Below are 259,560 nucleotides of genomic sequence, written 5' to 3' on the forward strand. Positions count from 1 at the left end.
GCTAATCTTGATTAACAGTAAGTAGCAGGCACACAACTATATTTTTACTTCAAAATGAGTACTAACCTGTGTTATAGGAGTAACTCAATGTGGTGTCCATCTGCAGTCATACATTCCCGACATCTTCTGTTTCATAAAGGCGCTTGACTTTGAAGAGGTTATCTAAGTCTTTGCTGCTGTGAAAGCACGCTAAAAAAAAAAAAAAAAAAAAAAAAAAAAAAAAAAAAAAAAAAAAGGAGGAGGAGGAGGAGGAGGGAACTATTAAAAGTTTTATAATATTGATGATAGTACTATATTACAAGGTTGACATTTTAAAACTCATGCAATTTTAATAAAAGTATTCAAACTTACTTTTACTTTTCTTTTTTCATTTAGAATAAATTATATATCTTGATTAACACTTTTAATACTATACTGTATCAATTAGAAATACAGTAGAACCCTGATTATCCGTCATCCTATTAACCGATCAGTGGATTATCTGACTGTCTTTTTCATGCTCTTTTTTTTTTTTTTGCTGCAAAAAAATTTAATATTGTACATTATGTTAGTTCGTGACCAGAATATTGTACGAAATGGAAATATAAAAATTGGAGATTTATCCTTCGAAGAGGTGGAAAAATTCAAATATCTTGGAGCAACAGTAACAAATATAAATGATACTCGGGAGGAAATTAAACGCAGAATAAATATGGGAAATGCGTGTTATTATTCGGTTGAGAAGCTCTTATCATCCAGTCTGCTGTCAAAAAATCTGAAAGTTAGAATTTATAAAGCAGTTATATTACCGGTTCTTCTGTATGGCTGTGAAACTTGGACTCTCACTCTGAGAGAGGAATATAGGTTAAGGGTGTTTGAGAATAAGGTGCTTAGGAAAATATTTGGGGCTAAGCGGGATGAAGTTACAGCAGAATGGATAAAGTTACACAACACAGAACTGCACGTATTGTATTGTTCACCTGACATAATTAGGAACATTAAATCCAGACGTTTGAGATGGGCAGGGCATGTAGCACGTATGGGCAAATCCAAAAATGCATATAGAGTGTTAGTTGGGAGACCGGAGGGAAAAAGACCTTTAGAGAGGCCGAGACGTAGATGGGAGGATAATATTAAAATGGATTTGAGGGAGGTGGGGTATGATGATAGAGACTGGATTAATCTTGCACATGATAGGGACCACTGGCGGGCTTATGTGAGCGCGGCAATGAACCTTCGGGTTCCTTAAAAGCCAGTAAGTAAGTACATTGTGTTAGTACTGTATATATTTATTTTCTAGAGGGTTATTATTACCAGTATGTAATATGATGCTGCTGCTGCAGACAATGGAAAGAATTGATGTGGGAGCGGGTGTTTTTCCCCAACTTGTAAAACAGTCACTACCTACTTTCAAATAAACGACCCCAAGAACACCCACACTAATTGCAAACTCGTGCATTTTCCAGTCACTGTCCTACTGTTCGAGTGACTGTACCATGCAACTTCTATGCAAAATGTCTTCATGGATGTCAAAAGAAAACGTGTTGTGCTAAGTATTAAAAAAAGTGCAAATAATTAATAATTGAGGAGATTGGCGTTAGGATAAAGTGTTATGTATTACTGTACTTCATTGTGTTTATTAGTTATAACTAGCATAATATTGTATAGTGCAGTATGAAGACGTCAGTGGTTGCAGTATGGCAAGAGCTTCAAATTACGAAACTGTAAATCATGGATGGGCATTTACTGATTTACAAACCAGAAGTGATTCTTGACGTTTCCGCAAAGGACAACAGATGGCAGTGCGGGAATTCGGTGTTCGTAACCTGAAGAGCGATCAGTGTCGAGCAGCAACACAGTTCTAGTTGGAAAGTCGTCACAGCACATTCAAAACCTATATATAAACACAAATAGTAAGAACAGTTTTCTGCGTTCCCAAAGACGACAATGCTTTTTGCCTTTTATACACATTTCTTTTTCATTTAGTGTTTTTCAAAGTTACGGCAAAGCACATTCATAATAATTTCAATGAAGGGTACATTTTTTTTTAATGGGTTATTTTACGACGCTGTATCAACATCTAGGTTATTTAGCGTCTGAATGAAATGAAGGTGATAATGCCGGTGAAATGAGTCCGGGGTCCAGCACCGAAAGTTACCCAGCATTTGCTCATATTGGGTTGAGGGAAAACCCCGGAAAAAACCTCAACCAGGTAACTTGTCCCGACCGGGATTCGAACCCGGGCCACCTGATTTCGCGGGCAGACACGCTGACCGTTACTCCACAGATGTGGACATGAAGGGTACATAAAACACGGTATTATGCACCACTTGTTGAGAAGATGATGAAGGTCTCCAAGGTTGGCTGGCATAAGGCCAACAACATTTTAAGAATCCCATTTGCTTGTACACTCTGAATACACTAGTTCATAAGCAACAAATGTCAATACCTGCAGTCTTCTTAATGTATCCAGCTGTTTGTTGACAACATAAAGTCCACTACAGTCTATTCAGTTTTTGTTTTTCACGAGAAATGAGGGGTACCAACAATAAAAGAAACTGATAAATATTTATGTTTACATACAGAATAGAAGCAGTATGGAGAAATATTAAAAATAATAACACACTGAATGCTTAACCATTACCTTTCTGTTGGAGTCTGCACTGCCAGTAATTGTAGTGAATGTAGGGAGCAATAGTAATATGCTTTACAAGAGCGGTATGTTGACGTTTTCATGTTCGAGGAAAAGATTGAAAAAGCGAAACGTAGTTGAGCTTTTTTAATTTCCGAGAACATGAAAATAAACATACCGCTCGTGTATCTTACATTATTTTGTGCTAAGATCGTTTATTACATACTTGAAAGAGGAATTTCTAATTAGTTGCAATGAAATCTCCATCTTTGTTTCTGTTCAATGATGGCAACTTTGGAAAACAAATATATCTATCTTCAACATTGTTCCTATAAAATATTTTCTGTGTTTACTATACTGCAGCAGGCCGTGATATACGTCTGTCTTCCCCCCCCCCCCCCTCCAGTCTATGTTGAGTCTGGAATCTTGTTCATTTTTTCACGGCTTCCTTAATGTTACTTGCATCACGAATGCAGTAACTTTAATGGTGTTGTAGAGTTTACTTAATTTTTGCAAATATTTAAAGACAATAATTAACAGTGCAATTTAGGTGAAATTGCAGTGGTAAGTTTCCAATTTATAATTATTACTATACTGAACGTCTTTAAAAATAATATGTTAAAAGCCTAAAGCAGTAAAATGAATATGATGCTTAAGTGGTAAGAATAGGGAAATTGTTATGTGTGTTACGTTGGAAATACTCAATGTGGTATTTCACACTTACCGCCTATTGGTTCTGTGCGGAAAGGAAGCAAATACGCAGGATCTCGCACAAAATATATTTCTTTCTGGAAGACTAACATGAATGTAAAACTTCCATAAGCAGTGAAAAAAAAATATAGTGGGACTGCGTTGGTGGTAATGCAGCTTCTGTAGGCACCTCTTTGTTACTTGTTAGCTTAAACAACAAGTTTAAGTCCCCTCATCACATCAGTTTGTTCTTCATATGGTCCAGTCTACCACGCAGGCAGCCCAGATTCCAGTCCTGGTTAAGTCTGGGATAAGTGACTCTTGTGACACAAGGATGAGTCTCGTCCAGTGAGCTCTGGATACACAGCAAACCTTAGCACAGTCACCAGTATAGATGAGAATGCGCCTAGCTTGGGGATTTAAGCATAATATATCAGTGTAGGTAGGTATCCATGTAAAGGCAGCAGACTCATCCTCAAATTCAGAATAGTAATATACGTTACAAGAGCGGTATGTTGACGTTTTCATGTTCGAGGAAAGGATTGAAAAAGCGAAACGTAGTTGAGCTTTTTAATATCCGAGAACATGAAAACAAACATACCGCTCGTGTATCGTACATTATTTTGTGCGAAGATCGTTTATTACATACCTGAAAGACGAATTTCTAATTAGTTGCAATGAAATCTCCATGTTGGTTTCTGTTTAATGACGGCAACTTCGGAAAACCAAAATATCTTTCTTCAACATTGTTGCTATAAAATGTTTTCTGTGTTTACTATACTCCAGCAGGCCGTGATATACGTCTGTCTTTTTTTTCCCCCAGTCTATAAATGCGAACTTAAAACAATGTAATGTAATGTAATGATTTATTTTTCATTTTAATATTTTAACATTATTATGTATATAACATATTGCAGTAATAACATCCGCATCTGGAATCTTGTTGATTTTTTCACGGCTTCCTTAATGTTACTTGTATCAGGAATGCAATAAGTTTCATGGAGTAGTAGACTTTACTTAATTTTTGCAAATATTTAAAAACAATAATTAACATTGCAATTTAGGTGAAATTGCAGTGGTAAGTTTCCAATTTATAATTATTACTATGTTAAATGTCTCTAAAAATAATACGTTAAAAGCCTAAAGCAGTAAAATGAATGTCGCTCTTAAGCGGTAAGAAGAGGGAAATTGTTATGCGTGTTACGTTGGGAATACTGAATGTGGTATTTCACACTTACCGCGTATTGGTTCTGTGTGGAAAACAAGCAAATACCCACGATCTCGCACAAAAAAATTTATCTTGGAAGATATGAGAGACCTGGGCAATTAATACTTCCTTTTTCTATTTGCAAATCTTTATGATTAGGAATTATTTGACAGAAATTTTGTCAATAAACTGAACAGTCAATTTTCTGTTCCAATAGTTGTTATACATAGTCACATGCCATTGCACCATGGCATATGCTTGGACTCATGTTATGTAATGTGCACTGGTTCGAGTCCTTACGGGGACGGAAATTTCTCGTGAAATCTCCGCCAGTGTATGGAACCTGTGCCCACCCAGCATCGTGATGAATTTGAGGAGCTACAACAGGTAGCGAAATCCAGCTACAGAACCCAGCTATTGACAGCTAAGGGATCATCATGTTAATCACATGATTCCTCTATTTTGTTTCAATCATTCACCTCTGCTGAGACATGTGGACTTGAGTCAACAGACGGCTGGTCGGCCTTGGTCCTTCATGTGTTGTCGCATCACAGATTTTCTTCTTTTGTTATACATGGCAACCAATACATGCAATGGACAACTGAAACAGTCATCTGTAGAAATTACACAGGAAACGGGAAATATATAATTGTATTTTTAATGGATGAAGCAAAGAGATTGTTATTAAGTATATTTAAATACAATAACATAACTTACCAATGTCGAACTCGCTATTGTGTATCTGAATGGATTGATTATGAAAATAAACAAAGAGGCAAATTCGATGCTCTTGTTGTGTAGTACCTGGTAAAAATTTCGAAGTCATATGTATTTCGTATCCACATTTTTATGTTCTTTACTGATATAAGAGAAAAATGAACAATCAAGTCAATGATACGTTTTGAACTGCACTTGCTATAAATTTGTTGTCGCATGAAGCAAAGAGTAACTCTATTAGGTAAATTTTAATTAAATAAAATAACATAACTTACCAACGTCTTTATTATTTTTTTTAAATATAATAGTCACTTTGTATCACTGAAACTGTTCAATTCACAAAAGAATGAACATCAGTTCCTCAGTTGTACAGTTTGCACTCTTTACATTGTTCAGAACACGAGATGCCCTGGCTATGATTTCCGATTTACCATTATAACAATGTCCCAACCTGCTGAGAAAAATAAAAATTACTGCTTTTCACAAAAACAAATTCACTCTTCCTAAGAAACATTGACAGCTTTCAGTACAAAAGCAAGCAATGTTAACCCAATGTCAGTCTCAAGTTCGTAACATATGAGACAATTACTTCTGCACATAGCATTAACTGTAAACAATACATAATTATGCTTTTTATCTGTATCACACATACAGATGTTCAATAAATAATCGGACAAAACCTACGTAGGCAAGATGATTGCCCCAAGAAAACAGCTACATAATCTGTCTGACCAGAATATCCACATGAATTCCTTAATTTTTAACATCATTCCAATAACATTTTGGAATTAATCATTAGTTGTAATAAAATGAAGTCGTATGAGATATCATTAAAAAATTTTTCTACATAAATTATATCATAATGTGTTATAAGACTCACATTTTCTTATTAATTTTCGTTAACATTTCAATTATGAGATTCAGATTTTTAGGTGATTAGTTGTAGATTTTTGGGTTTTCTAATTCTGTACTAAGATTTGATTTATCCGAAATTTCACAACAAATTCATCCTCAGAGTCATATTGCTCAAGCCAAACACAATGTATCCAACGTGACTTCGAGGTTTTGAGTAACATGATTCTAAATATCGAGTTTCAAAATGCTAGAGACATCAACTGTCAGCATAAGACTAAGGAAAAGAAAAAAAAAATTATGGTCTATTTAACAATGCTCGCAACTGCCAAGGTTATATCAGCATCGCCGATGTGCTGGAAATTTTGTCCCGCAGGAGTTGCTTTGCATGCCAATAAATTTAATGACATGAGCCTTTCGCATTTAAGCACACTTAAGGGTATATGTACGTGAATGACCACAAAATTATTTAATATTATCAGATAATGCAGGCTCTAAATTTCCAAAATTTTATAAGAAAATGAACTCACAATTGGACAAAAATTACAAGGTACCACAACAAGACTTATTAGAACTTAAATATCTGATAAAACTATACAAACGGTTACTAATAATATTTTTCAAACCAGTTTTATCGAAGTATGAAAAAAAAATCTGCAGTTACATCATTTGGTAACCATAAAGTTGTTGTGATCTCTCCGACATTTTAAATATTTTTCCTGCATGTAGTAAACACTTATTTCTGAAAAGTAGACTACTCTCAGACATGTAGAGTTGTTTATTTTAATACAATTAATTTTATATTTGTCCTATATAAAATATATTAAAATTCACATAATGTTATGTGACCTAATTTTTCTATTTTCAAAGAAATGGGCATTATTGTAGTCTACCTTATGCATAAATGCATGTTAAATCACAGTACAAAATTTCAGAATTCTATCTTTAATGGTTGTGGAGTTATGAAATAATATGAGTGAAAATTTTAAAATTTTGGAAAATTTAATGTAAAGTAAAAAGTGAATTCTAAAAAATATTATTAGCAACCTTTTTTATATTTTTATCAAATATTTAATTTCTAATAAGTCTTGTTGTGGTACCTTGTAATTTTTGTCCAATTGTGAGTTCATTTCCTTATAAAATTTTAGAAATTTAGAGCCTGCATTTTCTGATAATATTTGTGGTCGTTCATGTACATATACCCTTAAGGGGAATTGGACGTTATTGCATGCAAAGTGATGATAAGAATAGCCTATCTTCAAGCAGTCATAAATGTAATACTATATATCACAGCTCTTTCATTTTTTTTAGTGATATATATATATACACATTAAGCTTTAAAATGAAAGAAGAATGGTTAATCTAGTGTAAATCTTACCCTTAAATTAATTTTTGAATTTAAACATATTTTTTATATAAATTCACTACATACCTGTGATTAGGTTCACTCTATTCACTTATCCTAGCACACATTGAATTAAAATTTTGGCCACTTACTGCTAACAGATACTAAAACATACTCTACTAAAATTATTAAAATATCTGTAATATTAGGCCTATGGGCATAGGGCTTATACTAATCTTCGTCAATTTTTTTTTTAATTTATTGATGGTGATGATTGCTATAAGCCCTATACTCATAATATTACAGATACATGAATAATTTTAGTAGGGTATGTTTTAGTATCTATTAGCAATAACTGGTCAAATTTTCAATTCAATATGTGCTATAATAAGTGAATAGAGTGTACCTAATCACAGACATGTAGTGAATTTATAAAAAAAAAAATTGTGCTTAATTTAAAAAATTAATTTAAGGATAAAGATTTATTCTAGAGTAAGCATTCTTTTTCACTTTAAAGCTTAATATGTATACACACATAGCTAACAAAAATGAAAGACCTCTGATAAATAGTATTATATTTATGACTGTTTGAAGATAGGCTATTTTTACCATTATTTTGCATGCGATAATGACCAACTCCCCTTAAATGCCATCGACCTGGGACGGGATCGAACCCACAATCTCGAGCACAGAAGGCCAGCGCTATACCGACTGCGCTACCCAGACCGATATGACTAAGAAATACCAAAAAATTAAAAGAAAACAAAACAATTCTACAAGTTATCGAAGTTTACAGGATCTTTATTTCTTCAATATCACAGATGACAAACTGGAAATTACATTTTTGGCAACCAACACTTTCTAAAACAAATATTCACGCATAATTCCAGTTATTTAAAGAACATTCATAATTATGTATTAAATATTATCCTTTTTTATTTCTTTAATTAAACTATAATTGCTATAAATGATTTAATTTTACTTTTTCTCCGCAAACTGGGATAAAAAGACTCAATCCAGAGGCAGCATGGTCCAGAGGGGCTGATGCACACAATACACACAACTGCATGTACTCACAGACCACTCAGACTTTTAGATGTGAAAGACAAGAGAAACTACGGTGTTAGAAACACAGCACCGGAAAACAATTCTGCCATCTGTATAAATGCATCTTATATTACAAAGGGAGAGAATTTAAACATTCAAAATCCATAGGAAGATTGTAAAATTGCGGGCTGAAAAAAAAAATAGGCAGCATAAATGTTGAGTCTACTTTTCTTGTATGCATAAATATATGAGGTATCAATTGTCCAATATACAAAAGCATAATTGTGTATTTATATCTCGAGTCCCATAGTTTCAGAAGTAATACTCAAAGTCTATTTGCTCAATGTCTGTAATGTGTATGTTATTTCTGTTGGTATGGTAGAGAAAAATGTGCTGTGATGAAAATGAAGCATGGGTTTCAAAGACGTCAAGTTCATCAACTTCAATTTCTTTAAATATATCCTGTGATGTAATTTTACACGGAGCTACAAAGAAAGCGAGAAAGGAAAAGGAAGAACAAAAAATACAAATTTACAGTGTCTTCAAGAAAACACAACTTAACTGTATAAAATCCAGTACATTATTTGATGAACAATGGTTATGTTCACTCCTTTCCAGCTGTTCATATTTTTCAACACACTTCCTTTGATTGTATACTCTTATGAGAAATCTGCAGTTATCTAAACCCACAACATTAAGTTGTAGGTCATAGCTAAATTTATATAGCCTTTTTGCATTTTACTAACTGTCTGTATAATTTCTTGAAAAATGCTTTGTTGTAAAACATTAGTCAGTGCTTATTAAACAATTTGAGTATTAATTAGGACATATTTGTGTCATAACTAACGGGTTTGAAATGTACGCTGGTTTGCCCAAATACAGTAATCTTTCAAAATGTTTATGAACTCCGCTAGTCTGGAAGTAATGAATTCCTTTAAGTGGGAGCACCGGTAATGTGGAATCCATTACCCCATGTTAGGCTGATAGGCAAGAGTTAGATTAGTAGAATTGAATTTTGACATGTGAGAAAAATGGCTAGTAAAGTTTGTATGAAATTCTCTAATTCTCAGAAACAAGGTTCTTTGATATAACATGGGACCCCCTACTGTCTACTGTCATTATTATTGTTATTAATTTACCAACATCAGAATTTTCGTGATAAATTAGCAATAAAACATTAGTTTCTCCTATTTAAGCACTCTTACAATGATAATTACGAAATTTAAAAATTCTGAAATACTCAAAACTCAACAAAATCTTTTAATTCCAATCTACCTAACCCTTTTTTTCCTTTTGGATGTCATTTAACAATCTGTTTACTCATTCTTTCCTCTGGAGACCTCACGATGGTTATTGCAAGAACAAATAATAAAGAAAAGTAGATGGCTAAAAAGTTACCACTACCAGTGTGTGATGAAAAAATGTGGGCTCGGAAATCCAGCACTTTATAAGGTATGGAGTGCGGTGAAGTATTATTATTTCACCTCTAATAACAGATCACTAACTGCTTGGGTAAAGATACATGTTTTCATTTTTATATTTATGGGACACACTTTATGTTTTCGTGAACAGCATACATTTTTCTCTTTTGGAAAGAAGAGGTTGCAGCAAAAATGGTTTAGCTCAGTTTTTTAAATACTTTTGTTTGATTAGCTATTGTGTAAAATAACGACAAACTAATACAAGTCCACTCATATGCATGAACAAATGAATACAAATTCATCTGTACTGGTCTGTTTCAATAGTTAAATATCTGCATAATAAAATGAAATTAACACAGACATGAATGAGATTTCCATAATCTATATTGCACATAAGATAAAGAATTCACAGAAAAGATTTAGATGATATTAAGACATGACATTCTGTACCTTTATGACAGTGTCAGTTCATGAAGTATAGCCATGAGGAGCTTAATTACAGAAAATGGAAGCGACAAGTGACAACTGACGGATAAAAAAAAAAATTGGAATTTCAGAGAACAACTCATGCATAATAGGGACATACAGTATACTTACCTTATTTATAGGAATTAAAAGAAGAAAGTAAATCGAAAAGTGATGGAGATAAAGATGAACTATGACAAAACATGGTTCTAGAAAAAATACTTTCTTCTGATGGGTATTAATTATAAGTAAACATTTCTTTTAACTGAACTCGAAGTACTTAATGTATAGATGCAGAGAATTCAAAAGACAATTTATTGATAAATGTCATATTGTTATTTACTAATAAGAATTTAAAAGTAATGCCGACAAATGTAAAAAAAATTACACTGAAAAAAGATTACCGTCCTTAAACTACGAAAAAAGACACCCGCAGAGAAAAGAAAATTAACTGTCACAATTACCCAGTATAGCCAACAAGACAAGATAGTCAATTTGGTTTCACTAGAACCTTCATCATTTTTATTTCCCTTTAGAGTTTTCCTAACCATGCATGAAGAAATGTAGTGACATTTTGAGACACATCACAGAAATTTAAGCCACAAAATACATCGGCCAATCTAACAAAATACCGTACTTGGATCCTCATATAATTCTCTTGATTTCACTAATAATTTCATCTTTCTTACCCTATAGAGTTTTCCTAACAATGACTGAAGAATCATCTTTCATCATTACTGATATTTTGGGACTCACCCAGAATTCTATGCAATAAAATACATTGGCCAACCTAAGAAAATACTGCACTGGATCCTCGTCTATTTCCCTAGTTTCATTAGTGTTTTTATCTTTCTTTCCCTGTACAGTTTTCCTAAACATGACTGAAGAATGATCTTTCATAATTACTAATATTTTGAGACACACCAGAAAATAACAAAATACACTGGACTACCTAACAAAATATTCTACTGGATCCTCATATATTTCTCCTGATTTTGTTAGCGTTTTCATCTTTCTTTCCCTGTACAGTTTTCCTAACATTACTGAAGAATGATCTTTCATCATTACTGATATTTTGAGACACACCAAGCAACAAAATATACTGGCCAATCTAATGAATACTCTACTGGATCCTCTTATATTTCTCCTGATTTTGTTAGCGCTTTCATCTTTCTTTCCCTGTACAGTTTTCCTAAACATTACTGAAGAATGATCTTTCATCATTACTGATATTTTGAGACAGCAAAATACACTGGCCAACCTAAAAAAAGTTCTCTGCTGGATACTCAGATATTTCTCCTGATTTCGTTAGTGCTTCTATCTTTCTTTCCCTGAACAGTTTTCCTAAACATGGCTGAAGAATGATCTTTCATCAGTACTGATATTATGAGACAACAAAATACACTGGCAAATCCAAAAAAATTCTCTACTGGATCCTCATATATTTCTCTTGATTTCGTTAGTGCTTCTATCTTTCTTTCCCTGTACAGTTTTCCTAAACATGGCTGAAGAATGATCTTTCATCAGTACTGATATTATGAGACAACAAAATACACTGGCAAATCCAAAAAAATTCTCTACTGGATCCTCATATATTTCTCTTGATTTCGTTAGTGCTTTCATCTTTTTTCTCTGTAGAGTTTTCCTAAACATGACTGAAGAATGATCTTTCATAATTACTGATATTTTGACACACACCAGAGAATAACAAAATACACTGGCCAACCTAACAAAATATTCTACTGGATCCTCATATATTTCTCCTGATTTTGTTAGCGCTTTCATCTTTCTTTCCCTGTACAGTTTTCCTAACATTACTGAAGAATGATCTTTCATCATTACTGATATTTTGAGACACACCAAACAACAAAATACACTGGCCAATCTAATAAAATGCTCTACTGGATCCTCATATATTTCTCTTGATTTCGTTAGTGCTTTCATCTTTCTTTCCCTGTACAGTTTTCCTAAACATGGCTGAAGAATGATCTTTCATCATTACTGATATTTTGAGACACATGTACAGTTTTCCTAACATTAGTGAAGAATGATCTTTCATCATTACTGATATTTTGAGACACACTGTACAGTTTTCTTAACATTACTGAAGAATGATCTTCAATCATTACTGATATTTTGAGACAACAAAATACACTGTACAACCTAAAAAAATTCTCTGCTGGATACTCAGATATTTCTCCTGATTTAATTAGTGCTTTCATCTTTCTTTCCCTGTAGAGTTTTTCTAAACATGGCTGAAGAATGATCTTTCATCATTACTGATATTTTGAGCCACACCAGAGAACAATAAAATACACTGACCAACCTAAAAAAAAAATATCTACTGGATACTCATATATTTCTGCTGATTTCATTAGTGCTTTCATTTTTCTTTCTCTCTACAGTTTCCCTAAACACAACTGAAGAATGATCTCTCAGTATTACTGATATTTTGAGACATACCAGAGAACAAAATACACCGCCCAACCTAACAAAATACTTTACTGGGTCCTCATATTTTTCTCCTGCTTTCATTAGTGCTTTCATCTTTCTTCCCCTTATAGTTTTCCTAAACATGACTGAAAAATGATCTTTTATCATTGCTAACATTTTGAGACACACCAGAGAAAAAAATACACTGGCCAACCTAACAAACTACTCTACTGGATCCATATATATTTCTCCTGGTTTTACTATTATTGCTACAAGCTGAGAAAAAGGCCAATATCAGGAATGTCATTTATGAGTGACCTGTAGGTTGAGGTGCGTGGGCAATGAGGAAAGGTAACCTACTCAGCAAAGAGATAATACTATTACGCATAAAAAAAATAAAGACTTAGCACTTAACACACTCACAATAAGAGCAGGTTACTGAATGAAAATGCACCAATATGTTTGGGTGATATACACATGTCTGTGTACGAAGTCACATCTGTCCGTGCTTCACAATTAAGATAAAAGGAATACCCTCTGCTCTTCATATGTCACATGCCACCTCGTCAGCTTGTAACTATACCTTCATCTTTCTTTCCATGTACAGCTTTCTTAAACACGACTGAAGAAATGTACTTTCATCATTAGCGACAATTCTGTATATACTGCAGAATTCTATGCAATGTCATACAATTTCCTCATAATATTAATTTTCATCTTTCTTCTCCTGCACTCAATTATTTTCGTAGGAAGGGTGGATCCCAGAAATCATCTCCAAAACCTGCCACTGCTTTATCAGTGAAGTAAGACTTGTGTCCAAAATACGAAGAGTAATTACAAAATACATGCACCACATCTTTTTTTCTCTCTAAAGCTTTGCTATTTCTAAAATGTGTAGGCACATCCTTTATAAACATATGGGCAAAGTAATGTTCCATACATAACCCATCTCTCTCCCATGCATACTGGAATACTTTTTATAATAACACAATAAAGAAATAATCCTTAAACTGGTGGGCAATCTATTAGTTTATCAGAAAGGTGATATATAATCTGTGCCAGATCAGAGCAAGTCATCTCTATCCAATTTTCCAGGACTTTGAAGAACTCTTTCTTGTAGGAATATCAAAATAGCAGAGTCAGATAATTAAATTCAAAACACACTTGTTTACGCATAGGCAGTCAGACAAGAAGTATGTTTTAGAATGTTGTAGTGAGGTTTCTTGACTGCACACCAGTTGCAGACTGTTTGCCAGCGATCAGGAATCCATACTTACTTTCTTTTTGCTTTATTTTTTATTGTTCAATACTTCTTTCTTTTTACATTAATATGATATTGGTATCCTTTTACTGAATTTCACGTATGTTTGTATATAATTCCTGTTTACATCAACCAACAAGATTCATAGCTTGGCACACGCGAAAAAATTGTTTAAAGACAAAAAAAAATGGCTGATCACTAGAAAATAATTTGAAAAGATACAGAGATTCGAACCTAGGTCCTTGCACATATTAGTCTACACTGTCATTGCCTGGCAACTTGAAGAATAATTCTATTCATTTCCCTCTCCCTGCATTTTTCAGACATCAATCTCTCTAAGTATTGATAAGGTGCGTGTAAGCATCACAGCAAATACAAGAAGATCATCCTATAGTACTGTGATCATTACCGATTCTTCATTTCTGCCGTGACTATCAGCTAGTAAAGTACTACAGAGCATTCCAGCGATAAGTATTGGTTTATTCTTCGGCTGGGCAGCATGGTGCTTGAGCGACTGTCATCTACTGGGCCCTTAAACTCACAGCACTTCACCGAATTAAAACTTACATCCATATTTACTAACCATAATATGTTGTATTTAACATTAATTATTATATGTTATATTAATTACAGAATTTGACAATAGCTGCTGGAAGTCTTGACCATTTGCGCTACACAGAGTTCACATAGCCATAAAAAGCCATCATTCACATTCTGGGTATTTTCAACAGGATAATGCAACTGCTCATACTGCCAATGCGTCTATGACAGAATTCAGCCGTATCTTTGGGTGGAGAATTATCAATAGAGGGTAATGGCCAGCTCGTATCCCAGATATAATACCGTTAGATTTTTATTTATGGGGAACACTAAAAACAAAGTGTATGCAAATAATCTTCACACAATTGACAACTGAAAGATAACATTTGTGACGCAATAAGACAAATCAGTGCAGTGGAGCTTATGAACATGAACGATGGTTTTTTATAGCGATGTGAATTCTGTATAGCGCAAAATGTTCAACACTTCTCACGAAAATGAGCGTTTGCTCATATGGGAGTAAATTCTTTAATTTCTGTTTTACGTATATAATAGTTTTTTAATGTATATAAATAAATAAAATACAGTAGAACCCCGATTATCCGTCACCCTATTAACCGATTGGCGGATTATCCGACTGTCTGTTTCTTGCGCTTCTTTTTCTTCAGAAATAAATAACTTATATGAAGTGCTGTTTTGTGCAAGTAGATTCTACATGTTTTTGCTAGAGAGTCTTATTACAAGCCTTTATCGTTACACAACATTGTCTACCGGTCAAATTGCCATTCTATAAATATAACTTGTATATAAAATGTCTTCCACAGATGATAACAAAAAACGTGTTGTGCTACATATCGAAAAAAATGGAAATAATTGAATGGTTTGAGAAAGAGAAACTGTGGCTCATCTGGCATCACAATACAAGATTGGAGTTACAACTGTGCGATTTAATAAAAAAAAACAAGGAAAAAAGTGTAAAATATTACTGTATTTGCTCGCGTAATTTGCGCCCTCGCGTATTTTGCGCATGCTAATTTTTAAGGGATTATTTTGAACTTTATTTTTGCTCCGTGTATTTTGCACACACATTTTTCTCAGCGTAGTAGGGATTACGTACATATTTTTTTTCAGTGCAGTAGGGATTTTCCTTCCCTACAGTCCATCGTAGGTCATTCACCAGCAACTGAAGTACCTGCTTCAGAAAGAAACACCAAAGTCCCGCTACTTTAACAATGCTTGTCCTTGGTAGAGACAAGTTACCGGTATAGAAAATTAGCCCTACCGTAAATACTTACCTATACATATACTAATTGAGATAAACTCAGAACAGGACCTTTTATTTGAAAAATCCGTATATTTTACGCACCCCAATTTTTCAGTGGCCAAAGTTAATTAATAAGTGCGCAAATTACGCGAGCAAATACAGTATGTAAATCTACAACATGAGACCTCCTTTATTCCTATCTTTCTTGAGACAGTCATTACAAAGGGCTTCCTTGCCTCTTAAAAACCTGTCGTTGACAACCAGACTTAAATTAGTGAATTTCTGATCCACTACATAGAGAGTTAAATACAAGACCACGGAGGAAATTACAAAATCTTTCATTGTACAGATTATCCGATTTTTTCGATCAACCGTTCAGTCCATCTCCTTCATTACCACGGATAATAGAGGTTCTACTGTAATAATAAAAAACTTCCAGCAGCTACTGTCATGAGAGTGAGTACAAAATTCTGTAATTAATATAATATATAATAATTAATGTTAAATACAACATATTATCGTTAGTAAGTATGCATGTAAGTTTTAATTTGGTGAAGCGCTGTGAGTTTAAGGGTCTGGTTAACAGCGGTCGCTCAAGCACCGTGCTGTCCAGCAGCTGAAGAATAAACCGGTACTTATCGCTGGAATGCTCTATATAACACTAGAAGTGAAGGCGTCTAGTCAAATGTGAATGTTTTCTCTTAGCAGGATTAACAAACTGGAAGTGAACTGTCAGTACAATATGCCCACAATCTCAATATTGCCATTGAAGATTTAATTCTACATTTGGATTAAGCAGAAAAACAATATATATCCATTGAGAATGTACTTATACATTATGAAATAATGAAGATATATAATAAAAAATAACTGAAACATATACGATGTTTCACATTTGAAATGGCTCCCAGATCGTAATTTTCAAATGTATGTGCACAGAATTAGCTTTTATAACATATGAATAAATCTATAGAACATGTAAAATTAAACATGTCTTATATACATATATATATATATATATATATATATATATATATATATATATATATTAAGACATAAAAATTACGCCAAACTATCTTTGCTGCAAACTGTTGAATTGATTTAGTTGATAGTCACAGATGTTTTACTTACTGGTGCATTGGGAAGTAGCTAAAAAGGTCAGACATCAATAGTCAAGTTATTTTTTCTTTTCATTTTTTTTTTTTTTTAAGGATAACTCATAACAACCAAGAATCATGATCTGAAAATATTTACAGGCCCCCCACCATCTCCGACGGAGGAAAAGTAAACAACAATAACAAAACTCCTGCATCATCATCCTCCTAGTTATTATTACAACGCTGCAATATCATACAACTATGTACAAGGTACAAAAGTAATGTTTTATGTTAAATTATTTCCAAATGTACTGTATAACCGTAGTCTGCTAAACCTATAAAAGGCTCTCTCTTAGTAAGGCTTGCTATGTTTAAATAACACTTCTTTAAATCAATTACATATCTGCTGTGTTCAGTATTTCAGCAAAACGGCACAAAGATCAGAGCAAGTAATGAAACACTAAGTAGAAATGCACAGAAGAGCACCGTCTGCTTGTGCTACCTCGATATCTCGCACAACAGCCATGCTTACACAATGCCACTTCATTTTAATACAATTCAGTTTTCATTTTGTAGTCACATCATGTGTCAGTGTAATAACTTACTATTCTATAGCTTATGTGCAAAGAGTACCAAAAAAAATAAATAAACCATAGAGTTAACTTTGAATTCTTCCACACAATTCCAGAGCAAATCTTGTTACATAAAGTACGACAATGCAAACCACATATTTGTACCAATCAATTGAATAAAGAGTTCACTCAAATCATTTCCAACAGTAACAAGTGACACTGTATAAACATGGCATGGTAACAATACTACCATTAAAAATATTACTTCTTTTTTTTTTTTTATGGAGGTCAAACTGCTAAAAATTTCAGGAATGCTAAAACGGATGGAAAGGGAAATATTTTTCAATTTACAGTATGTTTGTTTATATGTTACAACTTGTTAATTTGATTATCTGAGAAAAATCAAAAGAACGTTCTGCCTCACTATCTCTCCTGTCATAACGAAACAGATTTTGAGTTCTGTTTCCACGACAATAATCACTATCAAGTTTTCTGCAGGCAGGATGAAATGTGTTACACTAGTTCACTTATGGGTGCAACGTTCTCTAAGGCCGCATTCAATGTGTGAAGATATGAACAAAAAGAAACATATAAGCCAGAAATACTGCACACAAAATAATTACAAAATATCTCTTTTTAAAACGTGGCTGAAGGTTGCTTTCTCTTGCTCTCGCAGTATCACACACGACCCTCTCATTGTACTCACAGATTCATACTACAAGGAGTCTCTGTTGTGTGAATGACAGCTCCCCCTGTGTACTGGACCTCCTTGACGATCGTACTGGTGTGCCACTCACATTCCCTCGCCATAGTCGCGATCCCCTACGTTGATTCGGTCCTGTGCTGCGGTCACATTGAAGCCCAGGATGCGGTTATCGACTCGAAACATCTTACTCTTCTTTGCCTTCTTGCCTTTGCCCTGGAAATTACAGGAAGTAAAAAGTGACATGAGTGAAGCAGTTACAAATTTATCATGACTTTTCCTACATCGTTCTGGAGAGATTGAAGCCATTTTCCTTCTCTCCAAAACATATTCTTTTGGAATATGCATTATATGTCTTTCTCGTGTTAAATTCTATCGTACCTGGTTAACATGTTTTGGTCTGTTGTGGGCCTTCTTCAGAACTGGCTGTTGCTGGTCTTGGCGCCTTTTGTTTTTTTTCCTGTGGGGGTGTGTTTGTGTAGTGTAATGTAGAGTCAAAGAGTGTGTGTGTTCTGAAATTGGGTTGTGTGTTGAGAATTTCATTTGGATGTGTTTTTGTGTGTCTGTATATTTCGTATTGTTCTAGAGTGTTTAGTTTCTGGCTTTTCGATTGGATGTGTAGAATTTCCATGTCTGTGTTGTTGTCTCTGTAGGTGTGGTTAGCATTTGTGACGTGTTCTGCATATGTGGATGTGTTTTGTAATTTTGTTATGGCTGTGATGTGTTCTTTGTAACGTGTTTGAAATGATCTCCCTTTTTGTCCTATGTAGAAGTTGTTGCAGGTGTTACATTTCAGTATGAACCACACCTACAGAGACATCAACACAGACATGGAAATTCTACACATCTAACCAAAAAGCTAGAAACTAAACACACTAGAACAATATGAAATATATAGACACACAAAAACATATCCAAATGAAATTCTCAATACACAACTCAATTTCAGAACACACTCTCTCTTTGACTCCACATTACACTACACAAACACACTCCCACAGGAAACAAAACAAAAGGCGCCAAGACCAGCAACAGCCAGTTCTGAAGAAGACCCATAACAGGCCGAAACATGTTAACCAGGTACGATAGAATTTAACACGAGAAAGACATATAATACATATTCCGAAGTTAAAAGTTGTGTAATCAAGATGTATATTCTTTTGGTTATACTACTGCAAAAATATTGTCATATTATCAGATTCTAAAGCTGCAATTCAGGCAATAGCATCCACCACTTACCCCAAAATGAAGAAAAGCAAAGAAATACATTCTATGACTGAACAAATTTAAGAACTTCGGAAAAATTAGTTACGCAATGGATTCCAGCACATTGTAATATAGAAGAAAATGAAAAAGCTGATATGTTAACTAAAAAAGCTCCAAAATGAAACAAAAAACAACTGCATTCCCTTATGAATTAATAAAACGAATAATAAAGAAGAAAATGAACGAAAATTATAATAGGTTGATGAATGAAAATTGTAAACTTAAGGAACTTTTGGAGAACTCTAATCAAATTCCTGAATTTCCTCGTAAAACCGCTGTTGCCATGTTTCAGTTCTTTTACTGGAAAAGCTTCACTGTTAACTCTTCAGCATTAGATACATATACATACAACTTTCTGGAATGCAAGCAAGGAAAGAAAAAGAAAAGATATGGACCAGGGAAGGGGAGAACACAACTTCGTATTTTATGAGCTTGAGTGCTTCAAAAGAAAAACAGAATGTGTTTTCCCTCTTACCCTTGTCACCACAGAATTCTCTTGATCGTAGATCAATGGTACTCAACCTCTGAGAGACCGCGGCCCGGTAAATTCTTTTCCATAAGATGAGGGTCCGGTCCCAACATATTTACTTGGATTTACGAGGTTTTCATGAGTGATATGCTTTTCCCTTTTTGTGAGAGAGGGGGACAGGGGGAGTGGAGAGAAGAGAGAGAAGGAGGGAGAGAAAGAGAGAGAGGGTATAGGGGAGAGAGGAAGGGTGGGGGAGAGCAAGGAGAGGGATGGGGAGGGGGAGGGGATGGGGACGGGGAGGGAGGGGGGAGAGAGAGAGAGAGAGGGAGAGGAATGTGTGTGCGTGCATGTGCATATTCGTACGATGGCAGTACCTTGACTTCCTGGAAGTCTGTATTAAGGGGGTTGACAGCAGGTGCAGGTATGCACATGTCGTCCTCTAGAGGCACTGCCCGCTGTGCACTCTTCCACTTAGATCGCCTCTCCAAGAATTGCCTTGCGAATTCCTGAGCTTCCTTTCCCTCCCCAAGATACAGCCGCACATAGTCCTTCACCTCATATGGCGATTCGATATCACGCAGGAAGCCTACAAACGTGGGTACTGAAACACACAAGTCAAGTCAAGTCAAGTCATAGAGCCTGTTAAATATACTGTATTAAGAACAAACCACTCAGTTCACTCAACCAATTTAATCAAAAGTGGAAACAAAACTGATTTCATTAAATGACTAAACATCTAACAGTTCATTTAATCATTCACCTAATCATCAGCCAAGTGACTCAGATTAAATCTCAATCCATTGAAATGAATATACACAAATACAGTGGTGACTAAAAGTTTAGAACATCTACCTAAAAATGCGTCTGGAAAATTTTAGGAACATACTGTATACTCAAATTGCACTCAAGAGACTGTAAAGAGTATATTTTTATGCACAAATGAAGGTTGGATTAAAGGTCGTGTGTATGAAATTCAAACTTCGATTAATTTTCTCACATTCTTTTATTAAATTAAACATTTTTAATTCTAGCAAATGATTAAAATTTTAATTAGGAACAGCAATAAATTTTGCAGTAATGTACTGAATCAGATGATGGCATCACCCTAAAGAGAATTGTGACTGATTATTTTTCCCTTGTACTCTTCATTTGTATCTCTAATTCCTTCTCTTCATTTACCTCCCCTGATACCCATAATGTATCCACTCCTAGACTAAGGAAAAAAGCTGGAAAGTGGACTCGTCATTCATAAGCACAAGGTTCAAGTTAGATGATTCTCGACATCAGTCCTGAAGTAGTGAGACATCTGGACACAGTTTTTCTGCTTACTATCACGTCAAGTGCACTACAGTAGAATTTCTCATATCCGACAAAGCCAGTGGCGGATAACTGGAAAATATGTTTATAGGTTATGTAAAGACATACTGTACTGCACAAACATTTTTTCCATGTTGAAATTTAGTAATTTTCATATAAATATTTAAAAATAAAGTTTTAAAATACGTACAATGTTTATTATTGTAATACATAATAGCATAAAAAATACTAAAAGTTTTTGTAACCTTATGACAATTTTAAATGGCAGCCATGTAATGTGAAGAGCTTGATGATTTGAACCTCTTTAACATATCTCTAATGTCTGCTTGTTTATAGCCTATATATTATCACTCGAATGAAACTTTTATGTGCTGTAGGAACAGAGAATTTCACACTTTCCTATTTAGACTCATTCAACACCCTTCGAAAAGGCCAAGTTCAAGTGGTAAATTTAAAGATATCGTCTCTGCGCATTGTTTGCAAGGCCCAACTAACAGCTTACTGACGCTACCAGATCTACTCCAGGGACATAATGGGTTTTTCAGTCTATTTCACGCATGAAAAATGTAAAGAATAAGCAAAATATGCGGCATGTGCAATCCATGAAAACAACTCACATCTTCGTCCGACTTTTCTTTCGCATGAACGACTATTATCTTTTTTTGGCCTAGCCAAAAGTGCCGTTGTTTTGGTATTGCTGGTTATTTGGGTGCCGGGTACGAGGGATTTTACTTACTAATATTTCCTCTAACCTTCGAACCTATTAACATTCAAATAGATTTAGAAGAATCAGTTACAAAATCTGAAACTTCCAAACCTGTACTAAAAGCATTAGCATTAATAGATAGAACAATAGATACCCACCAGAAGAATGGTTACATATCTACACAGATGGGTCTGCTATCGATAACAACTCAGGATCAGGAATTACGTGTGCGTTATTCTCATTTTATCAACCAGCAGGACATCATACAACAAATTTTGATGCGGAAATAATGGCTATTCATATCTCACTCCAACACCTACTGTACAGAATAGATGAATTTCAAAATGCTGTCATTCTCTCTGATTCTAAAGCAGCATTATATGCAATAAATTCATATAAAATGTCAATCCAAATTAAAGAATGTCACAAAATGATCCAACAAACTTCAAAAACTACAGAAAAGAATTCAACTGCAATGGATACCTGCACATTGCGGAATTGCTGGAAATGAAACTGCTGACTTTCTTGCCAAAAAAAAAAAGATTCCAATTTAATTCAGAATACAAATACAAGCCTACCTTTTACATCCATCAAAAGACTAATTAAAAATATATATAAAATCAAGCAAAACCAAGCACTATGTACCAAAGGCAAAGATAAAAAACAGAGCATTTTAATAATAAATAAAAAAAAAAAAAAAAAAAAAAAAACAAATTATTCCAGAAATCCCACGTAAATCTGCAGTAGCAAAATTCAGACTGCTTACAGAACACGATTATTTGGCCAAACACTTGAATAAAATAGGAATTTACACAAAACCAAACTGCCCTCTATGCAACGAAGAAGAAGAAATGACTGAAGATAATCTACAAACCTGTGAAGTTCTACCTGATGGATCTACCACAGAGAAATATTGGAGAGCAAGAACGCTAATGGCTTCGTTGCCAAAACCCGGCATTAGATAACAACAACAACAACACATTTCCTGCATTTAGTCTTCAGTTCTGTTCAGCAGTTTTCACAAAAGGAATAAATAACTCGAACAAATTAGGTGACAAGCATACTCACTGTCCACAGAAGACTGGAGCCCGCTCAGGGCCTTGTTGCACCACTGTGTGAACTCATCACCACGAGGCACATTCTGCTCGAACAGTTTCATCACTAGGGCCTCCTCTTTCTTGCTGCGAGTCTTACTGCTCCCAGTTTTCCCTGAAGAGTTGTTTCCAGCTGAAGTGCTCGCTGTCCCAGGCTTGGCTTTCCCAGTTGCCTTCCCAGCAGGTTTCACTGTACTAGGCACCACTTCGTCCCAGAAGCCAACTACACCTTTGTACACAATTTATCACATTTCATTATATAGCTACACCAACGACTTTTCATGCTGGAGATCTGGATTGAAAATTCTGACAAATCCAAGTGGTATTTTGGTGAAATGAAGTGCTGGAGCAGGTTTCTAGGGTACTTCCCATTTTTCCATAACACTCGTTCACTATTTTATCAACTATTAACCCTATTTTATCAACTATTAACCCTATTTTATCAACTATTAACATCAATATAATGAAAAAGATTACTAAAATATACATGCATATGATAGAACTTGCTTAAGAAATTCTGCTGATGGGAGGGGGACGACGATGAAGGGACATCAATAACAATAATAATAATAATAATAATAATAATAATAATAATAATAATAATAATAATAATAATAAGTTGACCAATATTTAAGTATCAGGAAGCAAGTTAATCTTATGATGCAATTATTCCAAGTAGTTATAGTTCCTTTACTATATCTCTTCCTCGTGCAACGTCACAGTTTGCGGTGAGGGGAAAGAGAGATAACAGAATTTTGCAATGCTTTTTATGCTCAACCATGCTGATATGTAGTAATTATACACCTGGTAGCAGCCCTTTAATGGACCTCATTAAAGTACACCTATTCATTAAAGTTCAGGTGTTCCACCAATCAGAAAACATCATTGTAGCAATATGGAAGCACAAGTATTGATTATTCTCGGATATGCAATCGAAAGACAACTAGCGAAACGTCATGGAGGCTGGAAATCCAATACTGTCGCAGAAGGTTATGTTCTGTTACTATAATAATTAGCGTTAATTGTAAATAATATTCAAATAAATTCAATTTGTCATCTCGTTTTTCAATGTCTAAATCAATTCCAAGGTTATATCAAGATTAATATTTATTTTACTCTCTAGATTATATCAAGGTCAATGACATTTGTTTCTCGGAAAAAATCAATACTTTCGCGTCTGCGCACATCTCACAATTTATGAGATATTGCACAAGGTCAGTTCCGCTCCCCAGTCAGATAAGAATAATATGAATGCTAATCTTCTTCCTGCCAGTTTTCTTCCCTGTATATGTTCTCAATTTCAACATTGGACTGAGCAAAAGAATTCTTAGCAGTGAAAGAAATTTATGATAAAACCTGCAATAAGCCTATTTCTAACTTGGAGGGTACTGAATATGCAACGAAAAAAAAAAAAATTTCAGTTATGTTATGTTAGTGATAAATCCTTCCCCCCCCCCCCCCCAAATCTTTCAAGTACAGGATAATGTGTTACTGCATGACAAAAGCAGAGTAATTAATACAGTATGTCCTGAGCAAGTGAAATGTTTCCATCATAAAAATCTTTCTCATTGGAATTTATGTACAAGTAATGATTTATTTCTTAGGAGCAAATAAAAGCAAGCAATCCAAAATAACTAACGTTTTTGTAAAATAATTATAAGTTATTATTTAATGTAATGATGCTTTAAATGTCATTTCAATTATGTTTTTCTTATTTTTACTGTTTTTTTTTTCAGATCTCCATAAAAACGTATATGTGAAAATGAAGCTTTATTGCATTTGTCTTTATAAACAGCTGTGTCTACAGCAAGAAGAATGAACTGAAAGGTTTACATGCTTCAACATGCAGTATCCTTCATGTGTACACCCTATGGCTTGGTAGACAGTAGGTTCGTTCCAACAAGCGGTTCATGGATCAGTTCATGTATGGTTCCTGTATCATCTTATGTGCATGCCTAGTTGAGCATCTGCTATGGGATTGAAACTGGACTGGATGCTATTGGAACGCTTTCGCGAATCGTTATGTACTAAATCCAGAGATGCTATAACTGTGATCATCTTTGCTAAGAACGGGATGCTTATTATTATCGTTTTGCAGCTAATTCTAATTGCAGAAAATAGAATTTCGATCATTTTCTATAAAAAGATGACAAAAAATGTGGAAGGCAAGAATTCCGCTAATTCAATGTCGTGTACTGGGGGACTCTCATCTAAAAATAGTTCTTTTTTTTTTTTAATTTTTAATATATGTACGTTATTTATTATACTTAAAGCTGCATGTCGAAATTGTAATTAACTATTTCAATACCCAAATAATTTCCATTCCCTTTCTTTTTGGCGAAAATTTAAATTAAATCTCTAGTTTTATTATTCGTCTGCACTGGCACTTTTCATCTTAACCTTATTGGTGTGAACAGTCGATCATGTCTTTCTTCAGTATCCAGGAGATGTTGGTGAGCTTATGCGCATGCGCGTCTCGCATACTCTTCCGTACATGCCTCAATCCACGGACTATTTCTGATCATTCCGAACCCGTGTCAAAAGCTTGTTGGAACGCCCGACTGCAGTACATGTTTCCAGTTCAGGACTGGTTCGGATTGTGTTGGAACGCTTTTTCTGTACTGCGCATGCTCACGATGGTTACAGACGGTTCCTGACTGTTGTTGGAACGAACCTAGAGTTAAACTTAATGTCATTTAAAAAAACCATCTATTTTCATTATTTAACAATGCATACCTGTGGTTGCAGGAGCTGTGCTACCCCAAACTGTGGTTGTACCAGCACCACTAGATGTCCAGGATAAGGACTGTGAAGCAGTTCCCCAAATACCAGCCGAAGGAGGCAGAGACACCTCCTTCTGCTGTTGTGCACGTTCAGCTCGTTCCCTTTCTTGCTGCTGAAATCAAAATGATACACTTGCAAAATCAATTGCAATTTGTGAAGGATTCACCCTGTTGGTAATACATAATATGTGAGGAAAAATCAAACTTAGCTCTTCAAGCAACATTTAACTAATTTTAAAGCAAACAAAAAAAAATTTCTTTAACGATATGTATGTGACTATGGACATGGGTTCACCACTACGACCCTGAAACCAAGATTCAAAGTATTGAGGGGAAACGTAAGGGTTTACCATCTCCTAAAAAATTCAAGGTGCAACCATCAGCAGGCAAGGTTTTGCTCTCTGTTTTTTGGAAGCCCAAGGTGTTATTTTGAGACTATTTGCAGAAAGAAGTCACAATAACAGACCTTTCTTCTTCTTTGGCACTACGGTCCTTATAGTCTAGCCTTGGCCTCCCTTAGGATCTTGGTCCATTCCTGTCCAACCAGAGCCTTCTGCCTCCATCTTCTCACGCCTAGTCTTTAAATCGTCCTCCACTCCATCCAACCATCTTAGTTTCTGTCTGCCAATATTGCGCCTGCCTTCTGGTTTTGTGTTTAGAATCTTTTTTGGTATTCTCTGATCATTCATTCTGATTACATGTCCTAACCATTCCAACCTACGGACTTTGATTTCAGCAACAATATCTGGAGATTTATATTGAGTTTTCAGTTCTGTATTATATCTAATTCTCCAGTGCCCATTCTCATATTTAGGACCATAGATTTTCCTTAGAATTTTCCTTTCCCATGTCATCAGTTGTTGTTCCATTTTCTTCGACAGAGTCCAAGTTTCACTGCCATAAAGCACAATTGGTCTTACGACTGTTTTATTAATGTAAGTTTTACTTTTTTACTTATGCATCTCGCTCTCAAAGTTTTGTTAAGGGCTCTCAAGCATCTATTTCCCCCAGCAATTTTTTGCCTCATATCCGCATCTGCAGTGTTTTCTTGGGTAATTAGAACTCCTAAATATTTAAAAGAATCTGCTTCCTCATATTTCTGTCCATTTATTATAATATCTTTATTAAAAACGCCACTTGGTCTTATGTTTCTCATATATTTAGTTTTCTCTTTATTAATTTTTAACCCCATGTGCTCTGCTTCTATTTGAATTTGGGTTACTATTTCATTTAGCACTCCAAGAGATCTACTCATGACCACAATATCATCCACATAGGCCATGCACTGTCTGGTCCTATTAAATATGGTACCATTAAAATTTATATCAATATAACAGACCTTTAATATGCAAATTTAATTGAAAAATTGCTGGATGCTATCAAAGAGAAATGTTATGGTGAGTTGAAAGATTCTTTTTCACCAAGACTATGCTCCAAGTCACAAGTCCTTAGTTGCAATGGCTACAATTTCAACAGCAGGATTTGAATTGCTGGACCATCCACCCTATTCACCAGATCTGGCACCCAGAGACTTCAGGCTATTCCCAAAACTCAAAGAACACTTGTGTGGAATGAAAATTTCATCCAATAATGAAGTCATATAGTCTGTAAACCAATGGTTTGCAGAGGTTGGACAGCCCTTCTTCCAGGAAGCTGTGGAAATGTTGGAGCATCGTTGGGAGAAGTGTATTAAAGCAGAGTTTCTCAAACTTCTTTGAAGTGGGGACCAGTTTTTAAGTCAGAACAGTTCCGAGGACCATCTTACTCTTGTTCCCTTCGAAAGCAAATTTATCATTTTTGTAGTATATTTTAATATCAATATACTTCTATTTTAAAATAGAATTAATCAATTAAAATTAATTAAATTAAATTAATTTTATATCAGTATTAACTAATTAAGCTGATGTTAATAGAAGAAAATTCATTTTTGTTTCTTTAATAATTCAAGATTATTAGAGTTAGGATAATCTTTAACTTATTAACTAAAAGAAATAAGGTAAATAAATGTTGGCACTCACATTAACGAAATGTGATGAGCCTGCCGATTCCTGCACAGTTCTATATTTGGGCGTATATTGGTAAGCTTAAGTCGGAGATCATCACATATATCGAGTCGATTTTGGTAACCTACTTTATTTTTATTAGAGTTAGTGATGAAAACCCTTTCTCACACAGATACGTAGAAACAAACTGAATTATAATCTATAAAAAACCATTGTATAGTTCACTGTGTTTTCTTTTCACTTGTGATGAGGTCCAGAAATTAACCATACCTTCCGCTTGGAATTTCATTTTAAGTCTGGTCTCATTCGAGAGTTCAATTCACTCAATGAAAGTTTGTTAGTTTCAATATCGCAATGAAAGTGATCACGAACCCATGAAAATTCGTCATATTTACTAGGAAAATAAGTTTCAAATTGTGACCTCAGAGTTATATTATTGGTGTACTAAGTACAGTACGTGACCATTTCAATGTGCAGACTGGGTGTAGGCAAAACTATTAAGAAAGTCATAAATACATAAAAAGGTTCGGTCCTCTGTTATGAATTTGAGTGGTTCCTGGCTGGGTTACAGGGGCGGCGCCAGATGTGCAGGGAAAAGATGGCGAGAAACACCACGTTCATAGTGCTTTAAATCCCTCTTTTGTTGTTGAGAGTAGAGTGGGAAGTCAGTAGACGGATAGGGTAATATATTTAATAAAATGTCAGTACTGAGAGAAAAAGTGAAAGGCTATTGACATGCGTCATTTCCAAACTCTGAGATTTTCAGCTACAGAGTGATACACAATTCGTTTGAATTTTATTTTTTCTTCTGCCTTTTTTGAAGGATCACAAGGGCACCACAGGTGGTCCGCGGACCATAGTTTGAGAAACGCTGTATTAGAGGACTACGTGGAAATATGAGGTATGATTTTTTTTTTTTTTTCAATTGTAAGTGAGTCAGAGGTACAGCATAGGAATCAACCCTCGTAAATCTTTCTAACAGGCAGGACTTCACTCCTGAGATGTAGGGTGTGAGTGTGCTTACAGTTTCGAGAATTTGCTAGGAATATAAGGCGAGAACTTGGCACAACATCCAAAAAGTGTAAAATCATGGGTGACTGTTTAAAAGTTTTGCAACGGAATATTTATAATTACATACCTATCTCATCAGTCTGTAGAACTGTGATCTAATTACCTTAGCCAACTGCTCCTGTTCCTCAGCTTGTATCTCAGCAAGGGACTTGACTTTGCCTGCAGGCACAGGTTTGCGTTCTGCCCACTTGAGCTGGAGAGAGTTGTTATTGCCCTGTGCCTGTATCTGTTGCTGTTGCTGCAGCTGTTGTTGTTGTTGCTGGTGGAGCTGGAGAAGAAGTTGCTGTTGCTGTTCCCGAAGCTCTCGCTGCAACATGAAAAATTGTATTCACATACTCTATGCCTGAATTTATGAAAGAAGACACATTGTGGTTGTCAAGCTGCATAATATGTGTCTTTAAGTGCCGTTACTGTTATTCACTAATTTGTTTTGCCCTTCTGTCTTTCTACACTTGTAACAAATGAACTTTTTTTCATCATTTCAATTTTAAATAAATTCAATGTCGCTTATATTTTCAATAATAATCTTATAGTGCGATAATTTTGTCAATCAGACACTTATCTGTGTAAATATTGCGCAATAGTAAGTTTCTTACTCTCCGTTTTTTTTTTTCTTTTTCATCTTGCATGTTCATCACTAGATGGACACATGATTTCTCTGTTTGCAGTTCCCAGGTTGCAAGAGAAAATCGCATTTAATCTCTTTAATCACACAGAATGCTAAACATATGTGTATCATAAATCTGAAAACATTACATAATCTTAAATATTTAACTTCGATATATCTATGTTGTTTGCTAATGCTCTGGATTTTGGATTTCTTCCATTTTCCATCTAGCATCCCAATAGTACTTCATTAGTTGGATTGGTGTATCTTCTTGGATTTTAGTTATTGCTCGACACTTCGATACATTTATAAAAGTATGTAAACCATTATTTTAATAGCCAGGACCCTGTTGCATGATTTTACTAATATTATTATAATAAATTTACAAATTACTAATGCTAATAATTTCTGTTGCATAATACCCATCAGTTTACTAATTTATTATTATTAATTTCCGTTAGAAAAATATTAAAAATTACAAGTTTGTTAGAGAACCATATCAGGTGTCATGGCCTCTTGGACTATAACTGTATATATCAGTGTCATGATAATCACGATGTGACTATAATAATCTGAATGGTAGTGAGTATAAATGCTGCATTAAAAAAAAAAAAAAAAAAAAAAAAAAAAAAAAAAAAAAAGTATTGCTGTGTCTAATTTTTTTCTTTTGCAATGGTGAAGAGAGAAGAGCAACGAAAATTTAAACTGTGCATATTACACAGAATTAAATGTAAAAAAATCTATATATTATTTAGCCGATTTAGCGACACATTAACCAAAGATGACAAAATTAATGGTTGGAAAGAAATAACTGAATATGGAAAATCAATTTGAGCAGTTCTATTGTCTAGGAGGAGGCAGTGGTAAGTCTTCATCTAAAGGATTCAAAACTAGATAATTAGGCCGTGTCCCAAAGCTATATTTACAGCTGAAGTAAACTAGGTAGTTGACTAAATAGCCGGATATGACGTCAGAAGTCATGATTCAAAGCTACATAATTTATAGGAAACAAGTCCACAGTAACTAGTGAACAAAAATACTTGCTTGACTGATGACTTGTACATTAAGCAAACATGGATGCCTCATCAGCAATTGGAGCTATGAAATCTGAAGATGCTTTGGAAGTAAACTACAGAACAATATGTTAACATTAACCTTCAACATTGACATTGCTACTCTGGTACCTTCTATACATTTTTTAAATATTGTAATATTTTAGGTTGTGATCTTTTTCACTTAACCCGTAATGAAACTGCACAGGGGCAATTTCTCAGGGCATGCTATGCTTGCGTGGACAAATTATTAGCAAAATTGAAGATTTTTTTATATATATTTTTACAAAATATGATTCTTCAATTTAGACTACAGTTGACATTTTTACGTATTTCCAAATTATTAGCAAAATTGAAGATTTGTATTGTACATTTTTAGAAAATTTAACTCTTCAATTTGGACTACATTTGATATTTTTTCATATTTACAAATTATTAGCAAAACTGAAGATTTTTATTATATATTTTTACAAAATTCGATTCTTCAATTTGGAATACAGTTGACATTTTGGATATTTCCAAATTATTAGCAAAACTGAAGATTTTTATTTTATAGTTTTACAAAATTAGACTCTTCAATTTAGACTGTAGTTGACATTTTTGTTAATTTACAAATTATTAGCAAAATTGAAGATTTTTATTATATATTTTTACAAAATTTAACTCTTTAATTTGAACTACAGTTGAAATTTTTGCATATTTCTGTATACTGTAATGATAGAAATATGCAAAATTGTCAACTGTACGGTAGTCGAAATTGAAAAGTCAAATTTTGTAAACAGAATTATCATAAAAATCGTCAATTTTGTTAATAATTTGTCCACGTCTGTACCATCCGCAGGTTTCACACCGCAAGTATCGCAAAGCTTGCTCGTTTCTCGGAGCTACAGGAAAGACGTAGAAATAGCGAGAATATGATGTGCGCGCAAGTGCCTTCCTCCTTGGTCCGTCCTAGGTGCACATGCTTCTGTTATGTGTTGTTTGAAGCTCTGGTCCGAGAGCTACACCAACGACTATTTAACGTTACCCAGAGCAGTATTGACAGCGGGAATGTGCTGTGATTTGCGAGTGCAATGTAATTGTATGAGCGGAATGCATGTGTTAGCTGCTGCATGTATTATTAATTCTTAAACATTAATTTGGAGTATTGCAATGAGTTCGGAATTGTGTGTTACTGAAACCTTATTATTAAATCCATTTTCCCGAAGGACTATTCAAGAGAAGACAGACATTATAGAGAATATGTGCGCTCGTTCAGTGCAGCTCAATACAACAATGTGCACTGGTTGGCAGGATCGAAAAAAAAAACTAAATAAACTGTTTTGTTGGCCATTTTTGTTATATTATATCGAACTTCTACATCTGATAAGCGAATATGATCCATGACTCATAATGATTTCATAATTATAAAATAAATTATTTATGTGGGTCTGATTATTTTTATTAATTATGAATTATATCCTCCCATCTTCCCCTATGAATAAAAGAGCAAGCCTAACTTTCGTGACTAGCATTCGCCCCTGAAACTGCATTAGGACACTGCCTTCTTAATTCAGTGCTGCACTGTGATGTCATACTTTTGAGAAAAATAATCTATGAAGGCCACGAGTCAAGTATACATGTCCAAAGCTCTCTAGTGAAGTTTACTAGTCAGCTAGTTCCTAGTAACTGTGTGTAGTATGGACTTGAGCTTTGAGACACGGCCTAAATCATGATTTAGTTTACTGTTATTGACTACAAAGTAACCTCACTAATAATCTGTAATAATGGGTGAATGCAAATTAATAGAAAAACTAATAATATTAGTTTCAGTTTTGCAATGAGAGCTTCTAAATTTCACTAATAATATTAGCATTTTACTAGTAATTTGTGAGTTTTCTTCTTAGCATTATGCAACAGAATTAATATTCTACAAATTACAAATCACAAGTAAATTTACTAATATTATTAGTTTGTAAATTATTACGCAGCAGAGCCCAGCAAGGTACTCCTAATATTATTAAAATATAATAAGATCCAGATAAATGTCAGGAGGTATCACTGTAAAACAGTACACTCTATTTTTTTTTCATGGAGTGCAGTTTCATAGAAAGGACTTTGCCAACAGACCTTCTACTGCGCCCTACTAATTGGTTGTCATAAATAATTGTCTTCCTTACTGTGACGGAAATCTTGTCTTCTCTTGTTAGTAACCACCAATCATAACCCTCGTTCAGAAGAATTGGCAGGCTCCCCTCAAATCCACGTGGAGGCAGAGTTACCGCATCTTTTTCAAATTCCAAGAATCCTGTCAGTCTCACTGTTTCATTTCGAAGGTCACCAGGATTATGGCAACTATGAAATGTTGAGACGAGGGGACAGGATGGAATTGTCAGCGGTGTTTGTGTAGGAAGTTATAAATCTGTAAGTGGGCGTTCAAAGGAGCCACCGAATTGCACTCCTTGAAATAAAATAGAGTATACCCGTAAATACTCTTCCCAAAACTTCCTAAGAACCAGTCTCTAGCACTATACATTACATCTCATGACCAGCCTCATGGTCTAGTGGTCAGAGCTTCTGGCTATAATTCATGAGGTCCCGGGTTCGATTCCCGGTTAGAGCACAGGAATTTTTCCTTAAAGGGGATTATTCCTGTGTTCGTCCATGGTCTGGAATTTAGGTTAAGTTTAGATTTAAGACCTCTCCTGGCACTACATTATCATAATCATCCTATCACAACATCGGGGTAATGTAACTCCATCTTCCAGGTGCCCCAACCTCAGAAGTGGGTTACAATTAAGCCACAGCCAGGAGAGAAGACCAGAAATGTCGAAAAGACAACTTGGTGGAATTGGATAAAAAAAAAATAAACATTACATCTCATTAAATAAAAAAGATCAGATAATGATATGTTAGCAGCATAGAGCAACAAATCACACACACCTCCTTCTTCTCCTTCTCCTGTCGCTGGATGTCAGCAAGGCTGCTACCCGACGTGCCAGGTGTCTGTTGGCTCCAAGGCGCTGCCTTTGCCCTCTGCTGCTGCTGCTCCTGGAGCCGCCTCAGGGCCTCTGTCTGGCGCCGTTGCTGCTCCAGTCGCCGCTCCTCCTCATCTTGCTGTTGTTTTTTGCGTGCCTGCTCTTCCTCCACCCTGTATGTGTACAATTGAAGCAAGTCATTTGTGTGCTAATGCCCAGAAACATAGGCCACTTAGTTCGTCAGAAACTAACCAGAGTGCACCACAAGTGTTGGGTCCACATTATACTCTAGATGAATGATGGAGGATTGTTGGGATGTCATAGGGGAACAGAGTACTACAAGAAAATCCTTATGTTACCTGGACCATGGGCTTGCCCAACACAAGTTACAAATTTAGGGCAGAGTGGGATTTGAGCCTAGGTCCCCCTAACTTATAAGCTCAGACATTTCAATGCCTTCTCCAATGAGAAAGAATAATCACTGACAAAATTGGCAACCCTATCAATGAACTGGACACAATTTTTAATAAATTCGACAGATATTGGAGAAAAAATGGGAGTATAAGGGTACAGTACATCAGTTATTCATATATTTCAAAAAGGCATACGTCTCGGTTAAGAGAGAAGTTTTATATAATATTCTTATTGAATTTGGTATTCCCAAGAAACTAGTTCGATTAATTGAAATGTGTCTCAGTGAAACATACAGCAGAGTCCGTATAGGTCAGTTTCTATGCTTTTCCAATTCACTGCGGGCTAAAGCAGGGAGATGCACTATCACCTTTACTTTTTAACTTTGCTCTAGAATATGCCATTAGGAAAGTTCAGGATAACAGAGAGGGTTTGGAATTGAACGGGTTACATCAGCTTCTTGTCTATGCAGATGACGTGAATATGTTAGGAGAAAATACACAAACGGTTAGGGAAAACACGGAAATTTTACTTGAAGCAAGTAAAGCAATCGGTTTGGAAGTAAATCCCGAAAAGACAAAGTATATGATTATGTCTCGTGACCAGAATATTGTACGAAATGGAAATATAAAAATTGGAGATTTATCCTTCGAAGAGGTGGAAAAATTCAAATATCTTGGAGCAACAGTAACAAATATAAATGACACTCGGGAGGAAATTAAATGCAGAATAAATATGGGAAATGCCTGTTATTATTCGGCTGAGAAGCTTTTGTCATCTAGTCTGCTGTCAAAAAATCTGAAAGTTAGAATTTATAAAACAGTTATATTACCGGTTGTTCTGTATGGTTGTGAAACTTGGACTCTCACTTTGAGAGAAGAACAGAGATTAAGGGTATTTGAGAATAAGGTTCTTAGGAAAATATTTGTGGTTAAGAGGGATGAAGTTACAGGAGAATGGAGAAAGTTACACAACGCAGAGCTGCATGCATTGTATTCTTCACCTGACATAATTAGGAACATTAAATCCAGACGTTTGAGAAGGGCAGGGCATGTGGCACGTATGGGCAAATCCAGAAATGCATATAGAGTGTTAGTTGGGAGGCCGGCGGGGAAAAAGACCTTTGGGGAGGCCGAGACGTAGATGGGAAGATAATATTAAAATGGATTTGAGGGAGGTGGGATATGATGGTAGAGACTGGATTAATCTTGCTCAGGATAGGGACCAATGGCGGCCTTATGTGAGGGTGGCAATGAACCTCCGGGTTCCTTAAAAGCCAGTAAGTAAGTATATTCCGAGTTACTATCATTTGTTAAACTAACATGTTAAATACATATTTGTTAATAATTTCTCTTAACTGAATTGACACTAATGGATTAACACGTCAATTCAATTTTTTTCCATAACTGATGGAAAACATGTTTAGTCAAATGTGAGTTTGTGTCATTCTGGCAAGTTTCTTGTATTGTCTATCCACTCTCTAACTGATGATATACAAAGAGAAACAAATCATATAAAGTGAAATTAGAATCCTCAACAGAATATATATTCCTGCATAGGAATTTTTGCAGCTAAATTTCTCATAAAAACTATGTGAATGAAGTACTAAGTTGGGAACCATCCTATGACCATACTGACAAGTGCATTTACAACAGTCTTCTCCAGTTTTATTCTATACTAATTAATTATTAACACTGCTTTTTATGCCAACAGAAGTGGAATACATTTCACAAGTGTGTCAACATCACTGACCCCAATCTTATCAAGTAGCCAAATTTCTTGAACTTCGAATTGTAGCATGCTAAATATGTGTAGATATGTTAATGTCAATCATATGTAACAATATGTGATATCCTCAATTATAGGTATTAACTATACATGTTAATTTAAATTTTAGTAAGTGGGAACCTGCCAGTGATACTTGACATTAACAATTTCTAAGAAAAAACAAGATTAACCTTCTTTTTTCTTCTTCCTCTCGTTTACGTTCTTCTTCAAGCTTCCGTTTCTTTTCTTTTTCTTCTTCTTTGCGTTTTCTTTCTTCTTCCTTTCTTCGTGCAGCTTCTTCTCGCTTTTGTGCAGCTCTTTCCTCCTCCAATCTCTTTGCTTCCTGAAAAACAAGTTACAAGAAGCTCCATTTACTGAACTACAAAAAACAGTAAAATAAATAGACGAATAATGAGTCTACGGTTATGATCCTGAAACAAAAGCCTAGTCCTCCCAATGGAAGTCGCCTAAAGGTACGATCACACGTCACTACTTTTGCAGCGATGCAGTACAAAAAACTAACCAACTCTCGTACTGCGATGTGTGAACAACGGTGCAACCCGAAAAGTAGCAGATGCCGAACCTGCTGCCCGCTAATTTTTCATGCTGTGTGCAGCTTAAAAGTAGCGACGTGTGAACAGGATCTTAGGGTTGCAGCCGCAGCATTTTTGATATCGGCTTTGTTGAAACTTTTGCTGCGGTTGCGACCAGTGTTGCCACCCACATGTGCCAAAGATACTTTTATTGTTTGGATATATTTTAATGTTAGATTGATGAAAATAAATTATTTGTAACAGTTATTAAATGCATAACACAGTCTGAGCATATTTGCTGACGATATAATTCATTTCTTTAATTTTCCGTAGCGTAGTTTCAAACAGGAGGGTTGGCCAACACTGATTACGTGAATATGCTGTTGGTTATCATTTAAGTATATAGGCGTTTTTAGAAGCTTTATAGTAAAAATAATGCCAATTTCTGAATTCTAGTTAGGACAGAAAAGCAAATAATAGATAAGTAAGCTTTTGCATGAGTTTCTTAATAATGCGAACATGACCACAAAATGTATATTGAGAAGTCAACACGGAGATGGAAACCTGCAGCATGACTGCGGCTGCAAAAGTAGCGCCTTGTGTGTGAACAGACTCACAACCTCCAGTTGCAACTTTTGCTGCACTCGGGTTGCGCAGCACGAAAAGTAGCGTGCAGCACGCTATTTTTGGCTTACGTGTGAACACGACACGCAACTTTTGCAGCTGCAGTACAAAAGTTGCGCAGCAAAAGTAGCGACGTGTGACAGTACCTTAACTACTAAATGACTATGCATTATTCAAGTTTAATTTAATATATCTGCAAAAAGTGACAGAAAGATGCGAAAGTGAAACAAGTTTTTATTATACTTACTTCCTGTTGTCGTTTTCTCTCTGCTTCTTCTGCTAGTTTCCGTTTCTGTTCCTCCTCTTGCCTGAGTTTCTCCTCCAGCCGCCGTTTCTCTTCCAATCGTTTCCTTTCCTCCTCTTTGCGTCTTCGTTCTTCTTCTTTCTTCTCTTCCTCCAACTTTTGCATCTGTTCCTCCAGTCTCTGTTTTTCTGCTTCCTTTTTACGTAGTTCCTCTTCTAACTGCTTTCGTTTCTTTTCTTCTTCCTCTGTTCTACGCTGTGTTTCTTCTTGTTTCCTGCAAAAATTAACATAATACACACATACAGTATAATGCTTGTTTATTTGATGCTCTCATACTGCAATTGTACACACTGAAACAATGCATGTATGTGTCATAACTTTAGAGCAGACCTGCACAAGGTTTGCGCTCTCCGAGCCGGCTCACAGCTTATGAGCAGAATGCAGATATTAGCTGCGCTCTGTATAGGATACTAGAAGAAGGTGTGATCTCGTACAAAATATACACAGAAGGAAGTACTATTACGAGTGCTTATGAAATGAATTCCCGTTCAGTGTTTGCAAAACTATCTTGGACTATTATTAATTAATAAAGAAATATTTATTTCACAGCAGTAATAGAAATACTATAGCTACTTAAATGTACAATATCATTTTGTTATATTTTTATTTATCAGTACATCAAAACGAGGTTTTATGCTGTTGGCAGCTGAAAGGAACAGTAGTCTACTGATCGTAATGAAACATCAGTTACAGATGTTCGATGTTTGCCTTTATTAAAGTTGATTATAAAAAACAGTTGCTCACAAATATAAATGTTGAGCCAAACATAGCAATCATTTTCACAGCCAGCCTGTGTAGTCGTGGATATTATTGCTAATGTTTAGTCTTGCAAAACTCAACCAGGCTAGTAGTATTATTCGAACGATCTTTAGCCCTTAGGTCACATTGAAGATCAATAAGTTCGAGCTGTAAATCGTTAAATGTTATGTTCCGTCTTTAGATTCCTCCATACTGTACTGTAGCAGTAGGTAAGCAACGTGAAACAGTTACTGAGAATAGGCCTACACACTGCACTCCACTAGATAACTGAGTGGTCGTTACCCTCTCCTCTACCTATAGCAAATCTATGTCATTCTGATGTATCTTCCTCTCCATTTCAGCGAGCGGTAAACACTGCTCTCCCGCTCCAAAGAAGCTCGCGCACTCGTTGAGTGCTGTTTGTGCAGGCCTGCTTTAGAATAATTATTAATTTCAGATATGGTCAATAAAAACCATCTTGACCTTGGACTCTGCTACTTTTGCAATGTCAAATTCTATTTCTGACTTTGAATAAAATGGTAAGTCAGAAAGATGATTAGCCAAGATGTATTTTGATGTGAGCCAATAGATTTTGTGTATAGTGTTCTCATTCAGGGACAGGATTCCTTTATGTTTTGTAAATAACTACCACAAAACTCTCAGCTTTGTTTTCCTTCAGAAGAGTCATGCTAAGGATTTTGTTGTACTTATTCATCGATCGTTCTTAGATGGGTTTAAATAAAAAAAAATTTGGACCTATTGGCGAGCATGATATCCACTTCAACAAAGATGTTAAAATTCATATGTTGCACTAATCAAACATAATTCCACCAAAAAATAAACCTATAGTCCCGTCACTCTTATTTCCGGCAGCCAATCACGTTGCAGGTCGGCTACATTTAAACGTGTGCGTCTTATCATTAGCTGCTGATGACGCTGCTGATGACGTTATGCACTTCCTAGGGCTCGATAAATACGTAATATAATCGCCCGCCATTTTGTCTCTTTCGCTACAGTTCACAGAAAGCACACGAGAACGTTATTTGCCGCTCAATTATTTGCTCAATTATAGTGCGTTTGATTTATTATCATAGGAGCTACGACATGATGTTTAACGGTGCGGCAAATAGATTCCTCGTCTGGTAGCCCAGCAATGAAAGAACAAAAATAGCGAACTTTATTATCTACCTAGACTTTATAGAGCCTTCACTTCCTAAGGTGTAAGCAAAGAGGAGGAGTCATGCCGGAAATAACAGCGACACGACTATAATAGCAGTAACCATAATCTGATATCTTTAAAGCTCGTAAAATTAGAGAGAATAAAGAGCAGAGAAAAGAACTACTAATGAAATGAGATTTACAAGAATAGCATCTCTTATACCGGAGTAACTGGCTTCATACTAGGGATGGGCGGTTATTGGGAAATAACCAGTTATCAGTTATTTTAAAATGAATTTAACCTGGAGTTAACTAATCAAGAATAACCTGTTATTAATTTTTTTTTAAATTATGAAGTTAGCAAATTAGTCAGGAAAACAAAATGAGAAGTTATTTGCACTATAAATCAAAGAACAATTTGCAATAAACTGTAAACCAACCAGACGATATTAAAAGAACATCATTAGATGCTGAAGATCAACAATGACATCCCTAAACAGAATACAAAAAAATAATAAGAGGTTATGGAATTGCATTTACTTAATTACTTCACTCACATTAGTGTTATAGGTAAGATAAATAAATAATAACACAAATTGCATAATTTTTAAATTATGGTACATTTCGATGGGCTCTCTATTCTCCTATAACCAATAAATAGTGAAATCAAAGTTTCTCGTAGTTCGAAATACCTCCAGATATACATTATAAGCCAATCAGAGAAAATCAGCGATTAAGATAGGCATTTATTACTGACACTGAATCAGAGTCGAATTTCATTTTGCCATCTATGAGCAGATGAAGTGAGTAAATTAGTAACTATACCCCATCCATGAATAGCCCATGAGACAATTTGTATACATGGCTGATTACATAGAGTACAAAATAATAAAAAGAAACATATGATTCGATGTATATTTTAAAAAATATAACGGTCGTTCAGTTATTGTGGAAAATAACCAGTTATCAGGTGAAACAGGCAAGCCAAAATAACCGGAATTAACCAGTTAACCATATGAAAATAACCAGTTATTTTTATCCATCCCTACTTCAAAAACCTGGTTTTACAAAACCAATTTTATCGAATTAGTTTCATGTCTATCTCATATTATTGAAACTTCTTGAAGAAACTAATAAGCTTCATGGTCACTTAGAAATAGATTAAGCATTGCAACATGTCCCCGAACTTAACATTTCCAATGTTTCAGAACTACATACCGGTTCAATCATCAAAGAAAATAGGTTTGCCACCTACTCCAAACAACTGACTCATCATCTTACCTTAGCTCATCCCGTCTCCTTTCTTCTTCTGCCCGTATCTGCTCCTCCTGCAACAAGAAAAGAAGAATATAACAGTACTTGTCCGCTCTCTCCCAGTGACAAACGTTCACTGTCACAACCACTCACCAGGATCTGCTGTTCAGTCTTGACGTCTTTCCCGTGCAGTTCCCACATGGAGGAGGGAGGCAGCTGTCCAGGGGGTGCTGTGGGCATCTGTCCCAGCCAATTCTGAGCTGTAAATGCCGCTGCGGCAGCTGCAGCAGCCGCTGGACCAGGTGACATGTTACCTCCCCACACAGACTCCAACTGTGTCACAGACATAAAAGAGAACTTAATACAAGGGTGATTCAGAAAGTAAAAGCAAATATTCTCTTATTTTCGAGATAAAGTAGTATTTGGAGACATAAATATGTCAGAAAGTTATTTATCATCTTCTTCTTCTTCCATCCCTTATTCTGTCAAGCGTCGGGGTAATCTCGGTCTATCCATCTCTGCCACTCCTGTCTGTTACTACTCAATCCCTTCATTTCTCCCACTGCCTTCCCACGTTTCTGTCCAATTCTCTCAATTCTATCCTCCCATGTTATACGTGGTCTTCCTCTTCCATATCTTCCTTCCACTCGCATTTCAAAAACCTGTTCCAAATCTCACTTTCTTTTTCCAATGCGGTCGTCATCGTACAGATCCGTCCAGTCTGAGGCTACGTTTAAATCTCTGAATCATTTTTACCTCCACATGGGTGATTAGCCCAGTGTGAAGTGGTTTGATGGGTAACCTTCCTATTGCTTCCATATTTATATCCCCTGAAGGCAGGGTAACCAGTTATACCCCCAGGCAGTGGGTGTCCATTTTAGTCACCTCTTATGACAAGCATGGACTACGTTGGGACCATTCTTTAACCCCAGTCACCATAGGGGGTGTTATTTATCATCATAGATTAAACCGAAGTCTTGATCTGGTTACAAAGAAATAAAGGTGTTAGTTTACAAGTTGGGTCCCTAGTACAGGTTTGTGCACTGTATATGAGTAACCAATATCAACAAACTTGTCCACTGAAAACTGTACTTCATGGCATACAGCAAGTGTATGGGGACAACAACAAAGTATCTGTAATTTTGTTAGTATTGGTATTCATTCCAACAACATTTTAAGTTAGAGACAATCAGGATTCAACTTGTAAATAATATTTTTTTTTACAAAATGTTTATACAGCCAGTGCTGACATACTGCGGAGAAGTTTTAATTACTTCACCTTTCATAAACGACATAGAATATGTTCAAAACCAAGCTCTAAGACTCATTACTGGAGGAATCAAAACAACTCCAATAGATTCTATGAGATTCCTCACTAATATTAACAGTATCAAAATGACAATACAAGAAAAAGCACTGATTCAATATGAAAAACTTATCAGATTACCAGGAAACAATTGGTATTCATACAGTCCTCTCTGTAGATTGAAAACTCAAAAAAGTTTCATATCCATTGTTCAAGAATTAAAACAGAAAATCAATATCCCGAATTTAAAAGAAAACTTACAAATTAAACCAAACCCTTTAAGGGAACCAGGTAGTGATTAGAGGTCAAAAACCCGATTTTTAATTTTGTGTTTTAAAATAAAGTACAAAACTGTTCTTTAAAACAATATAAATATTATGGGGGTATTTCTGCATATAACTTAAGCCTTTTAAATGATCTCTTTAAATTAGGCGGTGCATGTAGTTCATACATTCTTCTTTTTTTAAAATGCAGTTTTCCACAAGTTGACATTTTTCAAACTTAAGTGCATTTTTCTCTGAAACTACTGAATCAATTTACATGAAACTTTTACAGTGTTTTCTGCAGCCTGTGTTCTACATATTACACCTACGGGTTTAAGATTATCACACACATAACACGAGAAAAAATGTATATAGATTGAACAAAATTATAAAAAAATGTTAAGCAAAGTTCAGTATTTTTTTCTGTTTCACTAGAGATGAAATATTTAACTAAATTTTGCTTTAGAATTTACAATACACATTACTAGATAATTTTAAAAAGTACAAGGCATATGAGAGAAGATTGTAGCAAGTAATGTGCACCTGAAGAATCAGATACACTTAGCAACGTGGGAAAACACGTAATCAGTTAGGACCTTTCTTTTGCACTTGGATACGAAACTAATTAGTTGTCTTTTATACCACTTAATTCAAAATGATTGATTGTGTAAGCCTGGAAATTTTTATTCCATTCTGACCACTAGAAGCCTAGAAATACTGAACTAAACTTTTGTATTGAAATTTTTTAATCGCACAAGCACCACACCCAGCTCCCTTAACTCTATTAAATATAGAATATAATCTAAATTTAACAGAAGAAATACTGAAATCAGAAGTAAACACTGAAATACTGAAAAAATTGTCTTTAGAGACAGTTAATATTAGGTACCCTCCACAAAACTGGCTTCATTTATACACTGACGGATCCTTGATCTCCAGAGAACAAGGTGCCGGTGCAGGTGTTACGTGCTGTCTCTTCTCACTTTATAGATCACATGGATATGGTACAACAAGTTTTGATGGTGAAATCATTGCAATAAGTGAATGTCTCAGGAATCTTCTATGCCACATCAATAAATTTAGGAATGCAGTTATATTGTCAGACTCCAAAGCAGCTATTCTAGCAATCGTCTCTAAACACACACCTTCATCTCAAACAGCAGAAATAACTAAAATGCTCTCTCAATTAATATCACTCAATAAAAGAATTGTATTCCAATGGATACCATCCCATTGTAGAATCCTGGGAAATGAGAATGCGGATACTTTAGCAAAGAAGGGCAGCACTGCTACTTACAGACCTGTTACTAAATCTACGTATTACTGTGTGAAGAGATTTATTAAATCTACATACTTAGACTTCAACAAACAAAATATTTGATAACACAATCTCAAGGGAAAAAATGGAACTCTCTGCATCATAATCCACAGTTAATTCCCGATTTACCACGAAAATCGTCTGTAGCTGCATTTAGATTGGCAACAGGCCATGATTGTTTGGCCAAACACCTGCATAGAATTGGAATATATCAGTCCCCTAACTGCCCATTGTGCAACTCAAACCAAGAAATTGATTCGGAACACCTCAAAATCTGTGCTTCATTGGCTGGTCATGATAATATCTTTGAAAAATATTGGAGTGCAAGAGGTCAAATGACTTTATTGTCAAACGCCTGGCATTAGAAAACAACAACATATTTATATAAATGACTTACCCTCCCAATTAGAGGAATCAAACATGAAAACAGCACTATTTGCAGATGATATAGTTTTGTGGACTTCCGGATCTTACAGACATAGAGACAAAATTCAAAATTCTGCTCTTAAAGCTCTAAATCATCTACATGAATGAAATACATCAAATTTGATGACACTCAATTTAAGCAAAAGTAACTACCAAATATTTTCACACGGTAAAAAAGAAAGAGAATTCAATATCCAATACAATGGCCAACACCTTCCTAGGACTTATGAATCCAAATATCTTGGAGTTATTTTCGGTAGTAAGTTAACATGGAGCAACCATTTGAAATACATTTCTGAAAAAGCTCGTAAAAGATTCTCCCTTCTAAAGAGACTAGCAGGAAAGAAATGGGGATGCTCTAGGAATACTTTGAACACTACATACAAAATGTTTATACAGCCAGTGCTGACATACTGCGGAGAAATGTTAATTACTTCATCTTTCATAAACGACATAGAATATGTTCAAAACCAAGCTCTCAGACTCATTACTGGTGGAATCAAAACAACTCCAATAGATTCTATGAGATTCCTCACTAATATTAACAGTATCAAAATGACAATACAAGAAAAAGCACTGATTCAATATGAAAAACTTATCAGATTACCAGGAAACAATTGGCATTCATACAGTCCTCTCTGTAGATTGAAAACTCAAAAAAGTTTCATATCCATTATTCAAGAATTAAAACAGAAAATCAATATCCTGAATTTAAAAGAAAACTTACAAATTAAACCAAACCCTTTAACTCTATTAATATAGAATATAATCTAAATTTAACAGAAGAAATACTGAAATCAGAAGTAAACACTGAAATACTGAAACAATTGTCTTTAGAGACAGTTAATATTAGGTACCCTCCACAAAACTGGCTTCATTTATACACTGACAGATCCTTGATCTCCAGAGAACAAGGTGCCGGTGCAGGTGTTACGTGCTGTCTCTTCTCACTTTATAGATCACTTGGATACGGTACAACAAGTTTTGATGGTGAAATCATTGCAATAAGTGAATGTAACAGGAATCTTCTATGCCACATCAATAAATTTAGGAATGCAGTTATATTGTCAGACTCCAAAGCAGCTATTCTAGCAATCGTCTCTAAACACACACCTTTATCTCAAACAGCAGAAATAACTAAAATGCTCTCTTAATTAATATCACTCAATAAAAGAATTGTATTCCAATGGATACCATCCCATTGTAGAATCCTGGGAAATGAGAATGCGGATACTTTAGCAAAGAAGGGCAGCACTGCTACTTACAGACCTGTTACTAAATCTACGTATTACTGTGTGAAGAGATTTATTAAATCTACATACTTAGACTTCAACAAACAAAATATTTGATAACTGAATCCCAAGGGGAAAAAATGGAACTCTCTGCATCATAATCCACAGTTAATTCCCGATTTACCACGAAAATCGTCTGTAGCTGCATTTAGATTGGCAACAGGCCATGACTGTTTGGCCAAACACCTGTATAGAATTGGAATATATCAGTCCCCTAACTGCCCATTGTGCAACTCAAACCAAGAAATTGATTCGGAACACCTCAAAATCTGTGCTTCAGTGGCTGACCATGATAATATCTTTGAAAAATATTGGAGTGCAAGAGGTCAAATGACTTTATTATCAAATGCCTGCCATTAGAAAACAACAACAATATATGTTAGAAAGTTATTTATCATCATAGACTAAACCAAAGTCTTGATCTGGTCACAAAGAAATAAAGGTCCCTAGTACAGGTTTGTGCACTGTATATGAGTAACCAATACCAACGTGTCCATTGAAAACTATGCTTCATGGCATACAGCAAGTGTATGAGTGTGTTTACACAGAAAAAGTGAAAATATTCTGACCAGTCCACTTACTTTAAACACAACAATAATGGACCTATGATAGCAATGATTGGTTTAGGATATATAACTAAACCAAACAGCATGAAAAAATAAATATGAGCATTGATCTCTAGTCCACTCTAAACTAAACCAATCTAAACTAATATTTCATGTACCAAAATACAAAACATTATATATGTACATGCTAGGGCCTATATTCATTTTCATTTTTGACGACAACAACAAAGTATCTGTAATTTTGTTAGTATTGGTATTCATTCCAACAACATTTTAAGTTAGAGACAATCAGGATTCAACTTGTAAATAATAAGTTCATTATTTATTGCGTCAGTTGTTTCTTTGGATGTAATACTTCTCTCCTTCATGAGATTCTGTAATTAAACAATATATGAAGATAAGCACTTACCTTCATGCTAAAATATGCACCTTTCAATTGTTTATTTTTACATTACTGGATAATCAACAGTTGACCTAAGAAATCCATTTTTTCTTAGTTGTTATTATCCAGATTTCTGAACTGAATGTCACTTAGGATACTACCATCATTTTATAAAACTTGTTTTAATACATGCTGAAGCTTTAAAAGTTGTTGTTGTTTTCTAATGCCAGGCGTTTGACAATAAAGTCATTTGACCTCTTGCACTCCAATCAGAGTGCTGCATTGGAGTTAAATCATTCGCTTGAACTCGGTGAGTGTCGCACCCTCAAGTGAGATACGCTCGTAATAAATAGAAGCACAGTACAAGGTCATCTCACCGACATGTCTTATCTCGTATGAAAGGCGACAGATAAGATACACATATGTTTTGCTCACACGGTAAAAATAAGACTTTATTTTCTGCGTTTATGACAAACATTTAATGGAACAGCAATGGAACGTACCAAAACAGGAACATGAAGTTATAAATAAAATAGTATGAAAAACTTCGATATACAGTTATTATTGCTAATTAATAATTATTCAATATTTGATTTACCACATATATAATATGATAGGCCCATACATAGTGTTCCGCCTATATACTGCGACAATGTAGAAACATTTTACAAAATATTATTGATATAGTAGTAGATTAATAACAATATTGGTACAGAGATAACGTCACAGAAAATATAATAAAACGAATAATCATGCTGCACAACTGTTACAGACAGAAAGATTGATACACTAATTATTAGAGATTATTATTATTATTATTATTATTATTATTATTATTATTATTATTATTACTACTAGAAAACTTGATACAGTTCTTGCATTATCATGATTGTGCTCTCCGTTTATAATAATTACATTTACATCCAATAACATCTGTCAGATGTGGCAAAAACAAAGTCACTACTGTGTGGAAAAAAAAACATTTACCTACAACATTTACATTACATTTTAAAGCAATTTTCGTAGTTGTACTATGGAGAGGTTAGTTAAACACTGCAAAGTTTTGAAATGATAAACATCTATGATGTTACTACACAGTTCATCACTGTAACAAGAACGAATGTCTAACGCTCGGCTTGTACCGTTCAAGGATTTATCGCTCGTGACAATTTTACCCATCATGCATGTACGCAAGGTATTCTCCATATTTGCTTTTCTATCTGCTTATCTGCCAAATCCTTGTTCTTCTATCTAAGAATAACATCCATCTACAGTAGCATGCAAATTAATCCGAACACGACATATTTTTACATTTTCTGTCATTGTTGGCCTCACAGCTGCTCATACCGCTTTAATTGACATCTGTAGCACGTGTAATTCCATTGTTGGTCTGTCATTATTTTTTTTATAATATACGACATTTTGCCTGTCGTTTTGTACTTATAAGCATTTCAGTTGTGTTGAAGACTTAATACTGCAATCCTGTGTGCATTCTGTCATCTTCACAAATGGATACAACTCCACAAAAAAGGTCTAAAATTATAACATTAGCAGAGCATTCTCCTATGACACAGAGGCAAATTGCTGCAGAATGTCACATCGGTTTGGCTACTGTTAATTCGATCATAAAACGATACAGGGAGACTGGATCATCACACCCCAGAAAAAAGGAAACTGTGGCCGGAAAAGGAAGACTTCACCTGCAGATGATCGTTTGTCAGGAAAAGTAAACTAAATCCTACACTAACTGCTGTCGACTTAACCCGCGAGTTAATGGCTACCACTGGGGCGAATATTCACGTCACAACAGTGCGGCGTAGGCTTTTGGAAGCTGGACGAAGAGCTCGTAAGCCTATTAAGAAGCAACTGCCAACCCCTGTTATGTGCAAAAAACGCTTAATGTGGGCAAAATTACATCAACACTGGACAGTGAATGACTGGAAGAATGTACTTTTTTCCGATGAGTCTCATTTCGAGGTCCACGGCCACCGTGTTTCTTAAGTACGGAAAGGATCCGAAAAAGTAACAGCAGCTCATCTCCAACAAGCACCCAAATACCCCCCTAAAGTAATGTTTTGGGGTTGTTTTACACATGAAGGGCCTGGAGCATTAATACCTGTCAAGGGAATGATGAATTCTGACAAATATATTCACTTATTGGAAACCAGAATCGTACCCCAGCTGCAAAAATCATTTCCAGATGGCAGAGGTGTGTTCCAACAAGACCTGGCACCATGCCATACGTCTCGAAAAACTACAGAATTCTTCAACAAGAAGAATATTCAGGTACTCCCCTGGCCAGGCAACTCACCCGACATCAACCCCATTGAGAACTTGTGGTCAATTTGCAAATGAAGAATGCAAATATGGATTGTTGTACAAAGGAGAAGATGATTTCTGCCCTCATTGGTGTATGGTTTCGCGATGAAGAAATGAAGAATATTTGTGGGAAATTAGTGGAATCCATGCCAAATCGTCTCAGAGCTGTTATTAGGAAAAAGGGAGGCCACATAGATTACCGAGGTATGTCTTAGATCCTTTTTTTATCCCGTTTGAGTGTTTTTGCATAAGTAATTACGTTGTTCGGATTAATTTGCAAGCTACTGTATATGTACATATTTAGTTACACTGCAAGTGGGCAAGCACCCGGTGGCAGTGGTATACACAATATAAACAATACACAATAAAATGATAAGCAATACACAATAAATTTACAATACACAATACAATTTTATACACAATACAATTTTATACACAATATAATTTAACACAATAATAATAATAAAACATAAATAAAATCCACATGTGATGCTGCATTTATCTACTTAAAAATTAATAAAATTTGTCTTTAGTTTTTCAAATTGTTTTAACGTACCTGAGGCTTGGCAGCTTTGTTGCCCAGGTGTCTGATAAGCATCTGAATGGGGTTGGGTTCGCTCTCAGTCTTGTTAGCGGCACTGTCAGGTACGGAGAGTGGCTGAGGATGGAGGAGGCTCTGGTGGGTTGTGTTGGGTGGAGGCTGTTGCTGCTGCAGGCCACCCATTTGCTGGATTAGTTGCTGTAGTGGTTCCAACACTGGGGCCTGTGATTGTGTGGGCGAGTGCTGACTGTCAGGCACGGACGTGGTTGGCACTTTGGGCTGTCACAAGGATCCATGTGTCAAATATCTACACCAGCAATACCCACAAAATACAATCACTAGCAGACTTCCTTCATGTGACTGAGCTGCTATATTTATTACAGAAACAAATCTTGATTATAGAGGCACCTACAATGAAAGAAGCAAGTGTAAAATTCAGAATATGTTGTTGGTCCAATGCTTAGGCACTCGAAGTCACAATATGCAAAGTGCAAGATCATCAATACTCTATTCATATTTACCTTTCGATACAGAAAAACAATTTTTAGGGATAAATTTCACCAATCAACATTGTCAATTGGTTCAAAACTTAGTACACTGGATTCACTATATTTCCGCACTTGTATCAGCTCTTGCTATAAATTTAAATTACACTCCAAATATCAATCGACTTGGGGTTTGCAAAAAAAAAAAAAAAACCAATCTCAATACTCTGAAAGTAAACTCTGATTTCAATTTTCCCAAAAGGTTCCAATATTGTTCATATTATTCACTTGTGATAAGATATATTATTTAGCGATTTTAACATTAAAAATAGTCCACACCTGTGGAGTAACGGTCAGCGCGTCTGGCCGCGAAACCAGGTGGCCCGGGTTCGAATCCCGGTTGGGGCAAGTTATCTGGTTGAGGTTTTTTCCGGGGTTTTCCCTCAACCCAATACGAGTAAATGCTGGGTAACTTTCGGTGTTGGACCCCGGACTCATTTCACCGGCATTATCACCTTCATATCATTCAGACACTAAATAACCTAGATGTTGATACAGTGTCGTAAAATAACCCAATAAAATAAAAATAAACATTAAAAATAGAGAAGCTCTTTTAATAAAAGCTGGAATTTCTTCTTCTTCTTCTTCTTCTTCTTCTTCTTCTTCCGCCCCGTTTTGCTGTTAGGCGTTGGGTTCGCCTCGCTCCGTCCAGACTTCCACTCTCCAGGATTCCCGGTCCCTGCTCATTTTCTTCATTTCTGCCAATGTCTTGCCTCGCTTTCTTCCTATTCTTTTTCCTATTATTGTTTTAATGTTCCAGTTTCCAAATCTCATTGTCCTTTTCCATTCCGGTCGTCTCCTATTTAGTCTGTCCAGATCCGAGGCTATTATTGTTTCTTTGAATCGCTCTAACCTTCGAGTGGGTGATTAGCCCAACTTGAAGTGGTTTTATTTCAGCTTTCCTTCTCTTCCCCAGTTTTTGAGGTGGAGTCAGGGCATTTCCTCCCTGGCTCACTTGCTAAGGTTTTCCCGCCTTTACTCGGGTTGCTGACTGCGGTGGTTTCCCACTGGGCGATGGGGTCGCTACTTTCCTACGCCAACAGCTGGAATTTCAATACCGTAAATCTAGACCAGGTATGCTCATTCTCTGATTCCCAATTACGTTCTGTAATCACAACCTTCGAATGTAGAGCGTGCTGTTCCCCATTCGAAGCTCGACGGATGACTGCAGAAGGCAGTTCAAGTACTTAATAAACGCACGAACAGTGCGGGACAATGATACAATCAAAACCTTCTGTAAGCAAACAATCATTCCATACAGTGTGGGAGGAAGACTATTTTTCTTGTACGTTCGGTGAAAACGGAAAGTGTTTACTATATTGTAAGGTACTGTCAGGAATACTACTGAGCAACATAAAACTACATTATAGGCTCTGCTACCCAGCCAGACCATGTCGAAGTGACAGAGAAGCTGTTTTCTGTAATATAGCCTTTTTTCATATACCATATTATTATTATTATTATTATTATTATTATTATTAGACCTATTATTATTACTATTATTATTGTTATTGTGGTGATTTTATTCCAGCAGAAATAGATATTTTGATAAAACAATTTTTTCAAGGGTGCAACGTGCACTACAGCTTCAAGAATTGAAAGCACTTCATGAAAGTGCCAAACACTGAAGAGAGTCGAACAATTCAGAGTCTATGTTTTGGAGCAAGTTAGCCTATGTAGTATGTTGGAAATTAGCTAAGGCACTAAAACCCTTCACGGATGCTGAACTTGTAAAGAGATGTATGGTGCCTGAACAAAATATAGTTAATTATGTACTGCAACAGTTCAAATGTGAATTCATAGAACATAGTTTTAGTGATTTTAGACGTATGGAGAGTGATATTAGTATTTTTGTTAATCTTTTCATAAATTTAGTACAATCCGTAAGAGTGCAGTTCCAGGACGAGTTAATTGATTTACTAAGTAACGTAGAATTCAGAACTAAATGCAGAGAATATGACTTGACAAGCATAGAATTATTTTAAAAATGAACAAAACTAAATATTACAAGATGAGCTTATTCGCTGCCACTATGTTAGCTTCCTTCGCCTCGACATATATGTGCGAACAGTTATTTTCGAGAATGAAGGTTACTAAATCCAAACATAGGTCCCGATTAACAGATGAGCATCTTTAGCGCATTACAGTAAATTCGTTGGAAATAGATTCCCGATTACTTGCAGAAAAAAATGCAGATGTTTTATAGACCGCAAAGTAGACTATATGGTGGAATATGAAAATGATATTATCTATGATATTATTATATCATAACTATATTAAATATATTAAATAATGTAATAACTGAATATTGCAGTGTATACTCTTTCCTTTTTCAAATTCAGTTTATTATCCGTATTTAAAAGAGTGTAAGAACTATGCCACGGGCGGTGCTGCAATGTACAATGCAATGTAGTTGCGGAGCCCAGTCCGTACACTGTGTGTGTTATGCAGAGCAGCATCATCCGTGTAATCGGGGCTTTTACAATTTTGAGCATACCTGATCTAGACTCTAGGAATGCCTTTACAGCTAAAAAACATCAGTTACATTGAAGTATGCAACTGAGATGATTAAGATGCTCACAGATCTCAGTAAGGAATCCAAGGTCGCTTATGGAATCCTCATTTTCTAGTTATAGAAGAGGGGTTTCCTAAAATAAATAAACAGATAGGCAGACGAAAAAAAAAAAATCAATAAAATTATATTAATTATTAAATAATTATTAATTAATTATGCACCTAGTAAAGCATATTTTACTACATAAAAATCACCACACATCTCTTCATTCTATAACAAAAAATCACTTTCGCATTCCTTTTTAAAACTACATTTACGTGAAGATCTTGCAGTTTTGAACAGAGCAGCATAACGGTATACTAGCTGTAGCATGTTCTGACACTGAGGCTTGTTGTTGACATTCGAACACACAATCAAATATCAGCGGTACTCCACACGCTGAGTAAAGGTTAAGTTCATGACATAATCTCAAGAATGCGAATCCAAGTTGATCATCACTGCTCTAAAGTCAAGAAGCAGGTGGAGGCAAAACTTTCTTGCACCTGGATATCTTATGTAGATAGTTCTAAGACATAGTAAGAGTGTAACTAAATTACTTTCTCAGAAAGTCATTAATTAGACTTTGATCTGAAAAGCAATGACTTGAGGACAGTCATGAACTGATATAATTAACACGCTATTCAATATATAATCTACTACAAAATTCAATTACAGATTAGATGAAGATATCAATGTGAAAATAGTAAAAATGTGTTCAAAAAATCTCAATGTGGTAGAATTTTAAAATATTTCTGATTACTATATATTCTACAATAAGGCAGATTACATATTCTACCTGGTGCAACTGACTAAGGAGATGCATCACTGGGTTCTTGTGCGTGTGGGCAGCCATCTGTTGCATGAAGGGGCTGAGTCCTGGGTCAACAGGTTGTTGTGGTGGTACCGGCTGGCTCAACATCTGCTGCATGATCAGCTGTAGAACAGTAACATAAAGTATTAAGGACAGAATTTTAAAAATTAGATGGCCAGATATAATCACAAACTCAGAACTATGGAAGATAGCAAATCAGAAAGAAATCACAATAGAAATCAAAAGACGAAAGTGGAAGTAAATAGGGCACACAATCAGGAAAGAAGATGGAGCAGTAGAAAGAATGGCTTTGGATTGGAACCCCCAGGGTAGTAGAACAAGAGGAAGGCCAAAAAATACATGGAAGAGAACAGTTTTGGAGGAAATTGCTACGGAAGGGAAAACATGGAGCGAAGTGAAGAAGTTGGCTACAAATAGGATCCGATGGAGGCACTTTGTGAATGCCCTGTGGTCCTCATGAGGAGATATAGGAGTTGATTAAGAACAGATGTTAGCCAGCATGTCTTTATGATAAGTTGAAAGATATTAGGTTTAAATGAAAATGAATATTCTACCGGCTGTAAATTCATGATTATGAAAAGAGAACCTGAGTTTCCAGAGATATTTTATGATTACTTTATAACTATGTCCATTGCTTTTGCACCACTTCCTATTTCTCACTAATATTATAACTACCCAAAATATTTTTTTTATCCAATGCCACCAGGTTGTCTTTTCGACATTTCTGGTCTTCTCTCCTGGCCATGGCTTAGTTGTAACCCACTTCTGAGGTTGGGGCGCCTGGAAGGCGGAGTTACATTACCCCGATGATATGATAGGATGATTATGATAATGTGTGCCAGGAGAGGTCTTAAATCTAAACTTAACCTAAATTCCAGACCATGGACGAACACAGGAATAATCCCCTTTAAGGAAAAATTCCTGTGCTCTAACCGGGAATCGAACCCGGGATCTCATGAACTATAGCCAGAAGCTCTGACCACTAGACCATGAGGCTGGTCACTACCCAAAATATAAACACTCCAATTTAATCCTACCTGCTGCTGCTCAAGAGGTGACAGAGTGCTCCAGCGTTCTGTTTGTGACAGCTTCCCTGCCACAGCCTGCTGCCTGCAAAGCAAGCACACACACACGCACATCATAACCATTTTGCCCACCTCCATACCCAAAAGCAACTCTACTAAGTTTATGTATGTCAAATATATCTCTTACCTCAATTTTTCCATTATAATATTAAACAATACATAATACATTTTACTATACATAGGGCCAGTTGTATAAAGCGTTTGAACCGAGATTAAGGGTTAAAATGGCCGCCAATCAAGTTGAACCAGATTTCCTGTTGTATAAATGCTAATCTAAGTTCATGTTACCTACGAGGCGCGTCCATAAAGTAACTTTCCCACTCGTCCCACAGCTAGCAAACCATATGTTGCACGAAGCGACTGCGTGTACGTGATAGAGTAACGTCCTGGCATACGCTAGCGGAACTTCCCGAGTGCTCTCAGTAGCTTCGTTGCATTGGTTGAAGATGGACGTTCCTATTCCAGCTCCCGCCACGTGTGAAGTGCGATCAGTGATAAAGTTTTTGAATGCACAGGCATAGCGCCGATTAAAATTTATCGTCAGCTGTGCCAGGTCTATGGGCAAGCAGATGGTGCGTTGCTGCTGTAGACAATTTTCAGCAGGATGCCAAAATATGCATGACGAGGAGCGCAGTGGGAGGCCAACCATCATCACTGACGATCTTGTGGAGCAACGCACCATCTACTTGCTCATGACCAGGACCTCCTATATTACCGGACCTGACACTGGCATCCAAGATGGCGGCCAGAAGAGGGCTTTCGTAGATTGCAAAGAGTTAAAATAAATACGGCATCGATAAGATTATTTTAACAAAATTCTCAATGAAACAATAAATAATAAAGTTCCTTACCTACATAAATGAAGATAGTGCATTCAGTAACATAAAAATAAGCCTACATATACACCAATAATAAAAGAAAGCAAGTGATTAAAAGCTGCAATATGTTATTATATTAGGTCTAGGCCTATATGATTTTATATATGAATATTGGCAATTGCCCAATTGACTCTTGTAAAATTCAGATTTGTGAGGAAACAGAAGGCAGTAATACAATACTGAATAACTGCTACTTCAGGATTTAGGAAATCTTACCTGAATTATACAAATAGATTTCATCAGCAACTGGAAATTATATAATATGGAGTCCTGTCTTCCTAGTCACTACACTTTGTCACTGTATTCACTGAGATTGGTTGAAAATAAAGCTAGCTATTCACTGCGTACAGTTTAACACTGTGCCCACTGATGTTGATTTAGAATGATATGGTACTATTCACTGTAGTTTCTCACTGTATCCACTTGTGTTGATTCAGAATGAAATGACACTATTCACTGTAGTTTCTCACAATATCCATTGATGTTAATTCAGAATGACACTATTCACTGTAGTTTCTCACTATATCCACTGATGTTGATTCAGAATGAAATGGCACTATCCACTGTAGTTTCTCACTATATCCACTGATGTTGATTCAGAATGAAATGACGCTATTCACTGTAGTTTCTCACTATATCCACAGATGTTGATTCAGAATGAAATGACACTATTCACTGTAGTTTCTCACTATATCCACTGATGTTGATTCAGAATGAAATGACACTATTCACTGTAGTATCCACTGATGCTGATTTAGAATGAAATGACACTATTCACTGTAGTTTCTTACTATATCCACTGATGTTGATTCAGAATGAAATGACACTATTCAGTGTAGTATCCACTGATGCTGATTTAGAATGAAATGACACTATTCACTGTAGTTTCTTACTATATCCACTGATGTTGATTCAGAATGAAATGACACTATTCACTGTAGTATCCAATGATGCTGATTTAGAATGAAATGACACTATTCACTGTAGTTTCTCACTATATCCATTGATGTTGATTCAGAATGAAATGACACTATTCACTGTTGTATCCACTGATGCTGATTTAGAATGAAATGACACTATTCACTGTAGTTTCTCACTGTATCCACTGATGTTAATTCAGAATGAAATGACACTATTCACTGTAGTTTCTCACTGATGTTAATTCAGAATGAAATGACACTATTCACTGTAGTTTCTCACTATATCCACTGATGTTGATTCAGAATGAAATGACACTATTCACTGTAGTATCCACTATATCCACTGATGTTAATTCAGAATGAAATGACACTATTCACTGTAGTTTCTCACTATATCCACTGATGTTAATTCAGAATGACACTATCACTGTAGTTTCTCACTATATCCACTGATGTTGATTCAGAATGAAATGACACTTTTCACTGTAGTTTCTCACTATATCCACTGATGTTGATTCGGAATGAAATGACACTATTCACTGTAGTATCCACTATATCCACTGATGTTAATTCAGAATGAAATGACACTATTCACTGTAGTTTCTCACTATATCCACTGATGTTAATTCAGAATGACACTATCACTGTAGTTTCTCACTATATCCACTGATGTTGATTCAGAATGAAATGACACTTTTCACTGTAGTTTCTCACTATATCCACTGATGTTGATTCAGAATGAAATGACACTATTCACTGTAGTTTCTCACAATATCCACTGATGTTAATTCAGAATGACACTATTCACTGTAGTACCCACTGATGCTGATTTAGAATGCAATGCCACTATTCACTGTAGTTTCTCACTATATCCACTGATGCTGATTCAGAATGAAATGACACTATTCACTGTAGTATCCACTGTATCCACTGATGCTGATTTAGAATGAAATGACACTATTCACTGTAGTTTCTCACTATATCCACTGATGTTGATTCAGAATGAAATGACACTATTCACTGTAGTATCCACTATATCCACTGATGTTAATTCAGAATGAAATGACACTATTCACTGTAGTTTCTCACTATATCCACTGATGTTAATTCAGAATGACACTATCACTGTAGTTTCTCACTATATCCACTGATGTTGATTCAGAATGAAATGACACTTTTCACTGTAGTTTCTCACTATATCCACTGATGTTGATTCAGAATGAAATGACACTATTCACTGTAGTTTCTCACTATATCCACTGATGTTAATTCAGAATGACACTATTCACTGTAGTATCCACTGATGCTGATTTAGAATGCAATGCCACTATTCACTGTAGTTCCTCACTATATCCACTGATGCTGATTCAGAATGAAATGACACTATTCACTGTAGTATCCACTGTATCCACTGATGGTGATTTAGAATGAAATGACACTATTCACTGTAGTTTCTCACTATATCCACTGATGTTGATTCAGAATGAAATGACACTATTCACTGTTGTATCCACTGATGCTGATTTAGAATGAAATGACACTATTCACTGTAGTTTCTCACTGTATCCACTGATGTTAATTCAGAATGAAATGACACTATTCACTGTAATTTCTCACTATATCCATTGATGTTAATTCAGAATAAAATGACACTATTCACTGTAGTTTCTCACTATATCCACTGATGTTGATTCAGAATGGAATGACACTATTCACTATAGCTTATCACTGTAATATCCACTTATACATAGACCTACACAAGGGATTAGATAGGCTGTACAACTAAAAACAATGAAGAATTCACAGTTTGGAGAGCACAGCACTGTAATTTCTCACTGTATCCACTAATGTTGATTCACAATGAAATGACACTATTCACTATAACTTATCACTGTAATATCCACTTATACATACACAAGGGATTAGATAGGCTGTACAACTAAACACAATGAAGAATTCACAGCTTGGAGAGCACAGCAGCCTATTTTTTGAACTTGGAACACTTTCGGTGGGTTTTATTTTTGTCTTTCAATGCCTGCTTTTCATTTTGGACCTTGCAGTAATTATTAATAAATATGTTGGTCAATACCTTGCTACAATTCACTGCTAGTTTTCTTACCACTGAGTTGTTTGTTGGGGTAAAATGTTCATAATGAATGCTTCTTGTCCACTTATCCCTTAAATCTTTATCTTTTGGAAACAAAAATACGTGTACAAACGGATTTTCTTTATCGTAATTCGATTTGCAACCTGGGACACTACATGTGCGAGGCATTTTAAGATGAACAACGTAACACTTTCAAGCTTTGTTCTCTACGAAAACAATTTATATTAATTATAATGTCACAATTCTATTAATATATACTAACTTATAAACCCTTCAATGATTACACTAGCGGCAAATGATACAAGAAACACAATAAACATTCACATGAAGTACATACACTTTCACAGTTGCGTTAACCACTCTATTGTCCACCATGTTTGTTTACTTCCGCTTACAGTGTCAGGTCCGGTAATATAGGAGGTCCTGCTCATGACATTAGGCCCATAGACCTGGCACAGCTGACAAATTTCAACTGGCGCTATGCCCTGATCGCACTTCACACGTGGCAGGAGCTGGAATAGGAGTGTCCATATTCAACCAATGCAACGAAGCTACTGAGAGCACTCGGGAAGTTCCACTAGTGCATGCGCTATGCCAGGACATTACTCTATGACGTACACGCAGTCGCTTTGTGCAACATATGGTTTGCCAGCTGTGGGACGAGTGGGAAAGTTACTTTATGGACGCGGCTCATATCTTAATCTAACAAGCAAACAATCTGATGGAGGCAGATAAAGAAGTACTTATACAAATTTTGGTCACAAGACTACAATTAGAAGGGCTGTAAAAAATAAGTTCGCCAGGGGCTGTTCACAGAAAGAAAACACAATTTCATTAGACAAATTTATTGGCACAGACATAGAAATTATTGAGCTATTTTTCAACATATTCCCCACCGGAATTGAGACATATGTCGTATCATGGGATCGACAGACAAGTGCAGACAGTTGTCAAATGTTGATTCTGATCCCAGAAGGCTGACTTCTACGACACAACAACAAAAAAATTGATACCATGGTATGACAAACGTCTTAATTCCAGTGGGTGATATGTTGACAAAAAGTGCAACAATTGCTGTATCTGTTCCAATAAATCTTTCCATGCAATTGTGTTTTTTTTCTGTAAACGGCCCCAGGGAAAATCACTTTCTGGACAGCCTCGTAATTGCTGTCGATTGGCCAAAATTTTTGTTATTAACATGGTAAAAGAAAAAAATTAACTTTTTTATCTGCCCCCATCAGAATGTTTGCTTGTAAGTTTATATTTAACTCTCGAATTTTCTACAATTAATCTCCTTGAACTCAGATCAGAAGCATTCATATTTTATATTTAACCAGTTCTAAAGCATAAAGCAAGAATTTTCGTGTAACCTGTGTACAACAACTATATTGAGGTGAATTGTGTCTATTTTTAATTATAGTTATTTAAATAACATCATTTGAAGGTTGTGGAGTTTATTTTGGCAGAAGTGAGGTTATGGATATCAGTAATGAGGAATGTTAGACTACATCCGAAATACAAACGTCTATTAATGTTCATCATTTAAAAATAAACAAGCATGAAATTGTTAACAATTTAATGTATTTCGATGTTATGAAAATAAATAAAATAAATGTGTAAGTAATAAGAAATGAGGTAGGTATACCTTATCGAATAATTAACTATATCGCTTTAACCCTATATACTGTATTTTCTCGAATACCCGATGGCCTCGAATAAGCCCAGCACCACATTTAGCAAAAAAAAGTTCATATAAACATACGGTCAATTTTGTTTAGTCTTTTAGTTACAGTCATTGTTTGTGGTGTAATAATATCCGTGATGATAAAGTTTAATTTACAACTTCTGTACTCTTCATATGTATTTTGAGTGACATATTGGTATATTAGATATTCCATTAGTTCTTTATATTTTTCAGCCCTCAAGTTTCCCAGAAATTGTGTCACCATGCTTCGGAAAGTATTCCATGTTCATTATCATTTAACAGTGTTACAGAATGAGTCATTGAGGAGTTTACGGATCTGAGGGTCAATAAAAAATTCCCTCCTTGATTTTATTTCCAGTGGAAATTTACACAGAAAACATTTGAATGCATCTCTGTTTTGGCTCATAGCTTTAACGAATTTTTTCATTACCATAACAAAAGAGACAGCACTGTTTACACATTTACACATCATATTTAGGAACAGCAGACAAAAATATCGCTCACAGAAAATTACATAGGATTTCACCACAACAGTGTGTGGAAAACTGAACAAAACATAAGGGAACACAGTAAAGAAAACACGTTTTCACAAACAAGATCTTCAATAGCAACTGCCTAGTGTTGTTATGAAGCTCGCTTTGTCAGTGGTAAGTCAAGCTGGAAGTCTTAAAACGAATCCCTTCTTATTCAGGGGTGGTAAAACTATAGAAACCTTATATAATAATATTGAATTGGGCGAACCGTCTATATTTATCTAGTATATATTTGGATTAAACATTAACGTTTTCGGCACTTATGTGCCATTTTCAAATGCATGGAATTGCCTTATTACATGTTGAAATAGATACACCTTATGTGTGTGAAATATATGGTGTGTACCCTTGATGATCTACCATCGTTTACAAAATAATATATAAATTAAATTAAAAACACTTGCTAATAATTAAAATCTATACTAATTTACATCTACAATAAAAGTCCCATTGTTTTATGTGACAATATGGTTATCTTGAAGTTGTTATCACATGCAGTTCCTATATTTATTAAATTTTTTTTTTTTTTTTTGAGTTGCACTGTGTTGCACATATTAAAATGTTAAAATTTGTTTGTTATATATTGACTTGTCAGAATGCTTCCTATGAGGTTTATGAGGAGGTTAGTTGTGTCTCTTCTGATGGCTCTACTAGACGGGCTGATATCATCATAATTGATCGGCAGAAGGATAAGGGTGTCATTCTTGATCCCACAATCCGTTTTGAGATGCATGAGCAACAGCCACAAGAGGTATGTCGTGAAAAACAAGTCATATATGAGCCTTGTTGTCAGCATCTTGGAGCACAATACCACATTACACATTGGACAGTTTTTGGGCTCATGTTCTGTGCCCGTGGCACGATCCCACGTGAAACTTTAAATCAACTTAAACAATATAACATTTCTGATGCAACGATTGATGCCATAGGATCTCACGCGTTAAAATCATCCTTAGCTATAATTAGTAATCATTTGTACCCAATAAAATTTTTATTGTAAATGATTTCCTACGTTTTCTTATCTTAATGTTTTTTCTTTTTCTTTCCAAGTGTCACAAAATTCTTTTGTTTACTTATTATTCTTTATGAATTGATTAGTAGGCCTATCGAACCCTTATTTAGGGCGGCTTTTGTTTATACAAATTATCTATCAAGTGTTTTTAATTTAATTTATATATTATTTTGTAAACGATGGTAGATCATCAAGGGTACACACCATATATTTCACACACATAAGGTGTATCTATTTCAACATGTAATAAGGCAATTCCATGCATTTGAAAATGGCACATAAGTGCCGAAAACGTTAATATTTAATCCAAATATATACTAGATAAGTATAGACGGTTCGCCCAATTCAATATTATTATATTACAACGTGCTTATCGGAGAATCATACAAAATGAAAATATAGAAACCTTGATTTCGTATATTTATAAAGGACGAAGCACATCCGGTCATATCGTATATTGCCAAAATCAGAACCAATTGACAAAAATTAATGTCATATTCGTGATTAGCAACCCAAATTTAGTAAGAATTGATTATTTTAATCTCCGAAGCATTTTCAGTGTTGACCAGTGTTACGAATAATATACTTCGGGTAAGGTTTCACTGTCAATACCTGAGGAGGAACTGCCTCTGGAGGAGCTGATACTGATACTGCTGCATGAGGAGGCTCTCTTGGTCCAGCCCTGAAGGTAATGTTGGTGTGGTGACACCTTGTGTCATGGTAGGTTGCACTGTTGTGGACACAGATGTAGACACTGTGTCCGCTGGCTGCAACATGAAACATAACCGACTTTTATCACTGATCCTACATCATTACAATCTTGCTATTTGTCCACGTAATGTGAGCTTGAAAAAACTCCCCCACACAAAACAATAAGCAGTGCATAAATTTCAACAGACGTATAAAAATCTTTCTGTGCACTTTTTTACTGCAAAATTTCAATTTTTATTGTCTTTTCATTAGTCCCTTTATTTTAAAATACTGCAGAACCCCTTTTTAACGAATCTCTGAGGGTTTGCTTTTCTTTTCCTTAAAAAGGAGTTTACATAAAATGGGAAGAAAAGGCTAAATAAAATAACTACTGGGTGTTCAGTTCAAAGTGTGTCATGGCTTGTTGTATGCCGTCATGTGGCTAGTCGATGAGCCTAGAGAATTCAGTCTTCCTACACTTCTGCAGAGGCGTATTACCTATATGCCAGAGAAGTTGCCTAGCAAGTACGGCGTTCATTCTGAAGAGTACTTACCGATACATACGGTAACACCTGTAGTGGCAGGAATGTGAACTGTTTGGAAACACGTACTGAGGTGAGTTTTTTTGTTACTGTCGGGATATGTGGAGAGGGTTAAGACGATTACTTACGTATTTATTGACATTAACTTCGACGATCAACATGGACACGGAGCATTTGATTTGTATTGTAGAATGTTGCCGTACGCAACCAATGATAACAAATACCCTGCGTAAGACTTGCCCATGCAAAACACAGTTCGAAAGAGGTTATGGTAGCACACAGACTGTGCAGACCGCCATCTGTTGCTCTGACGTTCAAGTTATACCGTACACGTTCTCAAGTTCAGATTGAACGCCTTGATTAATAGGCAACTTCTCTGACATAAAAGCTGAAACTCGCTTCAAATTGCTGACTCACAACAGTGACGTCATGACACACTTTGAAATGAACACCCAGTAGTCCTAGCATGTGTGTTATATACCAAACATCATAATGATTCAATCAGGACTATAATTACTAATTACAATACAATTCATTATAATATTTTCTGAGTCTTCAAATGGTGAGAGAGAGATGTTTTGCCTTTGGGCTGAACCCAAACCACACTGAACCTGAACAATGAAAATTTATTTTTTCTCCTTCATTATTTCCCATAATGAAGTAATTGGCAAACCATCCTCTTATGCAATATGCGATAGTGTTATGAGGACTAGCCTCGACATTTATTATTATTTTCATTTTCTGTCTAATAGATCATTTCTTCCATTTAGTCGTAATTATAATGACGCATAAACAGTATAAACTAACAAAATAAAGTTGGAAACAGGATCTACACAACTCACGAGAACAAAGCAATCACTGTGTGAAAGCAACACAAAGCAAGACTATAAAGAATGATAAAGAATAATGCTGCCACATGGCACCATATTACAATCGACTGAGATGCACTACGGAATACGCTGGTAATATTGATTATTGAAAGTCAAATCAATATTTCGGACTTCATTATCACAAAATCCATTTGAAAAGCATTCCTTAAAAGCAAGATTTTCGGAATATGAATGATAAGAACTTTCTTGTGTTAAATATTATTAATGTACCTTGTTAACATGTTTCGACCTATTTTCGGTCATCTTCGGAAGTGGTCGTTGTTGGTCTTGGCGCCTCTTGTTTCCTGTGTGGGTGCGTTCGAAGTGTAGAGTCAAAGAGTGTATGTGTTTTGAAATTGAGTTGTGTGTTGAGAATATCGTTGGGGTGTGTTTTCGTGTGTCTATATATTTCATATTGTTCTAGTGTGTTGAGTTTCTGGCTTTTTGGTTGGATGTGTAGTATTTCCATGTCTGTGTTGATGTCCTTGTAGGTGTGGTTGGCATTTGTGATGTGTTCTGCATATGTGGAGGTGTTTTGTAATTTTGTTGTTATGGCAGATCATTTCAAACACGTTCAAAGAACACATTTGAACGTGTTTGAAATGATCTGCCTGTCTGTCCCAGGTAGAAGTTGTTGTAGGAGTTACATTTGAGTTTGTATACGCCATAACAAAATTACAAAACACCTCCACATATGCAGAACACATCACAAATGCCAACCACACCTACAGAGACATCAACACAGACATGGAAATACTACACATCCAACCAAAAAGCCAGAAACTCAACACACTAGAACAATATGAAATATACAGACACACGAAAACACACCCCAACGATATTCTCAACACACAACTCAATTTCAGAACACACACACTCTTTGACTCCACGTTACACTACACAAACACGCCCTCACAGGAAACAAAACAAGAGGCGCCAAGACCACCAACGACCAGTTCCGAAGATGACCGAAAATAGGTCGAAACATGTTAACAAGGTACGTTAATAATATTTAACACAAGGAAGTTCTTACCATACATATTCCGAAGTGATACAGTGTTAAAAGATGTGCAATCAAAATGTATAACCAAGATTTTCGTTAAATTGGGTTTCCTTAAAAGCGGGGATTAATTACATTATTCTTATGGTAATTTGACTGGGATGTAAGATTATTCTTTAAAAATAGGAATGTTAAAACAGGTTTTACTGTACACGAGAGAGGGAGAGGGGGAGAGGGAGAGGAGAGAGGGAGGGACGAGATAGAGAGAGGGGGGACAGGGGAGGGGTGAAGGAGTTGGAGAGATGCACAAAAAACATTCATGCATAAATATTTATAATATTAGAGTTGACGGCAATTCGGAAGGCGATCGTCTGCAAGCATTTGCATTGAGAGAGACACTGAGCAAGGCAGCGCACAACAGTGCCATGTTGAACTTAACGCGCATATGCAATAGAAATTATCAAAAGAGAATAATGACCTTACCCGTTGATTACTGTAGGCATGACACCAAACAAAAAATCCTCTTTCCTTCACTAACAATATTCTTTGTACGGTTATCAATCTCACACCACATCCTTCTGCAGTCGTTCCTTGCGTGTTGGCAATGTTGTAGCCAGCATCAAGATGGCCGGCAGCGTTCTGCTCGTCAATGTTTTTAAAATAATCATACACCTTAAACACTATTTTCCGTGCCTCCCTGTGCAATACTTGACTTTTTACAGTTTTTTCTTCCATTTATTTATCTTACATACACACAGTGAATGTTAGTTTTACTTATTCAATGTATTGAAACACTCACAAGCGAACAAACTTGGGAAGTACTTGTTATAGACTGATTCCAATTAGTTCTACTGTTCAAGCTTGTGACGTCAAATACCAGAAATGCTATGGCGCATGTAGCAGCCGACCGCCTTCCAAAATGTCATCAACTGTACAAGAGCAAATTATTTTCCAAACAAAAAACAGCACTCATTTAGGAACCCCATACTGAATTGGGGAAGAACTCAACTTACAAATTAACTGATTATACTGCTGTGGGCTGATAAGAATTTAAGCACACAGAAGAATACCTACTTACTTACTTACTGGCTGGCTTTTAAGGAACCCGTAGGTTCATTGCCGCCCTCACATAAGCCCGCCATTGGTCCCTATCCTGTGCAAGATTAATCCAGTCTCTACCATCATATCCCACCTCCCTCAAATCCATTTTAGTATTATCTTCCCATCTACGTCTCGGCCTCCCTAAAGGTCTTTTTCCCTCCGGCCTCCCAACTAACACTCTTTATGCATTTCTGGATTCGCCCATATGTGCTACATGTCCTGCCCATCTCAAACATCTGGATTTTATGTTCCTAATTATGTCAGGTGAAGTATACAATGCGTGCAGCTCTGTGTTGTGTAACTTTCTCCATTCTCCTGTAACTTCATCCCTCTTAGCTCCAAATATTTTCCTAAGAACCTTATTCTCAAACACCCTACCGTACTTAATTAATTTTAGTGAATATAGGAACTTACTTTGATTGGGGGGAATGTAGGGCCTGGCATGAAAGGAACTCGGCCCCAGAGCTTAATGAGATCACCCAACTGAGAGTAACACTCATCACAACTCCGCCTAACGAGAAGATTGAGTGTGAAGTATCCTGCACGGAACCACTCTGCCATCTCCCCAGACAGGAACGGACCTGCAAACATATAAAACACTTGCTGCTTCATATTCTATAATCAGAGTCTGCAGGACATTTAAGGCCTCACAGACTCTCCGTCTTGATGTCAGTTTTGCTGCTCAGATCTAAGATTTCAGGTTAGATGGAACACAGAAGAGAACACATATATTCCGTTTTGTTGTCAGTTTTTTATTCAGTTTTCACGAATTATGCATGGAACAAGATGTTGGAAGAGCTTCTAATTGACACCGCTATAGTGTTAGCTTTGAGATCAAAAGCTAAAAGGAAAGGGTAAGGTTAAAATGAGCGAAGGTATGGTTACTTAAACAAGGTAATCCCTCGCATATAAATGTACTGAAATATACACCTCAACTAAAGTTTGGAATACTGCCGAAATGAGTATTCGGAGATACTTCATGACTCATTTACATAGGCACTTTGAGGCACCCGAGATCAATCCGAAGTGAATTTTAAGAAAAGTCCAAAAATTTCCAACATCTGATTTATGTAGTGATTTTTTCTATGCATTTTACACATCTGAAATAAATCATTTTGAAACTAAACCTTTCACTGTGTAAAGTTTTCAACCCAAACTTGCCAATGATGTCAATGATGTATATCACTGCCACCAGGTGCTTGCCCACTTGCAGTGTAAATAAATACATACATACATTTATAACTCATTTTATAAAAAAAAAGTTACATAGCCCATTTTGATCTCGGGCGTCTCAATTATAACAACAAAGTTATATTCAATAGTGTTTACTACAGGTATGCTTTGTATTCGTATCCTAATCACGTGTCCATACCACTAGTCCTGTAGTATAGTCCGGATCAGCTTACTTAATACCGTAAGGGTGAAACCTAACCATTTTTCCACTATTACTAAATACGTTAACGGATTATGGTGATTTTCTAGCTCTCAGGTTGAATTTTCTTTTACCAACTTAGTTTCGAATTTTGGGTACTGACAAATACTACAACTGGCAGTTATTTTCTAAGTGTTATGTTGGAAGCAATGATTTCGGTTTACAGTAAAGCAAACTGATGAAAACACAAGTAACTTAAGTAAATACATTTTTCAGTTACATCTCATGAATCGTAAACTCTTTAGTGAAAGCAGTAAATTTCATGTTGCCTGACAAAATAAATCGTATTATTAGATCATACTAATCCTAATTATCAACATAATATGCGAGATGACCAAGAGAAAAATATAATATTTCATAAATAAATTATTGAACCATTTAGGAAACACCTTGTAACATAAAGATGAGATGTAGTAAATAAGTAAAACATTGTTAATACTGTATTATGTTGTTGTTGTCTAGTGCCTTGCATTTGGCAATGAAGCCATTAGCAGTCGTGCTTTCCAATACTTTTGAACTGTAGTTTCTTCTGATCTTAATGCTTCACAGGTCTTCAAGTGGTCTTCATTCATTAATACTATATTATTATTATTATTATTATTATTATTATTATTATTATTATTATTATTATTTCAGTACGTAGCATTGTGATTTTACCCTCTTTGGTGATATCTGGTATTAGTTGCAACACTGAAGAGACGGTCAAATTAATCTTTTAGGAACTACTATTACGTGATCCTCATTATAGATGGTGCGTTGTCCCATATCAACAAACGCATTAGTCATTTTGTGTTCAGCCTTGCAGTGACATGCCACGTAGACGAATATAAACGTTTGAACTAATTCAGATAGTCGCTTGAATTTTATTATAATTAACATGAAAATCCATGATTTTATTTCAATGTCATATGCATTTTAGTTACATCATCATAATATTATGGCAATACATTCAGATTTGATAATTCGCAAAAGTTGTAACGAATTCTATATGTAATAATTAATTATTGTAATTTAACTTATAACTATAAGGGCTATAGATTTTAACAATCATACATATTTGCATTAGCCTATTTTATCAAGATCTAACATGTTCTATTTCATCATTATTTATATACGGTATGTAACTTAAATATTCCAATTGACATGCACAAATTTTTACATATTGTATAATAATGCCTGAAGATGCCACTGAGGCGAAAACGTCCACAATAGAAATAACATTAAAAACAAATTATTATATGTTGTAAAATTTGTGTTTTAAGACATTTGAATGACACCATAAATCAAATTCTTTATATTGATAGATATGTTTTCGTTATCAAGATATTAAAAACGTTTTACACTCTCCTGTAAGATTGAATTTTTGGACATATGAGGTAGCTGTCCAACATGGTGTAAGTGCATAAACTATATAACATTTACAGACATTCTGAATGATTTTGATTCAGATTGTTCTGAACTCAGCAGTTTGTACGGACTGAGAGACATTTCACATTGGTAAGGCTACACAGAAGTACACTCCACCAACATTTACTACAGAAAACATGACATAAGTTACTGTATGCAAAAATATGAGTAAGCAGAAAGGTTGCTAAAGAACTATTTTTTCATGTACTTCCATAGAAATCTCAAAAACAGATTATAGGTACTTTGTCTTTATATTTCAAGATCAATCTCCTTAATGTATCCCACTGTTTGCTGACAACATAAAGTCCACTACAGTCTATTTAGTTGTTCTTTTTCACGAGAAATGGGGGGTATTTTGATCAGTGTTCATTATAGATGCCTGTTGCTAGTAGCCAGAGTTGGGGTGTAGTCAATATATACTGCAGGGCTGTGTCTTCTGCAACTGATTTTAATTTACTTCTTTTGTGGTTTATGGATGAACAATATAAAAGAATGTGTTTCAGATATTCATCATGATTATTACATCACAGACAAGTAGGATTATCAGAAATGTGAAATCGATGTAGGTACAATTGTGTGACAATGTGACCTGTTCTGGATCTTGTTAAAAATGTTTGAACATGTCTGGGCAAGTTTTTGTACATTTCCAGGACATTTGGTTTCTTTTGTACAGAATGTAAAATTTTTCCTTTGTCAGAAGAGAGCCAATTGTTGATCCATAGGTTTGTAAAATGAGACTTTACTGAAGCAAAAGCATTGGATAGAGATATCACTTGAAGAGGTCTTGGTTGCAAATATGTTGCCTGTTTTGCAATATTATCGACTTTCTCGTTTCCAGGTATACCACAATGACTAGGTATCCACTGAAATGTTTTTTCCTTTGGAGTTCTCTTAGTTTACGTAGATGTTTCTGAATTGGAATAATTCTATGTGCATATAGGTTTGGTACATATTTAATTATATTTTCAAAAAAGTTTCATATCCATTGTTTAAGAATTAAAACAGAAAATCAATATCCCGAATTTAAAAGAAAACTTACAAATTAAACCAAACCCTTTAACTCTATTAAATATAGAATATAATCTATATTTAACAGAAGAAATACTGAAATCAGAAGTAAACACTGAAATACTGAAACAATTGTCTTTAGAGACAATTAATATTAGGTACCCTCCACAAAACTGACTTCATTTATACACCGACGGATCCTTGATCTCCAGAGAACAAGGTGCCAGTGCAGGTGTTACGTGCTGTCTCTTCTCACTTTATAGATCACTTGGATATGGAACAACAAGTTCTGATGGTGAAATCATTGCAATAAGTGAATGTCTCAGGAATCTTCTATGCCACATCAATAAATTTAGAAATGCAGTTATATTGTCAGACTCCAGAGCAGCTATTCTATCAATCGTCTCTAAACACACACCTTCATCTCAAACAGCAGAAATAACTAAAATGCTCTCTCAATTAATATCACTCAATAAAAGAATTGTATTCCAATGGATACCATCCCATTGTGGAATCCTGGGAAACGAGAATGTGGATGCTTGAGCAAAGAAGGGCAGCACTGCTACTTACAGACCTGTTACTAAATCTACGTATTACTCTGTGAAAAGATTTATTAAATTTACATACTTAGACTTCAACAAACAAAATTTGATAACACAATCCCAAGGGAAAAAATGGAACTCTCTGCATCAAAATCCACAGTTAATTCCCTATTTACCACGAAAATCGTCTGTAGCTGCATTTTGATTGGCAACAGGCCATGATTGTTTGGCTAAACACCTGCATAGAATTGGAATGTATCAGTCCCCTAACTGCCCATTGTGCAACTCAAACCAAGAAATGGATTCGGAACACCTCAAAATCTGTGCTTCATTGGCTGGTCATGATAATATCTTTGAAAAATATTGGAGTGCAAAGAGGTCAAATGACTTTATTGTCAAACGCCTGGCATTAGAAAACAACAACAACATATTAAATATAGCCCCCTTGGAGTCAGTAAGTATGCAAATAGATTTTTCAGAAATTTGAGTATCACACTGAAGAGCAGCATCAATAGCTAGTAATTCAGTGTCAAGACTGGAGGAGGATGAACATGGTATGAAATAACTTTCTTGATATTTTGGAATATAATACCCTGCTCCTGATGTCCCATTATTAGGATTTAGAGATCCAGTCTTTATATTTCAAACAGTGAGAAAGTAAAATTTTAACTGAAGAAATACAGATCGAGACCTACCTTGCACCTCGCCCTGAGGGTCCCTGTAGAACCACTTTTCAGTGACTGGAGTCTGTTGCAGGGAGGGTGTCAGCTTGTCCTGCCCCTCCTCATCGTCCATCAGCTTGGCCACCAGGTCGTCAGCAACCTCCTGCATGTGATCCATGTCATCCTCGGACTTCTGCCGCCCAACAGCCAATGTCTGCGGTCTGACCTCCACTTTCGTCAGAACCCTGTCATGCTCACAGCCGTTCACTTCGCCACTGGCCACTGTAGGTCCCACTTTGAGTGTGTCGGGCTCCACACAATTACTCATCACATTATTAATACACGCAACAGAGTTTCCGGCAGTGAAGATCGAACTTGTACTATCGGGTTTGCCCGAACTTGGAACTGAGTCACTACTGACACTCATCTTATCAGCAGAGGGCACTGGTTGAGAGGCAGGTGGGGGAGAAGTCTTCTTCATGCTAACGGGTCTCGTGTTCGTATCCAGTTGTGGTGGTTTCGAAGGAATTTTTGACACTTGGGAAGAGCTTGGTAATGTAGGAACACTGTTAACAAGTCTGTCAGCTGGTGCAGAATGACCTTCCACATCCAGGCTCCTTCCAGACTCTTCTCTGTCATGAGAATTGTTACTGTTACCTGATAACCAAACCAAAACAAATCTGCTACAATTTTTACCATAACGTTAAACATGCTTATAAAATCACAGATAAATATATTACATGTTTCCAAAGATGAACACTTATAATATCGCTGACTGTGATGATATTGAACACAGAGTACATTAAAAGAAGAAATGTTATTTGCTATTCCGAGGATGAGGAAGAATAGAATGGGTAAAATCGTAATACAGCGAACGCTAAGTTCAGCCCACGACCCCTTTCCACTTTTCCCCTACAAGCTCCCAACACACTCTAGCGGGAAAGAGTGGAAATAGGGGTTTAGGGTGGGGGTGACATCTAGTGGAGGAAAGTGGAACAAAAAGAATGATTGCGGCATCTAGGAAGCAAAACAGGAACTTCGTCCTGCCACCCTCTGTCCCTCTCTCTCCAGCCTCTCCTTCTCTGTTCCTTGCTTCATGTATCTCTCTTTTTTTTTTCTTATGACTTCGCAGTGGATAGGATTCGAACCGGGTATGTTCCTAATGAAACGCTCGCACGCATTTTGGTCACGTTTTAGACCTCTCGGCTACCGAGGCTAGTTAATGGTAGAAGGGAAAATGAATCTATTTATGTTCAAGGGAACAACCGTAACGTATTGCAGAAATACGATTGGTGCAAGGATTCATAGCGGGAGACAATGATGGAATGGCGTGGGGGGACAATGACCAAATAGCGTGGGTAGAAAGTGGCAGGCTTGTGAATTTAGCTTGGTAGGGGTTGACTGCGGGGGTGACATAAGTGTTAACGCACGCTGGTAGAGCTTCATTGTATCTGTGTCCAGCTTCGTGTACAGACGGAACCACGTGTCGTGATGAGCTGTACCGAAGAAGTGTACTTCTTCCTCAAATTGTGCAGGAAGAATTCGAAGGCGGATACTATATGGTACTGTGAGGAGCATGAATTACAGCAGACGAGGCTCTGGTGACTATTGTGTTACTTCCAGGACAGTGCAAAGGTAACAGGTGAGTGTTGTTTTATGAAAAACCCACATTACATGTGGCTGTTGTCTAATGCGCCCTAATTTGTGCCCATTTGGTTGTGATGTGTTGTTGTCTAATGCGTAATTTGATTGTATTGTGTATTAGTACGTGTTAGTTCGAGAAAAAAACGTATTGTGTTGTAAAATATGAAATACATGTGAGGCGGTAGGCAGTGATCCACCAAAGCGGGACAGGTAGCAGAGCGAGGTGCCGAGTGGCAAGGGTGGGGATAACTTCCCCTAATGGCGTTCGCTGTTTCACGATTTATCCATATAATGTAATGTGAAGAACAAGATGAGGACAGAGACGGATGCTGCTTTTCCACTTTCAATGGTTTCATAGCTTCACCTATATGTTTCTCATATTTCTACCCATAAATATTAAGAGTTCTGGGTTGATTAAAATTTCTGTGAAGTCATTTACTTCAATCGAGTCAATCCACTTCTTTAGTAGAGGATTTTGTAATGTTCATGATGACATAAAAAACATGACAGGAGTTTATGATTACAATTAAAGATAATGAAAATAATAATTATGATGAATAGTAATAATAGCTGCAGCAATAGTAGCAGATAAAAAAAGAAAAGATATGCATATTGACCCAAATCTAGTATGACATCAAATGTAATAGTATGACCCAAGTTTCCGGATGATCTACAAGGGAAAAATAAAAATATCTCAATATACAGCAACCTGAATTTTGAACTATTATAGAATGAAAAAACTTACAAACTTGAAGTATTCTTAAGTTTTCAGTTCCAGTCTTTAGCAACATCCTCTTCTGCTTATAACCCCCAGTTTTCATCATCGTCGTCATTTTAACGTCGTCTTCTTCCTTCTCCTATTGTCTAATCTAGTGAGCAGGTACTGGATTCTTCTTCACACTGGTAATCCTCCAACAAAATGTCATCCTTCCTGCCATCCAAGTTATTAGAAAAAACAGCACTTTTTGAAACTCTTCACAATTTACTGAATCAGTCAGTACAGTCAGTACATCCTATAAAGTAGACTTCTTTTATGAATGAAAAGGGCTAGGTTGAGATTATGAGTACAGTTTTCAGACGGCTGTTTTTATGCAAAAAAACATCATACTAGATTCGGGCCAATATTATAATATAAAGATATGATTAAAACTTTACCCGTAGACCCTGGCATCCGTCTGCTAGGTCCAGTGCTTCCTGGATGAACCCGTTTGGTCCCAGAACTGTCAGAGAGCAGTTTAGTCCGAGACTCCCTTGAGTGGTTGCCGCTCCCTGTGTTGTCCTGATGTCAAGCAAACATAACATAAATCTTTACTGGAGAACAATAAAATTCATGTTATTTATGTAATGTTATTACAATGAAACAAAACATGAAAATATACAATGAAATTATGAAAAAACAGTTCCACTGAATATCTTGTTAGTCAGACGTTCACCATACAATATTTCATTGCATTTTATAGACATGTAAAAAAAAAACAGGATTTGAAACAAAAACCAAAAACCTGTATGTATGTTGACTAGCTTCAATATACTCATGCAGTTCACTACAAATTTTATGAGGAACAGACACATACATATTATCACATACTAGTATTTCTATAAGTTTGTTGTGGTTTATATGATCAAAAGCTTTCTTGAGATCAATAAACATGTGTTTCTATATTAATTCCCGATTTTCTCTTTCAAAAGTTTCATTGTGAAGTATCCATCACAGCATGATCTCCCTTTCCTAAATCCATTCTGCTTTTCTCCTAATATGTTCTCACAATATCTATCTAACTTACTTACTTACTGGCTTTTAAGGAACCCGGAGATTCATTGCCGCCCTCACATAAGCCCGCCATTGGTCCCTATCCTGAACAAAATTAATCCAGTCTCTATCATCATATCCCACGTCCCTCAAATCCATTTCAATATTATCTTCCCATCTACGTCTCGGTCTCCCTAAAGGTCTTTTTCCCTCCGGCCTCCCAACTAAGACTCTATATGCATTTCTGGATTCGTCCATACGTGCTACATACCCTGCCCATCTCAAACGTCTGGATTTAATGATCCTAATTATGTCAAGTGAAGAATACAATGCGTGCAGTTCTGTGTTGTGTAACTTTCTCCATTCTCCTGTAACTTCATCCCTCTTAGCCACAAATATTTTCTTAAGCACCTTATTCTCAAACACTCTTAACCTATGTTCCTCTCTCAAAGTGAGGGTCCATGTTTCACAACCATAAAAAACAACCGGTAATATAACTGTTTTATAAATTCTAACATTCAGATTTCTTGACAGCAGACAGGATGTATAAGCTTCTCAACCGAATAATAACAGGCATTTCCCATATTTATTCTGTGTTTAATTTCCTCCCGAGTATCATTTATATTTGTTACTGTTGCTCCCAGGTATTTGAATTTTTCCAACTCTTCAAAAGATAAATTTCCAATTTTTATATTTCCATTTCGTACAATATTCTCATCACGAGACAATCATATACTTTGTCTTTTCGGGATTTACTTCCAAACCTATCTCTTTACTTGCTTCAAGTAAAATTCCAGTGTTTTCCCTAATCGTTTGTGAATTTTCTCCTAACATATTCACGTCATCCGCATGGACAAGCAGCAGATGTAACCCATTCAATTCCAAACCCTCTCTGTTATCCTGGACTTTCCTAATAGCATACTCTAGAGCAAAGTTAAAAAGTAAAGGTGATAGTGCATCTCCTTGCTTTAGCCCACAGTGAATTGGAAAAACAACTGACAGAAATTGACCACAATATCTATCTAATTTGTTTTTTTTTTTTTTTAAATAAATAATGAAATTGAATACAACATCTATTTTATTACCTTGTATGTGACCAGCTTATGTTATTATGTAAACAAATAAGTAATAATGACCACATTTTCACAAGACACATTAGGACTATTCAGAAGTAATAACTGGTCAGTTTATCCCTCATTGCCTTTTGTTTTCGTTTACAATTAATCATGGCTACTTTACACGCAGTTAGGAGAAATAAAACGAGTCACATTCCAGTTGTCATTTATTTGGGTTCTCCCATACTGTTGTAGATCGCAGGAAGATGTGTTCCATGTCAGCAAGTTTTGTAAACGATCCTGTCCCATGTGGTGGTTTTATAAGAAATTATTTAATGGCAATAGCACAGGGAAATAAATGGTCACGGGTGAAATTTCTGATTAGTGACTGACAAAAGAAAGGAGAGAAAATGCAGAGGCATAAATGGAAAAACTAGTCCTCTACATTGGCCAGTTGAATAAATACTGTGCAAATAGTGTGAACAGAACATGATTCATGACTCCTAATAATCATCAGCTAACCGTGGAAGCAAATACTACCCCTATATGTATTACGTACCTGTATACTAACTTCTTCATCTTCTGAAAAGCCTCCACCACCATGGAAAGCACCAGAAGCATCGAAACTGCCTCCACTTTCACTTGGGTTTTCATTAGCCCTGCAACAATATAGACATAATGGTCACAACAAATCCAAGAAGATATTCAAATGATTCGACTGAAAAGTTAATCAAATGTCATCAATAAAGAAAGGTAAGGGGAGTAATCTAATGTCTGGAAATTGGATATATGACAAAGTCATTTTCAAATGGTCCCAAATACAAATGAAAAAAAAAAATTGAGATCATGTGATGCTGCATAGGTGTTATCAAGTAGTGACTCACGTATCTCTTTCTCTTGTAGCAGGATATTTCAGTGCCATCAATGTCCTGGAAGGCATTCCAAAAAAATAAATGCAAAACCCATGTACTTAGATATTTTAAAAGTATTAACATAAATTAAAACTGTTTGCTCAAATTTAATTTATAAGTCAGTTGACTGGTTGGCTTTTAATTGTTATACTTTCCAATTAATTGAACCATTGGTCTCAGCTTAACTGAATGAAACATTTCCACTCCTTTCCACCAGATATCAGGATGACATCTGTTACTGCTAGTTGAGAACAGAAATGGCAGGCTGGATAATAGAATTTTGCCTTTATTAATATTTATTCGTGAACAAAGGATTATTTTACTGTAAATATAGTACAAATATAAAGAGTAAGACATATCCTTTAGTATCCTGAAGGAACAAGATGACGCATGCCAAGAATCAGACGGCTGTATAGTGTGGAACAAGATCTGTGCTCTCTGGGAAGAATAACATGAAGAAAGGAAGCTAGGGATAGGGATCAATGGAAGCACGTGGTGAAAGCAATCATGGCCTGAAGCAGGAAAAAGAAGAAGAAATCTATTACAAAAGATTTACTTCCTCACATGATGGAAGCCACACTTACAACTTTTGTCTAAATACCCATTACACTTGGTCTGCATTGAGATTATCTGAGATGTCCAAATATGAACAGAATATGGATTAAAAATGTGTTGTGATGTAAGTAAAATTAAAATTAAAAATTACAGTTTATTTAATGACACTCGCAACTGCCGAGGTTATATCAGCATCGTCAGTGAGCCGGAATTTTGTCCTGCAGGAGTTCTTTACATGCCAGTAAATCTATTGACATGAGCCTGTCGCGTTTAAGCACACTTAAATGCCATCGACCTGGGCCGGGATCGAACCCCCAACTTCGAGTGCAGAAGGCCAGTGCTATACTTGATATAAGTAGTTACGAGATAAGGGTAACTTTATAACCTATCTTGGTAATATCATTTTATCCTGAGTGGTTTTTAACACAGGTGCATACTAATATATTCGCCACTAATTTTTTTTTTTTTTTTTTTGGATAAAAAATTGAGGTACATATTATTTCAATGGTGTTTGGGTAAAGGGAGATAATTAATATTAGAGGAGAAAAATTCGCTCCAGCACCGGGGATCGAACCCGGGTCCTTGGTTCTACGTACCAAGCACTCTCACCATTGAGCTACACCGAAATCCAATCCACAGCACCGGATCGAACTCCCCTCCTTCAGTGTTTTTCCCTTTGTGGCCTGACTCCAAGTTGGGCATGTATGTTGACATTTTATTAAGTCAACTGCCATTAAAAATAATAATAATAATAATAATCTTTAGTAAAAGGGAGATAAGTCATAAAAATGAGTTCCGAGATAAATGAAAATTAAACTTTGAACCTTTACTGCAAATAATTTTCTACACAAAACACATCAAATGCTAGTATTATTTTGTTTTTTGCACACCCACTTGTATAATTTAACTTGTTTATTCACCTAGACAACAAAACTCCATTTGCGCAAAAAAATGACAACCCCTCCTTTACCTGAACATCATCGATATTTGATGGCATATCATATTTGAGTAAATATGGCAATGATTTCATGTAGAGGTGCCAACAAAGGACAATGAATTTTACTTACTGGTGTAACAAAATTCACGTACATTAGGTAAATATTCGCGTACATGAGCCATATTAATGATGCTTACAGTCATTTTTATTCCCAGTTTGGATTTTTTGCCAATACAGTACTTTTAAAGAGTGAATTACCATATTCACCGGCATATAAGATGCACTTTTGTCTTTGGAAATAGGTCTGAAAAACAGGGTGCGTCTTATATGGAGATATTGAGTTTTTTTTACTACCATTTCCAAAAATGTTGTCTGTTCTGAGTTAAACTCTACAGGTATTCTTTTTTTGCTTCCGTGCAGTGCTTGAGAGCATTCCAGTTACAGAGAGTTCAGTGGATGTGCATGCACTGTTATTCATGATCACATCCTATTCGTTTAAACTTCCTCATTTTTGTCGCGATTGTTGTTATTACTGATAAATTTCTCCTGTTAATCTTCTTTCTCCATTCTCCTGTAACTTCATCCTGCTTAGCCCCAAATATTTTCCTAAGCACCTTATTCTCAAACACCCTTAACCTATGTTCCTCTCTCAGAGTGAGAGTCCAAGTTTCACAACCATACAGAACAACCGGTAATAGAACTGTTTTATAAATTCTAACTTTCAGATTTTTGGACAGCAGACTGGATGATAAAAGCTTCTCAAGTGAATAATAACACGCATTTCCCATATTTATTCTGCGTTTAATTTCCTCCCGAGTGTCATTTATATTTGTTACTGTTGCTCCAAGATATTTTAATTTTTCCACCTCTTCGAAGGATAAATCTCCAATTTTTATATTTCCATTTCGTACAATATTCTGGTCACGAGACATAATCATATACTTTGTCTTTTCGGGATTTACTTCCAAACCGATCGCTTTACTTGCTTCAAGTAAAATTTCTGTGTTTTCCCTAATCGTTTGTGTATTTTCTCCTAACATATTCACGTCATCCGCACAGACAAGAAGCTGATGTAACTGCACGCATTGTATTCTTCGCCTGACATAATTAGGAACATTAAATCCAGACGTTTGAGATGGGCAGGGCATGTAGCACGTATGAGCGAATCCAGAAATGCATATAGAGTGTTAGTTGGGAGACCGGAGGGAAAAAGACCTTTAGGGAGGCCGAGACGTAGATGGGAGGATAATATTAAAATGGATTTGAGGGAGGTGGGATATGATGATAGAGGCTGGATTAATCTTGCACAGGATAGGGACCGATGGCGGGCTTATGTGAGGGCGGCAATGAACCTTCGGGTTCCTTAAAAGCCATTTGTAAGTAAGTAAGCTTCTTTCATTCCTTTGAAAATTATGGCTGAAAAATGTCAGCATTGCTACACTATCACGTACAAGCTATGTGTGATTACGTATGCAAAGGAACATGGTAACAGGGCTGAAGAAAGGCATTTTGGGCCACCCCCCCCCCCCAACTGAGAAAATAATAAGAACTTGGCGGAATCAGGAAGAGGATCTAAAAAAAGCAACTCACAGTAAACATAGAAGTGGAACTGCAAAATGGCCAGAACTTGAAGCAGAACTGAATATACGGATTTTAGATTACAGAAAAGCAGGACTTTCAGTGTCTACAAATATCATAATTCATCAAGTGCAAGCGATAGCCACTAACAGAGGGATCGCCGACTTTACTGGATCAACATCATGGTGTTCAAGTTTCATGAAGAGATACCAGTTACCGTACTTGCTGGCATATAAGACGCACCCCCTTTTTTGTACACATATTTTAGGAAATCCACTTTATCACTTAATAAATTTACTATAATTCAAACAAGAAGTAATAAACAGGTGTATTTTCAAGAAATACAGTATCTAATCTAACTAGGAAAGAGTACCCACCTTTTAATTTTCCTCTTCAAAAACCAGAAAGTCATCTTCAGAGCTGAATGAAGAAATACTTGAAATCTCTTCTAAATCAGAGTCTGAGTCCTCATACAACAAATTGTCCTCTGTACCATCCAGTGTATTACTAATACCACACATCTTAAACGATTTAACCACTGTTTCAGTTTTCACAGCAGCCCATGAAGTTTTAACCCACTCACAAACTTGCGAAATGCTAGACCTCTTCCTTCTTCCTGATGGTGTAGTTTCAAGATCTGGAGACTGCAGCCAGCTGTTCCACTTCTCCTTCATAAATCCCTTAAATGGTTCATTAATGCAGACATCCAAAGGCTAAAGTTCACTAGTTAGCCCTCCTGGAATTACAGCTAACTAGGTTTTCAATTCCTTGAGTTTATTTTTAACATTTTCTGTTCTGTGAGAACGAAAATGATCCCATACCAGCAGGGCAGGCTTCTTCAACAGTCCACCAGGTCGCTTAGACCAAATTTTATCAATCCATAACTTCAATCCTTCTTCATCCAGCCAGCATTTTGCGTGAACATGTGCAAACACTCCTTCAAGCAGTTTTTGTTTAGGTAGTGTCTTCCTTTCAAAAATCAAAATTGGCGGCAATTTTGTCCCATCAGCACAGCAGGATAAAAAAATTGTGTAGTGAGTCTTTTCGTGCCCTGAAGTTTTAACAGTAAAGGCTGGTACACAATAAACCAGGAACGAGAACCAGAATGAAAATGAGAAGCAGAGGACGTGAATATGAAAATTTTTGATTCACAATAAACCGAGAACGTAGACGACTATGCATATTGATATGCATGTCAATAATTACATGTAAAGTCGATATTACGCATTCTGATGTTATTTGTGTATAATTGACCAATGGCGTTCTCTCATGAGTACAAGGCAGCCAACATAAACACAGGTTAACCAACTTCGAAATTTCAACTGAAACATTTCATTAGGTACGGTACTATAAATATGCTCCTGCATCTTTAATATCACAACCTATTTTAAGTCTACCATAACGTAAAATAATTAAAGAAACATTTGTAATAGAACAAAAATGAACAGAACAGTAGTTATTGAATTGAAGCATGAATATGTAGTATGTAATACAACCAATACAGTAATAAAATATGATTCACTTACGATCGGTGTTCAAAGATGCAGCTATTGAAAGCCACGTATTCTCCTTCATTTTCTCATCTTTATACGAGGCGCGCCGCTTATCTTAAATGTGAGGATTTTCCTCAACACTCAATATTAGAATCTCATCAAATAAAACTTGCTCCATGATGCACAGCACAGAACAAAATAATGCATAGGTTATGTCACGGTCTTCTTGCTACAAAATATACAATGACAAAATAGCTTTTAGATGGCAATAGAATGAATCTAGTGGGCTGTGATCGGAAACGTGAACGCCAAAGTTGAAACTTGGCCAACTCTCCGTTCCCGATCCCGGGCTCCGGCAAGCTTTTCGTTAATTGTGAATGCTCACATTTAAATGTACACATTTTAACAATTTTACCGTTTTTGTTCCGATTCTCATTTCTGGTTTATTGTGAACCAGACTTAACACTTTTTGTGCCCTTGAAGTCTACAATTCTGTTAGAGGGTACATCAAAAGTCAGCGAAACTTCGTTCATGTTTCTTATTTGCACAAGTTCAAAATTTTCTCGAATCGATGAAAATCAATAATTTAATCTCCATATTCAGCTGGCATCTTTTGTGATATTTTTGTCCACATATGTAATTACCTTGGACAGACCACAGTAATGACAATGAGCTCAAAATTAATTTGAAACATTCAGCTCCACAATCAACATACTAAATAAATGTGGATACAGTCAAGAGATCAACACCAGTAGCAACAGTGTCAAGGTAGGTGGGATCCAGCTATGATGGGTTATGGTTATAAACAGTCACGGTAAAATTCAGCTTCTGGAAGATATACAATATAAGAAGCTGTTAACAATATTTATCTCTAACCAAATATAGTTAAACGAAGAGAAGGAAGTAAAATAATAAAAACTAGCAATAAACTATCACCAAGAAATTAATATGAATGTTGTACCAATATTACGTGAAGTCAACTGACTCCTGTTTAAGAAAAAAGCTGATCCAAACAAAAACACAAATTGATATATTTTAAAGAGATGAACAGCACACACAATAACAGAAACCTGTTTCTACAGTTTTAATGTAATATAAAACCACTTGATCTGAAACAAATTCTGAAAGACACACTACTAAAGGTACAGTCACATGTCGCTACTTTTGCAGTGCTGCAGTACAAAATACTGCACAACTACTGTACTGCGATGTGTGAACAACGATGCAACCTGAAAAGTAGTGGCTGCTGAACCAGTTGCTTGCTACTTTTACATGCTGCGCGCAACTTGAAAGTGGTGACATGTGAACAGGGTTCTCAGGGCTGTAGCCACAGCACTTTTGATATCAGTTCTGTTGAAACTTTTGCAGCAGTTCCGACCAGTGTTGCCACTCAAATGTGCCAATGATACTTTATATTGTTAGGATATATTTTAATGTTTTATGTGACGAAAATAGACTTATAACAGTTACTAAATGTGCAAAAAATGTTAAAATGTAATGTTTTATTTAATGACGCTCGCAACTGCAGTCTAGGTTATATCAGAGTCACTGGATGTGCTGGAATTTTGTACTGCACGAGTTCTTTTACATGCCAGTAAATCTACTGACATGAGCCTGTCGCATTTAAGCACACTTAAATGCCATCGACCTGACCCGGGATCGAACCCGCAACCTTGGGCATAGAAGGCCAGCGCTATACCAACTCGCCAACCAGGTCGTCACTAAATGTACAACACAGTCAGAGTATATTTTGTTGATGATCTACGGTAATTCATTTTTTTAATTTTCCATAGTGCAGTTTCAAACAGAATGGTTGCCAATATTGCTTACGAGAATATGTTGTTGGTTATCATTATCATAGGCGTTTTTCTAATAGCTTTATAATAAAAATAATGCCAATTTCTGAATACTAGTTAGGCCAGAAAAACAAATAATAATAGATCTATTTCAACCAAAGAGTGCTTGTGGAATTTGTAAATGCCAATTCCCACAACAAAATGTAAACAGCTTCAGCAGAAATTGCTAGAGCAATATAAATTTCGGAACACGATATTAAAAAAATTCACTCTCTTCAGGACCAATAGAATAAAGAAGGGTTTAAAAATAATGATGTTCCTAATAACTGCAAAAAGTTCTTTTAACATTAGAGCCTATTCCCAGCATCATCTGCTTTTTGTATTTAATATTTTGTTCTGCATTTTATAATAAAAAGAGGTGATAAGTAAGCTATTGCATGAGCTTCATAATCTGAAACTATAATGTGAACATAACCACAAAATGTATTGAAGAATCAACACGGAGATGCAAAACTGCGGCTGCAAATATAGCGTCTTGTGTGTGAACAGACTTGCAATCTCCAATAACAATTTTTGCAGCACCCAGATTGCACAGCATGAAAAGTAGTGTGCAGCGCGGTACTTTTGGCTTACATGAGAACATGACATGCAACTTTTGCAGCTCAAGTTGAAAAGTTGCACAGCAAAAGTAGCAACATGTGACCGTACCTTAATGGTCAAAGCAAACTCCCCTCAGATTTATAAACCAAGAAAGTTGACTGAACTTCACTAAAAAACTAACTTCATCAAAATCTTGACTGATCCAAAGCTATCGACAAAGTACAAAGGAAGAATTATCAGTAAAAAAAAAAAAAATTATAATAATAAACAGCAAAGGCGTACTGTAAGTTCGTGGTTTTATATTTTCAATACTTATCTAATGAAATATATAGTGCTATATGGGTGAATATTCTGAAATGGGCAAATATGAATAACAAAGCTGGAAAAAATATATTATATTAAATTGTGTACTTTTTTCTCACATTGGTTACATTTGCTCCTATTATTGAAGATTCTGGTATCAGTCGAGCTTAAAAAAAATTTTTATGTGAGATTTTCTAATTTAAAAAAAAACAAAGGGATTGTTGTTTTCTTTCCCTTACAGCCCATTGTTTAAGGTATCTTCTAAACTTCTGTACTTCTGATTTCACTTGTCTTCGAACATTTCTTTTTTCACGATCAGTCGTATCTGCTATTTTCTTTCTTTTTTTTATATATTCTTTGCCATAGTCCCTTTTTTTCTGCAACTCCTCTTCAATCATATTTGCCCTCTGCCTACGTATCTTCTCCCTTGCATATTTCCTACTTTCATCATCAGACTTTTTTTCTTTCCTATAAACAATCACATGAAATAATATTCGAAGCTACTTTATCCACTAGTATTTAATAATTGTATGTTAAATGAAACCTGGGTTCCACAATAAAGGGACCGACGTTACAGGGACCGTTGTTACAAATTAGTATAATTTCCGCAATAGTTCTGACAAAATAAATAGTTAAAAATATCATGGAGGTTAGATTTTTTAGTCGACAAACATTGTAATGTTTTGCATATACTACGAAAGTTTAATATATACAAATTATATTTAATGCCACCTGAGACCGGTGTTATCAATAGAAAACATAACATTTAGTCATCATGATGATTTTTGTATTTTTTCAATAAAGTAAATTACGACAATGGACGAAAAGTTTTTTTAACTGGCGCCATGTTGACCTCTCATCACTATGAACCGTTAAAATTTACCACATGAAGCAAAATTGTCTTCTGTGTAGCTCTTTTATTTCGAGGGACCGGTGTTACGAAATTTTTGGGGACAAGCTTTACGTTAAAGTTGTGTCCTTTCAGAATTAAACAAACAACAATTCCTGTCTTTCATAAGTATTTTAACTATTTATTTTTATAATCTTGGCCGAGGAAATAAAATCAAATCGAAACATTCCAAGAAAAACTTAGTAAAACAGAATAAAATGTAGTTGGGGACATAGGGACCGTGGTTACATTTTAACGTTTGGACGTTATTTTTTAATTATAAATTTTAAAATGAATCCTTTTATGCTTTTTTCCAACTAAAACATGTGATAGTTAATTAAACGCAAAAGTGATCAGTTAACATTTTCAAGAAACTCCTTAAATCAGCCGGGACGTACATTTACCCATTTCAGAATATTAACCCTCATACAGGCATCATTTTAAGCATATGAATTAAGGTAGCCAAAGAGAACAATTACAATGACTGCCAGATTCTGTAACTTTAAGTAAGAGCATACTGTTGGTCTATTGTAAACTCCTTTGATGTTGTGTGCACATAGAAACCATGATGAAACAGAAAATAAGGAGCTTCCATCTACATTTACCAAACATTTCATTACAGTAAAATACAAAATGCAACAAACCACTAGACAAATCTCTATGGTACAGTATATAAAAATTATGAATGGAAAACTTATACAGACAAGAAAAAAGGCAATAGCAACATTCTACTTATGAAAAGGACACAATTTTTCAACATCTACCTATGCAAGATTTGAATTCTCGATTCGTCTACATACACAGACTGTAAGAAAGTCAACACAACTATACACAAAGATTACCTGAAATAACAATTGATAATGGTAAGGATACATCATCATACCAGGATGTAAATGGTTTAAAACTTTAAGTCTGATGTCAATGCAAGATAAAACTACCATCACCACCACCCTGAGATTATTTCCATTGCTAAAGAGGGAGCATACTCACCACTCTGGTAGGTTGTCCTCATCCCATGGTCGCCGATGGGGATGATGGGAAGGTGCAGATGAGCCAGGTTCATCCCAGCTTCTCCCCCTCTCCCATCCCTGACCTCTGCCACCTGTCACGCTTCTGTCTCTCTCCATCTCACTTCCATCTTTGTCCCCTTCTCTCCAACTATTACTCCGAACTGTAAATGATTTTATTTATTTATTACTGCTATCATCCTAGTAGAATTTTACAAATTCTCCGTCATTTAACATTAACACATTTAATACCCAACATATTGGAAAGAAAATACAGTGCAATATTTTTGGATTTGTGCATTCCGTGGTAAGAATAAACATGAGTATATAGTATATACTGGACTTTTTTTAGTATATACTCTTGTTAGTAAGAATAAAAACATTTGAGTACCTACTCATTTTTGATTACATACTCATAACATGGAAGCATAGTAGAATATACTCAAGTGTCCATCTTGTACAGAATATATACTCAAGCTTGATAAGAATAAAAGCTAGTATATTCTCATATTTACAAGTTCGTTCTCATGTTATTCTGAGTATGGTTTGTAGCAGGCTCAATTCTGAATATTTGTTGATTTGTGTTCAGTTCAAAGTTAAATAAAAAAAAATGGCAGAATTTATGAACGATGTAGTACCTCATGGAAAAATATAGAAAAGGACGTGAACTCCAGAAGCCTTTAACGCTTCACAAAAGTGAATCTGAAATTGGTTAAACATGTATTTGTTCTTCATAAAAAACATAACCTATAAAAATATGAATGGCTATCAAATTAATAAGGTTAGATTGTATTGTTAAATATAATTAACAATTACAGTTTATTTTGTAAAATTTGAATTGCAAAATGCAATTACTCGTAACTTTAAATTATATATATAACTCTCTATAAAAAAATAGAATTAGCATAACTGGAATTCTAGAAATGGATTGACATCCCGTAATGACGATTTTCCAGTACTATTTTCTTGTTTCCTGTTTATTAACGTCACTTACCTGATTCACTCTCTTTTTCATGTTTATTTATTTATTCATTTATTTATTTACTTATTTATTTGTTTATTTAATTTATTTTATTATTTTATTTATTTATTTGTTTATTTATTTATTTATTTATTTATTTATTTATTTATTTATTTATAAAAAGCAAAACACAAACCACTACAGCACGCCGATAGCATGTGAAAGTCTATAAAATAAAACTGAGCATCACAGTGCAATGTGGTCAAAGAGAACAGGTAACATGAGTACATACTAACTTTTAAACGATCAAGAAGGCTGTAGAGATGAGTATACATTCACGTTAGGTAGAATGTCTTTATTCTTACGAATGTATGTTCTAGTGGTTACGAGTATATAATCACAGGAAATGCTCATACTCAAAAGTATAAACCTTGAGAAAGTACTTAAGCTTTATTCTTACTACCCATTGTGTGCAGATATTCCAACACATATGGAGGAAATGCCATATGACGCCTGTCCAGAAGGCTTTAGGTAGCAGCCCTACCACTGGACTACTCTAAGACATGCTTGTATTTTCCAATTACATTCAAGTTTTCAAATAGATATAGCCAGAACGAAAACTTATGTTGATAACCAGGCCATGAATAAGAAACACGAAAAGGAATAAATGGAAAAGGGAAGGAATCACTCTGAACTGAAAGTGTTATTAGTAATTTGTAGCAAGACTGTATATGTGGATGTTTACATTCAACAGCTCTTGCAATACAATCAACAGATGTGCTAAGCCTATCAGCAACTTACTCCACTTATCAGATCGACTATTTGTAGCAGTTCTCCAACCCTCTTCATCCTCCCCTGCACGATGACGTCGCCAATTGTCACTCATGAAACCACGCCCTCCACCAAAATCTTTACGTGGTGAAGTAGAACCATTCCAATCTCCAGTGTCCACACCATTTCTTTCACTCCAGCCTCGATCAGTTAGCGTTCCCTACACAGATCACTCATGATTATAACTAGGGTACACACATGACAACTCCTGTTGTAACGCTATGCTTTAAAGAAACTGGTGTCATGAAGATAATACAATTTCATTATAACTTTTACATGTACTACTCTTTATTCTGCTATCCCTCTTTTTGATCATTTTCTGGACTATCATTCAAAAGATACACACACACAACTTATTGTGCATTCAAACACGAAAACAAACTTTGGTTTTTTGTCTTGTACACAAAGTAATTTTATAGTTTTGTAATTCTACACGGATAACATCAGACTTTAATTAGATATAATAAACTTTGCATAATGCCACATAATTGCGAGGTATTTACATATCAGTGCCATATCTTAGATGTAAAGATGTCCAACATTTCGGAGCTACATACTGGCTCCAACATCAGTACACATCAGCTTTATATGCAAATGCATATTCAATCTACTTTCACATATGATATGGAGTAAACGGTCGAAGTGCATTTTAAATTCACTTTTTTATGTATGTTAAGTTTTATAATGCATATAATTGCATATTTACGATATTGTTGCGTATTTTATGATTTTGGCATGCTTTATGCATGTACCAAACAGTTTTAAAGCACAATAATTAGATATTTATGATATTGTTGCATAATACTCGTGTATGTGGTGCACTCTGGATAGTCTCTGATAAATTAATGGTCTATGCGTCTTGGCACTAGTGACATCTATGAACCCTCTCGTAGAGTCAGGAGAATAATAACAAATTAAAGACTTTGCGACTAATTAAATTAAAGACTAAATACGAAGGTGTGAAATTCTCTGTTCCTACAGTGCGTAAAAATTTATTTGAATGATGGATAGTATCATGGCTATTACTGCTAAGCGCTGCTGTTGCACAATGGATTCCGCAAAACGCAAGCAAAATGATCTTGCACTCAAATCATCAAGCGCTACTTCAGTTGCGACACTGCATACAAAAGATTTTAGTATTTTTTACGCTATTATGTATCACTGTTTTACAATATTTATGAACTGATAAATTACCGTATTCAGTACTAAAAATAAACATTGTACGTATTTCAAAACTTTATTTTCAATTATCTATATTAAAATTACTAAATTTCAACATGGAAAAAATGTTTGTGCAGTACAGTGTGTTTTTACATAACCTATAAACGTATTTTCCAGTTATCCGGCAAAATCAGTTATCTGGCACTGGCTTTGTCCCACAGTTGCCAAATACGAGGAATTCTACTGTATCTACAAATGGTCTTACTAATAAAAACTCTATATAAAGACGTTTAACTCTCTTATACTTGTACAATGAGTAGCTCGTTTATAAGTCGTGTTTAAATTCATTACTAATAATCATTACATACGTCGTGTGGTATAACTGTTACACAGTTACGTCATAGTTTCGTCATTACTTCATTATGAAAGGTAATAGAATATCTGGGATTCTCTATTGCATCCGGTAGAGCGCTCTAGTGTCCGTGTTAAGAATCGATAGTACAACTGGCTCTAATCGATGACCACACTATATTTTGGTCAAAGAATACAAGCTACAGCAATATTATTTTGTGCTCTTTGGTATGTTCTTCTGTGGTTACAAGGCAACCATCATCATAAAATGACAGTCGATACGAAAAGCTGTTAGAGCGGCGGCCATTTTTTCTCTATATACAACGCTTAAACAAGGGATTTCGTATATATAACTACTGCAAAGCAATTCCCATTCTATAGTTACAGATTGTTTATACATCCATCGCTTAGGCATGGTTTATTAGTAACGTTTTCTGTCTCAACACTGCATAAGTCTCATATAAAAACTATACACGGTTTATTAGTAAGACCGAAAGTATACAAACAATAAAAAAATCAGTATTATTAAATAAAACGAAGTTCCATGGTTATGCTTCCACAAAGTCCAAACTAAACCCACCTGTGGTCTATCAAATGGCCGTATATTACGAGGGAAACTGGTTGCTGAAGATATAGGGCCATCAATCCTGTCTCGATCCAGCCCTACACGAAGCCCTCCCCTGGAATCCACTCCATCACCTGGCTCCTCGTAGCTGAGGCCTCTGGTGTAGTGATAGCCACCCCGGCCACGTCCTCTTCCCCGATCAACACTCCCACCACGCCCTCCACGAGGCCCACCTGAGATTCCTGATGGAACCTTACCTGATGATCTTAGCACTGCATCACTGTTGATACCACGGTTCCACATGCGCTGCACAGACAAGAAGATTATGTCAAACTAGCTAGAAATTTAAGTATGACCTAACAATTTCATAGTATTCAACACGGCAGAACAGATCCGAATTTCTACTACTGATAATGATAACTACCGTTTCTTCTTCTGTCATCTGTTGCAATGCCAATGGCTCCTGGATCTTCTCCACGTAGAGTGAGGGGATACTGACGAGAGGATCTGGTGCCTTCACCATGTGATCGAAAAGTGCCAGCATCTCCTCACGCCCATACCGATGCTCAGCCAGCTGGTACCGTGGTGTTGACGGTACACTGGGCTGTGTGCACCCGTCCTGAGACAGGTTACGCAACCTGCCACAACACATCATATAACAGTACAGCAACCCTACTGGTTACAACAATTAACAAATCAGATGATTATTCTTCATACATCATTCTAAACATGAGCAAGGTCTTATAACTATCCAATAATGTAAGAAAATGGCTATAAATAGACAGACAGCATGCCAAAAATTCTTCTCATCAATACTAGGCATGATAAAAACTTCCATTTTCATCAAATCTTTATGATTACAACAGACAATTCCTCTATACACTGCACTCAGTCAACATATAATTATAATGTTTGCGTAGGCTTCCGCGGCTGGTGTACATGGTGTTTGGATAAGCTTCAGGGCTTCTACCGCGTTGTCTTGGTGTTGGTGGCTGACATTTCGACCGCTGTGTTGTGGTCATTTTCAGAGCAGTGACAACATACAGACCTGAACAGGATTGGACAGCGTAGAACCAATCAGATGCCAGAAGGAGAACCTACGACCTATTACCGCAAGTATTCCTTCCATAAAGACCACTATATATATCTATATATATATATATATATATATATATACCAGCTCGCAGACTATTTCCTTATCCAACAACTGCTCAGAAGATGACCACAACACAGTGGTCGAAACATCAGCCACCAACACCAAGACAACGCGGTAGAAGCCCTGAAGCTTATCCACACACCATATAATTATAATGCTTGTCACCAGATTCAGAATTTTCCGTATCACAGCCATTCCATAAAATAAGGGAATTTTTACTTGACAGTTAAGGAAAACCCTAAGTATGAATAATCAAACTGACACTCATAACTTTAATAATAATAATTTTGAGGTTTCAGCACTTCAAAATTTTGTTTGATGTATAATTTGGGGAGGCCGAGACGTAGATGGGAGGATAATATTAAAATGGATTTGAGGGAGATGGGATATGATGACAGAGACTGGTTTAATCTCGCACAAGATAGGGACCGATGGCGGGCTTATGTGAGGGCGGCAATGAACCTCCAGGTTCCTTAAAAGCCATTTGTAAGTAAGTATAAATTTAAATAGTTTGTGACATATAACAAATTTTTTTCTAAAATTATCATACGATTTCAACATTTTTGTGTACTATGTGTTGCACAGAGATAAGCTGCCTCCATATTGTCAGCACCTAAAGTTGTTAATAACAGGGGTCATATACTATTTAAACGATGTAAGTAAGTTTTGTTGAAAAGAAGAGGAAAATAAATTGAAAATAAAATGTTACATTTTTTCCCCACACCTGTAACAATGCCAGCAACTTTATTTACCATTAGTTATTTTGCTAGGTGAATATATATTTTAAGGATCTTGGAAATATGATTTACCATTTTTTAAACCTCCATTTCTTCATTAATATCGGTATTAAAATTCTGATAATAACACAACAGAAAATATTTAATTTAACATTTATCACAAAAATGCTTTTCCAACTTTTGTCCCACCCGTAACAAATTCTAAAAATATTATTTCAAATACATTAATAAAATTTGAAAAGTTTAAGCAAAAATGCGTTGTGTATGGTAATATGCTTCATTTGAAGAATTCAAACATGAAAGATAACACTGCCTTATTTAAAGTTATATAGCAATTTCAAGTTGAAAACTGAGTAAGAATGTCCCAACGGTAATTACGAAATGGCTGATCAGGGGATGAAAGGAATTGCATTTTTAAAATATGATAAAAAATTCATATGTATTCTTTCAAAACTCTAAGTAAATTGACAACAGTAAAGGAACCAATTCTGGGTTAGAAGACTTCCAAATAAAACTTACAGTCATTTGTCATTCATGCATCAAACTTGAGATCTTCTAGTCATCCTACCAATTTAAAAAGAAAAAAATACCTCCATCTCAGAAATGGAATTTTATGTGACAGATTAATAATAATAATAATAATAATAATAATAATAATAATAATAATAATGGTTTATTTAACCTGGCAGAGTTAAGGTCGTTCAACCAGGAGTAAAACTGCCATACAAAAAACGCTACATACACAAAAAACTGAAATAGATAATAATAATAATAATAATAATAATAATAATAATAACAACAACAATAAAATAGTAAAGTACAAAGTATACAATGAACACAATATTTTTAGGTACACACAGCAAGGAAAATTATAAGTAGCTCAGTTATGACATGATAGACATACCATTATCAGGAAATATGATGAAATAAAAACAGATAAAATAAAATAAAATAAATATCACTAGAATATAAAAAAAATGTAGTGAATACGTGGAAATCTGCAATACAACACCTGTCATAGCAGTATGTTAGACAACTCGTCATAATACAATTTTGTAACCAGATTTGAAAGATTTCAAGGTTCGGCAGCCTTGATTTCAGACGGCAGAGAGCTCCAGTGATGAGAAATAGCAATAGTGAACATTAACACAGTCTATGAAGATCTTTCAATGGTTTCCAAATACACTGAAGTCTATGACTGATTGTGCCTGTCTTCTTATTTTATATTTTCTTATGCTTTATTTAACAAGAGTCTCACAACACATCCTAAAGGCACACCTGCAGTCACAATTGAGGTAACCGTCTAGAGATACCATCCCTAAAGCAAGGCACTGGTCTTGAGGGCAAATAACACGTAAACTTTGTCTACAATCCTATCAATCAGGCCATTTTACATGTCAAAGATGTGCGACAGAAGACATCTCAGTTTATTGTAAAAAAGAAAGCCATGACAAGGATTTCCATCACACCTTAAATATCGAATGAGTTTGAATTTGATAACTTCGCATGTACGAGGGGGATCCGGGAAATAACGACCGTTCGCGCATACCCGCCGCGCAGCTGACTCCCCTTCCTTGTTTGAAGGTCAACTGGCTTCCTTAACATGTGTTCTCATAATGTTGTGAGTACTGGTTGCAACAAGTCGCCATTGTGCATTTTGTGTTACTTCAAAATGAACGACGTGATTGATAATCCCGCCAACTGTGAGGTGAGGAGTGTGATTCGATTTTTGAATGCCCGACATTTGAAACCTGCAGAAATTTACCGGCAATTGAAAGAAGTGTATGGTTACTGTAATGAATGAAAGAAATGTGAGAAAATGGTGCGAAATGTTCAACAATGGGCGAACAAATGTCCACGATGAAACTCGACCAGGACGCCCATCACTCATCACAGAAGACCTGACGACTAAAGTGAACGACAGAATCTTGCAAGACAGGCGCACATCACTCGACGAATTGCATATTGCCTTTCCTGACATTTCTCGTTCTTTGCTTGGTGAAATTGTGTCACAACATCTTGGCTACCACAAAACCTGTGCCCGCCCGCACACTGCTGCTTCAACTCGAGAATTGCTGGATCAATTCGGTTGGAAAATCTTTGATCATCCGCCCTATAGTCCAGACCTTGCTCCTAGCGATTTTCACCTTTTCACTAAGCTGAAAGACTTTCTGGGTGGTACGCGTTTTGGAAGTGATGAAGAGTTGAAGAAGACAGTGAACACCTGGCTTAATGAACTGGCGGCAGAGGAGTATAACACGGGAATTCTAAAGCTAGTGAACAGATACGACAAATGTTTAAATGTAGGTGGTGATTATGTAGACAAGTAAAGGAAGCTTCAGTTATGTAACAGACTTTGTTTTTTCAAATAAATATATTTTTTTTAATTATTACAACAAAACGGTCGTTATTTCCTGGATCCCCCTCGTAATTGCAGTCACTTAATCAATGGATCACCAACAATGTCTAAGAAAGATGTCATTTGATTTGACTACAACTAAAGGAACTGAAATCAATCACACCAACCAATCAATAAACCATACTTCTCTACGTAAAAGTTAAGTTGTTCAGAGAAGAATAACAGTCAGCGTTGGCTGCGTAAATTACATTATATACGTATATTTTACGTAAATTACATGTAATTAACGTCTTGTAGAAAAACCAATATTTTACATGCTTTTCTATGGGGTGTAATAAATTATTTTCATGGAAGTAAATAAGTTACATACTCTACTATTACCTTAGAGGTTCTGGCTGGTAAGTACGAAGCGCATTCAGAAAGTAAGTTTCCCTATTTAAAAAAAAAAAAGAACACACACTTTCAGGAAAACATTTATTGGCAACAGGTACAGCAATGTTTCAGCTATTTTTCAACATAGCCACCATCAGAATTGAGACACTTGTCGTATCATGGGATCAACTTTTGTATCCCTCTGTCGTAGAACTCTGCCGCCTATGAATGGAACCAGCGTGTGACAGACGTCTTCAGCTCTTCGTCGTTGCCAAAACACTCACCGGAGGACAGGAATTTCTTGAGGTGCAAGAAAACGTGAAAATCGCTGGGAGCAAGATCAGGACTGTAGGGTGGATGATCAAACAACTGGGAGCATTGTCATGGAGGAGCACAACACCTGCAGTAAGCATTCCATGCCTCTTGTTTTGAATGGCACGTCGCAATTTTCGCAGTGTTTCACAGTAACGGTCAATGTTCACTGTTTCACCTCTTGGAAGGAAGTCAATGAGCAGAATGCCCTTCCTGTCCCAGAACACCGTGCACATCACTTTCCATTTGAATTTCGTCCTGACCGGAGATCCACTATGCCGCCAATGCATTGACTGCTGCTTGGTTTCCGGGGTGAAGTGCGAAATCCAAGTCTCATCGCCCGTGACGATCCTGTCGAGGAACTCGTCACCGTCATCGTGATACCGTTGCAGAAATGTCGGTGCTGCTCCTAAACGTTGCATTTTGTGTTCGGGTGTCAGGTTTTTCGGCACCCACCTGACACACACTTTTTTGAACAGCAAGTGCTTAGTGACAATCTCATGCAACAAGGATCGCGATATCTGCGGAAAATGGCTGCTCAGCTCCGTAATCGTGAATTGATGAGGGACGATCGCCCACTGCGCTCTTCATCATGGACACTTTGACGACCTTCGGAAAACTGCCTACAACAGCGATGCACCATCTGCTTACTCATGATCAGGGAACGGATTTATATGGACTAAAAATATATGAAATATGTAAATATATATGTAGTTATTTTTACCAAAATATGGAATTAAATATGGATTTTTACCAAAATATGGAATTAAATATGGACTTAAAATTATAAAAAAATGACTATGTACGTTAAATATTGGTACATTTTAATCAAACTAAACAAAAAATATAATGGACGTACCTTATCTTCCAATGTAGTTTCAACAAAACACAATTTTTATTGTCTGTTACCATAACAATAGGTTACAAACATTTCTTTCAAGTGCTGAAAAGTGAATCTTCTTCTATTGTCTCTGAGGATAGATTTATACTGACTAAAAGAGCGTTCGACGTCACAAGAAGTAACTGGTACATAATTCAATTTCACAATGTCTGCTGGGGATAAGTCCAAGTTAATCTTCACTGTTGATTCACCACTCATCACAGCAACAACCTTTTGTAGTTCTTCATATCCAGGGTTTTTTGAAAGTACAGTGTCCACCTTAGCTCTTACTGCATCTGCAACTTTACCTCTACCACGATTCAGTTGTTCCACAGTACTATTTATAATTTCAAAACTTTCAGATAGTGAAAGGTGCCTATTTTGGAGACTTTTGAGCGTTTTTATGATGCATGAAAATGTATGCTGAATGTGAGCTAAGTCATTCTTCACACTTATGTCACAGGTAACTGTTTTCGCAGTATCAATTGAGACTGCATCTTCAGAGTCCAATGCAAGGAGAACATTGTTAATAGAGTCTATATGTTCGGCATAATATTCAACTGCTTCTAGCCATGTACCCCATCTAGTTAAAATTGGCTTTGGTGGCAATGGAATTTCAGGGTACATTTCTTTCTTACTGGGAGCTTTGAGAAATACTTTTTTCACTGATGAAATCAACAAATCTACTTTAGGGAAATTGTCTCTGACCACTTCTGCCACACGATGAAATGCATGCGCCACACAAGTAAAATGAGTCAATTTAGGATATACAACAGATAATGCTTGTCCAGCTTTGACCATATAAGGGGCAGCATCGCTAATAAAGAATAACACATTATCGTACATAATACCCTTTGGCCACAGGATACCCATAGCTTCGTTGAACAGTTTAACTATAGTTTTGTTATTGCACTTTTCTAGAACATCACAATGTAAAAGAATTCGTTCAGAATATTGTTCACTTAACAAACCGATAACTACATTACCAACAAGTCTACCTTCTTTGTCGGGAGTCTCATCAATGGAAACCCAAATTGAACTATCTTTAATTTCATCTCTTATCTTCTGTATTGTCTCATCGTAGATGGATGGAGCATACGTCTTCCTAAGTGTTGACTCATCCGGGATTGTATGTTGAGTATATTTTTCAAGGAATTCCCTGAAGACCTTATTCTTTAGTTTGTAGAGAGGAATATCAGCAGAGATGAGAGAACGGCACAGGTCGATGTTAAACTCAGATCTTACATTCGATGTTGTTGGTTGTGTTAAAAACAATTGTCTCTGCTTGGAATTTAGTTGTTTGTTGGCCTGATGTTTACTAGTTGTAATGTGTTGTTGCACCAGGAACTTTTGTGTAGATGATACTGCACACTGACACAAATTACAAAATAATATTTTATTGTCAGTTGATAAACCATCTTCTTTAAATTCTGAAATGTAACTTGTTAGTTTTGATTTTAAATTGACTGAATGACGTACTTTTGGCATATTTACCGTCTTTATAGTATGATTTACAAAACTGAACCTATGTGTACTCTGACTGGCATTTAACTGTTGAGCTGCACAACTGAAGTCTGTTAAAAATTTTAAATTAAATTAATACAGTTTTGTAACTTACTTTCCCATTGTTGATAGGACTGCTAATTTTCAAATAACTCTGATGTTAAAGGGATTACTGAACATGTGTTTAAATCTCTATTGTTGAAATGTATTTTTAAAAGTTAATGGAATTTTGTTTTGTTTTATTGTTAAACCTAATATAATATGGACTGTTTTATATGAAATATGGAAAATATATGGAAATTAACGAAAATATGTACTAAACTCTAAAATATGGAAAAATATGGGAAATAAAAGTAGGATTTTTCAACCCTACACATTGTGAAACATAAAGATAATGCAAAATATAAATTATATTAGCTTTATAAGTAAATATGTATTTACATATAAATCCTTTCCCTGCTCATGATGTTCGGCCCATAGACCTGACAGAGCTGTCAATGAATTTCAATTGGCGCTATGCTTTGTGCATTAAAGAACTTTATCACCAACCGAACCTCGCAGGCGGCGGGAGAAGGAATAAGATCTTCCATTTCGGACCACTGCTGCCACGCTACTGGCACCAGGCAGGACCTGTCCGGCTGGCATATGATTGATACGTCATAGATCTGTTACGCATGCGCAATTGACAGGACTAATTATGTTTAGTTTCAAGGGGAAAAATCGGGAAACTTACTTTCTGGATGCGCCTCGTATATTTATTATCAGGCATTATATCTCACTTGACATTATGTGTTGAGAAAGAACAATTTATTATCTGTATGCATCTTAAGTCTGATTAGTGTAATATGTAACTAGTCAACGATGTATGATGTATGCAATGGAGGGAGAAAGGAACTGGCCACCATACCCCAATAGCTACTGGCTTAGTTACCCCATGAGTGATGTCTTATTGGTGGCACTTATGTGGTTCTGACCTGTCTTTGGATAGTTGACTAAGAACAACACTCTACTATGTGCTTGGAAATGCTGTGTTTTTAATTATTGAGCTACAAAAAAAAAAAAAACCAGACCGACCCTTGCAGCTGATTTCAGAGCCCCGTTCACTCCAGAGCACGATAGACTGGTAACTAAGACTTTCGTGGTTCGACTCCTGCCTGGGAAGGAAACTTTATTTTGTCCCTTATTCAAATTTATTCCCAATACTTTTCGATTGCTGGTAAAATTCATGTTCTGGGAATAATAAATTAATTAAGTAGTAAAATATCGCTGCAATTGAAAAGTATTGGGAATAAATTTGAATAAGGAACGAAAAAAAAAGTTTCCTTCTCAGGCGGGATTCGAACCACTAAAGTCTTAGTTACCAGTCTATCATGCTGTGGAGTGAACAAGACTCTGAAATCAGCTACAAGGGTCTGTCCGTTTTTTTTTTTGCCACTACTGTACATTTTGCGCAATTTTTATTTACAAATTTTGTGAAAATAAAACACAAGTTTGCTAGAAAGAGTGGGTGAAGAAAGAATAATGTTGAAACCGATCAGGAAAAGAAAAAGGAATTGGCTGGGTCACTGGCTGAGAAGAAATTGCCTACTGAAGGCTGCACTGGAAGAAGTAGTGAACAGGAGAAGAGTTCGGGGCAGAAAAATATATCAGATGATAGACGACATTAAGATAATATGGATAGTATGCGGAGACTAAAAGGCAGAAAATAGGAAACACTGGAGAATGCTGGGTTTGCAGTGAAATACCTGTCCTTGGGAAGAAAACTATCAATGAATGAATGAATTAATTAATTAAAACCAAGTTCGTCATGCTTGCTATGCAAAGATCTTCCTGCATACGACATGTCTTCAACTTTTATTTTTAATACAGAATCTTACTCACTTCAAAATTACTGATTATAAACTCTTATTGAACTCTTCAGAACAATGTTGTCAACTGAAGTTAGTCATGTCATTCCATCCTTTTAAAATTTCCAGTCTATCAGATCACAATATGATCACGAACAATCTAGAAGTATGTAGTAAAAGTCAAAGGTGCTGCCTCTGGGAAAGTGTCCACAGAGAGCTCTCAAAAGGACAAAAATTTTTGTGTGTTTTAATATTGGCCTTTGTGAACAGGATTTCTTCAGTCAGGCGTTAAAGGAAAATAAACGAAGTCAGCAATACACAATATGTGACTGGTTCTCAGTCAATAAATTAGTATTAAATTGTAACAAAAATAACATGATTCAATTTAAATCCTGTCAAAATTCAACGTCGCAAATTTCTAGCGCAATAATTAATAATAGATCCCTATTAGAAACAACACAACCAAATTTCTTGGCTTAAAAATCGATGTGTTAAATTGGAAAAATCAATATTAAAGAAATTACCCCCAAACTAAATGCAGCATGTTTTTCTATTGGACCTATGCAAAAGATAGTAAATATCAATACCTTAAAAACAATATACTTTGCATACTTCCACTCGGTAATGAGTTTCGGAATAATATTCTGGGGAAATTCCACAGATTGTAACAGTATATTCCTACTACAAAAAAAGAGTAATTAGAATAATAGCAGGTGCCAAATCTAGGGAATCGTGTAGGACTATTTTAAAAAATATACAAATAATGCCCATGGCTTGTCAGTATATCTTTTCATTAATAATCTTCCTCGTATGTAATCGTGAAAACTTTGTAACTAATTCAACAGTTCATAGCATAAATACACATAAAAAAATGACTTTCATACTCCATCGGCAAGTCTATTCTGCTATCAAAAAGGAGTGCGTTATATGGCAATAAAAATTTTTAATAGCCTCCCTATCGATATAAAAAATGAAACTCAAAACATAAAATTATTTAGGGCCAAATTAAAGAAGTACCTAATTTCTCACGCCTTCTATTCTGTAGGTGAATTCATGACATTCAATAACACTTTATGAAATTGATACTAAAACTTTGTGTTGTACTAGTAGACTATATTGTAAATCTCGTCTGTATATATTTCATCTAGACTGTGACTATAAATTAAGATTTTATAATAGTATTAAGTTTTTTGACTTGTTCCATATTCTAGCTGTAAGCATGTATGAATACGATGGAATGTTAATAAATACAATACAATACAATACAAGAACCTTTCCATCACCACAATGATTAAAGAGTTCGGCAGAAAGTATAAAGATAATTAAGATGCTGATGACTATTGGAAACACAATGACAAAATGATGAGAACCATCAGAACCTGTAACGATCAGTAAACTCGGGAAATTTACTTCACTAATTAAAACATCGGAATAGGCTGCTAATTTCAAATTCATCACAAGGATGTTAAGACATCATATAGTTCGGTTACTATTTTCAGACTATAAGGGGGGGCAAGATTCAGTTCTCTCCTCTCCCCAGCCTACTACTTTCCACCACTCCTTGTCTTGCAAAGTGGGCTATATTTCATATGACGTCATCTATGTTGACGTTCTACCGACCCTAATGCAGACACTGCAAAAATAATATAGTGTATAGATTGACAAATCGAACTGAAACTCTGACCGAGTTACTACGTGAGTGCTGGCTGTCTTGGGGAGGAGCAAGTGAGAAAGCATGGGGGGAAGGGAGAGAGCACTATGCACTATGTACTTGCAGGTCCACTCACAGTTTGTGAAACCTGCTAACATAATGGAACCTTCCTAGCCGACAGTTGAGGCAAAAATGAAGAATCCGTTATTGTGGTAATATGGAGAGTGGTTCTTCTATTGGTCGCGATGCCCACACACACCCTCTCAGATATTTACGTGGTGATTGGTGACTGAATGACGAGGAGCGAGGGAGGGAGAAGAAAGAAAGAGAGAGATTCCAGAAGTTGGCGTGTTTTACGGGGTTTCACTTGAAGTTGTCAAACTATAATAAACTACACTTATTCTTATCTGAGTCACTGAATGCTTTTTCTGCTGGCTGTCAATGAAATACTACAGACAGGTACAGCTAATTTCAGGGGATATGGATTTACCAAGCCGTGCTTTCACATGGTGATTTCCATTCTCTTTCCCTCGTTCATTTTCTTGGCACATACACAAAAACAGCTGATGCCTGGATAACATAAACAACAGTCAGGAGGGAGGGGTGAGGGGGAGGGAGGAAAATAGAGGGGGGGGGAGAGAGAGAGAGAGAGAGAGAGAGAGAGGGAGACGAACTAAGGGATATTCTACTGGAACTAAATCACAGCAGTCAGCAGTATGAAATGAAGATAAATGCTAAGAAGACGACGACCATGGTCATAGGAAGAAAAATAAACAAGGTAAACTTGCGAATTCTAAATGAGGCAGTAGAGCAAATAAACAGCTCCAAATATACTGTAAGCAGTATGAGCTGCTGCCAGGAAGTCAAAAGGAGGATAACAATGGCAAAGGAAGATTTTTAACAGAAAAAGGAGCATTTTCTGCGGACCTCTGAGAAAGAATTAAGAAAGCAACTGGTGAAGTGCTTTGTGTGGAGTGTAGCATTGCATGGGGCAAAAACACGGACATTATGATGAAGTGAAGAGAAGAGAATAGAAGCATTTGAAATGTGGATATGGAGAAGGATGGAACATGTGAAATGGACAGAGTAAGAAACAAATCTGTGTTGGAAAGAGTGGATGAAGAAAGGATGATACTGAAACTGATCAGAAAGAGAGAAAGGAACTGGCTGGGTCACTGGTTGAGAAGAAACTGCCTACTGAAGGATGCACTGGAAGAAATGGCGAACGGAGAAGAGTTCGTGGTAGAAGAAAATATCAAGTGATAGACGATATTAAGATATATGGATGATATGCGGAGACAAAGAGGAAGGCAGAAAATAGGAAAGACTGGAAAATGCTGGGTTTGCAATGAAAGACCTGTCCTTGGGCAGAACACTATGAATGAATGAATGAATTATTCCATTTTTAAGTACCAGCACTTCTTGCTAAAATATTCAGCACATTTATCCGCAAAATGAAGTTAATTTGAAGTTTTGAAAGATAATTTGTATTAGTTTATGAATCAGACATAATTTCTATAACAGTTACGCTATTTTATGTTAATTAATTAGGCCTAATAAAAATACTTTTTCTTAATTTGTTTAGGAGGGGAGACGACCTAAAAGCTAATCAATTGAGACAAGAATATGTTCCTCACTACAGGGAAGTAATAGTTAAAAATGGAAAATCTTTAGTTGGCAAACATGATTTTGTTATAATTTGTGACAAAACAGAATCAGCAGGTACCTGTACATTTGCCACCCTAGTTAAAACACAAAATGCTTCATTTCAGCAAGAAACATATCTTTCAGACTATGCACTTTTGGATGCAGGGTCTTTTCACAGACTATTCTCAGAACATTAGGAACATTTTCAACCTTTCCACATGCTATTCTCAAAATGTTTAGGAAAATTTTATAATTTTAGTAACTACTTAGGTACTCAAGAAAAGTAACGAAACAATGAATTCACATTTAGAAATGTTCTAATTAAGGTAGTTTGTACGGGAGTTATTATTGCACAATAAAATAAGTTATTTCCAAATAAAAGATAAGATACTATTTCAGTTACAGTTAGATAACACTGAGTAAATCAGTCAAAATTTCATCTTCCATTTCAGTATTAGGATCGAGACTAGTTCTATCTAGAATAATTATTAAATTTCTCGTAATTAAAAATCACAAGAACTCTACTTCTTACCTTCTTAAAAAATACTCAAATAACCTATAAATATTATCACTTATCATTATTGTTGTATATACACTGTACTTTGTAATTTTTCTTGAAGTATTTGTTTCCTAAACTGAATTAGACACACACTGAGCAATATCTGTAAAATAACAATTTAGCCATCTGTTGCTAACAACAAAAGATAGAAATAATCATGGCCTACTTTGTATTCTTCACAGTCTAGTATATACAGTCACGAAGCTTGAGTTGTTGAGGGTAACTAGCACAGTCTAGTATACACAGTCACGAAGCTTGAGTTGTGAGGGTGCTAGGAATAATAGACTGTGCTGGTACTATTTCGCATTGTTTGTAATGAGGCTATATTAGCGATCCTAGTGGTTAGCAACTATCTATGGATGCATATTTACTACGTATTGAGCTTCGTGACTGTATATAATAGACTGTGGTACTAGGAACAATAGACTGTGCCAGTACTATTTCGCATTGTCTGTGATAAGGCGATAGTAGTGATCCTTGTGGTTAGCAACTATCTATGGATGCATATTCCCTATGTATTGAACTTCGTGACTGTATATACTAGACTGTGGTATTCTTGATAAACTGGGCTAGTAAAGGGCATAAAGTGTATCGAAGTGTTGGGATTACTCTGAAAATTTTAATATTCTAAATAGTCCTTACATTTTAGAACAAAAACAATTTATTTTGCAATTTAGCAATTTTCGTATTACTGTTAATTTGTATTATTTATGTTTAATAAATAATTTACATTTGTCTTTTAATCGACTACTTCAGTGTAAAAAAATATGTAACATAAAAATTACTTCCTGTATTGTACTAAAGGAAAATTACAGAGATATGTTTCTTCAGTAATAAAATAGACACAGATGGAAATGAATAATCACACCCAACATGAGAATCGTTGATTTTTGTTGCAATGTTTTTGATTATGATAATGTTAAGAGAAGTTTACATAAGCCTAGTTGTGAAAGAAATAAAATACTATACAGGGTATAAAAAGGCAAACCACTCAAGTTTCGAGATTAATTTTAAGCCCTATATTAAGGAATTTATTAACTCTCAAGCTTGGGCATGCCATTTCGAATTGCTTCGAAAATTCACCATGACTTAACACTACCTTCACAGCATACAAAGCACTTATAACACCTCTTATAACATTGAAGAAGACTTTTTTTTTTTTCCATTACCTCCATTAATTTTGTGACTAATAATCATACCAAAGGAAATTTAGAATATTAGACTCTCATTTTATAGGTTATTTGAGTGGTTTTCAAAATGGTAAGGAGTGGAATTCCTATGATTTTCAATTACCATAATAATGTTGAACTTATATATTATGACCTCTGACTGTTTTCAGAAAAAAGCTTTCCAAAGTTAATTGATGAACTAGTGGACTTACTCGTGTTAAATATGTAATATTCGTCCGGCTTACAGCTGTTTCAGTGCATCACGCACCATCATCAGAGCCTACTAGATTGCGGCGTCATCTCGAACTTCTCTGCCTGTTAGGAGGGTGTGTTTTATTGTTGGAATGTGTTGGATTGTGGAGTCGAATAGTGTGTGTGTACTGAAATTGATCTGTGTGTTGAGGATTTGATCAGGGTGTGTTTTAGTGTGTTTGGCAGAGAAGTTCGAGATGACGCCGCGATCTAGTAGGCTCTGATGATGGTGCGTGATGCACTGAAACAGCTGTAAGCCGGACGAATATTACATATTTAACACGAGTAAGTCCACTAGTTCATCAATTAATTATATTCAAGTGTTAAAAGTGGTGTACGCAAGATTCAAAAATGGATTTCCAAAGTTTTTGAAGTCTCTATTCTTACTTATTTTGTTGCCTTTGTTAGTTCAGGATACATAAAACAACTTACAAAGTTTGTGTATACTGTAATGAAAAATTATTATTTTTTAAATTTCAATGGTGTTCATTAGATGTGATTCTTTCTTGCAGCCCAGTAGATTGATCGTAAAAAGAATTCTATCCTTGTGTATTGTTCTACTGCACTCCACTGGAGTAGATGATCTGTTTCCATGGTGGAGGTTGGATCTTTACAGATCGTGAGTCCTTATATCAATTTTGTGCAGATGGCCTGCCGAACAATGATCTTGTGTGTTGAGTTTAAACATTGTTTTTTTCTTGCTGCTTATATTTGTTCCAGGTGCTCCTTGTCTCTTCCAATGGTTTATTTTTTTATAGGGATTACTGTTTTTGTTCTATATTGTTTTCAAATTTCCTTTGCGAGTTTTGAAACTATGTAAAGATAGTTTGATACATTTTTGTTGTAGGGTTGTTCCTTTCTTCGCCAGTTCATCTGTTACTTCATTTCCTAGGAGGTTCACATGAGATGGTATCTACTGTAATGCTATTTTCTTCCCTGTTTTATAAGCTGTCTGATAAGTTTATATATTTCTAATATTTTATTTTGTACATCTTGATTACACAACTTTTAACACTGTATCACTTCGGAATATGTATGATAAGACTTTCTTGTGTTAAATTCTAACGTACCTTGTTTACATGTTTCGACCTTTTATAGGTCATCCTCAGAACTGGTCATTGTTGGTCTTGGCACCTCTTGTTTTGTTTCCTGTGAGGGTGTGTTCGTGTGGTATATTGTAGAGTCAAAGAGTGTGTGTGTTCTGAAATTGAGTTGTGTGTTGAGAATTTCGTTGGGGTGTGAGGCGCCAAGACCAACAACGACCAGTTCTGAGGACAACCCATAAAAGGTCGAAACATGTAAACAAGGTATGTTAGAATTTAACATAAGAAAGTCTTATCATACATATTCCGAAATTTTATTTTGTTTGATGTTATAGCTGCAATAGCAGATTTTGAGTCCATCAGTAAAACTGCTGTTCTTCATGAAGTTCTTAATTGATATTCTAAATTACTGTGATGTACTGAAGTACATATGGAGTTTCAGTGCGTTTCAATTGGTAAAGAATTGGTAGAACAAAGAAAAATTCTCTCTGGCACCAGGACTCAACCCGAATTTCCAGTTCTACATGCTGGTGCTTTATCCACTAAGTCACACTGGATTCAAGTTTCAATGCTGGATCGAATCCCTCTCATTTTTAAGTTCTACCTACTGTGTTCTTCTTTGCTGGCCTACCCTCGCGTACCGTGTCACAGTATGTGTGACAGCAGATGCAATGTCCAACCACAAGTACAGAGGTACACTTAATACGAGTGACTAAGTGGCCGGGGTCCGAAGGAACATGGTGGTCTTGAATCACTAAGTGATTACTTACTCTTAACATATTACTATGATGTACCAAAGTAGATATGGAGTTTCAGTGCAGTAATTCTGCATTTCCATATGGTGAAGAATCGATAGAATGGAGAAAAATTCTCTCCGGCACCGGGATTCGAACCCAGATTTCCAGCGTTTCCACTGGATTATTTATCATCGGTAAAATTGCTGATAGCAAGATGGTATTCTGCAGTTGAGTAAAAGGATTTGTCACGAGATTACCAGACATTAACCTTACAGTTGGGGAAAACCTCAGAAAGAACCCAATCAGATAATCAGTCCTAGCGGGAATCAAACCCACACCCAAGAGCAGCTCTGGATCAGCAGGCAAACTTGCTACTGCCTGAGTTATGCTAGTAGCTTACCACAAGAGAGGTGAGGAAATTTCAATGCAACTGACAGTTGAATCATTAATAAAAACGAAAAATACAATAATTCAATGCAACATGTTTTGAGAATGAACAAAAATAGAATAGGCCTACCTAAAATAATGACAGATTACAAACCAAAAAATAAAACGTCTGCACAATGCATATGAAGAGAAAGCATATGTCACTGTTGATAGCGATTTGTCAGTCGGACGAGGACGTTAAGCCTGGCTTGGTGCTATTCAACAGGAGTAGGCTACATGCTAAAGCAAACAGATATAGATATTAATAATACACTGATGTATAAGAGCGTACAAGTTGTTGGATACGCAGATGATTTGGACATCACGGGTAGACCAAAAGCCAAAGTAGAAGAGATACTTAAAGACCTTGAAAAAGCAGCAGGAAAATTGGATTGAGCATTAATAACAGCAAGACAAAGTGGATGATACAGTCCAGAAAGACCTTAATATCCAATCAACAGATAGGTTCAGAAAGATTCGAACCCACGAAGGATTTTAAATATCTTGGGTCAGTAATAACCAGGGAACGGATTTATATGGACTAAAAATATATGAAATATGTAAATATATATGTAGTTATTTTTACCAAAATATGGAATTAAATATGGATTTTTACCAAAATATGGAATTAAATATGGACTTAAAATTATAAAAAAATGACTATGTACGTTAAATATTGGTACATTTTAATCAAACTAAACAAAAAATATAATGGACGTACCTTATCTTCCAATGTAGTTTCAACAAAACACAATTTTTATTGTCTGTTACCATAACAATAGGTTACAAACATTTCTTTCAAGTGCTGAAAAGTGAATCTTCTTCTATTGTCTCTGAGGATAGATTTATACTGACTAAAAGAGCGTTCGACGTCACAAGAAGTAACTGGTACATAATTCAATTTCACAATGTCTGCTGGGGATAAGTCCAAGTTAATCTTCACTGTTGATTCACCACTCATCACAGCAACAACCTTTTGTAGTTCTTCATATCCAGGGTTTTTTGAAAGTACAGTGTCCACCTTAGCTCTTACTGCATCTGCAACTTTACCTCTACCACGATTCAGTTGTTCCACAGTACTATTTATAATTTCAAAACTTTCAGATAGTGAAAGGTGCCTATTTTGGAGACTTTTGAGCGTTTTTATGATGCATGAAAATGTATGCTGAATGTGAGCTAAGTCATTCTTCACACTTATGTCACAGGTAACTGTTTTCGCAGTATCAATTGAGACTGCATCTTCAGAGTCCAATGCAAGGAGAACATTGTTAATAGAGTCTATATGTTCGGCATAATATTCAACTGCTTCTAGCCATGTACCCCATCTAGTTAAAATTGGCTTTGGTGGCAATGGAATTTCAGGGTACATTTCTTTCTTACTGGGAGCTTTGAGAAATACTTTTTTCACTGATGAAATCAACAAATCTACTTTAGGGAAATTGTCTCTGACCACTTCTGCCACACGATGAAATGCATGCGCCACACAAGTAAAATGAGTCAATTTAGGATATACAACAGATAATGCTTGTCCAGCTTTGACCATATAAGGGGCAGCATCGCTAATAAAGAATAACACATTATCGTACATAATACCCTTTGGCCACAGGATACCCATAGCTTCGTTGAACAGTTTAACTATAGTTTTGTTATTGCACTTTTCTAGAACATCACAATGTAAAAGAATTCGTTCAGAATATTGTTCACTTAACAAACCGATAACTACATTACCAACAAGTCTACCTTCTTTGTCGGGAGTCTCATCAATGGAAACCCAAATTGAACTATCTTTAATTTCATCTCTTATCTTCTGTATTGTCTCATCGTAGATGGATGGAGCATACGTCTTCCTAAGTGTTGACTCATCCGGGATTGTATGTTGAGTATATTTTTCAAGGAATTCCCTGAAGACCTTATTCTTTAGTTTGTAGAGAGGAATATCAGCAGAGATGAGAGAACGGCACAGGTCGATGTTAAACTCAGATCTTACATTCGATGTTGTTGGTTGTGTTAAAAACAATTGTCTCTGCTTGGAATTTAGTTGTTTGTTGGCCTGATGTTTACTAGTTGTAATGTGTTGTTGCACCAGGAACTTTTGTGTAGATGATACTGCACACTGACACAAATTACAAAATAATATTTTATTGTCAGTTGATAAACCATCTTCTTTAAATTCTGAAATGTAACTTGTTAGTTTTGATTTTAAATTGACTGAATGACGTACTTTTGGCATATTTACCGTCTTTATAGTATGATTTACAAAACTGAACCTATGTGTACTCTGACTGGCATTTAACTGTTGAGCTGCACAACTGAAGTCTGTTAAAAATTTTAAATTAAATTAATACAGTTTTGTAACTTACTTTCCCATTGTTGATAGGACTGCTAATTTTCAAATAACTCTGATGTTAAAGGGATTACTGAACATGTGTTTAAATCTCTATTGTTGAAATGTATTTTTAAAAGTTAATGGAATTTTGTTTTGTTTTATTGTTAAACCTAATATAATATGGACTGTTTTATATGAAATATGGAAAATATATGGAAATTAACGAAAATATGTACTAAACTCTAAAATATGGAAAAATATGGAAAATAAAAGTAGGATTTTTCAACCCTACACATTGTGAAACATAAAGATAATGCAAAATATAAATTATATTAGCTTTATAAGTAAATATGTATTTACATATAAATCCTTTCCCTGGTAATAACCAATGATAAAAAAGAATGGACAGATATACAAACACGCATTACGAAGGGAAATCAAACATATTTTGCATTATTGGATATCCTGAAATCAAGATTTGTACATAAGAAAACTAAATTTCGAATCTATAAAACAATGATTCGAACAGTACTCTGTTATGGATGTGAAACTTGGGTAATGAATAATAAGACAGAATCAGCCTTAGGTGAATTCGAAAGAAAGATATTGACACCTCAACCATAACCAGGAAGTAATGGAACAATATCGAGATAAGTAATGGAACAATATCGAGATATGTAGTGACACATCAAACTCAGAAGATTGGAATGGGCTGGGCATATCAACAGAATAGAGAACCAGAGGATACCTAGGAAAGTAATGGAGGGAAGGATATATGGTAAACAGAACTTTTGTTACACTTTTCCTTCGATGAAGTACCGTTAAGCAGGAAAAAATTGTCTTTGCTCAATGTTTGCAGCGCTCTATTGTGGTAATGGCCCGAGAGAAATGACTGACTGCTACACAAGCAGATAGATAAAATTAATCTGAACAGTTAATGTCTTGAATCTTTTTTTTTTTTTTTTTTGGCAAATTAAAGCATTTAGGAATGAATTTAAATTCAATAATAGCAAAATTGTTGAAATAATTTTTTCAATATGGCACGCATTGCGTGTTACCGACTGACTACAGCATAGGGGGAGGGGAAGGTAAGGAGTGCAGACTGCGTTGCTTAGAGTTATTGCAGCAGCCATGATGTTGTCAAATGCTTCATAAAAACACCATAATTTCCTCAAATGGTGAATGTTACAGTAAGAACTTATTTAGATTTTTCGAATCTCTCCTCATGACCAGTTTCATTTTGGTGCAGAGGTTACCATCAATCCTGTATACAGATATGGGCTACATCATGCACAGTATGGCCCGTCTAAGTGGCGTAGAACTTTAAAATGGGTCACAGTCCTTATTTATAAGTACAGTGCTGTCATCTTGAAATTATACTTGTATTATACCATCATAATTCACAGTTAATTCCCGATTTACCACGAAAATCGTCTGTAGCTGCATTTAGATTGGCAACAGGCCATGACTGTTTGGCCAAGCACCTGCATAGAATTGGAATATATCAGTCCCCTAACTGCGCATTGTGCAACTCAAACCAAGAAATGGATTCGGAACACCTCAAAATCTGTGCTTCAGTGGCTGGTCATGATAATATCTTTGAAAAATATTGGAGTGCAATAGGTCAAATGACTTTGTCAAAAGCCTGGCATTAGAAAACAACAACAACATTTTTAACAAGAGCCAGAACAGGTCACATTGTCACACAATTGTACCTACACGGATTTCACATTTCTGATAATCCTACTTGTCTGCGGTGTAATAATCATGATGTAGATCTGGAACACATTCTTCTATACTGTCCATCCATAACAAAAGAAGTAAATTAAAATACCCTAACTCTGGTTACTGGCAACAGGCATCTGTAATGAACACCGATCAAAATACCCCTCATTTCTCGTGAAAAACAACAACTGAATAGACTACAGTGGACTATAGTGGACTTTATGTTGTCAGCAAACAGCTGGATACATTAAGAAACCACATTATTGTCGTGATATTATTTCAAAGATTTTACAGAACGTATCTTTCCTGTATTAAAACAACTAATTTTTCCACATTGAGCTCCATTATTAATAATGTGCATTACACAACAATGTAGTATTTGTAGATAGCGAAAGCGTGCAATCCTAGCCACTACTAACGCATGCGCAGTACACTGCAGCAATCAGACTGTCTCCTCGCGACGAACATCTAGCAGTCATTTGATGTTGTCTATCCGTGACTCGTGTCTGCTCGCGACCTTCAAGCCATGTCTGATTCTGTGTGCACCACATAATAAGAAATCAATGGGAGACAAGTACTATGAGACAAAATGTAGCGTCGCGCCACACTGCGTCTGATTCTGTGTGCACCCGGCCTTACTGTGTTCACAAGCCTTCTGGGTATTCAACAGTATGCTCTGTACATGTACAGTACATAACCAAATTTGAAATGTTTTGTTGTTGTTTTCTAATGCCAGGCGTTTGACAATAAAGTCATTTGACCTCTTGCACTCCAATATTTTTCAAAGATATTATCATGGTCAGCCACTGAAGAACAGATTTTGAGATGTTCCGAATCCATTTCTTGTTTTGAGTTGCACAATGGGCAGTTAGGGGACTGGTATATTCCAATTCTATGCAGGTGTTTGGCCAAACAATCATGGCCTGTTGCCAATCTAAATGCAGCTACAGACGATTTTCGTGAACTGTGGATTATGATGCAGAGATTTCCATTTTTTCCACTGAGATTGTGTTATCAAATTTTGTTTATTGAAGTCTAAGTATGTAGATTTAATAAATCTTTTCACAGAGTAATACATAGATTTAGTAACAGGTCTGTAAGTAGCAGTGCTGCCCTTCTTTGCTAATGCACCCGCATTCTAGTTTCCCAGGATTCCACAATGGGATGGTATCCATTGGAATACAATTCTTTTATTGAGTGATATTAATTGAGAGAGCATTTTAGTTATTTCTGCTGTTTGAGATGAAGGTGTGTGTTTAGAGACTGTTGATAGAATAGCTGCTTTGGAGTCTGACAATATAACTACATTCTTAAAGTTATTGTTGTGGTATAGAAGATTCCTGACACTGAAATGTTTTGTTGATATCTCTCTGCATGGTTCTTTATATAAGTATTTCAGCTGATTTACTTTATGTGATCGTTTCTATGTATTAATAATTTTCAAATAGCGTAAAAGTTGGTCAGAACAGTGGTTCCATTGCAATAGAAAGTAAATGGGTGTAAATATGTCACACAGTCGATAAAGATGTAATATAAAATAAAGCTCTACCCTTCTCATAATAACTTATAGGCTATCAGTAATAAATTAAGAGCAAGAAATTTTTAAATTTCCTCGTTAATATACTCTCGCATATAATGTTATCCCATTCATTTCGCTCTTTTTATACAGTTCCTGGACATTTCATATTATAATCCTACATAATTTTACCCTCTTGTAATGCTTCCAAATTCTGCTTGTAGTGCTTTTTTCGGATTGGAAAGGAGTACAAAATTCCGTACAAATTACGAAACTTGCAATATTTTAGAAGCATGGTGAAAAAATATGTTGTTGTGATTGTATTGAGGGTCAATGCACCACGAGTGCAAGAAAGAAATTTCAGCCTCTAACTGGGCATTGTCGGAAGTTGTACTGAATGGTACTTCCCTTTGTATAAAAGGATTTTAACACTCTCAAGTCTCCCCATCATTTCTGTAAATTTAGTCATCCTTTGAATTATGTGGAGTGCGCAGCAAGTAAAGCGATAGGTTTGGAAGTAAATCCCGAAAAGACAAAGTATATGATTATGTCTCGTGACCAGAATATTGTACGAAATGGAAATATAAAAATTGGAGATTTATCCTTTGAAGAGGTGGAAAAATTCAAATATCTTGGAGCAACAGTAACAAATATAAATGACACTCGGGAGGAAATTAAATGCAGAATAAATATGGGAAATGCGTGTTACTATTCGGTTGAGAAGCTTTTATCATCTAGTCTGCAGTCAAAAAATTTGAAAGTTAGAATTTATAAAACAGTTATATTACCGGTTGTTCTGTATGGTTGTGAAACTTGGACTCTCACTTTGAGAGAGGAACATAGGTTAAGGGTGTTTGAGAATAAGGTGCTTAGGAAAATATTTGGGGCTAAGCAGGATGAAGTTACAGGAGAATGGAGAGTTACACAATGCAGAACTGCACGCATTGTATTCTTCACCTGACATAATTAGGAACATTAAATCCAGACGTTTGAGATGGGCAGGGCATGTAGCACGTATGGGCGAATCCAGAAATGCATTTAGAGTGTTAGTTGGGAGACCGGAGGGAAAAAGACCTTTGAGGAGGCCGAGACGTAGATGGGAGGATAATATTAAAATGGATTTGTGGGAAGTGGGATATGATGATAGAGACTGGATTAATCTTGCACAGGATAGGGACCGATGGCGGGCTTATGTGAGGGCGGCAATGAACCTTCGGGTTCCTTAAAAGCCATTTGTAAGTAAGTAAGTGCAGTAAGTTTGCAGTGCATAATATAATGGCATAAGAACCTGTGAAATGAAAGCTCCTTTCATAATGGATAATAAGGAGGATTGGGCTCCTAGAGAAGTTGGGGGAAGTTAACATGGAAGATTTTATTGTCAGTTGACAATAGTCTAATGACCTCAGAAATCCACGGTGTTGACATGATTGCAGATCATGCTGTCACTATCGCCCGAGATGAAGACAGTGATGAGGAAATTAAATCTGCAGAAGAAAGTATCAAACGAAGCCCTCGGAGCAGTAAATGTGCTCCGAAAATACACTACTGTTGCTCCTAGCGGTGTATCAAGTGAAGTTATCTGCAATTCTTTGAACCACATAGAAAATGTTATCATTCATAGACCTAATAGTAGTAGACTCTGGGTCTGAACATATGGCAAACGACACTAGAAGATTCTTTCATGTGAAATGGGCTCTTATTTGCATTTTGCACTGTAACTAATACACAATAAACAATGTTAACTTAAAGGTTACAAAGGCTTCATAATAACACTTGCAACTCATTCTCATAAACAGCATATGGTACACATTTAAAATAGCCTGTCTTCATTGCTGAAGTACCGGTAAGAATTAATATGCCAGCTGCAGCTACAGTTCAAGTCTTAAGTTACGATTGAAAAGAAAACAGTAGGTATATACACATAACTTTCCACTACTAACTTAGGCCTAGTAATTATTAAACTATACGATAAATATTTATTTTAAGATATGTAAGGGTCATATTGTCAATACAATATCATCAGTAAGCTTAGGTAACATCCAACTTTCCTGACTGCTCTATCTATTTTGTCAAACATTTGTATGCTACTTTGTTTATAAAATTCATGATTAAATACAAATAAAATTAAAAGTGCTTACCATTCTGGACCGAACTTCATGGAATCAGTCATCTTCGGAAATTGCCTGCAAATGCAATATAACATAAAGTTTGGATTTTTTAACCTCAAGATTATTTGGGACAGGAGTTAAATATAGTCTACAATACATACGAATGGACAGGTCATTACATGTTATCAACAAGTATGTTTAAAGCCTGGACATAATGCAAACACCAAACATATGGTGTGTTTCTATTCATAGGTCTTTAATCACGCATGGTATACACGTATGCTAACCAAAATAACATCAAACGTAGGAAATAAGATATGGGTAAATCATGATACAGAAAGATTTTACCCAAGATACAGGCGTAGCGGTTCAGATTCTAAACAAATATTCTGTAATATGTATATACGAGTGGTCGTAAACATATTCCTTCAAATTTATATAGTTTATAAACATATTTAAATACCAATCAAATGCAGGATAATTTGTCATCTGGTCGAGGCCACATAGAAAACGAAGCCGAGGTGGCAATCCCACAAGCTTCAACTAACCCTCATGCCTTGTTATGACAAGTATCAACATTATATTTATGTATATATATTTGGTGATCCGAATATATTGACAGGGAACAAAACATATGCTTGGAGAATTAAAAGAGGAATTAAAAATACCTTTCTTTCTTCGGATCACTGGGTGAACGAATACCACACACCAATATGGCCGAAAGATTGATAACGACGCATGCGCAGATTTTACGTCACGTATTAAATTTCACCAATCAGAAAGAATATTATTAGCAGGTTTGTGGTTCTGTTTACAAAATCAGCTGGCCAAAATCAAAATGCACTACACCCATTTCTTGTTACACTGATATGTAATTTGGATATTAACAATTAAAGTGTATAGACGTATCTAACGTAATATGTAATCTTCACTTATTCGTAACATATTTTGCTAACATAATTTTAGGTTTCAAAAGGATGAACTGATAAACTTATTTCTTGCGTACTTTTTATCTTTGTTTTTCTTTGTCCTACAAGAACAGAGCATCGTTCGAATGAACACTCTTGGCTCTTCTACAGTACGTAACAATTTTCGAACCTTGCAATCATTCAAACTTCCAGTCATTTATGCATCTCTACAAGGTTCGATATTGTTACTAATAAAAGCGTCACTGCCAGTACATTTCACGCATATAATACAGTACGGTTATGCATTTTATTCAACCGGACCGATTAAAAAAAAGTTTTAATTCATATTAGAGTGTAAGTACCCGAAATGACAAAATGTATCTTCATATATTTATTCATACATGCGTGTATATTTTATGTTCACTTAATATCATTCTACCAATTCTCCATAGTCACATCGTCCACCCATATGGAAGTTACCTGGCCTTTACAGACAGCCCCTGACAGTAGGATATAATAAAATTAATAACCCCTTGAACAGCTTTCCATCCCAATGTCATTTTCCAACAGAACCATTGATGCGTATTCACGATGCGCAGAACGAGTGACGCGGAATATTTAAATTCAAGTGCTAAACCATTTGGCGATCAGGTAGCTCAGTTGATAGAGCAACAGGTTCAATCCCAGGTGGTGGTGGGATTTTTCACGTTGCCAAAACTTCCAGAACGGTCCCGGCTCCTGTCAAATTAAGTTCCGGGAGGTAAAAAACGATCGGAACGTGATGCTGACTACACTGCCTCATTCTAGTGCCGAGATCATGAAGGCATGGAACGTTATCTCCAGAGCTCCATGCCCCCCCCCTCCCAAACGACTTTATGGTGTCTGAAAAAGGAGATATCTTTATCTTTGATTTACGAAAACATTGAATCGCACATTGAAAAACTGGCTAGGCTAATATAACGTAATTTAAGAAATGAATATTTTAGCAGCAGGAAAGGCCTTCATTGCATCAGTTCAAATTATGACAAACTTACGGTATGATTGATATACAGCGTCTCACTTCTCTTGTTTCTTCCTGTAACAGTAAATGGCATATGATGTAGCCCCTACTTAAATACAATCAAAGCTGTAGTTCTTTTAGCCACTGTAGGCGTTACCTTTTTCTATCTGATGCTTTTCCAATTCACTGCGGGCTAAAGCAAGGAGATGCACTATCACCTTTACTTTTTAACTTCGCTCTAGAATATGCCATTAGGAAAGTTCAGGATAACACAGAGGGTTTGGAATTGAACGGGTTACATCAGCTTCTTGTCTACGCGGATGATGTGAATATGTTAGGAGAAAATCCACAAACGATTAGGGAAAACACGGAAATTCTACTTGAAGCAAGTAAAGAGATAGGGTTGGAAGTAAATCCCGAAAAGACTAAGTATATGATTATGTCTCGTGATCAGAATATTTTACGAAATGGAACTATAAAAGTTGGAGATTTATCCTTCGAAGAGGTGGAAAAATTCAAATATCTTGGAGCAACAGTAACAAATGTAAATGACACTCGGGAGGAAATTAAACGCAGAATAAATATGGGAAATGCCTGTTATTATTCGGTTGAGAAGCTGTTGTCATCTAGTCTGCTGTCAAAAAATCTGAAAGTTAGAATTTATAAAACAATCATATTGCCGGTTGTTCTGTATGGCTGTGAAACTTGGACTCACTTTGAGAGAGGAACAGAGATTGAGGGTTTTTGAGAATAAGGTTCTTAGGAAAATATTTGGGGCTAAGAGGGATTAAGTTACAGGAGAATGGAGAAAGTTACACAACGCAGAGCTGCACGCATTGTATCCTTCACCTGACATAATCAGGAACATTAAATCCAGACGTTTGAGATGGGCAGGGCATGTAGCACGTATGGGCGAATCCAGAAATGCATATAGTGTTAGCTGGGAGGCCAGAGGGGAGAAGACCTTTGGGGAGGCCGAGACGTAGATGGGAAGATAATATTAAAATGGATTTGAGGGAGGTGGGATATGATGATCGAGACTGGATTAATCTTGCTCAGGATAGGGACCAATGGTGGGCTTATGTGAGGGCGGCAATGAACCTCCGGGTTCCTTAAAAGCCAGTAAGTAAGTAAGACGTTACCTTTGGTGCACCATGAGAGGCGAACTACATCAACACTGCACAATGATAATTAATGAAGCAATGATGGAATTCAAGGAGAAACGGGAGTATCTCGCAAAAACCTACCACCAAGTACCATCTTTGTCCACTGCAAATTTCAGTTGGACCCACATCCAAATTACCAGCATGGAAAGCCAATGCTCTAGCCATTTGAAGGATTCTCAGAAATAACGTGCTAACTCACTTGTTTCTTTTAAATTTTGCAAGAGAGCATTTCTTAACTTTAATACATTAATAAGATATCATTAGTTTAATCTAATTTAATTTGTTACCATATTACCACAGTCTAGCATATATAGTCACGAAGCTCAATATGCAATAAATATGCATCCATAGATAGTTGCTAACCACTAGGATCGCTACTATCGCCCCATTACAGGCAATGTGAAATAGTACCTGCACAGTCTATTGTTCCTGGTAACCTCAACAACTCAAGCTTCGTGACTGTATATACTAGACTGTGATGTTACAATGCAGGATTTTTTGCCATTGTGATTTACTACAAAAAAAAATAGTTCACGAGCTAGCAGATAGGACCTAAAAACAAACATAAACAAAAAGTGACTTAGCTTGTTTTTCCTGTGAATCTTTCATTTTATCCAATGCCTACCCACTTCACTTATGTGAATCGGGTTCTGCACATTGCAGATAGATGGCAGGATGGTGGCCCATTTTCAATTTGCATACCATTCAGCAGGTTACTGTAGATGATGTGTATCTGTGGACAGTTATGTCAAGTGTTGGAGTAAGAGTAGGGTAGAGTAGTGGTATTCAATTTATGGTACATGGGCTTTCTCAAGAGGTACGCATCCCACTGATCCACTATGTATGTAAAAATGCTGATATATTTTATATTTGTTGATAATTATTGTATTTTACATACTTTCATGGTTTTTTTATTCATATAATTACAATACATTTTGGAGGTGCGAAAAAAGAAATTTGGAGGTACACTAGCAAAAAAATTGATGTAGGGAATGAAGAGGGTACGTAATTTAACTGTTCACAAATTTACATAAAACAGCTGTAGGGTACTGCATATTGAAGTCATTTGTAATATTTACGAAATCAGCACTTGAAGGTTGTGTTAAAATATATTAGGGTGCTATTGCAACTCTTTTCATTTAAATCTAAATGTTACAAATTTTAGTGCTTCAACTGTGCATAACATATACGTCTACACTATGGTAAATCCTTGTACAGAGCCTGCTTCATGTAGTGTTGCACTTTCAATACTTGGAAAATTTACAATGCAAAGTATTAATTTTGTATATATTTAATTCCTTTTAGCCAATTTTTGTTCCCCCATCAATACTAAGTTACCTACCTCACTTATAAGTTTTATTCTAAGTATGTAGTACAATCACAAAGAAACTCATCTGACAGTTCTTAAAGTGAAATGTCATTTTATTTGAAATAGATGTTAATTTTTCTTAAATTATATTTCCTGTGCATATTTTCCAGATAAATGATCTGTGAATACTAAATTTTAATAAAATTCAATCACTATAGTTACAAACATACTGACATGCTCAAAACCAATTAGGGCTGCTGAAAACATATACATTTCCACACAAATTTCTAAATCCATTTTTTGTACAACCACAATGCTTTCTTTCATAATATAGTGAAAAGGAAACTTGGAAACTAAAATTGGTAATTATCACAAGTTCACTTACATTCTTCATCCCTGATATGTGTGCCAAACTATACGAAACTTTGAGGTTGTATTTATTTGCAAAATTAGTATGAAAATGGCAACTATTCACTTTTAAACGTTACTTGCAAACTCCTAACATATGCATGACATCATTCATGGTCTTTTTTATTTATTTATTTTTTTTAAGAAAAGTATTATAAAACTCAAATTTCAGTATCCCCTTTTTAAAAACCTTATTCTGTAATATTAACTCTAAGTACAACAGTACGAAATTACGATGTTATGTCAGTCCTCATGCAAAAAAGTATCTTGTAATTTCATACAAAAGCAGTCTCTGAACCCTAGCAGGTATTAGCTAGATTTTTCCTCGTGTTCACATTGAGCTGTTATATCATTTTAATCAATGTAGAATAATTACTTACCTGATTCAGCTACAGCTGGACTAAACACGGAATCTTCGCAATTTACTTGCAACTCATGGTGTAACATGAGAGGTTTACAGTTAACCCCTCTCCCGAGGGGAGGGACAGAAATTAAATTCAATCATCTTAACAAAATATAGATTACCATAAAAAACTTACAATAATTATCCCTAAAAAAATTATAACTATTTCAATCTGATATTCGTGGTATTTTGTTTTATAATTTAGTTATTGCTTTATGATTAAAATATTATGATTTTAATATGTACTGTGACTGTATCATTGTTCCAATAATCAGTTATTGCTTAAATAATTTACTTCAATTCGAAAAAAAATGGATTAAATAGTTTTCATGAAAACAATTTTTTTAAACCAATAGTGCTCTTTCATCATCATCCTGTCAAATACTAGTCCCAAAAGAACTGTTACGGCCTGAAAAAAGCGATTTTGTTGTCATCTTTTCATAGGTCGACCAAGTAACCATTTCTCATTTGGACAATACTTCATTATTGCCTTAGGGATCCTGGATGAAACCATTCTTGAGACGTGTTCCTTCCAGTTTAACTGATATCTGGAGATGTAGTCCAGTATTGATGACACATTAAGTCCTTGAAGGATATCTTCATTTTTCTTTCGATTCCATTTAGTATAGCCAGCTGTTCAGCGAATGAATCTCATCTCGCAAGCTGTTAGTCTGCTTTCATCTTTTGTCCTTATAGTCACTCCCATAACATAAGAATGGTCGAGCTATTATTTGATAAAGACGAGTACGAGTTGATTTTTGTACTAACGAAGGTTTAAAACTCTATTAATGATGCCCATTGATTTGTTGAATTTTACAATTTTCTCTGATAAATCCAAATTTTCAACAAAAGAAAGTTTATATCCTAAATAATTAAACTCATTAACTCTTTCCAAAATTGTGTTATTTAAACAAATTTTGCTTGGTATTGGGTATTTATCACAAAGGGCCATTATTTTTGTTTTGTTAATGGATATTTCCATTGAATATTTTTGAGCTATTAAATTTAAATTATGTACTGACCATTGCAAATCATCTGCTCTCCTTTATAAACCATTAATAAAAAAAAAACAAAGGAAAAACAACTGTTAGGAAAAACAATGCCATAGTAAGAAGTTTGTTTTGGTTAGGATTCAAGTGTATTGAGACCCTATATAATTAATAAAATACAGTAAATAGAAAAATCGGTGGCAATACAGTCATGCATGCACAGACATTATTTTCATGCACTTGTGAAAATTTACCATTTTCCAATTATCATGGCCCTTATCAAACGATGACAGAAACATGGCAAGATTACTATGACACAGGGTCAGCAAGACATGAAGCCTCCACCAAACAGAACACACATCACACTGCCAATGGACAAATCAAGTGTTTGGGTAAAGGGGATTAAGTAATTTTTTGTGCAAATGGAGTTTTGTTCCCCAGGTGAAAACACAAGTTTAATTCTACAAGTAAACGAGCAAAAAAACAAAAGAATACTAGCATTTCATGTGTTTGTGTAGAAAATTATTTGCAATAGGGACCCGAAGTTTAATTTCATTTATCTCAAAACTCATTTTTATGACTTACCCCCCTTTATCCAAACACCATCTTCAACACGAAGTTATACTGCGTGTTCAGTTCAAAGTGTGTCATGGCTCACTGTATGCCGTCACGTGGCTAGTCGATGAGCCTAGAGAATTCAATCTTCCTACACTTCCACAGAGGCGTATTACTTATGTGCCAGAGAAGTTGCCTAGCAAGTATGACGTTCATTCTGAAGAGTACTTACCGATACGTATGGTAACACCTGTAGCGGCAGGAATGTCAACTGTTTGGAAACATGTACTGAGGTGAGTTTTTTTTTCTTACTGTCGGGATATGTGGAGAGGGTTAAGATGATTACTTATGTACAGTATTTGTTGACATTAACTTCTACCGTCAACATGGACATGGAGCATTTTATTTGTGTTGTGGAATGTTGCCGTACGCAACCGATGGTAACAAATATCCTGCGTACGACTTGCCCGAGCAAAACACAGTTCGAAAGAGGTTATGGTAGCACACAGACTTTACAGACCACCACCTGTTGCTACGACATTCAAGTTATACTGTACACGTTCTTAAGTTCAGATTGAACGCCTTGATTAATAGGCAACTTCTCTGACATAAAAGCTGAAACCCTCTTCAAATCGCTGACTCACAACAGTGACGTCATGACATACTTTGAAATGAACACTCAGTAGTTGCATACGTGAACTATTGTGTACACTATGAGCAGTAATGAATTTCTAAAGTGTTGTAAGAATTCTTAGAATAGTTCCCTTCAGAAGGAAAAGTAAAGCTGGGAGAACATGTAGATTTTAGGCACGTGAAAGGAATTGTTTCACTGCAAGATGGAATTTCTGACAAAATTTACTGACCATTTTTGGCCCACATGAAAAATTAAACTCTGCTAGTCATCATCCTATAAGTGAGGTAATAATTTCGTACACATCGAAAATGAAATAATTAATAAATTAGTAATTTGTTAGGGCCAAATAATGGAAAACACATTCAAGTGTTCATGCATGAGGTGTCCGTATATTTACACAATTTAAAAGTAAGGTAAAAAACTAATTGAATGCGATTTATTTCCTTTTTAATATTTTCAGCTGCAGTTATATTTTATTGAGAGATAACTTGGTAGTGATTCGGTGAATACAGCAGGATTAAAAACTGTCATATTGAGGAATTACCCCAGTACCCTCAAAGCCATCAGGTACAGGATATACTGATCTAAATAGTTGCAGTATACTGTTTAAGGGCTCGTCTCCACTATTAAACATTTAACAACAACATGTTAAATGTTAAACTGTTTACTGTTAACATCCCAACATGTTGATTAAACATATTAATGCTAATTTCATTGAACACACTGTCCACACTGTTAAACATGTTAAACTTTACTTTGCTTGCGTAGTCCACCATAAACAGTATGAGATTTTAATGTAGGTAGCGTCTTGTTTTCAAACCTTGGACAATGGACTCTGATGAAGATGGTTTGGCTTTTGTAATAATCTCTATTGCTTGTTACAAGGCCTTGAAAAGGAAGAAATGAGAATGTGGATGCGGCAATATCTTAGTAAAAGACACAATGCAGAAGACATTATAAACGAGCATAAAGTTGAAGATCGATTTGGATTCAAAAACTTGCTGAAAATGTCAGAACACGATTTTAATAATTTAGTGCTGCAAAAAATATTTTTTGTCATATCAAAGGAAAGCACACAATTAAGAGCAGCCATTTCACCTCATTAAAAAAAATTACAGCGAGATTAACTGTCATAGGAGCTATACATGATAAATGTTAAAGGAGCAGCTAATATCACGTTATTCTTTCCGAAGTTTTACAAATGTTAATGTTAATATATGTCACCAAATACGACCATTACTGATGTCAACATAGCATTAACGTTTAGCGTACCACAAGGATGCGAAAACTCTCCATTGTATTCTCGAGAACAGTTAATAATTTCATTTCTCTAAAACAGTCGGCCTTCTTTGGTTTGTCTCTGTATTATTTTGCAGCCACATTTCACAAACAAGGCTTTTCCATCAGTGCAGTAACCAACTTTATTTTAACGGTATTTTCTTTCGTCCACTCCAGTACTTCAAACAACTTACAGCCAACTCTAAGGATTGTATAAAAAAAATCAAGAGGTGCTCCTAGTTACGCGCCACAAAATCGAAGAAAGTTAGCTGCTATAGAAACTGTACGAACTTTGCCGAATTGTACCGACATTGCACGAGCAAGTGAATTGACTTGACTTGTTTTCCATTTCTGCTGGAAAACACGCCAACATGTTAAAAGTGTTAACTTCAACATACTCAGTTAACATGTTAAGTCAATTGAGACTTGAAATGTCCATATACATGTTAAATTCAACATGTTGTTGTTAAATGTTTAATAGTGGAGACGAAGCTTAAGGATAAAAAGAATGGTTGAAAGAAATGTTCAAATTTTTCCACTGAAAATGCAAAAGCATTGCATTGTATTAGATCTATCATCACATAACAAAGTACAATTCAAATGTAGCTCTTTTCATGTCTAACACAGTTTTGAAAGCTCTTGGCCCCTATAAATATAAAACAGACACATACAGACTGAAAATGATGCCCTTCAAAGCTCTGACAATCACACACTTAAATACACAAGAACAGCATTGTAGAAACCTGCTCCTTGTGACAGCTTTTTACAAGACTTGCTCTCTTCAGTTCAAGACCAGTACCAAAAATCAACTGAAATTACCATATTTTAAATTCATAACAGGATATTGTCATAAAAATACTTCTTTTACCTACATACTTATTGCAAGCAGACTCATCTTGAAGAGAACATGTTTTGTATGCGTAAGTAGAATGTAATAAAACAGGTGAAAGAAATAAAAAATCTTGCTCTTGCATTATGGGACATTTCCACTGCTTGATATGCATTTTAACGTGATATCAGTTGGTTCAAACACTGATTTCAAAGGTTGATATTACTGTGTCAATCAAAACAAAAACTTCATGAAACACTATTGCTCTAATTTCAAAGACACAAATCAGACAATTTTTCATCTTCTAAAAATTTTAGACACTGTATTCACTATTTTGACGGTTTCATTTTATTCTGAAGCGAGTTTTGTGATTTTTTAAACAAATAAACGAATTCTAAGAAATTTGAAGCCACCTGAGTTGAACTATGATTAAATACGTTCCAAATGTGACCCCAGTAACTTGCTAGCAGCATAACAAACAGCAGATATATGGGGAGAATGCCAAAGAAGTTAAATGGGGGAGGGGAGAATCCTTCCAGAGCAAAATAATATGTTTAAAGCCACTACCAATGAAACAAAATAAATACGAAATAAAAATAATAATACTGAAATATAATGGGGCAGTCTTCAATAACAAACTTTTAAATTCATTACAACACTAGTTATGTAATTACATAAACAATTCTGGAACCTCTGTTAAAGGGATAAAAGGAAGAAGGAAAGTGATTTCGACTGTAACACTTCAGACTTAATGTTAGTGTTCCTAACATTCTGGATACTTCCGGAGTTCTGCTTAAAGAATGGATAATATTTCTCTTCTAATCTTGAATTTAGCTGACATTATTCCTGTATAAAATAAAAACAAATGTTTTATAGCATAGTTCACAATAACGATTTCCATTGTATCAATGCAATTCAATGATCTTTCTTCCTGGTACGTCTGTTCAGTTGTTATTCTCCTTGCAACCATTCCTGGCCACTGACCTTTGACATGATACGCTCATCCCAAACAACCATATGACACATAGCATATTTTAATCAATGAGAGAAGACTGACCCTAAGCAGGCGAAATTTCATGTTTAATTCTTCTTCTATCACATTCCATGACTGAGTACAATCTGCTGTTTACTAATCATAACTTCTTGTTTACAGTTCAGTTATTTCCAAAAAATCTGTAATGAGTACCCTGTATCTTAAATATTGTGCTAATGTTTATGTAATTTCATAGATTCTAGTTCCAAGAACTTTACATAACATTAGACGAAACCGTTGGCAAGATGTACAATTTCATAAAATGAGAGGTAAAGAAGAAAGAAGTTTCTTCCCGGCATATGTGAAAAAAGTTACAGCAAGAGTGGAAAAGCATAGTCAAAATTACTACATTATCAAAATAATCAGTTTCGAGAATTGCAAATGAGTGAAAACTATATAAAAACGGAGTATAGTACATATTTCTTTAGGACAAAAAAAATTTAAATAGAATATGTATAATGTATTTAATTAGTTTTAAGCAATTTTATTCCTATAACAACATGGTCTATTGCATTATCCTGGCATCTGACTCACTCTATGGCCAAGAATGGTTGCAGGATATGAAATTGATTACACAAAATTCACAGAGATCTATCACGGTATCTATGACACCAAGTTATCACTTGGTAATGACATAACCAGAACTACGTATCTACAGAATTTTATTATGTGATACTAACACGAAACACAATTAAGACAAATGACATTATAATGTATATCACTGGATTTTGAGCTTCAGGTCCCTTAGTTTTAAACATACGATGCATTTCTCCTGTACAAATTATTTTAAAAAATTCACAACTCAAGCAAAGTAATAGATTTTGAAAGAGACTTCATGAAAACTATGATATTTAAGTTAAGGTTAATGTGATATGTGAGGAATTAGATGACAACTGATATCTCTTTCAAGATTATACATTGCCGTTGGTTGTGTTATTGTACAATGTTTCAGTACATAAATATAAAACAGGAAAATATTCCTTGTAAACATTCACTACTGGAACTTTAATACAATATTATACAATACTCTAGAAGAATTTCACTTAGAAATAACTAAAAAAAAATAATCGAAGTAACAATTTTGCAAGCTGATGTTTCAAGAAGAGATTGTCAGAAGCACTGGTACTTAAAGAGAGCTCTTACATGACCAAACAAATCAGTTCAGATAAAGAAAATATATGATTCCATATACATTTTTGCTAGCACAGAGGAATTTAAAGCGCATTGTGTGTGTGTCTATTATAGAGGCCAGGCAAGGTAAGGCAAAAAAGAAGTATTTTCTTCTTTTTAATAATTCGTCTGTTTGAAACATGTGTTAAGCTGTACGTGAATTAAACTTCCCCACAAAATACCTTTAATTCTACAGTAATATTTTCATGCTGAAGTTCAACTATTAGGTTCAATTGTTTATACGACAGCCTTCATATTTCATTTTCAAATTAATGAACTCCTGATTGAGACAAACCACCATTTGCCAAAAGATGAAACTGTAACAGAATTTAGTGACTTTTTAAAAGATACAAAACTGTAAAATTTCAATAATATATTCAGAATTAGTTTCGAACCAGCTGTAACAATGTCACTGTAAAAATGAGTACCAATAATCCTATCAAATTTTATATAATAATGATTAAATATTACTGTATTTTGGGTCCTACCACTAACATTCCACACTTGCTTTACTGCGATGATGGGTGCTCATTACTAACATATATACCAGAGTTGGACAATCTGAATTTAGGGGAAAATGATTACTCCAACTGCATGACCTGTCCAACAGATGCCAGCACTTTACAGACACAGCTAACAGAAATTACCCGACACTCAATACCTCTAACCCTACTTATTAAAACAGCCTGATATTGACGTAACTACATACTTTCTGAGTAGCTCTTTGTACTGCACTGCAAATTCTTATTCTAACCCTACTTGTATTGTCATTGAAAATGTTATCTCACTCACAGCTACTAGGTGCTACAGTACAACACAGGTGTATCATTGTTAAGTCAGTTTCACAAATTTCCTAGCAGTAATGATTACATCTCAGTTTTCGGAATTGTGTAGTATTTTCTTTTCTGGGAGAGATTAGTATTTATAAAAATGTAGTAATTAGCACTTCTTTATATTGTCAAATGTTGCACAATTATTTGCTAAATTCCAAGGCAAAATTAACTTTTGAAATCCTTATGTGGAATGAAATAAATAATGATTATGATAATGCAAAGGCGGAAGATAAACAATAGGTTCGTTCCAACAGCAGTCAGGAACCGTCTGTAACCATCGTGAGCATGCGCAGTACAGAGAAAGTGTTCCAACACAATTCGAAGCAGTCCTGAACCGGAAACATGTACTGCAGTCGGGCGTTCCAACAAGCTTTTGACACAGGTTCGGAACGGTCAGAAATAGTCCGCGGATTGAAGCATGTACGGAAGAGTGCACGAGACGCGCATAAGCTCACCAACGTCTCCCGGATACTGAAGAAAGACATGGTCGACTGTTCACATCAATGAGGTTAAAGATGAAAACTGACAGTGCAGACGAATAATAAAACTAGAGATTTAATTTAAACTTTCGCCAAAAAGAAAGGGAATGGAAATTATTTGGGTATTGAAATAGTTAATTACAATTTCAACATGCAACTTTGATTAAAAGTATAATAAATAACGTACATACATTAATAATTAAAAAAAAAAAAAAAAAAAAAACTTTTTTTTTTAAATGACTTTTTTTACACGACATTGAATTGGCGGAATTCTTGCCTTCCATATTTTTTGTCATCTTTTTATAGAAAATGATCGAAATTCTATTTTCTGCAATTAGAATTAGCTGCGAAACGATAACAATCATCCCGTTCTTAGCAAAGATCATCACAGTCATAGCATCTCTGGATTTAGTACATAACGATCCGTGAACGCATTCCAACAGCGTCCAGTCCAGTTTGAATCCCATAGCAGATGCTCAACTAGTGCATGCGCATAAGATGGTACAGGAACCGTACATGAACTGATCCATGAACCGCTTGTTGGAACGAACCTAATTTAACACTTGTGCCAACATTAGATCTCAATGCCCACTTTAACTGGAATGTTTTCTATGCTTCATTTCTATCGAATTATCCGTTTAACATATGAAATCATGCCTGTAATCCCAGGTTGTTCCAAGAAAAATATCAATGATTAAAATTATAAGCTATTTTACAGCTTCAGCATAAACAATATATTCAATAAGTTAACAAAAATGATATCACCAGGTTTTAAATTATGCGTAGCCACAATAAAGGACTCAATGAGATATAAATAAACAAATAGAGTGAGAGGGAAAAAAGATAGGTCACAATATATATAAATATATTATATTCACTTGTATTTACAGGTAAATGATCAAAATACAATACACTGTATTTACACTTGCGACACCTGAGGTATACAGATCATGATTAGTGGTTCTTGGTGCATGCCTTGTCCGAAGTATTTCCACCATGAACCATTAATGCCACTCAGTGCACAATGAAAACTGACTTAACAAGGTCCGGGTAAAAGCTCAGAATGAGCCAATGGCAGTAACAAAGTAAGGTCTAATACAATTCACTGCTTGTGGCTATTCGTTAACTAGTGAACCCTCTTTGTTGGGAAGAATTTGTTTGATGAGACACTTATGACAGAATCTAGCTGAAATTAAAAATATGAACAGTTTCGTGAAAACCTGGAAGAAAAAATGCAGACAATATCTTATTGATGCGCGTTTAACAAAAAGGGTTCACATAGTCTCTTAAAACTGAATCCTACAAAATTAAATTACTCAACTTAACGCACGCACACATGCACTCTGATTCACAAGCACAACCTCTAGAATAGAAACTCGTACTGTTCACTGGTTGGTGACGAATTTGCTGCATTACCGTGGCTGAGGGCCGAGATAGCGTGGCCCCACCATCTGCATGTGTTAATGTTATTGCGTGGATGCAAATGGAAAGGCCATGTTTTCGGCCTGGCCACCCACTAATAGCACTGCATCTCGATCATCTACGTGTTACGCTATGAAAGTCTCTAGCCTTTCAGCTGCTTCATTAGACCTTCAGTCGATAGCGACTTCGGACGCTCAATGGGCAGACCAAGGGCTCGGTCCCAGACCAGCGATGCCAGCACACCCAGAGCACGTGACACTCCAAACAGCACGGTGTAGTAGTTCATTTCTTTCATACCATAATACTGAAAACATAATATACAATGCACATTTGTCTTTCAATTGACTTAAAAATTTAGTGGTCCTAGTTGTAAGAACTGCACACACTATCTACACAGCCAATCATTCCACACAGGAATGTGATATGATATACAGTAGAACTTGGTTATAGCGACCTCGTTTTGTGCGACACCTCGCCTATAACGTCAAATATTCTGTGGTCCCAACTAATTCCCTGTAAGACATATGCTTTTCTACCTTGCTTAATACAACAAACATATATGCGTCTACCTCGCATATAATGTCATTTTCAACCTCAGTTTGGAATAAGATTTTCTAAGAACCGAAGTATTTTAAGAAATATTTTGTTGAAATCTGACCCTGACAAATTCTTTACAGTCTCCTTCTGTCATAGACCCCTGGAATGCAGGCGGATTCCCCACCCCATTGTAACCTGCCCGAATTCATGCGGTATTAGATCAGTTTCGACAGGAAGTTTTCACTAAGTGCACGCATTTTAACGCAGTATGGCCACTAAAAGAAGTGAGTGACACTTTAGAAGTCATTCGAATTGTGAACATGTTCTATGAAGCTAGGGAAGGGAGCAGTGAAATTGCAACTGAAATTATGAACATAGAATGTAATTTAGCACTACAAAATGTGTATTGGGCAAGTAGAAGACAACAGAGCAAAATGACTGATTACTTCACATCCTTCTTCACGAAACTCCAGAGAAAGAAATCAGGTAGTGTCAGGTCTGGGGAATTTGGAGGCCACATAATTGGCTCTCTTCGACCACACCAGTTGCTACCAAAATGTGTCATCCAAATAATAATGTACAACCCGTTTCAGCTCACGTTACCCGCGGTGTCTTTGTGAACCATCCGTTACATACACTGTACAGTCGCGAGAGAATATTAGTCTATCATTTATACTCTACTGAAGCATTTTAATACTGCATTAGTAATTCATTTAGTTGTAATATCTTTTAACATGCTGTGTATTGAATGAAACGTTTCGTGTTTACATGCCGTTGACACATTCTAATACTGCATTAGTGATTTATTTAGTTGTAGTATCATTGAATACACTGTGCATTCAATCAAGTTCAGTTTAGGTTTTATATAACCGAATCCATAAGATAGCCTAATGTACTGTGTGGAATTTTCAGGGAAGGATTGCAATTGTGACAAAATATGGAAACTCCTCCAAAGAAGAAACCATTTCCGAAAGTGTACAATTCTCAAAGCAGGAAGATAATTTATAATGTATTGAAATTTTGTAGAGAGGAAAAAAGGGCGGGTTTCATTCTACCTTTAACAAAAGCAGTAGAAAGAGCAGCAAAAGCCGTTGGGGTAAGCGAAAAAACAATAAAAACAATTGGGAAAGTGTGTGAAAGAACAGAAAAACTAGGAATTCAAATATCAACTTCCGGTAAAAACCCAAGACGCACAAAAGTAGTAGAGCTAGATGACTTTAACAGGTACTACAGACGTCAAGGAATCCTGTTATACTATGATCGCTTCCATTCTACTGCTGCATGGTATGCGAGAACCTACATACTGTCTATAACATTGCGACACATACTGTACTATGTTCGCTACCCCCGCAACTCCGCTTGCTGCCAATAGTCACCGTAGTTCTGATGTAAACAGAGACGGTAGCGACATCACACCGAGAGGTAACATGAAGTGGAACAGGTAGTACGTCTGTTACTCATAAGGGGGTGCACCTTTCTGTTGGAACACGATACCCATGTTGTTTTCCTGTTGCAGTTGTGGTTCGAGAAAGTTTTTCAACATGTCCAGGTATGGTCCTGATCGAACCGTTTCCTCTGCGAAGATAAACGGCCCATACAGATTACAGCGACTTACCACACACCAAACATTAACTTTAGGACTAGCCTATTCCAATTCATGAGACTTGCGGATTTACACGTCCCCATATAATTGTATTATGGGTATTCACTCTCCCACTGACATGGAAAGTTGCTTCATCATAAAATACCCATCTATTCAAGAAGCATTTTGTTTATTTCGTATTACTGAGCAACTTCTTTTGTTTCTTGTGGGGTAACAATGATAATACAAAACTCCTGTGCTTCAGCATCACATTGAAACTGAAATGAATTCTACAGCACACCCCCATTACAAATTTTATAGTCATTTTATTTTATGTCTTCTCAAATGGATCAGACTGTATATTAGGGGTTGTGGGGAGTGGGGGAAGAGGAAGAAGGAAAATGGAAACCTGTAATTCACATGTTCTTCATACATTGCTTTTGAGGAAATGCTCTCAATTCTTTATGCTATTGCAACATCTCTTACCTGAAGTAGAACACCTGAGTGGGCATCCACATTGGGCCATGGGTTTTTGACTTTTCCGGTCTCCATGAGAATGGGAGGAACCACTTTGTAGACCTGAGATACTAACTGTAAAAAAACAAGTCACTTCTTCAGCATTCACATTTTCATAGCAGTAGCAGCAGTAATAATAATAATAATAATAATAATAATAATAATAATAATAATAATAATAATAATACAGCAATGAGAAGGTGAACAATCACTATTAGTACATTATATATATATATATATATATATATATATACACATACACACAAGACTTTATTGTACTTATTATAGTACATTACAGTTTCGCTAAATTGTTATAGAAATTGAAACATATGCTTGGGTTCATGTCCATTGACGGTCCCAACTTACAAACAAAAGAAAATGACAAATGCACAAGAATATAAAATAGTGATGTTCCTATTACCCGTTCAGTCTCAAGTCACTATGTCTTTTCCCTCTCAGTTTTCTTTGTGTGAGGTTTGACGGGGAATTAGCCTACACACTATTTAATGGCATTAAATTAAATGAAATTATTAATATTAATATTATTAATAATAATAATAATAATAATAATAATAATAACAACAACAACAACAACAATGTATATATGCGAATACTCCGCATATATTTTTTCCGGAATTTAGCAAAGAAAAACTGGGGTGTGTGCATTACTTGAAATAAGGTTGGTACCACTTCGCCTCAAACACTTTTTAAATTTTCTCTCCTATAATTACGGTGCGTGGATTATTCGATGGCACAGAGTATTCGCATATATACAGTAATTATAAAAATTTCCAGAAATATACAAAAAGTGTGACAATGAAACTGCTCAAACACAAATGCATAACAGCACCAGAAATAAATAACTAGAAATGTTAAAAACAGACGTTTTCTGGCTTAACTGAGCAGTTATGTAAATGGTCTTATTCATTACAACAGGAGTTATCAAACTCTTTGAGATTGCGTTCCATTCATATGTCACATAAAAAAAAACAACAAACCAAATTCGATTTGGTGTTATTTTTTAAAAGAAAAAAAGTCATTTACATTATTAGCTTGTATTCTTTCAAATATAAAAATACAAAATTACAATAAAATGAATATGTACACATACTGAAAATTTGCATGTTGTGCTTCACTATATATTATAAATTTTAGTTTCTCCTTATAGGTGTGATGTCCAAGACTAAGACCAGCAATGCAAAGTTTGAGAATCCCTGCATTACAACATGGTAATTGCAGATGATTATCTGGATTTGTAAAAGTTTCAATGTAATGGGGTGTGACATTCATGACCAGTATAAAATCTAAACAAAGAAACATCTTTCCTTCAATCACTATTGAACTTACTTAAAGTCAGTATGTCAGTATGTGCAAATCCCTTCTCAGTTGCAACTTTTAACTTCACATTAAAGTAGAAATTCTCTTTCGTTTCCTTTCTTTCAGATTACTTAGAAGACAGACATTAACTGTTGTTTGTAAATCATAATATAATTACTCGAAATGTTATTGTACGTTTCCAAATTAAAATTGTGAATTTAATTACAGCACAGGTAGTTAAAATAAAATATGTTTTACTAATTCTGTAAAAATACCATTCTAAAAAAAGGGTAAAGGTATCCCTGTAACATGCCATGGAGGTAGAGCCCCATGCTTTCCATGACCTCGGCACTAGAATGAGGTGGTATGGTCGGCACCACGCTCTGACCGCCTTTTACCCCCAGGAAAGACCTGGTACTCAATTTTATAGGAGGCTGAGTGAACCTTGGGCCGTTCTGAAAGTTTGGCAATGAGAAAAAATCCTGTCACCACCTGGGATCGAACCCTGGACCTTCCAGTCCATAGCCAGCTGCTCTACCAACTGAGCTACCTGGCCGCAAAAAAAACTCTATATTTGCAAAAATTTGTTAATGTGTATTTGCTAATACATAGTAAATTTCATGGTTATTAAGGATATGCATTTTAACTTCTATTCTTGACTTGTTCTTTTCATATTAATTGAGAACTCCCTATAAAAAAAACTTGCATTTAAGGAGAAATGTGGGGGAAATAGTGCCTCAGAAATTCGTTAGAAAGCGGTTTTACTATCTGCTAGCCATGTGGCTTTCCGTGTAGTATTACAAGCTGTGTTGTAATCAGTACACGTCATTTCAGTTATCTCACACTTCCTCCTCCTTTTCCTCACTGCAGTATTACACATTCTTACACTGCAAACGAAGTAATACTTTATTTTGGACAATTGGATGGAGGGTCCGTTGTGCCTACCTCTTTTACATTAGGTATCTAATACTGACACTCCAGTTATATTCCGTCCTGCAAGTTTAATGATCTTATGAACACTTCAGAATGTTCGCAACGATGTTAGGAGCTAATTTCCTTCCCTCTAGATTTGAGACCAAAGATCACTGCACTTTCACAAGCCTACACAGACATCTGCCCACAAAGCAGAACTGAGCAAGGGAATAGCTGAAAATTTTCTCTGTATTTTCTCAGGATTTTCTTCTATTACAACATGTGGTGTTCAACTTTATTTTCCTTCTAAAGGAAGCTATGTTAAGGATGTTTTTTTTTTTTTATCCAATGCCACCAGGTTGTCTTTTCGACATTTCTGGTCTTCTCTCCTGGCTGTGGCTTAATTGTAACCCACTTCTGAGGTTGGGGCGCCTGGAAGGCAGAGTTACATTACCCCGATGATGTGATAGGATGATTATGATAATGTATTGCCAGGAGAGGTCTTAAATCTAAACTTAACCTAAATTCCAGACCATGGACGAACACAGGAATAATCCCCTTTAAGGAAAAATTCCTGTGCTCTAACCGGGAATCGAACCCGGGACCTCATGAACTATAGCCAGAAGCTCTGACCAGTAGACCATGAGGCTGACCATGTTAAGGATGTTTACGGCCCTTAAAAAAATAAGTTGCCTGTGACTGGGTTTGGGCTCATGATCTCATGTGATCTACTTGCAATAAATATGGTAACTATTAGACCTTAAGCCACTGCAGTGCTACCTATGTAAAGACATCGATACGAATGATATATGAATAAATATTATAGATTTAGGGGGGGGGGGGGAGGCAGAGAGAAATTAGTGCAAAATACTTAATTCGAGTTGCACTCTCCCTTGCACTGTATGTAATCTATACAGTGTTTACTTGCTTAATTCACGCACTTTTTTTCCATACTTTTGTGTTCTAAATTGGGGGTGCAAGGTTTATGCAAGGAAAGTTACAGAATACTACAGCTCACAAGAAAAAATTGATATTCTACACTGGATTTTATCATGTTATTTATTTAGCGAAAGGAATGACAATTTACAGTGATGTATTATGCGTCCTTTGAGACAGAGATTCCTTCTGTTTCCTCTAATAACGCACATTGAGTTCCGCAATTGTGAACTCACATCCAGCTGCTCTGTTGCCATGTTTTTCAGCGTCTTCTATAACTTTCAATTTGAAACTCGCTGTATGACTTAATATTTAGTTTTATTCATGACTATTTTAACTGATATTATAACCAGAGCCTGGAATTTTAGGTGCTAAAAGTTTGACACTGAGTGTAGATGAATAGATGTGGTACCCATGAAAAGGGTTTTAAACCTAATTCACAAGAATCCGATATGTAATAACAGACAACAGAGTCACAAGGACTGAGCAATAAATCTTGTAAACCGTGTGCTAATTTGCAAGTGGTGGCTAAAGAGGATTAAGGACCTTTAACGGAACCAAAGGAAAATATGAATGACAAGAATGACATCTGGAAGTGGGGGCATGCTCCGTCGAGACTTGATCACGTGTCCCACAAAGGGCAGGGTGTGCGTGGAAGGATCGGGCGACACAACAAATGAAGTTGCGCACGCATCTACTTTCTAGGGCATGTGCTGTGACGAAGGGAGAGGGGGAAGTAAAGCAGCTGGTGACTGAGGGGAGAAATCCAGAGAAGTCTGGATAGGCGCCATCTTCTCGGCATCTGTAGATTGATCGCGAAATCGTAATTTCTCGAAACTATGGTTTAGTAATAAATACAGGACGTGAGGAGAAGAGAGTTGTCAGCAAGCAGTGTGTAGCAGTGAAGCCAGCTTCGAGACCGGAGTTCGACTTGAGTGTTTGTCCGCGACTGTGCGGTGGGAGCAACGCAGTTGGAAGACTTGAGTTCGAGTGCAGTGGACTGTCCCCGGAAGGCCTGAGTTCGAGTGCAGTGGACTGTCTCGAGAAGTCTTGGGTTCGATATACTGTGAACTTGAATGAACAAGCTAGAGGACGAGCCAAGGCAACGAACTGTGAACTGACAGTTCTGTTTTGTAAATAATACTTTGTGAACATTACATTGTTGTTCTCAATAATCCGAGTGAATTGTCATTGTCGTCTGTGGAGTGCAATAACGAATACTGTGTTGCTGTGTGGAGTGGAAATCCCATTGTTAAAGGGAGTGTTTAAAGTCAATTATAGAAAGTGATTATTGTTGAAACAATAAAGTTACAATATTTATAAACCTCAGCAAGAAACTTTCTGTGGACTTTCTGACCAGGAGATAACGTCCTCACCCAATTATACATCAGTAAAATGTTTAATGATAATAAAAGGAAAAGAAATCCTGATTGCTTACCTTGAAGAGAGGGTCACTGGGAAGGTGCTTCTTTGCAAACTCCCTCTGACAGGTGTAACGGGGATCTGTCTTCCTAAGGACAGCATGCCCATAACCTGGCACGACCTGTCCACTTTTCAATGTCTTCCAAATGAATTCCTTAAGCTTGTCATCTGTTACATTATCACCAAGCTCCTGCTGCATTTTTTTCAGGAACACTAGTACCTGAAATACGGAAATGAGAAATTGTCCTTCGATGTTCTATATTTACATTTAGGTACAAAAATAACAGCAACAAGGGAGACAATCGAAGTGAAATACAAGACTATAAAAGAAGTGTCAAAAGTACTGTAAACTCACCTCCTGGTTGGCTAAACCGTGAAGGGGGCCCGCAAGACCATTCATACCTGCTGCAAAGGAGAGGTAGGGGTCAGACAGAGCAGAGCCTACCAAGTGCACAGTGTGGGCACTCACGTTGCCACCTTCGTGGTCACTATAACAGAAACACAAATTATTCAGAAGTGTGTTCACAATAAGTATGGTTTAAATAACTGGGTCATTCAGATACTAGTGACCTACAAATATCCACACGAAAAATGTGTGTACCTTTTTTACAAGGCTTATAACTAGGGCTAGGAACTTGATGAAATATATCCCCCCCCCCCTCCCCCTAGACATCACAGACAATGCAGGATGGAATATAAAACTCGTTTCACTTCAACACGAACCAATATAGTCTACTTTTATTTTCCATTTTTCGGTCTTTTATTATCTACTGGTCATTGTTAGGAACATTCTACTTTTTGTCGCATTTTTGCCCTTTTCTGCCTTTGAACAGACATTTTTACAGTGCAGTCGTAGTCTATATTCGAGAACCTACTGCAGATTGCTTAGGTCAGCGTTTCTCAAGCTTTTCTGAAGTGGGGACCACTTTTTTAAGTCAGAAGAGTTCCGCGGACCACCTTACTCTTGTTCCCTTCGAAAGAAAATTTATCATTTATGTAGCATATTTTAATATCAATATACTTACATTTTAATATAGAAATAATTAATTAAAATTAATTTGATTCAATTAATTTTATATTAGTATTAACTAATTAAGTTAATTTTAACAGATGAAAATTTCTTATATCGTCATCTGCAAAAAGAGAAATAAAAAAATTAATGCAGAAACATCCGATTTTAATAAGTAAAGATGCAATTTTGCATGTTCTATTATTGGTGTACGACGTACAGTACGTGCCCATTTCAATGTGCAGACTGGGTGTCAGCAAAACTATTAAGAAAGTCATAAATACATGAAAAGTTTCGGTACTTTGGTCCTATTATGAATTCGGGTAGTCCCTAGCTGGGTAACAGGCACAGCGCCAGATGAGCACGGAAAAGATGGCAAGAAACACCACGTTCATAGTGCTTTAAATCCCTCTTTTTTTTTGCTGAGAGTAGAGTGGGAAGGCGATAGACGGGTAGGGTAAATAAATTTCATAAAATGTCAGTACTGGGAGAAAAAGTGAAATGCGATTGCCATGTGTCATTTCCAAACTCTGAGATTTTCAGCTATAGTGTGACACGCAATTCATTTGAATTTTATTTTTTCTTCTGTCTTTTTTGAAGGACCACAAGAGCAGATCTCGAGGACCACAGGTGGTCTGCGGACCATAGTTTGAGAAACGCTGGCTTAGAGTGCTTATGCAATTTGATTGAGTCATACAGATATTTTCCCTATGGTTGCATCAGCCTCAACTCCAGGTCACGTGTGTTACGTGCTTTCCCCAATTGAACACAACAGAACAAATACTGTAGCCGCAGTGCCCACAGTCAGCATATTGGATCTCACAAGTAAAGACATAAAAATAACGAAAGTAAAGTAACAGGCGATGCTTCAAACCTGAGAACCTACGAACGGAGATGGCTCTCTACTGCAATGCTGAATTAGAGATATGTTGGTAATTTCAATTCCTCCTAATATTTAAGTGTGCACTGACGTGATTTCGGAGACATTCAATAATAATTTTTTAAATTATGGTTTATTTAACGACGCTCGCAACTGGCGAGGTTATATAGCGTCGTCGGTGTGCCGGAGTTTTGTCTTGCAGGAGTTCTTTTACATGCCAGTAAATCTACTGACATGAGCCTGTCACAATTAAAAAATGCCATCAGCCTAGGCTGGGATCGAACCAGCAACCTCGAGCACAGAATGCCAGCGCTACCCAGGCCAACTAATAATAATAATAATAATAATAATAATAATAATAAAAATCTCGGTCTTGTTTTAATTTCTAATGCCATATTATCAGAAATTTAAGGTCATTTTATAGTACAAGATATGAATTTCTTCAATGTAGTATATTCTTTTACTTACGTTAGAATTAAATAACAAGTTGATGCGACAAAAAGAATAACATTTCAGAAATGTCTTACAAATGGCTTTCAAGGTACCTTGAGCAAGATTCATCCAGTCTATATCATCATATCCCACCTCCCTCAAATCCATTTTAATATTATCCTCCTATCTATGCCTTGGCCTCCCCAAAGGTCTTTTCTCCTCAGGTCTTCCAATTAACACTCTATACGCATTTCTAGATTCACACATACGTGCTACATGCCCTGCCCATCTTAAAAGTCTGGATTTAATATTCCCAATTATATCAGGTGAAGAATATAATGCGAGCAGTTCTACTTTATGTAACTTTCTCTATCCCCCTGTAACTTCATCCCTCTTAGCATCAAATATTTTCCTAAGCACCTTATTCTCGAACACCCTTAACCTCTGTTCAGAAATGTCCACCATAAACTATTATTGGACCACATTCTTTCACACACATACCTGTGGATTGTGAGGTATAACCTCATGAGTTCCGTGAATTCGTTGTTGTCATAACCCAACATCTGACAGAAGTTTTCACTCCAGTCCTTGCTGGTGTCAATGGCCCCAACACCTTTACCATCACGGTAAGTGTTTCGGTAAATCGTTGCTGCGACAACAGGCAGTTTTGCAATCAGGTCCATTGCATCCTCATAAACATACTGCAATTACAACAAAGTTTTCATTGTTCATTTATCAGAGCATGTTTCAATATTAAAACGATTATAAGTATATTCAGCTGCATTCACATATTAATAATTGACTTGTGTTGTAGTCAATTGATGATAACAAACAGACTTTAAAACTTGTTTTATTATTTATTTGAATGCAGTGTGTTACAATATTGAACGACTATATCAATAACCTCTAAACGCACACCTTCATCTCAAACAGCAGAAATAACTGGAATGCTCTCCAATTAATATCACTCAATAAAAGAATTGTATTCCAATGGATACCATGCCATTGTGGAATCCTGGGAAACGAGAATGCGGATGCTTTAGCAAAGAAGGGCAGCACTGCTACTTACAGACCTGTTACTAAATCTACATATTACTCTGTGAAAAGATTTATTAAATCTACATACTTAGACTTCAACAAACAAAATTTGATAAAACAATCTCAAGGGAAAAAAATGGAAGTCTCTGCATCAAAATCCACAGTTAATTCCCGATTTACCATGAAAATCGTCTGTAGCTGCATTTAGATTAGCAACAGGTCATGAATGTATTGCCAAACACCTGCATAGAATTGGAATATATCAGTCCCCTAACTGCCCATTGTGCAACTCAAACCAAGAAATGGATTCGGAACACCTCAAAATCTGTGCTTCATGGCTGACCATAATATCTTTGAAAAATATTGGAGTGCAAGAGGTCAAATGACTTTATTGTCAAATGCCTGGCATTAGAAAACAACAACAACATAATTTAGTATAATAATCTAAATTTTGGATCCTTTAAATTTTACGGTCTTTGAAGACCTATTGCATCCCATTCTAATATACTGTTTCCTCTTTTGTTTGCAAGAAGTCTCTATGATGCTTGCAGTAACATAGATCCGCAAAGCAAGGGATAATAATAGGGGTAAAGAACGCTATGAAATCTTGAATAAGGATTTTTCTTACATGCCACTAAATCCATAAAGGACTCCTGGAATTTCAATATAATCGTGTTTAAAATCTCAAAATTGCAATATTTTCATGTTAGCTACATTTTAAAAGTACTCCGTCTTTCTGCATTAGAAACATTACAAATCCGCTACCCACAAGACAAATGGCTGCATGTGTACACTGACGGCTCCCAAATAGAAAAACATGGGCCCATTGGAGCCGGAATTCATTGCCAACTGTTCTCTACCTATCTCACTCTAGGCAACAATCATACACTTTTTGATGGAGAAGTAAGAGCCATATGTACTGCTGTGAAACAACTGTTGTGCAGGTCCTTCCCATTTCCAAACATTGTCCTCCTCAGTGACTCAAAAGCAGCGATATCTGCAATTGGAAACTACTCATTACAAGCAGCTAATGATGACATTCAACAATGCCGAGAAGACATCAAGAAACTAAATAAAATTGTACATCTGCAATGGATACCTTCTCACTGTGGTATTGCCGGGAATGAAGCAGCAGACTTTCTAGCAAAGAAAGGAACAACTATCCCCCTTTCATATTCTAACATGCTGCCATTCCATAGAGCATCTACAAATATAAGCAGTCGAGTGAGACAATGTTTCCATAAGAGTTTGGAGGACCAAATTAAAGGTAAACACTGGAAGGACGCACTGAACTCCACTCTCCCCGAATGGCCCAGAAGAGAAGCTGTTGCGACGTTCCGCACCGCAGTCGTTCATGACTGTCTGGCTAATCACGTCCACCGCCTGGGTGTATCATCCAGCCCCCTCTGCATGCTCTGTGGATGTTCCGACACTATGGACTCAAACCACATTAAGACTTGTCCAGCACTTTCATCTGCCAGCTTTGTGGATAGGTACTGGGAGGCCAGAGACAGAATGCAGCGGTGCTGACATCCTCTCCTTCATAGTTTCCTTGGACATTGTTCACTTTATTTCGTTTTCTTTCCTTTTAGTTTTTATCGCCATTGTACGGCCAATGACTCTAGTAAAGTGCCACTGCATTGAATAAAAAAAAAAAAAAAATTAAAAGTAATTAAAGCAAAAAGGTAGCATTATATATAACATCATTACTGGAATATTGGTCCCATGTCAGAAATTTCAAAATCTGAGTTGCCTCCATTTTCACTTCTTTTCCAAATGAAGCAATGTATATCATCGCATAATGGTCGCCCCTTATTTATAGACAAACTCATCAGGACTTTAAAACTTTACCGCATAATCGCCACATGGATATTTCTGTTTATCACAATCGGGAATTATTTAAAAATAATGTGCCACCAATGCAGCACAAAGTACTTTCATGCTCAAGGTCAAATGTGCGAGAAAGAGTTGTGGCTGCAGACGAATGCGAATGGAATGGGGGTACTATCACCTGCACTTTTCCCATTCCTCATTGTTTCCATTAGTTTTCTCCAAAACCATTAGGAACAGGACATCTGTTCATATAAACTTTTTTGTTCAGAATCACCAATATTATCACCCCTTATCCATGTACCTTTTCTCGTAACTCATCCTGTATATGTAGATAAATTAAAAGAGCATAACAGAAGATGAAAGTCAGGAAATGTATATAAGTCACTTCATTTGAACAGTAACAACACTCTCAGACTGATGTACTACACGGAGTTCACTTTCACCATCGTTTGACAGAACAAAAAGAAAATCAAGTAAAGGACCAAGATTCACAAGTACAGTAATGATAAAGAAAAAGAATGCATATTATTATACCCAGTCTTTCAGTCAATACAAATTAAATAATATCCCCCTTTGGACTTTGGTTTCTTCGGAGGTTTTCCCCAGCCGTGGGACTGAAGCCGGATGGTCTATGGCGAGTCCTTGGCATCAACCCCTTTGATTTGATTACCCCCTTTGATTTGATTACCTGGTTGGGTTTTTCCGAGGTTTCCCCCACCGAAAAGGCAAATGCCGGGTAATATTTTGGCAAATCCTCGGACCTCATCTCATCTCACTACATCTCGCCAAAATGTAAAAAAATGTAAAAAAATTGTACAAAATTGTAAAAATTGTAGAAAATTACTAAACTGTAAAACTATAAAAATTTGTAAAAATTGTAATTGTAATATTGTAAAATGTTGACATGTTCCACATCTTAAAGCTTCATTGCTCATGTAAGATCTATGGAATAAAATAAATGAATGAATGAATGGATTGACGACACACACAGTTGAGAATTGCTCTATTTATACTCGAGATGAATTTTAAACTGAAGGTCTTCGACTAGAGCTGCAAAATACATCACAATATGCTGTTTTCTGTTTTCTTAGTGGCAAAATACATGCCCAATCCATTAATCTTCTTGCTTCCCAATGCATTATTCATGCAGAGGCCTCACTAAGTTATGCCAGGAACTTTTGAAACTTATTCCTGAGACCTTTCTGAGTAAGAGATCGGGCCAACATTGAATAGTTACGCAGCTATTATCATTCTAATATGGTCTTTGCTGCAACTAGGCTGCAGCTCACCTATGCAGCCTCATCAAACATAACTGGCCCAAACATAGATGCATCTTGCAACCAACTCACTTGTCCATATATCTTTGAATCCTGCATACAATTTGAGTATCGCTAGATACATTTAAATGTGAGAGAAATAATTTGTTTAGCTGTTGTAAACAGTGTTCTGTCTGTATGCAAGAACATTCTTGTATGATCTGTTAAAGAAAATATAAAAAAAGAATCTAATTTTTCAGATATGAATGGAGTGTTGACCAGCCTGAGAAAGTTCACCAAAAAAACAGAGACGTTTATGAACCAGCTAAAGAAAATTACCATCTTAAACACATAGGCGTAATTGGTCTTTTTATTGGGGCCCTTGGTGTTATTCCAAAATTCTTCAATAGATTTAGGAAACAATTTGGTTTATCTAAATCAGCGTTTCACAAACGTTTCTGAAGTGGGGATCACTTTTTTAAGTCAGAACAGTTCCGTGGACCACCTTACTCTTGTTCACTCCAAAAGCAAATTTATCATTTATGTAGCATATTTTAGTGTCAATATACTTACATTTTAATGTACAAGTAATTAATTAAAATTAATTTAATTCAATTAATTTTATATTAGTATTAACTAATTAAGTTAATGTTAATAGAAGAAAATTTCTTATATCGTCATCTGGAAAAACAAATAAAAAATTAATACAGAAACATGCCCGATTTTCAACAGTAAAGATGCAATTTTGCATGTTCTATTATTGGTGTATGACGTACAGTACGTGACCATTTCAATGAGCAAACTATTAAGAAAGTCATAATACATGAAAAGGTTCGGTACTTTGGTCCTGTTATGAATTTGGGTAGTCCCTAGCTGGGTTACAGGCACAGCGCCAGATTTGCACAGAAAAGATAGTGAGAAACACCACGTTCGTAGTGCTTTAAATCCCTCTTTTTTGCTGAGAGTAGAGTGAGAAGACGATAGACGGGTAGGGTAAATAAATTTCATAAAATGCCAGCACCTAGAGAAAAAGTGAAAAGCGATTGCCATGTGTCATTTACAAACTCTGTGATTTTCAGCTATAGTGTGACAACGCAATTCGTTTGAATTTTATTTTTTCTTCTGTCTTTTTTGAAGGACCACAAGGGCAGGACCATAGTTGGAGAAACGCTGATCTAAATCTTTAACAGTTGACATTGTCACAATAGTTTTAAAAAAATCACGTTAAATTTTAAATAATCATTTACATTCTTGTGATATATTTCAATTAGATTTTAGTATACATATAAATTTCTTTTCTTCCTTCTTCTTATTCTACTCTGTATTTATATTTGTCAGTATAGTGAGGCTTAAGTGTCTACCTCCATTGGGAGACAGTTTGTAATAAATAACAAATAAACATGCATATATTTCGTAATATTAAGAGAAAAGTTTCATTATAAGCAGCTTCTTGTGATTTAATTATTAGTATTTCAATAAGTATTTGAAGAGTCCACTGCAAGAATGATGTATGTCACTTTCTTGTCGAAAATGAACCAAGACTGTCAATGCATAGCTTAAGACATATAGAATGCACATAGAGAGTTATATGGCATTAACACTGATAGTCATTGTCCAGTAATGATCGGAAAATCACAGTTAAGCTTTGAGCGCTAAGTATTTCAAACTTTCAATTGCTTCTCCTGAAAAATGTATTCCAAATGACATCCATCATTCTTGCAGTGGACTCTTCATTTGTTTTGGTATTTTTCATATACCATATTTACTCGCGTAATAGATGCACTTTCTTTCATAAATTTTGGATTAAAAATCAATGGTGCGTATTATATGCAACAAAAAATTTTTTGAGAAAAATTCGTAACTACCTGACATCCCACATGATAATCACAGTGGGTTTCAACATTGGACACTCAAGTAATATTGAAAATGATCAGCTGTACAACTTTGAGAGCAGCGATATAATAAACACAAGCAATAAAAATGTAAAGTGCCTAACATATGAAATGAATAAAAAATATAGCACAGTATAACCTAAAACTGAACACAAATAAAGAAAAAATTACGTAATACTTTGTGAAGGTTAACACTACAAGTATTCTTACCTTATTCAGTACCAGTACTGGTTTATTATCACTGTCATCCTCTACTGCACAATCAGTTGACAAGCATGTAGCAGGAATTTAGACTGACCTACTGTACGCACTGAGAAATACCAATTCAGCTATTGCAGTGCGCTGGCTATATGTCAACAACTGCTAACTTGGATGCAGTATGATGACACGGAATAATTAGTTAACATACATAAGTGTACCTATCACTAAACATAAATACGAAAGTTATAGAATAAATTTAGATGTTTAAAGTAAAAAAGAAAAAGAATAATTGATTTAAAAATATTTATGGCTGTGAAAAGGAACAGATAAATAAGGTTTAAAATCTTAATGGTTATTACGATTGGTTTAAACATGCACTAAAACCAGACGTAAGTGCAAGTTTGAACCAATAAATTACTGAGATTTGTGATAAATTAATTAGTTTAGGAAACTATATTTATTCGGTCTTACTAAAAAAAACTCTATATACAGACGTTTAACTGTCTTATACTTATACAATGAGTAGCTCGTTTATAAGTCGTGTGTAAATTCCTTACTAATAATCACTACATACGTCGCGTATAACAGTATAACTGTTACACAGCTACGTCATAGTTTCGTCATTACTTCGTTACGAAAGGTAATAGAATATCTGAGGTTCTCTACTGTATCCGGTAGAGCGCTCTAATGTGGCGTGTTAAATATCGATAGTACAACTGGCTCTAATCTATTACCACACTACATTTTGGTCAAAGAGTACAAGCTACAGCAATATTATTCTAATAATTCTATGATCTTTGGTTTGTTCTTCTGTGGTTACAAGGTAAACATCATCATAAAATGACAGTCGATACGAACAGCTGTTAAAGGGGCGGCCATTTTTTCCCTATATACAACGTTTAAACAAGGGGTTTCGTGTATATAACTACTGCAAAGCAATTCCCATTGTATAGTTACAGCCTGTTTATACGTCTATAGCTTATTCACAGTTTATTAGTAAGACTGATTATGTATAACTACTTTTGTATATGGATCATTTATTTTAAATTATTAAATTTTGTACTTTTGTGAACTAATATCAATAAATCTATCACTGCACAATCACTTTGATTGTATATTACCTATCTTATTCACTGTTGGTATCGGTTTAATTATCACGGTCATCCTGTATTGCACAATCACTTCGATTGTATATTACCTATCTTATTCACTATTGGTATCGGTTTAATTATCACGGTCATCCTGTATTGCACAATCACTTCGATTGTATATTACCTATCTTATTCACTATTGGTATCGGTTTAATTATCACGGTCATCCTGTATTGCACAATCACTTCGATTGTATATTACCTATCTTATTCACTATTGGTATCGGTTTAATTATCACGGTCATCCTGTATTGCACAATCACTTCGATTGTATATTACCTATCTTATTCACTATTGGTATCGGTTTAATTATCACGGTCATCCTGTATTGCACAATCACTTCGATTGTATATTACCTATCTTATTCACTATTGGTATCGGTTTAATTATCACAGTCATCCTGTATTGCACAATCACTTCGATTGTATATTACCTATCTTATTCACTGTTGGTATCGGTTTAATTATCACGGTCATCCTGTATTGCACAATCACTTCGATTGTATATTACCTATCTTATTCACTATTGGTATCGGTTTAATTATCACGGTCATCCTGTATTGCACAATCACTTCGATTGTATATTACCTATCTTATTCACTATTGGTATCGGTTTAATTATCACGGTCATCCTGTATTGCACAATCACTTCGATTGTATATTACCTATCTTATTCACTATTGGTATCGGTTTAATTATCACGGTCATCCTGTATTGCACAATCACTTCGATTGTATATTACCTATCTTATTCACTATTGGTATCGGTTTAATTATCACAGTCATCCTGTATTGCACAATCACTTCGATTGTATATTACCTATCTTATTCACTATTGGTATCGGTTTAATTATCACGGTCATCCTGTATTGCACAATCACTTCGATTGTATATTACCTATCTTATTCACTATTGGTATCGGTTTAATTATCACAGTCATCCTGTATTGCACAATCACTTCGATTGTATATTACCTATCTTATTCACTATTGGTATCGGTTTAATTATCACGGTCATCCTGTATTGCACAATCACTTCGATTGTATATTACCTATCTTATTCACTATTGGTATCGGTTTAATTATCACGGTCATCCTGTATTGCACAATCACTTCGATTGTATATTACCTATCTTATTCACTATTGGTATCGGTTTAATTATCACAGTCATCCTGTATTGCACAATCACTTCGATTGTATATTACCTATCTTATTCACTATTGGTATCGGTTTAATTATCACGGTCATCCTGTATTGCACAATCACTTCGATTGTATATTACCTATCTTATTCACTATTGGTATCGGTTTAATTATCACGGTCATCCTGTATTGCACAATCACTTCGATTGTATATTACCTATCTTATTCACTATTGGTATCGGTTTAATTATCACAGTCATCCTGTATTGCACAATCACTTCGATTGTATATTACCTATCTTATTCACTATTGGTATCGGTTTAATTATCACGGTCATCCTGTATTGCACAATCACTTCGATTGTATATTACCTATCTTATTCACTATTGGTATCGGTTTAATTATCACGGTCATCCTGTATTGCACAATCACTTCGATTGTATATTACCTATCTTATTCACTATTGGTATCGGTTTAATTATCACAGTCATCCTGTATTGCACAATCACTTCGATTGTATATTACCTATCTTATTCACTATTGGTATCGGTTTAATTATCACGGTCATCCTGTATTGCACAATCACTTCGATTGTATATTACCTATCTTATTCACTATTGGTATCGGTTTAATTATCACGGTCATCCTGTATTGCACAATCACTTCGATTGTATATTACCTATCTTATTCACTATTGGTATCGGTTTAATTATCACAGTCATCCTGTATTGCACAATCACTTCGATTGTATATTACCTATCTTATTCACTGTTGGTATCGGTTTAATTATCACGGTCATCCTGTATTGCACAATCACTTCGATTGTATATTACCTATCTTATTCACTATTGGTATCGGTTTAATTATCACGGTCATCCTGTATTGCACAATCACTTCGATTGTATATTACCTATCTTATTCACTATTGGTATCGGTTTAATTATCACAGTCATCCTGTATTGCACAATCACTTCGATTGTATATTACCTATCTTATTCACTATTGGTATCGGTTTAATTATCACGGTCATCCTGTATTGCACAATCACTTCGATTGTATATTACCTATCTTATTCACTATTGGTATCGGTTTAATTATCACAGTCATCCTGTATTGCACAATCACTTCGATTGTATATTACCTATCTTATTCACTATTGGTATCGGTTTAATTATCACAGTCATCCTGTATTGCACAATCACTTCGATTGTATATTACCTATCTTATTCACTATTGGTATCGGTTTAATTATCACGGTCATCCTGTATTGCACAATCACTTCGATTGTATATTACCTATCTTATTCACTATTGGTATCGGTTTAATTATCACAGTCATCCTGTATTGCACAATCACTTCGATTGTATATTACCTATCTTATTCACTATTGGTATCGGTTTAATTATCACGGTCATCCTGTATTGCACAATCACTTCGATTGTATATTACCTATCTTATTCACTATTGGTATCGGTTTAATTATCACGGTCATCCTGTATTGCACAATCACTTCGATTGTATATTACCTATCTTATTCACTATTGGTATCGGTTTAATTATCACAGTCATCCTGTATTGCACAATCACTTCGATTGTATATTACCTATCTTATTCACTATTGGTATCGGTTTAATTATCACGGTCATCCTGTATTGCACAATCACTTCGATTGTATATTACCTATCTTATTCACTATTGGTATCGGTTTAATTATCACGGTCATCCTGTATTGCACAATCACTTCGATTGTATATTACCTATCTTATTCACTATTGGTATCGGTTTAATTATCACGGTCATCCTGTATTGCACAATCACTTCGATTGTATATTACCTATCTTATTCACTATTGGTATCGGTTTAATTATCACAGTCATCCTGTATTGCACAATCACTTCGATTGTATATTACCTATCTTATTCACTATTGGTATCGGTTTAATTATCACGGTCATCCTGTATTGCACAATCACTTCGATTGTATATTACCTATCTTATTCACTATTGGTATCGGTTTAATTATCACGGTCATCCTGTATTGCACAATCACTTCGATTGTATATTACCTATCTTATTCACTATTGGTATCGGTTTAATTATCACAGTCATCCTGTATTGCACAATCACTTCGATTGTATATTACCTATCTTATTCACTATTGGTATCGGTTTAATTATCACGGTCATCCTGTATTGCACAATCACTTCGATTGTATATTACCTATCTTATTCACTATTGGTATCGGTTTAATTATCACGGTCATCCTGTATTGCACAATCACTTCGATTGTATATTACCTATCTTATTCACTATTGGTATCGGTTTAATTATCACAGTCATCCTGTATTGCACAATCACTTCGATTGTATATTACCTATCTTATTCACTATTGGTATCGGTTTAATTATCACGGTCATCCTGTATTGCACAATCACTTCGATTGTATATTACCTATCTTATTCACTATTGGTATCGGTTTAATTATCACGGTCATCCTGTATTGCACAATCACTTCGATTGTATATTACCTATCTTATTCACTATTGGTATCGGTTTAATTATCACAGTCATCCTGTATTGCACAATCACTTCGATTGTATATTACCACAGGTAACAATTAAAAAAGTAATGCGTACATTATGCGGGAGTTTTTTTTTTCTGTACATATTACTGTAAAAAAAATTGGGGTGCATAAATTATGCGAGTAAATATGATATTTATGTAGGGCAGTGGTCGGCATTTCTTGACTTGCGAGTCAACGTCTTAATACAGTCATGTCAAACTCAAAGCTATCATAAACCTACACAAAGCACGGTACCACACTAGGGGCAGATGACGTAATGCAAACGACAATTCAATCATACCTGATAGGTGACATTCAGTGTTCTGTGACCGATCACAGGCAGTGTGCAAATGTAAGACCAGGGCTTCTAAATTACCAATAATGCTCATCTTCAATAAAAAAAATACACGCGAGCGCGTGCAAGCACACACATACCCCCCACCCCCCACACCCGCCCGTGCGCACAAGCCACTGAGAGAATTATTAGTCTTAAAAATTCGCGGTTCCCAGCTAAGTATGAACTCAAACATTTCAAAGCATTGTAGCCAATTGACCATAAAAAAATATTGACAAAATATAGAAATGGATGAACTAGTTTTTATCAGAGTCTTGTATGAAATAATGTAGATGGCATGAAGTTACTACAAAGTCTTAGAACTCACCTCCCAGTACTTTGATTTGTGCACTCCTTGTGAGTATGCTTTGGCAAACCTGCTCTCAGAATTGAGAGCTGTGATGGCGCAACTGAATTGAGACATGGGGTGCAGAGTAGCAGGGAAGTTGTTGAGCAATGTCACCACATGCGATGGCAATGCTGCACGGTTTGCCCACTCCTTAGACACTGCTTGCACCTGTACATAAGAGTAATACATGCACAAACATAGCAATACAACTTACAGAAACAGAATTAGAAGGTAACGCTAATTTAATTATAGTTTCAGAGCCTTACACATTATTTCTTATGATGACATTCTTTGTCTCAAAATTACGACGTGAAATAAATGATATAGTATCTTCTATAAATCATGTTCACAGATTACATGCCAAATATCCTTGGAATTTCCATCTTGTTCATAACTTTTCTGATGGTGCAGTATCCCATCAGTCTATTTTTTTTTATTTAGTAGGTTATTTTACGACGCTTTATCAACATCTTAGGTTATTTAGCGTCTGAATGAGATGAAGGTGATAATGCCAGTGAAATGAGTCCGGGGTCCAGCACCGAAAGTTACCCAGCATTTCCTCATATTGGGTTGAGGGAAAACCCCGGAAAAAACCTCAACCAGGTAACTTGCCCCGACCGGGAATCGAACCTGGGCCACCTGGTTTCACGGCCAGACGCGCTGACCGTTACTCCACAGGTGTGGACCCCATCAGTCTATTATAATCCTCAAGTCTGTCTTTTTCACTGCCACAGATCTACTTGACGACATTCTTACACAATTGTACGAGTTATTACCTTGCTAGGACATTGGCTCATTGGACTTAATGGAACACAAAATAAGTTACTGAATTTAATCTGTTGAAATAAAAATTTTACGAAGTTATGAGCTTTAAGAAATGCACAATTAAAATACAAAATTACTGGTTTTCAGTGAGTTTTCACTATCTTTAACAGGATAGTCAATAAATTTAATCTCCGGCAATAAAAATTCTATGACGTTAGGAGCTGTAAGAAACACACAACTAAAATAATTAAAATACAAAATTACTGGTTTTGAGTGAGTTTTCACTATCTTCAACGGGAAGTCAATAAATTTATTTTATGAGCTCTAAGAAATGCACAATTAAAACACAAAATTACTGGTTTTCAGTGAGTTTTCACTATCTTCAATAGTAAGTCAATAAATTTAATCTGCTACAATAAAAATTTTAAGACTTACGAGCTCAAGAAATATAGACGACAGGGTTTCAGAAAATTTTCACTACCTTCAAAAAATTTAATCTCTTGCAATACAAATTGTACAAGGTTATGAGGTCTAAGAAATATGGAATGACTGCTAGAATAAAAATTCTAGGAGGTTATGAGATCTAAGAAACAGTGAATGACTGCTTTTCAGAAAGTATTCATCACAACCCAATCCTGTAAATAATCTCCATATGCTACAAAAACTGTTTATCAATTTTCACTATAGATAAAAAACTTAGAAAAAAACGCAGTTAAATTAAATTTAAAACATTATTTACAGTTTTCATACCAAATGCTCTTACAAAATCAAACTCTGCAAACAAATGTGACTGAATAAATTATGGAATGAACGACAAAGTTATATTGTTGGCTGTGTATTTCTAAAATATGGATTAGTTACGAATGCAGAGTAACACAGTTATGTTCTTGGCTGAGTTTCTCTAACATTATAATTAGTTGGTTATGTTTCTTCAGAATTCATCCAATTACAAATGGAACTAGATTAGATGAGAAGAATTCTGGATTTTAAATCATGTGCTGAGACTTAGTATTTCAAATATTTTGAAAATAGCTGTACTTAGATGTTCCATAACAGGTTAATATTGCCCAGGTCTGAAAAAGCGTCTACTCTACTGAACATACATTGTAGGCAATGCATCAGACTTGAACAATACTGTATTACCCCGATGTCATCTGAGAGTAGTTCCCAAATTATGGTGATTACATATGTTTCAACACTATTACAACCCAAAATTCTTCTTCTGATCACAAATCATCATCATCATCATCCTTCATGCATTAGGAAATTGATTCCTGTAGCACCTACTGAAATTGGTCCATCCATCTTTTGGCTGGTCTTCCAATATCTCTTCTTCCCCGAGGTTTATATTTCCAAAACTTATATGGTATCCTGTCCTCCTGCATCCTTGAAATGTGAGACATCCATGTATTTCTATATTCTTCTATTTTGTTGTTTAATTCATATATCTCAAGTTCTTCTCTTATTTCTTCATTTCTTTTATGTTCTATTTTCCTGTAACCTGCTACGCTTCTCAAAAATTTCATCTCATTTCTTTGTAATCTAGAGGCATCTCTCTTTTTCATAACCCATGTTTCGCTTCCATATAGTAAACTGGGCACTGACATCACCTTATAAAATTTTAACAATGTATCTTTTCTAGCTTTTGATTTCAGGGTTCTTCTTATTGTTCCATTTATGTAATTAAATTTTTCTATTTTTTCTTTTTGATCATAGTCTCCTTTATAAGATAAGGTAACACCCAAAAATTTAAATTTATTTACCTGTTCTATGATATTGTTTCCTATTACTATTTTAGATCTTACAGGAGATTTGCCACAAAATGCCATAGTTTTAGTCTTATGTACAGATATCTCCATATTATAGTTCTTATTTATTTTCCATAACTCATGTACTGCTCTCTGTAGGTTATTCATTATTCTGTAGCTTACCAGTAATTGAGATTTCATCTGACCGCCTTACGAGGGCTGTGCACACAAATATAAGTCAAAATTCCATATACATTGAAAACAAGTGAACATTCCCACTGTTTGTCGGCAGATCATTTCCCCTGCCCCGCTACCACCACTGCTTGCATCTGCTAACTCACAGTGCATTGCCACTTTAAAATTTACATACTATGCTACGTTAATGAGTTATTCTATGTTCAATCACCAAGAAAATATGTCATTTTCAATCTTACCAACTCCGATTTCAATTAAATTTTGTAAGGATATTTCTTTTTGTGAGAACTAACGTATGATATTCTAAATTTTTTACGGCAATAATCGCCCTGGTTTTAGTCATAAGGCATTTTGAAAACTCAAAAACCGCTAAGTCAAGTGCAATTGTTCACTTATAATTAAATAACTCCAGTCAGACTTATTATAAAATGAACAGGACTTGTTGTAAAGCTAATGAAACAAGATTGTCATCAGCATATTAATAAATGTGCCGAAATTACTTTTTGAATGGTTTGATCACTTAACTTTTTCTTAACTTGTGATTAATTAAGTAATGCTTCAATAATGACAAACCTTATCAAGTGAATTTACCAATATTACTCTTTCACTCCTGTAAATCTCAGATTGGTATTATATCGAGATCCGGAGTAATAAATAAAAACGTTTCCTAACATCAAAGTTTGCAATGCACCCCTGTGATTCCTTACAAACGAGACAGTTTCTTTTCTTTTTCCAAAGGGAAGGGTCACACAAAATGAGCAATACTTCCAGCAACTACTATGCGGAGGGTGAGTACCTAACCTCTATTAATGTAACTCAGTCATTACGTAAATTTTAACGAGTTTTCAGATACAAGCAGCAGTGGTATCAACAGAAACCTGCTGCTGGAAGGACAACAGGAACACTGGAAACGTTCACTGAGACTCGTTATAGATTAGATTAGCTTAGAAAAGGAGGTCAAGAACTGACATCGTACACTGCGACCTTGAATATCTATTGTGAGTTCCCTACCTTATGTAATGAATTTTTGAGTTTCATGTCATGTGATTTTTACTTTCTTTGCCTGGTTCTTTTATTAGACCTTAAAGGAACCTGTGTAAAATTAGATTTTTCCAGTACTGAGCATTCAGTCCCTAACTTGCTTCACAAACCAAATCAAACACTCTTCTGAACAACTATTTTCTAAGAGACTGGTTTTTGAAGTTATATCACATAATTTTTACGTAATTTAACATCCAATCGTACCTGGGCATCAGTTGGAACTTCGCCTGTGATGAGCAACCAGAACAAGCCTTCAGGTAGAGGCTCAGATCCACCTTTAGCTTTGGGAAGCAGTTTTTGGCATTCTGGAATGGAATAGCCACGGAAACGGATACCTTCATCAGGATCTAGCACAGATGTTTCACACACCAGGCCTTTGATGCCACGCATACCACCATACATCTAACAGAGAAAATATGGGTTTTCATTAGTATATTATTACAAAATTATTAGGATAAATCTTTGTAGAAATCATATAATTAGTGGAGATATGGGTGTTGTCTTTCACATTTCTGTTATTAAGAGTTCATAATGCTAGAAGTCTTAATTTCTTTAACGAATAAATATGTATTACCACTCAACACAAGATAATCAGGTTTGCGTCATACAAAATCAAATCATAACTTTCATTGAGACTCAAACAAAGGCTTAATCAAGAAAATACAATACTGACATCTCTTTTCTTGAAAACAGAAAGGTGTACTTCACTTTTAAAGGTCTAGCAGTTACAACATCAAATTAAAAATGAAAACATTTATTAAATTTGATGCACATCAAAAATACCATTACTTTACATAATACAAACATCTGCCTCACTGAACACATAGGTACAATAACTGCAGAACCACTATTTTAGATAGAAAAAAAAATGAGTGTACAGTTGTGGCAAAAGAAACCAGACCGACCCTTGTAGCTTATTTCAGACCCTTATTCACTCTAGAACACGATAGACTGGTAACTAAGACTTTCGTGGTTCCAATCCCGCCTGGGAACGAAACTTTTTTTCTTTGGCTCCTTATTCAAATTTATTCCCAATACTTTTCGATTGCTGGTAAAATTCATGTTCTGGGAATAATAAGTTAATTAAGTAGTAAAATATCGCTGCAATCGAAAAGTATTGGGAATAAATTTGAATAAGGAACAAAAAAAGTTTCCTTCGCAGGCAGGACTTGAACCACGAAAGTCTTAGTTACCAGTCTATCGTGCTCTGAGTGAACAGGGCTCTGAAATTAGCTACAAGGGTTGGTCCGGTTTTTTTTGCCACTACTGTACATTATATAACATAAATTATTTTGTAGAATATAATTGGTAGCAATGAGTAATAGGTACCTAATTTAATATAATTTTGTCCTAACAGGTATTCACATGAAATACCAACACAGATAAGAAGCCCTTACTGCATTCTTGAGGGCAATATTAAATAATTTTTTCATAGCGAAATTTAATTAGCCTATGTCAATTTATATTGAGCACTATTTGGGCACAATGCTTGTTAAATACTGTAGCCGAAGAACCACTTTCCATTTCGAAGACTGATAAAAATCTTGGCAAGTTCTAGTGGAATATGTAATAGACGAAAATGGTGTTTGAGCCAAGTTTTTACGGGGTACTCTCATTTTCTCTGTTACTATTTCTTCACTAATCAGAATTGTGATGAAAGGTTTGAGTGCCAATGAAAACAGCATGTTGCTCGTAGAGTCAAGACGATTTATCAACTACCCACCATTGGATAAAGAAGTTTTTTTTAAAAAAGGACAACAGAAAAGAGAAAAATATATTTGAGTTACTCATTAATTACAAGTTTTCTGAGACAATGTGTTCCACATTTTAAATATGAGACGCAATTAGTTTAAAATGCAAACTCAAGCTCTAAGCAGATTGTATTTCACTTTTCTTATGTAAGTTCAAGGTAAACAATGGCAATATTTATGGTGAGCAGTATATTTAACAAAGATAATTTATATACAAGCAAGTAACTGTTCATATTAATGTTGTGAAAGAAGTGAAACTAAAAGAGTGGTTTCTCAACAACATGTTTTTGGTACTTTTCAAAGTTTCATGACGTTAGTATTTTGTATAACTATACAAAATGCAAATCGTTTATTCTGCAGTTACTACTCAAGTAAACGTGATCTTACTTTATACTTAAATCAAAATTATTGACTGGCAAATGAATCTGTGTTCGTTTCTGACAAAAATATAACTTCTGAAAGATTCCACTTCTTCCTCTGGAATTTCCCCTCATGCCACTCTTCTACTACCATAATAGTACATTATGCAACGAGTCTATAATGGTAGTAATTAAGACGCGAGTATGTTTATGAAACGAGCGCGAGTTTAATAATTTTCATACGAGTGTCTTAATTACCATTATAGGCAAGTTTCATACGACTTTTTATGCTCGACCATATTTCTAACTTGAAATTATTCATAAGTATTCATGTTATTCTTATCTGACTGGGGAGCGGAACTGACCTTGTGCAATATCTCGTAAATTGTGAGATGTGCGCAGACGCGATAGTATTGATTTTTGACCTTGATATAATCTAGAGAGTAAAATAAACATTAATCTTGATATAACCTTAAAATTGATTTAGACATTGAAAAACGAGATGACAAATTGAATTTATTTGAATATTATTTACAATTAACGCTAATTATTATAGTAACAGAACATAACCTTCTGCGACAGTATTGGATTTCCAGCCTCCGTGACGTTTCACTAGTTGTCTTTCGATTGCATATCCGAGAATAATCGATACTTGCGCTTTCATATTGCTACAATGGTGTTTTCTGATTGGTGGAACACCTGAACTTTAATGGATAGGTGTACTTTAATGAGGTCCATTAAAAAGCTGCTACCAGGTGTATAATTACTACATTTCGGCATGGTCAAGCATAAACTAATAAACATTATAATAAAAATGTATCACTTATGAGAAGAGACTGTAAAATGAAGAAATGTACTGTGCACAGGGATTGGAAATCAAATGTGCACATATGTTACCGTTAAACAGGATTTCAGTCATTTTGTGTGAATTATGTAACACAAAAAGTTCGTCTTTGTGTCTGCGGGGAGTTTTATACAGGAAGAGGAAGAAAGAAAGGCATAAAGGCATCAATGTTCAAGCAACACAACTTCATTTGCCAGACAATCTTTTTAATATAAATGTGTTCTTACTACAGTAGAAAGAAAATTGGTAGTGTTTTGAAGGGAAGGCCTCAAATGATTCAGCAATTGTTGAATCTTGATCTGAACCTTCCTTCCCAAAGCAGAAAACACTGACTTCCTTCCTTTCTTCCTTCTTCGAGGTGAAGGTTCTTTAACGTAATGCATCTGTGAAAACTGAAAATCCTGCATTTTTGAGCAGAATTGTTCAAAATAAATTACGTGTAGTACAGACCAAATTTTCAGTAAATCTATAGTGATGCAATCAAGCAAACGCCCGTATTAAAGCATTGTACCCCAATTAACATTCTCCCCATTTTTCACTGATGCATTACCCAAGAAAGTAGAACACATGCAATTACAGGCAAATTTTCAACACCATTTAAGATTTCAACTTGGACTCTGTAAAATTCACAAGATTCCACTTATGGCTGAAAGGTTCAAGTGAAAATAAATGAGTTTCACGACTAAACAAAAGACTTCTTAACCTGTAAAAAAACTGGACAGAAGAAAATAGTCAGAATCTGGGTGTTATTATTATTATTATTATTATATTTTGTAGATTATACTCGGAAAGGAGAGAGAGAGAGAGAGAGCGAGAGAGAGAGAGAAAAGCCAGTTATATCTCATTACAACTGGCTAACAACGAGAATCACATTATATGTAGTAGGGTAGCTGTATCATATTGGAAATTTATCCTTTGAAATGATGGGGAAAAATTCAAATATATTGGAGCGATAGTAACAAATATAAATTGCACTCAGGAGGAAATTAAATGCAAAATAAATATGAGAAATGCCTGTTATTATTTGGTTGAGAAGCTTTTGTCACCCAGTTTGCTCTCAAAAAAGCTGAAAGTTAGAATTTATAAAACAGTTTTATTACCGGTTGCTCTGTATGGTTGTGAAATTTGGACTCTCACTTTAGAAGAGGAACAGAGTTAAGGGTGTTCGAGGAAAAGTGCTTAGGAAAATATTTGGGGTTAAGAGGAATGAAGTAACAGGAGAATAGAGAAAGCTACACAATGCAGAAACACACGCATTGTATTCTTCACCTAACATAATTAGGAACATTAAATCCAGACATCTAAGATGGACAGGGCATGTAGCACAAATGTACGTATGGGTGAATACAGAAATGCATATAGAGTGTTAATTGGAACACCTGAGACAAAAGACCTTTGGGGAGGCCAAGATGTAGGGAATTTGAGGGAAGTGGGATATGATGCTAAGGACTGGATTAATCTTGCTCAGGATAGGGACCGATGGCAGGCTTATGTGAAGGTGACACTGAACCTTCGGGTTCTTCAAAAGCCATTTGCAAGTAATTAAGTAAGTAAGGGTAGTTGTATTATTTAGTGAAAATTCTGAACAGTTGAAATTTTTTACGATTGTTCTGAGGCATCTATAGCAATTGTGACCTAACACTTAAATTACTGTTAAATGAGACAGTATTTTAATGGTCTATTATTAGAGTTCCAAATACCTTTCACGGACACTAAGTGTATGTTCTTCCTCTCCATTTATATTGCATTACCAAAATAACAGGTCTTACACCTTGCTGACCATATTAAGCAGCACATTTCTCATAAGTCAAGCACTGACTCACATCAAGAAGAAATGGGTGTAGTACCATTATTCACATAGGTAATACATTACATAAATGCAGTCCTGCTACAAAGATTAAGATAAGGTGTGCTAATTCTGTTGAAACCATTTTATAATGTGGCACATATTCAGTGCAAGATATCTCTGGATTATTTGCAGCATTAGATATCTGATATACGAAATTTCTAAATAATCCATTACAATGATTCAAATAATTTAATTAAATATAGGTCAAATCTGAATAGCCTTCAATTTCTAAATTTGGTATTTTAAACTTCTCTACATTTAACAGCAATCTTGCTAGTTACAAATTATCAAATTTGTTTCATGTCAGAGTTTAACAGTAGCATTGCGATTCTCATACTCGTTCTATAATTTCAGTATCAAAGAATGAGCAGTCAGAACTCTCACCAACCAACATATCAGTTTACGAGTAAAATATATTAAGTCAAAATTATTACTTCTAACAAAAAGGTGTTTTTCTTCTGACAAAACCGAATCCTCAAAATATTATTTTAATAAACTTTTTCTGTTTAAGGGGACACTCAACTTTATTTTGGAACTTTTTTCCTATTTGACCAATCTTTTTCAAATTTGGAGAAAAAGTTTAATATACACATGGAAAATAACATGCAAAATCTCAGCTCATTAGATCCAATACTTTTCAAAATAAAAAATATTTCAATTTTTAATCAATCATTAATTGAAATATCACTTTTAATTATCATTTTTTATTTTTTGGCTTTGTGCATTTGACTGTGACTTCTCAATGAAAAGGGGAAGAATTCTGCGTATTGATTTAGTTCTGTCACGTAAATTAGTGTAGAAATTTAATTTTTCATTTCTATGAGACTTTTTCTCCAATTTTTAAGTTGAGTGTCCCCTTAAGTGTATGTAATTTTCCAATTCTAAGTTTACACACATATATTACGTGCATTCTCATAAGTATTATTTTTGACTTAATGTGTTTTGCTTGTAAACCGATGATATATTCCTTTTCTCCCCCTTCCCCTTTAACTCCACATCACATAAGAACGATTTCGTAAGCACCCATTTCATAAAATTTTACGTGGGATGATAAAGTAAAAATAAATTTCCTTTACCGTCTGAAAAAGTAAAATATAGTATGTCTATCACATGACCAATAAAATAAATACTTAGGGGCATCGAGATGACTGAGAGATTACACTAGTGTGGTTATTTGTGGTGCTCCTAAAGGTCAAATAAAACATTTTTACTCAATGCTGGTTTACAAAATCTTACGATCAAATGAACTTCTAACATTCTGCAGAGTTTAAAATCTATTTTTGAGATGTAAAAAACTGAAAGACGAAACCCATTACATCCGATAAAATGATAATCGTGAATGCTGATATATGTTTTTTATTATTAGTTTTAGATTCCTGAAGAAATCATTGGAAGTTAGTCACCATAAAGGCCATCGGCAATTTTGTTCTTAGAATTAATCAGTCAAATGTAAAGTCATCCGTCCTAGTGTGACTTAGAACCCTGCTTCACTTTCCTTTTAGAAAAAATCGTAGCTCGGGTTTTTTCAGTTCAAATGCATCACCCTTGCCTGAATTTGAAAGTTGTGATACATTGTTGGAGAGACGAGTTCACCCATTAGCTCAAGACGATCTTTTATATAATGTGCTTTTTTAAATTAAAAAAATATATTTAAGCTAAATGATATTCTCATTGTGTACTTCATTAACGAGATTCAACCTTAGAATCCGTAATATCTCGTCACTTGACATTCAGAGGTCAAGAACAGTACATTTACAATCTATAAACGTTTAAAGAAGAATAGCAACAAGGACTCTGCAACCACATGACTCGTGACCAGAGAAAGGTGCGAGATATTTTAGGATTGCAGATAACGTACACAGACACTCCCACCAGCCAAAATGCTCCTGCTCCAAGCCATGCCAAGGTCTAAAATTAATCACACTATTACGCTAATATACAGGGGCAAGGTATTTTTGGGAAAGGCCAGTGATAGAGGTTTTCTATGTGGAACAAATATGTTACGTAAGAACTGGGCGCATCAACTACAAATGAATGAACCACTGATGCTGCAACCACAGTTTCATGTTCAGTTCCCTAACGCAAGCTCTCACAAAGACTTTTGAAATTCGTATCATTTAACAGAAATTACGATACGGAATTACAAATGTAGAACAAAATCAAGGCAACAATTAAACGTAATTTTCCTAAATACAACAATAGATTGCAGCGAAGTCTGTATACGAAAACTATAAGCTGCATTTTAAAGTGTTGCCAATAGGCAACGTGATATTTCAATGAAACTTATGTTAAATTGTAGTGTTCGAAGAGTACTTTCATTCTAATACGTTACAGGCATAGATAATCAGCTATTTTTTTTACGAAAGATTATTTTTTGTCAGGTTTCAATATTATGGGCTGCAATTTATTTCCATAAATCAGCACAGAAAAATAATGATGTCGACTAGGTTATAAGCAATGACGATCATCCATTAAAAAAGGAATATAGTAACAAAAAACAATGTTATTTCCATCTGGTTTCATCATTACCCCTGACTTTGAGATTATTTTCTTGGAGTTAACATAGTCTGACAGACAGCCATGTTGATTAGTAAATCGTGAGGCCTCCACTTAAAATCTCCGCATTTTCAATTTTTATTCTATTATTTTCTACTGTCTAATAAGCTTCTTCATTATCTTTTTGCAATTCATTTTGGTTTTTTTAAAGATAAGTCTTAAAGAGATCTTTAGTGTTATACTGTTTATTTCTCAGTCAATGAATGACTTATCGCATAATATTTAAGGATTTATTCCTTTATATCACATTTAATGTTTTTTATAAACGTTTTCGTCGCCCAGCGTCATCAGATGGAACTTTAAGAATAGGCAATATTTTAACCTCAAGTTTGTAAATATAAGCATCAATTATCACTAAATGAAATAGATAAAACTATGAAATAAGAGTAATAAGTTGAATTAAAATCTATATAAAATATATGAGAATACAAAAATTTACAAGATACATTACGGGTTTTCACTTACATTTTGAGAGTTACATTAATACTCTTTCACTGAATTTAAAGTACGTTTCAACACATGTTTTTGCTTATATGAACCTACAAAACTCAAAGCTCAGTACAAACAAACATTATTTGAAATGAATAAGAGTATCTATAATAAAAAAATTCAACAGCAGAAAATAATTAAAGAAAGAAGGAAATTAAGAACAGAAGAATCGAACTGAGGGCATCTCATACTGTATACTAGCCTATAACATTACCCAAGAGAGTAAGCTGACACAGCAAACCAAAGTGTAACTGATAAGTAGTTACGAACATGACAACATGGTTTTAAAAAGTAATATTTTATTTTAAGTACCTATTGTTGCTTAGTCAACTGTCCGAAGACAGGTCTGAACCTCATAAGTGATAACAATAAGGCACCATTTATAAGGCAACTAGGCCAGAAGATAATTGGGTAGGGTGACCAGTTTCTTTCCCCCTCCATTGCACAAACTGCCGATTAGCTACGTACATAAACTAATCAGACTTCAGATGCATACAAATAATTGTTCTTCCTCTGACACATACTGTCAAGTGAGATGTACTGTCTGATAAGATGTATAGTGAGGGTCACATAAGAACAGTTCCTAAACAGCAAATACTGCCATCTTGTCAGTGTTGCCAGCTGTTACCAGATATCACACAATCCTTCGTAGTAAATGGCATTATTCTAAATAATTCAATAATTTGTAACATATTTTCGTAGGCAAACTATACGAGAAAGGGATCAACATGTCAAGTATTTTGTCTGGCAATACGAAATTCATTGGCTTGAGTAAACAACTTACTCACGAGATCTAACCTAAAAATGTATTTTGTTTGACCACATGAAATTATTACTACTAACTCCGAAAACTTACCTGACTACAGTCTTTAATTATAACCACAACGCAACACAAAAAATAACTATTATGTATTAATATTAATACTGATAGTAATTAATTAGTATGTTCAAATTTCAATAGTTTCCAGTAACAGGCTCAGAAATCTAGTACAATTTCAATTTCATGGAACTCCAGTAGCGACAAATATTGTCGATATTTGTCTCAGCTGCCAACATACTAGTTACAAAATCACTACCATTTGTAGTATTTGTCAGTATCGAAATACTAAACGAAGATGGCAAAAGAAAATTCCACCTGCAAATTAGAACATCACCACAATCCATTAGCATATGTAGTAATGGGAGAAAAATGGTTAGATTTCACCCTTTGGGTATGAAGTAAGCTGACCCGGGCTATACATATTGACCAGAACCTCAATCGAAGGCAACTTCCAAGTGTAATTATTATCGAACATAAACAAAATCTCTTAACCAGTTTAAGAGGAAATAATGGATGCAGACGACTATATATTCAGATGGAATGACAAAAACTACTTTTTCAGTAACAGAAATGTTGAAAAATTATTTACGTGAAAATCTATATCTTTATCTTCCAGAGCACCTGACAAGAACAATCATATCTCTGAAGTCTGATTAGTGAAATATGTTACTAGTCAGCAATGTAAGCAATGGAGGGGGATATAAACTGGGCACCCTATCCCATTATCTCCTGGCTTATTTGCCTCATGAGTGGTGCCTTATTGGTGTCGCTTATGAGGTTACAACCAGTCTTCAAACTGCTGATTGAACATATATACAACACTGTATAATGGAAAAACTCGCAAATGCTCATAAATATGCCCGAAATTACATTGATAGAGCCTGGACGAGAAGTTATGGCACCAGCGCGAGGGACGCATTTTAGTTCGTTTGCTTGGACTCGCACTCACATTAAACTGGAGGGGTGTTGGGTTAGTTGGTTACTAGCATTCTGAGTGTTCAGATCGTTCTGCTACTACCGCTATTGCTAATACTGAAAACATTGTCCTTCTGAGTGCCCTCATTATGGCATTGTCTAAGGTGTGAAATCATAGAGTAGTTCATAGTCAAGGACATGAAATAGCATACAATGTATGGAAATTCATGTCAGAAGAGGCTGTAAACTGAATACCAATTCCATTGAAAAGCGTGTGTGCAAGAGTACTGGCTGCCACTGCTATTTCAAAGCGAACCTTGGCAAGAATTAGGAAAGAAGGGAAAAATATTGAGGCAGAACAGCAGATTCTTTCTCCAATTCGGAAAAAATCACAGCCGAAAAAGAAGATTGTTGCAGCTGTAGACAGTTTTGATGAGGAAGTCATAAGAAGACTCATTTATAATTTCTACGCTACACATAAGCAGAGGTCGACTCTGCAATCGCTTCTTCCAAGAATGGATATCAGTGTATGATTATGTGAAGAAAGTAGAGAATAATTACATTGAAATTGAGCACGTGATGGACAGTATTTTTGAGAACATTTCCATAAACTTAGGGACATCTGATTCCAGCACAGATCAGTCGTCTGATTCGGACGGAGAATAAGAATGTAAAGATGGAATAGCGGGCGTAATTCCATTAGGTACCTTCGGACTCTTGAGTAGGAAAGTGGTGATACTAAGGTAAGACGAATGTTTTTGGAAAGAGATGAAATGCATATGCCTGCCGCTCTGAGCTTGAGAACCGTAACCCAAACAACTCCCACTCCTCTACCCTCTTGGCAGGCAATTTAAAACTTCGCGCATGTTGGTGCCATAACATCTCGTCTCAGCTCTACGCATGTATGGCATGAAGAATGTTTAATGTTTTTTTTAATAAAACAGCTTCCACTTAAGCATGCATACAATCAGTTACCTTAGTACACGGAAAAGATTTTAAAAAGAAATTCAATAAAGAAAAATTAATTAAAAGCTATATTCAAAATTATCTGCCATAATACAATGACGTAACTGCATTTCAAAGGCTGTTTCAATCATATGCCCATACATTACAGTTAAGAAAAGAAGCTAAATCACTTATTAGAATTGGCAACAGTTACTTTCAAGGCACTGTGTTAATACGTAACCTCAAGGACTTTTCCCAAGTTCAGTTCCAGCATTTAATTGAGAAATGACCTCTTCCTTTTCTTCTGTCTGTGCTCGACATGGGAGAAAGCATTCCTAAAGCACAAATGGGTCATAAGTTATAGATAATGAAACTGTTGCTGATTAGTCTATCTCCAAACGACCTCAATGTCACGTCCATGTGAACATTCTACATTCTCGGCATGGAGTGATCAAGGATTGGGAACATGTCCCAAAGTGCACCTCATCTGATGCCAATTCAATAGCATTTAGTAAATTTACACATGATGGAAAGTTCTGATTTTCACGAGCATGGATATCTTAACATTCTATGAATACTTAAATTTAATCTCGTATTGATAACCTGGCAGCTCTCATCCAATCACTTGTCTCATTTTCGTGATAGTCTACCACGTATTTTCCACATTCACTTTAATGATTCCAAACATTCACAACAGTTAGTGTGAAGTGTTAATGACACCAGATGCAAAGGAGACACAATAAAACCTTTCAATTGCAGTATAGCATGAAAAATTTTGCTTTGTCATTATCTCTTCCTGTGACTTACATTATTTTTTACAAGAGGTCAGGGACTGACTTTGAAAACGAAGCTGAAACCACTTTCGTTCAACAGATGAAGTGCTTTTTAACCTGTATTTAACACGTGATATTTAACACAGGATAGAAACAGGTGGTTATATATAAATAAAGCCAATTATAATACACAACTAAGGCAAAGGACGGAAGTTTTATTTAAAAAAAAAAAAAAGGAGAAAGAAACTGAAAAACAATACAAAAAGAGAAATAAAGAAACAGAGACAAGTCGGCCTGGGTGGCGCAGTCGGTACAGTACTGGCCTTCTGTATCCGAGGTTGCGGGTTCGATCCCGGCTCAGGTCGATGGCATTTAAGTGTGCTTAAATGCGACAGACTCATGTCAGTAGATTTACTGGCATGTAAAAAAAACACAGGCGACGCTGATATAACTTTGGCAGTTTCGAGCGTCGTTAAATAAAACATAATTTAATTTTACAGAGACGAGGCGAAAATAAACGAAGAAAGAAGAAAAGTAAGAAAATTGAAAAAAGAGATGATAGAAAAAATGAAGACACCGAGTAAAAAGAAAAATAAATTCTACAAACGATGAAGAAAAGGAGACAGAGAAAGAGGGAAAAAGAACAAACGACAGAATAAAAGGGACAGAGAAAAGAGAAAGAAGAAAACAAATGAAATAAAAAAACAGAAAGAACGAAAATAGGCAGAGAGAAGAACAAAAATGATACAGGAAAAAAAGAAAAATAATCAAAAGAAAGTATAACTACGTCAGAAACAAATTATCATAAAAGTCGTGATCTAAACAATTTTGCAATGTTGCAGTTTGCCTCCTATTCAAGTTAACATGGCAGACAGGTGGTGTCATCAATTACGTAACCCATATTTCACAACCCATGCAAGTGAAGGACATCTGTACACCACAGCCAATTCCATTCTTCATAGTACGGTACAGGAAATAAGCTTATCAGAAATCATGCAACTTCACAGTTTTAAATATCCCTCTCTTCTATGTCCTGGTTTCAATTTCAACAATACTCACGTTATACAGTAAAACTTCATTTATACGTTTCTCACATACGTATTTCACACTTTTTTTTTCTGAAGTCCCGGCAAAATTTCTATACTTTCCATGTTAATTTATTTCAGTCATACACTTTTCGTTTGTACGTTTTTCTCACTTATACGATCTTATTTTAAACACCGAGAGGTATAAAACTTCATTTATAAGTTCTAATTAAATTTTGCTCGAAATTAGCTTTGCCATGAAAATATAGAAACGCAAAAATATCATAATTACTCATAGAATATAATACGCACTTGTGCTAAAAACCACTCAAGATTAAAATTATATTATCATAATAGGTTATAAAGACACTCCCTTACCACTAGCTATATATCACATTCATCCTCATTTGCAATATCAGAACTGGAACTTCCGATCAACAGGTCTGGGTTGGTGTCAGAACAATGACTAACGTCATGCTACTCTTTCGTCAGTAATTATTGGTAAATTCTTTTGATTTAATTAAAGATGCGCGATTGTTTAGAGTTGTATTAATAACATCTCAAAACAAAAGGAAAAAAAAAAAAATCTTATTACTGATTGTTGTCAAAAATTGACAAGAAATTACGAATGAAAAGTGCGCAAAAAACGAAAAAACACGAACTCGCAGTGGCCGTTTGTCAGTTGTTTCCCCACAATATCTCGTAACATAAATAAAGCTTCATTTTAATTTGTTCGAGTGTGAGGGTTTGAATGCGAATATAATACGCACCCTAGTTTACAAGACGACATTTTGTAAAGAAAAAAAAAAGTGGGTTTTATAATCACGTAAATACGATACAATGTGTTCATTGTTAAGTTGTGGCCAGCTTTGAAATTCCTGGAAATTGGAAGTTGCCCATTCATGTCTCGGCACGTGCTAGCTTCAGTAGTAAATCGGTTATGCGCCAGTGGGAGAATCAAGTCCGAGAGGGGAGAGAAGTATGTGCAGAGGTATGAAATAGAACATTCTAAACAATGAGAATCCAGATCTAAAGCCGTGACCGCAATGAATACAACTATCCTAACACCCCTTCAAACTGAAAATATTTTGACGGTAGACTCAACTTGAAATGACGAGAAAGTTGCAGATTGGTTTTTGAACAACGACCAGTTCTGAGGATGACCCATAAATAGGTCGAAACATGTAAACAAGGTACGTTAGAATTTAACACAAGAAAGTCTCATCATACGAGTACATATTCCGTTTTGAATTTCAATGAATGAAAGAAAGAAGAAGATTGTAACTGACTTTTTATTATAAAATAATCGCATGCTATTTATTATTAATGCTATTTCAGACGTAAAAATGCCATTTCAATTATAAGCTTTTCTCACATACACATTTTTTGTTTTCATATCATGGTAGAGACTGGATTAATCTTGCTAAGGATAGGGACGAATGGCGGGCTTATGTAAGGGCGGCAATGAACCTCCGGGTTCCTTAAAAGCCATAAGTAAGTAGGTAAGACTCACGAAAAACGTATAAATGAAGTTTTACTCTATATTATTTATGTTTTCAACTGCTTTTACAGCGAGACAGTTTGAAGCTTCAGTTGAAAGGCTGAAAAGTAATTCTACGAGACAATAAAACATATATAAAAATGTAATATTTTCGTGTACAGGAAGGATGGACACTTTTTTCTCTGTGGGTCACTGAACTAAAACATTATAAGGATCATAATGAGGTATTTTTGAAACCATTATTATATACCTACATGGCTACTAGAGACAAAAGCTATACTTTTACAAGGTTCAGAATTTATGCTCGATGTCTGTGGCAATATTATAAATATTACATTTATACATTGTCTTTTGATAATCCTGCATTAAAACTGAGGCCTTTTCTATTTCCATTGTAATTCTTGAGAAAATCTGTAATATTTCTCGTAAAAAAAAGTCTCTCGGTTTCATTAATGGTATCTGCTATATTGTCAATTCAAATCAGACAATTCAAATCAGACTATTAGTTAAACTAAACAGGAGTTTTTTTTTTTAATATACAGAATGTATCAAAATTAATAGCGAAAAATGAAACGACCGAAAGTATACAATAATAGAAGCAAAAAAATTCCAGTAAACATGGGTCCACAAACGAGCCGTAACTAAATAGCCGCCACTGACCATTATGAAATATCGTCCCAGTTAGTACAAATTTACTTCAAATGTAGACTTTTCGTTTAATTCTTCATCTAATTTGGCTCAAATTTCACTCATGGTTTACCTTAACAAGAAATACAATGCTACTTCAACACATTACATGTTTCAATTGACTGTACACTCTTACCCCTTAAAGGAGGTGTTCCACTTCTCTGCAATGTTCAGTTTTGTGAACAAGAGCACATCGCAGACTGCTTCTTGTATGCGAGTAAAGCATACGATGTTTATAGGGAATGAAGTCAGCGGCGGCTTGGAAGCAAATATTCGCAATTATCTTTTGCTTTTATTATCATATACTTTTAACCGTTTCAGTTTTCGATATTAATTTTGATACACCCTGTATATGTGCACAACTAGAATTGTAGAAAAAACATTTTTAAATTCATATCATATCTCGACACAATTTCGGAACAATACGTCTATTTTCCTGTTATTACCTCAGACAGATAGGAGGGAAGACATCTCACAAGGATACTATTAATAGAAAACACCTCGAATTTATATTCGATCTACTGCTTTTTATGATAACGTCGACAGGTTTTCATGCTATCAGTACGACGAATATTACACAATTCCACATTTCAACATTCATTCAAACACACTGATAAAGAAGATATGGCAAATTGAAGTCCCCCACAACAAGCGAACATTTTTTACATTTCTTTCTGTTTTCTCACATAATTATTTCAAGAATTTAGTTAAATATTTTCATATCTTAAAACAATAACAGTTTACAGAAAAAGAAAATAACAAAGTAGCAAAAGTACTAACTTTTGAAGACTACAGGTAAATGTGTTTTAATATAAATGCGAAAAAAAATGAATTCTGTGGCCGGGAGGAAAAAGGTCTTAAGTCAGTTTTTTTTTTGTAAAAATGAGATTTTTATATATTCTGAAAGCGGAAACAATTCTCTACAATCTGGTAAAACAGTTAAAGTCAAATAACACTCCTAACTGGATTTATAGAGCGTTACCAAATGTATTAAGTACTTTTTGAATCGAGCACACACAGAATAAAGGACTTAAGAATATTTAATACTTTATTCCTTACAAATCATCACATGTTTGCTTTCCATGCTTCCCTATTAAAAAGATCTGTATTTTAGCCAATTTATGACATGCTGATGCCCTTTCCTTTTAAAACTTTAAGCACCAGGGTAAACAGTCCTGTAATTGCTTAAGACCCATTTTGGATTCCTAATAATTTACACTTCTCATTTATTTTGACATGAAAAAGGTCTTATATTTAAATAGTCCCCTCCACTCAGGTTGGGTTCTAGTCTTAAAAAAGGCTTAAGTGCGGCTATTTTTGGAAATAATAAAGAAAATTGTTAAATGAGCAACATTACCTATTTTAGAAGAAATGTAAACAAATAATATCCAGGAAAAACCTCTTAATTAAAAAAGACTCTACAATTGACACCAATTTCAATCTTCCTACTGCTCTCCTGAAAAGTATAAAATTTTTACGTAAGACCTTTTTCCTCCCGGCCACAGAATTTAAGCTACACATCTAAAAATGCTAATCTGGTACTATAAATTTTCAATACATAACAATGTCCCGCAAAACTCCCATCACATTAGTGCTAAATGAACGATGTTAATTTACTATAATGTTAGTCTCCATAAACAACTTTAATGGTATACTTTTACCTGTAGCTATATCTTACAGTACAATGCACTGTAAACCAAGTATTACAGAAAGCCTTGTTATTCAAACACTGCATAGGAGGTAATAATGCAACATTAAAATACAATATCTTACTCACCATGTCGACTGTAACCTCTCCAATCTTGGTTGCTCCAAAAGCCTTTCGAAAACTCTTTACTCTTTCTTGTTCCTCTGGAATCTTCTTGGTCAAGATAGCTTTTAGATCAGTTGAATCTGACAGGTTCCGAAGAATCACTGTCAGGGCCGGCAACACCTTCTGAATAGGAAGAAATGGAAAAACAAAACATAATAAATTTCCAAATGTAATCTTCATCTTACGATGTTTGGTGACGTATACACGTCCGTTGATGTGACATATTAATGAATATGGACAGTACTCTATAACAGAGTCGCCAGTATGAAAGTATAATTCCAAGCCTTTGGCATGAGACGAACTCGATAGCTAAGTGGTAGAGCGCCTGACCGGAGAACAGGAAGTCGCAGGTTCGATTCCATCTCGAGGTTGTGAAATTTTTCTTTCATACCATGGCATGATTGTGACTATAATAGTATATAAATTCATAATAAATTTCCGCTTTTCAACATAGTCTTTACTGTCCCAGGCATCTTCTTCTTTGGAACTTTCAGCTCTCGCTGGTCGCCTAAAATTCACCACTGATGGACAAAGCCTTACCATTTCTTTTACCCAGGGCTGTCCTACTCATTGCTTAAAATGGAGTGAATTTTTTTTTTTAATTTCTCCGAGAAAATGATTTTCTATGTACAACTACAGAGTGTATCTAAATTGGTGTCAAATATTTTGGGGACAAGTTCCTAACATCAAAACAATTAAAAATGTTAATAAGAACATGGATCCGAAAACCATTCGTTAGGGAGTTATTAAAGGATTTGTCCCTTAATTAACCGCTGATTGTTTGGTGGTTTTTTTGTGAAGAAAATGTATTCTGTGAGTGAACAGAACGAAATGATTTGAATCATTTAATTGATGATGATGTGCTTCTGGACGTCATCCAACGAATGTGTTTTAACACGATGCTGCTCCAGCTCATTTCAGTCTGATAGTTCGCAATTTTTTAATGATCGATTTCCCCAGAGAAGTATTGGTCGAAGGGGAATCATTGCATGGCCTGCTCGATCGCCTGATTTGAATCCAATGGATTTCTTCTTCTGGGGACATTTAAAGTCCCTGGTTTATGCGACTCCTGTACTTAATGTTGATATTCTGAGAGTGTACCCAAACTGGATTTGACGAAATACGAAACACTCCAGGAATTTTCAACAGAGTACGCCAGAGCATGTAACGCAGTTTTAGGGGACACATCGAAGCAGGAGGAAGCCACTCCGAGCAATTTTTGTAAGATTAAATTTTGTCTTGTAACTCTGAGATCAATGTTCATATGAACCTTTTGTAATGTTTTTGTGTTATGAACACATCCCCGAAATATTTGACACCAATTTAGATACTCCCTGTATAGAAGTTGATCGAAATATCTCTGGAGCTTCCCGGAAGTAATGTCCAATTAAGAATTTTTTCTTCTTCTATGAATATGATGTGGAGATCCAAAACATTCAGAATGAGTTTAGAAACTGTTAGAGACATGCTTGCTATTTAAACAACTTCAACATGACCTGTCAAGAATTTTCTGCAAAATTATGATCCAGAGAACACCTGGTAAAAGAAATTCACTCTCCTGAAAATATAAGCACTTGTAGTAGTAGTTCAGTAGAATAAATATTTTTATCCATGTTGAATCTTTCGTACACTACTTTTAACACCTGAATATAAATAATTGATTAAATGGCGATCTTACTCGTGTTAATTATGTAAGCATGTGTGGCTTACAGCTGTTTCGGTGTTACTTGACACCATCCTCAGATCCTACTAGATCTTGGCACTGCCTGTTGTGTGGGTGCGTTCATGTGATGAAGAGTTGTGTCAGATAGACACAGACACACTAAAACACCCTAATCAAATTCTCAACACACAGATCAATTTCAGAACACACACTATTTGACACAACTCTTCATCACACGAATGCACCCACACAACAGGCAGCAAAGTTGAGATAGCGCCAAGATCTAGTAGGCTCTGAGGATGGTGTCAAGTAACACCGAAACAGCTGTAAGCCACACATGCTTACATAATTAACACGAGTAAGATCGGCATTTAATCAATTATTTAAATACTTTTAGTGTTTCAAGAATTAAAATACCTAGTCTATTTAAAGTGTGTAAAAGCAATATAAGTGAATGGCAAACAAAAATGTTAAAAATAGTTTTTTTCATATATCAATGTCCCTGAAAAAAAATCTGGTATCTTACATTAACGGAATACCAGTACTCAAAATATTCTAGTATTGTTAAACAAATATCAGCAGCCACTACCTCTATTATAATGGTTACTCTGTTAGTTCAGATTTCATGGATGGTTGGTTTGCATATTAATGTGGCCACTGGTTGCTAAGCTAATAGAAAGAAAAACAAACGAAAACAAAATTAATTTTTCCCCTGTTTTTCCTCATTAAAAAATTTCATATTTTGAATTCTGTCACATGCCGCAACTTTGTCCAATGCTTAATGTATACTTTGTACAATGTGAAAGTAAAATCTCTGATTCCTTGCCAAGGCCACAAGGAAGATAAAGTTTTTTAAACAAGATATAAAGCATCAAATTAAATTTTCGCATAAAATTCTTTCATCCATGATCACAAAATTCGATATTAAATTTTACACTAGTGCCACGGTTGTTTATTATCTGTCTGACTTCAGGCAATTTCATCACACATTTCTAGCGTGTTTTAAACAATTTATGGTAATATGAACAAAATTTATGAAAGGAGGCAACAGACTGTACTTGCCAAACAAACAACGCTAATTTACTATTTGGCATGCCTCTTTGAAGTATTAGCACTATTGATTAGAACTTCAGTAAGAACACTAAGATCAAAAGTTTATATTATCTTCAGTTAATTTTATTACACTCCTTACAGCTTTTAACACTGATCAAACACAGCTGATGACCTTGGGAGGTGATAAAAGAAATAGAGCCAATTCTAATCTCTTGGCTCTACATAATCCAGCCTTGACCTTCAACATTTTAGTATGTGTCACACTGGCTAATAAATTCACATTTGGAATTTCCCTCTTTTGTAATATAGGTTGACTAATAATGATTAGACAAGAAATATGATATAATCCGGTAGGCAGGAAACTACGATATTACCGGATATTGCATTGCTGTCGCCTACAACTGAAAAGTGTTCTACTTATCTTCTGGTACGATAATGTTTCTGCCTTCTTAAAGTGTAACTATATTCATCGAAATAATAATTTAAAAAGTGTTGATGTAACTCACACTATCATGGAATTTGATATAGCATATTTGGGTACTATCATCAATAGGGCTAGGATTTTGATGAAATTGCATCTTTCTAGTAACCCAGAAACATAGCTGCTTTAGTATTTATGTTATGTGATAAACTGAGCGTTTTAAGACATATTTGTTAGGGCATTTTTTTGTATTTTTTTGCCTATTTCAACTCAAAGCATTTTTTGTTTTATTCCGTCATTATTTAGGCATTTTCATTTAATTTTGGCCATAAATCCCCATTATTAATGTAAAATAATGTTTATTTCCTTTGATATTTTCTTTACATATTTTGTCCATTAATACCCATTATTTTGTATAATAAGCGTATTTTAATCGTCTTTCTGCACAAATATTGCCATTTTAACGTAGAACACCCATGTAATGGATCAGTCCAATCACCCCTTCAATATAAGCTCCTCTATACCTGCTAATTCTGGGTAAGAGTGACCTTGTGGTAACTACATGGAAACTAAAAGTAAAGTAAATCCATGGTGCTACAGCCCATGAAGGGCCAAGACCGACCAGCTGACTGCTGACCTCACGTCCACATGCCGACGCAGAGGTGAACGATCATACACGGAAACTACATCAGGTAAAATATTAAATTAAAGTGTACCACTTAGAAAAAATTATGTAAAATTTAATTTAATTACTAGTCGAAATATTTAGTACAAAACTTCTTTTTCTACTAGGCCAATTATGTAAGATCAATTTTTAAGGCATTTTTTTTAGATTTTTAGGTCATAAATGCATTGTTTTTAGGACATTTTTTCATGATTTATAGGTCATCAAAATCCTAGCCCTTATCATCACCATCATCATTATGACCTCAAGTATCAATCCACTAGTGGAGTATGTTGCATGTAGCATTTAGAATTGAATCGATTTTTGAGAAACTCATTAAGTCACGAAATACAAAGTTTTGGGAAAACACAAAAAACTGTTTAAAAGAAATTCACGAGTTAAGAATTAGAATATTTGAAATGGGAAATGTTGGAAAAACACAACGAATATTTATGTATGCAAAAGAATATTTTTAAATAAAGTATGACTCAATATTCATTTCTGAAAATTGTTTGACTTCTAGGGTTTCTCAAAATCTGGTGAAGATTTAATGAAACGATCTCTTTATTTCATGACATAATTAAAAACTTGGTTCAAAAATAACACGAATTTGATTCGCAAAACCAGTATTTAGAAAATGACTTCATAAGTTTTGCTTAATGTGAACAAATTTTACTCTAACCTGTATGAAATATCAGTAAGGACATAAATAATAAAGTTCTGCATAAATACATTATACAAAAGATAACATTATTCTAACAAACCCAAAATACAGACAAAAACAAATTAATTTAACAAACACAACAGCTTAGGCTATAATTCTGTTCATTCTGTGTCAGCCGTATCACTGACTTATGGACTTTCTTCACGAAACCTAATTTTCAAGCGCACATATCATAATATAAATACCATTTAACTTGTGGTATTTTTCTACAAAATAGCATATCTATCCCTATAGAACAGGAATTACCAATAAACTTAATTTTGTTAAAATTTGACTTATGGGGTGTCTTAAAAAACAGATTCAACTGATGTCTCAAATTCTAACAGTCTATATATAGAATATTTTAATATAAAATCTGAAGATTTTCGGTGGATTGGTATCAATAAAATTCAACAGCTGGTAACCTGTCTTCGAGAAAACTAACTTGCTCAAGGTATTCAATGAGATTTTCTAAACCTATAAATAATATGGCATGACTAAGATTAAAAGGCTACTGATCCAATCCGTAAACATAAAAGCACTGAAAGTAACGCCACCACGAACTATATGTCTTTCAATACAATGCCACACAACTTACCAATGCTCACATCAATCTCAAATGAAACTGACAAATCAATAACACGTGGGAAAACCATATGAATGAAGTTATTCTGTTTGCGTTAGTGTAGACATAACATTTCAACAGCGACCTCTCTGAAGCCTTCTTTGTATTTACGTATACGCACGTACGCACATATCGCACCACGTACGAGGTACTAATGATGACTTGTCCAAGTTAACAAAAAAAATTATGTTCCCATTAAAACACAGAACGCTAACAAATCGTTTTAACGTTTCTATTTTCTGCAGTTTCAAACAATAATCAGCAACATACGACAAGTAACACAAGAGATGTTTGTGTATATTCATTTGCATTTCATTTAATTTTGTAGTACCGGTAAAGAGTTTTAAAGCTGAAGATTTATATATTTTTAAACATGAATAAAGTCTAATACTACATATCACAAATCTGTAATGATTTAACACGCCTTTTGCAAATGGGACATTAAGATATCTGAAACAAGTAAAGGAGAGAAAATAAATTTGCTATCAAGCACTTCGAAATTTTAAGCTGTGTATTCTGAAGACAAACAATGGAACAACTTATGAAGGTTTAAATATTTATATTATTTCTGCACACAGATCTTATGAGGGCTACGTACACAAAGCATCCCGTCATTCTGTCTGATGTTTTGTGTGACAAAACTGTCTATGTTTCGAGGCATCATTTGAATATGAGAATCCAATGTAATATAGTAATTCCATTAAACAGTCTATGTGGACTTAATAATAGTAATTTATATTAATTTCCTACACAATTACTTTACACTTAGCTGATTTATTTTAGCTAGGTCTTCAGTTTAAAAAAAGAAAGAACATAATACTAGGATGAAATGTTTGTAAGTATAGCAGAATAAAGATGCAATTAGCCTACGTAACAATTTTATCGACAATTTAAAACTAAATTAGAATACATGACAGAATGGAATTACGCAGAAGACATTCCTGTGCGGATTTGTCTCGTAACTGATACGCTGTAAATTTGTTAAATAGAAACAAACATTTCAGTAACAACCAATCAAATCGTCCCACATTCTAATTAATCCTTTAAGATAATTTAGACAAAATGCTCACAAACATACGAGTTCAAATTAAAGAATCTTAGCTCTGACCGAAAGAACATACGAAGTGGAGGTCAGTGATTGAGCATTCGTAAACAAACAACTACACGCGACTACAAGAAATCAACAGCAATTTTACACTTCAGACAAAGCTTTATCAATAAAAACAAACGTCATTAAATGACCCATACTTTCTTTAACACATTAGGCAGCCAGCAATCGCAAATGTATATAAAATAAATACAGCATTTGTCATATTATCTACCAGCACAATCTTAGTGTGTCTTCTGCAAAATAACAACATTTCCACTACCAGAGTTCAGGGACCTACAATACACAACGAGGAAGCAACTCCCAACAGCTGATTTACACATCTTATAAACAGTGATTTTTTTCTGGCGGAGCGGAACGCCTTTTTGTTGTATTTTTCATTACATAACCGAAAAAGTGTTACGTTTTTTCTTCGACTCGGTTTAAGCCTTGAAAGTCTTAATAAAGATGACGAAAAAGAGGTTAAAAACGACAAAATTCCCACCATGTACTGGACACTAATCATTTTCCTGTCTACTATAATATAGTCTACACAGATTTCCACGACCTTTTTCTCCAGAAGAAAAGCAGTGAGTAAGAACTATATCTGGTCAAATACCGAATTTGCTCGCATACTTTGCGCCACCGCGTATTTTAAGCACCCTATTTTTTAAAGGATTATTTTGAACTTTAATTTTGCTCCTTGTATTTTCCGCACACATTCTACGTACAATTGTTTTTTTTTTTCAGTGTAGTATGAATTTTCCTCCCCTAACTTCCGTTGCCAATATTTTCATTCCACGGCATTTTTCATTGACCAGTATCCAACTCATCTATCTGCTTCACAAAGAAACCCTAAACAACGTTACTTCAACACTGATGCTTGCTTGTCCTTGTAAATAACCTCTAAGGGCAGTGACTGTAACAAGTCCGAGAACAGTAAATAACATTCGAGGTTCCAATACCGGTAATCCTAGTAATGTTAGTTTTACTGTTTAACAGGTATCGTGCAGTTGTCACCGCAACATGAAGAATGCATCGATCAACCACCTATAGGCCTATAAACTCGTACAATGTGCTCAATTAAAGACTACCTATTGAGAATGCTACGTCTGCTATGTATTTTGCATTCATTATGATTGTCATACACCCAATTTAATTATTATTTATAATTCATGATTACCAGTAGTCTTAGGTGACAAAAGTACTGTGTTCTTAATTACTATATACTTGAATAAAACCCAGATCAAGAAGTCTAATTTTAAAAATTTGCATATTTTTACGCACCCCAATTTTTCAAACAGCCAGAATATATTAAAAAGTGCGCAAATTACGCGAGCAAATATGGTAATTAGGAGAAAAGTCGAAACACAGAAGTCAAAAACCATTAATTCAGTACCAAGAATGCTAAAAATTTGTGTCTATGTAACTACATTGAGGAAGTAAAATTTTGCTAGCAATTCAACATGCAAATACAGAAAAGAGAATTTTTAACATCTATATTTTGTCATCTACGCGCCAAGTTTTCCAAATGCCAATGTCCTTCGTTAGTAGTGGAATATTCCTTTAGTAGTTACGAAATCTGGTGATAATACCTAGCTAGATACATAACCTCTCTTTGCATGTCGACATTATCTTACTGTTAATATGAGAATTCACACATCAGTGTTACTGTTCATAAATGTATTAACTCGTGTGAAACATGAATGGAGGGCTAACAAAGCATTGTATATTAGACAGATTTGAAGTTGTAATACAAAATGTTCACACAACCTCTACATATTACATTTCAACATGTTATCACATGACTTGTCAGCAGAAAATGAAGTAATCTGGTTAATGTTGCACTGTCTAAGTTTCAAGGTTATTAAGAAAAGTTATTCTCTAATTGAATTTCTACCCAGATCACAAACATTTCTGTCTGGAAAATAATTATCCAATGATTCTTTTCTCCCACTTCTGCTCATGTAGTATAGTTCCCAGTTACAAAATTCAGCAGATCAGATTTTATTGAATATTCATAACCCAGTGGAAGTAATGTTCTGTACATGTTTTAATATTTTGCGTTTTCCTCATTTTGTCTTAAATGCTGCACTGTGCTTTATTCAATCACATGACCACATAGTATCACTATTTGCGATTCCATACTGTTAGTGAAAAATCTTCACAAAATTAAGACCAATAGTCTATGTAAAAAGTTGATAAACAATAAAATTATGTCGACCAACTAGTGCATTGAAAGGAAAAAGGACTAAATTCTTGCACCAGATAAAAAATTAACATTCGTGATATTCCTGGCACAATTACAAGTTGGAAATTTTGAATTAAAAATAGCATAAACAGGCATTTAAGTAGGCAAAAGAAAAATTGAAGCATTTATGTTGAATTACCATTTCCGGAAACTCGCTACCAAACATTTCAATTCTTAATTCAAAATTATCTGGCTAGGCCTACATGACTTTGTATAATTGAACCCATTCCATTTTTACAAAATATTTAAGAAACAGTCTGTAAGCTAGCCCACCTGAAAGTAACCTTAATGTAAGTCAGGTAGGCCTATGTTATGATAATTTCACACAATTTGTAGGAAATACCAACCAAAAATTTACAACAGTCGCAATATGAAATTAAATAAAATGCCAAAGCCAACGTTTACTTATTTTCATGTAACTTTGTATTATATATTTGCGTATAGGTAAAAAATTATTCGTACAAAGAAAACCAGACATCTCTTTCGAATTACATAAGTTTTTACTAATTGGCTGGTAGTGATTTGAATATTTGATTGAAACAAATTTTCTATAATTTACGAACCGAAGGTCAGTTACATAATGGCAGTTTGAGATGAAAAGATACCACTGTCTAATGCAAAATGGACAATATTTCAGCTAAAATAAGTTTTTTTACATTAAATGGAAATTTCCTACTAACATTACTAATGACGTTCTTTCAAGATGATTCTTTAGCAAGGGCTATTATGTATGTATATATGACACACATGTAAGAAAATGCACATAACCTACATATAACTCAGTCACTTCATTCAAGAACCTATCCTAAATTCTAGAATCAGCTCAACTGATTCATCACAACAATGCTGCATTAAGAGATTATGTAGTGGTGGTGGTGGTGGTGGTGGTGGTGGTGGTGGTGGTGGTGGTGGTGGTGGTGGTGGTGGTAGTAGTAGTAGTAGTAGTAGTAGTAGTAGTAGTAGTAGTAGTAGTAGTAGCAGCAGCAGCAGCAGCAGAGTTGCCAAATTCTCTCATCAGTAATCTGATGATACTACATTCCTACCTAACGTAACTACACATGTGAATTCAATTTGCAATACGACTGATTTTATTCGTTTAATGTGTTTTTACTAATCATATAGGGGCTAAACTTTTAATTTTGTTACATTTTTGCTAGATTATGAAATTTCCTTTGAATTATTAATACAATCAGGAAAAATAATGTCATATTACAACCAGATCTCTACAGAAATCCAGGATGTCTGGCAACCCTGTAGTAGTGGTAGTGGTGGCAGCAGCAGCAGTAGCAGTAGTAGAGTGTGAATTAAGATTTTTGATGAGGAGGGGATAGATTCCTAGATAGAGAATACCATACCTAAAATTAGGCTATTACTATCCTCATTCGATACAGCTCAACGCTTGGTCGCACAGAGTTGCTTGTCTTGCATCTTGATTATAATACCATAATTATATCCATGAGCAGGCTTAAGATAAGATGTGTAATTCCTAAGTTACTGATTGTTGTCAGCTTGCCGGTGATGATAATGCATCAGTATAATTTTTTTTTGCTTACTTTATACTTTATAAAGTATACTCATATTAAAACAATTATATTTTGTGAGTGGGGGGATAGAAGTTATCCTTGGCAGGAATGTTAATATGAATTTATGAGAGTGGGATAACTTTCCAACATGGGAGGAAATCCCCTCCATCCCCCCCCCCCGTTAAGTCACACCCTGGTAGTAGTAGTAATAGTAGCAGTCATAGTAAAAGAAGACTGTTTGAGTAGTGAAAGGTAGAATAGGAGGTTAATGTGATATGACTATCTAAAAAGAATATGTCAAACCAGAGAACTTAATAAAAAAATGACTAGTAGAAGAAAAAATGAATTTATTATTTCCTGTTACAATATAACTTAATTTTCATGACAGAGTTGATGCTAAGTTAATTTTAGACTAACACTCTTCAGTGTTATAATTATTAAAGATTATTATTATTAAGATCTTGTAAAATGGCAGACCCATCTCCATTCATTAAATTTAGAGACCAAAAAAAATTAAGAATGAGTAGGGTTACAACACACTGGATTACCATGGTTGAACGAGACAAAGATGCTATTGATAGACGACTGAGGAGAAATAAAAAAATTAGCTATTGTCTTATTAGCTTTGAGCAAAGAAAACCTATTGCATTGCAGAAATCCGTTAATAGAATAAATTATTATTATTATTATTATTATTCATGTTTTTGAATATTTTTTCAAAGATTGTTTTGATATAGGTTAAGTTACTTACTGATGATTATCTTTAAGAACATTTTCTATTTTCTTATACGAATTTTTTTGTGCATATAAAAGCATATTTACCTACTTTCAAATACAGTAATTGTATCATATTTTGATAAATGTATTCTAAGAGCATTCCAGCGATAAGTACCGGTTTATTCTTCAGCCGCTGGCTGGCATGGTGGTTGAGCGACTGCCAGCAACCAGGCCCTTAAACTCATGGCGCTTCACCGAATTAAAACTTATATGCATACTTTGTAATATGTTGTATTTAATATTGATTTTTATATGTTATAAAGGGTGCGGCAAAACATCCTCCCTAATTTAAAGTTTAAATAAAAGACAGATGGATCAAAATAAGGAAACTTTATTAATATCTTAACAGTGGGAATTTTTCATTTTTTGAATAACGTGTCTCTCAAGTGGTGTCCTTCACTATCAATGCAGTGTTGAATGCGACTTCTGAAATTTTGCATCACTCTATCATTTCTTGAGGAATAAGACCAATTTCTTCCTGTATTGCATTTCTTGAGTCTGGCAAAGTCCTCGGCCGATGTTTGAACACCTCAGCCTTAAGATGGCCCCATAGAAAAAAATCGCAGGGTGCAAGGTCTGGTGATCGTGCTTTCCAGGGAACGTCGCCACATGAAGAAATTAAGCATCCGGGAAACATCTGAGCAGCAACAACGGAATTATCACTTACCAGAAACGATACCACAGCGTAAGCACCTTCTTCACCCGTTCACGGCATAGTTGGAATCCGTTACAGATTACAATTTGCATTAATTGAATGTCAATTCCGTATATTTAATGTCCTATTCAATTCTTGTTGTTTTGCGCAAGTCATTTGATATCGCTATGGCAACGCATTAAACCTAAATTTCCCACTTTTTAGATAGAGTTCATATTAATAAAGTTTCCTTATTTTGATCCATCTGTTCTTTATTTCAACTTTAAATCAGGGAGGATGTTTTGCCGCACCCTTTATTAATAAAATTACAGAATTTTGTACTCACTCGCATGACAGTAGCTGCTGGAAGTGTTGACCATTTTGTGCTAAACAGAGTTCACATCTAGATTTTTATTTATGGGGAACACAACACAACAGAATATATGCAAATAACTTTCTCACAATTGAACAACTGAAAGATAACATTCGTGATGCAATTAGACAAATCAGTGCAGTGGAGCTCATGAATGTGAACGATGATTTTTTTTACGGTGATGCGAATTCTGTATAGCGAAAAATGGTCAACACTTCCAGCAGCTACTGTCATCAGGGTGAGTACAAAATTCTGTAATATAACATATAATTTATTTAATGTTAAATACAACATATTATGGTTAGTAAGTATGCATATAAGTTTTAATTCGGTGAAGCGCCGTGAGTTTAAGGGCCCGGTTACCGGCAATCGCTCGGGCACAGTGCCACCCAGTGTCTGAAGAATAAACTATTATTTATCGCTGGAACGCTCTGTAATCCAGCATATTTTAACATTTTCCTCGTAAAAAAAATTAATCTTTGAAAAAACTTTAAAAGTAGCCTAACTATATGGCCAGCTGACATTAAGACCTTACCTAGTTTATCTACTAAGGCAACAGAAGAAACTCAATTTTCTTTATGGTTTCTCTCCACTCTTCTGACATGGGCCTCCTACTTTAGAAACTAGTCTCTTTTTATGAAACAATTACCACTTTTTCAACTACGCGCCAATAACATGTGATTTGAAATGAGTTTTTCTCATTACAGAAGTATCTTAAAACAGTCATCCCTTATTTCAGCAAATCAACTTCTCAAAAATTAATGCAGCTTACATAAGCCTAGACCCAATGCTACGTTTTACAAATTTTAGTAGGTACATGTTTTTGGGCACATTTTAAGGGCACAGTTGCATTCCTGAGTTTTTAGAGCATTGACCTCCAATCCTAGTTATTAGTTAACCCTTTTAATTTGTTTTATTTGCTATTATTCTTACAATATGAATGAAATACACCTAAGAAAAGAAGTTTATTTAAAAATGTAAACTTTTTCAGTATTGAAAATCTAAGCTACAAATAGGCTAGTAGACGTGATCTTGTACTTTTAAGCATTTTATCAATATCTATTATTTCTGTAGCAAATTGTCCAACCAGTTACCTTCAATGTGAATTTTTTGGAGCTCCAACCATACACAACGAATAAAATTCTTCTTATATTCAAGATAGACAGATGTATGGTGTTGGGAAGGGAATAATGAGACCAGTAACAGTATTATTCGAATTTGGGCTATTTATTGGTAGACTATCGAGATAGCCACTTGAATGGGTAGGGTGCACTGACCCCCACACCCAAGTTTTAAGAGCTTACTCTGAATACAAGAACATGTGAAATTAACAAATTTAACTCAGTGGTTTTCAAAGACACTAATGGTTGCAGAATAATCTTTTAATAAGAAATAAGTGTGAGTGTACATTTCAATATTAATAAAGACGGAAAGTAATTGCCTTCATTTCAAATTAATGGCGAAGCTATATATACGTTGGTAGCGTTCAATACTCAGTGGTACTGTACTGTAAGTACTAGAAAGGAATCTTCAGAGATTTGGAAAGATTTAAACACTTAAGTAAGCGTAAGTGGAAGGTGGACTTGGAAGAATTTGAACACTGAATAAAAAGTAAAGGTCTGACTTCTCCATAACCATTTATAGCCTTAATAATTTCATAACGAACTCTGTACTCTTAATATGTGAATAATAAAATGCAATGTATATTTCATATTGTGTGGTCATACACAGAACATTGTAACAGTATGGGATTGAGATGCTATTTTCGTTGCATGCAAGCTAAATTTATGCATATGGAATAAAGGTCATGGGTCTCAACAACTCGAAGAGTTCCAAAAAGCTCAGTATAGGAAAGAAAATGAACAGATTTCATATCGACAAAGTAAACAAATTTTGCACATCTGATATATATAAATATAACAGGAAAAGAAAATTTTAAGTGAATAAATAGCTCACTTACACGTAAAACATTTTACATGTGAATTGAACAAAAGTGCTGTTCAGTCCACTCACTTGTTGTAATTAAGTTATTTAAAATGCTTACCTGATGTGTTTCGGTGATTCTTGAGGCCGATATGCGAAACAGTGCCATTTTTATTGCCAATTTTTGCACGCCGAGTCTGCAACCTACGTTTGCCGCAACAGAAATGCCACAGAAGAGAGCGGCTGAGCGCGTCACGTGATTTTATGGAAGTTGTCTGTAGTATGGTAGATGTCAGCACACACCAAAATCAATGACCACTACGTTGCCAACCGCACAGAGAGAAATCACCTATCATCACTAGATCATTATTATCTCCGTTTCTGTTTTCGACACCGCAATTTTCATTGTTTTGAGTTATGAATAATACATTTACCGCCAAAGTGTAACGATGTATGAATATTCGTAACTGTATCACAAAGAGTTAAATTAATAACGATTATTGTGATTAGGTAGGTAGGCTAACTGCCAAAGTTTTGCAACTGCGATTTACGTCATTGCACACGTAACAGACAAAATTAACAGTTAACAAGACAAGACGGATTGCGGAACACGTAAAGAAGTTTCTGTTCCATGAAATGAGAACATGAAATATTACTCATCAAGGGACATGCTGTAATGGCAGAATTTATGAAGTACCTATGTATTTAATGCAGGCACATAATGAAGATATGACACAATACACGAATAAGCCTACTATTGTTACCTGTAGGTCTACTTGTATTCCCCTAACAATGGTAAGTCAGTAAGATTAAGAATTAATTTGCTCACCCTTAAGTGTTGTTAGCATGATAAATGAAACAGCTTTTTACACTGGAGACCCGAGTTCAAATACATTTGTGATGTATATTCTGTGGTTTAGTTGTACTGTTTAAGTGAGTTCAGTCTCTGAATAAAATATATGGACGAAAAACTGGAGTTTTGTTCACGGTTCAGAATTATGTTTTGACATGTAATTATTGAAAATAAAATGATTGGTATTTTCATGAAAATACAGACATTTAACAAATCTTCGAAAATAAATACGGACGGCAGGATAGACCTTCAAAATACGGACGTGTCCTACTAAATACGGACGTTTGGAACACAAGGACTCCCATCAGACCGAGTGGGAGGCAGATAAATCTCCACTTCCCTCTCGAGGATCGAACCCGGGTTGGCATACGCTTCACATAGGAAAGATACAATGTATTTATTGCAGCTCTAAACAGAAAATTAAACGACGCCGTTCCACTAGTAAAATGCAATTCATTTTAAACGAGAAGGGTGCCTCTCCAGAAATTTGTTACTGCAGACATTACAGGCATGACATGTATATGATACATCGGATGTTTTAGATAAAGACATTGCAAAGCATGTTCATGCTCTCGGGTCCCTACCACTCGGATGGAGCATGGAGTGACCGCTTCCACGTACCCAATGCCAGCAGTACGCTGCGTGTATCTTTACCTCTTCGTGGCACAATGCCAAAGAGAACAGTATCTTTTACATAAGAAGAAGGCACGTATGATGGCCGTGTAATACATTTGTGATATTAATTAAAATTGAAGACTGGACATAAGGCTATAAGTGTCAAACAGAAGAACCCTAGAAAACAGGGTTTTCTTGTGAAACTAGTAATGTACATAATATCATACATTTTGAATATCTATGGGAGAAGGAAGGCTCTAAATAAATTTACAATGGAACTTATCCTGTTTTCTTACTGGATTGAGCCACGGGTATTGACTCTATTTTGGAAAAACTAATTTTCAATAATATTGACACTTAGTGGCGGCTCGTGGGTATTGAACTAAGGGGGGCTGCATACAAAAATAAACCAAGCAACTTACTTTATTTAAAGATTAATTCCATGCGCCTTATCTTGTGTGTTTAAATGAGACAGGCTCATGTTAGTAGATTTACTGGCATTTAAAAGAATCCTGCGGACAAAATTCCGGCACACCGGCGACGCTGATATAACCCCTGCTGTTGCGAGTGTCGTTAAATAAACCATAATTTAATTTTTTATATGCAGATTTGAACCTTAGAAATATCTAACTGGCGATGTTGTAGTTGGTTGTATAACATATATACGAGTACATGATACATCAATAAATGAAAAAAATAACTTGAGCCAGAAATTGAATTCAGGATATTCAAGAGTACGCACCAGGACGCTTGCCTCATTTATTGTGATGTTAGATGTTTCAGATTCCATTATGGTTTGAAAACATTCTAGCAATGGCTCTTTCTTCTCATGAACATTTACTGTTCTTATTTTAAATCCCTCTTGTTGTCCCAGCTGATGGAATTGTCTTTGAAACACATTAATCTAATACAGTCTGTGTGGAGATCGAGAGAAGAAAGCAGGGATACTGGATAAATTATAAAAAAATATGCAAGCCTTTGTATTTTGTTTAACGGCTCTTTCCATTATGAGATTCAACTGATGGCCACTTAATTTCACATTTCCCCTGAATTGTTAAGGTACTGAACTGAATAGACTGTAAATATTGTACAGAATTAAACATTGTTGCACTTGTTATACTCACAGCATTAAAGGAAAAGTATTTAAAACTGCGCGCTACTGACAAACTGCTGCAAATTTTGCAGCGCCTGGAAACTCTGGATTCACGGCAAGGGACAGCAGGGAGGAGGGGTAAAACTAACGCGCAAAGCATCCGAGACGAGACTGGCAGCTCCAGGGGAGGAAGTGGCTTCACCCTATAGTCCTTGTCTCTGGTTTCGCTCTGGCAGCACCAGGGGAGAAGTGACTTCACTGATTGCATGCATGTCATTGAGAGCGAAATTTTTTAAAAAATTCGAGCCGCCAAAGAGAGACTGTATAATAAATGAAATGTATTTCACAACATAAAACGAGACAAGAGTCACAAATGTCTGGGGGTGCTGCAGCTCCGCAGCCCCTCTTCGAAAGCCGCCCCTGTAATGACACTGACACCATGTATTGTGTGGGTCCCTATTACCACGGCATAGCGCGTCCTCAGGTTGCGGATAGAGGAAACGGTCTCCACATACGGAGGGTAGTTGCGAATATATTGAATAAGCAGTCGCGAACAGCCGATAAGAGGTGGTCCTCCAGCTTGAGGGTTAGGCGAAGGACTATGTAACAACCCATCACCGTAAAAAAGAGCTTATTATGAAACCGCAACATAAGTCTTAAATATGGGAAAATGTTATTATTCGGTTGAGACGCTTTTGTCATTCAGTCTGCTTTCAAAAAAGCTTAAAGTTAGAATTTACAGAATAGTTATGTTACCGGTTGTTCTGCACGGTTGTGAAACTTGATCTGAACAAATGTAACTATTCGTTCTGGTAAGGAGTTTTAAAATGTTACATTATTTTGTTTGGATCATATTTATGCATATTTAAAGGACAAAACTAAAAATCTTTCAATCATTTGTTATCTTAATAAACTGCCTCTTAAATTGACTGAGCATATTAGGAATTAAATCAATGGCATTCCCAAAACACACTACGAAAATTTTCATATAAAACAATTTTTTCTCGAAAAGGAAGCGAAAACGAGCAAAATTGTATTAAATATTTTTATTTGAAATATCTAAAAAAAAAAAAATAAAAAATAACTCCCTGAAATTAATGGCTTAGTCCACACCTGTGGACTAGCCGCGAAACCAGGTGTCCCGGGTTCGATTCCCGTTGAGGGCAAGTTACCTGGTTGAGGTTTTTTCCGGGGTTTTCCCTCAACTCAGTATGAGCAAATGCTGGGTAATTTTCGGTGCTGGACCCCGGACTCATTTCACCGGAATTATCACCTTCATCTCATTCAGACGCTAAATAATCTAAGATGTTGATAAAGCGTCGTAAAATAACCTACTAAAATAAAAAAAAAAAACTTACGGTTCATCATATATAGGCATATAGTATGTATCGTTTATGTTGATACAGTGTTTTTAAAGGAAACAATTCTTATCGGTGACAGATAACCACTATTGTACAGGCTCATGTATGATTAAAAACAAGAAACTAGTTAAATTTAATAAATCTTATAATTTGAACTGGTAATGGAAATTACGGGAAAACTGCTGAACGGATTTTAATAAATGGCCCCTCATTTTGAAGCTTGGAACTCAAAGTTTTTCGGAAAAGTAGTAGTTTTCAGTGAAATGTCAATTTTCCTACATAATTTTCCTATTTTCCAAAATCCATCTGTTGTCAGTTTTGAGAACTAATTTTATTTAATCACGGCCGACTTGATTGAATTTAAGAACAAAACACACACTACAATAAACAATAGGCTATTTCACGAAGGCCATGACCTGCAGGATTGCCGACATATTTAGAGCTCAATTCAATTTGTTATTAAATCTGATTCTGCAGTGTATAATTTTCTGAGTACTGCTGTGTATTGGATATTCAAATCTACGAAACTTGAGGTGGTTTGATGACATTATTACCATTAGAAATTAAATATTATTATAGTTAATATCATGATGCATCTATTTTTAATTAATTGTACATAATATTGATGCTATATTGATGACATGAAAGTGAAACGTTTTGAGGTTATGTAAGTAAATGTAGAGAATATCTTAATTTAGATCTTCATTTCTATAATTTACTGAGTGGCTGGTATATATAACTACAAAACTTAAGTAAGATAATAATATTGTTATTAAAAATCAAATATTTTTATACTTATTAACCCAGTGGGGTTGGGTCTTTTTCATATATTTAATGGCGGTGTAGTGTAGGTATTGATATGTGTCACCGTCTTCAGTATTGGCTCGAGAGAGCGCAAAAATTACAGTTCCTAAGGAAAGAACAAAAGGTATTACTTACTGATAACATAAGAGGCCTAGAAAATTTTGTAGTCTCCAGATCATTTCAGCAAGATCTCTTAGTAGGATAAAGTGATTTTAAGCTCTATATTTCAAGTTCTACATGCAGCAGCTATACGAAAATGCTATTGTTCGAAATCTTAGCAAACCTGACATTTTTTTAACTTTTGCCTACAATCCACAATGACCTGAAATAGCTACTGCTATCCTCCTAACATTGATACTTGCTTTTTCGCGTTGAAACTCAAAAACTGAAGTTGGATAGGTTCAAGAAGAAGTATTTGACCTAAAAAAATCCATTCAGAGGGAGTATGTTTCATTATTATGGAAGCAAATAACCATCAAAAAGACAAGTATTCTTCATTGAAAATAAATGTGAAAAATTTTTATTTGAACGTCTAACGAACTTAGTTTGCAGCAGCATTTGCTGCACAAGCCACTAGTATTAATGAAATTTAAGTTATCTTAAATAACCTAAAAGTAAATTGAAGCATTTAAATGCACCTGAAAGCCACGGAGGGAAGGAGATTTTAGTTCTGGAAGGGGAGGGATTTTTTCTCTTGGCCATTTTCAGAATTCGTCACCAGGATCTACTGAAAATCGAATCTGATATACTTTAGATTGTCCCCTGCGGTAGCTGAGTGGTCAGACCTTCACCCGTCATGCAGACAGTCCGGGTTCGAGTCCTGGTGAAGTGTGACAATTTTTTCATGGAAAAATGTATAGTGACAAGGTCGTAGTTGGTTTTTTTTTGGGGTTACACAGTTTCCCCATATTAGTTAGGCATCTACATTATTCTGTCATTTCATAGCATTCCCCGAACGCCGACTGGCGACGCACGGAGATGGCTGGCCTAAGGATAAAGGGGGTTGCCTACTCGAAACTTGGATACGCAGCGAACCCACAGTCTACTATATACAGTCACGAAGCTTGAGTTTTGAGGGTGCTAGAAACAATAGACTGTGACGGTACTATTTTGCATTGCCTGTAATGAGGCGATATTAGCGATCCTAGTGGTGAGCAACTATCTAATGTTTGCATATTTACTACGTATTGAGCTTCGCGACTGTATATACTAGACTGTGGCGAACCTTAGTGTAGTCAGCCTAGGGTTACCATCCGTCCGGCAAAAGGAGGACATGTCCTCTTTTTAATCATTTTATCCTGTCCGGCAGGAATTTTAAACGAATTTGAAATGTCCGGCATTTCGCATTTCAACTAGAATTAGTATGAATATTGAACAATGTGCGATATTATGCATAGAATATCTAAACAAATGGTGAAAACCTATGAAAGAATTTAACTGCTTTCAATGGTTGAAGCTGGAGCACATAAAAAACATAAAATATGATGATCTACTGACATGCATTGAATTCTTACACTCTAAAGATGTCACTATTCATGATTCTAAGCTATTTTATGGATTTTATTTTGCAGTGTACAAAGATATGCCAATCAAGTTAATTTGGACAAAGATTTAAGTTTAGATAAACAATGGTGCAAATTCTTCAATTCCAATAGTTCTGCGAGCACTGAAACTTTCTCAGAACTCTTAAAAATACCTCAATTCTATTTATTTATCCCAAATCACAATTTCATTTTTTTTTTTCATTTCATTTATTATATTCCATAGATCTTACATGAGCAATACAGCTTTAAGATGTGGAACAAGTAAAAATTTTACAATATTACAATTACAATTTTTTCAAATTTTTACAATAATTTTTACAGTTTTACAATTTTATAATTTTCTACAATTTTTTAGAATTTTTAATAATATTTTGGGGAGCTGTAGTGAGATGATGTGAGGCCCGAGGATTCGCCAAAAGATTACCCGGCATTTGCCTTATGGTTGGGGAAAATCTCGGTAAAAACCCAACCAGGTAATCAGACCAAAGGGGGTGAAAGTGCGGAGAGAGTATTTTTCCTAATATCAGCTCAATGGACAAAAGAACGAAATCGCATGCTAACGGAGACAGACAGAGGTATCATCATGGTGAAATATAATTTCAAGGACATGTCCTGTGAACAGTTCCACAGTTATGTGTTGCAAGATATAAGTTGGTCTCTTCAGGCTCTCGTGCTCAAAGTGGGCTCCACCGATAAGTAGGGTACATATGTAATAATCAGGGAACGGATTTATATGGACTAAAAATATATGAAATATGTAAATATATATGTAGTTATTTTTACCAAAATATGGAATTAAATATGGATTTTTACCAAAATATGGAATTAAATATGGACTTAAAATTATAAAAAAATGACTATGTACGTTAAATATTGGTACATTTTAATCAAACTAAACAAAAAATATAATGGACGTACCTTATCTTCCAATGTAGTTTCAACAAAACACAATTTTTATTGTCTGTTACCATAACAATAGGTTACAAACATTTCTTTCAAGTGCTGAAAAGTGAATCTTCTTCTATTGTCTCTGAGGATAGATTTATACTGACTAAAAGAGCGTTCGACGTCACAAGAAGTAACTGGTACATAATTCAATTTCACAATGTCTGCTGGGGATAAGTCCAAGTTAATCTTCACTGTTGATTCACCACTCATCACAGCAACAACCTTTTGTAGTTCTTCATATCCAGGGTTTTTTGAAAGTACAGTGTCCACCTTAGCTCTTACTGCATCTGCAACTTTACCTCTACCACGATTCAGTTGTTCCACAGTACTATTTATAATTTCAAAACTTTCAGATAGTGAAAGGTGCCTATTTTGGAGACTTTTGAGCGTTTTTATGATGCATGAAAATGTATGCTGAATGTGAGCTAAGTCATTCTTCACACTTATGTCACAGGTAACTGTTTTCGCAGTATCAATTGAGACTGCATCTTCAGAGTCCAATGCAAGGAGAACATTGTTAATAGAGTCTATATGTTCGGCATAATATTCAACTGCTTCTAGCCATGTACCCCATCTAGTTAAAATTGGCTTTGGTGGCAATGGAATTTCAGGGTACATTTCTTTCTTACTGGGAGCTTTGAGAAATACTTTTTTCACTGATGAAATCAACAAATCTACTTTAGGGAAATTGTCTCTGACCACTTCTGCCACACGATGAAATGCATGCGCCACACAAGTAAAATGAGTCAATTTAGGATATACAACAGATAATGCTTGTCCAGCTTTGACCATATAAGGGGCAGCATCGCTAATAAAGAATAACACATTATCGTACATAATACCCTTTGGCCACAGGATACCCATAGCTTCGTTGAACAGTTTAACTATAGTTTTGTTATTGCACTTTTCTAGAACATCACAATGTAAAAGAATTCGTTCAGAATATTGTTCACTTAACAAACCGATAACTACATTACCAACAAGTCTACCTTCTTTGTCGGGAGTCTCATCAATGGAAACCCAAATTGAACTATCTTTAATTTCATCTCTTATCTTCTGTATTGTCTCATCGTAGATGGATGGAGCATACGTCTTCCTAAGTGTTGACTCATCCGGGATTGTATGTTGAGTATATTTTTCAAGGAATTCCCTGAAGACCTTATTCTTTAGTTTGTAGAGAGGAATATCAGCAGAGATGAGAGAACGGCACAGGTCGATGTTAAACTCAGATCTTACATTCGATGTTGTTGGTTGTGTTAAAAACAATTGTCTCTGCTTGGAATTTAGTTGTTTGTTGGCCTGATGTTTACTAGTTGTAATGTGTTGTTGCACCAGGAACTTTTGTGTAGATGATACTGCACACTGACACAAATTACAAAATAATATTTTATTGTCAGTTGATAAACCATCTTCTTTAAATTCTGAAATGTAACTTGTTAGTTTTGATTTTAAATTGACTGAATGACGTACTTTTGGCATATTTACCGTCTTTATAGTATGATTTACAAAACTGAACCTATGTGTACTCTGACTGGCATTTAACTGTTGAGCTGCACAACTGAAGTCTGTTAAAAATTTTAAATTAAATTAATACAGTTTTGTAACTTACTTTCCCATTGTTGATAGGACTGCTAATTTTCAAATAACTCTGATGTTAAAGGGATTACTGAACATGTGTTTAAATCTCTATTGTTGAAATGTATTTTTAAAAGTTAATGGAATTTTGTTTTGTTTTATTGTTAAACCTAATATAATATGGACTGTTTTATATGAAATATGGAAAATATATGGAAATTAACGAAAATATGTACTAAACTCTAAAATATGGAAAAATATGGGAAATAAAAGTAGGATTTTTCAACCCTACACATTGTGAAACATAAAGATAATGCAAAATATAAATTATATTAGCTTTATAAGTAAATATGTATTTACATATAAATCCTTTCCCTGGTAATAATGATCCAGCAACTAGTGAGAAAACTAAGGTGAGCCATTGTTCTTATCTTTAATTTTGTTCATACCAATTTTTAAAAAGTCGTCCTTTTTCAGCAATGTCCTCTTATTTTAGATTCCATGTCCTCCTATAGAATTTCTTCTCATGGTAATCCTAAGTCAGTCGGTATGGGTTTATTTTATTTTAGTAGGTTATTTTACGACGCTTTATCAACATCTCTGGTTATTTAGAGTCTGATAATGCCGGTGAAACGAATCCGGGGTCCAACACCGAAAGTTACCCAGCATTTGCTCATATTGGGTTGAGGGAAAACCCTGGAAAAAAACCTCAACCAGGTAAAGGCTGGTTCACAATAAACCGGGAACGGAAACGAGAACGAGAACGGAAATGTTGTTAAGATAAATGTATTTCCGTTCACGTTCTCGTTGTCGTTTCTGTTCCCCGTTTATTGTGAACCAGGCTTAACTTGCCCCGACCGGGAATCGAACCCGGGCCACCTGGTTTCGCGGCCAGACGCGCTAACCGTTACTCCACAGGTGTGGGCGTGGGTTTAGGAATGCGCCTAGCTTGAGGGTTAGCGCAATAGATCTTGAAAGGTTGTAGTGCCCCTCTTCCGAAATTCCATTCCATATGCTGTACTTCAGATGCTGTACGTCAGCTGAAATATACCTAGGCTTCAATAAAGAAGAAGAAAAGGGCATAAGGAAGAAGGAAAAGTCAATAAAAGAAGGAAATGAATGCTGGAACGATGACGTAACAAATGTAACTACTCCCATAAGCCCTCGCCTAACGATTTGTCTGTTCTCTGGGGCGTGGAATCCACCAAATTGGCCGCCTGACCAGAAAGCGCACGTGCTGCGGTTACGGCGGAAATAACACGAAAATGAATGTCCCGGCCTCCTACGCGTCATTCTTACGTCAGGACAAGGTCGGGACGTTACGTCAAACAGATAGTGGTTTGTCTGCTCAAGACTTGCAGAGGCAAAGTCTGTCCCACCTAGACGACAAAAACAATGTAATTGATAAGTTCACACAGAAATCAGTCTGTAATACTCCGATAAACATGCATTAAAAAGGAAAGAGGGGCGGGAGGGAAAGAGAGGGTGTGACAGTGTATTGGAATTGCTCTGGAGAAGGCTTTCTCTCTCACTGTCTGACGTGTACTGACCTTCATTTCGCTGCGTGGGAAAACACGTTCTTAGGCAGTATCAAGAAGTCGTATATTACTATAGAACTTTCCTTTGTGTACGGGCTATTCCATATGAAATCGATCAGTAAAAAACCTCGCATTTTTTTATACTCTAATTTTTTCCCCTATTTATACAAGGTGCTGAGGAGAGTGCATTTGCAAAAATATGCTATCGAAAGTCAAACGGTTTTCGTATTGTTGAGCGACAAATTTAGCGTATTTGATAAAAACAAGTCTCTTTCAGCGCTCAGAACTCTGGAACCATTTACTGCAGAACATTGAACGAGAGCTCATTTTGAAGCTGACATTTGGTAGGTTATGATAAGAAGTAATCCTTATTTTTATTGTATACAGAGAGACAGATAATCTGATTTTATTTACTTTTAGGTTTTTTGCCCATTTGTAAAAGTGTAAAAAAATTGAGAAAAAACCTTGCATTATTAAGAGGGATTCGGCATTGTTTGTTTAGTGTCACGGCAATAAGTTTCGGGGGTATTAAATAAATTATATTCACACGCCTAGACTTGAAAGGCGCAACACAGCAAGCACTGGACGAGAGATGAAGATAAGCGAGCTTTGGGCGTCATTTTACTCCTGTGTTTATGAAAACCTGTGATAAAGCTAGCCTAGCTATGAGCTACTAGACGAAATATCACGTGTTTATGTCTCCTGGCCTTGCTTGCCTAGGCTAGCTCCCGCCTCACAGTCAGCTGGTTAGCTCACGCGCGTAGCTACTATTTATTATTTTTATTTGATTTTTCAATACTTTCTTATTAACGTTGCACGAGTAAAAAATACGTGTTTATTTGTACTTCCAATGCGGAATCTAACCATATATTTTAAACATATTTTTTTAATGGGCAAAGGTGTATTAATTAAGAAAAATCTAAATTTCTCAATTTCCATAAAAAGTAAGAAAAACTGTTTGTGCGAGATCGTGCGTATTTGCTTGTCTTCCGCACAGAACCAATACGCGGTAAGTGTGAAATACCACTTTCAGTATTCCCAACGTAACACACAACAATTTCCCTCTTCTTACCGCTTAAGCGCGACATTCATTTTACTGCTTTAGACTTTTAACATATTATTTTTAGAGACGTTTAACATAGTAATAATTATAAATTGGAAACTTACCACTGCAATTTCGCCTAAATTGCAATGTTAATTATTGTTTTTAAATATTTGCAAAAATTAAGTAAAGTCTACTACTCCACAAAACTTATTGCATTCCTGATACAAGTAACATTAAGGAAGCCGTGAAAAAATCAACAAGATTCCAGATGCCGATGTTATTACTGCAATATGTTATATAAATAATATTGTTAAAATATTAAAATGAAAAATAAATCATTACATAACCTTACCGTTTGTTTTAAGTTCGCATTTATAGACTGGGGGGAAAAAAAGACAGACGTATATCACGGCCTGCTGGAGTATAGTAAACACAGAAAACATTTTATAGCAACAATGTTGAAGAAAGATATTTTGGTTTTCCGAAGTTGCCGTCATTAACAGAAAGCAACATGGAGATTTCATTGCAACTAATTAGAAATTCGTTTTTCAGGTATGTAATAAACGATCTTCGCACAAAATAATGTACGATACACGAGCGGTATGTTTGTTTTCATGTTCTCGGAAATTAAAAAAGCTCAACTGCGTTTCGCTTTTTCAATCTTTTCCTCGAACATGAAAACGTCAACATACCGCTCTTGTAACGTATATTACTATTACATGTCAATATAAACTTTAACTTTTCAGCATCAAAATAAAGCATGATTTTGATCACTGGGTGAAAGGGTTTCGGAGCCACAACAGTTTAAAGTTGCTAATTTTATGAAAATACGATAAATTAAAATATTTTTAAATTAAACACTATGAAGTTCTGATGTCTCAAACTTTGCACAAGGCATTATAGCATAGTTGTCTACGGACAGAAAAAGTTTCATTGTATTTAAAAATTGCAAGGCCAATTTTCTCTATATTTCGGTCGATTTGAGATGTAATAGCCCGTACGCTTGAAGGAGGGGGGAAATTGGTCTTTGCCGTATCTGCGCGTGACGTGGCCCCGCATATCTATATTCATGTCACTGTGTGCAATAAGAAAACATTGTGATAATGAAAAAGAGAGATACCGGTAGATAGAAGAATTTCGAGAGTTTACTACGGCATTGCTGATAAGATTTTTTTTTTTTTTTTGCATTCCATCTCCCTGTGTATCCGTCCGTCTGTTTGCTTACAGTTATTTCTCCTAAAGCAGCGAAAATCTGCAACATTTTTTTTTTATCTACGCTTATCGCTGTCAATCGAGCACAGTTGTAACACATCGGAGATGAGCCACAGATTCTCTTTCCCAAACGACTCAATTACTTGCACTTTTTTCGATACTGAACACAACACGTTTTCTTTTGCCACGCATGGAATATATTTTATATAGAGATTTATAGACATGTATGTATGTATTTATTTACACTGCAAGTGGGCAAGCACCCGGTGGCAGTGGTATATACAATATTAACAATACACAATAAAATGATAAGCAATACACAATAAAATTTACAATACATAATACAATTTACAACACATATATAATTTTATACACAATACAATAAGAATACACAATACAATTTAACACAATAATAATAATAAAACATAAAATAAAACACCTAATTTTACAACACAACCTACATAATTATGTATAGGTCCTACATAATGTTCAATAGTCTTTCACTTTACTCTCATCTCATTCCCTGTAGTGGCACTATGACGCATTTCACTGACACTTTAGCACACATTTCACTGACACTATAGAACACATTTCATTGACGCTATAAATTATCACTGATCGGAACTGTTCACTGCACTGTAAAACCATAACTTCACTGACTCACCTCGCTTCACTGATACAACAGTTCAAATAAGTCAAATAATTGCATCCTTATGCATACTTATAAACAGAACTACATTTAAACTAAACATTTCTAGTCTAAGGCCCTCTTACTCGCTATTTTTAAATAATTTACAATTCAAACCAAGGAAGTAAACTCGTCAGGCTAGATAAATACATGTCACCTTAAAAAATTAAATGTTGAATGTCACCTTAATTTTAATTTGCACTTTATACACAACTTTTTAAGTTATTCTTGAATCTCCTTAAGGAAGGACAGCCCTCAAAGACCGCTGCAGGTAGGTCATTCCAATCATTTATAGTTCTATTTAAAAATGAGAATTTACCTACATCCGTTTTCTGTATCCTACATTTGATTTTAAAATCATAATCGTTCCTACCATAGTACGTTGGCTTTTCTAACCGAGCCGTTATGTCTACCCATGCTTTCTGACCTAGATGTGCTCTATACAATGATGTTATTCTAGTTTTTCTACGTCTGTTTTCCAAAGTTTCCCATTTAAGTTCTTTTATCGTATCGTTTCCATGTTCTCTTTTACCTTTAACAAATTTAGCTGCCCTATACTGTATTCTTTCTAAGGAATTTATCTGATATATTCTATAGGGATCCCAACACGTAGTTCCGTATTCCATTAATGGTCGCACTAACGTTAGATATGCTATTTCCCTCGATTTGGGGCTAGCCTTTCTCAAGATTCTCATAATAAAGTGAAGTGCCCTCCATGCTTTGCCTGTAACATTATCAACATGCTCTCCCCAAGAAAGTTTGGAGTTTAAATACACTCCTAGGTATTTACAACATTGTTCTTGCGGAATTACAACACCACTGAATTCGTAATTAAGACTAGTTTCCTCTCGGGTTTTACAAAATGTTATAGATTTACTTTTAGAACCATTTATTTTCATCCTATGCTTTAACGCCCAGTTATAAATGTTATTCAAGTCTGTTTGAATAGCATCTACATCTGAATTATTTCTAATCTTTCTATAGATAATGCAGTCGTCTGCAAATAGCCTCACATTTGATGTAATATTCTGGCATAGGTCATTTACGTATATTATAAAGAGTAATGGACCCAGAACGCTGCCCTGTGGCACCCCTGAACTTATATTTCCAATTTCCGATATTTCATGACCTACTCTAACTCTCTGGGTTCTACCTTTTAAGAATTCTTGGATCCATAGCACGACATACAGGGACATTAGTTTATTTTTATTTCAATTTTTATTGTACCTGGGTTTTTGAATGTATGTGTTGGGAATATACTGATTATCTGATGTCATCAAAAGTTGACAACTCTTAATTTGTTGAAGGACTGCATCCGATGTAGTTCGAAATAGACCAAAGCCTTTATATCTACTGTCAGAGTAAATAACTGGATCTGAAGTATCTGTAGGTAAACATAGTATTTCTTTCAGTGTTGTTCTATCATTTTATCTGCGTCTTGTAGGAAACCAATTTTAATTTTTTCGAGAGGAATTGAGAAAAAGTGGTAGGCCTACATTAATATCGGACAGATTGAACAGTTGAGGATTTTAAATTTCTGATCTGGCTGTAACCAAGGTGAAGAAGAAAGGAGATCCAATTTATTTTTTAATTTTGAAGCCATTTTGAGACCCAAGTATTTGATACATTCTTGTTATGAAATGCATTTAATTTGGAGGTCTTTTAGAATTTCGAGGTTAAATAAGGATAGTTTACCATGTTCAAAAGTGATAGCTACGGATTTCCGTAAGTTAATTCCTACCCGATTTCTTCAAATCTTTGAAGAGCCATTTTTGTCAATTCGACAATCGAATCTTGCTTGGTCTTTTCCGATTATAACGCTGTCATCCACGAACTCTACACCCATTTGCATTTGGTATCTCTGTTTCAGTTAGTTCTTGTAGAATGTGGTCAGTGAATACATTGTATAGCGTTGGTGATAACGGTGAACCTGTAACACACCTTTATAAACTTTATTGGTTTGGTTTTTGAGACGTTTATGTTCACTTGAGTCATGTTGTCTTCCTATAAGGAGAGTATTAACTCTTTTAGTTTTTCCGGGGCTGCAGAGGATGATAAAGGTTTTCTCAAATGAGCAAAGCCTTTTTTATATCCAAGAACACTATTGTGGCATTTTCTTTTTTTTTTACTGATGCTCGAAGTAGGATATGTATGATCTCAATGTAAAGTCTAGTTCAATAACACGCCTTAAAACGGAGCAGATCGTTATGGGACACCAATTAAACAGGTCTCAAATATTTGGTCATTATTTCACTTACTACTGTTTCATATTATTTTCCTGTCCACAGTAGAACAGAATAACAATCCGCTGTTAATTTAACGCTCTTAAAACAGCTGTTAATTTAAATTCCCGCACTTTTCTCCTTGAATTCAAGTTATCAAGTGACGTTCACACTCTTTAAGTTGTTTGAAGTGTCCTTTCAAGTCAAGTAGAAAGTTGAAAGGGATTCAACTTCACTTGAAACTTGAATTCAAGCCGTTACTTGACTTCAAGTCAACTTGAAACATAGTTCACACTTTTCAAGTTCGTAGAATCAAGTGACTTGAATTCAATTTACTTGAAAAGTGTGAACGAGGTTTAAGGGTTATGCTACTGGAGCTAAATGACGGCTGAGTAGTATGGGATGAAGATAAATGTAAACAAGACGAACACCATGATCATAGGAAGAAAAAAATAAAGAAGGTGAACGTGCGAATTCAAAATGAGGCAGTAGAGCAAGTAGACAGCATCAAATACTTGGGGTGTACTATAAGCAGTAACATGAGCTGCTGCCAGGAAGTAAAAAAAGTTTTCATTATGAACTGACATTATAATACTGTACAATGAAATTTTTAAAATACGTACTTTACATAGCCAAAATATGCTAAATAGGGAAAAAAATGAAGAATAGGAAAAATTGTTTGTAATCTGAATAAAGAACAATGTTTTCGTTATGAATCAAAACTGACAAGAAACGCCTCTTATCAAGTGACAGTCACTTCAGCATATTGAAGTCATGGTTGCTCTTCCAGACACACTTCAGTATTTATCTCTCTTAAGTGCTTAAGCAATGGCGACCGAAATGTCACAACATGGGAATACCAATTAGTGATAATTTAGCTCCATACACAATATCAACGATCAAGTAATACTAGCTTAAGATAAGGAGGATTCAGAATATACGACGAGAAATCCGATATAAAATTGGGAGATGGGGCTGGAAGAGAACGAGGTATGTTTGTTATTGAAAGTAAAAGGGTCCTAAAATTAGAGAGTAGGTTCCTAATATAATAATACGGGGTTATTCATAAGTCCGTGAAACATTTTAAAATTTAATAACAAAAAAGTACGCAACATATCATGGTAATTAACATGCCGATAGAGACAGAAACAGTCCAAGTTTTTTTTTAATAAGAAAAGCCCGCTCTTAGTTGCCATGATTTATCGCTAGGTGGTAGTAGTTATCAATAATGGCAAAATGACGTTTACTAAACATGAGCAATTGTTTTGTATGTTGGAATATGCAAGGATCTCGTCAAAGATTTGAAGCAGACGGTTTCGCCGACTTACTCATCGCGACGAAGCAACTTTTTATCTCTCCGGAAAAGTGAATCGGCACAATGCGCGCATATGGGGAACTGAAATTTCTCGCACAGTCATTGAGCATGTGCGAGACTCACCTAAGGTGAATGTCTTCTGTGTGATTTCGAAAGAGAAGGTGTATGGGCCCCCACCGTCACTGGGATGATTTACTTGGACATGTTACAAAACTGGCTGATGCCTCAGCTGAATGAAGACAGCAATGATTACATCTCTCAGGAAGAGTGATCTCCCTGTCACTATCACAACAACGTGAGAGAGTATCTTAATCAAAATTTGCCACAGAGATGGATCGGACGCACAGGACGAAAAGATGGCGTTAATGAAGTGGCCACAACGACCACCGGATTTAACTCCATGTGACTTTTTCTTGTGGGGGTTTGTGAAGGATATTGTCTATGTGGCTCCGCTCACCGCTGATCTCCTGGAACTTCGCCACCGAATTACAGCTGCCATGGCTCTGGTCAACCGTGTCATGCTGGAGCGTGTATGAGGTAAGATGGATTACCACATGGATGTATGCCGTATTAGTAAAGATGGACACATTGAGCATCTGTGAGGTATGTAACAAAACTGTTGTTGTTGTTATCTAATGCTGGGCTTTGGCAACGAAGCCATTAGCGTTCTTGCTCTCCAATATTTCTCTGTGGTGGATCCATCAGGTAGAACTTCACAGGTTATGAGATGATCTTCAGTCATTTCTTCTTCTTTGTTGCATAGAGGGCAATTTGGATTTGTGTAAATTCCTATTTTATTCAAGTGTTTGGCCAAATAATCGTGTTCTGTAAGCAGTCTGAATTTTGTTACTGCAGATTTACGTGGGATTTCTGGAATAATTTCTGTTTTTTTTTTATTAAAATGCTCCATTTTTTATCTTCGGCTTTGGTACATACTGCTTGGTTTTGCTTGATTTTATATTTATTTTTAATTAGTATTTTGATGGATGTAAAAGGTAGGCTTGTATTTGTATTCTGAATTAAATTGGATCCTTTTTTGGCAAGAAAGTCAGCAGTTTCATTTCCAGCAATTCCGCAATGTGCAGGTATCCATTGCAATTGAATTCTTTTCTGTAGTTTTTGAAGTTGTTGGATCATTTTGTGACATTCTTTAATTTGGATTGACATCATTTTATATGAATTTATTGCATATAATGCTGCTTTAGAATCAGAGAGAATGACAGCATTTTGAAATTATCTATTCTGTATAGTAGGTGTTGGAGTGAGATATGAATAGCCATTATTTCCGCATCAAAATTTGTTGTATGATGTCCTGCTGGTTGATAAAATGAGAATGACGCATACGTAATTCCTGATTCTGAGTTGTTATCGATAGTAGACCCATCTGTGTAGATATGTAACCATTCTTCTGATGGGTATCTATTGTTCACAGCTTCTAATGCCAAAACTTGAGAAGTTTTTCTTTATTGTAGTGCGAAGTAATTTGTTATTCGTTGTGTAGTTTGGTAGTTATGAATTTCTTAAATGTTTCACAGACTTATGAATGCGTTCGTTTTATATCCTTACCGTTAGCTAGGAACACTTTTGTCCTTACTAAACCCACACTATGTATGTAGGCTAAGATCAAGGCCTGGATAACAATACGATCGTAATAAATGTAAAGTAATAACGCCAAATTTCGTACTGACACAGTTTTTGACTGGGCATGGAAAATTCGGGGAATACTTAAATAGATTCCATATTAAAGACGATGCAACTTGCATTTGTGGGGAGGAATCTCAAGATGTCAAACATGTATTATATGATTGTCCAGTCTTTTGCCGTGAAAGATACGAGCTTGAGTTGTTACTGAACACTTTAAATTATACATTTACCAAACCGTTAACCAATATACTTACCAACTCTAAATCCTATAAGTATTTCATTTCCTTCTTGAATAGAATATTCGTGAAACTGTAAAATGTTAAATTATTCCGGGGGGGAAAAAAAATCGTATTAGTTCTAATCAACTATAATGAAACTGTAAGTCTTCAATTTCACATATTATAATATTGTACTATTGGTTTTAATTTTTATTTTAATTATGCATTTGATTTCTAATTTTGAGCCATTTCTTGTAATACCTGATTACTGCCAATTGTTGTTACTAAATAATGTATTTAATTCTTAAATTTTAAGCCATCTCTTAGTATAGCTATTTATTGCTTCTAAAATAACATGTTCAATAGCTATTATATATATATATATATATATATATATATATATATATATATATATATATATATGTACATAAAAATATTTCTTCCTATAACCATTAGATATAAATATAGAGACAGGCATTGAGGCTTTATGAAACGATCCATTCTTTCATTAAGGTGCATTCTTGTACAAAATTCATGTGAATTGTAACCTTGACAACAATTTTGTATTATAATTTTATTATTGTTTGTTACTTATAAAATATATTTTGATGCCAACTACAACCCTAATATACCTCAGGGTGAAATAGGGGTTATTAAATTGGATAATAAAAAAAACAATACGATAACATTTTAGAAATATAAGATAATAATTATTAGTAATAATATTTTATTTTATAACATTTTCAACTACAGAGCGTCGAAATTCAACCGGGAAAATAAATGGTCGACAAATTCTGCATCGTGGCTTTTATCAGAGGCAGTGTTCTTTTACATGCCAATGAGTTTATCGACCTTTAAATACATCGCCTTTGGCAGAGTTTGAACTCGAGGGAACCTCGGATCTAGTGACTGACGTGTAACTGCAAGGCCACCGAGGGCAAAAACACAAGACACATAAACTCATCTAGTTCCCGAGGAAGGGAGTTGAGATTCCTGCTGAATCTAGCGATAAATATGAGCAAGAATGTGGTGATCGTATAATTTATTTATTTATTTTATTTTGCTAATAATTGTAACATAATAGTACATTATGCAACGCGCCTATAATGGTAGTAATTAAGACGCGAGTATGTTTATGAAACGAGAGCAAGCGAGTTTCATAATTTTCATATGAGCGTCTTAATTACCATTATAGGCAAGTTTCATACGACTTTTTATGCTCGACCATATTTCTAACTTGAAATTATTCATAAGTAATCATGTTATTCTTATCTGACTGGGGAGCGGAACTGTCCGTGTGCAATATCTCGTAAATTGTGAGATGTGCGCAGACGCGAAAGTATTGATTTTTTCCTAGAAACAAATGTCATTGACCTTGATATAATCTAGAGAGTAAAATAAAGATTAATCTTGATATAACCTTTAAATTGATTTAGACATTGAAAAACGAGATGACAAATTGAATTTATTTGAATATTATTTACAATTAACGCTAATTATTATAGTAACAGAACATAACCTTCTGCGACAGTATTGGATTTCCAGCCTCCGTGACGTTTCGCTAGTTGTCTTTCGATTGCATATCCGAGAATAATCGATACTTGCGCTTTCATATTGCTACAATGGTGTTTTCTGATTGGTGGAACACCTGAACTTTAATGAATAGGTGTACTTTAATGAGGTCCATTAAAGAGCTGCTACCAGGTGTATAATTACTACATTTCGGCATGGTCGAGCATAAGCTATAATATATACATAAAAACTTTAGCTCGCCCCTGAAAGAGTAGAACTCGGGCTCAGGGGCGGATTCCTGAATTGAAATTAATAAGTATACAATACAATTTGTCTTATGTCTACTATGCAATAAGAATATATGAATTTAAATTTACAATTTTTCAACTTTTATAAAATCCATACATAACATCTTAAATTTAATACCAGAACTATTAGAATTGACAAGATTAGGATATTTTAATATAAATTATATTATTGGGTCTAAATTACTACTATGATTAAATACTGTAGTAGTGTTGCATTTTGGTTCAAACAATCTTAAAGAATTCATACCTTTTGTTTCATAACTATGAGAACACAATTCAAAAATTTTTTAATTTTTATGTATGAATTTTATTAATACAATGTAATAAACATGTCTTATGTTAAGAACATTAAAGTCTAAAAACAATTTTTGAGATGGAAAATCAATAGGTTTATGAAGACATATTTTAATTATTTTCTTCTGTAATAAATAAAGTGGATTAAAATTGGATTTAAATAAGCTACCCTATCCTATAATTCCATACATAATTTACCGATTGAAATAAAGTTAAGTATATTGTGCGTAATAAACTTATTGACAAGTAATTCCTCAATAAAACAAAATAATGTATTATTTCACGTAATTTATTACAAAGGTAATTACTGTGTTGGTCCCATTTTAAACGATTGTCGAAAATTATGCCTAAATACTTAACTTCAGAGGATTCCTTAATAATCGGATATTTAAATAATTGGAATGGATATTTCTCGGTTTAATGTATGACAGCGAGCGTTTGTTTTTCATGTAGTCAGTAGTCACAAACTCCGCCTGACAAGTGCAAAGAAGTTTGGAGAGAATTTTCCAGATGTCAAAGTTCCTAGTCATCTAGTACAGTGGTTCCCAAACTTTTTTTCTTCATTCTTGAAGACACTCTTTTAACACTTGTAATCACTGATGAGCTATTAAGTTATTTGGATTATATAAATAAATAAATAAATAAATAAATAAATAAATAAATAAATAAATAATACTTCAATGTGTTAATATTTAAATTATGGTGTTATTTTACCTGATTGACTAGTTTCGATGTTACATCCATCATCTTCTGAGTTATAGTGAGTTACCGCGTTATGTTCTGGTTTCCTGTAACAGTGGGGTGTGTTCATCATTGTAACATATAGGGTGTGTTCTGAAATTCAATTGAATGTCGAGGATGTGTTGTGGGTATGTTTTTTGTGTCTATAAATTTCGTACTTTTCTAGAGTATCGAGTTTCTAATTTTTTTATTGAATGTGTAGTATTTTCATGCCAGTTTCTATGTTGCTGTAGTTGTGATTGGAGTTTGTAACATGGATGAAATTATTTATCAAAGTACCTGTAAGAACCGTAATATTTACAAGAGAGTATTCATCATTTATGCTGAGTCAAACTTCTATTTGTATGTAAAATTGAATGGAGATTTCAAATATGTGAAATTTAATATAGGGTGTCATTTAAAAAAGTGTTATTTTTTGTCACATTCTGTACATGAATCAATACTTTTGTGAGACCACAGCCATAAGTGTTAGTTAGATATCTCGAACAACTTTTGTTTTTGGTATTTTTTCATAAAATTAATATATAAAGAGTAATTAGTAATGTTACATGCTTAATTAACACACTGTATAACAAAACTCATTAAGAACTATGATACTTTAATGTTTGACATTAGCGGTATAGCAGAGAATTGGGATGAATTCGGTTAGGCCAGAGTTTTTGAAAGTACTCAGTTTATTGCAGGCTATTTATATCATTCCATTATAGGAAGAGTAGAAGGAAATAATAATAATAATAATAATAATAATAATAATAATAATAATAATAATAATAATTGTATATCTATGCCGCACACTCGAAAGGTGAGGCAGAGAAAGCCCTACCGGATATTACACATAATTAGGTCACTAAGCATATTGTCGATTAGCACGCAATAACGTAATAAAATGTTTACAACATGTCCATTAATCATATTAATCGAAAAATACTCTTTATAATTTTAAACAAATTTGATTAGCTCACGAACGTGAATAATAATTGTCATTATTGTCATTATATATCAGATAAATTCCTTAGAAAGAATCCAGTATAGGGCAGCTAAATTTGTTAAAGGTAAAAGAGAAGATGGAAACGATACGATAAAAGAACTTAAATGGAAACTTTGGAAAACAGACGTAGGAAAACTAGAATAACATCATTGTATAGAGCACATCTAGGTCAGAAAGCATGGGTAGACATAACGGCTCGGTTAGAAAAGCCAACATACTATGGTAGGAACGATCATGATTTTAAAATCAAATGTAGGAAACAGAAAACGGATGTAGGTAAATTCTCATTTTTAAATAGAACTATAAATGATTGGAATGACCTACTTGCAGCGGTCTTTGAGGGCTGTCCTTCCTTAAGGAGATTCAAGAATAACTTAAAAAGTTGTGTATAAAGTGCAAATTAAAATTAAGATGACATTTAACATTTAATTTTTTTAAGGTGACATGTATTTATTTAGCCTGACGAGTTACTTCCTTGGTTTGAATTGTAAATTACTTAAAAGTAGCGTGTAAGAGGGCCTTAGACTAGAAAGTTTAGCTTAAATGTAGTTCTGTTTATAAGAATGCATAAGGGTGTAATTATTTCACTTATTTGAACTGTTGTATCAGTGAAGCGAGGTGAGTCAGTGACGTTATGGTTTTACAGTGCAGTGAATAGTTCCGATCAGTGATAATTTATAGCGTCAATGAAATGTGTTCTATAGTGTCAGTGAAATGTGTTATAGTGTGTCAGTGAAATGTGTCTTAAAGTGTCAGTGAAATGCGTCATAATGCCACTACAGTGAGTGAGATGAGAGTAAAGTGAAAGACTACTGAAACTTATGTAGGGCCTATACATATGTAGGTTGTATTGTAAAATTAGATATTTTATTTATGTTATATTATTAATTGTAATTATTGTGTTAAATTATATTGTGTACTCTTATTGTATTGTGTATTGTATAATTGTTTTGTTTATTGTTAATTTTATTGTGTATTGTTTATGATTTTATTGTGTATTGTTTGTCATTTTATTTTGTATTGTTTATATTGTGTATACCACTGCCACCGGGTGCTTACCCACTTGCAGTGTAAATAAATACATACATACATTAGATGATTGGACGATTATGCGTAGCCTAATTCCTAGTTTGTCAAAATTCCCCATAATAAGAGACATTAAGAAATGTGGATCATACAGCTCCTACCAAAAGTTTAAGGACACTCCTCCATAAGTGATGTTTCACTTCTGTCCTTATATTACGTGAAATCCTCTGATGTTTATACTGGGACCAAATGCCTGTGAAAAGTGAAATATTTACTGCAAACCCAACCTGTCCTTAAACTTTTAGTAGGGGCTGTATGAGAAGGCTAAGAGGAAGACAGAAAATAGGAAATATTGGAGAATGCTGAGTTTGCAGTGATAGACCTACCCTTAGGCAGAAAACTATGAATGAATGAATGAATACAAAGTGTTTCATAAGCACCATAATGATTTTGCTGAAAGTACCATAGCCTACTTCATTGTACTGTATTGTATTTATTTACATTCCATAGTATTCATACATCGCTTCACAGTTAGAACATGGAACATGTAAAATATACTACAAAGTATTAATTATAGTCACAGTCTAGTTGAAATATATACATAACAGTTTTACAATATGCTAAACCTGGTAAGGTTTATCTTGTCTCAGTGGCAATAAAACCAAGTTCCTTCAAATGAGGGTGGAGATTATAGGAGGGTTGTAAATTTTCAGGATTCTTTTCAAAATCTTGTTATTGTACAGGCTACCGGAACTCAGTTTCTTGAAAGACAAGTTCAGTGACGGAACTACACAGTACGAAGAGAGATATTTTGTTACTTTATTTTGCGCTACAGAATGTATCAACTAGTCCCTTCCGCCACTGGATGGATGGCATCGCTCCACTCCCCCATCGCCATAACAACACAGGCGAAGTAAGACATATCTCCTTTCTCTCTCTTTTCACAGTGAGACAAGATACATCACATAGACTTTAGTACAACACAAGGAGTTAGTATCGATATTTAATACGAGACAGAAATATTCATGCAGCATTGTTGAATGCCATAAATTCACCTACAGAATAGAAGGCGTCAGAAATTAGACACTTCTTTAATTTGGCCCTAAATAATCTTTTGTTTTGAGTTTGATTTTATATCCATGGGGAGGCCATTACAATTTTTTACTGCCATATAACGCACTCCTCTTTGATAGCACAGATAGATTTGTCGATGGAGTATGAAAGTCATTTTTGAGGACTATTTATGCTATGTACTGTTGAATTAGTTACGAAGTTTTCACGATTACTTACGAGGAAGTTTATTAATGTAAACATTGACAAGCCATGGGGCATTTAGTTTTTTGAAAATGATTCTACACGATTCTCTAGATTTGGCATCTACTGTTATTTTAATTACTCTTTTTTGTAATAGGAATATACTTTTGCTATCTATAGAATTTTCCCAGAATATTATTCCAAAACTCATTACCGAGTGGAAGTATGCAAAATAAATTGTTTTGAAGGTACTAATACTACCTTTTGCATAGATCTAATAGCAAAACATGCTGAATTTAGTTTGGAAATAATTTCTATAATATGATTTCTCCAATTTCAACATTTTTTTCTATTTGCAAGTCAAAAAATTTGGTTGTTGTTGTTTCCATTAGGGACCTGTTTCTAATTATTACGCTTGAAATTTGCGAGGTTGGATTTGGGCAGGATTTAAATTGGATTATGTTAGTTTTGTTACGATTTAATGCTAATTTATTAGCTGAGAAGCAATCACATATTTTGAGGAGAATTACCTCTGTTGAAGATTGGAATACATTGGAGTTATTGACTGTAATTATTATACTTGTGTCCTCTGCAAATAATATGGGATGACCTACATTTTTTATTAGGAGGACAAGATCATTTATAAACACTATAAAAAGTAAGGGACCTAAAATTGATCCTTGTGGAATTCCATTATTAATAGTTCCCCATATCGAGGTAGATTTCAATGTTATGCAAGAAAGAAGCGGTAACAAACTCAACACAAACTGAAAGTCATTTCTAGTAAACAGTTTCAAAATATTACAATGTTTACAATAAGATATGTTCAAAGTGACTTCCCTAGAGTCTGGACTGAGATGTGCTCGTCGCTTTGGTGATCTTGAAACGCCACTCAACCAGTTCAACTCATTCCGAACAGTTTTATAGTTAATTTCAATTCGTATATGCAGGTTTGCTCTGTTTGGGATACCAATGATGTACACTGGCGACTTCGAATGACCTCAAAGTGTAAGTCAGCGGACAGGGGATGCATATTCAGTGATCTAGCTGAACAACAAACCAAGACCTATCCATTTTACTAATGGATAACTCTGAAATAAAGGTGCTTCTTGAACAATATTGTTACAGATCATTTTCATTTTGTTTTTAATTCTACAGGCTGTTTCAAAAATACGGGGCATAATTTGAGGTATGCATTTCCCACATGTAGACAATCAAAATAGTTCATTACAACATGTGTCCGGAAATGCTTCATTTCCGAGTTATGGCCTTCACAACATTGAAATTCACCGGAACGTTTTTCTTTCCGCAGGTCGTTGTCATTACAGAAAATGTTCAAAATGTCTACCTCCTGCTTGAATACAGACCTCACATCGATGTCTCATTGACCTGCGAACATGATCCCAAACTCCAGGAGTATTGCGTATGTCCTCAGAACATGCCACAATTCGATTCCGAAGGGATTCCAAATCAGGCACCGGAGACGAATAAACCAATGATTTTAAATGGCCCCACAAGTAGAAATCGAGAGGGTTCAGATCAGGTGAGCGTGGAGGCCAAGCAATTGGGCCACCTCTACCTATCCATCGATCAGGAAACCTTCGATCCAAGTACTGAATGTAACTTTCGCCTCGGAATGAACTGTCAGAGTGCCCTCTTAATGTCTCCTTTGACGGCAACGACCTGCGGAAAGAAAAACGTTCTGGTGAATTTCAATGTTGTGAAGGCCATAACTCGGAAATAAAGCATTTCCGGACACATGTTGTAATAAACTATTTTGATTGTCTACATGTGGGAAATACATACCTGAAATTATGCCCCGTATTTTTGAAACATCCTGTATATTATATTCACCCAGTATTTACACTTCCTTATAAATCACCCTGTACGTGCGAGATAAGTACGATTCAATAAAAGAATTTATGTAGCGAAAGAAACCGAAGAAACACAATTACTAGTTTCACTTACTGTTAACTCCAAATCAGTTAAATGTACAAACTGTAAATATAAATTGTAATATTTCCCGATATCATTGAAAGTCTTTTGCAACAATATCATTATCGCTTAAATAAAACCCATGGCTGCGGTATTCTCTTTACATGTCCGAGCACACTACAGAACGTATTCAGGAAGCCATAGGGAAAATCACAGTAATACACTTCATCATGATAAGGATGTTTATGAAATGTTTTAAAGTGGTCTACCATTATCACGAAGATATGTATTATGTTGAAACTTTGTATTATTTCAATACATCTTACCATCCATAAGTCCTTCAACTATAATTATTTTCGTCTTGAATCTTGCGTACACTACTTTTAACACTTAAATATAAATGATTGATAAAATGGCAAGCTTACTAGCAGTGGCGTAGCATGAAATTTTGAGCAGGTGAAGCTAATTCAAGTTGTCTTTCATGCAATATGAGAAAACGTATTACAAAAACATAGTCTTAAAATAAGTAGTAGTCAATTTCAAGTCAGCAGTCGAAGATTGGTTGGAACATCGTAAGTAACATCAATAAGGCATGACCTCAAATGATACGTAGTAAAATATGATTTCACGGTTTACACATATCTCTTAACAAATAGACACGTATACGTATAACATTAGCTCACACCCTGTAATAGAGGAATCACAATATTAACTGTCAATAGATACAGTACGTAAGTATGTGTCTGTCTTTTGGTTGTGTCCTTCATTGACAGCAAGGGAGTCGGTCATTTGTTTCTTAGATCACACTTTTGTTCGTAAGTCAGTCTTGATAATACAATTGTCCTAAAAATTCAAGTAAATTGGTGTCAGGAACTGTTATTTCACTCATTATTTATTATATCAGCCACAGTGCACACTAACACTTCAACTGAACACAACTGACGAAAAGGGATAACTCGGAAACTACTTATTATCAATGTCAAAGCTAGCTTCTTGATAGCCTTGCGACCGGGATAGTTTAGTTAGAAAGGGATGGAAAATCTGCGGGGTGGATTACACAGAAGAATGAGTGTAAGAAACCAGTCTGCTTGGAAGCTGGTGTGTGCAGGCTTCTTGTTACTGCTGCATCACAAATCATCCTGAGCTGCCGCATCACAATATTTAACGCGTAAATATGAATTCTATTAAAATTAATAAATAATTTTGCCCGTAGACTGGAGGTTTATTATGAAATTATTATTAACTGGGGAAGCTGAGCTTTTTAGCTTACATTGACGCTACGCCACTGCTTACTAGAGTTAATTATATAAGCACGTGTGGCTTACAGCTGTTTCGGTGTATACTGTACATCATCATCAGAGCCTATTCAATAGAAGCTATAGTCCCGTCGCTCTAATTTCCGGCAGCCAATCACGTTGCAGTTCGGCTACATTTAAACGTCTGCGTCTTGTGATTCGCTGATAATGATGTTATGCATTTCTTAAGGCTCGATAAATACTTAATATAATCGCCCGCCATTTTGGCTCTTTCGTTGGCTTTCGCAGTAAGCACACGAGGACGTTATTTGCCGCACAAATTTTTGCTGAATTACAGTGCGTTTGATTTATTATCATAGGAGCTACGACATGATAATGTTTAACGGTGTGGCAAATATATTCCTCGTCTGGTAGCTCGGCAACGAAAGAACAAAAATGGCGAACGATACTATCTACATAGACTTTATAGAGCCTTCACTTCCTGAGACGTAAGCAAAGAGGAGGAGTCACGCCAGGCATAACAGCGTCGCGACTATAAGTTTGCCTTTTTATCAAAGATTTATAATTTTCGGTCCTTGTTTGGACGCGAAAATAAATTTAAATACAATTTATATTCTATGGAAGCTAAGGGAAAGTTGGGAAACATCCTGGTAAAGAATGAAGGGTCACAGAAGCTAAGAGAGATCAGCAAGTACTACGTAGAAGGGTGTAATGGAGATGTGAACATTAATCCAAATATGTTACCAGACTTTAAGTTTGCCCGTGTGATGTGATGGGAAGATTTCTTTAGATGCATGGATATACCTATGCTTTTACCGACAGAGTACTGTAAATAGCCTATATGTCAGATGTAAAAAAAAAATGTGAGAAAATAATTTTTCCCTCATTTTATAAACCCATAATAGAGAATGAGGTTGCCCCTTACTTACTTACAAATGGCTTTCAAGGAACCCGGAGGTTCATTACCGCCCTCACATAAGCCCGCCATCGGTCCCTATCCTGTGCAAGATTAATCCAGTCTCTATCATCATATCCCACCTCACCCAAATAAATTTTAATATTATCCTCCCATCGGCCTCCCAAAGGTCTTTTTCCCTCCGACCTCCCAACTAACACTCTATATACATTTCTGGATTCGACCATACGATTACAGGCCCTGCCCATCTCAAACGTCTGGATTTAATGTTCCTATTTATGTCAAGTTGTGTAACTTTCTCCATTCTCCTGTAAGTTCATCCCTTTTAGCTCCAAATATTTTACTAAGAACCTTATTCTCAACACCCTTAATCTCTGTTTCTCTCTCAAAGTGAGAGTCCAAGTGGTCCTCCAGCTTTGAGGTTGGGCGAAGGGCTAACAACTCATCACCGTAAAAACAGCTTGTTACGAAACTTTACAATAAGCCTCGGAATGGAACTGATTCACTGGCACGACCACAACAAAGGAGGTTGCCCGCGGAAAAATTATTTTAATTTTAAATTAGAGGTTTTCAATTTTTAGTGCATTTCGGAATTTTTTGTCCATATATCATGGTTTTATACTGCATATAACAACATTCTCTTCACCTGACATAATTAGGAACATAAAATCGAGACGTTTGAGATGGGCAGGGCATGTTAGCACGTATGGACGAATCCAGAAATGCATATAGAGTGTTAGTTGGGAGACCGGAGGGAAAAAGACCTTTAGGGAGGCCGAGACGTAGATTCCACACCTGTGGAGTAACGGCTAGCATGTCTGGCTGCGAAACCAGGTGGCCCGGGTTCGATTCCCGGTCGGGGCAAGTTACCTGGTTGAGGTTTTTTCCGGCGTTTTCCCTCAACCCAATATGAGCAAATGCTGGGTAACTTTCGGTGCTGGACCCCGGACTCATTTCACCGTCATTATCATCTTCATATCATTCAGACGCTAAATAACCTGAGATGTTGATACAGCGTCGAAAAATAACCTACTTAAAAAAAAAGAAAAAGAGACGTAGATGGGAGGATAATATTAAAATGGATTTGAGGGAGGTGGGGTATGATGATAGAGACTGGATTAATCTTGCACAGGATAGGGACCGCTGGCGGGTTTATGTGAGGGCGGCAATGAACCTTCGGGTTCCTTAAAAGCCATTTGTAAGTAAGTAAGTATAATAACATTCTCAACATTAATTACCATGTAGTAGAAGTACAGCAGAAACAGAGTAACGTTAATTGTCAAATCTTAATTGTCTTTGATACACTCCGAACTACAGCTTAGTCTACGTACAGTAATTACGTAAGCAGTGTTCCGAACTTACTGCTGCATTTCCACATGAAAGAGTTATTGTGGAGTCGAGTAGTTTCTATTACTGTGTACAACGCCAAGCTCAAACCACTGACACTGCTCTCTGTGAACAACAAAGTTCGTCGCATTATGTTCTAATAATATTCTGTGGTTTAGAATGCAAATGAGTCTTGTCCTCATTTTATCGGTCATGGTATTCATACGAAAGAACGGGTTCTAGACACCCTGGCTTTGCTCTCCATCAAGTTCAACTATCTCCTCCTAGATGGCAGCAGCAGACGGAATTTTCAAATTGTCATCAACAAATCCAACGAGACGGGAGGTATCGACTCTGTTTTAACTTCAACTTGAATTTCTTTTTATCAAGATGTTCCGAAACTTATCTTCTCAACCAGTGACCAGTAGTGGCCGGTGATCGAAATTCTCGGTGAGGCCAGATGCAACTACATAGTTTAAGTGCCTCCGCTAGGAAATGTTTATTCATGATATTAATTATTATTGTTATATTATTAATATTACTAGCCGTACCCGTGCGCTCCGCTGCACCTGTTAAAAATAAATATAAAGTAATTACATAATTAAAATAGAACGTTTCATCCAGGGAACATTCGTGTTTGATAGAAGGATTAATCGTTTAATATGTTACTTAATTTAAATTGTATTTAAATAATTAAAATGCGGTCATTTTGGTCCAGAGATCAATCATTTGGTGCAATGACGATTCCTTTAACATGTTTCTTAATTGTTATTACATGCAACCATAGTTTAATGAAGATTGACATATCATTTAGTTTTAATGTGTATACTTTATATTACTTGCTATATGTTTCAGAAGTTGCTGTAATAACATTGTAGAATGATGTCCATCTAGAGAAACTACACTTTCCAATGGTGAAATAATAATTAAACAATTAATTAGCTTCCGATATTACTTCATACAAACACAGAAACATTCTCTTAGGCTATGTTTAATAGCTTTCGATTGTTGTTGTCCAAGGCCCCTTATAGACGAAGTCATTTGTTTTTATTTCAGTACAGCGCCTTAGATGGCGTTGTTATTGTAATTTTAAAACTCGTTTATCTCATTAAATATCAGTCCTATCAAAATTTTGTATAGAGTAAAACTTACCGGAAATTATTTTTAAAGAAACTTTTGTTATGTAATATTTTTCATGAAAATCAATAATAAGCGAGATATTTCGATTTATTTAATTCAGGCCCCCTTGTAACCCCCCTTTTAAATACATTATTTTGAATGCCATATAGCCTAAAATCTAAGTTACAACGAACTTAATTTATATTCCAATTTTCATATAAATCGGTTCAGCCATTATCGCGTGAAAAGGTAACAAACATACAGACAGACATACAAACAAAAATTTCAAAAATGCGATTTTCGGTTTCAGGGTGGTTAATTATATATGTTAGGACGAATTATTTTTGGAAAATCGAAAATTACCAGAAAAATTTCGGCTACAGATTTATTATTAGTATAGATTATTACTGTATTATTATTATTATTATTATTATTATTATTATTATTATTAATGAAAATAATGTCACTCACCAAATAAGTTATTCTGTGACTTTGTTTCAGTGATTGTTTGAGTGTGATGAAGCAACACATATTATGCTCAGCTGAAGAAGTATGTGTTGAAATTCCCCTTTCTTCTTTATTTTATTTATTTTTTTCCTTTGACAGCAACAAAGAAGGCCAAAAGAAAAGTTTATTTTGCACCACATTACCACTTAATCATTTATGTTGCCCACACCAAGATGCAATAGAAACTTGCGTTTAAGATTATTTGTCAGAAAAATTGTCAGCGATGTTGTAGGTATCTCGGTAAGCTATCTCCTTATTTAAAACTTCATTTCTGTCAATATTAATTTTTCTCGAAAAAGGACACCCTAACATTGAATTAACTATACCATCATCATTTCTCGCATTTGTGTTTATATTTTCCAGGAACACATAAGAACACTGAACTACACTCACTACTGTACTACGAAGTACAATAGTACAACACCCTCGCTTAAGTCATAAACTGAGACTTAAGGAGAGAGAACAGTGTGGGTCTCTGCCTGCCAAAGAGAGGAAATTTTTATGTTATTTATGGCCTATTTAGAAAGACAAGTCACAACCGCTATTCCCACCCTTCTACTCTTAAGATCGGCCCATGGATGGGAGGAGTGAAAGCTGACCAGACCAGACGAATTGTGCCTCAGCTACAGCTTTTCAAGCCCAACCTCAAAACCCGCGAAAACATACGAAATGCAGAAGCCAGACCCGGCACGAGCGATCCTGGCCTCAGGAACAAATTTTACTGCAAAATAGGTCTATATACACTACAAAGTTTCCAAATACTTCTACAGCGACATACGTTTCATTCAAATAACTAATATATTATATAAAAACACAAAATTTGATTTCAGTTAAGCCAAGTGACTGAGGCCCGGCCTCACTTGCCTCAGTCAATCAGCCGCCACTGCCAATGACCCAGCCAATTCCTTCTCCTCTTCCTGATCAGTTTCAGCATCATTCTTTCTTCACTCACTCTTTCCAACAGAGCTTCGTTTCTTACTCTGTCCATTTCACATACTCCATGCTTCTCCATATCCACATTTCAATTGCTTCTCTTCACTTCGTCGTAATGTCCATGTTTCTGCCCCCCCCCCATACAATGCTATACTTTCTTACTTACAAATGGCTTTTAAGGAACCCGGAGGTTCATTGCCGCCCTCACATAAGCCCGCCATCGGTCCCTATCCTGAGCAAGATTAATCCAGTCCCTATCATCATATCCCACCTCCCTCAAATCCATTTTAATATTATCCTCCCATCTACGTCTCGGCCTCCCCAAAGGTCTTTTTCCCTCCAGCCTCCCAACTAACACTCTATATGCATTCCTGGATTCGCCCATACGTGCTACATGTCCTGCCCATCGCAAACGTCTGGATTTAATTTTCCTAATTATGCGAGGAGAAGAATACAATGCGTGCAGTTCTGCGTTGTGTAACTTTCTCCATTCTCTTGTAACTTCATCCCTCTTAGCCCCAAATCCATACAATGCTATACTCCACACAAAACACTTCACTAGTCTCTTCCTTAGTTCTTTCTTCAGAGGTCCGCAGAAGATGCTTCTTTTTAATACCGGAAAATTCTAAAAGAAGATATGAAAGTGTGAGTTTTTCTAAATAAAGGCTCCATTTTGTTTCTACTTACCGCATAGGCCTATTAGTGCGGTAAGTAGTTATAACAGCACTGTGATTTCTTTTGTTTGCATAGCAACCAGAAAGTGCGGTATTATCACTTTACGAAGGCTGTAAACAACAATGGTAAGTAGGGAAAAAGATAATATGATCGTCCAAAAAACATGTTAATGTAGAAAAGCATATTTTGATTTTTTTTGACCTACTATTTTCATTCATACGCTTTACAGTTTAGCTACTTGAAAGATTGCAATTGGGGTTCGAAGGGAGGAAGATAAGCGAGAGAGACACGATAAACTTATCGGCGACTGCTGCGAAGCCAAAGAACAAGAGGCAGGCCGGCTGACAGATGCAGAGACGAGGGGGAAATTAGATTTGGGATTTCGCGGCCATTCTGTTCGGCGACGGCTGACTTGACCGCGGGCGAGGCGAGGAGGGGGGCTTCAAGCACGTAAGGTGCACCATGGCTACGTCTCAATGCATAGTCTGACGCAGGGTGCTGTCAAAGCCACGCTGCAAAAGCTATAGTTACTTGAATTATGTCTACGTATTTTGTGGAGCTTGTTTCCAAAAAGTACCAAATCCAACCAGACAAATTTTCGGGTAGAGCAAAAAAAAAAAAAAAAAAAAAACATACTGAAGCTACAATAATTACTGTAATATATCAATACTAAACTATTAAACTAAAAATTTGATTTATTTCATTATGAAAATAAAATAAAACACCATTCAATCCTAGCAAAAAATGTGTCTTTATTTTCATTAAAATGTTTTAACTTTAGCTTTTTATTATTAACAAAGTTAACTTTGCAAATTTTGTAAAATAAACTTCAGTTTGTGATAATTAAAGGGCAGAAAAATGTGCGTTATGCCTTAAGTTCAGTATCAACGGACTATAGGCCTACTGTTGTCATTGACTCACGTAAACAACGGCAAGAGAGTACAGTCTGGTAATGAGAATCTCATCACTCCATTCAATCGGTCTATAAATAATGGAATGAAATTTTAATATAGTTATGATGATTTAAAAACTTACCTCAAATGTTATCTGCCACCGCCTGATGATTAAAGGATGCATTACACTGAACCACAATACTGGGTGTTCATTTCAAAGTGTGTCATGACGTCACTGTTAATGAGTCAGCGATTTGAAGCGAGTTTCAGCTTTTGTGTCAGAGAAGTTGCCTATTAATCAAGGCGTTCAATCTGAACTTGAGAACGTGTAAGGTATAACTTGAACGTCGTAGCAACAGATGGCGGTCTGTACGGTCTGTGTGCTACCATAACCTCTTTCGAACTGTGTTTTGCGCGGCCAAGTCGTACGCAGGGTATTTGTTATCATCGGTTGCGTACGGCATTCCACAACACAAATCAAATGCTCCGTATCCATGTTGACCTTGTAAGTTAATGTCAACAAATACGTAAGTAATCGTCTTAACCCTCTCCCCATATCCCGACAATAAAAAAAAACCTCACCTCAGTACATGTTTCGAAACAGTTAACATTCCTGCTACTGCCGGCGTTACTGTACGTATCGGTAAATACTCTTCTGAATGAACGCCGTACTTGCTAGGCAACTTCTCTGGCACGTAAGTAATACACCTCTGCGGAAGTGTAGGAAGATTGAATTCTCTAGGCTCATCGACTAGCCACATGACGGCATACAGCGAGCCATGACACACTTTGAACTAAACACCCAGTATACATTCGTAAATTATCGAAAGAGAAAGTTCGACGTCTCTCACTCAAACAGTTTTTCAACATCGAAAAGCTATTTTCCGTGTTACAAGATGTTAGAGGTGCAAATGAAAAAGAGCCGTAGTATCGTCGTTTTTCCCTCCACTCAAAATGTTACACAGAACTGTATTACCGGTATTTTTTTTTTTTGCAGAATTTGTGAATTTTTCTTTCACCTTTTCACCTATAAAATGTGGATTATCAAGTTTCTTGAACGGAATATTTGCAGAAATCATCATATTACATAAATCCAATTCATATCTTTTTCATTATTTGATGTCGAAGACCTTTGTACGTTTTCGGTATGTTTCTTGCTGTTATAATGCCGCTCTATGTAATATTTACTACGTATTTTAATTTCACATTTGCGCACGGCACAGAAAATATTTTCCCCTTGCGGGATCAAAATCTCTCTTCCGTATTTATTTCTTAGACTGTTTAATTCCAAATCCTTCGACTTAGGTATTTTAAATCACTTTTACACAGCACTACCACCTGCACAAAGGCAATAAACAATATTGTAAACACCTGGCTTTCTTTCTCATATGACTAGAAGTTGACACTGAAGATCATTTGTTGGTTTCTACTTGTACTACCGCCCTCTCGTGGTGCATTTATGTTATTGCGCTTGTACCTGCGTCGTCATCCATACTTCAGACCAAACTAACCTGTATCGGGTGGTAACGCATATTTTTCCGCCCTCTAGTGATAATTTATAAAGTTAAAAATAAATAACTTATGTACCGGTACATGAAATGATTTTCTTACATTGTACTAAGCAAAAGTATAAAGTTAATGTGTTAAGGGGTGCTGCAGAATGCACGTCATATGAAAGGGGTCCTCGAACTCTAAACTTTAAGACTGCTGCCCTATGGGATAATTATAAGCCACTAACTAGGTTTAGATCTCAAGGCGGTTATGGTTGTGATGTTGATGGTGGTAGTGGTGGTACAAATTATGTTTACATTATCAAATATTTATAAATTTATAATTAATGTCGTATTGAAAGTCGCTAGCTTGGCTAATTATTTATTTGAATCCATAAAATACAGATGGGTTATTGTATTGTATTGTATCTATTTACATTCCATGGTATTGGTACATCGCTTCACAGATAGAATATAGAACATGTAAAAAAATTTAATAGTATCTCGAAGTCTTAATTATAGTCACAGTCTAATTGAAATATACACAGAAAAGTTTTAAAGTATACTACTAATACAACACAAGGAGTTAGTATCGATACTTAATACAAGACAGAAATATTCATGCAGCGTTACTGAATGTCATAAATTCACCTACAGAACAGAAGGCGTGAGAAATTATACACTTCTTTAATTTGATCCTAAATAATTTTACGTTTTGAGTTTTTAATTTTTTATATTCATAGGGAGGCTATTAAAAAATTTTACTGCCATATAACGCACTCCACTTTGATAGCACGATAGACTTGCCGATGGAGTATGAAAGTCATTTTTTGACGAGTATTTATGCTATGACCTGTTGAATTAGTTACAAAATTTTCACGATTACGAACGGAGAAGTTTATTAATGAAAGAAATATACTGTCAAGCCATGGGCATTACTTTCAGTTTTTTTTATAATTATCCTACACGATTCCCTAGATTCGCACCTACTATTATTCTAATTACTATTTTTTTGTAGTAGGAATATACTGTTATTATCTGTAGAATTTCCCCAGAATATTATTCCAAAACTCATTACCGAGTGAAAGCATTAGAAGCATATTGTTTTTAAGGTATTGATATTTACTATCTCTTGCATAGATCTAGTAGCGAAAGATGCTGAATTTAGTTTGGGGGTAATTTCTTTAATATGATTTTTCCAATTTAACACATCGATATTGTCACATACAGTGATTTTAAATATTACTGCAGTCTTTACGTAAACAAACATCGTAGTAGTGCTGTAACATATTATTATTAACAACTCAAATTATCAAGAATTTGAGAAACAGTTCAGTCATTCTGCATTTTTGTATCATGCTCACTAGAAACGCTTATGGCAGACACATTTGACTGTGAACTATAATATTGTTACTATTTTCTTTAAACTAACATTAAAACATCATATTGCTATCTAGTCAACTTCTCCTAGAGAAACAACACTATTTATTTCTTCTAATAGACATGTATTTTGTCTTCCAATTTCAGAATATTCTTTGTGTATTCACTTCACACAGTTTTCTACTAGCTTCCTCTCCCAAATTGTATTGTGACAAATGGCAAATAAATTCGGCACAGTGCACCTAGGACAAGAGACTTTTTAAAAATACTGGATGTACAGATGTATATTTATGTGGGATAATGAAATTTTGCCTTCCTTTGTTCATGTTTCCTTTACTGCTCAACTGTCTTTTCCATCTGAGTGTAATGTAAAACTTACATGCACAAAGTTTAATTTGAATTGATTAAGGCTATGTAAAAAATACCGACGACGTAAAAGTGAAGTCGAGTGACGAGTTAAGTTTCCCTCCACCCACACACACACACCCACAAACTCAACCCACTCGTCCGTCAGTTTGCTCTTAAATTACTGTCCCTTCAATCTTCATTTCTTTCTGACTCTCTTCTATCCATATCTATTTCTTTTTATTCACCTGTTTATTTTCATTCTATGTTCTAAAATAGATATTGATGAAAAGCTTATATCTATTAAGTTTCATTTATATTCTGGCTTTGTAGGTTCAATATGATTTACACCTTATATTTATGTATATATGTATAAAATGTGACTTTTTTCAATATAAAGACATAATCACGTCGAAAAGGAAGCCTTTAGTAAGTCCGCAGTTAAGATGAAAGATTACTCGTTACTTGTTATATTATATTGTATTTGTTTACATTCCATAATATTTGTACATAGCTTCACAGCTAGAATATGGAACATGTCAAAAAATCTTAATAGGATTACAAAGTCTTAATTAATAGCCACAGTCTAGTTGAAATATATATTGAATGGTTTTACAATATACCGAAGGATTTCACAATATACGAGAGTACAATACAAGGAGTTGGTATTGATACTTAGTACAAGACAGAAATATTCATGCAGCGTTGTTGAATATCGTAAGTTCATCTACAGAATAGAAAGTGTGAGAAATTAGGTACTTCTTTAATTCATGTTTTGAGTTTAATTTTTTATATTCATATGGAGACTATTGCAATTTTTACTGCCTTATAACGCACTCCTTTTTAATAGCACGATAGACTTGCCGATGGAGTATGGAAGTCATTTTTAACGAATATTTATACTCAATGATGTCATCACTAGAGCCCGGAATTTTGGGTGCTAAAAGTTAATATTGTTCCTCGGTATAGTTTAAAAAGTAGAAGCCATGCCTCCACTTCTTTGACACGTCGTTCTTGTCACTCAGTATTATTCTTTTAGTACCGTTAAAGGTCTCTAAGGGCTGTATTCATAGACATTTTTAGCGCGGGTTTCCGGTGGATGATCAGCGTTTTTCGTATTCATAAACCAGTGTTAGCGATAGGATATGATTTGAATTCTGTACTAGTAACGAGTGGATAGCCGGGGCTAGCTTAGTACGTTCGTAGCGCGTGCTGCGAAATGTCTATGAATAGCATCCTAATCCTCTTAACTACCACTTACAAATTAGTGCACAGTTTACAAGATTCATTACCCATTCCTTGTGACTCTGTTGTCTATTATTACATATCGGACTCCTGTGAACTAGGCTTAAAACCTTCCTCATGGGCACCACATCTATTCATCTACACTCAGTATCATTCTTAACTTTTAGCACCTAAAATTCCTGGCTCTAGTCATCACTCATACCCCAGACATGGATAAATATATAATAGGATGCGAAACTGCGGTCAGCACCATCTGGCGGCGGGGGCTGAAATAAGATGATCAGCGCCCAACGTCGTAGGTGGTGAACATTAGAACTACGTGTTGGGTACATTACCCAGAGTTCTCTATTTACCCGTTCGAGATAATCGAGATATTGCTCGAGGAGACGAGAATGACGAGATGGCAGACAGAAACTTGCTAATAAGTGAACGTAAAGTGTTACGTGTGTGTATAAGCAGTGTATGTTAAACAGTGATGTTTATGGACGTTGTAAAAATACTGTTGCTGAATTATTGTAAAGTAATAGTAATATAATAAATTGAACTATCTAAGTAGATTTTTTGCGCTGTACAATAAATACCCAAAGAATACAATCCCAATTATCTAACCTTTTGCTTTATTTGTTGACTCTGTCTGGTTATATTTTAGTTGGGTAGTGTAAAATAGATCGTCTCTTTTATCTTCCTGTTGGCTCCGGTAAGAATTTTCAGTAGAAGATGCTGTGAGGAATAAAAATGTAAATGTTTTATTTTAAATTGGGTTAGTTTTGAATATCGTTGAAGGTAGGAGGGAATACTTTCTGCACAGTTTAACATTTTCGTCACCCGGTTAAGGTATCCCCGTAACATGCCATGAAGGCACTTGGGGGACATGGAGGTAGAGCCCCATGCTTTCCATGACCTCGGCACTAGAATGAGGTGATGTGGTCGGCACCACGCTCTGACCGACTTTTACCCCCGGGAAAGACCCTGTACTCAATTTTATAGGAGGCTGAGTGAACCTCGGGGCCGTTCTGAATGTTTGGCAACGAGAAAAGACCCCGTCACCACCTGGGATCGAACCCCGGACCTTCCAGTCCGTAGCCAGCTGCTCTACCAACTGAGCTACTCGGCCGCCTTCGTCACCAGGTGCGCTGCTAAATTCATGAAGTAATTAGTTACTCTTTTCGCTACTTGGTGCGCTGCTAGATGTAATAATGCCCCTCCGCCCAACAGGTGGCAGCAAGGTCAATTTCTACAGACACGCGTCTAGTATGTGTTGCGGGAAACTCAGTAAGTTTCGCATCCTATTATATATTCATCCATGCCCTCCTTATGGGCACCACATCTATTCATCTACACTCAGTGTCATTCTTAACTTTTAGCACCTAAAATTCCGGGCTCTAGTCATCACTCTACAGTACTCCTGAGCTCAAGCGAATGGAAACGCAACAAGCTATTAGCTTTTGCGACGTAGAGATAAGAGAAGAGAAGAAAAATATTTGAACATATTGAAACATATTTCGTCATTTCTGTGACGTCAACGGTTGTGGATTCGAACCCAGAGACATTTTGAGCCCTAAATATCGATAATACAGAGAAGTGCAAATGTTTAGAGGTAATGAGTTCGTAAGGAATGAGGTTTCATAGGAGTAGGCGGGAACTGTGCAAAGTTTAACAATAAATTATGATGCATCTATGTTACATACTATTACGCCTTTGAATCTTATCCTGTTATGTAACTTGAGGCTGAAGATTCGCAGTTAACGCCTTCCACTCCCACGTCAGACGAAGTGAGCACTCCTAAAATAGAGACAGGTATCTCGGCGGCAGTGGATTGGTTTTCCAATACCCACCCTTTCTCTGCGTGTACCTGCCAGTCACTCCCTTCAGGCAAACTGCATACCTTGCAGGAGATCGAAGGAGAATTCTAAGTTAATTCAGAAAGCTCTCTTCTCAGCGGAGGCTAACGAGAATTGCGTTTCACTTCGATTAATGAAAGTACGTAATCAAATAAATAAATAAATAAATAAATAAATAAATAAATAAATAAATAAATAAATAAATAAATAAATAAATAAATGAATAAATGAATAAATGAAAGAATGAATGAATGAATAAATAAATAAATAAGTAAGTAAATAAGTAAATAAATAAGTAAATAAATAAGTAAATCAGTAAATAAGTAAGTAAATACGTAGGTAAATAAGTAAGTAAATAAATAAGTAAATAAATAAATAAATAAGTAAATAAGTAAATAAATAAGTAAGTAAATAAATAAGTAAATAAATAAGTAAATAAGTAAATAAATAAGTAAGTAATTAAGTAAGTAAGTAATTAAGTAAGTAAGTAAATAAGTAAATAAATAAATAAATAAATAAATAAATAAATAAATAAATAAATAAATAAGTAAATAAATAAACGAATGAATGAATAAATAAATAAATGAATGAATGAATGAATGAATGAATAAATAAATAAGTAAGTCAGTAAATAAATAAATAAATGAGTGAATGAGTGAGTGAGTTAATAAATAAATGAATAAATAAGTAAATAAATAGATAGATAGATAGATAGATAGATAGATAGATAGATAGATAGATAGATAGATAGATAGATAGATAGATAGGTAGATAAATAAACAAATAAATAAATAAAGAGGTAGATAGATAGATAGATAGATAGATAGATAGATAGATAGATAGATAAATAAACAAATAAATAAATAAAGATGTAGATAGATAGATAGATAGATAGATAGATAGATAGATAGATAGATAGAGAGATAGATAGATAGATAGATAGATAGATAGATAGATAGATAGATAGATAGATAGATAGATAGATAGATAGATAGACAGACAGACAGACAGATACATAGATATACAGATAAATAGATAAATAAATAAATAAATAGATAGATAGATAGATAGATAGATAGATAGATAGATAGATAGATAGATAGATAGATAGATAGATAGATAGATAGATAGATAGATAGATAGATAGATAGATAAATAAATAAATAAATAAATAATCTTTCGTTTCATAATAATATAACAATTTTTACTGCCAGTAGATAACGCAAATATTATAAGTATCAGATCTGCAATAGTTGAGTTCTTATTTGTTTAGCTAGTGTCAGAAATTTCGTCTTCAACATTAAAACAACCACAAGATAATTTTTACTCTTTAATTATAATTATTATATTCGAAATATCTTTCTCTGCATATAACTAAATAAATTTCACTTACAATTTTTTGTTCAAAGACAGTATTTATTCTTCTTTATTTTTATAAAAAATTACTTAGCTCCTTCTAAACTAAGTTCAACCATTTTGAACTGAGAAAATGTACGAATTAGATTTAAGCCCAAGCGATATGAAATTAGTGTTCATAACAACCCTTCTGCCTAGTTTGAACTCGCGAATCTCAATCCAGTGGCAAGCAATGCAACCAGTAGACTACCGAAAACGAGGTAATATCCTTATTATTATTGCTATTATTATTCTTACAATTACTGTATATTGATCTATATCAAACATTACTAATTTTTGCTTTTTTTGATATTAATGAATTGAAAACTCTTAGTAATTCCGTTTTTAATAAAGCCAACAAATAGTTTAGTTCTAATAATTTTTTTAAATGAAAGTAAAACTGCATCTTTGTTGTTTAGTAGTACAGTCATGGAAAATAATAATTTTAAACTTCTTGGTATTATTATTGACAGCACACTTACTTGGGCAGACCATGTTATTCTGTTTGTAAAAAATTGTCAAGAGTAATATTTCCTCTGCGAAATTTGAAAATGTATGTTCCGAAGAATTTTTTTTTAGTTGGTTACTTAACGACGCTGTATCAACTACCAGGTTATTTAGCGTCGATGAGATTGGTGATAGCGAGATGGTATTTGGCGAGATGAGGCCGAGGATTCGTCATAGATTACCTAGCATTCACCTTACGGTTGGGGAAAACCTCGGAAAAAAACCAACCAGGTAATCAGCCCAAGCGGGAATCGAACCCGCGCCCGACCGCAACTTCAGACCGGCAGGCAAGCGCCTTAACCGACTGAGCCACGCCGGTAGTTGTTTCAAAGAATTACATTACAATTGTCTATTTTTCTTATTTTCATAGTATACTTTCTTATGGACTACTGTCATGGGGTAATAGTTCTCATACCAATAAGGTACTTATGTTACAAAAAAATATATTAAAATTATAACAAATTCATCAATGAAGGCACACTGCAGATCGTTATTTGTAAATGAAAAAATTATGACTGTAACATCACTGTATATTTACCATGCCCTAAATTTTGTCAAAGAAAATTCACATATGTTGACACATAGGAATGATGTTCATATATACAACACCAGAAACCGTGACCTTTTTGACATAACTAAGTGTAGGCTAACTAAAACAATGAATAATTATTTTATTATGTAGTTAAAAATAGCAAATAAATTTCCGAGACATCTTTTTAATCTGGAAAGGAAGTCTTTTAACAGACTTGTCTCTGGTTGGTTAATCAACAAACCATTTTATGAAATTAATGAGTTTTTTTTAATGTCAACGTCGTTGAGAGTTTTTGAATTAATTTTATTATTTTGTTGTTTACTTCATGCTCGACCATGCCGAAATGTAGTAATTATACACCTGGTAGCAGTCCTTTAATGCATACCATTAAAGTACACCTATTCATTAAAGTTCAGGTTTTCGATTATTCTCGGATATGCAATCGAAAGACAACGAGGGAAACGTCACGGAGGCTGGAAATCCAATACTGTCGCAGAAGGTTATGTTCTGTTACTATAATAATTAGCGTTAATTGTAAATAATATTCAAATAAATTCAATTTGTCATCTCGTTTTTCAATTCTAAATCAATTTCCAGGTTATACATTCTCTGCATTACATCAAGGTCAATGACATTATTGTTCCTCGGAAAAAATCAATACTTTCGCGTTTGCGCACATCTCACAATTCAAGAGCTATGAACAAGGTCACTTCCGATCTTCTGTCAGATACAAATAAAATGTATACTTCTGAATAATTTAAAGTTAGAAATATGGCCGAGCATAAAAAGTCGTATGAAACTTGCCTATAATGGTAATTAAGACGCTCGTATGAAAATTATGAAACTCGCTTGCGCTCGTTTCATAAACAAACAAACTTGCGTCTTAATTACTATCATTATAGGCTCGTTGCATAATGTACTATTTTATTACTGACTATGTCAATTGCACTATGTTGTGTGCTCTGACTGTATAACACTAAATATACTGAATATAGGCCTACTCCTATAGTTCACCTTTACTGGGAACATGATCTGATCTTATGTATCGTGTTCAAACATAACGTAAAATAGCTCATTTAAAATTTCTGACGACGAACAAATCTGATTCAATACTGAACCATTATCAACAGATAAGAGCAAGTGATTCCTACGATCCCATACAAGAATGACAGATTAATTGTGAAAAAACCAGATGCAGAAAAATCCATTTTCATATCTAAAATCTGGGTTCTGAAAGAATGGACATCTGGAAGCATTTCCTTGTCCAAATTCTGATCCAAGAGAAGCTTGTAGATAAGCAGGACTGATTGGCTAGTCACGGCTCCTGCTTTGTGGCACACCACAGCTACACAAGTCAACATGGACGAAAATATGAACACCCAAAAGAAGGAAACAATTTCTACAAAATGGTTAACCGGTCCCGTTTCGCTTTGTCTGTACAACTTCACGACTGCATCGATGAGGTACCTCCAAGATGTTACATTCGCAGCAGCAAAGAGGACCAAGGACATCAGCATCTGAAATCCGTACTTGGCATTGATCAACTCAACTAATTCATACAACTGAATGTGGATCCCTCTTAAACAGTGAATGCGTACGAGTCGGTGTGACGTTGACAGTCCACTATCTTCTGGTGAACTGGACAAATCCTTAATTAAAAACAACCCTCGATTTCTCACCAGTGGTGAAACCTTCTTACAGAAATACTTCCCATTCTTGACATGTTCTCGTACACACACAAGCAATGATTCTATCTCTGAATTCATCTTCTTGCACCTTGTGTTGAACATGCAAACAATGTTGATAAAATTCACTATTATAACTATATTCGTAAACAAACACCAATAATCACCGATGCTAGTGTAGTAGGGTGTCCATTCGGTGTTCCAAGAGTAGATAGTGACGCAACACAGTGGAACACTAACAATTGACAACACAACTGCTTGGAGCATATGTACCTTGAATGTTGACGTATAGATATTAGGCCTACTATGTTGGTATAGTTGTCTGTCAATCTCACAAAATTTTAACATAATTTTCACTCCTTTCTCTTTCATGAAAAATGCTTCCAGGATCATTGAGGTTAAACAAGCAAAATACTGAAGTATGGTAACAATAGAATTAGCTACCCATACTCCAGGTTGGACGTTTGCAATATAGAGAATAAGGTACTTGAATCTGTAGACCAAATTCACCAATAAAGCTGCTGCTAGCACAATCAACCAACCCCAGTTTAATCGTGATGCGTATGCTTGTATCCCGTTGGAACTTGTCTTGTATGAATATGGAGAGATACCGAATACCCTGGAGAAGAGACGTAGAGGTTTGGTAGCAAGAATAATATTTTCAGCCTTCTTCATAGTTGAACTCTTCAAATCTGTTTCTGCGATGTGGCGTAACAACTACAGCTCCAATGTAGGTCAGCAGATGTTAGTTGTCTACTACAGACAATTACTAAGAGCTTTCAAAGTCTATTAACTGTCCTAATGATAGAAATGTCCCCTTGGAATAATGACAAGTATAATTTATTGTTCTTTGTACGCACACTCAATGCATAATCGATAGAAAGACTGGCTATAATCCTCATGAACACGGGTTCAGCATTTCTTCGATTCTCAGGGGAAGACGTGGTCCACGACAGCAAGGTTGAATTGTGTACCGTCCATCCACACATCCGTACATATATACAGGGTGTAATAAAATAACTATTCCTAATTTTCTGATGTGATAGAGCAGTCATGTCGACTGATGCCCATACGGGCAATCGCGCGCTTTAGAGCCCAGGAGAGCCTGAGCGCTTTACAACGGAAAGGAAAGAGACAGACGAAAGAGGTAATAGGCCTATATGCCGCTTGGTCGAGCTATATTCAGGGATGGCCAGCACTGATTCAATAGATAAAGGGCAGAGAACTTATTAAAACGGTATCCATGTTAAATTTTAGATTTTTATGAGAAGTATAAGTCCATTATAAGAATGTAAGTTTCATTTTTAAAGCTAATTTTTCACAAGCGTGCTTTTTTATTCAAAAGAAATATTTTCTCAACTTTTTGACAGAAAACTGAAATTTTAAGATATGTTTATTTTGTAGCCTTACAGGTACTGAAACAATGTTTTCGTAAATTTAGAGTATTGTAAATACGTATTACTGAAGATAGTGTATTACAAATTTTGAAAATATTCGCATGGAAATGAATTAATAAAGCAACTACTGTTACATCATAGACAAGAGATATGTGCCCATGTGTTATAAAAACGTCAGCTCTATAGCTTCAACAGATTTCGAGAAAGTAATTTAATATTTTGATGACAGGAAGTTGCGAACCAATATAGCATAATGCTATAAGAGTTTTGTTATGTAATATTAGTTATAGTTAAAACATATATCTAGGTAACTTTGATTTGTACTGTAATATTGTTTTGATTAGTATATTGATTACTTTTATAAGATAACATCAATATCAATTCCAACTTATCATGTCATACTCGATCTCTTTTCTTGGGATATCACTTTCTTTATGAATGATGTGTTTAATTCACTTAGTACAGTATAGTTGTAGTTATTATGGAATTTATGTGAATATACCTTCTTAACTCTTTATCATTTATTAACATTTAAAATACAACTCCAATATTAAGAAATTGGTGTTAATACTTTTGTTTTACAGACAATATTGATAATATCAAACAGAAAGGTTATGTAAAAATAACAACATAAAAATTTCACGTTCCGTCTGAAGTTTGTGCACCACTGTTTTCTTAATCCAACAGGCTACTTATTCATAGGCTCTATATTTACTCCTTCCTCCTTCCATACCAGCGCTTGATTCCCGCGCACGACGTCAAGGTCAGAGAAATGCGTTTGCTTTGACATCACTGTGATAGAGGATATGAAAATGAACATTTTATTCTTAATAAAGTAGTGTCCGGAAATGATTAGTTTAAAAGACAGAGCTCATCATTCACATTAATTTAATTATGGTTTATTCTTTAACAACGCTCGCAACTGCAGAGGTTATATCAGCGTCGCCGGTGTGCCGGAATTTTGTCCCGCAGGAGTTCTTTTACATGCAGCAAATCTACTGACATGAGCCTGTCGCATCTAAGCACACTTAAATGCCAACGACCTGGGCCGGAACCGAACCCGCAACTCAGCACATGTCAGCACTATATCGACTACGCTACCGAGGCCGATCACCCACAACTATGGCTGCATTTTGTTGGTGTTCGTGCAAAATGTCATATGTCAAAAACTTCAAACAATTTTTTCCCCTCTAGACATGCATTATTTTGGTGCTCATATATATAATAATTATTGCAAAATATCACAAGATGTGTTTTTATGATAATATTTTAAGTTTCAAAGTAATTGATCTGAAACCAACAAAAATATTCAGTTCTTTCCCTTTCCTGAAAAATTGGTAATTTTAACATATGACATTTTCACGAACACCAACGATTTATGTTTCAGCTGTTTTTGTTACCATGGAAATAATAACTGAAGTTGTTGTTGTACGAGGGTGAGTCAAAAAGTAACCTTAATATATAATTAAGAAATCAGACTCGCATAGTAGATTTTTTTATTCGGTTATTTTACGACGCTGTATCAACATCTAAGGTTATTTAGCGTCTGAATGAAATGAAGGTGATAATGCCGGTGAAATGAGTCCGGGGTCCAGCACCGAAAGTTACCCAGCATTTGCTCGTATTGAGTTCAGGGAAAGCCCCGGAAAAAACTTCAACCAGGTAACTTGCCCCGACCGGGATTCGAACCCGGGCCACCTGGTTTCGCGGCCAGACGCGCTGACCGAGCATAGTAGATCGTAGTACTACACATTATACAGGGTGATTCACGAGGATTTACTACCACTTACGGAGCTTATTTCCGAAGACATTCTGAGCAAAAAAAGTCATATAAAAATGTGTCCTAATCTCAATATTTTCAGAGATACACTGATTTGAAGTTGTTAATAAAATACCTTTTTTCTTTAGTTTTAAGGATAAAAGAACATTGCAGCTACAGAATGAACTGTTAAGAAGTATAATGTCTTTCATTGACTAGTATTCTGAAGCCAAAACTGTGTTGCTAATTCTTTGTACAGATTTTGTTTTGCAATTTTTAACTAAAAACTGCATAATTCTTACATTTATCACAAAAATTGTTACAAATTATACCACTTCAGGAACTTGATTCTTTACAGTTTAATTATGCATCTTAATGTAAAGAATTTACAAGAGTGGAGTGATTTGTAACAATTGTGATAAATACGTAAGAAAATGAAATGTTGTAGTTAAAAAAAAATTCTGTACGAAGCAACTATGGAATTCACAACAGATTTTTAGCTTCAGAACGCTAGCTAATTGACGAACTGATACTTCTGAATAGTTCATTCTCTATCAGTAATATTTTTTCACAGTTAAAACTAAAAAATAATCATATTTTACAAGCCACTTCAAATTAATGTAACTCTGAAAATATTGAGATTAGGACATATGATTATATGACATTTTTTGCTCACGATATATTCGGAAATAAGCTCCGTAAGTGACGGTAAATCCTCGTGAATCACCCTGTATAACATCTGTATAACAGGAACACTTGCATTGAAAGTAGTGGGTATTATGTTGAAATCTGACGAAGTGTTTGTAGTCTTGTACATATTCAATCAATAAAACATTATTAAGGATACTTTTTTACTCTCCATCGTATGTCACAAAATATCGTTTGTGAGATCTGTTTATTTAATTTCGTGGTATTAAAATGCATCGGTATACAATTAATATTGAACTTTCAGATATGCATAAGGCATTTGGAGCAGCTTACGACAATGCTAATTTGGCAAAGTGTATGAGAAGCAACAATCTCAGCGCCATATTCCGGAGCTACTTGAAGATGTCCCGATTAATATTCGGAGAAACATGATCTTTCAACACGACGGTGCACCCGCACATTTCGGCTTAAATTGTCGAAATTATATAAATGTATATTTTCCGAATCGTTGCAGGTAGAGCAGATCTAGTTGCTTGGCCGGCACGTTCTCCAGTTATGACTGCAGTTGATTTTTGTGTTTGAGGTCATATTAAGTCAATTTTGTTTATGAAACATCCATCCACACAGCAGAAGAATTAATTGCTAGAATATTCTTGCTCTTGACGATCTTCGTAACCGACCACAGATTTTTCGAAGAATTCGATGTTCAATCATACAGCGTTATACTTTGTGTTAACAATGCCGATCGCAATTGAAGAGTCCATTGCAAGAATGATGGATGTCATTCGGAATATATTTTGCAGGAGAAGCAATTGAAAGTTTGAAATGCTTAGCGCTCAAAGCTTAACTATGATTTTCCGATCATTACTGGACAATGACTATCAGTGTAAATGCCATGTAACTCTCTATGTACATTCTATATGTCTTAAGCTATGCATTGACAGTTTTGGTTCATTTTCGCAAGAAAGTGACATCCATCATTCTTGCAGTGGATTCTTCAATTTTGAACAGTTCCTATAGTTTGTCAATACCATTTCCTTAATATATGACATTAGATAAAAAGTTACTGTATAACCATAGAAAGTAGGCTAAATAAAATAACTTTCCAATTGGAGATTCTTTCATTTTTTCCTTCATACTATTATCACTCGAAAACTAAGCATTTCCGGACATGATTTTATTAAGAAAACGTGTTTAATTTCATTCCCTCTACTCTATTAAATCAGAAAATTAGGAATAGTTATTCTGTTACACTCTATATATAGTAATAGTTTTTTTATTGGGTTATTTTACGACGCTGTATCAACATCTCAGGTTATTTAGCGTCTGAATGAAATGAAGGTGATAATGCTGGTGAAATGAGTCCGGAGTCCAGCACCGAAAGTTACCCAGCATTTGCTCGTTGAAGGAAAACCACGGAAAAAACCTCAACCAAGTAACTTGCCCCGACCGGGATTCGAACCCGGGCCACCTGGTTTCGCGGCCAGACGCGCTGACCGTTACTCCACAGGTGTGGACTATAGTAATAGTAATAATGATAATAATATACCTATTCAGATCACTGAGTGAGAAGGTGACTTGATCCGAGGCTGTCGTCGGGTGTGAGTTCGAACATCATTTGGACTGATTACCTGGTTAGAGTTTTTCCTAGCTTTAACCCAACTGTAAGGTGAATGTCCGGTAACAATCTATTGTAAACGATGAGTGACATTTCATCTCACCAAAATACCATCTTATTATCACCAATTCCACTGACACTACACAATCTCTCAGTTGATATAATGTCGTTAAATAATATAAAAATTATTGAGTCGTTGGATGTTGCATTCTTCCGAAAATACAAGCATTTCGTGAAATCTGTCACAAATTCAATAATTTTCATTCACCACAACCGTGCTTGGCATACGTTTCGAATCTGTTAACCACACCTAATTCCGTACTTCTCGGTTTAAAGAATTCACAGGAAACGTCTTCTTCTTTGAGTCAGTGTTTGCAGAAACGTATCCAAAATGATTTCAAACTTCCATTGAATATTGGTCTCATTCCACAATCACAGAGGACTTTCAAGCTGATCGATGTACCAATTCTAACTTTATTCAGATGTGCACATTATGAAAAGTACGAATATTTCCGCTCTAGTAACTTCTCAATTAGCACAGTTCACATAATTGTAACTGTGACCTACAAACTGGCATAAAGTTTGTCTACTTTAGATGAAAATAAATGTGGCCTCGTTTAATTTTGAAATTGCGTGTCTTTGTAAAGCTACTATCATGATTAACATTAAAGTCCCGTCAGTACGTTTTCTATGGCGCTTCCCATCTAAAAATCTGATCTTGGTGCACGTTTTTATGCACCATTAATCTCGCAACATTTTATCTTGCAGCTTGATTTCGACATTTGCGCAGGTCCCTCGTAAGCACTCGGGCGTATTAAATTAATCCATTGTGATCCTCATCCGCAGGGAATAAACTGCGAACGCAAAGGCAAGCACAAACTTTAATATATTAGCTGTTTTAATCCCTTTCAAAATTCTCCGGAGCCAAAGAGCAGTTCTCAAAGTATTCGCAACTAATTCCAGTACGAAGAGTATTGCAGGTGATTATGTGAAGACCTGATTTGATTAGAAAGAACAAATGCAAGTAATACTTGACTCCTGGTATTGTGTGTTCCATGAACAGCCTATTATCTTTAGCAAACATTACTTAATTGAGACCTGAGGAACTCAGTTCCAAAAAGGAAATCGAGAACACTTAGTTCCACAAAAGAAATAAGGGCCTGGGAGGACTAATTTAGTTCCAGAAAGAGACTCGAAATCTTAAAGACCTCACTAAGTTCCACAAGGTAGCTCGAAACTTAAGAGCGCTCCTTTAGTTCCAAAAGCAGATCACTAGTTCCAAAGAGAAGCTCGAAATCTGAGACAGCTCACTTCAGTTCCTGTCACAGCCACCTGAACTACCACTTTCTTCATAGCTCTGTCACCTGGTATTTGATCTGGGCTACAGTTCAAGCTACAACAACCAAAAGCGCTGACTATTAATATTCACTATACGTAATGTTTCCGTATGTTTAAATCCTGTTACAGCAACCAAAATAATCGAATTCTTAATACTGTTATTGCTTGTTATTTCTTCTAAGTTTAAATCCTGCTACTGCAACCAAAAACACAGAACTCTTAATACTGTTATTTTTTAAAATTTCCCTAAGTTTAAATCCTACTACAAAAATAAAAAAGCACAACTCTTAATGCTGTTATTACGTGATTATTTTTCGTAAGTTCAAATCCTGTTACAACAATCGAAAACACCGAACACTAAATATTTCTCCTACGTTTAATTTATGTTTAAAATAGCAGAAAACACTATAATCTTAATTAATATTGATCTTATGTGATATTGCCCTACGTTATGTTCTTGCTACACGAAACAAAACATGGTCCTCCTTATCGTATGTAATATTTGTCCTACGTTTAAGTTCTGTTTATAACAGCGGAAAGCACAGTACCCTTAATATTGATCTTACGTGATATTTGTCCTCCGTTTAAGTTCTATTTATAACGGCGGAAAGTACTGTACTCTTGCTGTTTATAACAGCGGAAAAAACTGTACTCTTAATATTTATCCTACATGATATTCGTCCTATATAACCATCCTTACCTTATGTGATATTTGTCCTACGCTTTAGTTCTGTTTATAACAGCGGAAAATACTGTGCTCTTGCTGTTTATAACAGCGGAAAGAACAGTAGTCTTAATATTGATCCTACATGATATTCGTCCTACACGAAACAAATCATAAACCAACTTAGCGTATGTGACATTTGTCCTACGTTTAAGTTCTGTTTATAACAGCGGAAAGCACAGTACCCTTAATATTGATCTTACGTGATATTTGTCCTACGTTTAAGTTCTATTTATAACGGCGGAAAATACTGTACTCTTGCTGTTTATAACAGCGGAAAAAACTGTACTCTTAATATTGATCCTACATGATATTCGTCCTATAGAGCCCTCCTTACCTTATGTGATATTTGTCCTACGCTTTAGTTCTGTTTATAACAGCGGAAAATACTGTGCTCTTGCTGTTTATAACAGCGGAAAGAACAGTAGTCTTAATATTGATCCTACATGATATTCGTCCTACACGAAACAAATCATAAACCAACTTAGCGTATGTGACATTTGTCCTACGTTTAAGTTCTGTTTATAACAGCGGAAAGCACAGTACCCTTAATATTGATCTTACGTGATATTTGTCCTATGTTTAAGTTCTGTTTATAACAGCGGAAAGCACAGTGCCCTTAAGGTATATGTACACCCACAAAACGCAAAAAATGTTGGAAAATTAGAATTTTCAAAATATAACTATTTTAATAGAGAATTTTTTCCCCTTTAATTTGATATAAGAATTTTCGATTTATGCCTTATGGTTTTTCAGATAAGTCCCATTTTCCAAAATGCTGCGTCATCAGCCACGGTCACTTACTTTTGGAGTGCATTACTTTTGGAGTCATCTTCGTAGCAGTCAATCCCCTCGTCCAGCATTGCTTGTAAAATAAACTTCTTTCTAGTCCCGTAATAGATATATAGATATCTGGGCATGATCATTAGATTGAAAAAACTTTTTTACATAATGAAGTAATTTATAATCTTTTACTGTTAGTCATAAAACTGTAAATTTGTGTGTCAATGATGTTGTACGTCATTTTAATAAGAGTCCAAAAGTAGAAATTACGATCCTAAGGCGGATGGGCATAAACCCTGGGACAAACACCATCGCAGGATTTGTTGTATCAATGGAAATAGGGACAAAATGCCAAAAAAAAAAACATTCAACACCTGAAGTTAAAACAAGGCGGAGGTATTTGAGAGGCAGAAAGAAGCTGAAACTGGACCGACATGAAGCTGCTTAAGGGGGGACATATGATGAGGAGTCTTCTAGGCTCTGAAAGTTTGTGGCTCATTTCCTGTAAATAGTAATTTTAGAATATTTAATTCTTTCAAACATGATATCTCAGCCAAATATGGTGATACCAAGAAGATATTGGTGTCATTTTGAAGCTTGAAATGTCCCCCAGTGCCTGACAATGAGTAAAATAACATTAATATAATTAATAATTATCTAAGGATTTTTTACATGATTTATGCAACATAAAATATTCTTGTAAGTTACATATATGGTAATATTTAATTAATGTAAATAAAAATAAAAAAATAGCTCTATGTCAGGCACTAAAGAATAGTTTTAGCTATAAAACAGTGAAAAAACTGTGGCTCTATCTTAAAAACTGCATGAGCTATTATGTTTCAAGTTGCATGTCAAAATTATAAACAAAATAATTTTTAAAAACAATTTAGACATAATTTCAAGGGATCTGTTCACATCATTCTCTTTCTGGTACCATTCTCAATTGTATAAAAATTTTAGAGAGCAAAATTATACAAAACAAAATATTTTGTACATATACCTTAATATTGATCTTACGTGATATTTGTCCTACGTTTAAGTTCTATTTATAACGGCGGAAAGTACTGTACTCTTGCTGTTTATAACAGCGGAAAAAACTGTACTCTTAATATTGATCCTACATGATATTCGTCCTATATAGCCCTCCTTACCTTATGTGATATTTGTCCTACGCTTTAGTTCTGTTTATAACAGCGGAAAGTACTGTGCTCTTGCTGTTTGTAACAGCGGAAAGAACTGTACTCTTAATATTGATCCTACATTATGTTCTTGCTACACGAAACAAAACATTAGCCTCTTCATCTTACGTGATATCTGACGTGTGCTTAAGTCTCTACTATGGGTACTGCAACCACATAAACTCGACTGTCATTAATCCTAATACTTGATACTTGATCTGGGTTTAAGTTCCAGCAATAACTTTCTTGTGCTCAATTCAGTAATTACCTTCTCCTGCAGTATGGTACATATAATTAAAGCACTTTACTGTTACGAGTGAGTAGTGGGAGGCAATGCCAGAGCCATCTGCAGTGTTCAGTGGCGGGTTATCCAGTGCTTCTACCTCATTATAACTTCTGAAAGTCATATCCTTGCTGTTCTTGCTATCTCTGTTACTTTTTTCTATTATCTCCTCAATCTTGCGCTAATATGAGAATGCGCTCAAGTAAACATGATAACCGCCTGTGGTGTTACAGGGTGATTGCAATACGTCTTTTTAAGGAGGTAGTACGAATCACTTTCTGTGTGAAATGTTTAGGAGCTTTTAAGGTATGGTGGAATTAGAAGTATGCGTGAAACCAAAGAACTCTGTTAGTCAAGAAACTCGATGAATATAACTAAACTCGAAATACAGCCATCCTGTGTCAATAAATTTGACTGAAATGGTTAAATTTGTTTCTAATTAAGTGGTATCTGTACACCGAATTTTCACAAAAAAGAAAAAAAAAATGATTTTTTTTGTCTTTTTTCGATATTTTAATATTGTATAAAATGATAATATATTTTATGCTCGACCATGCCGAAATGTAGTAATTATACACCTGGTATCAGTCCTTTAATGCATGTCATTAAAGTACACCTACTCATTAAAGTACAGGTGTTCAGCCAATGACAAGTCAGCTTACAGGTCTTCAGCCAATGACAAGTCAGCTTTGTACCGTTATAAAACCGCAAGTGTCGATTATTCTCGGATATGCAATCGAAAGAGAATTAGCGAAAAGTCACGGAGGCTGGAAATCCAATACTGTCGCAGAAGGTTATGTTCTGTTACTATAATAATTAGACTTAATTGCAAATAATATTCAAATAAATTCAATTTGTCATCTCGTTTTTCAATTCTAAATCAATTTTCACGTTATACCAGAGTAATCTTCATCTTATTCTGTGCAAAGGTCAATGAAATTCGGCCTCGGAAAAAATCAATACTTTCGCGTCTGCGCACATCTCACAATTCAGGTCAGTTCGCACCTAACCATAATTTTGAATACTTTCAAGTTAGAAATATGGTCGAGCATAAAAGTCGTATGAGACTTGCCTATAATGGTAATTAAGACGCTCGTATGAAAATTATGAAACTCGTTTGCGCTCTTTTCATAAACAATCATACTTGCGTCTTAATTACTACCATTATAGGCTCGTTACATAATGTACTATTTAGCCCTCTCTTCAGGAAAAATATAATTTGTAGTAATTCTTAATGCAAAAAATATTATCAATGATTTTTTTTTTCATTTTGCCAACCGTTCATTGGAATTTTAAATTTATTTAGCCGGTTGTATACATAAAGGTATATCTGTCGTCAATTTGCAAAAGGGGACACGTCCAAAAAAAAAAAAAAAAACATAACAGACTTAAAAAATTAAAATGTTCATGAATCATGAATGTATGTATCCATAGTGATCTAATTAGAAAAAAATATATGAACATTTTAATTTGTTAACTTAATTATCAAATCAATCAATCAAACTCCTGTATCTCCTCATGAGGAGAATAGGTCATTCACAAATTGCCTCCATCAGACCATATTTGTAGCCAACTTCTTCACTTCGCTACATATTTTCCCTTCCCTAGCAATTTCCTCCAAAACTGTTCTCTTCCATGTATTTTTCGGCCTTCCTCTTGTTCTACTACCCTGGGGATTCCAATCCAAAGCCATTCTTTCTACTGCTCCATCTTCTTTCCTGATTGTGTGCCCTATCCAATTCCACTTTCGTCTTTTGATTTCCATTGTGATTTCTTTCTGATTTGTTATCTTCCATAGTTCTGAATTTGTGATTATATATAGCCATCTAATTTTTAAAATTCTTCGTAAACATCTATTAACAAATGTTTGCAATTTATTTTGCATAACTTTACTTGTTTTCCATGTCTCACAGCCATATAATAAGACTGATTTCACATTACTGTTAAAGATTTTAATTTTTATAGATCTAGATATAATATAAGATTTCCATATTGGGTACAACTGGACAAATGCACTATTTGCATTTTTTATTCGGTTCTTTACATCCTCAAAGGCTCCATCCTTATCAATTATACTACCCAAATATTTAAATTCTTGAACAGTATCAATGTTATTATTATTCATTATAATAACTTAATTATAGTTTTTGCGATTTTCCAATGTACATGTCCCCTTTTTCAAATCGACGACAGATATTACATAATATGCCCTATTTTTTTCTACACTTGTATCTTTTATAACTCCTGAGATAAGTGCACCCACGGGTCCTGGTACTTTTTTCTGTAGAAGCGAGTCAATGACACCAATTGCATCTTTCAGTTTCTTTCAGTTGTAGCGACGAAGATTCCAAGTACTCAGTCACTGAAATGTGCCTTGAGGAAAGCAAGGAAGCCATAGTCGTCACTGTAAGTATAGATTTTGCCTTAGGGATTGAGGCAGCCTTCTCCACGTCGAGAGTGTTCTTTCCTCTCTCTCTCTCTCTCTCTCTCTCTCTCTCTCTCTCTCTCTCTCTCTCCCTATCTCGAAATATATTGATACTGTATTTCTCTCAAAATAAAAAAATCAATATATAACGCAGTAATTACAAGATAACGCTTATCAACAATGATTTAAGTTTTTTGGGCTGCTGATCCAGCTGTGTTCGGATTTGGGTTGGATCCCCCTTTGGTCTTTGGTTTCTTCCGAGGTTTTCCACAGCCGTGGGACTGAAGCGAGTCTATGGCGAGTCCTCGGCGTCAACTCCTTTGATTTGATTACCCCCCCCCCTTTGATTTGATTAACTGGTTGGGTTTTTCCGAGGTTTTCCCCAACCAAAAGGCAAATGCCGGGTAATATTTTGGCGAATCCTCGGACCTCACCTCATCTCACTACATCTCGCCAAAATATTGTAAAAAAATTGCACAAAACTGTAAAAATTGTAGAAAATTACTAAATTGTAAAACTTAAAAATTTGTAAAAATTGTAATTGTAATATTGTAAAATTTTGACTTGTTCCAAATCTTAAAGCTTCATTGCTCATGTAAGATCTATGGAATAAAATAAATGAATGAATGAAATGAATTTTTAGCTACTAAGGTCCAATTTAGTTTTTTTTTTTAGGTTCTACAGAATTCACACGACTCCTACGATCATGATTCGGAAAAGTATTGAAGAAATTAGGAGTTAAAAAACAAGGGTAAACATAGGTAAAAACCTACAAATCCAATCCCTACTGATTACCGAATGGCCGTTTCTAGTCCCAGTAAGTTTTATGCTTTGCGGAAAGATGTCTCTGCACGCGAACATCTCGATTAAGATTGCAGCGTGTGCAAAACAAACGATTATAAATTTAATGATTTGGATGTAGAAGCCCTGTACGGGTACACGTGGCTACTAAGATCCAATTTGTTTTTTTTTTTTTTTTTTTTTTAGGTTCTACAGAATTCACACGACTCCGACGATCATGATTCGGAAAAGTATTGAAGAAATTAGGAGTTAAAAACAAGGGAAAACATAGGTAAAAACCTACAAATCCAATCCCTACTGATTACCGACTGGTCGTTTCTAGTCCCAGTAAGTTTTATGCTTTGCGGACAGATGTCTCTACACGCCAACATCTCGATTAAGATTGCAGCGTGTGCAAAACAAACGATTATAAATTTAATGATTTGGATGTAGAAACCCTGTACAGGTACACGTGGCTGGTCATACGCTGCGGTGCGTCTCCGTGGTGATGACCCGAAGCCCGGCTCATCTGTTGACCCAGTGACACACTTGTGGCCTACACGTGGCTCAGCGCTGCCGAACTTCAGTTGTTTTAAAACTTCGGCATATAGGCCTATGCTAGATATAAACAAACCGCCTCCTTCCTGGTTCTCATGGTGGCACTTCAAGGCACGTCTCCGATAACTATTCATACTATGACGCAGTAGCGGCTGGTGGTCAAAATAATGAGTGTGCTGCAATCTCTATATCGGCCTACTGTAGAGGCCTACACTTATGTATTTATCTTAATTTGGAGTCTCGTCTAGTGATGAAATATGAAGTCCATACGACGTTCTTTCGTACTGCAGAACTTGTCATTTGGTGTTAAACCCCTCCATCTTGGACATCATACTCTTTTCTATTGACAGTATTGCAAGAGCAGTGAGACGATCCTGGGACATAGTGTTCCTTAAAAACGTTTTTATGCGTTTCAAGGAAGAAAAACATATTTCTGGCTCAGCAGTGGTCATTGGTGTTGTAACCAAAATATTTAACAACTTCGTTACTTCACAGAATGGATCCTGTAAATTGTTGGATACTATGTATTGTGACAACTGAACAGCCATCTATATTTCGGGAGTCAGGTTTTCCGTATAGAAATCCAATTTGTATCTGGAACACTCTTTTGTTGAGTATTGTATAGCTGTTGACAGCAACTTTAACTGGTAGATGGCAGCAGCAGTCGGACACTTGAATTACCAAATATATTGTACATAGTTCCGAGTTCCTCCACAAACAAGCATTCTTTCGTTACGCTTTACTTTTGCAATCTCCAAGCTGTGTTGTGCTGAAGCTGACTACAGCACTTTCCCGCGTAAAAGTAGCCAATCAGATCAGTGATTTCAGCTTTGCACATGCGCATAACTGTCTACATTTTTCATGTGGAGCTTTGAGTAGCACAACGAACCCCCTGAGGCACCAAAGAAGGGACGAAGACTAAACACTTTATAACGCGTCATGAATATAACCACGGGAAATTGTCAAATGACAGATCAAATACTATGGTGGTATTACAAATACATTATTTGAGCCAAAATTATCATTGTGCTGTAGCACTGTAGCACATAAGGACGGGCCGCTCCTGCTATGACGACTGAATTATGATCACTGCTACTGAATTTAGTGTAATAATAATAATCATAATAATCATTACTGTCTAATGTTCTCCAACCAGGAGATCAACCGTGAAAGGAATGTGCTTACTATTGCCTCATCTATTGGAACGAAGTAGATAAATAATATTACCGTTATAACGCCAGTTTAAAAACCATGCGCTCTCCTGCATATGTTATTTCCTGTATGAAGAGATTACAAGACCAGGAGATTAACAGTGATCTAATTTTGTAACTAGGGTAGTATCAATATGTCTGTATCAATGTTATGGTTTGTGCTGTGAGAGCTAGCCAATGGAGATAAGAGTACCCACGTGTGTGACTTTATGACATCTTATGACATCAACATTCATTCACAGCATTACCCCCCTTCGTCTCATCCGGCGGAGACTTTCTCGTGGTTGGTGCACAGTATACATCACATATTCATTATATATGAGGTCTCTCCTACCTCATTGAATATTACACGACTACTATGAATTAGCCGATGTGTATTATCATAATTTAATTCGAGAAAAATTCGTTCCGGCACCGGGAATCGAACCCGGGACTTCTCAGCTCTGCACGCTGAGTGCTCTTTCCAACTGAGATGTGCCGGGATACGCTCCACGATCTCGAATTAAATGATGATAATACACATTGGCTACTTCATAGTAGTCGTGTAATATTCAATGAGGTAGGCGAGACCTCATATACAGTATAATGAATATGTGGTGTATTAACTGTTAGCAGTTGTCACAAACTGATGTTGAATATGGCCACAAAGTCATTTAAATATGCGCTCCTGCATGTATGACTTACATTGTCTAAAGTGCAGGTAGTAAGGCCATAAAACATTACGAGAGGAGTTCGGCCGGCACTGTGGATCATGTCCCGGCATAGCTCAGTTGGAAAGAGCACTCAGCGCGCAGAGCTGAGAGGTCCCGGGTTCGATTCCCGGTGCCGGAACGAATTTTTCTCGAATTAAATGATGATAATTACTATCTATCACAGAGTAATGAGGTCTTATGCAGACCTGTTTCTGTCTCAACTGTAATCTTCTCGAAAGCAATTCTTTGATATTTCATCTATTATTATTATTTTTATTATTATTGTTATCTATTATTACTAGCCGTACCCGTCCGCTCCGCTGCACCCGTTAGAAATAAATATAAAGTAATTACATAATTAAAATAGGACATTTGATCCAGGGAACATTCGTGTTTGATAGAAGGATAAATCGTTTAATATGTTACTTAATTTAAATTGTATTTGCATAATTAAAATGCGATCATTTTGATCCAGAGACCACTCATTTGGTCATAAAAATTATTTTAGGAAATACAGGAAACGAATGTACAGAATAGCCTATCAAGTTTTCTGTGCATAAGAAGCTATTTTAATCTTACCTGTCCTCGATTCACTCAGAAGTTACTGTAATAATATTATAGCATTATGTCCATCTAGAGAAACTACACTTTCCAATGGTGAAATAATAATTAATTATACAAATCGGTTAATTTAGCTTCCGATATTACTTCATACAAACACAGAAACATTCTCTGTAGGCTATCTTTCATAGCTTTCGATTGTTGCTGTCCAAGGCCCCTTATAGACGAAGTCATTTGTTTTTTAATTCATTATACGGCCTTAGATGGCAGTTATTTTAATTTTAAAACTCATTTATCTCATTAAATATCAGTCCTATCAAAATTTTTCAAGGAATAAAACTTATCGGAAATTATTTTGAAAGAAACGTTTGTTATGTAACATTTTTCACAAAAGTCAATAATAAGCGAGATATTTCGATTTATTTAATTCAGGCCCCCTTATAACCCCCCTTTTAAATAATGTATTTTGAATGCCATATAGCCTAAAATCTAAGTTACAACGAACTTAATTTATATTCCAATTTTCATCGAAATCCGTTCAGCCATTATGGCGTGAAAAGGTAACAAACATACAGACAGACAGACAAAAATTAAAAAAAAAAAAAAGCGATTTTCGGTTTCAGGGTGGTTAATTATATATGTTAGGACCAATTATTTTTGGAAAATCGAAAATTACCAAAAAAATTTCGGCTACAGATTTATTATTAGTATAGATTATTATTATAGAGAATGATGCGAGACGGACCGCGTCGAAAACCTTGAGGCTCATTAACTACAGAATGGAGCAAGACGGATCGCGTGAAAAACCACGAGCACATTAAATAGAGAATTAACGAGTTCGTCTTAAACTTCTGTTTCCATGGCACAACGAGTGATGTCAGGGTAAACCTTTCTGTCAAAACGTTACAATTTTTCTCCCTTGTATATCGAACATAGAAAATCCATATCAAAATTGAAGTAAAAAAAATGACATAGGCCTACAGTTCAAAATATAATAGTAGGCTTTTTCAAAGCATTGCTTTTTTTTTTTTTACTATAAAAGAAAGTAAGTAAAGTAAACCCATAGCGCTACAGCCCATGAAGGGCCAAGACCGACCAGCCGTCTGCTGGCCTCACGTCCACATGCCGAAGCAGGGGTGGACGATCATTCGTGTGGTTAGCACGATGATCCCCCCAGCCGTTATAACTGGTTTGCGAAACCGGATTTTCGCTAACTATCGTAGCTTCCCAAGTGCATCACGATGCTGGGTGGGCACCGGTCCCATACACTGGCAGAAATTTCATGAGAAAATTTATTTCCCCATGAGGACTCGAACCAGCGCGCATTCTGTAACGCGAGTCCTAGGCGGGATGGCTTAGACCACGACGTTACTGCGAGGGACACTATAAAAGCAAGAATATTGCAAAATTGAATAGTAATTTCTATGATTTCTTTCCTTGGCATCAATTTTATTATCCTGTTATTAGCATAAGTTTATTTTATTTTAGAATGTTTTATCAACTGCTATGGTTATCTAGCGTCTGAGTGAAATGATGACGATAATGCCAGCGAAATGAATCCAGGGCCCAGCGCCGAAAGTTACCCAGCATTTTGTTTGACTCGTAGACATTTTGTTTTTGCAGCATTAACTTCCCATGATTGTACGAGAAGATTCAAAGAGAACGGCAGTTACGTAGACCTTCGGCTCCCCCCTACTATCAATAATGCACAACACAATGTCAATACGGCGGTTGCTGTCGTCTGCGATACAAAGAACTTTTCTGTTGATTTTCGAGTTCGTCATTTTTTTCCGGTTATTATATGCTTATTTAAGTTGTGTTAACTCTCGCTAGTGGTTTTATATTTTATTTTATCCGTCTTAGTATTTATTTTATTATTGTAAATATTTTTGAAGGTTTTTGAGAATAAGGTTCTTAGGAAAATATTTGGGGCTAAAAGGGATGAAGTTACAGGAGAATGGAGAAAGTTACACAACGCAGAGCTGCACGCATTGTATTCTTCACCTGACATAATTAGGAACATTAAATCCAGACGTTTGAGATGGGCAGGCCATGTTGCACGTATGGGCGAATCCAGAAATGCATATAGAGTGTTAGTTGGGAGACCGGAGGGAAAAAGACCTTTGGGGAGGCCGAGACGTAGATGGGAAGATAATATTAAAATGGATTTGAGGGAGGTGGGATATGATCATAGAGACTGGATTAGTCTTGCTCAGAATAGGGACCAATGGCGGGCTTATGTGAGGGCGGCAATGAACCTCCGGGTTCCTTAAAAGCCAGTAAGTAAGTAAGTAAGTAAGTATTGTAAATATTTTTGTTTTACCACTATTATTATTATTATTATTATTATTATTATTATTATTAACGAATTATTTTGTATTACTATCTTTGTATCATCTTCGTCACGATTATTCTATTATTATTATTATCATTATTATTATTATTATTAATGAATTATTTTGTATTACTATCTTTGTATCATCTCCGTCACGATTATTCTATTATTATTATTATTATTATTATTATTATTAATGAATTATTTTGTATTACTATCTTTGTATCATCTCCGTCACGATTATTCTATTATTATTATTATTATTATTATTATTATTATTATTAATGAATTATTTTGTATTACTATCTTTGTATCATCTCCGTCACGATTATTCTATTATTATTATTATTATTATTATTATTATTATTTTTATTATTATTATTATTATTATTATTATTATTATTATTATTATTATTAATGAATTATTTTGTATTACTATCTTTGTATCATCTCCGTCACGATTATTCTATTATTATTATTATTATTATTATTATTATTATTATTATTGTTGTTACTATTATTTCTATCATCAGCATTATTATTTGAACCCTGTAAAATTTATGTAGACTACTGGACTGTACCCGAACACGGGCATATGCTCATTTCGGGTATCTATTCATATGTATTCATTTCAAATGTAAATTGTAAATAAATTTGAATTTGAATTTGAAAATTTGAATTTGAAAATTTGAATTTGCTCTTAACGGGTTAAGGCAACTTGTTCAACCACAATTAAAAATCGGATCCACTCGTTTCACGGTCAGAAACGCTAACCGTTACTTCACAGCGACGGACATTAGCCAGGAATAATCTTTCTCCCTACGTGAGTAGTAGACGAACTAGAAAATATATTCCTCTCAAATATCTGTTTAGCCACCGGCGTGGTTCAGTCGACTGAGACGTTTGCCTCCGATCCGAAGTTGCGCTCGAGCGTAGGTTCGATTCCCGCTTGGGCTGATTACATGGTTGGTTTTTTCTGAAGTTTTCCCCAACCGAAAGGCGAATGTGAGGTAATCTATGGCGAATCCTCGGCCTCATCTCGCAAAATACCATCTCGCTATCACCAATCCCATTGACGCTAAATAACCTAGCAGTTGATACAGCGTCGTTAACTAAACAACTAAAAAAAAAAACATATGTTTGCGTAAAAGTATGGTGCACAGCACAGAATCTAACAATTATTAAGAAATTGGATAGCAGAAGATATAAATGCTTAAAGAGTACGCGCGGGATGGCAGGCATTTGTCTCGTGTCATGGCAACGCCCCCATTTCAGCACGGCACGTGTAATGAGTTAAGCTGCTGCCTCTCGTCGGCGATCTGTCCGTAACCGATATTAGGTCTATATTAAACAACAACGCGTTTGGCTGTTTATTCTACAGCTACGTTCAACTGCGAACACCGAAAATCAGAATGCGTAACACGATGAAATGGTAGTAAAAATGTAATGATGAACTATAGAAAAGAAAAATTGTCGAGAAAGAAACTCCTTAGTAATAAAACTAATAATAATATTATTTTAATAGGTATTTAAACATATGACCACGTGCAGAAAAGTATATTCTATTATCCATGTGCTAAAAAGGATAAATGTTCATCTTCCCTCTTGCTTAAAAAAGTCCCTTGTGCAGACACTTGTATTTCCCTATTTTGACTATGCTGACATTTTACTGACTGACCTTTCCAGCGACAACAAAACGAAACTTCAACGTGCTCATAATTTGTGTGTACGTTTTGTAAGCAATGTTCGTAAATATGATCATATTACTCCATCCCTGGAAGCAATAGGTTGGCTTAAACTAGATAAGAAAAGAAATTTACATTCACTCCTCCTTCTCTTCGAAATCTTGAACTCTTCTATTCCTTCGTATATGTCTTCTCGCTTCACTTACCTTTCTTCCCACCACAATCTGAACACACGCTCTCGCCATGAAACAATACTAACAATATCATCCCGTCGCACCTCCTCATACTCATCCTCTTTCACAATAGCCCTGCCAAGACTCTGGAATTCGTTACCTGCTAGCATCAGGGACTGTCAAAATAAAATTGAATTCAAACGCAAACTTACTAGGCACTTGGTCAGTAATTGAGACTCGTCCAGACATGGTTTCTTGTAAATAGTGCTCTTAATATATCACAAAATATTTCAATATTCGGTAATTTCATCACTATAGAATTTTGTTATTCTAGGTTTAATTTGTAATTCAGTAAATACAAAAATATTCTTTGTTCTTAACTTCTATGATAAAATGTCTAGCTTTCATTAATCAGGTAATCTTGTCGTACTTTAATTTTTATTGTAATTGTAATTGTAAATTTAATATTGATTGTAATTTTATTCTTCAGATTATAGTTGTAATCCCCTGGTAGAGGGGCAGAGAAGGCCTGACGGTCTTATCTCTACCAGGTTAAATAAATAAATACTAAAAAAAAAACTATCAAAGTCGGTTATTATAACCAGAGGTTAACCATTTTTATGGTGCATCGAGCTCGGTTAGTTCTTAAAACAGGAGGTTAACCACGGTAATCTCTAACCGGCCATATTCGAGCGTTTAAAGAATTTGTAGGCCTAGTAAAACGAAATGGCGGCCAGATACACAGCTGATTATTTTGAAGACGATTATTATTATACTTGGATTGCTTGACTAGGGATGATGTGAACGTGAGGTTTCATTAGTGGAAAGAGAGAATTCTTGGGGGAATTAGGTGACAGAAAATTTCATGAGGCATTTCGTTCATTAAAATCTACGCTCTGAAGATGCTCAACATCTTGATCTTGGGATGCTCAATAAATGTAACCATATTAATTTAAAAAATCTAAAAATTTAAAAAGCACTTTCGAATTTCTTTCTACAACCGCTTTTGTTAACATTATGCATTAGTTGTAGTGACGTAAAAGAAATCGAAGTCTGAAAAAAATTTTGAAATCAATAAACAATTTATTTATTTAACTAGCTAGCGAGTATACATTAAAATTATAAAACAAAAATATTTCTAGCCACTACCGTAAGAGCCAGGGTCGTGTACGGTGTGGCCTTAGCCAATAATATAGTATTAAATTTACAAGGACTGTTTACTAAATACAGTAAGTAACTTAATTCAAACCAATAAATAAGACACAAAAGAAAAAAGAGAGAAAAAGAGAGAAAAACACATTTAATATAAATTGACAATCAGACAGAAGCCAGTGATATATAATAAAAACATGAATATAGTCGACAGACAGTAAAAAAATCACACATTTGTTAATATTATATACCATGAATAATTTTATATATTTCTTTTTTTAAAAGCTTCAATTTTAAAATATTTCAAATTTGGAAAATGATTTGTAATTTTATTATAAAGTCTTGGGCCGAAACTAGCACCATGTTTAAGATCTGCACTTGTATGACATTTAGGCTCAATTAATGGAAAAGTAGACTTTTGTCTTCGAGTACGATATTAATGTCGATTAGATTTGTTTTATTTGATTTCTGTGGTAGTAAGTTAGTAAACTATATTCATAAATTTCTTCAATAGGCAATAAATTAAAATCTTTATAAATTAAATTTGTTGGGTAATTCATATTTTTCGTCAGACAAATTTTTATTAATCTTCTGTGTAATAAAATTAATGGATTAAGTACAGATGATGCTACTCCACCCCAATTTATTGTACCATATTTTATTAATGATTGTACTAAAGCTAAAAATATTATTCTCAGTGCCTCCTTAGTGATAAAATTTCGAAGTATTATGAATTTATAAATTGTCTTTCTTATACTTGTACACATGAAATGAATTTGTTTATCCCAGCGTAAATGCTGATCTATAATAATTCCTAAATATCTGATTTGTGTGGAAGGTGTTAGATGTGGGCAATTACAATAATTATTTGTTAATTCATTACATGAAATATTGTGTATTACTAAGTGATAATTATTCATAGGTGGAGGTAAACCTTTCGTTGTTAAAGAAAATGGAATATAGGTAGTTTTATTAGTATTTAAGGACAGGAGATCAGAGTCAAGCCAATTTTTCACTACGTTAATTCCATTACCAGCATTTAAATAAGTGTTATCAGGCGCCACATACAATTTTTAATCGCCATGGCTACCTGGCGTCCGAAATTTATCTACCCATGATTTTTGTAATAAGTAAAACGCATCTAGAAACTTTAGATCTAATCAAAGTTTGGAATTAACAAATGAAAAAATATAAATTTCAGCATAAACTTAAAATAAAACATTATAAGTGCGTGCTTTACGAGTTTCTACACATTAAAATCAATGACTTCTTTCTGATAAAATACATTTTCTTCTTTTCTAATGACATGCTCGTTTTCCAAATTCGTCTATTGTAGTACTCATTTCCAACCGCCTAGCTTTGTTTTGTTTTCGTATGTTCACTGAGCAGCAAACCGGAACTGGTAGAGTTGGATGACATCAAGCTATACTCGATACATACCTACACTGTTATGGGCCGCTTGGAGGCTTTAGGTAACCAAACGCAGGACTCTAGTTATAACAAATCAAGTCTCTCCAGTTGTAAATTAAGTATCCTGTTTTCTAGCAGTTGGGATGCTCTCGAGTTCAAATTCAACAAAGAGAGCGAGGGACTTCAGGGGAAGTACAATCCTTAGCATGACATCCTTCCGCAGAAGAATAAAACTGAGAGAATCGCTACGTAGATTATTTACGAAGCGCAAAGTAACCCTAACCTTAATGAGAGCGTTTCAGACAAAATGTACTAGCCATTTCTCGTTAGCGATAAATAAAATTCAAGTCTGTAAATTATCATCATCGGCTTTGATCCTGTCAGTCAAAGTAATGAACTCCACCATGTAGGTTACCTACCTCAAAAAATGAATTCGCAACTGTCATTATTATTAATAATGAGAAATTAAATATAAATACAGAGTGGAAGTAATACGAGGCGCGTCCATAAAGAAACTTTCCCACTCGTCCCACAACTAGCAAACCATATGTTGCGCGAAGCTACTGCGTGTACGTGATAGAGTAATCTTGGCATGGCGCATGCGCTAGCGGAACTTCCTGAATGCTCTCAGTAGCTTCGTTGCATTGGTTGAAGATGAACGTTCCTATTCCAGCTTCCGCCGCATGAAGTGCGGTCAGTGATAAAGTTTTTGAATGCACAGGGCATAGCGCCGATTGAAATTGATCGTCAGCTGTGCCAGGTCTATGGGCAAGCAGATGGTGCGTTGCTCCACAAGGTCGTCTGTGATGGTGGTTGGCCTCCCACTGCACTCCTCGTCATGCACATTTTGGCGTCCTGCTGAAAATTGTCTACCGTAGCAACGCACCATCTGCTTGCCCATAGACCTGGCACAGCTGACGATGAATTTCAATCGGCGCTAAGCCCTGTGCATTCAAGAACTTTATCACTGACCCCACTTCACACTCGGCGGGAGCTGGAATAGGAACGTCCATCTTCAATCAATGCAACGAAGCTATTGAGAGCACTCGGGAAGTTCCGCTAGCGCATGCGCCATGCCAGGACATTACTCTATCACGTACACGCAGTCGCTTCGCGCAACATATGGTTTGCTAGCTGTGGGACGAATGGGAAAGTTACTTTATGGACGCGCCTCGTATAATCGTGCACTTTTTAACAGGTTATTCCTTGTATAAAGCACTACAAAATATTCTAATACCACATTAAGACCAAATGAATTATTTTCTCAGAAAAAAATAATTTTCCACTAAATGTTAACACTGTTTCACTTGATAAGTACTATCCGTAGGGTTATAATTTTTACTCTTATCATTAGATAAACTGATAAAGGTAATTTTACTTTTAATTTGTAAAATACTACGCTTTTAAGATTGATAGTAGTTTATTTGTTTTTACATTTAGACTGAACGTAATGTTACTGCCAATGACCTAACACCCAACACATACCAATAAACACCAGAGTAACGAACGACTATAGCCCCGTTGCTCTAATTTCCGGCAGCCAATCGCTTTGCAAGTCGGCTACATTTAAACGTGTGCGTCTTGTGATTCGCTGAGGAAGACGTTATTCATTTCTTAAGGCTCGATAAATACTTAATATAATCGCCCGTCATTTTGGCTCTTTCGTTGGCGTTCGCAGAAAGCACACGAAGACGTTATTTGCCGCTCAATTATTTGCTGAATTACAGTGCGTTTGATTTATTATCATAGGAGCTACGACATGATAATGTTTAACGGTGTGGCAAATAGATTCCTCGTATGGTAGTTGCGCAACGAAAGAACAAAAATGGCGAACGATACTACCTACCTACTGTACTCCAACCACGAGAAAGTCTCTGGGGAATGAAACGAAGCGGGGTGATGCTGTGAATGAATGTTGATGTCATAAGATGTCATAAGGTCACACACGTGGGTACTCGTATCTCTATTGGCTATCTCTCAAAGCATAAACCATAACACTGATATACACATTTTTATACTACCCTAGTTACAAAATTAGATCACTGTTAATCTCCTGGTCTTTTAATCCCTCCATACAGGAAATAACATATCCAGGAGAGCGCATGATTTTTAAACTGACGTTATAACTCTAATATTATCTATCTACTGCGCTCCAATAGATGACGCAATAGTAAGCACATTCCTTTCACGGTTTATCTCCTGGTTGGAGAACAGTAGACTTTATAGAGCTTTCACTTCCTAAGACGTAAGCAAAGAGGAGGAGTCATGCCGGGAATAACAGCGTCGCGACTATACTTCAACGTACATTTCGGACAAAGAAGCCTAAATAATGGCTGTCTATACTCTTTTCCAAAAAAGTTAGACTCACAAAGCACTTTTTTTCCTGCTTACAGAAAAAGAACATTTGACTTTTTCCCTTCAGTTATTTATGCTCTACCACAGTCATGTCAATTGATGCCCATAGGAGCAAGCGCGCGCTTTAGAGCTCAGGAGAGCCTGAGCGCTTTACAGCGGAAAGGAAAGAGACAGACGAAAGAGGTGGTGTATGCCGCTTGGTCGAGCTATATTCAGGGATGGCCAGCACTGATTCAATTGATAAAGGGAAGAGAACTTATTAAAACTGTATCCATGTTAATTTTTAGATTTGACTGAGAAGTATAAGTGCATTATAAGGATGTAAGTTTTAATTTTAATGCAAATTTTACACAAGTTTGATTATTTAATTCAAGAAATATTTTCTCAATTTTTTTTTATATAAAAGTGAAATTTTCAGATATAGGCCTATTTATTTAGTAGCCTTACAGAATGTTTTTCGTAAATCTAATATACTGTAAATACGTATTACTGAAGATAGTGTATTGAAGATTTTGAAAATATTCGCATGGAAATTGTTTGTAAGGAAATTAATTAACAAAGCAACTACTGTTACATCATAAGCAAAAGATACGTGGTCATATGTTGTAAAAATGTCAGCTCTATAGCTTCAGCACATTTCGAGAAAATAATTTAATATTCTGATGATAGTAAGTTGCTCACCAATATCACCTTAAAAGTAAAATGCGATAAGAGTTTTGTTATGGAATATTAGTTACACTTAAAACATATACAGCACCTAGGTAACTTTGCTTTGTACTGTAGGCCTAATATTGCTTTGATTAGTTTATTGACTACTTTTATAAGGCTAAAGGTACCAACAATATCAATTCCAACTTATCATGTCATACTCAATCTCTTTTCTTGGGATATCACTTTCTTTATGAATGCTGTGTTTGATCCATTTAGTACAGTATAGTTCTACTACTATGGAATTTATGTGTATTTTCCTTCTTAACTCTTTATTATGTTATTAACATTTAAAACACAACTGCAATATTAAGAAATTGGTATTAGTACTTTTATTTTACAGACCATATAGATAATATCAAACATAAAGAAACCATATAAAATAACGACATAAAATTTCACGTTCTGTTTGAACTTTGTGCACCACTGTTCTTTTATTCCAACATGCTGCTTATTCATATACACAATCCTTCCTCTTTCCATACTTAGCGCTTGATGCCCGCGCACGACGTCAAGGTCAGCTTGCTTTGACATCACTGCTCTGCCACCAGTATTTTTTGGCAGTTTATATCGTGTACACCTTGTATTTAGTATAATGAGATATTAAGATATTTTCTTTTCAATAAAAATGAAATAAATATATGTACGTCATCTTCAGTAGGCAATATCAGTACTTTCTCTTGACTTCGTGTAACTGAAAAGTTGAACGGGAAGAGGCTGGGATTATACTAGACTTCACCGCAGCAGCTCCAATTGGTTCATTGTGCCTGCCTCTTTAACATTACAAGGGCGTAGTTAATTAAACAGCCCTGAAACTTTAATCAGTTTCAGAAGCTTACTCACAATCCCTTTTGGTGGTATTCTCTTCCCCAGATATATGATACCAAACTGTTAATGCTGAGGTTTAATGAGTAGTATTCATACATTACTTGCCAGAAGGTCAGTCGTGTCCTACTCTATGCATATGCTTCTATGAATATAATGCTCCGTGAATAAGGTACCACAATTGAAGAGATGGATTCCAAAACCAACTAACAAGGAGAGGACACGCTCTGTATATCACCAAATAGAATAAGATTGTGTGAGATGAAAGTACAAGGCGTGCTGTTTAAAGTCATACCTGGTATGGGTGGCCAATGACCCCTCGTTTTGAAAATATTGGCTATTGTTTGTGACATACTTCCGTTAGGTGCTCAATAGGGAAGCATTAGACTGTGTAACGGCGTAGCCCATATGGTTGGATGCTGAGTTGTTATCCAGGCAACATGAGTTCGAATCTTAATTGGTTCTATATTTTTTATTTTAATGATGATTAATATTGTGATCACAGTAATCTATTTACATATATCATATTTCTCAATGTATTGAATGCTTCATCATGTTTTAAACAAATTATAATTAACAACATTGTATTGTAAAGGATAAACAATGAAATATTGCTCATGTAGACAGGTAAGATGTGTCACTGGTGTCTGTTCTGTTTCTGTAGCAGCTATTCCACTTCATTTTGTACCCGATTCATCATGATAAATGTCATAAAAACACACAAAACATACATATTTCCTGCACCATGCACAGCAAATGAAAGAAGGCTGTCCACAGTCACACACATTTTTCCGTACTTCTACTGCGAAACAGATATCTTTCACATTCACAAACACTTCTCATTCGTTTATTAATTTTGATGCATATCACGCATATTTCAGCATGGCTTTGAATATAGGAGCTGACAACTGAATATGAATAAAAAAGGAAATAATAATAATAATAATAATAATAATAATAATAATAATAATAATAATAATAACAATAATATCAAGCTTTAAAAAATGAGAAGGCATTAGGATTCGAACTCAGGTTGCCTGGATGACAACTCAGCATCCAACCATATGAGCTACGTCGTTACACAGTCTAACGTTTTCCTATTAGACACCTAACGGAAGTATGTCACAAACAATACCCAATATTTTCAAAACGAGGGGTCATTGGCCACCCATACCAGGTATGATTTTAAACAGTAGAGGAGACTGTTGTACCTTTAGCATAGCGTACCTTTGAACATTTTTTGTTTTTTAATTTTTGCTGCTACCTAGAGGACTCAAAATGAAGTAGATTGTAGAGAAAGCCGCTAAGTAGCTCTGGTCGTAGTTACAGTTTGATTTATTGCAAAGTGTGAGTTCCGTGGACAAAAGAAGTTTTTTTAGTACCAAAAGTAAACATTTCGTTCATTGATGTATGTTTTCTAACACAAAACCAGATTGCATTTGTTAAAATCTTTCAAGTACGGTGTGTTCCCTATCATCTGGTGAGTAATAACATATTTTAATTTCCATGATTTATTTGACTCTCTAGTTTTCGGAGCCATATTTGTTTAAACGTGCACCCTCTTGTACCTTTGAACACAAAACATCTTGTACCATGGAACATGTTCCAAATTACACGATACTATCGGTTTTTGTTTTTCTTTTATTTTAAGGTCATGTCACGAAGTAAGTCTGGAATTAAAGAGGCCCCCAATTGATTCGGATGTCTTGAAGAAAGCTGTTGAAGCAGTTATTGGTTCTCCAGGAAATAAAATCTCAATCAGAGAAGCCTGCTCTGGTTTATGATTGCAAATACATTTTAAATATGATTGTCAGCTTTTACAGCTGTATTCCCTGCTATATTCCATGTGTTCCAACTTACAAGAGTGTATGTTCCAAGGTACATGATCCTGTTGTACCTTTGAACACATTACATATCCCTTCATTTTATTTTTCCCATCCTTAATAGATCTGTAAAACAGGAAAATACATACAGGAAGTTGTAAAGGAATCTTAAATAATTATTTCAAGCATTTTTTCATTTAAAAATTTCATCTCCCAAAGTTAAAAAAAATAAAGTATGAAAAGTGTTTAAAGGTACAACACTCTCCCCTACGTCTTTCTTTTTTCTAAGGAGGGTCTATCTTCCTCTGAATGGCGGGACGCAATTAAGATGAATGCTAACGTAGCACCAGTGAGAAGTCTTCATGGGAGATCCTTGGACGGTTTCCGTTGCAGATACTGCAACGAGATTGAAACCTTAGCACACGTCCTAGGATCCTGTCAGCATGGAGAACTCCTGAGAAATTCACGCCATCATAACATCCGAAAACTAATAGCACAAGCCCTTAGAAACAAATCCTTCGAGGTCCATGAAGAGGTGCACTGCGTTGCGTCTGAAGGCGGCGGAATTAGAAGAGCGGACATCGTGGCTCTAGACAAGACTAATAGTAAAGGCTTTATACTGGACCCAACTGTTAGATTTGAGATGAGCCAGACCCAACCATCCGAGGTCAACAAAGAAAAACAACAAATTTATGAGCCTACTATTCCGTATTTTCGAGAAAAATATCAGATGGAAGGCACCTGGGAAGTACATGGTTTAATGATCGGAGCGAGGGGCACCATCCCACGATCAACTGTAAACACTATCAAAACATTTGGAATCCATGACATCATTCCAAAAATAATTACTTCAACCATTAAAGGGTCTGTGGCAATTCTGAAAAATCATTTATACGGAATATCATAATACCCCCCCCCTTTCTATTCGTTAGTGTGTGATTGTTACAAATATATGTACAAATTTATTATTTCTTAAACTTAAGCTCCTAGTTCACATTTAAATTTGGCTCATCTATCTTACTGTAATCATTACTATTCTTATATGTGTGTTATTCTGTGTTTTTGGCAACCCAGGATGCCTGGGCAGACTATTTCTTGAAATAAATTATACATGTCACAAAATCTTATTTAATTCGGTGATATACAGAGCGTGTCCTCTCCTTGTAAGTCAATTTTTGGTGATTTTTTAGTTGTTTTCCAAATTCAACTAAGTCAACTGTTGTTTTATTCCAAACCCAACTAAGTCGGTACGCATGCGCACTAGCTATCGACACAGCTGACTTATCAGTGTTTGGCGCGTTTTATTTCAATCCTTCTAGTGTAGTTGCACGTTGCAGTTCACTACTAATATTCCTGATGTAACATTAAAAAATACCATTAGCTTTGAAAAAAGGAAAGACGTTCTTAAGCTGGTGAAATGCATACCTCAGGAAAATAGTAAAGCCAAACAATTTTATGGACAAGCACTGAAGGAACCTGAGGGGGACAATGATAATACTGTTCGTATGCATGACCAAGAAAAGCCGTTTGTTTAAATGAAAATAAGAAAATTGTAAAATTGTACATATTAAGTTCAATTAGTGTAGTAATAAATAAGTTAGATTTCAATTTCAGTGAAAATAGAAAATCCAATTCAACCATTTTCAATTTTTGTAAATGTAAAGTGTAAAATCTACGTTACAACTAATGGTAGTAATAAGTTAAAGTATTTGTCATAATACCTACAGTGTAATATATTTTTTTTTTCAGCATTTGAAATTCAATTCTTTATTTCTGTAAATGGAAAATGTAATATTCCATGCCAAAACTAACACATAAAACGTTTTACAGTATTTAATAATAAATATGTGCAACATTTCTTCAGTTAATAGAACATACTTGAATTAACCAGTATAGGGAAATATTCTGAAATTTTTTCCAAATCAAACTAAGTCATCACTTAGTACAATTTTGAAAAAAAACACGCGCCTATTTTTTTCAAATAAATAATTACCTAATACATTTTTTTATGTTCTAGTGATATTTAACTTATTTTATATTTTTGTTTTCATATTTTCCGATAATGGTATATGTCTAATGTGATAAGTTGAGCTATATATAAACATAATTTTCCTTACTGTGTGTACTTAAAAATATTGTATTCATTGTATGCTTTGTACTGCACGATTGTATTACTACTATTAGTATTATTATTACTATTAGGCCTGTTATTATTATTTTATTTATTATAATAATAATAATAATAATAATTATTATTATTAATATTATTATTATCATTATTATTATCATTACTATTCTTATTTATTTATTATTATTATTATTATTATTATTATTATTATTATTATTATCAATAATTGTCTTATTTTTTTATACTTTGTAGGCCTCATTTATTTTTGACCTGCTGTTCACATTTTATTATGCTTTTTTCTTTCTTTCTGTATGTTATATATTATGTCTGATTTCTTCTTACTTGTTGTTTACATTTTATTATTATTATTATCTTATTCAGTTTTGTGTGTACTTTGTAAATTTGTAGTGTTTCTATAACGCAATTTTTACTCCTGGTTGAGTGTTAGAGAAGGCCGTATGGCCTTAACTCTGCCAGGTTAAATAAATCATTATTATTATTATTATTATTATTATTATTATTATTATTATTATTATTAGTTTAACATTGTGTCCTATATTTAGCCCCCGCCTACTTTAAAGGTCTGGCGACTATTTTAAAAATGTCACACCCACTTAAAATTGCGTTTTCTCAAAGCTACGTTTTTGGTCAATAATAAAATTCCTAGCGGCTTCCATTTGCTCCGATTTACATGAAACTTTGCAAGAAAACTCAGCATATTGCAATACACGAAGCTGTGCATGGAATCAGCTCTTCACTGAAAATTTTTCATGATATACATTTTTAACTTCTAAAAATTAGAGAAAATTATCAAGCAAAAATTATGATTTGTAAGAAAATGTTTATCTCATGAAACAATTCTCAAATTTAAAAATCCATGCGCAGTTTTCTTTATCATGAAATGTGAGTCCTTCACAGAAGATTTCTAAAAGCAAAAATAATTCTGAAGCCGTCAGGGATGTTTTGATTTTACGCATAATTTAATATCATTAAAATACGCGAAAACTAATATCTAAAGAATTAATTAATTAAACTTAATTAAATTTGGTACTGTAATTTAAACGTACAGACACAACAAACCTGCTGAATTTGAGAAAAATTAATAAAAAACTTTAAAAGTTTCAAAACTCAGTCCCAGTGTCCTTTAAGCTCTTTCGGAACATGAAACCCGATGAAATTTGTAACCAGTACCGTAAAGAATTCAACTATACTAATATCTCACGTTTCCGGTAGATATTTTATGCTTAAAGTAGGTTTTTCATAAATACACTAATATAAAATGAGTAACATGAAGTGGTGAGCATTGGTGCAACGCAATTTTTGAAGTTGAAGAATACGGAAGTACCTCGAGAATAACCTTAAACTCAGATCTTGCCCATCAGAAGTATCGATTGGTGCAGTAATCTCGATCACTGTTGCCAACATATCGCCCTACAATCTCGCTAACTTTTCAACAAAAGTAGCTAAATCTCTCCAAAGTTTGTTAAAAAAATCCCGAAAAATGTCGCTAAAAATTAATAATAAATATCACTAAATAAAAATAAGAAAAATATACATATGCGGAGAAAAATATAATTTACTCGTCGTCACCCTCTCCTGCGGAGTCTGGTTGTATTGTTGACGGCTGTGATGTTGAGGTGGAAGGAGTGGGAACAGCTGATTGTGAATACACTGCACTTGATCCAATCATTAACACTACACTTTCTAGCAAATTGTAAGTGTGGAAATTTTCACCCAAGCGTTTGACCACAATTTTTTTTGTGAAACCTAACATTTTTTGTCTTATACAGAGTGTATCTAAATTGGTGTCAAATATTTCCAGGACGTGTTCCTAACATCAAAACAATTAAGAAAG

General features: G+C 35.2%; 2 protein-coding genes and 1 non-coding gene across 4 annotated transcripts; 1 reads left to right on the forward strand and 2 right to left on the reverse strand.

Moving 5' to 3' along the window:
- Positions 1 to 16,990: 16,990 nt before the first annotated feature.
- Gyf (GIGYF family protein Gyf) lies at positions 16,991 to 113,665 on the reverse strand. Of its 2 annotated transcripts, none has more exons than XM_069839153.1 (24): positions 113,557 to 113,665; positions 112,919 to 112,963; positions 88,988 to 89,201; positions 88,579 to 88,869; positions 86,457 to 86,646; positions 84,678 to 84,858; positions 75,185 to 75,284; positions 72,976 to 73,099; positions 70,210 to 70,833; positions 65,540 to 65,706; positions 61,536 to 61,690; positions 53,721 to 53,793; positions 52,648 to 52,785; positions 48,768 to 49,031; positions 40,493 to 40,672; positions 40,367 to 40,413; positions 37,133 to 37,403; positions 35,920 to 36,071; positions 33,516 to 33,723; positions 29,038 to 29,241; positions 25,814 to 25,973; positions 23,052 to 23,306; positions 20,335 to 20,561; positions 16,991 to 18,441 (listed from the first exon to the last, which is right to left on the reverse strand). In XM_069839153.1, exons 2-24 carry the CDS (start codon positions 112,948 to 112,950, stop codon positions 18,316 to 18,318), a joined length of 4,383 nt encoding a protein of 1,460 aa, XP_069695254.1. In that variant the 5' UTR covers positions 112,951 to 112,963; positions 113,557 to 113,665; the 3' UTR covers positions 16,991 to 18,315. The 2 variants fall into 2 exon arrangements, with proteins under 2 accessions (XP_069695254.1, XP_069695255.1); XM_069839154.1 differs by having other exon boundaries at positions 18,171 to 18,441; positions 25,814 to 25,970.
- Positions 113,666 to 122,068: 8,403 nt separating this feature from the next.
- kdn (citrate synthase) lies at positions 122,069 to 182,655 on the reverse strand. Its single transcript, XM_069839155.1, has 9 exons — positions 182,497 to 182,655; positions 168,643 to 168,801; positions 152,556 to 152,753; positions 148,582 to 148,770; positions 137,349 to 137,548; positions 134,882 to 135,014; positions 134,543 to 134,746; positions 129,910 to 130,014; positions 122,069 to 127,608 (listed from the first exon to the last, which is right to left on the reverse strand). The coding sequence occupies exons 1-9, from the start codon at positions 182,542 to 182,544 to the stop codon at positions 127,447 to 127,449; spliced, it is 1,398 nt and encodes a 465-aa protein (XP_069695256.1). The 5' UTR covers positions 182,545 to 182,655; the 3' UTR covers positions 122,069 to 127,446.
- A 59,957-nt stretch (positions 182,656 to 242,612) lies between these two features.
- Positions 242,613 to 242,689, forward strand: TRNAC-GCA (transfer RNA cysteine (anticodon GCA)). The gene has a single exon. It is a non-coding gene; the product is annotated as a tRNA-Cys (tRNA).
- The last annotated feature ends 16,871 nt before the right edge of the window (positions 242,690 to 259,560 follow it).

The sequence above is a fragment of the Periplaneta americana genome, chromosome 11 (assembly GCF_040183065.1).
Source record: "Periplaneta americana isolate PAMFEO1 chromosome 11, P.americana_PAMFEO1_priV1, whole genome shotgun sequence".
In the NCBI taxonomy this organism is placed as follows: domain Eukaryota; kingdom Metazoa; phylum Arthropoda; class Insecta; order Blattodea; family Blattidae; genus Periplaneta; species Periplaneta americana.

What these genes read in the sequence shown, in the direction of transcription:
- Gyf (XM_069839153.1), bottom strand. Translation starts at nt 112,950, where the DNA reads ATGACTGATTCCATGAAGTTCGGTCCAGAATG. An exon ending in ATGAAGTTCGGTCCAGAATG is followed by an intron (nt 89,202 to 112,918) that starts GTAAGCACTTTT and finishes GTGTTGTGGCAG; the next exon opens with GTTGCGTAACCTGTCTCAGG. An exon ending in CCCTCAGGGCGAGGTGCAAG is followed by an intron (nt 65,707 to 70,209) that starts GTAGGTCTCGAT and finishes ATATGTTTGCAG; the next exon opens with GTCCGTTCCTGTCTGGGGAG.
- kdn (XM_069839155.1), bottom strand. Translation starts at nt 182,544, where the DNA reads ATGGCACTGTTTCGCATATCGGCCTCAAGAATCACCGAAACACATCAG. An exon ending in ACAAATCAAAGTACTGGGAG is followed by an intron (nt 137,549 to 148,581) that starts GTGAGTTCTAAG and finishes TTGTAATTGCAG; the next exon opens with TATGTTTATGAGGATGCAAT. An exon ending in CCAGTGACCCTCTCTTCAAG is followed by an intron (nt 130,015 to 134,542) that starts GTAAGCAATCAG and finishes GTTTTTTTACAG; the next exon opens with TTAGTATCTCAGGTCTACAA.